Source organism: Sciurus carolinensis, chromosome 12 (assembly GCF_902686445.1).
Source record: "Sciurus carolinensis chromosome 12, mSciCar1.2, whole genome shotgun sequence".
NCBI classification, from domain to species: Eukaryota; Metazoa; Chordata; class Mammalia; order Rodentia; family Sciuridae; genus Sciurus; species Sciurus carolinensis.
In genome coordinates this window covers 68,591,557-68,879,914 of record NC_062224.1, presented here as the reverse complement: position 1 = coordinate 68,879,914, position 288,358 = coordinate 68,591,557, and the positions used below count along the sequence as shown (strand labels likewise).

Here is a 288,358-nt window from a genome sequence, read left to right as displayed (position 1 = left end):
GCATATACAGTTTAACACTGAAAGAAAAAAAAAAAAAAAGATTAAAAAAATCTTAACAGGTGCTACTTCGTCAGTAATTCTCAAGGAGTGAGCAGCAATGGTTTGCTTATACATTGTGTTTATTCATATTTCATGTTTTTCCTCACTGTCCTGCTGCCACACACACCCCTAGGGTCAATTCCCTCTGAAACTGAGGCCGAGAAGTGGGGTTTTGGTCTCTGCCCTGCTCTCCCAGAGGTTAGAACTTTAGAGGAAGAAGGAAACTAGAAGGGGTGCCAATGAGCTCTTGTGTAAATTTGCCCAGCACTGGTTCTTTGCTGCAATTTAACCTTATGCATTTGAAAACATTGTCTAGATAAAGCTGAAAGAACTCTTTGCAAATTTTAGGTATTATACTTTGAAGTTAAATGTCAAACTGTAGAACTAGTGTGTTATTTTCTTAACACAGATTACAATGCTGTTTCAGTAAAGGAGTTAAATGATAAGTGCACAGATATAATGAGAAAAAAGTTTTTAAGAGCAGGAAATAAAACAATTGCAAGTCTGTTCTTGTTTTTCCAATTTATTATAGAGTACCTTCTTCCACCCATTAAATACATGATTTTTCAGCAAATGAATACTGAGTTCTAGCTATGCATCAGGCATTGTAGGGAAGCTAGACCAGCGAACATACAGGTAAAAACCGTTCCTAGTCTGCTAAAGGGCAAAGGGAAAGAAAGTAAGAGAGAGGGAGGGGAGGATGAGTGAAATGAATATGTTTGATGTGGATGAGTACTAAGAAAAAAAATGAAGCAGGATGTAAGAAGTTCAGTGGTAGGTGGTGGCGAAGGGAATGACAAGTTCCCTGGAAGGAACTCAGGGAAGTGCTGTTTGAGTTAAAGATGAAGTAAACAAGGAAACAAAGTCTAAGAGAAAAAGGAAGAGTGGAGAGAGCAGCTAGTACAAAGGTCTCTCCGGGTAGTGTGCCCTCAAGAACTGCAGGAAGGAGGCCATGTGGTTAGAGAGATGTCACTGAGGGGAGAGTAGTACAAGACGAGGTCCAATGAGTCTTGTAGGCCATCATAAGGGCTTCAGCTTTTACTCTGGGTGACTCACTGGTGAGTTTTAAACAGACAAGTGACATGATCTGTCTTAATTCTAACTGCTTTTTAAGTGTAGACCGTAGGGGGCCTAACAAGAATTGCAATAATATAAGTGAGAGATGATGGCTTAGAATAGGTGGTGGCAGTGAAGTGGTGAGAAGTATTAGGATTCTGGAAATATTTGAGAAAATTTCCTGACAGATTAAATGTGAGATGTGATTAAAGGAAAAGAATCAAGAATGACTATGTTTTTGGCCACAGCACTTGGAAGAATAGAGTTGCCATGTATTGACATGGGAAGACTGCCAGAGGAGTAGAGGGGAATTTTTCTGGGGGTCAGAGTGGGGTGGAGGGGTTTGCACTCAAAGCATGAACAAAGATTTAGAGAAACAGAACTGTGAAGTCTGTCAGACATCCAAGAAGAGGTATCAAGCTTGCAGTAGAATTTGTGAATTAGATTCAGAGGAAAAGCTTGACATGGAGAATGTAAGTGTTCAAGTCACCTGTGTGTAGACAGTATTTAAACCATAGGATTGAAGGAGGATCATCAAGGGATGGACAGAAAAGAAAAGAGGCATAATCACCGAGCCCTGGGCTACTCCACTATTGCACAGTTGAACCGAGTATATGATCTATTAATTATGTACTTTATCTTAGATATACTAGATTTGGGGTTTTTAAGGCAGAGGTGCTTATAAGAACTCAACTGAAGTCAAAAGCTTAATACAGAGAGTATTTGGTTCACTAAAAGATCACTTACAGAATATCCATGACTAGGTTTTGGTGTGAAGTTAGCATAGCAGAGCTCCTGAGGTTTATGAAAACAGATTCCAAACTGCTATAGCACCCCCTCTCTATGAAAGGCCATGTGATTACAAGGATTCTGCATAGCATATTCTAAAATGCCCATTAGGTGGCAGAAAAAACATTTACTAAATGAACTGTGAGCTAGATCTCTTCCCTGCTCCTTCAAAACCTCCATAAAAATCTCTGAATTAAAGCATGTCTATGTCCATTTAATGTACATCACTATTATGAGGAATAGAGACTACTGTTTTCTTCAGAGAGCCAACATAATAGGATTGAGCCAGATACATGGAGGATGGGGGTGTGTGTATATGCATATTTCATTTGGTTTAGAAATGCATGGGTTGGGACAGTCTTAAGAGAGGAGTAAATTAACTAATGAGATATAAGGGCTTCTTTAAAATTTTTTGATATTTAAACTTTTTAAGTAGGTGCAGCAGAAGGGGACTCAGGAAGCAGGCAGCAAGAAACTTTCTTGGAAGGTGTCTTGGATCCAGTTTGATGTTTAAGCTTTCTGTAATACAACATTACCGAATCACACAAGACTTTTCTGTTTCAACTTCAAAGTTCTTTTTTTCCTCCCTTTTCTTAGAGCACTGGTCTCCAAATTTGCCTGTATGATGGGTTTACCTGAGCAACTTAAAATAAAACTGATGTCTTCATCTCACCCTTAGAGATTATGATTTAAGTAGTCTGGGGTGTGGCCCATGTTTGGAATTTTTTCAAAGCCCCCTAGCTGATTCTAATATAAAGACACTGTGTGTCTTTATAAGGGCCACTGACTGTAGTTAATGGTGACTATAAATCCAACATACCTTCCCACAACTCAAACCTGTCCCACCCTACAAGACAAACACAAGAGAACACTTCCACGTCAGCATACTCAGGAGCTCTGTTTGGCCTCAGCCTAGTTTATCATCTATCAAACAACTTCTAGAACCAAATGTTGCAGGACTTCCAACACCAAACAGAACTAATTACATCAACAAAAGAAAACAGCAGCATTATGTGAGTTGCTCTCTGAAAATGTTCTGATTTTCGTTTGTTTGTTGTTGCAGAATGTATTTTAGTTCTTACTATACTGATAGTATTTACTTTTTCAATGCTATTATGCTTAGCAATTGTTGGTCTTAAACCACAAATTAAAATGGGTATTTTTTGGCTATCCTATGGCATCAGAAACTAAAGGGTAACATCTCTTCCCATTTCTTGCTCAAGGTTCTTCTGGGATAGATTGGCACTAATTAAGTCAGGGAAAAACAAGTGTTTCATTCATGGCTCCTCAGAGGTCCCTGGAGGGACAGGTATAACATCACCTCCCTGTGGAAGTTTAACTCTTTTGTCTTCCAGGCCTTTTGGAATTCTGATCTTGGCAATGACATAAACTCAGCATTACACCAATAAGATTTGGTGATTTATTTAAAAAGATATAAACGTATGTGTATGTAAGTACACATAATGTATGCATGTATTCAATCATGTTTGTAGTGACCATAAAATGTTTTTAGAATTCAATTTGTTAGTCCTCATTTTGATAAATGACTGACAATCTATTTACATTTATTATAATTACTGATTTATTTAGAATTATTTCTAATATTTTATTTAGTGTTTCTATTGATCATGCTTTTTCTTTGCTCTTTTTTTTTCTTTTCTTTTTTTTTTTTTTTGCTGTTTGTTATTCTGTATTTAAACTCCAGGTTCTCATTTCCCAGAAGAAAAGAGTGGGGGGAAAAGAAAAAGTGGGGGAAGGGAGGAAGAGAGGGAAGAGGGGTTGAGAGAGAGAGAGAGAGAGGTTTGTCTCATGGGAAGGGTCTCTGGGACTCCCTCTTTGCTCTTTTTTTATCCTACTAGTTTTGAAGCTATACATTCTATTTCCATATTTTTTTAGTTACCTTTAAAGGCCCAACAGCAATAGTGCTAACTGACCATAGATTAAGACATGAAACCATGAACCAAAATAAACCTTTCTTCCTTATAAGTTGATCACCTCAGGCATTTTATTATGGTAACAGAATGCCAACAAACATAAGAACTCTCACAATATCTTCATCTGCCAAACCTTCCTAATTATTGTCAATTTCTTTGTGTGGTTTATGAGGTTTTGTAATAAGTATTGCTCCAAGGTGGTTTCAAATTTGTTTTTGACAGAGTTATATGGGTTTCACTATCCTTTTTAAAAAACATTTTTTAATTTGTTCTAATTAGTTATGCATGATAGTAGAATGCATTTGTGCATTTTGATAAATCTTACATAAATGGAGTATAATTTCTCATTTTTCTGATTGTACATATTGTAGGATCACATTGGTCATGCAGTCATATGTGTCATGAGGTAATAATGTCTGTTTCACTCTACTATCCTTCTTACTCCCATACTCCTTCATTCCCCTCTACCTAATCTAAAGTAATTCTATTCTTCGCTAGCAACCCCCACCCCACATTGTGAATTATCATCTGCATATCAGAGAAAATTCACTATCTTTAGTTCACTTGTCTTCACTTTAGGACATCATGCCATATGAAGACTGAATTTGGCCCATACACCAGCATTTGTTACTGACCTGGGATTCTAATTTTTTTCAGCTGGCATTTTCTACCTATGTTTCTAGGAGGTGGCAAACTGCTACTTTTTGCAGGCCAGGAGGTAGCTTTTCTAGTCCATGTGTTATAGATAAGATAGTGCTTTGTTACTTAGAAGTGGGTCTAGGTAGCTTTTCATTTGAGCTTCCCACACCCATGGCACCTGAATGTGTTCTCTCCTTTCTGTATCAGTGCTAGAACTCTAATTTCATTGCCTGCACCTGGTTCTGAAACTTCTGGGGTCATCTTGGCTTTAGTTCACACTTATTTTTTGTTCTGTCTTTTTCTGAAGCTTAGGCTAGCTGGCTGGCTTACTCTTCTCTGTCTCCATCTTTATTCTGTCTCTCTTTCTCTTACGTCCTGAGTACAGTTATGATATAATGTTTTTGTTTCTTTAATTTTATCCAGGATTTCTGAGTGTTTGAAACAGGAAGAATTATTCCAAATTGCTGGTATAATGTTAAAATACATTAAGTGAATTATGATAAGTGTGCTTACAATACTAGAGGATTGCCTGCCATAGAGACTATTAGGCAAATGTTAAGAACTTGATAACAACTAGAGTTTATTAAATACTTTTGCTAAGAATTGTTTTTAACTCCTTTATATGTCTGTACTTATTTACTCCTTACAAGTTATATAAGAAAACTTCCTTATTATGTTATTCTAGAGTATTATTTTGTAGATGAAGAAACCATGGTACAAGTTTAATAAATACTAGGATTTTAAAATCTAGGTAGTATGGCTCCAAAGCTTTTCAGCTTTATTGAGATATAATTTAAATATAGTAAAATTAACTAATTTCAGCATTGAATTTGTTTTGACAAATGTACTCAGTCACTGCAATCACAACATTAGAACATTTTCATCATCCTCCTAAACAGTTCTCATTTGTACATTTGTAGTTCATCTCTTTCATCACTTCTAGCAAACACTTCTGTTTTCTATTACTATAATTTTGTCTTTTCTAAAATTTCACATGAAAAACACATACTATGCAGTGTCTGGCTTCTTTCACTTAGCACAATGCTTTTGAGAGTCATTTATGGTGTTGCAAATATTAGTAGCCTGCTATTTTTAATCATTGAGTAGTATTCCATCAAACACACATATCACATTATGTTTATTCACCAGTTAATGGACATTAAAATTGTTTTTAGTTTTGGATTCACAAATTAAAACTGCTATGAATATTCACATACAAATGTTTTCATTTTTCTTGGGTGAATATCTAAGGGTAAAATTACAAGAGCATATGGTAAGTGCACTTTTAAGAAACTGCCAAACTGTTTTCTAAAGTGACTGTACCATTTTGCATTCCCACTAGCAATGTGTTTCATCACATATTCCCCAACATTTAGTATTCTTAGTATTTCTTAATTTTAGCCATTGTAATGGATAAGTTGTTATATTTCTCTAGAGTTTCATTTTGTATTTCTCTATTAGTGGTACTGAGCATCTTTCATGTGTTTATTTGCCATTTGTAAATCTTCTATGATAAAATATCTATTAAAATATTTTCTCCATGTTTTGATTGAACTGTTTGTATTTTATCTAGATCTGCAGTATCTTCCCAAAAGCTCATGTGTTGGAAGTGTGGTTCCCAATGCAGCAGCAAGTTTCAGAGGTGGGGCTTTTATGCAATGATTGGATCATGAGGTCTCTGCCCTCATTCAGATGGCTGAATGGACTACTGGGAGGTGGGATCTAGTTAGAAGTAGGTCACTGACGGACTGTTCTGGAAAGAAAGGTCCCTTCCCCCGACCCCGTTCTCTTTCTCTCTTTCCTAGCTTCCATGAGCTGAGCAGCTTTCCTCTGCCTTGCCCTTCCATTATGATGTTTCTATCTTGAAGTCAGCTCATGGTGGACTGAATCCTCTGAAACAGTCTGAAACCATGAGCCAAAATAAACCCTTTTTTCTCTAAGTTGTTTTTGTCAGGTATTTTAGTTACAGAGACCCAAAGCTGACACACCAATGAATTATATATATATTTTACAAATGTCTTCTCTGTATAAAGTCAGTACTCTTAACATTCCCTATGTTGGAGAAACTTCTAAGCAAGGGGCAATGGCCCCTTTCTTCTAGCAGTTGTGGGCTTTGCAGTCAGGAAACCCTGCTGAAATTTTTATTTAAAGATCCAATGAAAACATTTTCTCTTCCATTTTAGTACAGAAATGAACAATTCTTTCTTGGACTTGAAGAATTGATGAGCTTTCAGATGTAATCACTTCTGAACTCTGTTTTTACTGTTAACTGAAAATAACTAGACACCTCTCAGCTATATAAACACTGCCCTGGGCAATTTGCCCTAAGATGTCCTGTTTTTAAGTTACTAGTTGTCTTGTTTCCTTATGAAGAAAGATGAAATCCAGCGATTAGAACTAGAGAAGAGTGGATCTTTCAAGAAGACTACTCCCAAAAGGATTATTCATTTTGCTGATGGAGACATCATGGAAGAATACAGCACAGAGGAGGAAGAGGAGGAAGAAAAAGATGAGCAGAGAATGAGTTCAACACCTGACCCTGTAAGCTTATAGCATCAATACTGGTGCATATGAGGCTGAATAAATGAGAGATTGAGCCAGACAAGGTTTGTAGAAAATTGAGTTTTACACTACCAAGTCCTTGGATTCCTTATTTGCTTTCTAAATCCATGTATGGACAGCTTATAGTTTTGATCATCTTTGTTTTCTCATCTATAATAGGGAACATGAAACATTATAAAGCATTTTGAAATCTCTACATAAAAGACTGCAGTCACCACTCCTGTTATTAATTATTCTAGTTTGATTTCTCTCTTTTTTTTCAGTCTAAACTCTCATGGGGACCCTACCTGTGGTTTTGGGCAGGACGGATAGCAAGCTGCTCATTTTCTAGTAAGTATAGTTAAGATTTTTTTTTCTTGATCTTAACTACATTCTGACAGACCCTCCAAGCTAGATGTGACTTGCAGAGGTTTAATCCACTCCATTCTGAAGAAGTCACAGAATTCTCAGTCTGTGCTTTATCTTTTCAAAGGTGTGGAACCTAACATCTTCAGGCAGACCCTTCCATCTTTTGCCAACATTTATTAGTAAATTCTTTCTTATCTTGGCCCAAATTTTGTCTTCTTTTCAGATGCTCTCAATCCTCCTGGTTGTCTTTCTCAGAGCTATATAAACCAGTCTAGATCCCTCTTTTGCAGGACATAATTTCAAATATTTGAAGACAATATCCAATCCTCCCTGAGTTGATGCTTCAATAAACTTTTATTTTTTAAAAAAATATTGTTATATGATGTAGTTTTAAGTTCCCTACTCATTATTATTCTATTATAAACACAAACTTCATCAGCCCCTCCCAGGGGCATAACGAATGGCCCATGTGGTTATTTACAACCGATGAAACACTGAATCTTATTTCACGTGACTTTCATCCATCTTCTTTTGAACACAACTGGCAACATCTAATTACTCATTTCCTTCTAACTTGCATATGTGTGGCAATATGACAGGGAGGAATCTTACTTTAAGAGTCTTAGAAAATACAAAATGCAGCTCTTAGAAATTAATCTTTATTCATTCATCAAAAAATCATTACTGAGTGCCTATTATATGTCCAGCATTGGACCCTGGGACACAAAGACAAATGATAGTCTCTGCTTTTAAGACACTCAATGTTCCTAAACTGGAGAAGAAGGTCAGAAGTCCTAAGATTTTAAAGGGAAACATTTCTAGGTGATTCCTTGAGGAAAATATTTGTTTTTCACACTACATCTCAATCACTGACTCTAACAATTGTAGTGCTGAGTCTCTAGGGCTCTAGGGCTCCTTGTTACTATGACTGGAAGTAGATAAGAAAGACCTTGAACAACTGTTAAGAAATTCATTTTCACCAGGCATGGTGGTGCATGCCTGTAATCCCAACAGCTAGGGAGGCTGAGGCAAGAGGATCACAAGTTCAAAGCCAGCCTCAGCAATTTAGCAAGGCCTTAAGCATCTTAGCGAGACCCTGTCTCAAAAAATAAAAGATTTGGGTTATGGCTCACTAATTAAGCACCCCTGGGTTCAACTCCTAGTACCAAAACCAAACAAACGAACAACACAGAACTTTGTTTTCATTCAAGGAAGAATTTCTGACATTAATTCTAGTAACACTGTATTGAGTTTTTGGTACCATTTGAAATACATTTCTAGCTGATGTCCAGTGATTCACATGGCAAAGGGCAGAGTCTTTTCCGATTGTTCAAGGTCCATATTGTACTTGTTGTTCAGTGTTTCAAAAATTCCTCCTGACATATTTATCCAGAAAGGGTAGTTTAAATATAGTTTCATATGAAGATAGAAGATTTAACAAATTTCCTTTGAGTCCTAGAATTTTTTTAGAGTCCAAGGCAGTTGAAATATTTTGTCAGTTAAATGTACTTAATGTTAAGTGATAGATCACTTGTAGGCAAGTTTAAACCCTTGGCTCCTCAACTGATGTTAAGCATTAGTTATTGATTCAATTTACCCAAGTGCTTATTCTCTCTTTTAGCTTGTGAATTCCTTGGTGGAAGATTTGCTGTCTTCTTTGGTCTTACTCAACCCAAATATCAATATGTGTTAAATGAGTACCACAGAATACAAAATAAGGTATGTGACATCCTGACAGGGACACCAAGGGCCCTGAAGGATTGATTGTCCCAACTTCAGGGTGGTATAGAAGAGGATTTTCCTACCTGGTTATCAAAGGTACAATTTCACTGAGGTCCCTTGGTCAGACTGACTGACTTTTTAATTCTCACCCCATGACATTTGTTTGTGTTTGTATTTTTCCCACTCCCATGAAGTTAGTATGTCATGAGATGGGTGACAAAAGTAGCTGAGTGTGAAGCCTGACATTGCTTCTTGCATGGGCATCTCTATAAGAAGGGGAGTTCAGAGGTGTTTGTTTCATAGGTAGACTTTTACTTATTTCTCTCCAAACCAGGAAAATGACAAAGAAAAGGAAAGGAATGGATCAAAGGATCAATGGATCAAAGCTGCCCAGGGAGCTAAGTCTCCTAATGAAAAGTGCTACCTGAAGACTGGGGGCCCAGAGTATGGGACCAGACAACAGGACCTGGCAGGGGCCATTCCTCAGTGGGGCACCTAATCCAGGGAGGGTCTGGTGCCAGATTCCAGCTCATGATGGGCATCAGAGATGTAGATGTAGTTCTCCTGCATCTCTAGCTTGAGTTATTGGTTACCATGGCAACAGCACCACAAGTAGCGCTTCTTAGGCCAGAACTGGGCCTAAGTTTGTGACTTATTCTCTAGCATTAAGGAATTGCAAACAGTAAGAGTTATTTTGGATACTTTCTCATTATAATTTTTTATAAGCCCCCATCCCAACTCCACCCCAGTAATACACTGTTAATCTTAGCACTTAGATTTGGGCTGAAATTCTTTGTTACAGGCTAAAGTGCAGTAAAGAAGCTCTGTTCTTCAGAAGAAAATTTGAGTTTCATAGAGTGTAAATAAATTCCCCTTTCAGGGATTGAAATGAGGAATATTCTTCCAAATAGTCATCCTTAGTTGGGACTCGCTTTAAAATAGTAGCACTGTGAAATGATGTTTATCAGAGTTCTTGAGAATTATGTACAAGCCTTCCCCAACTGGAAAACAAATAATATGAGCACTACACAAGTTTTTAAAAAATGGATTATTTCCTTATTTGTCAACAATTTTTCTAAGCCTAGGAAGATCAAATGTGAAAATCACAGCTACATAGCACAGGTTGTTCTGGACAAAGATAACTGTGATTTAGTAGAAAGACACAGAACTTTCAGTAGGAAGACTTGATTTAATAGTTTTGTGATTTTTAAGTTGTCTAGATTTCTGATCCCCAGAAAATCTGTGTAAAATACAGATGGCATTTTTTTGCTCTTTATGGATTGTTGTTAAACAAAACTAAATAATAAATGTGAAAACACTTATAAAACTGTAAGTATTTTTTGTTAATATATAATTAATAATTATTATATTGGTGGTCCCCAAAGAACCACAGCTTCTGGAGGTTTAATCCACTCCATTCTGAAGAAGTCACAGAATTCTCAGTCTGTGCTTTATCTTTTCAAAGGTGTGGAACCTCACATCTTCAGGCAGACCCTTCCATCTTTTGCCAACATTTATTAGTAAATTCTTTCTTATCTTGGCCCAAATTTTGTCTTCTTTTCAGATGCTCTCAATCCTCCTGGTTGTCTTTCTCAGAGCTATATAAACCAGTCTAGATCCCTCTTTTGCAGGACATAATTTCAAATATTTGAAGACAATATCCAATCCTCCCTGAGTTGATGCTTCAATAAACTTTTATTTTTTTAAAAATTATTGTTATATCACTCTACACTAACCATGTGACTTGCTTTGACCAATGAGATAGTAGCAAATCTGATGCAAGCAGAGGTTTTATAAGCACTTGCACATTAGGGTTTGTCCTTTTGGAAAGCTACATGTTGTAAAGATGCTTGAACTGAATTTCTAAGTGATGAGAGGCCACCTGGAGAGAGGTCTCCAATCAGTTTACACATTCCCATCCCAGTCAAGCTCCCAACCGAATGTAGCCACATCAGTGACCTTCTGATACTCTACACAGAACAGAACAACCATGCTGCTGAGCCCAGTTAACCCACAGAATCATGAGGAAAAAAATAAACTCATTGTTGTTTTACATTTTAGAGTGTTTGTTATATAGCCATATATAATTAAAATAATAACTCTGAGAGAAGGGGAAATTGGAATTGATTTGATATGAAATCAAGATCAGAAGTAGACCTAGAATAGAAGTTATAGTTAGCTGAATACACTAGGATAAGTTATATTGCACAGGCAGCTCCAAAATCTAAGTGACTTAAAACCACAAAAGTTATTTCTTTTTCACAATAGGTCCACTGTAAGTTAAGGTGGTGACCTGGGACTGGTTTTCTCTGTGTATTTCTTCACTGTTGCATGTTTCTCTGATCTTATGTTTTCTCTGCACTGTGTGCACAGGGCTGCTGAAGCAGGAGTAGAATGGACATTGTAAGGAATCCCACGGAAACCACACCGGACACGGGAAATCACATAAGGGAGTTTATTAAGCAAACAGAGTGTCTCCCTGCTGGGTAAGAGAGAAAATGAGAGGAAAAGAAAGGGAATGAGAAAGGGCGCGCACAAGAAAGTGTGAAAGCCAGGAGGATAGAGAAAGTAAGTAGGAAAGAGAGAAAGATGAGGAAAGAAGGCGGGGTAACTACAGTAAAGCCGTTGAATTCCGCAGGGCTAAGAGGGGACCAATATCGGAGAAGGATACTTGCAAGCTGACTGATGAACCAATAGCTAGCTAGGATGTTCACAGATTGACAAGTGGTTGGGAGGCAGGGAAAATGGCTGCAACAGAAAGGGCGGGGGAGCAGCTTTATACATTACAGACATTAAGCACTGGTAATTAATATCTCCACTAAGAATGAATCGTCACCTTTGCTTATACTTCTTCTCTCAAAGAAAGTCACATGGCCACAATGAATTTCACAGGGGTGGAAGTCACCTAAGACAGCTGAAAAAGGCATAAGAGATAGATGATAGACTTGAGAATCAATGATATTAGTTTAATTTCATATCTGCTGCCTCTTTTATGATCCAGTGACCCTGTGCAAGTTACTCAACTTCTTAATATTCTCATGTATATAAAACAGGTTTGATATGGGAAGCAGATCCAATTTTAACTAACTTATATAAAAAAGAATTTTTTGAAAGGATACTGAGATATACCATGGTATCTAAGGGCAAATAAATCTCCATAGGGTCTAAAATTGTCTGACAAGCAAGTGCTTTCCATGCGTCATCTTTCTTGCATATGGGGTAGATGACTACTCTATAGTGCTTTATAACTTTTATGTTCAAGTTTCTGGTATACCAACCCTTAGTCCTAATTGCAGACATGCTGAGAATAGAATCTGATTATTCTTTTTTTTTTTTTTTTCTTATCAGGTAACCAATTCCTAACTCAAACAATTGTGAAAAGGGAAGTAGAATCTTGGAGTAGTGACATGACTATAGGACCTATTTCTGGGTGAGGATGGTTCTAAGGAAAAGATAATTAAAGTGATCTCGATAGATATTCCATAATTGTCCTTTGTGAAAATTGAGGGAAATGACTGGGCTATCTATCTATCTATCTATCTATCTATCATCTATCTATCACATTGGTTCAATTTCACTGAAGAATCTAATACAATATTGAATAAGAATCCTGATCTCATGAGTCAGAATGGTTAGTCTTCACTAAGAAGTCAGTCTTAGTTCATCATATGTGCTCTGTTAGTCCAGTTTCAAGGTGAAGTAAATCCCAGAGTTTTATGATATTGCCACATCTCACAGGTAAGCTTTGGTTATATAAGTCTCAGGTGCCTGATGTTAGTAAAAATCAATACCTGGTTTTCCTGTTATTTTGCTATAGAATAAGTCCTACTGATTTTTTACTTTTCCATTTTTCTCAAAAAATATTATAGAGTATATACTTGATGATAATTCTAGAGAACTAGGCCAACCAAATATCAAACGTGAATTTTGTCTAGCAAAAGTTATACTGTTGATTTAATTTTCTTTTCCACTAAAAACAAGGGAGATTGTTTTTCCCTGTGGTCAGTAAGTGTAAGCAAATCAACTGACTCTTGAACAAAATATAATAAATATAATAAAGAAAAAAATAGGACCCAATGTCCATATCTTACCAGCTTTGACTGCAAGATAAGATCACAGTGACTTTAATATTAATTGGGCATCTACAGGTCCTATTTTAGGTACTATCAACCAAGCAGACATAAAATTTCTGCCTTGTTGTTGACCTAGAGTTACCAACAGCTAAATTATTAGGACATCCAGTTTTTATGTAACCAGTCTCTCAGATGGTCCCCAATGATCTCCATCTCCCTAGTATTCACACCCTGTGTTGTCCCTTCCCACACTGAACAAGGGTGATCTATGTGGCCAATCAAGTATGGAAAAAGTGATGGTGTGTCACTTCTGAGATTATTAAGGTTTCTGTCTCCATCTCTCTATTTTCCTCTTGGATCACTCAATATGGGCAAAACCAGCTGCCAGTTGTGAGGATGCTCAGGCAGTGCAGTGAACTGCATGTGTCCCTCTGTCCCCAAATTCATATGTCAAAACCTTAATCTCAATGTGATGGTTTTGGAGGTGGGGCCCTTGGCAAGTAATTAAGTCATTAGGGCAGATCTCTTATGAATAAGATTGATGTTCTTATAAGAAGAGGTCAGAGAGTTATTTAGCTCTTTCCACCATGTGAAGATACAATGAGAAGTGCAGTCTGCATTCCAAAAGAAGGCCTTCACTAGAGCTCAACCATGCTGATACCTTAATCCTAGACTTCCAGACCTCAGAACTGTGAGAAATCAATTTCTGTTTATAAACCACCCAGTCTGTGATATTCTATTATAGCAGCCTGAACTGACCAAAACTAGGAGAGCTCTGTGTAGTAATAAACTAAGCTATTAGTCAGCAAGTAGTCAGTGAGAAACTGGGGCCTGCCAATAATCACATGAGTGTACTTAGAAGATCATTTCCTTCTAGCCTGCAAATGACTACAGCTGCAGTCAACAGATTACCTTCAACCTCACAAGAGACCCTGAGCCAGAACCTCTCAGAGAAGCTACTCCCATATTCCTGACTATAGAAAATGTGAGATTATAAATGCTTGTTGTTTCAAGTTCTGAAATTTTGGGGTATATTTTCACATGGTAATGGGTAACAAATACAATTTTTATTTTTAAATATTCCAAAATACTCCTAAGAATATCACATAACCATCTCTTAAGTTTAATATCCTTTTCACTTGCCACCATCCTATTAACCCAAAGCTATCTTCTATGTACTAGAAAAATAGTTCTCTGTAATATCAGTCATAAGCCTCCTAAAGCAAAAACAAAAAGTTTGGGCTCTGTTATGGTTTGGATATGTGGTGTCCCCCAAAAGCTCAGGTGTGAGACAATGCACAAACCTTCAGAAATGAAATGATTAGATTATGAGAGTTGTAACCCAATCTTTGGCTTAATCTACTGATATGGATTAGCCAGGTGGTAACTGTGGGCAGGTAGGACATGCCTGGAGGAGGTAGTTTCTGGGGCCATGCCTTTGGGGTTTATATTTTGTCCCTGGTAAATGGAGCTCTGTTTGCTTCCTGTTGTCATGACCTGAGCTACTGTCCTCTGCCATGCTCTTCTGCCATGATGGTGTGTCTCATCTCAGGCTCAGAGCAATGGAGTAAGCCATCTATGGACTGAGCTCTCTGAAACTGTGAGCCCCAAATTAACTTTTCTTCTTCTACATTGTTCTTGTTGTATATTCTGGCCACAGAAATGAAAAAGCTGACTAAAAGAGTTTCCCAGAAAGTACAACTTGTTGTTGATATAACACTTACTCACACATCCAATTTCTCCAAAGCAACATTGAATGTCAAGTTGGCACAGTAGGAAGGGGTGCCATGCTCTCTAACAAGAACCAACACTCCCCACCAAAAATACAAACACTGGTACAGTACTTGTCACTTTCTTTATACTAGGTTTCATCCTGGGCATTTATTATCCTCTCATGACACCTAGCCTTTGGTCATTGTCATCCCAGTTCAATCCTAATTTAGTTTTATATATTTGAACTTTGGAGAAGGAGTAACAGTACCTGTCCTTTTTATCTCAGAGGACATATCTTCCCCTTATAAATTTATGGATGAAAAACAACATTTGGAGAAAATGTATTATCCAGTTCACCCTTTTTCCAAGATTCCGTGGCATATTGGAAAAAGGGTGACTAACTTCTTTCAGCAACATATAAGTCTCAGATTCTTTCCAAGCTGAACGTAGCTCCAATTAAATAAATTATACAGCAATAGTCTTTTGAATTAATAACCTACATTTAAATCATTTTTGGATTCTTGATGTTTTAGGTTATTATCATTATGTGTCAGGTAGGTAAATGAAAATCAATTTTATTTTTTCTCTTTCTAATGATAAGTCACACAAACCTTAACCTTCAGAGTGGAATTCGGGAAGTCCGAAGTGATCAGAGGAGCTCTTTGGCAGATGCACACAAGCATCCACCCTTTATCTCCATACATAAATCATTCAAATGTTTTTCTCTGAATGAGCAGTCCTGCCAAGAAATGTTTGGGTCTTTTTCATCTTTGTAGGCTTGATGGTGATGATGCCCATCAATTATCCTTGTAAAAGTTTTCACCCTCTGCCAAATTGCACCATCTCCAATTTCAAGATATAATTATTTCCTATACCTACAGCAAAATGAAGCCAAACACCTTTAAAAGGGAAAAGTGGTGGGAGCTCCTTAGGGAAAAATCTTCCTTGTGGTTTCTCATTTAAGTTGAGGACAGCAGAGGAATGGCAAATGGTTCTATCAATCTTTATTTAATTTGGGTGAAAAGCACTTTTGCTGGGAAAAGTAACATGAAGGGCACCCAACAAATTACTCTAAAGGAAGTAGATATTATTTTTCTGGAACATTTATTTTATTTGTCTCCTTCAAGGCTATTCTCAGGCTGACAAGCAAATAAATCAAGGAAAAGTGGTAGAAACAAAATTCCATTCAGAACTGAGTGAATTTCTGAGGAAAATTTGTCCTAAGACAAGTATTTCATGTTGCTCTTTGATGGTCTTGGAGGAAATATTAGTTTCAGAGCAAGATGGCCCCAAGGACAAGATGGCTTCCAAGAATATGTTGATGGTGAGAAAACCTACTTCATCTTCAAATTATAAGAAGGTAGTTATTGAAACTTTATAAATGATTAATGATAATTTTAGGCAACTGATTTAAACATCCATTTTTTCCCTTACTGCCAACTTGACAAGGTCCTAGTACCTGGTTATTTAGTGAAACATTAATCTAGGTGCTGCTGTGGAGGCATTTTGTAGATGTAATTAATATCCACAATCAGTTGACTTTACATAAAGACGATTACTCTCTGTAAAGAGTGTGAGTCTTTTCCAATCAGTTGAAGGCCTTTAAAGAGCAAAATTGAGGTTTTTCTGGAAAGGAAGACATTCTGCTACAAAACTATAGCATCAGATCTTGCCTGAGTTCCCAGCCTGCCCAACAGACTTCAGAACTGCCAGCCTTAGCAAGTATGTGAGCCAATCCCCTGAAATAATTCTTTTTGATTATTTCTCTAGAAAACTGTGATGTATACAGATGGTATCCAACATGTATTTAGGAAGTTACCACTACCATATTTAGTGAGCCACTATACAGGCCAGTTGGCCAACATTATCATTATGCAATGTGCAGGATCGTTCTTTTCTCTGCTTCATGTTGTTTCATACAGTCCAGATTTAAATATGTTTACAGTCTTCCAATCTTACGCAAAAATCTTTTATCTTGGCTCCCCATGGCTCACCAAATGATGTCCAGCATTCTAATATTTATGAAGAAATACCTGAGTCTGTGTTCTCTTTGCTCACAGATTAATTGCAATCACGTAGAACCGTATAATGGAGAATTTCAAGTCTCCCATCCAGCTGGCTGTGGGACAATGAGTAGATGAAAGACAGGCCCAGCAGTTCCCACCAGAGCCTGAAAGTGAACACTTGGAATCTGGGAAGGGAACATGTTTTAGAGTTTGAAGGAAATGCATAGAGTATTCAAGAACCAGGGAACCTAGATTTTAATTCCAGTTTCTTAGCTGGCAGGATGTAATACAGGTCAAGCATCTGTCTTGTCTCGAAGAAGAATGAAAAAAAAAAAAAAGCCTCCTTAAAATGGGTGAGAATGAATTAGGGTCCTATACGTGAAGACACTAGTCCAAGCTCTATTCCAGTGGTACCATCAGTGCTATCTCTTCTCCTTCAGTCTCCTCCACCCCTATGAATAATACTTAGAAGTTGTAAATTATAGAGTGAGAACGTATGCTAGAGATTATTCTTATGCTTGTCTCCACTTTAATTCTCACTAGAGGTATGATTTTACGGGAAATGAAATGTGTTACATTCAACACTCCTCAAAGTTTATAAACAGCGATAGATGGTTCGATTTAGCCAGTATCTACAAGATGTGTCAGTGTGTGGGAAATATACAACCCAAATCACTTCCCTGAGGAAAGAGTTTGTGGAGATATACTTTCACACCAAGGGCAGCTAAACTGGGGGAGCTTTCCCAGGAGCATGACCTCAATAACTGGGGTAAGAGTAGCACCAAGACAAAGGTCTTTGGCTGCTGGGATCAGACTCCATGTGAAGGAGTGGGACAGTACTCTGAGAGCTATACAGAGAGCAATGAGACCAATAAGATGGATGAAGGATATTCTTCATTTTGAAAGGAAGAGACATTGGCTCATAGGGGGGCAGATTAAGAACTCTATTCTGGGTCAGAGTAAATTGGAGAGGTTTTTTCTCAACTGCTCCCCAAATACTCAGCAACCAATTTTGTCTTTCTGCTAGAAAGGTAGGAAAAGATGGCAGAAAGAGAGGGTAAGCTCTTTACCAACCTTGGGCATGTGAAGGAGCTTCCTGCCTGAGGTGGAAATGAGGAAACAGAGCAAGATAGTGCAAACGGAGTCTTAAACCCCCTGGTTAAGAAAGATACACAAACCATCTTCAGAGTAATTGGAAACTAGAAGTGAGAGGAACAGTGGATAAGGAGTTATAAAAATTAGATTGTAGTCCTGACTCTGCCACTGAAAAAGTTTATGACTTTGCAAAAGTCATTCAATTCCTCTGATCTCAGTTTTCTGATCTATGAATTGAGGAGTTTGTGCTAAATTAGTTTTACCCAAAGTGCGTTCTTCTGAATAATACATTCTATATAAAAAAAGAATTTGAGAAACTTAATTTTTTAGGGGACTTTAAAAAATGAGAAGAAGCTTTGTTATATCTTGCACATAAATTAGTGTGCGTTGTTAAACTCCAAGTGGTATGTGGTCCACAGTGCTTCCCAGAGTATTTGGTTATAAAATCACTGGTACATGGAACATTTGGAGAAGCAGCAGTCTGAAGAACTTTGAAAAACCCTAAACCAGGTAATCTGTAAAGTGACTCTAATATTCCATAAGAATCTTCCTTGGAGGTTGCAAAGGAAATGGACATTTGTCAGGTGTATGAATGACATCCTAAAGCAGGAAACATTTTTTAGGTTTACTGGCATCTCCTTAGACATTTCTCTTTGTAATGGAGTTACCATTCTTGCAATAAGGCAAGTTGGTACTTTAGGGGCAAGTTTGAATTCCATCTATCAATCTCTCCATTGCTAAATCCTGACAATTCATTCTTTATGGTATCTGGGGAATTCATTTCTAATCTTGCTTCCAGATTTTACTGCTGGATCTGTTTCCTCCCATTTGTTTGTTTGTTTGTTTGGTTTTGGTACTGAGGATTGAACCCAGGGCTCTCTACTATTGAGATGCTTTCCTAGCCCTTTTTATTTTTTATTTTGAAACAGGGTCTCACTAAGTTGCCCAAGCTGTGCTTGAACTTGTGATATTCCTGCCTCACTCAGCCTCCTGAGTAGCTGGGATTACTGCACCTGGTTGGACCTATTTCTTGAAACAGGAAGTGAAAATGTCTCTAAAGTAGGTAGAACATGAAAAGTCTCCCTCTCCCTGCTTGTCTATTCTTTACCTTCATGCCAGAGGGTCTAATTCCTAACTGTGAATCTAATCAGGCCACACCCCTTCTCAAACATTTTCAAAGATCCCAGATGCTTACATAATAAAATTTTAAATTCTTCAAAGTTATTTATGGTCTATGCCTAACTTATCTTTCTTATCTCTATAAGTCAAACTCCTTGCTCCTTTAAAAATACCTTGTTTCATACCTTTTCATCTCTGCATAATTTTCTCTCCTTGAGATTCTTACCTCTTATCTCTTCTTATTAAAACATTCGACTCCAATAAAGCATTTGTAGTGTTCAAGGCCTAGCTCTAATGCCACCTCTTTGAAACTTCCCTTGCAACCTGAGTCATGTGTTTTCATTTCTCTGTTTTTGGCTACTACCTCTCTCATCTTATGCACCTCCTGCCAGTATTGTAATGATCTATAGTTATGCTAATAAAAATCTTGAGATAATGGACTTATTGAACACAGGGCTGGTGGGGATGGGTAAGAAAAACAGTGAATGACTGGACTAAGCTTAAATACTGGGTATCCAAGTCAACAATATCTGATTGATGCCCCTCAAGGACTTGCTGCCCCACATACAAAGAAGCCAATTCCCTGGCACTAATTTTTATAAAAAGAAGGAAATTTATTGAAGGTTAACCAATGAGAGACAGGAGGTTTGCTCAAATCTGTCTTCAAGATCAGACAGGGAAGAGAGTTTTTAATGGATCTGGGGAGCTGATGGATTCAATAATATCTTGGGTCTTGATTGGGTGCAGTTGTGATTTATAAGGTTTTTACTATTTTAGTCCTATGTTGTCATTTCATGATCAGCAACCATTGCTCTTGATTTTAGTCCATATAGTTCCCAGTCCTGAATCTAGGGGAGGTTTGGTCTGAAACTTTTAATTAACATCCAACTCACTGTCATCCTTAGGTCAAACTTCAAGGTGCCTCCCTGGACATGTTCTATAAAATATCTTCCACAGTAGTTAGAAATGAGGAGATTATTTTAAAATGCATAGCAATATGAGATAGAGCTTAGCTCCATTCTGATTTGGTTATTTCAGAGGGAGGGGAAGAACTGGTACTTAGTAAAGTCAGAGAAGTACAAAGTACAAAGGGCTGGTTAGTGTTCCTGAGAACAATCCAGCTGTTTGTTAGCTGACAGTGAGCCAAGTTAAGACTCTGTCCTCCCTTGGAGTCTTGGAGACAGTGGTCTCATTCTTTTAATGATTGCATTCTTGGAAATAGCTTTCAGCTCCTACTTGAGAGATGCTTCTGAGTTGCAAGACATATGTATTTATAAATGTAAGCCCCTTTTAGTAAATATCTAAAAGAAAGTTCAGGCCTACTGAGCAAGGACTCAGTTTCATGACCTCATTCATTCATTCATTCATTCATTCATTCCTCATTCAACAACTATTTATCATGTGCCACACACTGGGGAGCATGAAGATGGTTAAGACCCTACAACCAATCCCTTGTTTATCCCAATCCAGTTCTAGGTCCTTAAGGAGAGGCCCCTGTAAGAGTCCATTCCAGATCTCCTACATCCTTTCTGAGCCACCATCAGCAGAATGACTGCACAAACCTCACATGCCACTGCTGAGTGCATCCTTTGCCCAGGTGCTAAGCATGAGAATTTGGGCTCCTTCGTGTTCCTTAAAATCCAACATTAAAAGACACCTGTCCTTTGATCAAACCTCCAAAGCCTCATTTCCAGATTCGTCCTATTAGGACTCTGGAACAAGCCTGCACTGAACGCTCCACACCCTGGTGCACTTACTTGAGTATTATTTGCTGTAACCTCCATGAAGCATGCCATAAACACACTGAAGTCCCAAGTGCTCAAGGCTGGAAAGATGTGGCAGGATGATAAATAAGCTTTGATGATGATTTCAATGGATGGTAATTTCTTGCTTCCACAGAGACTCCACAAACACAGCTGTCAGAAGTGCATTGTGTAAATCAGATGCTAATTAAATTAAATTCCCACTAGAATTAAGGCAGTAGAGTATTTTGTCTTGTTTTCTTGCAAACTAGGCCTCTCAATCAAGACAGCTGGAGCACTGGCATTTCAGGTACATGGAGGCAACAGCTGCAGTGAAGCAAAGCAACTGCTTTCATGATTAAATTGCCATCAGTAACAGGAAAATAGATGCCATTTTTGACAACATTAGTAATGTTAAAAATGCAAATGATCTAGTGGAAACAGAGCTGGACTGGAAAAGAAGTGTAGGTTTTGATGTAAGTGTTTTGGCGAAATCATTTTACAACTCTAAGCTACAGCTTCTTGCTTCCTCCCACCTCCTTCTTGCCTCTAGTCCTTCTTTATTTTCTTCGGGTAAGTGTTTCTTGAGTGCCAGCTAATTCCCCAAAGTACAAATGACACTGTCCATAGTCCAGATACTTCTGGTCTTGAAGAACCTGGGGGTGGGACCTTTTGGGAGTCAGGATTCTATTGTTCCAAATATGAACTTTGATTCCACCATCAATTCTGTCATCTAGTGTCTCACTCCAGCACTCTGTCAAAGGATATAGGAGTTTTGAAGAGTCTGGCATCAAGTTTTGAAGAGTCTGGTTAGAAATCCAAGCACATACAACTGAAACAATTTGAAATGTTCTACAACTGTAGATAAGCAGATATAAGAAAATGCTACCTAAGTTATGTAGAGAAGTATCAAGGCTAAAGCTTAGGTAAGGAAGACATTCAATGAATGTTTTCATTCATTCATTCATTCACTTATTCATTCATAAAACATTTACTCTGTGTCTGTTTCTATGCTGGGGATACATGCATGACAGTGTCTACTATCAAAGAGCTTCCAGTTACCTGGAGAGACAAATATATAAAAAGTTAATTAAGGTAAACCATAATTACAGAAATGATAGACTCATCAGATGAGAACATACAGGGAGGACACACTGGGAGTATTCTGTTCCTGCATTCTTTCAATTGTCTCTAAATTTTGTGTTTCACACATCATTCACCATCAATGTTCTAAAACTTATAATCCCAGAGGAAGGTATGGTGTAATTTGCTTTGTACAAGATATATTTCAGCATAGGGTAGTTATGTCTCTCACAAATACAGTCTGAAACCAATGATTACTGCTGCAACCATACATGATGTTACAATAGAAAAAAAAGAAAACAAATTATTATATTTATACAATGGAATATACCTCAGTGATAAAAAGAATTGAGCTACTGGTCTATGCAACAAAAAAGAATAAATCTCAAAAATGTCATGCTGAGTGAAGAAGTACAAAAGAGCACATACATGTAATTCTGTCAATGTGAACTTTTAGAACAGGGAAAACTACTATGGTGGAAGAAAACCGGATTGGTGGTTGCCTTTGGGAAGTAGGAAAGAGGATTGATTGAGAAGAGGCTGAAGAGAGCTTTCTGGGATCATGGTAATATTCTATATCTTGAAAGCAGTTGAGATCACAGAGGTGTATGCATTGGATTATACAACACATACTTAAGATTTGTGCATTTTGTTTAATACAAATTTTACCCCGATGGAATAAAACACCAATGAGCTTTAATGAATAATTCATGTACTGAAGTAGTTAGAGGGAGATGTACTGATGTCTAAAATTTAGTTTTATGTGCATCAAAATTAAGAAAAGTTAATGGATAGAGGAATGAATAGATGGATAGATATAAAGAGAGCAAGTATAGTAAAATATTAATGGTGGCATCTAGATGGTGGGTGTAAGGGCATTCACTACAATATTCTCCCAACTTGCCTGTATTAATAAAATTTTGAGCTGGAAAGAATGCATGTCTTCAGATTGCTGGAATTGGCACCTGCTTAGTGCTCTCTTCCAGGGATTATGCACCTCTCTGAAGTTCTAGTATAGGACTGAGCACCCGGAATCCTGTGAGGCAGTGATTCCTGACCCAGGAGTATATCAGAATCTCTGCCATACTTTTTTTTGTGTGCGGTGAATTAATAGTTTAACATTAGATAATAAAGGCAGTGACATAGATCTATTCTGATTAAGATGAAATATTCAATATTTTCATCAAATGAAAAACAAAGAATTCTCAGCAGCATGTATGACATACATTTAAAAGCAAATCATACACCCAAGGTATCAGAAAGGAGCAATTTCTTGCATATAATATTGTGTCAATGTTTATTTTCTAATTTTAATAATTATATTGTGATAATATCAAGAGAAGATTCTCGTTTGGGCATAATATATACCAAAGTGTTTAGGAGTCAAGTAGTACCATGTTTGCAATTTAATCTCAAATGCTTCAGAAAGAGCAATTTTATGTGTGAGTATGTATATATGTATATGTAAATATATACATGTATATTTATTTATAGAGACAGAGAAGAGAACAGATAGAGACAGAATGATAAAGCAAATGTGAAAAAAAATTGTAATGTTTCCTTCATAAGTTTAAAAAAAATCCACATATCATGACACACGCTTAGAGATTCTGATTTCAGGAGTGGGAACCTTGAAATCTGTGTCTGTAAAATCTCCCCAGCATGTTTTACACGAGCCCCTGGTATGATCTCCTATCACCAGGAATGAAATTCCCTGACCACTAACTGGTTCCAAAATGGGAGCACCCATCACAACAGCTTTTGTTGGTGTACTCTGGGGCCCTCAGGATTAGTGGTCACCATACTTACCACTGGAGAAAAATCATGAGCAGAGTTGATGATGAGACAGCCTCTTCCAGCAGTGCCACCTCCCCACTCAGAAGTGGGCTCACCTTCACTCAGAGCCCACGGTTGAAAGGTGGTTAAGCACAATGACACTAAGGTGTCCCTTTCAGCTCAGGGTATTTAATTCCATGTGAAAGTTCATGTGCTGATCCATGGAGATGAAAATAGCCAAGGAGAACTTGTGTGAGAAGCAGTTAACCAGGTTCCAGGTTTGGGCAGCTTATTTCTACTTCCTGACTTCTAGATGGAAGGAAATTCCTCACTTGCTCAATTTCCTCTTCTTGTTCTTTATTTCCCTTCTCCTGTGTCCTCTTCTCACCTTTCCTCCCATCTCCTCTATCACTTTAAAAGGCAAACACACATGGTTGTATCTATCTCTTATTTCTAACCCACTTGGGCTTTGGAAGACCTCTGTGTTCTGTTTCCATTTGTAGCACCCATGACACTAGTGCTGGACATTTGCAAGTGGCAGGTGCAGAATTTAACTCAAAGGAAGGGCAAGGCCAGGGTGGCAGGTGAAAAGCAGATGAGGGCTACTTTCTATCTCATCTAAAGACTGAATGAAAGTTTTGAGTTTTGCATGGGCTTCAGTGTCCTATAATGAGTCAATTCTTCATCATCAGTAGCTATTGTTTCCTATGTATCACATATTTTTGAAGATCTAACCCCTTGGAAGTTATCCAGTTATGGCATTTAGTAAGCTGAACTTTCTGGGTGAAATTGGCAGATTTTTCATACACCATCCTTCTCAGTTTCTAACATAGCTGAAAAAAAACATTTTTCTGAGTTGATATTTCTGCAGGGAGAAACTTAAAATGGTCCATATCTCTTTGACGGATAAAACAACACATTGATCTATGTATGAAACCCAATGATGCAAGCCATTCCTAATGGTTAGGCTAATGCCATGACTGCTCTTTCCCGGTCCACTTAAACAGTGTATTATAGTGTTTGTCTTTGCCTAGGACTCAACCTACAAAAATATCACACTCCATTTCACTGGAAGCTGTTGTGGACTGATTTCTGTGGTAAACAGCTGGAAACATGTCCCAGGATTGGGGAGGAAACAAGAAGAAAGAAAAACCTTTCATGGGTTAGAGCAGAAACAAAGATGAAAATCTGGAGAGTCATAAATTAGAGAATAAACAATAAAATAGTGTACAAAGGGACAAAAAGGTAGATTTAAAGGGAGGTGAACTTCTTTCAATAAACAGAAAAATAAGTGCTTCCAAAATTAGTAGATACAACTAACTCAGCATTTATTATAGTGTGATCCTTAGAATATCAGTCCCATCAAGTGCTCTTTTAACGTACACATGCTTGCACTCACATATACCACCTCCACCACTCCCACCATGGTCAAATAACATTGGGAAATGCTACACATCACAATCCCCTCTGGGATATTTATAATATAATTTTATATCTGGTTATGTCCTACAGTAGAGAATCTTATTACCTTTCATTTGACCCAGAGTGTCCTAAACTTATTTGATGCAGATAATAACTGTAATGGTTAATTTAAATTGTCAACTTTATTGGATTAAGAGATGCCAATGATTAAGAAACTTCTGGGTGTGTCAATGAGGGTGTGTCTAGTAATGCTAGATAATGGGATACTGAACTGAAGTGGAGACCCTTCCTAAGGCTGGTTAGCACTGCCCAATAGGATGGTGGCTTGTTTTGAAATAAAAGTTGAAAGAACAAGGAAGCAGATGCAGGTGCAAGCTCTACTGTTCTTGAATGGGTTCTTGATTACTGTTTTGATTGTCTGAGGATATCGGACTCTTGCTTCTTCACTCTTCCAAAGAGGACTCTGTCAGTGATTCTCCAGGTAATTTCTGGAAGCCTTGGTCTTGGACTGGGGTAGCACTGTTGATCCTTCTTGTTTTGGGGCTTCCACCTCTTGGACTGCACAGCTGCTGGTTCTTCAACTCTCCAACTGCAGAGGGCCTTTGTGGACTATCCGGCTGCTGGTCATGTAAGCCAATCTAATAAATTGCCTTTTAATAATCATACTTCCTGTTGATTCTGTTCCTCTAGAGAACCTTGACTAATACAATGGCTCTTGACATACTATGGAACTAGTGTTCTAAAACAATGGTTTTCAAACTCTTTGGTCTCAGGACACCTGTTATCAATCTAAGTCTTTTTGGGAGAGAAAAATCACATAGTAATTTGAATGAGGAATGTTAAACATAAAAAACTATTGCTACAACATGGGATTGGCTAGCAAGACATAAAGAGAACTCTAAAGAATGTAAGAGTAGTGGACATCAGTAGTAGTCACCAACTGCTCTAGAGATGACACAGGGTGCACAAGGAAGAGCTCCCATTCCTCAGGGCTCAGACCTTGTTGGAGAAAGAAGGACCCTGGCTCACAGAATGGCAGAGAAATTCCTGTGATGGTATGCTAATAGAACTTACTGGAAAACTCTCTGCAACCTGCAGGGAAACTCTCCCCCAAGGTGTTGGAAAAAGCCCTTTATGGAGAAAGGTCTCAGTGGAGACATTCGGTTACAAAACCACCTCTGAGTAGGGGTACAGGACAGATTTGTCTTCAGGATGCTGTCAGGTACACAATGGATACTGAAGAAGCTAATTGTATTGTAGGAGTTGAGTGCTGGGGAAGCCATGTGTGTGCAGCAGGAACAGATGCTGGCAAAGCTGCTCATGGGGCAGGTGACAGGAGAGATCATATCAGACCCAGGAAGGAAAACCCTCTCCTCCTGTGATGTCTCTTGAACTCCCTCTATTGTGAAGGTGACTGCCAGGTAAACAAAGGTTGAAAAAAAGGTAAAATGTCCAAATTCATTTTCACAGAGCAGGCAAGGAAGAGTTAGCATGAAAATGAGTGGCAATAAATTGATAACTAGCACAGTTGCAACAGTTTGAAGATATAGATTCGTTTATTACTTAGTAGCTAAGTGCACTGATCATTTGTTATATATCAGGCACTTTGCTAAGTAATTTGCATTGGTTCATTTAATTCTCTCTTAAATCTATATAAAAGGTACTGTTAATATTCAACAACTATTTTACACATAACAGAACCAAGAAATGTAAAAATTAAAATTTTTACCCAAATGTCATAGAGCCAGAGAGTGGCAGGCCTAAGATTCAAACATAGGCATGGGAGTTTAGGGTTTCTCTCTCACCTAAGAACAGGAAATAGTTTCACTTTATGCAGTGTTGTGTCTACAATCCCTGCACAAAGAAAAGATTCATAAACATTTATTGAATGTATGGTTCAACGTTTCTCAACCTTTTACATTATTGTCCCCCTAAGGAGCCTTTCAAAATATTTTTTTCTAATTGCCCTCCTCCATGACATTTTAATGCCACAGATGCACTTTATATATATTTAGGGACTCTGTGCTTTATACATGAAATGAGCAAGATTCCTGCCCCTCCCCCTAAAACAGTTCTTTCTCCTTTGGGAGTAATATCACTCCTATGAGAATGCTTAATAATACCTGCAGAGGTGACATTCTTTCATTCTCTGCAGGTATACGAAGGCAACAGAACATAAACTTGGGTGAGTCACTTCACCTCTGGGCCTCGATGTTCAGGTCTGTCTGGGATGTGAATTCAAATATCCAGAGGGTTCAAATTTATAAGATAAATATATGAATTAAGCTGTTGCAACAATAATGTGTAGGACAAACTATGGTAAATTAGAGATAATTAAGGATGGTTGGAGTCATACATATTACAATTTTTAATGACACCGTGCCTGTCAAGAGCTTTTGTGGGCAGATTTATTCCCTGAAGGCTACCAATTTACAACCTTTGGACTAAGGTCCCTTTCAGTTCTAAGATTTTTTTTGTCCCTTTCAGTTCTAAGATTTTTTTGTCTTCAATTAAATAAATAAATGACACATGATATCTTTGCCACTATGGAAGTCTTAGTTGTGTGGCTTCCAGTTTTGTTGTTTTGCTATGAACAGTATTGTCAAAAACATTCTGTGGGGCTGGGGATATAGCTCAGCTGGTACAAGGACGTGGGTTCAATCCCCAGCACCCCCCCCCAAAAAAATTCTGACATTGCTATGGTTTGGATAAATGTAGAGGACTTGGTCCCAAACCTATGATGCTATTGGGAGGTGGTGAAACTCTAAGAGGTGGAGGCTAGTAGAAGAAAGTTAGATCATTGAGGCATGTTTGTAAAGGGCATTTGGGAACCTCAAACTCTCATCTTTCCCTTTTTGCTTCCTGACTGCTCTGAGATGAGCAACTTGTTCAACCATGAGCTCTCCACCATGATGTGGTGCCTAGACACAGGCCTGAAAGCAATGAGTCAACAGACTGAAATCTCCAAAATTGTGAGCCAAAATAAATCTTTCTTCTTCTCTGGTTGATTGTCTTGGGTATTTCGTCAGAGTGATGAAAAGTAGACTACCACAGATATGTCTTTGATGTTTGTAAGAACTTCCCTTGGGTGGTGTTATGGTTTGGATATGAGGTATTCCCTGAAAAACTCACGTGTTAGGCAATGTAGGAATTTCCAGAGATGAAACGATTAGATTTTGGGCTATGACCTCATCAGTGGATTAATCCATTTGGTGGATTAACAATCCTAATGGACTACTGGGTGGTAACTATAGGCAGGTGGGGCATGGATGGTGGAAGCAAGTCACTGGGTTGTGCCTGTGGACTGTATCTTGTCCCTGGATCATCCCTCCCTGCTCCTGCTTCTGTGCTTCACAGTTGCTATAAGCTAAACTATTTTCCTCCATGATGCCCTTTTACAGTGATGTACTGCCTTGCTTTGGGCCCAGAGCAGTGGAGTCGGTTGATGGTGAGTTGAGACCTCTGAAACCTTGAGACCAAATAAACATTTCCTCTTCTAAGTTGTTGTTGTTAGATATTTTGGTCACAGCAACAAAAAGCTAACTAACACAGATGGTGTCAATTGGTTGCAAAAAGCCAACACTAGGACAAAGTTAGAATGGCAGGAGATTTATTCAGGTCAACATCTGTGAAAGATAAGGGGTAGAGGAAGTAGGAAGCCAGGGAGAACCTTCAGACTCCAGTGCTAGTCTGACCTGTGAAAGTAGAAGAGGAAGGAAAGATGATCCTATAGAAAAAGCCTCTGATATTTCCTATAGTACAAGTGTTGGCCAGCCCAATGAGGAGCTCTAGAGCAAAGCTTATATATAGAGGAATCCCTTGTTGGCCTCACCATCAGTCTCCCAGGAAGCATGTGGCCTTGCCTTGAAAGCTGAGGCATATAGAGTCACCCACAGCTGGGGGTTGTCAACTAGTTGCACTCCCTATAGCACTATCTCTCTTAAAGGGAGTTATGAGCAATGAATCTCCACACTGGTACACATTAGCAGTGGGTTATGACTTTTTGATCCAATTAGTTAAAAGAATAGTGCATCTGGGAGGGAGGAGAGGAGGTTCCCTGGATTGGATGGGGGCTATGGGTAAAAGGTAGTGGGGATGGGATATGGGAAAGGGGAAAGACAATAGAATGAATCAACATAACTTTCTCATGTTCACATATGAATACACGACCAGTGTAACTTCACATCATGTACAACCACAAGAATGGGAAGTTATACTCCATGTATGTATGATATGTCCAAATACATTCTATTTTCATTTAAAACTAAAAAGAACAAATAAGACAAGAAAAAAGATAGTGCATCTATTATATTGGTGAAAAAACATAAAAAATTTTTTAAATTGAAAATAATCACTTAATATATATATATATTTTTTTTTCAGGAAGGCAGTAGATTGAATATAATACCTTGATACCCTCCTTTAGAACCTCTATACAGCTACCAACCACATTGATAAATGGACAATCTCAGGGGAGCATCCAGGAGGGATTTGGAGGGTATGACCAAGATCTTGGATTCTGCCTTATCAGGGACATAGAAAGTCTTGGACTTATTTCCCCTGGATCCTACCAAATGTTGGTGATTATAGCAGAAATTCCTGGGGCAGAGACCAGAATGTGTAATTCATGAGCTCTTAGAGGAAGGGAGCCACAGCCTGTGTGAGTGTTCTTGAGGGCATCTGCTGGCTTTCCTAGCCCAAAGGAGCGTGGAGAGAACTGAAGAAGCTGGCTGGCTCCTTAGCACTCCTAAGGCTGGCAGAGTACCACTTAGGAGACAGGGAATTGAGAGGTTTTTCTCCTGGACAAGGAACTGATGACTCACTGGTGGTACATCTTTTCTCACAACTCACAGAATGGCCACTGCTGAAGGCACATTTAAGAACTAGACCCAGACTGTCATGTATAACTAATTAGAAAAAAAAAAAAAAAAAAAAAGAACTAGACCCAGGTTCCAAGGGTGACTGTAGCATTACATTTATGAAGAATAATAGCCAGGGAGAAACAAGAAGTAGGACATGTAGAACATACAGGTCCTGTGGAATAGAATTGTTATAAATGGAACAAAATTAGAGCATACAAGGTACTGTCTGGAAAAGAGGATCTCTTAAATTTAAAAATATATAGATAAATTGAGAGAAAAAACATTCATTGTAGAAATCCTAATGAATTTCCTGAAAGGTCAAATTAAAGCAATATCTTCAAGTATGGAGCAAAACTATAAAGAGAAGGAAAGAAAGTACAAAAAAATTAAAAGATTTGAAAGGTCAAAAGATCTTACCTGTGAAAAACAGGGTGCTGGGAGGAGGGCTGAGCAGGCAGAGCACAAAGGCTATTTTGGGAAGTGAAACCACCCTGTAGGGTATTATAGTGATGGATACCTGTCACTATATTTTTGTCCAAATGCATAGAATGCACCACAGCAAGAGTGAACCCTAAGGTAAACTATAAGCTCTGGGTGATAATGATGTGTCAGTGATATGTCTCTGATGGAAGATGCAAAATGGTGGAGTGGAGAAGGCTGTGCATGGTGGGGACAGGGGTTAAATAGGACATCACTGTACTTTCTGCTCAATTTTACTGTGGACCTAAAACTTTCCTAAAAATAGCTTTTTTTTTTTTAATTAGAAGAGTCAAAAAATGAGTGAACAAAGAAAGGATGAAAAAAAGAAAAAAACCAAACAAGGGAGAAAAATGTCCCTGACCTAAAGAAACTCTTAAGACTGAAAAAAATGCTCAAGTTCACCAAGTTTTATCTAGAATTTAAGAAAAAAAATCCCACATATATCTAGATATACCAATTAAAGAAAAATCTTATAAGACACAAAACATAAAATATATTTTCAGAGGAAAAGAAATTAGATTGGCACTGGCCATCTGTTGAACTAAAAACTAAACTATAGTGAAATAACATCTAGTCCTGACAGGAAGGAAATGATACCCGGGCCATGGCTTTATAGCCAGAACTTACTGGTTTAATCACATCTTTTGTCTTCTACAGCAGACAGGAATAGCTGTGGCCCTGAGCATCTCCACCCCTTCCCATTCTTCCCTGCCCCTCCCTAAGTACACATTCTGCAGGATTCAACAATTGAAAAATTGCTACCTGGCACGCAAGGAGTTCTCCTTTGTTAGTATTGGTCAATGTCTGGTTAACTATTTGAATATCATTTCTGCTTCCAAGTTATCACCTGACAGGAGGAACGAAAGTTATTGGAGAATAAATTACCTCTGTACCCCGCCTGAAGAAAATGTTTGAGAAAGAATTCTAGACAAGTAGGAAAAGACTCAAAACAGAGGATCTTAATAGAGAAGATTTTTTTTAAAGAAGATGAAAATAGTGATGAAGAATGAATCTTGCAATATACACTGAAATTTAAGTGATGAATGATGGAGTGGCTGGGGTTATATAGGAAGATTTGGATTTTTGAAATACAATATATTTTCTTCAAGGGAAATATCTAATAATGGGAGTTGAAATTAGGGCATCAAATTATCTCAGCAAAGTCTAGGAATGGAGGAAAGATAAATAAGGACACTCCAATCAAGAAGAAAGTCCCATATTCTTGTCTTTTGTGAGTAGGGGTTGTATGGGGCATGTATCATGACTAATAGTTCAAAGACAGTCTTTTTAAAGTGGCAGAGCAATGACAAGTACAATACCTGGATGGGGGCAGATAACATCTTATTTTCACAAAATTGTCAAAGAATATATTTGATTATGAATGTCAGGAAAGAAACAATAACTATTAGGGGTGGGATAGGAGGGTGAAGTTTTTCAAAATACAAGAAAACAAAAGAATTATTACACCAACCCCCCCCCCAAAATGAAAAGGACAAGGAAGAAACCACAAATCAAAGTAAATAGTAAAGATAAAGATGAAAGTGATGTAAAAGAAGTACATAGGCTATTTTACAGTAGAGGAAGAAGACAGTTTCATCCATGAAAAGATAGCAACCTCTGATACAGCAAAAAATAAAAGTCAACCTAGATATTTCTATATCATCCCTCAAGTCATGAAGATACTAGACAAAATGCAAGCAAAAAGAAATCAGGAATGGCAAGGACAAGATCAGACAAGGTAGAATATAAGTGTAAAAGCATGAAATAGGTTTAAGAAGAATATCATGCAATGATAAGAGACAATTCACAAAGAAGACATGCAATACTTATGTATGTGAAATGGCATTGCTTTAAATATGTGAAGCTGAAAGCAATTAAGAATTCAAGAAGTTGATAAAAATACAATCATCCTGAGAAATTAAAATTCATGTTTTTCAGGGCAATATATCTAGTAGAAAGAAATGTAAGGACATACAATGATTGAATCATGCAAAAGTCAAAAGTTTTATGTCTAATAAATGAAGAATTTTTCCATTGTCCATGAAGCATTTTCAAAAGTCATTAACAAAATTTAAAAAGTAGAGATTCCTTGGCCAAAATTCTTTCATCAAAATTTACTAACATTAAATATAAGTAATCAAAGGATGGCAATTGTTTTTCTTCTATTTTGAAAAATTTAAATATCCTATCAAATAACTGCTGCACTGAAAGGAATTAAGTGGAAAAACTATACTTTTAATTAAAAAGACAATACCATAAATATCAATTTTCCAAATATTAATTGACAAATACAACATACGAGATTCACTATTGTTTTCTTCAGTGAGAAAAGTGATCCTAATGTAGCTTAGAAGAATAAATGTTAAAGATTTTTAAAGAAAGTTATGAAAAAGGAAATTAATAAGAGATTTACCTTTTCAGATATTATAAAATCTCTTCAATGAAACTTTATGGTACTTATCCCTTTATCAATATGCATCGACCCTCTTTATTCCCAGTAATATTTCTTGCTCAGAAGTCTAGTTTGTCTACTATTAATTTAGCTTCTCCAGTTTTCTTTTGATTAGGGTTTACATAGGATGTCTTTTTTCTATCCTTTCAGTTTTAACTTACATGTGTCTTTATACTTAAAGTGAGTTTCTTGTTAAAAAAAAAAAATTCAGTAGGATCTTACTTTTTCAACTAATCTGATGAGTAGAATGAAACTGAAAGTTTGGACCTGTTGGCCATCATCTCCCCAATTCCCCTACCTTGAGTCCCTAGAAACCACTGTTCTATTCTCTGCTCCTGAGTTCAACTCTATGAGAGTACACATATAAGTGAGATCATACAGTATTTTTCTTTCTGTGTTTGGAAGATTTCACTTAGCATAATGTCCTCCAAGGTCACCCATGTTGTTACAAATGACAGAATCTCCTTCTTTTTTATGACTGAATAATTTTCTAGTGTGCATGCTATCGTGTGTGTGTGTGTGTGTGTGTGTGTGTGTCTCCCATATTTTCTTTACCCCTTCCTCCATCAGTGTACACTTGTTTCCATATCCTGGATATTGTAGATATTGTGAACAATATTGCAATGAACACAGTAGTAGAGACATCATTGTAAGATATTGATTTCAATATATATCCAGAAGAAGAATTTCTGGATCATGTGGTAGTTATATTTAATTTTTGTGATTGTACCAATTAACATTATTACTGAGTATACAAGGCTTCTCTTTTCCTCACACTCTAAACAACACTTGTGTGTTGGTCAGCTTTTTGTAGTTGTGACAGCTAACAAGAAAAAGTACCTAACCAGAGCAACTTAGAGAAAAAAAACATTTATTTTGAGCTCACAGTTTCAGAGATTCAGCCCATGGTCAGCAGGCTCCATCACTCTGCACCTGAGGAGAGACAGAACAAATAATGGTGGAAGGATGCGGCAGTGGAAAGCTGCTCATGGCTGCCAGGACACAGAGGAAGAGAGACTGAGAAGCCAGGGTCAAAACAGAATCCTCAGGATGGGAAGACCTCCCATGTTCTGGCATAGGCAGAATTAATATTGTCAAAATGAAGTTCGATCGGTAGCGGGAGCGGAGAGCGGACCCCAGAGAGCCCTGAGCAGCCCCACCGCCGCCGCCGGCCTAGTTACCATCACACCCCGGAAGGAGCCGCAGCTGCCGCAGCCGGCCCCAGTCACCATCACGGCAACCATGAGCAGCGAGGCCGAGACCCAGCAGCCGCCCGCCGCCCACCCCCGCCGCCCCGCCCTCAGCGCTGCCGACACCAAGCCGGGCACCACCGACAGCGGCGCAGGGAGCGGCGGCGCCTGCCGGCGGGGACAAGAAGGTCATCACAACGAAGGTTTTGGGAACAGTAAAATGGTTCAATGTAAGAAACGGATATGGTCTCATCAACAGGAATGACACCAAGGAAGATGTATTTGTACACCAGGGTGCGGAGGCAGCAAATGTTACAGGCCCTGGTGTAACTCCCTGGTGGAGTTCCAGTTCAAGGCAGTAAATACGCAGCAGACCGTAACCATTATAGACGCTACCCACGTCGTAGGGGTCCTCCACGCAATTACCAGCAGAATTATCAGAACAGTGAGAGTGGGGAAAAGAATGAGGGATTGGAGAATGCTCCCCAAGGCCAGGCCCAACAACGCCGGCCCTACCACAGGCGACGGTTCCCACCTTACTACATGCGGAGACCCTATGGGCGTCGACCACAGTATTCCAAACCTCCTGTGCAGGGAGAAGTGATGGAGGGTGCTGACAACCAGGGTGCAGGAGAACAAGGTAGACCAGTGAGACAGAATATGTATCGGAGTTATAGACCACGATTCCGCAGGGGCCCTCCTCGCCAAAGACAGCCTAGAGAGGATGGCAATGAAGAGGATAAAGAAAATCAAGGAGATGAGACCCAAGGTCAGCAGCCACCTCAATGTTGGTACCGCCCCAACTTCAATTACCGACGCAGACGCCCAGAAAACCCTGAACCACAAGATGGCAAAGAGACAAAAGCAGCCGATCCACCAGCTGAGAAATCGTCCGCTCCTGAGGTTGAGCAGGGCGGGGCTGAGTAAATGCCGGCTTACCATCTCTACCATCCTCCGGTTTAGGCATCCAACAAGAAGAAGTGAATATGAATAAGAAATGAACAAAAGATTGGAGCTGAAGACCTTAAGTGCTTGCTTTTTGCCCGTTGACCAGATAACTAGAACTATCTGCATTATCTATGCAGCATGGGGTTTTTATTATTTTTACCTAAAGATGTCTCTTTTTGGTAATGGCAAACGTGTTTTTTAAAAAAGCCTGCTTTTTCTCAATACACCTTTAAAGGTTTTTAAATTGTTTCATATCTGGTCAAGTTGAGATTTTTAAGAACTTCATTTTTAATTTGTAATAAAAGTTTACAACTTGATTTTTTCAAAAAAAAGTCAACAAACTGCAAGCACCTGTTAATAAAGGTCTTAAATAATTGTCAAAAAAAATATTGTCAGAATGACCATTCTATCAAAAGCAATATACACATTCAATGCCATCCCCATTGTTTTAGTTGACTTTTTTACTGTTGTGACTAAAGGTCCCAACCAGCAAAATTGTATGGGGAGGAAAAGTTTATTTTGGGGCTCTTGGTTGCAGAGGTCTCAATCCATAAACACCCAGCTCCACTCTTCAAGGTTTGAGGTGAGGCAGAACATCATGGCAGAAGAGTGTGGCAGAGGAAAGTAGCTCACATGGTGATCAGAAAACACAGAGAGAGACTCCACTGCCAGATATGAATATATACCCCCAAACCACACCCCCAATTCCCACCTCTTTCAGTCATACCCTACCACTTTAGTTAGTCCCTATCAGGGGATTAACCACTAACTGGGTTTAAAAACTCACAACCCAATCATTTCTTCTCTAAACCTTCTTGCATTTGTCTCACACATGACCTTTTGGGGGACATTTCACATCCAAACCATAACACCCATCAAAATACTAATGACAGTCTTCTCAGAACTAGAAAAATCAGTTCTTAAATTTATTTGAAAGATTAAGAGATCAAGAATAGCTAAAGTGGGCTGGGGAGGTAGCTCAGTTGGTAAAGTGCTTGCCTTGCAAGCACAGATCCCTGGGTTCAATTCCCAGCACCGCAAAAAAAAAAAAAAAAGCTAAAGTAATTCTGAGCAAGAAGAATGATATAGGAAGCATCATAATACTCAATCTTGAAGTATGCTACAGAGACATAATAACAAAAACAGCATGGTATTGGCATCAAAACAGACATGAGGACCAATGGAAGAAAATAGAAGGCATAGAAAAAACCCACATACTTAAAGTCATCTGATACTTGACAAAGGTGCCAAAAATATGCATTGAAGAAAAGATAGCCATTTTAATAAATGGTGCTAGTAAAACTGGATATCCATATGAAGAAGAATGAAAGCATAGCACAATAATACTCTAAATGTAAAAGAACTGAATTCTGTAGTCAAAAGGTAGAGTGGCTTTGTGTGGATAAAACAAACAAGATCCCCCAAGATGCTGCCTCTAAGAGTCTTATTTTTGCTTCAAGAATGCATGTGGACTAAGAATGAAGACATGGAAAAAGATATTTTGTGCAAATGGACACCAAAAGAGAATAAGGATGCTATACTTATGTAGACCAACTAGACTTTCATTCAAAATCTGTCAAGGTCACTATGATGATAAAGGAGCTAATTCATCAAGAGGATATAGCAAGTGTAAATATATGTGCACCCAACATTGGAGCACCTAAGTACATAAAGCAAATACTAACAGAATTGAAATGAGAAATAGTACATAATAAGCTAAAGGATATTAATATCACACTTTCAACAAGGCATAGATCATCCAGAGAGTAAATCAATAAGGAAACAGTAGGCTTGACTAACACTATAGACCAAATGAACCTTATAGACATATGGAACATTCTGTACAGCAACAGTGAATACACATTCTTGTCAAGTGCACACAGTCCACACATAAGATAAATAATATTTTGGGTTACAAAACAAGTCTTAACAAATTTAAGAAACCATAAGAACTTTCTTTTCTGATCACAATGATATAAATATAGAAATAATAACAGGAAGAATTTTAGAAAATTTACAAATATGTGAAATTAATCAACATACTCCCAAACAACAAATGGGTCCAAGAAGAAACCAAATAGGATACCAAAAAATATCTTAAGACAAATGAAAATGGAAACAACATGTCAAAACTTATGGAAGAGAAGAAAAGTAGTACTAAGAGGAAGTTTAATATAAGTACTTATATTACCAGAAAAGAAAGATCTTAAGTAAACAATTGAACGTCACGTCTTAAGAAACTAGAAAATGAAATAGAGCGTAGAAACACAAGAGAAAAATCAATGAAACTAAAGGTAATTTTTTTGACAAGATGATCAGAATTGACAAAATTTTAACTAGACTTACTGAGAAAAAAGACTCAAACAAAATGTTGAATGAAAAGAGGAGACATTATAACTGATACCACAGAAACATAAAGGATCAAAGAGACTGCTATGAACAAATATGTACCAAGAAATTTGGATAGTTTAGAACAAATGAATATATCCCTAGAAATATACAATCATCCAAGACTGAATGATCATGAAATGGAAAATGTAAACATACCAATAATAAGTAAGGAGATTGAACCAGCAATCAAAAAACCTCCCAACAAAGAAAATCTCTAGATCGGATGGTTTCATGAGTAAACTCTACCAAACATTTAAAGAGTTCATGCTAATCTTTCTCACATTCTTTCAAAAAATGAGGAGGACAGAACATTTCCAAGTTCTTTTAAAATAATAGCTTGAGTGTTGTGTTAGTCATCTTTTCATTGCTGTGACAAAATACCCAAAAAAACTTAGAGGAGGAAAGATTTATTTTGGCTCACAGTTCTATAGTCCATGTTCAGATATCTCTGTTGCTTTGGATTTTATGTGAGGCAGAACATCATGGCAGAAAGGCACAGCAGAGGAGTTAATCACCTCATTACAGCTGGAAATCAGAAAGAAAAGTTCAGTGATAAGATATTGTCCCAAAGTGAATGCTCCAAGGATCCATTCCTTCAAGGAGTTCCACCTCCTATAGTTTCAACCACTTCCCACTAATGCCATCAAATTATTAATTCACTGATGAGGTCAGAGCCTTCATGATTCAATCACTTCCCAAATACCCCACTTCTGAACATTGCTTCAACACTTGAGTCTTTGGGGGAACATTCCAGATCCAAACCATAAGAAGTACCTTTCAGCAGGATAGTAGGAGTATGCACAGATGGTTAATTTGGAAAAAGGCATGTGCGTGCTCACTCATTGCCAGCTTTCACTTGGCTAAACCCTGATGACTAGGATGATTTTGATGATTCTACAGCTTAAATTAATTTATTTTTTGATATATAATGTTTATACTTATGGTGAATCATTTAAGAGAAAAATTCTAAGGATATCTGATGGGAAAAATATATCAAAATAAGGTAGCATATAAAAACAGTTTAGTTTAATAAGTTCTACTCAAGAAAGTACCAACCCCTGGTTTGACTAGGATAGCTAGACTATCACAGCTCTGAGAGTACTGAGTAGAGATGATGATAATGCCTAGCAGAGAGAAGAGTCTTACCCATCAAAGCAATATGAAGGACCAGCAATAGGTTCCAGTCTCTGGTAACTGGGGCTGGCAACCAGATGGAACAGGAGTCTGCAACCACAGGATTTCCTCTTCCCTTTGGGAGTTCTCAGTGGTGGGGACAGATGGAGTAGGGAAGATATATAGAAACCTTGGGAATCTAAGAAAAGGCAGCAAAGGAGGACTAAGCAATCTGGACTTCTCCAGGGATATGTTGAGGAATTTCCCATCTAACTGTGCCACTAAAATGGAGGCAACATTGGTTTCAGGACAAGGCATGGATTGGTATAAGTCTTTGATTCCATTTCACTATTTTGAGTTCTCATAACTGTCTTCCCAGGGTGCAAGGAATAGGAAGTCTAAGTATCTGAATGTCACTTCTAGTCTAGTGAAGGCTGTTGGGGGGCAGCAATTCTCCATCCCTTTCCAGGAAGAAGGAGTTAAGAGAATGAACTTTGGTGTTACTGACTAGTTGCTGGTTTCCAGTATATCCATATAGAATTCAATCGAGGATAATAATTCTTTCCTTCTCTTGAAAAGCAAGGGGAATACTGTCTCCTGGCTTATAAGCCAACAGATCCTTTTTTATATTTTAAATCTCAGTTTTAGAATCCTTAAAAGTGTGAAAAGGAAAAAATAGAACCAGGCCGGAACTGCTGCCTATAGTAGTACCTAACAAGGACAATTCTGGTGAGACACTAAGAAAGAGGATATAAAGGAAAAGCAGACTCTCAGGATTTGTGCTCTGAACATCAAGTAGGAAATAACTATTGCTGCAGACACTGATTGTTAAACTGGCATTGGTTAAGTGTCTACTTTGTGCCAGGCAGAATACACAGTGCTAGGAACTTGTTCTGTTGAATCACTGGACTACTGTCCTCTGTCCAAAGCCCCTGTGGAGCCAAGAACGCATAAGGGTCCTATTTATTTCCATTTCAGTATTTTGTTTCTCCGTCAGAAAGATGCATTTGAAACTGTAGTCTTCTAGTTAAGAGTTCCTTATTGGGTCAGGACCCAATAAGCTTTGAAATGGATTAAATGAGTCTCAAATATATTATTTTTACATGAGATGGTATAAAAAAAGAAAGTATAAGAAAGCAGGTGGTGAAACAGATAAGTTCATAAAACATTAGTTCCAGTTTTACCGATGTGTGCTGGATCTCTGTCGAAAATGTATTTCTTTCTCTGGGTCAAAGTTAAAAGGTTTGCAGAGCACTGATCTATTTCATTGCACTGAAATGTACAGTGTTTTCATCAAATGGACATATCAGAAGTGAATTATGTGTGATAAAAATCTCGTTAAACGAAGGGGTCTTGCTCTATCTCTTTAGGGATATTGCCAAACACATTTTCAGAATGAAGAGAAAAGCATAAGAAGATTGAAAGATTTCCGATCAGATTGAGTTTTTCTGAATAATTATTTCCCTGAAGGATACCTATCATGTGCCAGTTATTGAAGCTCAGAGTAAACTATTTGTTCAAGCATATAGCTTTCTTTCATTAATTACACCCATTCTTGTGCCATTTATTACATTTGGTGGTTATAAATCATTTTCCTCCTCTTCTCCCAAAAGACATCCTTGCTATATTTCTTAAGCCCACATGCAATCATCTGAAAACACATTTTATAAATCTCTGGAGCGAGGAATATAGTAGGGACAGATGATAGAATTGTGTTATGAATTATTTAAGGCAGCATACATTATGAGCATCTAAAATGAGAATTCAATTGGCAGTTTAAAACCAAAATCCCAAGAAAGGTAAAATGTAAAGAATGATACAATACCTCTGTGTGGTATTTCCAAATATAATGCTGACTTGGTTGTTTGTAGAAATCATTTTCTGACACAGGAAAGCAACAGAATCTTGCAAAGTGTGCAAAATATTTTTTTTAGTCTTTTAGCATGTGCGTTTTGATTTTGAAAAAGGGAAGGAATGGTACTTTTGCAATTTGAACCAGATTTTAAAGCTTACTTTGGGAGCTCCAAGATACTGAAGTGAGCCCATTGTAACTAAAGGGGTCACAGACCCTGCCGTCTCAGAGAAATGGATGAGAAACTTAAGGTCTAAGGATTGAATTGTGCCAGATACCTGACAGTCTTTCCCTCCCACTTTTAGTACTTTAATTTATTATTTGGAAAACTATCAAATCTACAAAAAAGTTGAAAGAATAACACAAGAAACATCTACAGAGGCTTCATCTATCTTGGAGCACTGATTATTAACATTTTGTCACATCTGCTTTCAAATGTACATATAAAGTAGGTTGCAGACATTGCCAATTACTCCTAAATACGTCAGCAGCTATCTCCTAAGGAAGAATAAGAATACTCTATTCCATAACCATAATATTTAATGTTGATTCAGTAATGTCTCCTAATTCAGAGCTTAATCTAAATTTTCCCAATTGTTCCAGCACCTGGTATTTTTGATTCTGTGCCAAGATTGCATTCCTCAGCATTTTCAATTCCCAGACTGAGCAATTCACTTAAGTCAGCAATATATCTTCCTTACCCCATATAAGAAACCAATTCTGTAGCTAGAACTGCACATTAATATTCCACTCATAACCCCCAACCAGCACTGAGGAATTGAAGGACCATGGCTGACATAATGCAGAGGGACTACAGCCAGTCTGGAAGTCCTCCTGAGATAGCAGCGTTCTTCCTTTAACTCTGAATAGATGAACTTCGGAGTTTTGAGGTATGGAATTTTCTTTCCAAGCAATCCCTACATTAAAGTTCTACTGCGTTGAATGGACATTTGCACCTAATGCCAAGGTCAAGTCCGCCATGGCCATTCAATACATACTACCCTTCTTGAACTACCTTTGTTTTGTCTCTCCAACCTCATATTCCTCCCCTCCTTACAACTTACTTTCTAACTCCCCTAACAAATGAAGTATTTATTCAATGAATTTCCACCTTTGGAATTCAATGAATTTCTCCTTTGTTGAGAAATTAGGCTCCCTGTAGTTTACATATTCTTGGACCCCTGTTTCATACTAGTGGCTATTAATCACTATATAACAAAATACCCACTACCCACAAATTATATTTCAGATTGGGTAGTAAGAAATGACCATAATGGTTGAATTCTCAGATCTGATTGTGCATCAGAATCACCTAAGGGAACTTGCTAACTGTACAAATTTCATTCAGATTCTCAGTATCTCTTAGAGGTTTTAATTGAAAAGATTCAGAGATCTCTTGATATAAGTGATGCATGGACTGATTTTTTTTGTATTTTTTATTTGTTATTTTTAGTTATACATGACAGTAGAATGTATTTTGATATATCATATATACATGGAGTATAACTTCCCATTTTTGTGTTTGTACATAGTGTAGAAGTTACACTGGTCATGTATTCATATATGAACATATGAAAATTAAGTCAGATTCATTCTACTGTCTTTTCCATTCCCATATCTCTCCCTTCTCCCCACTCCACCATCCAATCTGGTGATCCTCCACTGCCTGCTCCTCGCCTATTGTAAGTCAGCATCCACATATCGGAGAGAACATTCAACCTTTGGTTTTGGGGGATTGATTTATTTCACTTAGCATGATATTCTCCAGTTCCATCTTTTTACCAGCAAATCCATAATTTCATTCTTTTTTATGACTGAATAATTTTCCATTGTGATATGTACCACAATTTCTTTATACATTCATTGTTTCAGGGCACCTGGTTGGCTCTATAGCTTAGTTATTGTGAATTGAGCTGCTATGAACATTGATGTGGCTGCATCACTACAGTATGCTTCTTTTAAGTTCTTTGGGTATATGCTGAGGAGTGGGATAACTGGGTCAAATAGTGGTTCCATTCCAAGTTTTCTGAGGAATCTCCATGCTGTTTTCCATAATGAGTGCACCAATTTGCAGTCCCACCAGCAATGTTTGAGCTATGTTTGCCCCCACATACTTGCCAACATTTATTATTACTTGTATCCTTGATAATTGCCATTCTGACTGGAGTGAGATGGGATCTCAGTGTAGTTTTAATTTGCATTTTTCTAATTGCTAGAGATGTTGAACAACTTTTCATATATTTGTTGACCACTTGTATTTCTCTTTCTGTGAAGTGCCTGCTCAGTTCCTTTGCCCATTTATTGATTGGGTTATTTGTTTTTTTGGTGTTAAGTGTTTTGAGTTCTTTACATAGCATGGACTGATCTTTAGGAGCCATTGGTAACTATGGGCTGAAACTTCAATGATGGAATACACAGTTATACCCTCTTCACCAGACTCTTTGGTACCTTTGTGTGAATGAGAAAAAGGGACTCCCTTAGAGAGATGCACCCACTGGTATGCAGCCCAGTGGGCGGAGGCAATGCTGCACTTCAGCCTTGACTTACCTGGTGACTGGATGCCACTTAAGAGGGCACAATTTGTGTAAATGTACACAGAGACTCAGCATAAAGAGACAGGTGGAACATCACAGGGACAAGAATTCATTGGGGCTTGAAAAAGGTGTGATGAAGAGAGCACAGTAGATACATGCATGCCCATGTTTATAGAAGCACAATTCACAACAGCCAAACTATGGAACCAGCCTAGTGTCCACCAGTGAATGACTGGACAAAGAAAATGTGATATCTAGACACAATGGAGTTTTATTCGGCCATAAAGAAAAACAAAATTTTGTTATTTGCAGGAAAATGTATGGAACTTGAGACCATTAAGTTAAGCGAAATAATCAGACTCAGAAGGTCAAGATTCATATGTTTTCTCTCATATCTGGAAGCTAGAGAGGAAAAAGGAAAAGAAAGGTGGTAGGTGGGTTCAGGAATCTCATGAAAATCAAAGGAAGATCAGTAGAGAAGGAACCAGGAGGTGGAAGGAAGGGAAGGGAAGGAGAAGTGTTAAGGAGTGATATTGGCCAAATTATATTGTTACATTGTGTGCATGTACAAATATGTTTTAAAAAATCCCATAATTATATACAACTTTAATGCACCAATAAAAAATGTGGAGGGAGGAAAGACAGAGAAAGGGAGGGAGGGAAAGAGAGGGAGAGAGAGAGAGAGAGAGAGAGAGAGAGAGAGAGAGAGAGAGAGAGTTGAGTAGTCTGGCTAAATCCCAGTCTTGGGTCCCAGTGCTTGACCCCATCAGTAATCCTCTGATGGATTTTGAGCAGAATCATTCCTTGATAAGAGAAGACAGTGTGTGGAATCTGACAACACTGTGGATTTTGCCTACAAATGTGGGGAGGGGGAGATCCTTGCGGGCAGACAGACTAGTATTGTGAAGGCTCTGGAGTTGTGAAAAGTAGGACATGAAAGAAGACAAGTAAGGCTGGAGTGACCATATAATTCACTGTGCAAACCAAGAATTGTGTGCTATTAACAATTATGCCAGGGCAGTATGTGCAAACTAAGGCTATCCTGGGCAAACTGGAATGCATAGAAACACTAAGCAGAGTAATGCCTGATGATTTTGGACATGGAGATGGGGCCATCATGCAGGGCTGAGAGCCCATGGGAAAGAGTTTGAATCTTATTTAAGCATGAAAGGATGGAAACCTTTGAAAGATTTTAAGTCAGGCTGTGTCATGTCATGTTCCAGTTTACGTGTGTAAGAGATTCTCTTGCGAGTGCATGAAGGGTAAAATCTCCAGAGCTGGAGCATGAGGCTCTGATATTAATCATTGCTTTGTTCTGGATGCCCCTGAAACAGCATCTAAGCACTTTTTCACATGTCTTCAAAGTGTTCTATAGTGGCTCTGAGGGAGATAAACAAGGGTCATTATAGTATATCTGCACATCTCAGAACATGTAAGAACATTTTCCACTTTGGTTTGTTGGGCAAATCCCAACAAAGAAACCACAGAAAATAAATGAATTAAACATTATTATTTGCCCTTTACTTCCCACTTCAAGGTAGTCAAACTCTGGGCTGGAGCCACCCAAAAGAGGGAGATTATTCCAGATGCGAGAGCCTCCAGTGAGCCTAGTAAGCAGAGTATGTTTGTAGCCCTGAAAAATGAATATCTGCCACTGATGTAAAGTCACACGCTTGTGTCATAGAGTAACCAATTAACCATTTTACAAAGAAGTGAATCCTGGTTGTACAAAGTTCCTTAAATAATTCCCAATGTTCAAGTCCATCAACGTTTATTGAGTACAATAATATACAAGGCAGTATGCTCAGTGCTGGTGGGGGGTACAAAGATAATAAATCATGATAAGTTTCCACCCTCAAGAAGATAAAAATACAGTAAACATGAAACCCCACATAAATAAGATGGTGTTGTATAACTCTAAAAACGGTACAGACACCACACAGAACAGAAAAAGAAAGATTCTAATCTACATAAGGAAGAGTGACAAAGGCTTAATGAAACAGGTGGAATTTGACAGGTAGATAGCACTGAGAAAGACATTATGGCTGCTGGAATCTTGACTGTGCAACCAATTAGCTATATAACCTTAGACAAGTTACTTAACAGCTGCCTAGTGGAAAAAGAAAAACACAAGATATTATAGTCCGAATTTGTCTTTCCTTAAATTCATATGTTGAAATCCTAACCCACAAGGTAATGGTATTAGGTCCTGATCATCCCCATGGTGGGATTAGTGGCCTTATAAAAGAGGTTCCAACAAGCTCCCCTTCCCCCTCCACCCTGGGAGGAAGCAAGAAGATGCCATTCTGTAAATCAGAAAGTACGCCCTCACCAGACACCAAACCTTCTGGACCCTTGATCTTGAACCTCCAGCCTCCAGAACTATGAAAAAATTTTGTTGTTACAAGCTACCCTGTCTATCGTGTTTGTTATAGCACCCAAGTGGATTAAAGTGCAAGGTTGCCGTGAATAAAAAATGAAATGGTGTGTGTGAACACTCGTGCTGCAGTGTCTAGCACCTAGCAGGCACACCCAGTCATCTTTTTGGCCATTTGTGCATTTAGGAGGATGAAATAGGATTTTCAGCTTCTAACACATATAACAAATATGGTTGGCCTTTTTGAAGACAACAATCTATGTGCTATCCATGCCAAATGTGTAAAATTTATGCTGAAGGACATGCAACTAGTGTGCCCCATGCATGCTGCATAGATGGAGAATTCTAGCACTTGCTATAACATGGATGAACCTGGAAGGCATTTTATATTAAGTGAAAGAAGCCAGGCACAGAAGAATAAATATCATATGATTTAACTTATATGAGGTCCAAGTCATAGAGACAGAAAGTAGAATGGTGGCTGCCAGGGGTGGGGGGAAGAGAATAATGGTGAATTCTTATTTGATGGGTAGAGTTTCTGTTTTGCAAGATGAAAAGAGTTCTGGAGATTGGCTGCATACCAATGTGAATGTACTGAACACTACTAGACTACATACATAAAGGGTTAAGATGGTAACTTTTATGTCAGGTGTTTAGCAATATTTAAACAAAACAAAGCAAAAAAGACTTAGAAGTTTGGAAAAGCCCTATACAGCTAAAACTTGAACCTGGAAAGGTTGATATCTCTAAGCTCACAGGAAGGGCCTGTGAGTCTAGTGCTGAAACCTGCAGGACTTGGGAGGAATGGATTGGTTGGTGCTGATGTCTCTGAAGGGGCCATAACAAGGCTGGCTCTTAAAGGGTCAGAAAAGGGCAAAATGGGATCAGGAACTGGTATGAGAACTAATGGAAGGTCTCCTGGCCATTGAAGTATGTTTTCTAGGGTGTGTCTGGATGCCTGGCAGTCTCTCTCTCTCTCTCTCTAGCGCCCCCTGTCAGCAGAGCCAAACTTGGAGCCAGCTCACAAATAGGTCGTTTTTTGCAAAGTCCAGGTCTCAATAATGCAAAGCAGGGTATAAAAAGTCAGGCTTGAAGATGAGACAGTGGCTGGCACAGTGAACCACTAAACATTTATGAGCAAGGAAGTGATTTAATCAGAGTTTAAAAGGCAACTCTAAGAATAGTGTGAGAAAAGACAGGAACAAGAGAGACTTTGAAGACTTTAGAATCAATTCAGCAAATTTGCAGTGAGAGTCCAGCCTTGGATTTGCTCCAGTGCTGGTATCAAGGTTGCTGTCCTCTTCCTGAATCCTGAATCCTATTGGTCACTTTATCTTTAATTCTAATGAGTGAATTCCTTTCCCGGATCCTGTCACTGTGCCTGACTTTTTCAGCCTGCTCCACTCAACAAGTTGGGGACAACTCAGAATTCTTAACTAACAGCCTGCCTGAGTTCTCTGACATGACCTGCTTTAAATAGCCTTGTATTCCAGAAAACTGTTCAGACAGACTGCTATTCTGAATTCTCTGAGCCTTTCTTACTTGGACCCACTATGGGCCACACGTTAAGTGCTGGGGCTTCAAAGATGAAGGAGACTTTAACACTCAAGAAAACCAGAGTAACGGGAAAAGACAAAACATGTAAACACATAGCTACAATATAATGCTGGAAAAATAATTGCTAGAAAAATACCTATCCTATAACAGTATTATAGGATAGGTATTTTAAAGTGTGTGAGATATATTAACTGATATAATCCTTATAATAAACATAGGGGGTATGTTTTGTTATCATTCCCAATTTATAGAGGGTGAACCTGAGATACTGAGAGATTAAGCAACTTTTCCAAGGTCTTACAGTGGTTGGTTCTCCTTGGAGCTGTTTTTTCTAATAGAACTGCAGTCAATTGTCCCCCTTCCCCTGCTAACCACTTCTTAAGGCCCACCATTTCTGCAGCAGAGGGCAGAGATGGAGAACTGATCCACATTCTCTTCCAATTGTTCAAATAAAACTTGTACAGAAATCAAACCTTCCTCTCTGGCTGCCCTGCTGACCTGCCATATTCAGCCATGCCACACAGCCCAGACCCCAACCCTCTTTTCTGTGTCAGCTTCAATTTTATTGAACAATATCCATCTCAGTTACCAAATGAGATAAGGTATTGGAGAGTGTCTTTTAAATTATTAACACTAGTTATTGTGGTTGCTACTAAAATAAGAATTTGGGAATAAAGAGAGATGCTGAGATTCAAAGGAAACACCCAGGTACCACTGAAATGCAGAAAGCACCCATGTACAATTTCCAGCTCCTGAGCTACATGCCTTGGCTCATGCCTTTGACCCATGCCCTTGTAACCTGAGGGCAATGCTTAAGCCCAGGGAAAACTGGTATGAAATTATGTAGCTCCACCCCACCAGACCCCGGCAACTATCCCTGGATAGATATTAACCCCCACACCAATAGGTTGTTGTTTCTCCCTCTGGGGATAGCCTACATTCTTCCTTGAATATGTTTACTTGGCTTACCCCAAAGGTGTCTCTCTTGAGGTCACCCCCATTCTCCTTTGAATTTGTACCTACTTTCCTAAATAAACCTCTGTCTATGCCTTTGACACATGTGTGCTGAAATCCTTCTGTCACACGTTAAGAACCCCACTGATTCGGAGTCAAGCTCCCCCTTCTGTCTGGGAATTCCCTGGACTCTTCTTTGGAGACATCTCTTTTCCTGTTACAGTATCACAGCAGAACTGGTCAATTTCTAAAAATTTCCTGCTCTTTTGTCCGAGTACTGTGAAAATCCTAAAACACTGAAAAGTCCCCATGTGGTTTTGGAACTGGTCACTAGGTGCTGCTATTTGATAACACATTTTTAACATCCCCTGCCCCAAACAGCATAAGATATGTTGTTTTTTGTTTTTTGTTTTTTTTTGCAGATACTGAAATTGTTTTTTCTTTATTTGATTTTTAAGATTATTGTGTTTCATGTAATTTACAGTGAGATCATTCAAAGTGAAGTAGGGCAGACTAATTTTTCTTCCTCTTTACTTCCCTTCCTCCTTCTCTTCCATGCAATGTAGATTACTCTTCAATGTAGATTACTCTTTCAATTTGTCCATTCAACAAATATTTATTAAACATTATACATGTTCCAGGCCTTGAACTAGGACCTGGAGATGTAGGATTGAATAAAACAGACAAAATTCTGGCCACTGTGCCACTCACTCTGGTGACTTTTTCTTGGACAATAGACCCACCTTTCCAATTTTCTGCTGTAAAATGTACTACACAAACATAGGTTCTTCCTCTACCCCACATGTAGCATCCAGATAGCCCACCTACTTGTCAAAGTCATTGTATTCAGCACTATCACCTGACTTGATCGGAAACTTTGCCAATTCTGTCAATTCACCAAATTCAAAAACCTCAGTTTTCTTTCATTGTTTCCTGTCCTTGTCACCTAATCCCAATTTGTTGTCACATCTGAACTTTGGACTAGGTCTTCCCCTTCACTGTCTTCTTCTCCAAAGTCACCACTAACATTCAAATCTTCAGTACCTCTTGCCTGAGTCACAGTGCTGGTCTTCTAACTGGCTTTCCTGCCTCCTCTTCCTCTTAGCTCCAGCAAACTGTCCACATTGCTCACAGAATAAGTCTCTTGAACAGTACCTCTCACCATATAACCTCTATTCTCATTCTTTATTTTACAATATTTAAGTACCTTTCCTTAGCATTCATCATTTGACTACAACCTACATAGTTACCACTGTACTCTAAAACCAATAGATCAAGAAATATTTATGTGTCAGGCTTCAGGCTAAGACTCATGGAATCTGAGACCAGATCTTTTCCTTATGATAAGCAGAAGAAGGTTATTTAAGTGTTAGGGACTGAATTGTGTCCCCACCCTGCCTAATTCATATGTCGAAACCCTAACTGCCAGTGAGGTACAATGTGGCTGTAGTTGGAGATAGTTCCTCTAAAAGGGTGATTAAGGTTAAATGAGGTCTTAAAATCAGGGCCCATAAAGACTGGTGTCCTTATAAAAAGAGGAAGCGATGCCAGGGATGCACACACACAGAGGAAAGGTGATGTGAGGACACAAGAAGAATAAAAGCAGCCATCTGCAAGGCAAGGAAAGAGGTCTCAGGAGAGACCAACCCTGCCAGCACCTTGGTCTTGGACTTCTATATTCCAGAACTGTGAGAAAATAAATTTCTATTTTCTAAGTCACCCAGTCTGTGACATTTTATTATGGCAGACTCAGAAAATGAACACAATAAGTAACTGCAGTACATTTTTGGAGAAATGATCTAGTGCACTCCGATCACAGAGGAAGAGTCAAACTATGTCTCCTTTATAAGCCTAGTGCATTATTATCTGTTGCATTATTTATTGTTCTTTTCCTAATATGCCCAGATTTGCCTAGTCTCCATGGCTAAGTCCTTGCTGTTTTCTTTATTTAGTGTATCCTCCTCCCCATTTTCTCTCTACTATCAAAATTCTGTTCACCCCTCAAAGTCAAAGCTGTTGCCAACTTCTCTATCTTTTCTCTGTTTAGAATTTAATTTGATTAGTCTTTTCTTTTGGTTCTCATATTTATTCATTTATTTATGTGTGTCTTTCTGGTATTCCACATTTCCTGCAACTTTATTTATGGTTTTACCTTTTGTTTTTGGGAGGGGGTACTGGGATTGAACCCAGGGATGCTTAACCACTGAGCCACATCCACAGTCTTTTTTATTTTTTATTTTGAGACAGGGTCTCACTAAGTTGCTTAGGGGCCTCACTAAGTTGCTGAGGCTGGCTTTGAACTTGCAATCCTCCTGCCTTGGTTTCCTGAGCTGCTGGGATTATAGGCATATGCCACCGTGTCTGGTTATTTTTTGTATTTTTTGTTTGTTTGGTTGGTTTGGGGGATTAAACCAGGGGCACTCAACCACTGAGTCCCAGCCCCAGACCTTTTTTGTATTTTACTTAGAGACAGGGTCTCAATGAGTTGCTTAGGGCTTCCCTAAATTGCTGAGGCCAGCTTTGAATTGCGATCCTCCTACCTCAGACTCCTGAGCCACTGAGATTACAGGCATGCGCTGCTGTGCTTAGCTAGTTTTGTATTTTTGACTCATTTATTCTTCCCAATGTGAAGCATCTCAATAAAAGAAAAAGTCTCTCATTTATTTAGCTATTCATCATGACATCTGTTATTGAGATTTATATATGGCAGACATTCAGTAAATATTTAATTTGAAGAAAGGTGAAAATTTGGTTAAAACAGAGAATTATATATTTTTCCTTAAAATTTTAATAAGACTATATTGTGTGTTCTTGTCTGAAAAAAAAAATTCCTGTTTTTTTATTCCCTTGAAAACTATGGATTTAGAGGAGGTAATGAGATGCTGACCATCCAAATTTTTAAGTCTTCAAATGCCAGTTTATCTATAGGTTAAACAGACACATTCAGATTCAGTCTTCAGTACACTGCACTGTGTTGTGTGACCTAGAAAACAACTGGTATTGAAGAATTGCCTGGAACTTTAACTGTTAGAGAATGGGACTCTTTCCTAGAAGCTTAATCCCATCTTTTCTCCCATCTTCCAAAGTTCTGACCTCTGCTTCCAGAGATTTGTTTTGTTTGTTTTGTTTTCTATCTCTTAATAAACTTTGTTAAGATCCAGGCTCCCCCTTAAAACTTCAGGGAATCCAGAGAACAGCTTTAGAATTCCCCCACTGACTCTTGATTACAAAGTATTCTCAACCCCAAAAGTTTTCCTCTTCTTTTCGATTGGCTAAACCTTAATTTTCTTTTAAAAAAAAATTTTTGTTGTTGTTGTTGTAGATGGACAGAATGGCTTTATTTTATTTGTTTATTTTTATGTATTGCTAAGGATGGAAGCCAGTGCTTCACGCATGCTAGGCAAGCACTCTGCAACTGAGCTAAAGTTCCAGTTCCTAAACCTTAGTTTTCATAGTGTAATTAAAATATCCCTAAAGAACTTCAGTAACTCCAGCTTCAGTAATTCTGGAACAAAATAGGAAAAAACAAAAAACAAAAAACAAAAAACCAAAACCTGGTGTTTTCTATCTACACATAAACCTAAGCTAGAAATTCCTGTTCTTATTTTCTCAACTGAGTGCTACATATCAATGAAAAAGAATGAACTGTTGTTGCCAACAGTTTAGATGAATCTCCCTGACATAATAGTGAGTGACAGAAGCTCCTCAAAAGAGTACTTAATATATGATTCCTTTATTACAAAGCTTGGGAACAGGCAAAAAGAATATCTACTTATTGTGAGGATTTAATGAGTAGATTCATGCAAAGAACTTGGAAGAGCATATTGAAACTAATCACTAAATGTGAGCCATTTTTATCATGGGGGTTCAGTCACTATAAAACCCTTCTGAAATAAACTGTTCTCATTAAGTGGTTTTAATGAAGAGGCTTAAGATGCCCAATGACAGAAGGACAAACAGGGATCCTCAGAGGTAAGTTTCCATCAGGACCTGCCAGCGGAGGTAAGGGCTGCAGAGAAAGGAGGCTTGCTGGAAGGCAGCAGGCCCAGAGGAGTCTGGCCATAAAAAGCACTAGGATCCATTTTCTGACTCAGGCAAGGGGTCCCTCAGGGGATGGCTAGCAAGTTATTTCTGAGAGAAGTACAGGGAAGTGGGAGAAACAAAAAGGCATGTGTAATAGAAGATCCTGAAAGGGACTTAGGACATACCCACACACAAAACTTTCCATCAGCCTTTCTAAATATTTCAAAGAAGTACAACCTATGACCAATTCTTTTTATAGTTAAAAGAGCAATCACAGGCTTGCTTTGGAAAGAGCTTCAAGAAAAGCAATTACTCCTAGTCTAACCAGATTACTGCAAGTCCCTCCCCACACCCATTCTTCCAAATATGGAGCAAGCCCTGAATCCTTGGTCCCTTATTCCCTAAGACAACAATCTGATCATTCATCCTGCCTAAGATGCTCTGATGAGGCAAATGTGAGATTTAGGAATTCATTCCTTTATCTGGTTCCAGAATTATGTCCCACAGCTGTAGCCTTCATTGTACTCAGTCTGGCTGTATATTGAGCCCACAAGTATGCTCTTGATGCTTGGATCTCTTCAAGTTCTGTGGGAAGAATGTATGCATGCTCAGAAATGTTGAACAACACAAATAACTCTTTAAAAAAAAATTGCAACATTTCTACTTATTTCTTTCTCTATCTATTTTCGAGGTCTCCTCTTCCTCCGGGCAAACCCCCCCACCCCCCAGTGTTCAGAAGCCATCGCTCTGAGTCCAAACAGCTCCCCACGCAGCTCCTCCTCAGGCAGCTGCCCGGAGCCCCAGTGGTTGCTCCGAGTCCAAGCACTGTGCTGAGCCGCCTCCTCTACGATGATCCCAGTTGTCCGTGTTTAACACTCCAGCTGGCGGGGGGCGGCTCACAAAGTTCCCTGCGTTCCGGGGCTACCGCCCCATCTGGGATGCCTCCTCAATGGGAGAGACTCATCCAGCGGCTTTGAGTTGGTCCTAAATCTCTCATTATCTCCTCTTTTGAATCCTGCATCCTGGAGCAACATGAAATGCAGCCGCCCTCTAGTCCGCCATCTTTAAAACCCCCTCTCTATCTATTTTCTTATTCAGGAATTTCCAGATTCAAAGTAACATTAGTAATGGTTTGGGGGTTTATAACAGATGTTATAATGCTTTGGAAGTGCTTTTTAAAATACTATCATCCTTATATTTCAATATATAAATGCAAAAATGTCTCCTTGAAGAGTCAAATTGCACTTAAACTGTCATCATCAAATTAATGGACAATCATAATCCAAAAGTAATTATAATCCTCAGTAATTATAATGACACCATTAAGTTCTTCAGGTCTCAAGATTTGTTCTACATGAGAATAATTGTAATTCGATTATGCTTGAACAAGCTAAGTTGTTACATAGTCGCTCTCTGAAACTCATGAACAGTGTGGCACTAAGTATTTAACAAATGCTATTTTATTTTCTCATCTTAATAATCTTTCTTCCTCACCTTTAAAAAATACAATGTAGGGAACATACAGGACAGGCATGGAGATGAAAGTATAAACTATTCGTGAACTTTTTTTCCTAAAGAAAGGATAATTCAAATTATGTTTTGGGTAATGGGAAAATAGAGCCTTAGGCAAAAATTGTAGACTAGTTGGCATTCCTCCAGCTAAAATAAGTGAAGCTTGAATCTTTGACTATACAGATCTTGAATGTAGCCTAAGATGAGGAGATATTTTAAGTAATAGTGAGGGTTTCCTAAGATGAGTCCCAGAAAACTTGTTCCCTAATGATCTGAACTGAGCTGTATCATATATCTGAAAGACTTCATAAGTTTAGGGTGTTATGATTTAGTTAGGAGATGTTTTCCCCAAATTCCTGTGTTAATGTGGGAATATTTAAAGGTGAAATTATTGGATTATGAGAGCTATGACCTAATCAGTCCATCCTAGTTTAAATGGACTGATGGGATGATAACTGTACTCAGCTGGGGTATGGCTGGAGGAGGTGGGTCACTGGGGGAATGCCCCGGAAGGGTTCCTCTTCCCTGAAGACCATCCTCCTTTCCCTTTCTCCCTCTTCTTCCTGGTCACCATGAGATGAGCAACACTCCCCTGCTATGTTCTTCTGCCATGATGTTCTGCCTCACCTTAGGCCCAGAGCAATGGGGTAGGCCCACCATGAACTGAACCTTGGAAACCACCAGCCCAAATAAACTTTCCCCTCTCTAAGTTGTTCTCATTAGGTGTTTTGGTCACAGTGACATAAATCTGGCTAACACACAGGGTAAACTTTGTTTTTAATAGATAGTAGTTAGTCAAAAAGTTTCCTAATATAAGGGTTCTTAGACGCAAACAACAGAACCATCCATGAGCATACTGAAATGGTATGTAAAATTGTGTGTGTACATGCGCAAATCCTTTGACAGAGATAGTTAAGAATGACTGACATCTGGCCAGGCGGGTGTCACAAACCTGTAATTCCAGCTACTCAGGAGGTTTAAGCAGGAGCATTGCAAGTTTGAGGTCGTCCTTGGGCAACTTAACAAGACTCTGTCTCAAAATAAAAGAGGAGACCTTGTCTCTGAGCATGTGACTCAGTGGCGGGCAGACAACTTGCCTAGCATGCCCAAGGTCCTGAGTTCCAGTTCCGTACCAGCACCAGAGAGAGAGAGAGAGAGAGAGAGAGAGAGAGAGAGAGAGAGATGCTAATCTAACACAGCTGAAGGGGTGTGTAGAAAGGAGGGTATAAGTAATGGTTCTGAAGCATTAAACTCAGAAATAACTGTCTAGGAGCAGAGATAGTCCTCCATCACTGAAAGATAGGGCCTATTTATTGTAAATACCCTGATCTCAATTTGCCAACATTGATTTTTTTTTGGGGGGGGGCAGCTTAGGCAAATCATGCAGGTCAAAAGATTATTCACCCACCCACAGTCTTTGAAGAAGGTAAAAATGCTTCATGGGAACTGAAAATGGGTGAATACTATAACAGACATGCTGTGGGGTGAGGAGGAAGAAGTAGACTGGCTGAATTCATGCACTTAGACCCCAGTTAAGGATAGGAGAAGGGGCTCATCATTAAAGTCGACCATTTCAGGTCTTCGCAGTTTATTTATGATTTGGTCAGAAGTCATTCTTTTCCAGAGTAGCACTCTTTGTTTATTTACCCAGTGTTGGTAGGATTTGGAAGGCATGGTGACACTTGAACAGCTTCAGGGATATGAAAGAGGAAGATGACAGAGGGACAAGACAATCTTGGTAGGGGTCAGCAGTTTCATGGAGCTTCATACCTCTGAGGAGGTAAGGTGCAAAGACCTGGGCTGGGTGACAGACTGTAAACTGAGGCCTTCTTATTCCAATATATGTATCTACTATTATTACTTCTTTTCATTAATTCTTAAGCCTCCCCCCACAGATTTTTTTTTTTTTTTTTTGGTACTAGGAATTGAATCCAGGGGTGCCTAACCACTGAACCACATCCCCAGCCCCCCCCCCCCCCCCCGCTTTTTTTTAAGATTTTATTTAGAGACGAGTTTTTGCTGAGTTGCTTAGGACCTCTCTAAATTGCTGAGGCTGTCTTTGAACTTGGGATCCTCCTACCTCAGCCTCCTGAGCCGCTGGGATTATAGGCATGTGCCACCACTGCTGGCAAGTCTCCCAATTTTTAAAGGGCTATTTTCCAAGGAAATAAAAAAATATTCCTGAGAACAGAGATGAAATAGGAAAGGGCTGATGATTATGTTTCATAATTTTGCCTAAGGAACCCACTTTTCTCAGAATTCCTATCCCAGCAGTGTTAAAAATCATTAGTGGGGGCAGGGTCTGTGGTTCAGTGGTAGAGTTCCTGCACAGCACTTGTGAGGCACTGGGTTCTATCCTTAGCACCACAAATAAATAAACAAATAAAATAAAATTTAAAAAATCATTAGTGACCTACATGTCAAAATCTCACTGATCATGTTTATGAAATAAAAATTCCCTCATGTGATCTGACAAATATACATATACTTACATGGATAACAGTATAGGCTATTTGAGATTATAATGAACTGTAGCCAAAGGTGGCTGACTCTCACCTAGCTTATGGAATTACACATTTTCCAACTGATAATTAGATCTGCTGGCCATATGCCACATAAAGTGTTAGGTAGGAATTTTTATTCCCCGTGAAAAATTATAGAACAATTACTAGTCTAAAAATTGGGGTAATATTATAATTTTTATATGGATGCCTGCATTTAAGGATTTTCATTTTTTAAAAACTGTATTTCATTTTCATATATGTGAGATGTCAAGATAAGTTATTATTGGTCACAATGAATTTATTTGGTTGGCTAGGAATAAGCTATTTATAAAACCTAAGGAAGTTAAACCCCTATCTCTCACCCTGCACAAAACTCAACTCAAAATGGATCAAGGATCTCGGAATCAGACCAGAGACCCTGCATCTTATAGAAGAAAAAGTAGGTCCAAATCTTAAACTCGTTGGCTTAGGATCAGACTTCCTTAACAGGACTCCCACAGCACAAGAAATAAAAGCAAGAATCAACAACTGGGATAGATTCAAACTAAAAAGCTTTCTCTCAGCAAAGGAAACTATCAGTAATGTGAAGAGAGAGCCTACAGAGTGGGAGAATATCTTTGCCACTCATACTTCAGATAGAGCGCTAATCTCCAGAATATAAAGAACTCAAAAAACTCTACACCAAGAATACAAATAATCCAATCAACAAATGGGATAAGGAAATGAACAGACACTTCACAGAAGAAGATGTACAAGCAATCAACAAATATATGAAAAAATGTTCAACATCTCTAGTAATAAGAGAAATGCAAATCAAAACTACCCTAAGATTCCATCTCACCCCAATTAGAATGGCAATTATCAAGAACACAAGCAACAATAGGTGTTGGCGAGGATGTGGGGAAAAAGGTACTCTCATACATTGCTGGTGGGGTTGCAAATTAGTGCAGCCACTCTGGAAAGCACAGAAAGCTTAGAATGGAACCACCATTTTACCCCCTATCCCACTCCTTGGCCTATACCCAAAGGACTTAAAATCAGCATACTACAGAGATACAGCCACATCAATGTTCATTGCTGCTCAATTCACCATAGCCAGATTGTGGAACCAACCTAGATGTCCTTCAATTGATGAATGGAAAAAGAAACTGTGGCATATATATACAACGGAATATTACTCCGTCATAAAGAATGATAAAATTATGGCATTTGCAGGCAAATGGATGAAATTGGAGAATATCATGCTAAGTGAGATAAGCCAATCTCAAAAAACCAAAGGATGAATGATCTCGCTGATAAGTGGATGATGACACAAAATGGGGGGTAGGAGGGGTTAGTGTTAGGGTTAGAGTTAGGGTTAGGGAGGGGGGCAAGAATGGAGGAAGGACTGTATAGAGGGAAAAGAGGGGTGGGAGGGGTGGGGGGAAGGGAAAAAATAACAGAATGAATCAAACAACATTACCCTATGTAAATTTATGATTACACAAATGGTATGCCTTTACTCCATGTACAAACAGAGAAACAACATGTATCCCATTTGTTTACAATAAAAAAAAAAGGAAGAGGAAAGTGAAAAATGAATGAGTCATATCCATTATTTTAAGTGTTACATGTTGGGCTATGTAAACCACTAACTTTTTTTTTTTTTTTTTTTTTTTTTTGCAAATCAGCATTTCACATTGAGACTGAACAGTTTAAATATTTTAAACATATATTTGTTTTGTTAAAGTGACTCTGAGTGATTTTTCTTTCAGAATTATTCTTTGACTTCCATTTCTAAAAAATGATTCTTGTTATGGTGACATGTAAGGAACTGGAGTCTGAAAGAGGAAGAAACTTCTTAAATGGAAAGAGGTATTATTTTGAGCTAGGTATGCTACATATTTGTCAAGAAAAAACTGTTAGTGATTTTGCTGCTTGGTTTTGTTCATTTTTTTGTTTTGCTTACATAAACATTGCAATTTTGGATCTGGAGTTGTTTAGATACTTAGCTTTTCTGAGTCATCCAGGACCTTTCCCCGCTCATCTTACTGTCATTGTCTATTGTATTTTTTAGTTCCACTTTTTTACTCTCTTGTAGCACCTACCTTTCTTCACCAATTACTTTATCATGTTTTCACTGTGTTTGACTTTCTTTAGTAATGAGAATAGATTAAGTTTGCCTTTTTTAGATGGTCCAGCTTGGAAGAGAAACCCCTGTATGTAATATAAGTAAAGTTGAACACTTTCTTCTGTGAACTTTAGCATCATTTATTAGCTTGAGAATCAACTTTTGCTCTCTCTCTCTCTCTCTCTCTCTCTCACACACACACACACACACACACACACACACATACCCTTTCTTAGTTTAAAAATTGAGTGGTATAAGATGAAATTGGAGTCCAATTTCAATTTATTGATGACCAGCAAAGTACATTGACACCCATACACAAACATTCTCCCAGATTCTACTGGACTCAGAGTCAAAGGTCAGGGGATCTGGTTCAAACTTTCATCTACTTCTCCTTAAAAGCAATGGTGAAAGGTCACCATTCAGTTCCCATTTAAGGTCTCGAATAATGGACAACTTCATTGGTACATTTTGAGTGGCTTTTTAAATCATTGATTTGTCTCTTTGTTCATTTATTCATCATCATTTATCATATGCAACTTCATGGATCACTGAAAAACACAGTCATCTGTTTTGGTGTATTTCCTGTACTCCAGGGAGATTAAATTCCTGTAAGAAGAAACAGATATATGTAAGTGTGTGAGTGTGTATACTGTGATTGTGAATATGGCAAAGATATGAAGTCTCGTTTGAGGTCAGAGGACAAGAATCATTATGTCTTCTTGGAGGGCATTATGAGGCTTCATACAGTCACATTTGTAAAGGTCCTGAAGGTTGAGGGGGAGTGTGTAGGATGACGAAGAGGCAGAAGAAAGGCATTCCAAGTGCACAGAAAAACACATACAAAGACAATAAGAAAAAACAAGAAAAAACAAGACAGTGTGGTTGTGGCAGTGATAGGGTGTTTTGAGGCTCATTTCCTGGGATCTTCCAACAACAAAATTAGTTTTTTATCAGAGGGAGGGAGAGTACAGGTGATTTGGGGAGAAGTAGAGAGGGAAAGGTAGAGGACAAGTCTAGAAAGGTCACTGGAGGTTTGAATGGGAAACTTAAATCTGCTATTGAATTTTTATTCATAAGCAATACAAAACCAACTAGCATTTCAAATATGGTAATAGTAGCTATCACTTACATTGCAGTTTCTTTGGGGTGGTTTTTCTTTTTGAGTCTTCTTATATCTTTCTGTTTATTTCAGCAATATTTTGTGGTTTTCAGCAAAGAATATAACATATCTTTTATAGGACTTACCCTTTTTGATATGTTGAATGCTTTTATTGATTCTATTCTTCATTTAATTTCAATTTACAACTTTTTGGTGATAATATATTGAAATAAAATTAATTTTAGGATTTAAATTTTATGTATTATGGCCTTACTAAGACATTTATTGATTCTAGTATATTTTGGTAGTTTCCCTAGGGTTTTCTATATACACAATCACATCATCTACAAACAAAGATATTTATTTCTCCATTTCTTGTTTCTGTCATATTGAACTGCCTAGGTTATCTATCTATCTATCTATTGATCTACCTATACATACATATTATGTACCTACATATGTATATATATGTGTATATATGTATATAGGTAGATCAATATATATATATGTGTATATATATATATATACATATATACACATATAGGTAGATCAATAGATATCCTTCTATAGAAATGGAAAATTACAGAGTCAGAGGGGAGAAAAGTATCTCCTCTCACCATACCAAATACACACATAAAAGGAGGCCATGGTAGAGGTGCCTAGGAAGGTCAATGCTGAAGGAGGAGGATTGCAAACAGGCACAAATCAGAGCAGTCAGAAGGTTGGTGACCTTGACCGCAACTTCTTTCAGTGTGCACTGGCTATGCCTCAGTCTTGTGTAGGAAGGACAGTATTCCTCAGAAAGCCTTTGAACTTGGCTGTAGTTGGGCATGATCAAAAACTGGATAGTTCCACAATGACAGTTTGCAAGCTGGAGACCTGGATGAACCAGTAGCTTCTCAGTTCAAGAAATTGGAAACTTGGAACAGGAAGGACAAATGATGCAGCCCCAATTTGAGACTGGAGGCCTTGAAACTCCCTAGAGAATTGCTGGTGAGAATCCACATTGGAAGAGTGATGGAGTTGGATGTCCTCTGGTGATGGCAGCAGCAATAGACTCACTCACTCAAAAAGAATTGAGCTTGCATTTCTAAGTTGTACTTTCAATGTGCCAGGCATTGCTGTAAGTGCTTTAGATGCATTAACTTACTAAGACTTTATGCCAGTGCTATAAGGTAAATAATATTATCATCTCCACTTAAAAAAGATGAAACCAAGGCACAGAGAGGTGAAGTAAATTATCTAAAGTGAGGGATTGACAAAGTTGGGATTGAATGAAGCAAGAGAGGTTTGGAAGAATAAATGGTAGCAATGTGGAGTGTGACCTAGAGTCAGTAGCAAAAAGTACAGTCTACAGGCCATTATAGTAGTTTAAACAAGAGAGTTTATATTGAAATAGTGGCCAGGATGGAAAAGTACTTCAAAAAGTATTCATGTCAAAATGTTCTCTCTCACCTGCTTGCTATGGGAGCCAAAGCAGTCTGAGTTCTCTAGGGTAATTTAATCACAGATTAGAGCTTTGATAATGAGTGTCAATAGAATAATTTAACAAATATTACTGTATGCTCACTACATAGAAGGCCCTGTGCAACTCTGTTCTACTTTCAAGTATCATTTGCTTCATTTCTATTACAACTAAATTTCCTTGCAGGAATTTGAAATGTGGTATGGTTTTCCTTAGTGCACAGGAGTTCCCATAGAGATGCTCTTTTATATTTTCTGACCAGACTAAAATAAGCTGCTCAGTGTCTTGCTATGAATCCCTGTCAGAAAGTGGTTCATGTTTTGGCAGAGCTTGGGTGGGCAGTGGGCCAGACTCTAATGATTTTAGTAAATCATTTTAAATCAAACACTCTTTTTTTTTGTTTCAAAACCTCTGTGGACTAATGGTAGCCTGCCCAAGGACTTGGTTATTCCTGACTGTGTTCTCTGTGTGCACACTCTTCCCACCTGGCACAGACTCCCTCTGTGTGCTGGATGGGAGTGGAGAGAGGGGGTTGCTGTTCATATTAATTTCCTGCATTTAGGCACTCTGACAAGGAAAATGAAGGCAATTTTCTGAATGCTTTATGGGAAAGTTGAGGTTAGGTATCAAGCATCCAGAAATCTGTCTTAATTTACCATGCCTGTGAGTAGATATGACTTTGTTCATTACTCATTCAACAAACCTTTATTGAGCATTATGATATGCTAGGTTTTCTGCTAAGTGTTTAGAGTCAGAGATGAATAAAATATGGCTTGTGACTTTAGGAAGGTTACATTGTAGATTCCTGTATCAGTCAAGTTCCAGTCAGGAAAAAGAACCCCACTAGTGATCTTAACAGAAAGAATTTAGTGTTGGGAATTGGTTAAATATATGACAGACAACTGAAAAGACCAAAGAGAGAACTGAGGTCACAGGGAGACAACAGGGGCTGCAAGAAGCAATTCAGGCCTCAAAGGCAGTGGGAACAAAGGGAAAAGCAGGATTAGCAGATGTGGACTGGGGACTTTGAGGGGTAGCTGCTCTGTAGTAGCAGGTACTCCAAGGGGCCTGATGAGTTTGGTTTTGGAAATAGGATAAAAGCTGAAATCTGGTCCTCACACCTTGGTATGGTTTGAATGTGAGGTGTCCCCCAAAAGCTCAAGTCTGAGATAATGCAAGAAGGTTTAGAGGTGAGATGATTGGGTTGTGAGAGCCTTAATCCTATCAGTGTATTAACCCTGTACCCCCAATGAGATTAACTGAGTGGTAACTGAAGGCAGGTAGGATATGGCTGGAGGAGGTGGGTCATTGGGGGCATAATTTTGGGGTATATATTTTGTATGTGGTGAGTGGAGTCTATCTCTTTGTTTTCTGATCATCATGTGATGAGCCACTTCCCTCCACCATACCCTTCTGCTATTATGTTCTGTCTCATCTCAAACCCTGAGGAATGGAGCTGTCAGTCTATGGACTGAGACCTCAGAAATTGTGAGCCCCAAATGAACTTTTCCTCCTCTACAGTTGTTCTGGTCAGGTCTTATAGTCACAGCAGTGAAAAGACTGACTAAAACACACCTGTTCCAAGGTGAAAGGTCATTCTGAGGTGACTCTGACAGGAAACAGCAAGTAGCCAGGAAAGAGAAAATCCCTTTTCCGCCTCTTAGCTTCCAAACTACTTCTGTCATCCTCTGTTGGCAAAGTCTAACAAATGGCAAAGGAGAAATGTCTGCAGAACTGACATGTAGAGACAGAAATGCAAACACTTTAATCATCTTAGATATGGGTTCAGTCTAGATATAAAGTGGAATTTAAATGTGATTCATGTTGCATGCTAGAGAACTGTATATTCAGAATTAGATTTGCATGTTTCTGCCTCAGGGCCTTGTGGTGCTGGGGATTGAACTCAGGGCCTTGTGTATATGAGACAAGCACTCTACCAACTGAACTATATCCCCAGCCCTCCCCCCACTATTTTTTATTGGTGCATTATAGTTGTACATAATAGAGGAATTTGTGGTTACATATTTATACATGCACACAATATAACAATATAATTTGGTCAATATCATTCCCCAGTATTTCTCCTTTCCCTCTCTTTCTTCTTGCCCCCATCCTTTTCTTCTTTTCTACTAATCTCCCTTTGATTTTTTGTGAGACAACCCCTCCACTTTTATTTTCTTTTTATCTCTCTAGCTTCCACATATGAGAGAAAACAGGACCCTTGCCTTGACTTTCTGAGTTTGGCTTATTTCACTTAACATAATGTTCTCAAGTTCCATCCATTTCACAAATCACTTCTTAAAGACTGTAATCACCACCCTATCCCTGCTGCGTGCCCATTTATCAGCTCCATTTTCCCCAAAGTACTTACCATCATGTCAAGTAATCAATCATGTTAAGGGATAATAAATAAATATTTATCATCATGTTAAGTACAGAAATGTTAAAAATAACATTCATATGTTGGTTTATAGTTAATAGAATGTGAACTCTATAAGGGTAGGTGCATTAGTTTGACCTCTCCAGAATAGTAAACCAATAGTAGAAGGGGGGGGGGGGACAAGAAGGAGGAGGAGAAGGAAGAGGAAGAGGAGGAGGAGGAGGAGGAAGATTTATTTGGTGAACTGGCTCACTTTGGAGACTGAAAAGTCCCACATCAGGCCATTTGCAAACTGAAGACCCTGAAATGCTGGTGATTCAGTTCAAGTCTGAAAAACTCAAAACCAGGGAAAATGTGACTCAGTCAGAAGCCAAAGGCCTGAGAATCTGGGGGCAGAGGGTTGGTTTAAGTCCCAGAGTCTAAAGGACACAGAATCTGGAGTTCTGATGTCTGAGGGCAGAGGAATAATCCCAGATCCAGGAGAGAGAAAACATGAATTTATCTTTCTTCTGCCTTAATTGGATGGTGGCTGCCCATGTTGAGGGAAGATCTTCCTCAGTCTGTCAATCGATTGTATGCCAATTTCCTCCAGAAACACCCTCACAGATACATCCAGAAATAATGCTTTACCAGCTATCCAGATATCTCCTAACCCAGGTGTTTTAGTCAGCTCTTTTGGCAGCTGTGACTAAATGATCTGACCAGCAGAATTACAGAGGAGGAAAGGTTTATTTGAGGGCTCACAGTTTGAGAAGTCTTAGTCCATAGAAGGCCAATTCAATTCCTTGGGGCTTGAGGTGAGACATTACATCATGGCGAAAGATCATAACAAATGAAAACTGCTGACATCATCAAGAAGGGCGGGGGTGGGGGGGGAGAGAGAGAGAGAGAGAGAGAGGGAGGAAAGAGGAGAGAGAGAGGAGAGAGAGAGAGAGAGAGAGAGATACATAATATATATACCCCATAGCCATGCCCTATCTGGGATTAATTTACTGATTGGGTTAAGACGCTTACAACCCAATATTTTCTCCCCTGAATCTTTCTGCATTGTCTCATATGTGAGCTTTCAGGGTACACCTCACAGCCAAACCATAACACAAGACAAGCTGACACCTAAAATTGAACATCACTCTAGGAATGGTTTCTTTTGTTCACCAATGTATCCCTGGAATCTAGATCAGCAAGTGCTCTCTGAATAGTCATTGAATGATCTGGTGAATGAGAGTACTCTTAGTTGAAGAAGCGTAAGGAAGATCTTTGGCAAAAGGCTACCATAAGACATTATAGTTTGGATCATGAATGTTCCCCAAGGTCTTATGTGTTAAAAGGTTTGATCATCAACTTACTGCGCTATTGGGTGGCTGTGCAAATTTTAGGAGTTGGGGCATAGTAAAAAGATATTATGTCATTGGGAAGGAGGTGACCTTATAAAGGATATTGGGACCTCAGCTTCTCCTCTCTCTCTTTTTGCTTCCTGGGTGCCATGAGAATTTTACTCTATTAAATGTTCTTGCCATGACATATTGCCATACCACAGACCCAAAAGAGACTGGGATAATCATGGAATAAAACTTTAGAAATCATGAACCAAAATAAATATGTCCTCTTTAAGTTGTTTTATCTCTCTTAAGTTGTATTTTGTCACAGCAATGGAAATCTGATTAACATACAAAGCTAATGACAGGATGGCATCTGTCTTAGATGTAATGATCTCTAGCCTATGTGGAGAGAGGAGTTGTAGGAAGAAAATGAAGGAGGTATTTTACAAACAGGTTTCATTAGTGTTCTGTTGTGCTCAGGTGAGAAGACTTGTCATTGGGTGGGGAGAATACATTTGTAAGTATCTTCACTTTGGGGATTGGAAGCTTAGATGATATATATAGACTGGACCATGGGCCAGAGCAGCAGTGATGTCTCAGAAATATGCACAGTTTGACTCTGCTGGAGTGAATGCTGAAGAGGATGTGAAGAGGAGGTCTCCTATATTCATTTGTGAATGAAGACCCATGTTCTATTTTCCAGAAATGCCACATAAATTCCTCTTATATTCTTTGGGTTGTACTCCTCAATTATCAAAATTCTACAAGACTTCCAGAAAAAAAAAAGGGTGAAACAAACAAGATATGTCTTTAAAAATATTAAAGAAAACCCTGCAAAAGCAATGATGGTGAAGATAACTACTTCAAAGCACTTGTTCACTCTGAAAAAGCAAAGCAAAATTCTAGACCAAAATGACTAAATAACATCTAATCCATTAGTTGTTAATCTTATAACCATATGGAAATCAGATCAGTTTCTCTGACACAGTCTTACACACTTTCTGTTAGTTCTCATATCATTCAGAGATCTTTGGTTTTGTTTCTATTTTTTAAATTTTGACATATTAATAGAAGTATGCAAAGGTATATAGATTTTATACATTATTCTGACAATTCAAGGCCCCTTTTGTACTTTTGGCAGTTGGGAGGAGTTGCATTAGATATATTTAAGGAAACTTTCCTTTAGAAATATTTAAGGAATCTTGCCTGTGTGCAGCAAGGGTTGCCAGACTCCAGCAAATAAAAATGAAGGATTCCTACTTAAACTTGAATTTCAGCTAAATAATGAGTAATTTCTTACTATAAATATGAACCATGTAATAATTAGGACATACTTATGCTAAAAACATCTGAAATTGAAATTTAGCTGACAGTCCTATATTTTCTCTGGTAACCCTATGTGCAGGGAATTTTTCTGGGCAGTGAGTATTTGTCATGTGGAGGAATCAGAAACAACCCATATGGTTCTATCATGTCTATTTAAGGTACATATAATTAACTTGTACTATATTGTTTTGATTTTAAGCTTTATTGTTTGATTGTAAGTTTTTAATAGAATTTTAAAGAGAAAGGAAGTGACTTCTCACTAACCAAAGAGGATACTTTTGTAGAGAAACTATATTCACCTTTAAGGCATTGAGTTCTTGTTATTACAGGAAAAGTTGGTCATAAAATTCATAACCTTTAATTGCTTCTTAGGAAATATACAGGGTTGTTTGAGAAATATGTAGGGTGCTGAGAATTGAACCCAGGGCCTTGCACATGCTAGACAAGCAATTTACCATTTAGTCACATTCCCAGCTTGGAAATATGGTTTCTTATCATTAAAACTCAGAGCTGAAAATTCAAGCTATTACTAGCTTAGGAGTGAGATTTCTAAATTATGAGTAGAGCTGTGGTTCTAATTTAGTTACCAAGTCAGGGAGTGAAATTTTTATTGGAAAAGAAAGGCTCATTTTATTAGTTGGAACTTAGCAGGTGAAGCTTTCCTTGGCAAAAATATCTCTGCTTAGCTTTTATTTTGTTGGGAAGAAAACAAAGTAAGGCTGTGTACCAATCAGACATGTGGGAACGAATGCCAATTGTTTATGCAAAGAGACAAATGAGATTGGATTTTAAAACTATTAACTTGGTGTTAGGAGCACACCCAAAATTTTAGTTAATGAGCATCAGGCCAAGTTTCCCTGCACTGTTTCTGTTTTACACATTAAGTTTCCATTGGTTTAGGTCTTAAAGACATCTGAAGCAGAAATATCTAATTATTATGCAATGTGTCCCTGTGGAAATCACAAGTTTCCTTTGAATTCCACAGGAGAAAAGAGTGGAGTAAGGCACTATTTTATTTTTACTTACAAATTTGTTTACTTTGAGAGGATATGAATTGATATTAAAAATGTTTTTATGTGATAGATGAACCTTTAAATTTCAACCAACATACTGGGGGTAGGGGGAAATTACTGCTCAAAGGATGTGGAGTTTCATTTTGGGAAAATGAAAAAGTTTCAGAGATGGATAGCAGTGATGGTAGCACAATGTGAATGTACTTACTGCCACTGCAGTGTATACTTAAAATGGTTAAAATGGTGATATGATTTGAGTCTTGAATGCCTTGCAAAGGCCTATGTGTAAAAGGCACCCAGTCTGTGGTCCTATTGGGAGATGGTGAAACTTTTAGGAGATAGGGATGAGTGGGAGAAAGTTAGGTCATTGGTACCATACCTTTGAAGAGGTTACATGGACCCTAGTTTCTTCCTCTCTCTTTTTGCTTTCCAGCCTCCATGAGATGAACAGGTTTTCTCCACCAGTGCTCCCCACTATGATGTACTGAACTTCCACAAGCCCCAAAGTAACAGGCTCAAATGACCATGTACTGAAACCACTGAAACTGAAGACAAAATAAAACCTTTCTTTCTTATAAGTTGTTTATCTCAGGTATTTTTTTCTACCTGAGTAACACAAATTGTGTATTTCATGTCATATTTAGTTTACTACAACAAATAATTAGATCAAAGTATCAAATATTATGTTTAAAAACATTTTAACTAAATTGAAATATTTCTGGACCAGCTCCCTGTTTAGGAAGGAAACATTCTAAATCCAGTAAGATCATCTTTCCCTTTGGTCTAAAAGACATTATTGGACCACAGAAAATTGAGCTCTGCACAGAGGATCTCTTGCCTTTAGAAATCTGCTGTGGAGTTTGGATTTATTAATCATAGAACACAGGCTGACCTCAGTTCTCACTCAATTCATAACCTGTAATTAATGCAACTTTCCATCAAATTGTCAATATAGCAAGAAATAGGCTGATTTTGCCACAAATTATCAAGTTATTGCATGTGCAAATAAAGAGGATATGGTTTTAGATATAACTGGTAATGATACGAGTATTTATGTTGATGGTGAAAAATAAATAAGACAAATATCAATGTATGAACTAAAGAGAATGTATAATGTGTGAATAAAACTTATAAACAACTGAGCTTCTTGGCTCTGTTGATTAATCCATTTACCTGTTTGAACTAGTTAGTACCGAAAAAAAAAGTGAAAACTTTTCATTAACATTTTCTCTCATGGTTCATAACATATCTGTTGTTTGTTGTCACTCATAAATGTCTCCTGAGCAGTTCTTACAATTCTGCAGGTGAACTGATGTCATTATACGGATATGGCTAATACTCTGAAGACCAGGTAGGTGGGACGAGGCTGAAGAATAAGTATAGTGCTAAGGATTTCACAGTAGCTTTCCTGGGTACTTCACTTTTTCCACATTAGAAGAACCGTTAACTGGGAAGCTAGTGTGGGGGGGGGTAGAGATATTGATTTTATTTTGTACTATCTCTGGAACTATTGAGCTGTTTGACTTAAAAAAACCATTATGCCTAGCTAGATATTATTTCTTGCTCTGTTGAACTATATGGTTTCCGAAGTCTCCCTTCAGCTTTATCCTCTGATTGCATGATTCTCCTTGCCCATGACATTTGAATACTAAATTCATCAAACCCCTTGGTAATTGTGGAAGGACTGGGAATAAAAAACTAGAAAGATGAGAACTAAGACTGGCACCTCTTAGACAATTCTTCTCTTCTCCCATCTTCTTCTCTTCTGTATTCCTATTTCCTCTTCCTCCTTCTGTTTCTTACCTTTTTGCTCAATCAACTTTGGACATCTTGCTCATACCTAACCCAATTCTAGACTGGCATGACTTTTCTAGGTAAGCATGCAAAGGGAGACCAATTGGAGCTCTGTATGTGAACTCTAAAATCAATACACAAGAGATTCCCCATCCTGATTTGGATTAAGTGTTCACACATGATCCAACTTTGCTCTTAGAATGAGTATAGATCATTTGGCTCAGTGCCCATTCTGTAGAGCAGATTGTCTTAAACAAGGACGTGGTCTGGATACACTACTTACTATTATTTTGGTCACAAGCAGTAGAAATGTTGGTTTGCTTCTCTGGCTAGCAAAAATGTTGTTTTGGCCAGGCATGCCTGTAATGCCAGTGACTTGGGAGGTGGAGATAGGAGGATCCTCATTTCAAAGCCAGCCTCAGCAATTTAGTGAGGCCCTGAGCAGCTTAGTGAGACCCTGTCTCAAAATAAAACACAGAAAAGGCTGGGATGTGGCTTAGTGGTTAAGTGCCCCTGGGTTCAATCCCTGGTACCAAAAAAAAAAAAAGTTGTTTTGGAAATATACAGGGTCATCTCCTATAATCAAAGGACACAAGGCAGGTTCTGTGTCCTTGGCAAAGGTATCCATAGATCTTTTCTTTAGGGCACTGGCATTTGTATAACTCTGGAGATAATGGCGGTCTCCTCCCTGTGTCACATTTAAAATTCCTGATGAAAAGTCTAAAATGGTCTGGTTTAGGATGTGCCATCTCTGGAGAGGGTATGGTAAGGTGACTAATTTGTTTCCCCAGGATTATCCCAGTTCAAGCAGCAAAGGTCAGTATCCTGGGATCTTCCTCAGGCCTAGGGCAAATCACAATAGTTGGTTATCCTAGGATATGATCACTGGTGCATATATGACCCTCTATGTATTTCAACCATTGATAGAATTTTTTTATGAGCTATAGGGAAATACTTCAGTGTCTTGACAATCTAGCATGCTCTCTCCTTTCACACTCTTCATTCTTTCAGAGACAGGCCTCTCACTACATTTATTTCATGTACAAACGGACTTCCAACCTTCCCAGTGGGAGAAAACCTGATTCCACATCCTTTGCCATCCAGAAGTGCTGTCATGTTCTCTATGTACAAACTTTTTACGTGGTGCCCTTTCCTCCTTTTTTCTACCATAATCTTACCTCCATATATTGCAACATATCCCGTTGCTGGCAAAAGGGAGAAAAAAAATGAAGGAAAAAATTATATAAAGTATTTCATTTTAAAATGAAAAGGGGTGTTTGATATGTAAAAGTGGGTCTACTGAACATTAGCAGCAAACACGGAAACATCAATAGATGCAAGGGTCCTCAATGCCCTTCCTAAAGAAGTCTTCTCTTCCTGGGTCTTTCCATGGTTCCCTGAGACTTTGGTTGGCACCTTGGTTGGTTTGGATGACTTGCCAAATGAGGCCATGTGAAAGGTTTGGACCCTTGTTACCCTGCCTTTATAGGCATCACTTGTCTTCACTTGTGGGTATGGCACTTTGAGAAAGCACCTCCAAGAGTGAAACACATTCTATTCATGCCATTTTCAGGTTTGTACTTTTGTTTGATGACTAGGATAATCACACTGGTCAACTCCAGGGTTCGTTACTTTATTTATTCTCTGAGGTGATCCCACTGATTATATGGAGTCTGAAGTTCAAATTCTTTAGCACAAGGTACAGCTGTCTTCGCCATATGGCCTTGACGACTCTTACTGGACTTGTTCTTGCCTCTAGGGTCTTGGACTCTGTAATTTGACTGTATCCCTGCCCTGCTACATGTACAAGAAAAACTCTCACTCCCTGATATCCTTCTGCTCTGCCCCATCTTGCCTACCTTTTAATCCTTGTTCATCCTTTATTTCACTCTCAACTAAAGTCATTATTCCTAGAAGGCTTTCTCTGTCCACTGCCCACACCTCACTATTTCCTACAACATTGCCACAGCTTCTCTAATGCCTGAAGGTTTCGTTGCACTTGTTTGCTCATAAACCTGTATCCCTGTACTGGACTACGCTTCCGGAGGGACAGTCCGCTGTTTGAGTTATTCTATGCGTAGTTCATTGCCTTGAGTTTAAGTTCCAATAGAGTAGGGTTTTCCTGCGTTCACTTTTGTATCCTAAACATTCACAGCAGTGCATGGTTGTTGCATAAGTCATAAATACACGATAAACATCCGAATTAATGAAACAAGAAATAATGCCACGGTGCGATTAACCTCTGTTTTTATTTATATCAACTTTCAAGTAGACTGTGAGGACAGAGGTCAGTGAGTCATCTCGCTCCTCGGAGGGCTTGAGCAGAATCAGACGCTTGGTCCAGCATTTGCAGATCGGTTCACTGAAGCTCTGGAAATCGCAGGAACCAGCGAAAAAGGAGCCTTTCGGCGCTCGCCTCGCTCCTTCAGGTCAGGCTGCGCTGCTCCTCTCCGCGAAGTCCTCGCCACTCACCCACCGAAACCGCCCGGTACGGGGCCGCGGGGCCGCGGGACCGCAGCCAGAGCGGGCAGGGGCGGGACTTCCGGTCCCGCTCGCGAACGCCGACCGCGCCAGGCGGAAGCCCGGCTCCCGGCCAGGATCCGGGAGCCCGGACTAGAGGTGAGTTCGGAGCCGGAGCGCCTCAGGCACTTGTCTCCTCTGTGGATGCTTCTTGCGCGCTGTGGCGCCGAGCCGCGGGACTGGGAGACCCGGTAGGGACGGGAGAGTCGGCGCTTCCCGCACCGGTGAAGGGAGAGCTGGGACCTCGGTTTTGAGGAAGGGGCCAGGACTGGGAAGGGGGAGCCGGGAGAGCCCCCAAGGGCAACCGTGAGGGTCTGGGGAGGAGGTACCGGGGACCCTGAGACGAAGAGGCCTTGAGACAGGGGGCTGCGATGACACTGGACGGAGATGCACGTCGGAGGAAAGTGGGGGTGTGTCCCGGGTCCTGGCGGATTGCCTGGGATGGTGGCAGGATATGGCAAAGATTGACTTCCAGGGAGAGATTTAGAAACGGGGTGCAGGGTAAGGGGTCGCGTCTTCTCCGAGGGTCCTAGATGAGAAGGACATCTTGCCCTAAGGAATCAAGAGAGATGACCAGTCACCGATTGGGTGCTGAACTCATTTTGCTTTATTTGCAATTAATCCTGCTTAAAAAAAAAAAAAATCCCCCTTGGGTGGATTTCGGGAAATATTTTGTATTCTTAGAAAAAGCTTAAACCCGTTTTCACCCAGATTCAACTTTGCTGCCTTTGTCAGACTGATAATATTTTAAATCTCTCTTCAGACGAGGCAACTAAAGTTTTCCTTTTGGATTCTTCTTTACCTTGCAGAGTTTAGGTTTTCTTATTTCCTTTGTCATGGGATGAACTTCTAAATGGGTTTGGGATGACTGTGATAATTACTGGAAGAGCCCGGGCTGTCAGCGTTACAACTTAATCGTTTTTTCTGCTCGACGTGGTAACACATTTTTAGATGTTAAGTGACTTGGATTTTTGCCACAAATGGGGCAGCTAGAGAAAGCCATCTAACACTGTCTTTGATGGAGGGTGATAGCTGATGATAGCTTCAGGTATTTTACATTTTCAGTGTTAGAATTTTTTTTATTTTTAAAAATGACTGCTTTGGGGCTGGAGTTGTGGCTCAGTGGTGGAGCACTTGCCTTACATGTGTGAGGCACTGGGCTCTATTCTCAGCACCATATATAAATAAATGAATAAAATAAAGGTCTATCAACATCTAAAAATATTTTTAAAAAATGACTGGTACAGGTAACTCTTAGATCTGATTTGCTGGTCAGATTTGAATTATTTCAAATAAACCAGAACATTTTGTATTTATTGGTACCCTGGTGTCTTGCTAGTTTTTATATAAATTCTTGATAGCCCTGAAGATCTATGCATTTGAGTGATATATACAAGTCCTTGTGTTTAGGAACACAGTTGATATTTAGTGTAAATCAGTATCTAATCATAAACCAATTGCTTTAATATATAAATGAGCATATTGAATAAAATTTCAAATTAGATAATGAAAAGATGAAAGTGATCTCCAAAGTTACTTCATTAATTGCTATCTTGGTTACTAAATGTATCTTAATTTAAGCTCATTTCTTTAAGTAGACTGTCCTGTTATCTGATGAGGCTTGATTTTATTTTTGCCTACAGTCTTGGTTTAAAAAACTTTGTTCTTTCCCCTTTTGCCTTGGTTTTTGAGAAGTGAAGCACTTAAGAAAGCATGCAAGACTTCACACTTTAGTTCACTTTAGTTGGAGGAAGTGCTCATTGTTGAAACACAAGAGCATCTATCTTCTGTGGAAAGTTTCTAGTTGTATTTCTGAATGATATGTTTGAAATTTGATTGCTTGATGTTTTGGAAAAATCTTTGGAATGTTTCTTTGTTCTAATTGTTAAGTATATTTCTTAACTTTCCCTCTAGATAAATTGTTATTTTGTAGGATTGAGATGTATTTTACAGTGTAAGCAATAATGGCAATTTTTGATTAGATGCAGCAAATTGCTAGTTTATCTTTGGGTTCACTGTTTAATTTTTTTTCCTGCTGCAGTGTAATATGTGTCTGCATTGTAAAAACTACCAAAACAGTGCTAACCAGAACACTGTTTTCATATACACATACTTAAACATTTTGTTTCTCTTAATGACCAGTTTGTAATTATATCAAATAATTTGCTATGTTTAGTTCTTTGACTCCATGCCCTCTGGTGATCAGTTTTATTATTATATAGTGCATTCTCAGTTATCTGCCTAACCTGTAGAAAGCTATTCCCTGCCCTTTGGTAGAATCAAGAGAATTTGATATAGCTGAGGAATATATAACTTTTGACTAGGGAGATTCCAGAATGCTGATTTTATTAACTTTCCACGTAGCTGTTGTACTGCCCAGTGATACAGAGAGTGGCCCTCAACCCTTCCTTTAGGATCACTTTCTGTACCTTTTTCTCTGCTGAGTTAGACCTTTTTCCCAGTCATCAAGATGATCTGGGCCTCAGGGCCTCAAAAGGGGATCACAGTGGTCAAATAAGATTACAGTCCTGTTAGAAGGGCCCTGTCTATTCTGTTGAATCTGATCCATCCATTTTGGCAAATTTTTCTGCCTCTTCCAAGGTAGGTATGACTGTGAGCCTCTGGTTTAGTTATTGTTTTAAAAATAATTTTTTAATGCTAAATCATAATTTTTCTGATTATATAAATGGACTCCACTCAGTTTTGCTTAGAGTGAGGCATCACATTATACTTTAACTTTTATATCAAAGTGGTAAGACATGTCTCACAATTATAAATACTGTAAAAAATATACTCCTAGCCTTTGTTGGTATTGTTAGTTAAAATTCTTTTTTTTCTAAGGAAAAGAAGAGCTATTGGATAAAAGATTTGGGTGGGTGTAGGAAAACTGACCATTACCAGTGATGTACTAGAAGTTGTCTGCTGTAATAGTGAAGTGGTTTAGAATTGCTAGCTCCTTGTGATAATATAACAAAGACTTAGAGTCGATTTTATTATAGTTTAAAAATAATAATAATGATAAATATATTTGTGTGGGTATATGTGCACTCTCATTTATTGCCTGCAGGTGATGGGGAGGGGAACCCCTTTTATCTCCCATGAGAATGAGCGGGCAAAGCCTTTTGAAGTTGAAGTTTATGTGGTAATTAGGAATCATGGAGAAGTTTGAGGGAGGGATTGAGATAGTAATAGTTTATTTAGTTTATTTTAAATATTTAGAGGAGGAGGGCATGGAGACTGGTGAAATCATTGTAGATGGGAGAAGTCAAAGCTTTATAATGTTACATATCAGTTAACTTGTTTTACCACAGGAGGGGAGTGAGGGCTGATTCTGGAAGATGATACAAAAATCAAATTCTAGACTTTCCCATAGGAAATAATGACTATGCAGATAGTATCAGAGTCAGCTCCTATATTTTAAACATAAGTAATGACTATTTCATAGTAATTGAATAGAATTGCAAAAATAAAAAAAAAATAGTACAAGGAACCACCTGTATACCATTTATTCAGATTCATTTATTAATGTTTTATCCCATTTGCCTTATCATTTGAGAACAAGAATACCATTTGTGTGTGTGTATGTATGTTTACTTTTTCACATTCCTGGTGATTGAACCCCAGTCCTTACAATGTTAGGCAGGTGCTCTTCCACTGGGCTACATACTCCCAGTCCACAAAAATAAAAATAAAAATCGATTAAAGTAGAATGCTCATATAAAATATACTCCCAAGTTGAATTGCTAACTTCATTTCTTCTCTAATAAACATTTATTAGCTCTCATTTGCTGAGTTTTGGAGTGAGAGTATTCCTTTGGAATTAATCTGATTTAATTCCCTTAAAGATTATATATTTTGACCAATCTGGAACAGGTGGATTTTGATTCCTGAACTCCCATAGACTCTGCTAGTCTTAACATCCTCACAGTAGGAATAATAATTTCTTTGTTGTTTCATGATTACACATTTTCATTTGATCTTAAGACAAGTATATAAATATTCTTCCTTGCACCTACTTGAAATCATACTTGCATTCATTACAAAGACCTCCTTATAATCTCTTTTTAGTTATAGAAAACAACAGAACAGCATATCTTTTAGGAACACTTAACTTATTATGTAATAAGTATCTTGTTAACTTCTCTATGGCGATACAGTTCCTTTAGGATTTTTATCTGAAACATACGTTTTCTTTAGTCAATTCACAAGGTCTTATGTTGGTTGATCTTTTAAGATTCTAGGTTTCATACCCTTTTATACCCCTTTTATGTGTTCTGAACAAAGCTTAAAAGTGACTAATGTATAATAAAAATTATAATAATATAATATAATATAATATGCATAAGTTATTTATAAAGTGGTTTTTTTATGACTATGACTTAGGGCAGGAAAGTGGTATCTTTATTTCAGAGATGGAAAACCCTGAGTTCCAGAAAGGTTAAGTGACTTACCAGTGCTGTTATGGAGCTTGACTGTATTCAACTGAAATACCATCTGCCCTGAGTTGATGATCTGGCACTATGCTGTTTGGACTTTCAGCCTCTAAAATTATAGGACAAATAAACATAATGCCATGTCTTCTGATGCTAAATCCTGTTCTCCTTTTGATTGAATCTTATTTTTGTGTCCTTATAGGATCTATCTACTTATTTATCTAGATATATAAAATGAATATTAAGTAATAGTGTAGAATGGTATCCATCTTAAGAAGTAATGATCCAACAATGTGCTGCCTTCATCAGACATGTTAAAAAAAAGTGCAATTACAAAAGCCATACTGACAACCTAGTGCATCCAGAATGAAATGATCAGGATGGTGAGAAATCTATGTACTAGCACTATTTAACCTGGAGAAGAGACAGTTATCTTTAAATAGATGACAAAATCTTGTGTAGCAAAGACAAAACAGATATTTTGTGTTGCTGTGGATGACAAATTTGGAGAATGAATGATGTATCTCCTGCACTCTCTGTATTTACATATCTGTATCTATAATGTATCTACGTATTTATATCTATATATTTATATCTGTATCTGTTTTTTTTTTTTTTTTTGTGCTGAAGAAGTTTGAACCCAAAAGCATTCAACCTCTGAATTAAATCCTCAGCCCTTGTTTTTATTTTGTTTTGAGATGTCTCACTGAGTTGCCCAGGCAAGCCCCAAACTTTGTATCCTTCTTCCTTAGCCTTCTGAGTCCTTGGGATTGTAGGTGTGCACCACCATGCCTAGCAAACATATTTTTAAATGTACCCTAGAATCATGTTGACTTTCTCATTTTTTCTCCTCTGTTACCAACCTAACTTGCGATTGGGGAAATAGAGTATTTGCTGACTGAACTTGTTCTCCAAACAGGCTTGTCATCCATTATTCCAAATGTCATCCACAGAAACAAGAAATATCTCTTTTCTCTTTTCTTTCTTTCTTTCTTTCTCTTCCTTCCTTCCTTCCTTCCTTCCTTCCTTTCTTTTCCTTTCCTTTTTTTTGGGTGGGGGATTACCAGGGATTGAACTCAGGGGTACTCAACCACTGAGCTATATCCCTTGCCCTAGTTTGTATTTTATTTAGGGACAGAGTCTCACTGAGTTGCTTAGCACCTTGCTTTTGCTGAGGCTGGCTTTGAACTCATGATCCTCCTGACTCAGCCTCCCAAGCCATTGGGATTACAGGCATGCTGCACCACACCTGGCTCTGTTTTCCCTTTTCTATGCAAGATTCTGTCATATATTTAAAGATATCTATCTCTTCTCCAGGTAAATAATGCTAATACATAGATTTCTTACCATCCTGATCATCTCATTCTGGATGCACTAGGTTTCAGTATGGCTTTTGTAATTGTCAGCACTCGTTTTATATGTCTGATGAGGTGGCAAATGGTTGAACCATTACTTCTACAAAGTAGATACCATTCTGTACTCCTATTGAGTTCATTATTATTGAAGTTCCAAATTGTATTAATATTTCAGCAGCACATCTTGTTCCTATATTAAGTATTTGGTGAGTCAAAGCTTCCATAGTTTTTGTGGGAACTCTCCATTAGTCTGACCCTCATGTACTGGTACAATAGATTTTTAAGCTGCAATGCAGGACTTTTACATGTATTCCTATTAAATTTTATCCTTCCTGTGTTTTAAAAGTTCATTATTTCAGCCTGTAGAAATATATTTTGGTGTCAGTTTGCTTACTCATTTATTAACAGTTGTTTTAAGCTTTGTCATCTATATTTATCCCTTAAAGCTTTGAGTCAAGTCTGGTTTTGGATTGATGAGGGTGATTAATGATTAAAATGAGAAGAAAGCATTGCTAGTTTGTTGGCATTGTATAGAAAGTACTAACTTAAAAAATAACAATCTGGCATTTATTTAAAATGCTTCAATATTTTAAAGAGGTTGTAACATACAGACATTTGTTAACTCTTAAAAAGGAAAAGTACCAATTTGACTTTTACTGTGTTAGTATATTAACCAGACTTTCCAGAGAAACAGAACCAATGTCATATACAGTATGTATGTGTATTTTTTAAAAAAGATTTATTTCAAGGAATTGGCTCATGCATTTTTTGTGGTGGGCAAGTACAGAATTTGTAGGTCAGGCCAGCAGCCTGGAAATTCATGCAGGTAGTCTTGAGGCAAACAACTTATCTGGGATGCTCTCAATGTACTTTCATCTGATTAGATGTGTCCAACCACTTTGTTGAGGTTAATCTCCTTTACTTTCAAGTCAACTGATTGTAAATATTAGCTACATCTACACAATACTTGCATAGCAACACCTAAACTAGTGTTTGATTAAATTAACTGAGTCTTGTAAACCTAGCAATGTTGATACATAAGACTATCACAGTTAGTATCTAAAATATTTTTGGTGTATTAAACAAATAATGTGGTATATAAAATACTTCTTGGTGATTAGTAGACAGAAGAATGTCTGTATTTGTAGCCCAGTTAGTCTTTAATGGATTTAAAAACAACAAAGCCTAGGTTTTCATTCATGTATCAAGTAAAGAATGGAAAATGAACAATGTAAAGGCCCTTGCCATTCTTTGAAATTTGTTATTCTCTTTTATAGGTCACTATGTTATATTTTTTAAGGTTAAGGAGTCTTAAATGACTTTAATGCTCGATAAGTTTTTCTGTTTTTTTGCATAAAAAATTCTTAGAGCAGGGAATTAGTTTTGAGCTTAGTTAGTCTAATAACCCTCATTCACATTTGAGAAACTGGTTTCAGAAAGGTGAATGATTTGCCCAGGTAACACGGCTAGTAAAGAACTAGGACTAGAGTTTGAGATCTCTTGGTTCCCATTCCAAGCCCTTTTTTTCTGTAAGAGTGATTACACTTAAGTGAAACCAATCAAGGGCAGGCTTTCTGAAGAGAGGGTGATTTTAATCTCAACTTCAGAGAATATAAATTGGTAGTTAAGAGAATGGAGGTGATTATTTAAACCATTCAGTGACATTGGTGGGAGGGTAGGCAGAGAAGTAGGTGTGTCATAAGTATAAAAAATGAACCACATACCTACTTGGGGCACATAGTGACATGATACCCATGGAACTTGAAGAAATTTTGCAAGTTGGTGAAAGCTAGCCAGGCATTGGATGATTTATAGGGGATAGGAAAAGACCTTAAGGATAGGAACATAGTCCCAAGACAAGTCACCAAGACTTGTTTTCTGGAGGAGGTTAAGGATAGAGATGGTGCTGATTTGGAAACCATTTTGGACAAAATTAGAAGAAATTTCTGGGGCATCAAGAGAACGTTGTAGGATATAAGTGGATTCTTTAGAAGGTTGCTTGGTTTCAGGCATTAATTTGAGCTGAATTTAGGTAATAACAATAATGTTACTTGTTGATCACTTATAATCTTAGCTCAGGAGAGTCCTTGATCAAGTTACTGAACTTTCTGCCTTACCTTGCAAAATATGCATAATAATGCTCATTATTAGGAGTAAACAATGTATTGTGTATAGGATGTGCTGAGTATAATGTGGTGCTCAGTAAAGTGTAGTTTTTATCATACTCTACATGGAAATTGGCTGAAGGTCTTATTAGAAAGTGGCACTAGATGAGGTCCTTTTTTCTTCCTCTTTCCCTTATTTTTGCCACTTCATGCCACCTCCACAGATCTTTAGCATTTTTGTCCTCACATTTATTCTTTGCAGGCAGGTGAATGTCTCTGACATGTATAGTACTTCTCTACCTCTGTCATCAGAGGACCTGCTTTTTGAATAAATTATGCAGTTTTGGGGGTATACATTTCAACTGCAAATTCCATTTCATCAGATTGAAATGATGTACTACAGTGTTAACTCCAACTAATTTTATAACCCTCCTCCTACTTTTTAAAATAATTTCACTTTGGAATATAAGTATCAGGATGGAGCTGAAAAAGGGAATAGAGTGCACAACCCTCTCCTAACAGTTCTTCCCTTCAGGTTTGGAATAAGAAAAAAAAATCTGTGAATGTCAGGTGTAGAGATAATTGGTTAAACAAAAAAAGACCTTTTCCATGATAACTGCTTCTTAAGGCATGAAAATACTTAAGTATGTAAGTGACAGATTTTTTTCTATGTATGGCCTCAATATCCAGTATTGAGATCTAGATATGAAGCGTAGAATATCTGCCTCAACTTTGTAATGTAATTCTTTCTGAACCAAACCAGGAAACCATTCAACTTATATTTAGAGGATTGATAGAATTTGCACTCGACTCAGAGTGACTTGGTGTGCTTAGTTATCATTCAAGGAGACTTTGCCACACTTGAAAATCTGTTAAGAAGGGTTCATTCTGGAGCCTTTTCAGCTGGAAGACAGTGTCTCTGCATAGTTTTGTATGCTAACTTTTAATTTTAAGTTGAGAAATTCATGAATTTCTACATTTGCAAACAGAAGGATTTCAGGAATGCTTAAGCTTAAGAAAGAACATTTTCCTTTTTTTAAAAGTAAATAATCATCAAATTTTGAGTGATAATGGTTTTTTAAAAAATATTTTTAGTTGTAGATGGACACGATATCTTTATTTTTATATGGTACTGAGAATTCAGTGCCTCACATGTGCTAGGCAAATGCTCTACCAATGAGCTACAACCCCAGCCCCTAGTGATAATGGTTTTTAAAGTGATATAATAAGATAGGACAACTTATTTACAAACCTCAGTGTTTCATGTTACAAGGTTTTCTGCTTCACAGTCCTATAGTTGATAACTTTCAATAATCTGTCTACAGTAACATTTAATATTCAGTGAGATATTCTGGCAGTTGTTGCCTCTAAGAAATCAGAGTAAGTAGTGTGTTGAACATTGTATTTGTTCCATAGTCCTTGGTGCATACCATTTTGCAATTTCCTTTTTTCCCCTGCTCTTCAGAGTTCTTCCATTGGATATTGATACTTTCTTATTTTACAAGTGCCCATGCATTAAAGTCATCCATTTTTTTTTCTTCTATTGCCCCTGCCCCATGAAATCTCTATTTCTTTCCTGTTAGTCTGAATTATTAAGTAAACCCAGAGTAAAGTGTGGAATTCCTTTAAAATACACTTAGTCCCAAGGTGTATTTAATAAATTATGTATATATATATATGCATATATATATATACACACACACAAATAATACATATATTTGTGTATATTAATATTATATATGTGCTGGGCATGGTAGTGAATGCTCATGGTAATGCACGCTTATAATCCCAGCGGCTTGGGAGACTGAGGCAGGAGCCAGCCTTAGCAAAAGTGAGGTGCTAAGCTACTCAGTGAGACCCTATCTCTAAATAAAATACAAAATAGGGTTGGGGATTTTACTCAGTGACGGAGTGCCCCCGAGTTCAATCCCCGGTACCTGCCCCCCCCAAAAAAAATTATACATGTGCATGCATACACACACACACACACACACACACACACACACACACACACGTATTTTCAGTACTGGGGGTTGAATCTAGGTTTTTGTGTAGCAAGAACTCTACCAGTGAGCTATGTTCTTAGCCCTTTAGTTTTTGTTTTGAGACAGGGCCTCACTAAATTGTCAGGCTGACTTTGAACTTTCAATAGTGTTGCTTCAGCCTGCTGGAGTAGCTGGGATTACAGCCACGCACCACTGCATCTGGTAATTATATATATATTTATTTAAAGTGAAGCATGTAAAACTAAAAAAAACCTGTTAGCCCAAAGAATTAGCAAGCACTTTAATATGTTTACTTTGTTACTTCAGATTTCCTTTTTTTTTTATTTTTAGTTTTTTGAACTCCCAGTATCTAAGAGAACATATTTCTTCCATATAAGAGTTGAGAAGAGCCAGAAGAATAATGGGAGGAGACAGGACCTTTTCAACTTGACAAATAGGTGTAACTACTTCTTGAACTTTTTGCTCCTGCGGGTCTTTAATCTTCTACGTCTGTCTGTCTGTCTATTTATTTATATTGTTTGTTGACTTTTCTTATGAAATATTAGTTGCTGTTTACTATCTTCTATCTTGCCATAAGATAGATGCTCCTAATTTATACATTGTCAAATTACGTGTTCTTCCATGAAACTTGTGATTTTACTTTGCTTTTCAGAGGGGTAATAAATTTTGTTGACAGGATGGTTTTTTTCTACCAAGGACTAAAAGTCACCCATAAATGTGTCCTTTTTGTTGAAATTGTCTCTAATACTAGCTTCTATTTATTGGTCATATACTATATTCCAGGCATTGTGTTGGGATTTTAATATATTGATATCTTCACAACAACCCTTATGTACATAAGATATTTATACTTCTCTATAGGAGAGATTAAGTACTTTGTCTAAGTTTGTACCACTTAAAAATGGTGGAGCTGATTTTAGCCCTTCTCCTTCTGAGTATATGCTGTTTTCTTGTACATTTCAAAAGCCCCTTAAGTGTTTTGGTGCCCATACATAAAGTACTATTTAGAGAGTTTGTTGCATGTTGATTCTAGATTTTTTCGTTGTTATATCTGTGCTTTCCAGAAATGTTTTCTTTTACTTGTGTTATTGCATGTGTTCCAATTTAAAATTTTTGTTAAATGCAATTAGTTTATTATTGACCAATTTTTTTTCTCAAGGATGATACCATAATTAACATAGCATTTAACATAGTTGAAAGTAGTATATGCCTAAGAAATATTTGTTGCATGGATAAAAACAATAGCAAAAAAAGAGGTGGCAGTTAATGTAGAAGAACTGTTTGAATAAAAACTCATTTCTATTGGAATGTGAGGCTGGAACATTTCTCATATTACAGCATGCTGCAGGGCAGGGCTAGAATCCAAGCTTTGATTAAAATCACCCCAACTCTTTTTTTTCCCCTTGCTTTACTGCCACAAGTTATTGCCAGCTTAAAGGGATAATGGAGGGTAATGATGAATTCATTTCCATCTGCTGCAAAAAAATTTTTAGACAGTTTTGCTCTTTAAACATAGATAAAAAGACCACTTTAAAATGAAGAGTAAATTAGTGGCTCCAAGTAAGTAGTTATTAGATTCCTGCTTTAAAGGCTTGTTCAGGTGATGCTGATGGCAGTTGCTGCCAGTTAGCAGCTCATTCCCAAATAGTTTCTCTCCGGGTGGTGGGAGTGGTAAAAGAATTCAAGTATTCTTGAGTCTTCTCTTTTCATTCTCAACTCATAGGTTTTAGACACATGTGTTATTTTCCCAGAGATTGCTTAGATTTTTCTTATGCTGTCAAGGTCAAATGCATTTATTTTGTCATTTCACAATGTATACATATATCAGAACATCATGTTGTATACCATAATTTTTATTTGCCAATTTTATGTATGTATTTATGTATTATATGTAAGTATGTATTTTTGAGTGTTGGAGTAGGATTTATTCCGAGGGAACCTGATAGGGATTCCTTTTATTTGCCAATGTAGAAATGAATTTTAAAAATAGTCAAATGAGAATTGAACTTTCAGAATTGTCTGCAGTAGATTCTTATTTTACTCACTGGAACCTGAGGAAACTAAGCTGTTTTGAATTGCCTGCATCTCCAACTTGTTACCCTGTCCACTCCTCTCCAGCAGTCAAGCTGTTTGAGGGGCAGATTGAATTACTGTGCTTACCTAATAGTTGGTGCTTTTTGTTTCCTTTTGACTTTACTGTGGTTGATTAACTGTAATGGTTACCCTCAAGATCACTTTAGCAACAAGCAGTGTATTACAGAAATATTTCATTAGTACCTTAATACTGTAACCTGAGTATAGTAATTAGAGCTCTGGGCTCAATTGAAGAGATTAGTAGTCACCTTTACACTAATAATTTTTTAATGATTTAATTTGTGGTGGTTTGTTATTGGCTTCCAGGCCATTGTATTTGCTGAATGCTTTGTGATGGGCACTAGGATTAATTTACTACTATCAGGGCATATGTAACTAAAATGTAATTTCTTTGTATAACCACTGTTAAGATACTTTTTGACATTTCTCCTTGTGTCTTATAAAAAAGATTCAGAGAATAATAATTGTGAGATTACTAACAATTATTAAATATGTACTTTGTGTTTATCACCCTACTAAATGTTTTACATTTCTTATATCTAATTTAATCTTCACTATAATTCTTCTCAGGGCCATTATATTTTTTACAGATACAGAAACTGAGGCTAAATAGCTCGCCCAAGTTACTATTTACTGGAGTTGGGATTTGAGTCTGGTCAACCAGACTTCAGGGACTCAACTCTTGACTACTTGGCTGTTTATCAAGCTGATGCCTCCTGTTTTATACATAATACAGCTCTATTTAAGATTTCAACATATAAAATTCCCCCATCTCATTTTCTATTAGAATCTGCATTATTTTCCATTTCTGTTGTAATAAAACTTTCTTCCTTCATTTAATGGTTGTCAGTTGGTTTCTTGCAAATCATTTGCAACTTTCAGCATTATTATTTCAGGTAAGAAAATTGTGCTACCATGATGGTTGGTTGTGCTTTCAAGTTGGAGGCAGTCTTCTATACAGACAGACAAAGCAATTACATGTTTTTTTTTGAAGGGGGATTATATTATAATTTTGGGGGGAGTAGTTTTGCCATTCAAAATTTGCCTTAGATGCCTGTAGAAATTAATTTTTACTCTCTAAAAATTAATGTACAGATGGTATAATTCTGGAAGCATTCTACATAGAAGAGAAAATATCAATTTAATATTGGCTACCAGAATTAAAGGGTAACCCATTTTTGAGTTGGTTTGTTTTTGGTACTAGAGATTGAACCCAGAGGTACTTAACCATTGAGCCATATCCCCATCCCTTTTTATTTATTTTTTTTATTTTGCAACAGGGTCTGAGTTGCTTAGGTCCTTGCTAAGTTGCTGAGACTGGCTTTGAACTTGGAATTTTTCTGACTTAGCCTCCCAAATGACTGGAATTATATGCATGCATTACCATGCCTGGCCATATCTGGGTTATTGAATGAAATATTTTTCATATTTTTTGTCCTTAGGGTCAACTACTAATATTTTACTGAACACTTTAATATTTAGAGCACAGTATCAAAATCCAGAAAAAAATCTTAATACAGGATGATATTTTATTGTCTCATATTTTGGAATTATATGCTCATTCTTAATTTTGACAGATTTTCATTAACTGAGGTGAGTTACACATCTTTAAGGTGACATAATTAGTAATCATTCTTTTTTTCTTCTAGAAAGTGAGAGGGCTGCTTTTTATTTTATGTGTAGTGTTAATCTGCATTTTGCTATGAAAGGAGCATTTGTGACATATTGAACTTAAATCTTTCTTCTGAAAAATCTAAACATACTTAGACATAGTTTGATCTAGTAGACTCTTAAAATACTTCACATAAGATAATTTTGTTCTGAAACTTTTAAATTCTGATTAATGAAGGAATGCACACAAAATCAAGGAGGTACATATGATTGAATTTATGAAATAGTTGTGATATTCATGATTAAAATAGTCTTGACTCAGCAACCTAAAACAATAAACATTTTTTGTTTGTCAGACATACTTCAGTGTCATGAAATGAAGAGGAAGGAGAAAGGTTTTTATACAGCTTTGTGCCAGGCACTGCACAAGGTGTGTACATATCAGTTTAAATCATAGACTAAAAACTTTCTGTTATTATCCCTTTTTTGAAGATGAGAAAACTGAAGTTTTTAAAGTAGATGATTTGTCTGGGATTAGAAGGAACATATGAAAAAACTGGAATTTCAATCCAGGAATATCCAACTTCAAGCCTGAAGTTTTTCTACTACGTCATATGCTTTCTTGTCTTTTTTTTTTTTTTTTCTTATTCCATTTTTCCCCCTTCAACTGTATTGGAAGTTTTCAGATCTGTCTGTCTGTCCATCTGTCTCTCTCTCTCTGTTAGTGCTTACCTTAGAAATGTTAGTATGCAGTCTTAAAGTCTAAATGTAAATACCATCTTCACATTCCTCCTGAACAATAAGATCAACCTCCTCCTGACATCATTTAACAGTTTTTTGCCCTTTGAACATTCCTACAGGCTTCTCAGCAGAAAAATGAATTATTGTTTTAATTTATTTCCCTGTGGAGCTTTATGTAGGGTAGTATCTGGTGTCACTTTCCACCTTGTATAAGCTCTGAAGTTTGGCCTCCTTTTACCCTATTTTCTATAGCCCCCTCCATATCAAATTCATGCCACCAGTACTGTGTAGATGCCCCGAGGCATGTTGACTTCAGAACTAACTCATCTTTCTAGATTTGTGCTTTCTTATTATGTATGCCCTGGGAACATTTCTTTCACTATGTTTCTGGCTCTGCCATACATTTAAAAAAGATTTTTGAAATATTTAACCTAGCATTTTTTAGGTTATCGCCAACCATGAATCCACATTGCCAGAAAGATGTCCACTTTGTTCTTGTGCTTGCCTGGGGTGTTTGCATTGAACCTGTGGGGTGTGAATTAGCTGGCCAGAATACTTCTTTGGTTTATTGTAGACTAGTGTGCTCATTCCTGGTAACTGGCAACACTCTTGCATTGAGTGTTGTAAGAAATAAACATTTGTTTGAAGGGGAAACAACACATGCCTTCCAAAAGAACTTCTTGTGGGGGGGCGGGGTGGAGAAAGAATACATCTTTCAGTGGGATATGAAGTATTGCTTTTTCTTGCACCTTATTCTAAGATAAACACGCTCCAAGGATTACTTTCTCTGTGCCTGGGATGTCATGTTGTTAAAGCTCAGGTGGGAGCAGATGCTCTAAGATTTATGACATTAAGACTAAAATTACCATGAACATGTCAAAACTTATTTGTAGTGGAATTTTGCAGAGTTTGTTCTGAGAACTTAGCTTCTTAAAGAAGCTTTAAAAAGATGATATAACTTTCATCGGTTCTCCATAAATGGGGTTTTTAATGTGTTTCTGGGGGCATCTTAGGCTTAAATATCCTGTTCCTTGGTTATAAAAAAGTTTCTACCAGAGATTTTCTTCACGTGTGTCTTCATTTTAAGTGAAGAAATTATTATTGAAAATGGTGTCTGTACTATTTTTTTCTTATTCTACTAATTTAACAAATTTTAGGACATTCAGAAGTAGAAAATGACTTTAGAGCAGTATTTCTTGTAATATTTTTTCCATACAATCTTGTAATATGATTACTATATAGGATATATATGTTTTGCTTTAGTTACTAATTACTGTTAAAATAGTATTTTAGTTGAAAAGATAAGTAATCCACATTTTAAAATGTTCATGTTAATGTTTTGAGTTATTATTTTCATAGGAGGTGGTGTTAATTTATATTTTGGGCCGAGTTCTCTCTTAGTGCTGATAGAAAAGATGAACATTTGAAGGGAATCAGTTGTTTGCTTTGTAAGTAGTGATGTTGAATAATGACTAAGTACATTCATTTGCAAAGCCAATATAAACTCCAGACAGGTATTTCTATGCATTTTCCTTAAATGGCTCATTTGCTTTGGTGTGTATCACCACTTGATCTTCACACATAACTTGTGCATGAAATAAAGCAGCCGTTCAAAGATAGATTTAATTTTTTATTATTTAATTTTTTGGGGAGGGAGGGTTGTTATAGTAAGAAGATGATTGTAATTTGTATATGGATATTGGGACTTTTTTCCTTTTCTACCTTCCTTTCTTCCTTCCTTCTGCCTTCTTTAAAAGCTAGTTTCACAAATGAAAACAAAGATACAGCATATCAAAATCTCTGGGGCAGCATGAAAGCATAAGTACATAAGTACAGTTATCTTAGACAAAGGTGCCAAAGACATACAGTGGAGAAAAGGTAGCCTCTTCAACAAATGATGCTGGCAAACCTGGAAATCCATATGCAGTAAAATGAAATTAAACCCCTGTCTCTCACCCTGCACAAAACTCAACTCAAAATGGATCAAGGACCTAGGAATTAGACCCAAGACCCTGCACTAAACAGAATAAAAAGTAGGCCCGAATCTTCATCATGTTGGCTTAGGACCATACTTCCTTAACAAGTCCCCCAGAGTGCAAGAAATAAAAGCAAGAATCAATAAATGGGATGGATTCAAACTAAAAAGCTTTTTCTCAGAAAAGGAAACAATCAATAATGTGAAGTGAGAACCTACAGAGTGGGAGAAAATTTACATGCACTTCAGATACAGCACTAATCTCCAAAATTTATGAAGAACTTAAAAATCTTTATACCAAAAATACAAAGAACTCAATCAATAAGTGGGTTAAGGAACTGGGCAGACACTACACAGAAGAAGACATACAGGTGATCAAATATATGAAAAAGTGTTCATCATCTCTAGTAATTAGAGAAATGATAATCAAAACCACCCTTAGATTTCATCTCACTTGAATTAGAATGGCTATTATCAAGAACACAGTAGTAAATGTTGGTGTGGATGTGGGAAAAAAGGCACACTCATACATTGCTGGTGGAGTTGCAAATTGATGCAGTCACTCTGGAAAGCAGTATGGAGATTCCTCAGAAAACTTGGAATGGACCCACCATTTGACCCAGTTATCCCACTCCTCTTTTTGTACCTTCAGGGCTTAAAATCAGCATACTACAGTGACACAGCCACATCAATGTTTATAGCTGCTCAATTCACAGTAGCTAGATTGTGAAACCAACCATGATGCCCTTCAATAGGTGAATGGACAAACTGGTATATATACACAATGGAATATTATTCAGCCATAAAGAAGGATGAAATTATAGCATTTGCAGGTAAATGGATGGAGTTGGGGAATATCATGCTAAGTGAAATAAGCCAATCCCCCAAAACCAAAGGCCAAATGTTTTCTCTGATAAGTGGATGATAATATATAGTGGGTGTGTGTGTGGTGGGGTATAAGAGAAGAATGGAGGAACTTTGGATTGTGTAGAGGGAAATGGGGTGGAGGTGGGGGAAGGAAAGATGGTGAACTGAGATGAATATCATGTACCCTAGGTACATGTATGATTACACTAATGGTGTTAATCTACATTGTGTACAACCATAGAAATGAAAAATTGTACCCCATTTGTATACAACAAATCAAAATGCAGTTTGTAGAAAAATAAATAAATAAATAAATAGATTGCAAATAATTAAACTTATGCTTTACCTCAAGTCCTTGGAAAAAGAAGAAATTTCCTCCAAAATCAATAGAAGACAGGAAATAATAAAGATCAGAGCCAAAAGTAATGAAATCCAGAATAAAGAAAAAACTATGCAACAGAGTTGGTTCTTCAAAAAGACAAATAAGATTGATAAACCCATAGCCAAACTAACCAAATGAAAGACCCAAATTGACAAAATTAGAGATGATAAAGGAGATATAACCACAGACACTTCTGAAATCCAGAGGATCATTAGAAACTATTTTGAAAATTTATACTCCAATAAACTATTAAAATCTCAAAGACATTGACAAATTTCTGGACACATGAACTTCCCAAATTGAACCAGGAAGATATAGAAAAACTAAACAGACCAATATCAAGTAATAAAATTAAAACAGCAGTTAAAAGCCTACCAACAAAAAAAATACCCAGGACCAGATGGATTCTCAGCTGAGTTTTACCAGACCTTTAAAGAAGAACTAGCACCAGTGTACCTCAAATTATTCCATGAGATTGAAAGGGAGGGAACACTCCTAGATACATTCTATGAAACTAGTGTAATCCTGATACCACACCAAAGACGCATCTAGGAAAGAACTACAGACCAGTATCTCTGATGAACATAGACACATAAATTCTCATTAAAATATTAGAAAATGGGGTTAGCGTTAGGGTTAGGTTTAGGGTTAGGGATAAGGAGGGTGGTAAGAATGGAGGAAGGAAGGACTGTATAGAGGGAAAAGAGGGGTGGGGGGAAGGAAAAAAATAACAGAATGAATCAAACAACATTGCCCTATGTAAATTTATGATTACACAAATGGTATGCCTTGACTCCATGTACAAACAGAGAAACAACATGTATCCCAGTTGTTTATAATAAATAATAAAAAAAAGAAAAAAATATTAGAAAATGACATTTGAAACATATTAGGAAGATAAGACACCGTGAGCAAGTGGGCTTTATTCCAGGGATGCAAGTTTATTTCAACATTTGCAATCAATTAATGTAGTTAATCACTTAAATAGAATCAAGAACAAGTATCATATGATCTTTTCAATAGATGAAGAAAGGTCTTTGATAAAATACCGCAACCATTCATGTTAAAAACATGGAGAAACTAGGGATAGAAGGAACTATCGTAACATTATAAAGACAATATCCAGCAAACCCAAATCCAGCATCATACTGAATGGAGAAAAACTGAAAGTGTTTGCTCTAAAATCAGAGACAAGACAAGGATGTCCACTCTCACTATTTCTATTCAGTATAACTCTCGAAATTCTAGCCAAAGCAATTAGGCAAGAGAAGGAAATTAAAGGGATACACATTAGAAAGGAAGAGGTCTATCACTGTTTGCTGGCAACATGATCCTGTGGGTAGAAGACCCCAAAAATTCTACCAGAAGACTTATAGAATTGATAATGAGTTTAGCAAAGTAGCTGGATACAAGATCAGCCCTCACAAATCAATAGCTTTTCTGTATTACAGCAGTGAGCAATTCAGTTGAGAAAGAAATCAGGAAAACCATCTCTTTAACAATAATCTAAAAAAAAACCCTGAGAATCTAATCAAGGAAGTGAAAGAACTCTACAATGAAAACTATAGAACACTGAAGAAAGGTATGACAAAGACCTCAAGATGAAAAGACCTCCCATGTTCTTAGATAGGCAGAATTAGTATTGTCAAAATGGCCGTTCTACCAAAAGCAGTAGACACATTCAATGTAATCCCCATCAGATTACCAATGACATCCTACCACAGAACTAGAAAAATCAGTCCTTGAATTCTTTTGGAAGAATAAGAGTCCTAGAATAGCCAAAGCAGTTCTGAATAAGAAAAGTGATACAAGAGGCATCACAATACTCTATCTCAAATTACACTACAGGGCTACAGTAACAAAAACAGCATTGTATTGACATCAAAGTAGACATGAAGACCTACAGAATGGGAAACACTGAGACAAACCCAAATACAGCCATCCGATATTTGATAAAGGTGCCACAAATGTTTGTTGGAGAAAAGATAGCCTTTTTAACAAGTGGTGCTTGGAAAACTGGATATCCGTATGCAAAAGAATGAAATTAGATCCCTGTCTTTCACCCTGCACAAAAGTCGAATCAAAATGGACCAAAGACTTAGGAATTAGACCAGGAATCATGCAATTGTTACAAGAAAGCATAGGGTCAACATTCCATCATATAGGTGCAGGAACTGACTTCCTAAATAAGAGCCCAAGAAATAATGCCAACAAATTAAAAAATGTCTACACATCAAAGGAAATGATTAAGAGTGTGAGGAGAGAGCCTACAGAATGGGAAAAAAATCCTTGCCAGCCACTCCTGACAGGGGATTAGTAACCAGATTATATAAAGAACTCAAAAACAACACCAAAAGAAAACCCACCTAATCAATAATTGGGCCAAAGAATTAAACAGATATTTCTTAAAAGAAGAAACACAAGTGGCCAACAAATATATGAAAAAACATTCAGCATCCCTGTCAATCAGGAAAATGCAAATTGAAACTACACTAAGGGCTGGGACTGTAACTCAGTGGCAGAGTGCTTCCCTAGCATGTGTGAGACACGGGGTTCGATCCTTAGCATCATATCAAAATAAAATAAAGACTTTCTGTCCATCTACAAATGCAAAAAAGAAAAAAAATTACTACGCCAAGATTTCATCTCACTCTAGTCAGAATGACAACTCTCAAGAACCCAGACTACATGCTGGTGAGGATGTGGGGGAAAAAGTACACTTGTGCATTGCTGGTGGGACTGCAAATTGTTGCAACCACTATAGGAAGCAGTGTGGATACTCCTCAAAAAACTAGAAATGGAACCACCACCATGACCCAGCTATCGTGCACCTTGATATTTATGCAAAAGAACTAAAATAATCATACTATAGTGATACAGCCACTTCAGTGTTTATAGTAGCACAATTCACAATAGCCAGATTATGGAATCAACACAGATGCTGATCAGCAGATGAATAGATCAAGAAAATGTGGTATATACACAATGGAGTTTTACTCAGCCATAAGAAAGAATGAAATAATGGCATTTGCTGGTAAATGAATGGAAATGGAGAAAATCATGCTAAGTGAAATAAGTCAGACTTAGAAAACCAAGGGTCAAATGCTTTCTCTCATAATGTGGAAACTAGAACAAAATAAGGAAAAGAAGGTGGTAGAGGAGGGGATAGAATATCATAAACATACAGGGTAGATCAGTGGAGTAGAAGGAGAACAAGAGGGAGGGAGGAAAAAAGGGAAAGGGGTAGAAATATGGAATGAATTTAACAATATCATGTTATACACATATATAAATGTATCAAAGGAAGTTTCACCTATATATATATATAGAAAATACTAATAAAAAACAAAGAAGTAAGGAAGATCAATAGAGGAAAGGAGGTGGAATAAGGGGAGGGAATGGGGGTTGAAATCAAATTCTCCCCATATATTATTTTGCCAGAATGAACCAAAATACTATTGTGTAATTATAATGGTGTAAGAAAGATAATTTTAATGCAAAGATTTCTATAGTACTTTTTGGTTGGTGTTCCTTATAGGGTTCTTGCCATCAGCAGTCAGTTTTTAGCTGAAGCTAATAGACCCTTACATTTTATCAAATCAAATAGTGTCTGATATTTAGCATTTGTTTTTTCAGAGATGAAAATGAGCATCTGTGAGATGGTCATCTCTGCATTTTATTTAGATATGATATTTGTCCTTTTGTTTTAGGGTATTGGGAAAGAGCCTAAACCCTAAAGAATGGTATCAAAGTTTGCAAAGAATCCTCCAAAGTTGTTATGGAGGCACATGTGATTGGTAGATCTTTGAATCTAGATGTCTGGAATGTTTTCAGCATATGTTTACTGTTAAAAAATTTCCTGAGCTTGTCTTTCTTTGGAAGGATATGTGTAAATATTGGTTGTATAGGGCTTTTCTTTTTCTATTTTCATTTTTTTATGGTACCATACTGTACAATAGCTTTATTGTATAGTTTTTCTACAACCTATATTCCTATGCCACATATTAGATTACAGGACTCAATCTTGCAATTTAAGACATTGATAGAGTTTTAAGAGGCTTAATGATTAATGGATATGTATTGGGGGGTTCTGATTCAGAAGCCTATGCATTTTAGTTGTATAGAAACCTTAATGTGTTGTCCTTCTGTTGTGCTAATGGAAATGTGTCTCTGATTATTTTAAAACTGCGTGGCTTCAACATTGAAAGTTTCAGCATTATCATCTGGTGAGAAATATTACTGATTTTAAATATTGCACAATTTATCACTTGTATGTATATACATATATACATGTGGAATCATGGATTAAAGTTTGATAATGATGTAAAAATGGGGAGTTTATTTCACAGGTAATAGGCTTATTTTTGGATGATTGAAGTATATTAAATTCAGTTAATAGTGTGTGTACTAAATGCTTTTGATGGTATGAAACTGTGTTTGATGCTGGATAGAATTTATAGCCAGGCATAAGTTCTTATTTCTTATCCATAAAGACCCTATAACCTGTATAAGTATTGTAATATTTCAGATGAGAGAGATATTATCACAGGACAAAAATTTAGAGAAAACTTTATAACATATTGACCGGGGCTGGATAGGGTTTGAAGAGACACAGAGGTATAGAGGAAGGTATAACCAGTAGGAGAACCTGAGACTTCTCTCAAAATTACACAATGTGTTTGAGGGACTGGTTTGGTTGCAGTATATGAGATTCTTGTTAGAAAGTGGGGGAAGACAAGATTGGGGCTGAGGAAACTATAAATTGATCATTCATTCATTTGATAACTAATTCTCAATTGTGTGCCAGGTATCACATAGACTGAATAGTATAGCACATAAGAGCAATATTTAAGTCCTGGTTTACTTCTTGATGGCTAAAGGACCTTGTATAAGTCTCTTAATAATCTGATAGCTCTAGGTCTGTACATATTGATAAATTTTTCAAATCACCCATTGATTTTTATTAAACTTTCTAATGTTTAAGGTTTAAGAAGCTTTTATAAGAACTTTGAATTTTGGTCATTGATCATAAGATACTTAGAAAAGTATTTTATCATCACTAACAACAATTTTAGTGTTTTACATAGAAGTTTTTCAGCTGGGAGACTATCCTTGTACTTTAGTGGTAGGGCAATGTGCTAGCACACGTGAGGCCCTGGGTTTGTTTAATCACCAGCACCAACCCCCCCAAAAAAAAAAAAAAAACAAAAAAACAAACCAAAACAAACCAAAACAAAAACCAGTATTTAGCCAATTTTAATTTTTTAGGATACTATTGAATTAATTTTAAGTTAAATTTGAAATTAAAATTTAAATAAAAGTAAGTTAAATAAGATTAAACATTTTCAGTTTAAATTTGAATGAGTTAGCATACATTGAAACTGTGGCATATATACATACAATGGAATATTACTCCACCATAAAGAATGATAAAATTATGGCATTTGCAGGCAAATGGATGAAATTGGAGAATATCATGCTAAGTGAGATAAGCCAATCTCAGAAAACCAAAGGATGAATGATCTCGCTGATAAGCGGATGATGACATATAATGGGGGGTGGGAGAGGTTATCGTTAGGGTTAGGGTTAGGTTTAGGGTTAGGGTTAAGGAGGGTGGCAAGAATGGAGGAAGGAAGGACTGTATAGAGGGAAAAGAGGGGTGGGGGGAAGGAAAGAAATAACAGAATGAATCAAACAACATTACTCTATGTAAATTTATGATTACACAAATGGTATGCCTTTACTCCATGTACAAATAGAGAAACAACATGTATCCCATTTGTTTACAATAAAAAAAATTTGAATGAGTTAAAATTAAAATCTGAAAGTACCCCAAAGAAATGACAGTTAATTCAGACAACGTTGTACCCATCTCTCTGGCTAGAGGGTAGAATGGAGGCCTTGGGATTTCTGTGTTCAACAACTGTTCACAAGCAACATGAACTAAGGGATGATTTCTACCAAGATAAGGGGAATGTTTATTTGTGGATGCTGTTAATTTCTTAATCAGAAAAGAGGGTTAGGAATATCTGATGGATAGGCAGGATTATACCTTTTACATATTATTATAGAGTGAGGGTGGGATAGATCACTGATATTCTGAGAATAGACATTTAATGCAGAGTTAAGTCACAAGTACAACCTCACAGTGTTTCATATTCGTGTGGTAAAAGTAAAGGTGTAAATAGTACTTGTGAATAGTGTACTTTTTTGTTCAGGGACACTTCTGTGGGTTCTGGTCTTGGGTTGATGTTATTTAATATTCAGAATACCCTATAACTACCCTCTAGGACCTTACTTAGTTACCATAAACTATCTTTTGATCTCTGATAGTGTTGAACAGTTTAGTTATATAGTCAAACTCTCTTACAATACTTGGAGTGTGGGAAGTAGGTCTGGGTCTGGTGACAAGGAAGTAAGAAAGGCTAGGGCCTAATACTTCAGAATTGATGTCCCTTTATTTGCTGATCACTTTCCTCATGTGATTATTAATTTGCCATGATTTTGTGAAACTATGATATGATATATGGGTTATGAGATGTTCATTTCACATGTTTAAATGCCTTTGACAGAAACCAGACTTATTTTTCCTCAAGAGAGTTTTGGTGTACTAGATGAGGAGCTAGAAAACCTACATTTGAATTTTGACTCTTTGTCCTATTATTTGTATAATTTGGAGTAAGAAACATAGTTTTTCTTAATTTGTTTTCTCAGTAGTAAAAGGAGAATAGTTGTTCTTATTGCAGGTTATCACAGAGAGGCTTAAGTAAGATGCTAGGAAAACATCTTACAGTGTTTCAAAGAGCTATTTAAATTGCAAGTGTCATTGGAGCATTAAGATTGGAAATAGGCACAGTGTTGTAATTATTTGAAGTTCAGGTTGAGTATTTATCTGAAATGCTTGGGATAGTAGTGTTTCAGATCTCAAAATTTTTTCTGATTTTGGAATATTTGCAGTTGATCATCTCTAATCCAAAAACCCAAAACCTGAAATCCAAAACTTTTTGAGCACTCAGTCTGTACCTATAGTGCTAAAGCACAGATCTTGAAGTTGTAATCTCTATGAGGGCAGGACCTTCTGTTTTGTACCACTGTATCTACAGCATTTTTGTAGTATTGCGCTTATTTCATTTTCTTTATTTCTAAGTTGAAAGACTTTAATAACATTTCTTCTACTCACATGTTTTTCTTAGAAGCTTAATTATTTCTTCTCCATCTTAGGAAAACTGATATCAACAGAGTATCCCTATCCTGTAGGTGGATAGATAAGTTCTTTGTGGACTTGACCCTGAAAGAAAAGAAAGAAGAGGTTAGCAATGAGATTCTTTTAGTTCTGTTGGCCAAAAAAGGAACAAGGTAATAGCTAGAAATCTGCAGGACACAAATACTGAGAAGAAAAACGTTTGGGTAAAAGTGAGACATAGCTAGGAATTCAGGCATAGTTGTTGAATGGAGAAACCCAGAGAAGGAGTTTGACTGCTTCAGGGAAAGATGATACAGACTGCATGGAGCAATGCAGTCTTACTGTTGAGATATTCTGTTGCAACCAGGTAGTGCACACAAACATACACATGGAACATGCCATCCAGAATGTGTATGCTTTCAAAATATAAAAATATTTATTTTTTATGTTTTTATGTCAGTATTCCTATGGTGACAGGTAATAGCTAGTACTTCACATTTTTTGATAGTATCCCTTTAAGTATTTTCAGTAGGTTAAATATATTCTTCAAATTAGTTTTCCTGAGAGAACTATTTTGACCCTTCCTGACTTTTTATTTGATATTGAGCAAGGTATCCAACTTCTTTATTTGTTATATGGGCAAGGCATCCAACTTTTTTTGAAAAAATTTTTTTGGATCAGCTGGAAACTGGAAAGTAGAAATAATACCCTGCAGAGTGCAGAGTTGTTGTTGAAATGGAAAATAATACACATGAAGTACCTAGTACAGTGCTGGGTGCACAACTTGGGTTCATTTAATGTTGGGTATTAGTTTTTGATCTAGACTTAATATGTAACTATTTGTATGTTACTTGACAATAAGTTCCATTGGTATAATATGAACATTCCAGATTTCAGTCTTGTTGGTTTCAGTATTTGTTTTTAAACTAAATACATGTTATATTTTCCTTTCAGAGATCTCTGAGAGAGCAGATCCATCTTGATTGTTGAATTATTTGTTATCACTTATATATCAGCTGTTAGAAGCAGCTTCATTGAAAAAAGGTAATTTTAAATTTTGCCAGGCCACTTATTTTTTAATTTTACTTGGGTCATGCTTGTATCCTTGACATAGATAATTGTTAGTTGTCTGGAATCAAATTGGAGTCATCCACATTGAACAACATACAAATTATATTCACTCTAAGTTTTTCATCTTTTGTGAAAAATAGTTTCTAATATAGTTGATATTTTAACCCCCAAACCACGACTATACTATGTGAAATTTGCATAGGGAATAAAGACTGTTATCTAATAATTATGTTATATGATTTGGACAAAATGAATAAGTTATTGACTTACAAACATGTAAACATTTTTCCCAAATGATTTTAAATATATAGTTGTGCATTGCTTAGGGCTAGGGGTACATTCTGAGAAGTGCATCATTTGGCTATTTTTTTTTTTTTGTTAAGCAAACATCATAGAGTGTACTTATACAACCTAAATGGTATAGCCCACTCCAAAGCTACACTATATGGTATGTAATATGGTTACAGATATGTAGGTATATATGGTGTAGCCTATTGCTCCTAGGGCAGTGAGGAACAAAACAATGTGAGATCAAATCAAGCATAAGAGAAAATGATGTAATGAAGAGATGTGATATACACAAGATGTGTGAGGCTGCTGCAAGTGTAGCATGGCATCCTGTTTTACAGTAAACTTTATAAGTAGAAGAAGTACACTATAAAATAATAAAGTGATAGTATGATAAATATATAAAGTAGTAACATAGTCCTTTATTATCATTATCAAGTATTATATATCATACAAAATCATGTTATAACTTTATACAACTGTCAATGCAGGTTTGTTTATACCAGCATCACCACAAACATGTAAATTATTCATTGTACTACTGCTTTGACTTATGATGTCACTGGGCAATAGGAATTTTTCAGCTCCATTATAATATTATGGGACCACTGTAATATATGTGGGTCGTTTACCAAAATGTCACTGTGTGGCACATGAGTGTTTTCTGTTTAGTAACAGAATACCGGGTACATTTGGAGTAATCTTCTCATGGAGTTAGGTACTGGCGTGTGAGAAGATAAGCTAGAAAGAAGTTGTGTGCAACGGTAAATTTTATATTTCATTTAAGCAACTTTATCACCCGTGTGAAAATTTAGCTTAATTTAGTAGGTTTCTTAGGTCTCTTTTTGTATTTGGTATAGTAGTAGCAGATGGAACTTGAATAAACTGTGAATGCTTTGACTCTGCGTATTGAAGAAATAAGGTGTTTTGTTTCCTGAGTGCAAACTTGGTACTTGGACATTTTAGTGATTCTGAAGGTAAAATAGTGAGGAAAAAAGGTCTTAAACTCTTCTATTTTTGTGGTGTTTGTAAATGAGCATGCTAGATTTTAGGAATGTTCATATGAAGAAAATATTAAGACTGTAAAGGTTTCTTCTTTTACCATTACATTGGTCCAAAGATAACATTACTTGATGAATTTGCAGTTAAAATACAGTGGTGTTAATTTATGACCAAACTTTAGGGTCTACTTGGGACTAGTGCTTTATTATCATTTAGAAGAAAAAAATACTATTTTAAACCACTTAACATGTGGGAATGACTCTTGTTATGGCAGGATAAACTTTACTTTCACTGGGAGATATACTAGGATAATGAAAAGAACACTTGAATGAAAATCAGGAACTTAGAATGACTACTTGCCTTTTTTTTTTTTTTTACTAATTGACTATAGGGCCCTAAGCAATTAACTCATCTAATATCTGAGTTGTAGTTATTTTTTCTGTAAAATAAGAGAGTTAAAATTAAATATCAAGGATTCTGTCTATCTGTGGAAGGAAGTGTTGTGATAAAACAAAAAGTGTTAAGAAAGACACCTAGGCTGGGATTGTGGCTCAGTGCTAGAGTGCTTGCCTAACACATGAGAGGCACTGGGTTCAATTCTCAGCACCACATAAAAAATAAATAAATAAAATAAAGATATTATGTTCATCTACAACTAAAAATATTAAAAAAAAAGAAAGACATCTAGGACTGTTTGGTTAGAACCAGTCCAGTTGTGCCACATTTAGCAATAAATTACAGCATATATACACATACTTTCCTGTTGTCATTTAGTGTGATTTAGTAGAGTTAGTGTGAGAGTCAGAGACAGAAGGTGAACTTGAATCCTGGCTTAATCAATATTGACTATGTGATCTTAGGCAAATGTTATGGCTTGGATCTAGATTGTCCCTGAAAAGCTCATGTATTGAAGGCTTGGTCCCAAAAGCAGCAATGCTCAGAGGTGGGGCTTTTGAAAAGTGCTTGGATCATGAAGGCTCTGACTTCATCAGTGCATTAATCTGTCAATAGCTGAATGGTTTACTGGTGATGGTGAAAACTGTAGGCCTGTGGGACATGTTTGGAGAAAGTAGGCCACTGGGGGTATGACCTTGGGAGTTACCTCTTGTCCCTGACTCCCTTTCTCTTTCTCCTTCCTGGTTGCCATAAGCTGGGCAGCTTTCCTTCCCCATGCCCTTCCTCCATGATGTTCTCTCTAGCTTCAGGCTCAGAGCAGTGGAGCTAGCTGATCATGAACTGAAACTATGAGCCAAAATAAACTTTTCTTTTTTAAGTTGTTTACATCAGATATTTTGGTCACAGCAGTGAAAAGCTGATAAACATAATCGATCTGACAATTAATGTCTTCCCTCATTTTTTTGGAAAATTCTCAGCTATTAGCTCTTCAAACATTGCTTCTCTTTCTTGGTATTCTCTTCTTGATATTTGATATAAGATGTGGTTGAACCTGTTCATCCTATCCTCTATATTTCTTTTTTTTTTCTTTTTTTTATTGTAAACAAATGGGATACATGTTGTTTCTCTGTTTGTACATAGAGTAAAGGCATACCATTTGTGTAATCATAAATTTACATAGGGTGATGTTGGTTGATTCATTTTTCCCCTTCCCCCCACCCCTCCCATCCCTCTTTTCCCTCTATACAGTTCTTCCTTCCCCCATTCTTGCCCCCCTCCCTAACCCTCACTCTAACCCTAAAACTAACCCCTCCCACGCCCCATTATGTATCATCGTCCACTTATCAGCGAGATCATTCTTCCTTTGTTTTTTTGAGATTGGCTTATCTCACTTAGCATGATATTCTCCAATTTCGTCCATTTGCCTGCAAATGCCATAATTTTATCATTCTTTATGGCTGAGTAATATTCCATTGTATATATATGCCACAGTTTCTTTATCTGTTCATCAACTGAAGGGCATCTAGGTTGGTTCCACAATCTGGCTATGGTGAATTGAGCAGCAATGAACATTGATGTGGCTCTATCTCTGTAGTATGCTGATTTTAAGTCCTTTGGGTATAGGCCAAGGAGTGGGATAGCTGGGTCAAATGGTAGTTCCATTCCAAGTTTTCTAAGGAATCTCCATACTGCCTTCCAGAGTGGCTGCACTAATTTGCAACCCCACCAGCAATGTATGAGTGTACCTTTTTCCCCACATCCTTGCCAACACCTGTTGTTGCTTGTATTCTTAATAATCGCCATTCTGATTGGGGTGAGATGGAATCCTCTATATTTCTTAATCCCATTTTCAATTTTCTATCTCCTTATTTCTGTTCTGCATCGTAGGTCACTTCCCAAACTTGTCTTCCTTTTTTAAAAAAACAAAAACTAGTTGTTAACTGGGCATGGTGGCGTGTGCCTGTCATCCCAGTGTACTGGAAGGTTGAGGCTGAAGGATAACAAGTTTAAGACTAACCTGGACAACTTAGCAAGACCCTGTATCAAAATTAAAAATGACTGGCAATATAGCTCAGTGGTTAAGTGCCCCTGGATTAAATCCCCAGTACCTCCCTCCCCCAAATAAACATATATAATTTTAAAATTTTGTAGTTTTTTGATGTGTAATTTTACTGACTTCTGTGTCAATTCTTCCTCTCTTGGTGGGTTATTTCTCTTTGTGCTTTATAACCTTGGATTGTGAACTCTTCCTTAGGGCAGAATTCTTTTTTGGTAGAATTCTGTATATTCAAAGTAGTTTTACATTTATTTTTGCTAGCTATCTCAGGAATTTTATTTGAGATCTCTTTGAAAATAAATTTCTGAGCCTCAGATTTATGGGATCATGCAGTAGTATAAATTTGAACTTTAAACCTTTGTGAAGGTTGACCCACAATTTAAGTTCTAGGTGTAGATTTTTTTTCCCCTCACCTAAAGCCTAGGATAACTTCTTTGATGGGGAACTTGGTAGTAGTTCTGACTTCCTTTATCTCAGGGCTGACGCTTCATTTCCAGCTACAATTCAGAAGTTTTGATTATGGAGACTGGCACATCTCGGCAGGATAGGCACAGTTAGTTCATGCTTACTGTTCTGGTTTTCAGTTCCTGTCTTGTTTGGGCCTTGGCGTAATTTACTGTGCATTTAAGGGAATATTTATTTTATTTCATCCAGCATTTGGAGATTTTTGAGGATGTCTGAGGTCTGGTTGCCCAGGGAATAGACAGAGAAGTATTTGAAGTGGAGATTTGCATACAGGCAGTTCTTAGGCAATCATTTTGGCAGTAGCCTGTGAGAGAAGTGAAGGATTGAGGGCAGAGACTTTAGCTGATCTCATGAAGAAACCTGGACCTATCGTAAACCTTCAGAGATGTCCAAAATTCAGGCATGGGGGTCTGGTCTTTGTACTTCAGGGAGCTTAGCTTCTAACAGTATCTCCTGATGGCCATTCTGGTTTATAAGGACAGCCACACTAAGCTTCTCAGCAATGTGTATATTCCTTATTGCTTTGGGAAATTTATTGTACTCTGGACCCTCTCATACAGCATAGTGTGCAGGCAGTTTTTCCAGCTTTTACCTTTTACTTACTCTCTGGCATGCCCAAATCTCTGAACCCTTTATTCCTTTACCATATTGTCTGCTACAGAAGTTCTGACATTTCTTCCTTACTTAATGTGGGCCTTCACTTTTTTCAGACTTTCAGGAGTCTGACTCCTGCTGGTACATATTGATTAAGCTCTACAACTCTTTCAGCATATATAGTCTCTTTCTTTCTTCACAGATTCAGCATGTTCCAAACATGGTTATTGTGATTTGGGATGGAGGTGGAGATAGATCCTGGAGGACACAGGTTGTATTTTGAGGTATTAGCCTCTGCATTAACTTCAGGAAAGGGAAAAGACTAATTTGTACAGAATCAGATAGCTCCCGAACTGGGGAGATTGAAATCATGTAAATATCTTCATCCCCAGTCTCAGGGTTCCATGTTTCCCAACCAGAACTTTGCTTCTGCTTCACCTTATGTTGGTGATTATCAGCCTTAACCTTTTACTGGCTTTGGCCCTTGCTTCAATAGTACCCAGCAAAGCATCAGTTCCATAGTCCTTTTAATTACTGCTTTGCCCTGAGATGCATTACCTTTTTACCAGTATTTAATTCCAGGTCATTACTGGTAAAGGTTTTAACAGTTGTACTACAGCATGCCAGGGGCCTTTAGTACTTCATTTCCTACATGATAGAGTGCTTCTTTAGAGAGCAGTTGTGGCATGAGTCTCAGTTGTGAGCCAACAGTAGCTGATACTTCCAGCGGCTGGGGAATTGGATCCTTAGGGGCCACATCTGACCAGTGCACCATAGTGAAAAGTGCAGGGGATTTTCAGGTATTCTAGTGTGCTCTATTGTGAGAAATAAAAACTAGCCCAAGCATGTAGAACATGAATTCTTACATAAACTCTTTCCTAATAGGCTACAAGTTTGGACATGTTACTTTGAGTCATTCAAGTCCTCATCTTAGCCAGAAATTTCATATTCAAAGAACTACATAAATTATTATGCATGACATGGTGAAATAATGATTTTGAGATAAATCTAGGGTTTACTTATTTATTACTTTAAGGGAAAGATATTACTTTTTCATAATAGTAATAAAATTCGTTTTTATTGTTAGGTTATTAATTTTCTTTTTGGACTGGGGTTTGAACCCAGGGCCAATCTACTACTGAGCTACATCTCTAGCCCTTTTCATTTTTAAATTTTGAGACAGAATCTCACTATGTTGCCCAGGCTGGCCTCAAACTTGTGATCCTCCTGCTTCAGTCTCCCAAGTAGCTGGGATTCCAGGCATGTGCCACTGTTCCTGGCTTATATCTTATTTTTTAAATTAATTTTTGTGATCTGCAAGTGGAACTCAGGCCTCACAAATACAGAGCAAGTGCTGTATCAATGTGTTAAATGAAAGAAACACTTTGAGAACCAAGTCCGATGATTTTACTGTCATTTATGAAAAAGAGATGCCAAAATTGGTTGATCAATCTGTTTATCTATTGCTCTTTTGAGATATATTTCACATACCATAAAAAATTTATTGTAAGCATATAGTTTAGTGGATTTTAGTATATTCACATAGTTGTGCAACCATCACCACATTTGATTCTAGAACGTTTTTATACTCCTAAAGGAAATTCTTTTTTGGCGGGGGTAGGGGAGCAGGTACCAGGGATTGAACTCAGTGGCACTTAGCCACATTCTCAGCCCTATTTTGTGTTTTATTTAGATACAGGGTCTCACTGAGTTGCTTAGTGGCTTGCTTTTGCTGAGGCTGGCTTTGAACTCACCATCCTCCTGCCTCAGCCTCCTGAGCCACTGTGCTAAAAGAAATTCTTATCCATTAGTAGGTACTTCTTCCCACTCATAGGTCCTCTCATCTCCTCCCCACCCCTTCTGCCCCCAATAACCACTAATCTATTTTTATATCTCATAGATTTTCCTTTTCTGGACATTTCACATACATCATATAATATATGACCTTTTATGACTTATTTCTTTCACTTAAAACTAATATATTTTTATTATACTTCATATTAATCCTAGAAATAATTTTCTCACCTATAATAAAGAGTGTTAGAACATTGCAGAGAACAAAGATGAAATGCTTCCAGTAGCATCTCTGCTTCCTGCCCTATCAGTTCTGGCTTTTGAGAATTTTCTAGTTATAGGTAGAAACCACATTATATTGGGGATATGGCTATATTTCAGTAGTTGGTGAATTAATCAGTAATAGATGAAGTGATTTTTGTGTTTTATGTATTCATTCATTCACTCATTTTTTCAAATTGACTTTGTGGTAGGATAGGTATGGTATATTATATATATATTTCAACCTGTTCTCAGGAAGAACTCCATTCCAAGTTATAATAATAGGAGGTGATTTTGACTTTTTTTGGGTAAGAAATAGGAAATAGAGTAGTCTGAGCCCATTTCTTTTGTCATTCGATTGTAAAGCAGGAGCTGTGCCTATTATCACCACAGTTGTTATCTTAGTACCATTTACTGGCTGCTTAAAATGTATCAAACATGATTCTAAGCATGTCACATGAATTATTCCTTATTATTCTAACAGGCTTATTGGGCAAATGGTATTACCCCCATTTTAGAGATTAGGAAAATAAACCATAGAGGGAGGTTGCAACATGTCCATATCTTCTACTAATTGACGTTTGTTTTAGTTGGCTTTTTCGCTGCTGGGACTAAAAGACCCAACTAGAACAATTTTAAAGGAGGAAAAGTTTATTGAAGGGCTCACGGTTTTAGATGTCTTAGCCCACAGAAGGCCAGCTCCATTTCTTGGGGCTCAAAGTGAGGCTGAACATCATGATGGAAGAGTATGGCAGAGGGAAGCAGCTCACCTGGTGATCAGGAAGCAGAGAGACTCCATTCTCCACATATAAAAAATATATACCCCAAAGTCATTCCCCCAATGAACCACTTCCTCCAGCCACATCCTACATGCCTTCAGTCACCACTCAGTTAATCCCATCAGGAATTAATTTACTGTTTAGGTTAAGGCTATAACACAATCGTTTCACCTCCAAACCTTCTTACATTGTCTCACACATGAACTTTTGGGGGGACACCTCACATCCAAACCATAAGATTCCGCCACTGGCCTCCAAAAGCTCACACTTATCTGACAATGCAAAATACCTTTAGTTCATTCCCAAGAATCCCTGTAGTCTTAACAGTTCCAAGAATGCTCAGAATTTATGTTCAAAGTCTTCTCTGAGGCTCAAGGCAATCTCACATTGTGAGCTCCTGTAAAATTAAAAGCAATTTACAAGTATCCAATATATAAAGGTACAGAGTAAACATTTCCATTTACAAAATCAAGGACTAGAAACAAGGGATAGGACCAAAGCAAGACCGAAATCCAGTGGGGCAAGGAAGTCCAGTAGCTCCATGTCCAGCATCTGGGGCGCACGGCATCATGATGTTCTCTCTAATGGGCTTGTATAGCTCCAACCCTGTGGCCATGTTGGTTACAGCCCAAGTGGCCTTTCTGTTGGCTTGTCTTTGCCCAATTCCTGAAGCTTTCCTAGAACGATGTCCCACATTACTGGCATTTCTTAATCTTGGGGGTCTCCACTGCATCTTTGACTTCCTCCTCAAATCTCCATCCTTTGCCCTCTTAGGGGCTGTCCATAGGGACTCTGACCCTGCTTCAATTTTCCTGACCTCCTAGACCTTCCTTTGAAATGTTGGCGGAAGCTTCTATGACCCCCTAACTCCAGCATTCTGCATTTCTGCAGAACCAGCACTACATGGTTGATGCCAAGGTCTGCCACCATCTTGAGCAGTAGCCAAGCCTTCAGGGACTCTTGCTGCAGCATCTTCTGAGTGTCTGGGTGACTGAGCACATTGAAAAAAACTTCCTAGGCCCCTTGTGCAAGAAGGGTGCCCCACTGATCTCTTCTCAAGAGAAATTTCGCTTTATTCCCTTGAACCTGAGATGAGTGGGGTCTTGCCAGCTCCTGAAATGCCCTCAAGCCATCTTCTTTTTATTGTCTTAAGACAGAATCTTTAGGATTTCTTTAGTGGCAGTAATATCTTTAAGAACTGCAACTTCTTTAGGCCCGTTTTACTCCTGTCTTTCAAATCCAAGTTTTTCAAATCTTTCTGTTCTGCTTTCTGCTTCTGAATATCACAATAAAATTGGCTAAAAGCCACCAGCAATACCCGTGCCACTTCCTGAATGTTATGCTTTCTAGACATTTCTTCCGCCAGATTAAGAAATCCTTCCCTTTTAAAATTAGCCTCACAGAAAGTCTCAGGACACGGGCAAATGCAGACAACTTCTTAGCCAGAACATAACAGGAATGGCCCCTAATCCAGTTACCAATAGTGTCCTCTTTTTCCTCTAAACTCTCTTTAGCCCTTTCTTCTCTGTCCACAGTCCTCTTGGCATTCTGGTCTTCTGAGCTCCCACTGGAATTGCCTGTTAAGCTCTATGTACAACAACCTAAAGCATATCCAGCTTGCACTGCTAAACATCTCAAAATTCCTCCCATGAATTCCAAAAAGCTCAAAAAGATGAACCACTCGGTCAGGTTAGTCATAGCAATGACTTTACTTCTCAGGACCAATTTCTGTTTTAGTCAGCTTTTTTGCTGCTGTGACTAAAAGGATCCAACCAGAATGATTGTAAAGGAGGAAGAGTTTATTTGGGGGCTCAAGGTTTCAGAGGTCTCAGTCCATGGACAGCAGTCTCCATTACTCGGGGCTTGAATTGAGACTGAACATCATGGTGGAGTGTGTGGCAGAGGGAAACGGAGAAAGAGGGACTCTAACTTGCCAGATACAAATATATACCCCATAGCCACTCTTCAATTCCCACCTCCTCCAGCCACATGCTGCTACTTCAATTACCACTCAGTTAATCCCTATCAGGGGCTTAATTCAATCATTAGATTAAGACTCTTATAACACAATCATTTCCTCTGAACCTTCTTGCATCATCTCACATGTGAACTTTTGGGGGACCCCTCACATCCAAACCATAACAACGTTCAAATTCAGATCTAGAGAAAAATCTAAAAAATAAGAAAATTAAAGAAATCAGATCTGGGGCTGGGTTGTGGCTCAGTGGTAAAGTGCTTGCTTCATGTGTATGACGCACTGGAGTTGATCCTTAGCACCACATAAAAATAAATAAATAAGGTATATGTCCATCTACAGCTAAAAATATTTAAAAAGAAAATCAGATGTGTTCATACAGTTCAGCATTCATGTTATGGCTGTCTGCTTCTTGATTATTTTTTTATATTCCATAATATTAGTGTTAGTCATTACATTATGAACAAAGCTTTTCTGTGAAACATTGGTCATGGTTCAAATAGTATCTTTATGAAAACCAATAAAGCTTTGTATCTTCATGCCCTAAAGCTCTGCAGCAGTGTTCCTACCTTGGAGTGTGAATGAAGAGCTATGTGGGCTTAATTTATTTCCACATATTAATAGCATCTCTTTGTTTTAAGCTAACATTTATTGGATGTGTATGATGTGCCCACTTCTTGACTAAAGGCATTGTCTCATTTGATCACTTGAACCTTAAATCTTGTGATGGTGACTTTCATTATTCCCTTTTTCCTAGTCAAGGGACTGAGTTGAAGATTAAGATATTTGCCTAAATTATATAACTAAGAAAAAATAGAGGTGAGATTTGAACCCATGAATTCTAGTTTTCCACTCCACATGTTTGAACCACAGTTGTATTGACTTTCTGTCCTTGAACATTGATTTTTTTGTGTGTGAACATGGTGGTTATTTTTTTATTTGTACTAGTTAGTTATACATGCTAATAAAATGCATTTTGATACATCATACATAAATGGAGTGTAACTTCTCATTCTTCTGGTTGTATATGATGTAGAATCACATTGGTTGTGTAATCATATATGGGTAGTAATGTCTTGATTCATTCTACTGTCCTTCATACCCCCGTACCCTCTCCCTTCCTTTCTCTTCCTTCTACCTAATCCAAAATTCCTCTATTTTTCCTTGTCCCCTTCCCCGACATTGTGAATTAGCATCTGGATATCAGAGAAAACATTTGGCATTTTTTTGGGGGGGGATTGGCTTATTTCACTTAGTTTGATATTCTCTAGCTCCATCAATTTACCAGCAAATGCCAAAATTTCATTCTTCTTTAAAACTGAGTAATATTCCATTATGTGTATATATCACATTTTCTTTATCCATTCATCTGTTGACGGGCATACAGGTTGGTTCCATAGTTTGGCTGTGAATTCAGCTGCTATAAATATGGACATGACTGCATCATGTAGTATGCTGATTTTAAGTCCTTTGGGTATAAACTGAGGAGTGGGATAGCTAGGTCAAATGGTGGTTCCATTCCAAGTTTTCTGAGGAATATCCATACTGCTTTCCATAGTAGTTATACCTATTTGTAGTCCTACCAGTAACGTATGAGTGTACCTTTTCCCCCACATCCTTGCCAACATTTATTGTTACTTATATTTATAATTAATAATTGATAATTGCCATTCTGACTGGAGTGAGATGAAATCTTTCTGTGCTGTTTCCATTTAATAATGGTTTTTTATCTTGCCATTAGTCTTATCTTTTCAGTTTTGATGGAATGATGAATTGATTAATTGTACTTTATTAAGAAAATTAGAAAGATTTCAAATGCTTAATTAAGCCAATTTGAAAAAAGTATTTATTATAAATATTTTCCGTTACAGAAGTAATATTTGGTAAAAATAAAGGGGAAAGCTAAGCTGTTAAACCTACTGATGTACCAAAAAATTGTTTGACATCTTTTCCATTTTTTTTTTTTTTCTAAAATAGCTATTGCATGTTTTAGATAGGTTGGGCTTGAGAACAGAATCACTAATGAATGGTTTGGGAGTATTTATCCAAACCTATTTTTTCTTTTTGCTGTTCTCTGGACTCATTAGTATAATTTAGAGTATCCTCTACCGAACTTTAGATGGACTGATTAAAGTTGACCACATCTTTTTGCTTCTTAAGATTTAGGAGAAATAAAAGTATGTTATTTACATTTATGAATACACTACAATGAAATCCATTGTTCTGAATAATTAAAAAGCACTAATAAGAAAGATTTAGGAAAAAGAAATTGCAATTTAGTCTATGCTTGGAGGAGAGTGACTTCATAATAATATAAAAGAATAATGAGTATATTGTGGTATTAAAATTACATGGACCCAGTTATCCCATTCCTAGGCATATACCCAAAAGACTCAAAATAAGCATACTATAGAGACGCAGCCACATCAATGTACACAGCAGTTCAATTCACAATGGGTAAGCTGTGGAACCAACCTAGGTGCTCTTCAACAGATGAATGGATAAAGAAAATGTGGTAAATATACATAATGGAATATTACTCAGTTATAAGGAAGAATGAAATTATGGCATTTGCTGGTAAATGGTTGGAACTGGAGACTATCATGCTAAGTGAAATAAGCCAATCCCTCTAAACCAAAGTCTGAATGTTCTCTCTGGTATGTGGATGCTGACTCATAATAGGCGGAGGTTGAGGGGAGAGTGGAGGTTCACCAGATTGGATGGGGGGAAATTGGGGAATGGGAGGGGAGGTCGGAATGGGAAGGACAGTAAAATGAATTGGATGTAATTTTCCTTTGTTCATATATGAATACATGATCAGTGTAACTACACATCATAAACAACCATAACAATTGGAAGTTATACTCCATGTACGTATGATATATCAAAATACATTCTACTCTCATGTATAACTAAAAAGAACAATAAAAAAATTCATGGGTGAGTATAATTAGGGGAAAATATACAGAAAGGTACCTTAGGAGGTTATGGTGAAAAGTTGTATATAAATATCTAGATATAGATACTTCTAGTATGGTATCTAGGTACTGAAAAGCAGGAGCACCTGTATACGATATCTCTTGGTTTCTATATACTGTGCACTTTAATATTCTGGATGTTAGCTGTTGGCAGTGCTAGCAGTACTGCCACTGCCCTCCCCTCTCCCTCCCCCTCCCCTTTCTTTCTTTTTCTTTTTGTTTTGAGACAAGGTCTCACTAAGTTGCTGAGGCTGACCTGGCACTTGGAATCCTCCTGCCTCAGTCTCCCAAGTTACTGGGATACAGACAAGCACCACTGTGTCCAGCTGGATACTAGCCTTCTATAAATGGCAAAATAGCTTATTGAATGAAAGCTCTACAGTTTCATAGTCTACCTTGATTTTATCTCCCAAATTTATATTAGTTGTGATTATTTAAAAATTTGTTTTGCATAAAAGCAATAACTATTATACTTGTTTTTTAAAAAAATCAATAATTTTCATCTTATATTAATTAATGGACTTTAGTTTTAGAACAGTTTTAGGTTTCCAGGAGAACTGAGTGGAAAGTACAATTTGTGGTACCTTTGTTACAATTGATGAAGCAATATTAATATATTGTTATTAACTAAAATTCATGGTTGACTTTAGATTTCACATTAAGATTTGTGTTGAGCAATTGTTTGGATTTTGACAAATGTGTAATGTCATGTATCCACTGTTAGAGCTCATACAGAATAGTTTTACTACCTTAAAAATAAAGTCTTTTGTCACTGGCTCTTTGCGGTGCCAAATCCACGGGTATTTGTCACCGCCTGCAGCAACAATTTGCGCGGGTCTTTATGGGTGGTGGACTGGAAACTGAGCTACCTCTATTTCTGAGCTGCTTCCTTCCTTGCTTGCTTGTTTATAGAGGATAGAGGAAATGAGGTTTACTTGCTTTGAGAGGAGAGAGAGAGAGAGGCTTTGTTTATCGGAGAGAAAGACTTTGCTTAAGAGAGAGAGACTACACTTTCAGAAATCTTATCTTCTTAGTTCTGCTGCTTCTTCTTAAAGTGCGTCCTGCATCCTGTGAACTAAGGGTGCATCTATCTGAGGTGCTTCCTAATGATGCGTCCCACGTACTGCGATCTGTGATCAGCAACCTAAAGATGTGTTCTCAGTTCTCCGCTCTGCGATGGATCTTCCGCCGCTGCCCCTACTCGCTGTTTCTATCTGCTTGCCGCTTCTTCTTCTTCCTTTCTGCTAATGGCTTCCTCTGCTTCTTTCTGCTAGCTGCTGCTCTTACTGTTGCATCTTACTTACTGCTGCTCCTTACTGTCGTGCCTTACTGCCTGCTTAATATTCCCTCCAGGAGGCGGAGGGTGGGGCCACGCCAGTTGCGATCAGGCGAGGAGCCAGCTGCCCCATCATGGCAAGGGTCAAAAGGAGCAGGCCCAAGCAGGCTCTCTGGGGAACACCTGTGCACGTGTTGTGCGAGTGGACTTAACTCAATAAGGCCAGTGATAAATCACCTGAGTGCGCTTATGTCAATTAACCTCCTCACTGCCGATGTGATCAGGCGCCATTCTGGCTGGCACAGCCCCCAACAGTCTTTCTCTACCAGCTTTTCAGTCTTACCCCTTTGAGAAACTACCATTAATATTTTCTCATCTTTTCAGAATTGTCTTATATTTCTCACAAAACAATGACTTTTAAATCCCTGTCTATGTAAGTACATGGAGTTAATTTTATATTTATCATTTTTCCACATATCAGACATCAAATTTTTTTGTGACAGCATGGTAAATAATCTCAAAACTTCTTATAGGAAGAACTTTCATCCTTATATAAATGTAAGGACTAAGCCCACAGGGCATTGTTGAGCAGTGCTCTGAGAAAAGGAATACTAGAAGGTAGCATAGCTAATGCTATACAATAGCAACACTTTGGTATGGAAATTGAATGTTATAACATATAATTTAAACTTTTAGGATTATTGAACACATAATAACATATTATTAACTAGAAGTTGAAGCAAATGCTCTGACATGGGTATATGTATATATTATGTTCATTTTATAAGTACTTTTGTCTAGATAGAAAAGCTTTTATTGAGTATTATGTAAGACTTAATAATAATTCCTCATCCTTGATATTTTAAGCGGCTTTTATTGATTTTGTGATTAGATACTCTCAAAAACAGGTATATTATGTTTTCTCTTTGAAAAATCAAGTTTGAAAAAAATGTGAATTAGTGAAGTTGTATGGAGGTTTTGTGAAAAAAACCAGGCATTGTTTAAAGCTTTTCTATAAAATTGTACAGTTATTTGCCATTGAAAAATATTTCTGGAAACTCCTATAATTCTTTATATGTATTCATTTTAGAAATAAAAAGTAATTTTCACTTAATTGGTGTGATAGAGTTTTAAACCTTTTGTGAAAGAAATAGAGCTTAGTGACAATTCAAATAAATAAATGACTATTTTTTGCTATTTTTCTGTCTATTTCATTGCATGGAAAATAGCATACTTTATTAGAAAACCATGTGATAAATCTGTTTTCCTTATCTTTTCATATTGTATCCATTATCAGATAATTCTGATGTTTTTAACTTCTGATGAGTCCTTTATAAAAATCAGTTTATACCCATGTTCGTAGCCAGATTACTCATAATAGCAAAGTGTAGAAGCAACCTAAGTGTCCATCAGTGGTTGACTAGATAACAAAATGTGATACAGTGGAACATGATTAACTTTGAAAAGGAAGGATATGTGACACATGCTATAACATGAATGAACCTTGAGAACATCATATGAAATGAAAGACCAGTCACAAAAAGACAAATACTGTGATTACACTTATTTGAGGTGGATTAGTCAAAACTGTAGAAACAGAAAGGAGAATGGTGGTTGCCTGGGACAGGTGGAAGGAGGAAATGGAAAGTTGTTTAGCGGGTATAGAATTTCAGTTTTGCACTATGAAAAAGTACTAGAAATTGTACATCAGTGTGAATACACTTAAAAAACTGAACTGTACACTTAAAATGGTTAAGATGCTAAATTTTATGTATGTGCATTATAAATTATTACAAATAAAAATTACAAATAAAAATTAAGAAAAAACAACTTAAAGATTAATAGATGGAACTAATTTTGTCCACTGAGTAGCTAGCAAGGAATGGAGAAGTCTGGAAGTTTGAGAGTCTTTTCCTAAGAATGTATTATCTTATTTCCAAAATATTTAAATGTAGGAAAATCCTGCTGATTGCAACTGCCAAGAGCTTGAAGAGGAAGACAGTCACTTTGGTAATTATTTTCTGCTCTTAGAAGGATTATAGATTTAAAAATTTTGGTTTCTAGATAGAAGTTTTTCTTTTAAATGCCATTTGATCATTCATTTATGTTGATTGAAGTTTTGTGTGTATGATTCCTACTTCAATAATCCAAGTGAGAGTCTCTGAGCCTAGGCAGATTAACTGGCTAAGATGCAGGTTGGAAAGTATCAGTCTACCTGCAACAGAAGTTCGAGGATGTGAGAGCCATCATGGATATGCCTTAAAGTCAAGAGGCAACCACATGCTTAAAATTACTTGTTTATTTTTCTCAGAATGATGGAATTATTTGATATCAGAGGAGAGCATTCGTTTGTTTTTAACTTTAGCCACCAAACCTAAGCTATAGTTTCCAACATTCTTTAGTTAATAACTGAGTTCTAAGACAACAGTGAAAAGAAAATATTATTACCTATGCTTGTACCTCCCTGTCACCAGCCATCAGTTTTGTTTGCAATATGTTTTGGAAGGTTCTTAAAAAAACAAAATCAAAAGTTATTACAAAAGCAAGCTCTTGGCATTTCTGTACATAGTTTTACCATTTACTTAAATAGTATATATACACAATGTGTTTTCATTAAATTATTAATAGAGGTAAAGGTAAGCAAGGTTCTTGACTCATTTGGGGCAATGATTTTATCTTATTTATCATTGTGACATTACATAGCACAGTGTCAGGCACATAAAATGCTTTAATAATTAAATGAATATGTTGCAGTTGATGAAGTGAGATAAATAGCATTTTCATCTATAAATCTTTCTTATATGAATGTGTTTTTTTTGTTTTCTCTGTATATTTGACATTTAGAACTTGCTAAGCATTATTTTAAGAAGGTTTCTTTATAAATAGCATCTCATAACAAATAAAGTGTATTTAATTAACATTAGTATATTGTTTCCTATATGCTCGATGCTGTTCTCAAATCATTTAATCCTCACAAAATCCCTATGAGGTGGTTACTGTTATTTTTCCATTTATATAAGGAAGCAGGCACAGAGAAGTTAGGTAACTTGCTAAGGGTTATCCAGCTAGTTAAGACTCACAGCTGGGATTTGAACCCCTGTCTGGGTTTCAGAGTTAATGTACTTAACCACTATTTAGACTCCTAATTTAAACAGTTACCAGCTCTAGAAATAATTTCCATCTCTAGAAGACTGTCTTAGTAAAGTGGGGCTTTCTTTTTCTTTTTTTCTTTTTTCTTTTTTCTTTTTTTTTTTTTTTTGTGGTGCTGGGAATTGAACCCAGGGCCTTGTGCCTGCAAGGCAAGCCCTCTACCATCTGAGCTGTATCCCCAGCCCCAGTGGGGCTTACTTTATTACTTAAAGTAAATTTTGTTAAAACAGAATTTTTCTAACAGTAATATTCACTGTTAGTGTTTTATTACCAAGCTGTTTAATGATTATACTGTTTTATTTTAAAGTGATATTTATTATAAGCATCTTTGACATTTATATGCTAATAATTATATTAATGAAGTATTGAAATTGGTAAAGTTTGCTATTATTTCAAAATATAATGGTATAGTATGTGCAGCTTTAGGGTCTTTTACTTTTTGTTGGTATTGATACAATGTTTGTAGTGTCTGCAACATCTTAATAACTAGAGAAAAATGGCAGGTGAGATACAGAAGGATTGGATTTTTAGACATTTCACTATTCATTTTTGTGTTTGCACTAGTACCTAAATGAGTTTTGAGTCTAGTAATGCCTTTGTTCTAATTATTTTGGTACCTGAGGAATTGAGTGTTTTTGCTCCTTGTCTAATTCCATGGTCCAGGAAAGAAGTCTAAAGATTCTATTTGAATTTGATACTTCAAAACATTAAGACACTAAGATTGACATTTATTTACTTTTATAGGCAACTCTTCTTTAGAAGTCTTAAAGAATTTTTCTTGATTGTATTATTTAAAGTCCCTAGATAACCTATATAAAAAAACGACATGTCTAAAACCACTGAGGTATTTATTAAACAAAATATGTCATATAAAAAAAAAGAAGACTTGTTATATTCTATAGCTTCAGCAGAAGAGTTTAATATGGGCAAAGCACTGTTTGTCCTTTCAGGTGTTACTGATTTAGAGAGAGATTATAACTACACTTTCTTTATATGCCTTAGTCCCTTTCCACAAATAACTAGTTCTTTTCCAAATGCAGTTTTAGGTGGAAGTTGCTTTATTTTAAAGATTAAAAACAGTAACCAGGGGCTGGGGTTGTGACCTAGTGGCAGCGCTTGCCTAGCATATATGAAGCACTGGGTTCAATTCTCAGCACCACATATAAATAAATAAAATAAAAGTCCATTGACAACTAAAAAAATATTCAAAAAAAAGCCAGTAACCAATAGCGGCAGTGTTTTCGTTGTATATCAGTATTTTACAAAGTATATTCCATGGAACTCTAGTCTTGGGAGATACCTTGCTGGAATATGGTTTGTAATCATAAACTGAGAAAAATTAGGTAAATGTTTCCCAACATATATACACATACATGTGTACACTCATGTTTTGGAGAGTTATAGTATATGCCATGGTACTAAGAAGTCCTACAGTTAAAAAAAATGGTTCATTTTTGTTTCCCATATTTATTTGACCTCAGAACCTCTTTTCCCTGTGTAATCCCTCAGTTTTCTGAGGCACTTTGAGTACACAGAATACTCTTTGGAAAATAAAGCTATATACTATAACAGTGTTGCAGTATATCAGTTAGTCTGATGACATTTCAGAATAATGTACCATTATTAGCTTACACATAGTTTATGGATTTTAGGGAGTGCCATTTAGAAATGGTTAGAAATTTAAAATGCAATGAATTTGCCTTGATTTTATATAACATAGAACCTTGCATTTACAGACATATTACTACAAAGGAGTTTGGTCTCTACTTGATATATACTGGTAGAATGATAAACCTCATCAGTTCTAACTGATTGGGAAGCCATCAAAATCCAAGATAGTGAAAAAAAAAAAAAAAAGGCAGAATTTTTTTTAAAGAAATGCAGTTTTATTATTATTAAATAATGCATCTAAAATTATACTAAACAAAATAGTTCCAAGAATTAGGTGGAGATTCTTTGAAGAATAAATAGCAGTGACTAGTAATTTTTTTCAGTTGCAAAGATAAAGATACTTCTGAAATAATTGAGATATTTAAAAGCATTTCTTTCAAAAATTTTAACTTTCATTATAAGAATCTTATTTACACTATTCACTTGTTAAACCATTTCTTAATGGATTAGTATCTTGTAAATTTGTAATATGATATGCTTGTAAAACCTTAGTTATTTAGTGATCTGTATTCTGAGAATAGAATGAAACTTGAAAATAAAGCACTAAGTGGAAGGGGGAAAATTTCCTTTTGAGCAGTTTTCTTCAATTTAAAAATAGAAAATAAGAATCAAAGATTTGACTATGATAGCTAAAAGGAGGGATTAGAAATTGATAAACCAAAAGGAAAGCCATCTGAATGTTGAATTCTGTAAAAGGCCAGATTTAAGGCCAAGAAGTGTGAAATCACAGTGGTTATCCAAAGACAAGAGGAGGAAAATGAAAAGAAGCTGGAAAAGAAAGATGAGATTGACAGTGATGGTTGTAGCAACCAAGATTATCCGATGTGAGGACAGCCAGAAACCAATGCCATTGCACAGAAGAATCAACATTAGAAGCAAAAATAGCAGCAAAAGAAGATAAATGATGTTATCATTGTTGTTACTGCTGAACATAATTGATATACCTTGTTGAGGTATGTTGCTGGGGCTAGGACAGGCACCCATGGACTTGAAATATCCCTTAAAGTGCCACCTTTTCTTACATGCTTAGTGTTCATCTGTAGAATATGTTCAGAAGAGCTCATTTTGCAGTCTTTGCTTTTGTATTTTTAAAAATAGCGTTTTTTTCCCCCTACCTTCTTTTCTTCCTTTCTTTCTAATGCAGTGCTGGAGATCTAACCGGGCCTCATGCATGCTAAGCAAGCACTCTACCACTGAGCCATGTTCCCAGTCCTTAAAATATCATTTACTTTGTTTCTTAAAATGATACCTAATCAGTAGTTCTTAGTAGCTTTAACAGACCTGATGAGTTGAATTTCCTCTCACCCGCTTTTTGCTTCCAAAGTGTTTGGTACTCCTTTGTGGGATAAGAAAGTATAGTAGTACTACCTTATTTTATAGGAATAGAGAAATCAAGATGAAGGTTAAGTGGCTTGTGCAAGGGATGAAAGGAAGAACTTTCAGGTGTGGCTTAGAAACTAGGAGTTTGGTGTTTTTATAGGAAAAAGATGATGGCTGATTAATCAGGCTTTCTGAATTAAACATTTTTATGCTTGATTGTACACGTAAGTATTATATCTTTCAAGTATATTTATATCTGTGCTGACTAATCGGCCTTTAGTTGTATAATGGATAGTTGATCTAGCCTTTCCTTTTAAGAAAATCCTTGATGTACTAGACCTCTAAAACAAATTCCAGCATTTGGTGTTCATTAGTGTCGTAACCGAAACAAAAACATTTTGATGGTTGATCCCAGAGTATTTTGAAGTTAGTGTAACTTTGCTGGGAAGGTATTTAAGCTTTAGTATCAATTGCAAATAGGCCTTGAGCCAATTTTCAAAGCTGTTTTTAAGTAAGACATTGAGTTTTTCTGAATGCAAAAAATATATTAGTGGCATGGGGCCATGTGGCAAGGAAACAATGAAACAATTGGGATTTGTATTGATAATTATATTTCTAAGTGAATAGTTTAAGATATTGTGAAGTGGGATTTAGAATCCCTCTCCAGTTGTTAAAAATTGCTTAAATTTAGTTGCAGATCATGAAGGAGGTATTTCAAGTGTAAAAAAGGCTGAGAATTGTTGAATTTCAATCTCAGCATTTAGGACTTAGCTAATTGATTTCACTAAAAACGGGACATTTAAAATTTTTGACTAAATTTCAACAAAATGTTGTTTACTAAGGTAAAATAACTTTCATAACCTAGCTATTAATAAGGTAAAATCTCCACTTAAGAGACAGATTTGTTTGTTCTGAGCAGGTCAAAGAGTTTAGCAAAAATAATTTGTCTTTTAAAGAATATTCAAAGTATTTACTTTGTGGTAAATACCAAAGAAAGGCACAGTGAAGTATTACTAATGTTTTATGTGCATTCAGAATTGATTCTGTGGTTCATTTGTCATTCTAAACCAAAAGACAGAAGTAGAAAATAAGATAGATTGATAGTAAATATAACCTAATAATTTACATGTTTGTTTTGACATTTAATCATAGACACTGTTGCTTGCAAGCCTTTTTTTTTTTTAAGTTTCAGTATAGTTTTTATTCAGTTTTGACTTACATAATTTTTCAATATAAAGTAAAAGACAAAATTTACACAAATATCAGTTCTGGTTTCAGCAAGTGTTTTTGAAACATATAGATCTGTAATGCAGTACACTTAGTGTAGTAAACATTTTTTAACCACATTTTATAAGTGGGAATTTGAATAATATGTTTTTGTCATTTTAAATTATTTTTGTTATAACTTTGAACTTGTTTGTGTGTATTTATGTGTTATAGCTCTGTCTGGACCTTAACAAGACAGTTCAGCGTCAATTCTAAGATGATAATTTTGAAGCTTTATTACTTATTACTTTTTTTTCTCCCTCTGCAATAAACAACTTTTTGGGTGAAAATTTGTTGGAATGTTAACATTTAGAAATGTATTCATCCCTTGACATGACTAAATGTTCAGAAAAATTCATAATGAATCTGAATTTTTAATGACTATTCAGTATCCTTTATGGGTTAGTGGCTATTTCAAAAGCAGAAATTGAAGTAAAATGTAAATTTGTTAGGTTTAATTTAAAGCATGTTTAGAAAACATTTTAAATGTTGGTTTCCTATCAGTTTAATTTTTAATTTTTAAAAAATGTAACTCAGTTAATAAAATATATTCTTTTAGTTGATTAACTTATTTTTTGTTTTGACTTATTTATTTTGGCTTATTTATTTTTTTCCAAATTCATATTATAGAATCTTGCTATTAAAATATCATTTGATCAGAAGAGGTTTAAGTAACTTTTAAGATTATTCTAGTGATATTTTTATAATTTTGTTCTATTTTTCTTGAGCCTATTTTTTTAAAAAATATTTTTTTAGATGTTGAGACCTTTATTTTATTCATTTATTTATATGTGGTGCTGAGAATTGAACCCAGTGCCTCATACCTGCCAGCAAGCGCTCTACCACTGAGCCACAACCCAAGCCCAGAGCCTATTGTTTTTGAGACAGTATTGTCTTCTGATTTTTCCTGATTATGCCAGTAGAGTCTGTATTATAGAATAAGCTATGGTTGTTTATTAGGAAGAAGAGAGAAGGTAGGTAGATTGTATGCATAGTGTATTCAGTGATGTGAATAGTGACATTCCATCCATAATAAAATCCAGATGTCATTCTATGTGATAAGTATAGGTAAGAGTATAATGATAGAATTTAAGTCTGTTTTCTATTGCTTATAAAAGAATATCCATGACTGGGTAGTTTATAAAGAATAGGGATTTATTTTGCTTATAGTTCTGGAGGCTAAGATTTAGAAGTTGCATCTGATGAGGGCCTTTGTGCTGTGTCATCACGTGGCAGAAGGCAGGACAAGAGAAGACAGAACTCGCTTTTATAACTCGTTCCCTCGCATGGTAACTGATCCATTCCCATGATAATATTAAGCTCTTCATGACCTAATCATCTCTTACTAGGCCTCCACCTCCCAAAACTGTTATATTTAGATTACATTTCCAACACATGAACTTTGGGAGACATATTCCAACCATAGCAAGGATCAAGTGTCAATTTCTTAAACTTCTTATTCAAAGGTATAATAAAGTTGAAAATCTGTAAAGTTATAAGCAGATATGCTCTCTTAGTTCATTTTCTTTTGCTTTGCTGAAGTTCATTTTCTAATGTCTTTTTACATATAATAGCTTGTTTATTAGGTTTCTTTTAAAAATAGATACCACATGCATGTGATACAAAATTCACAAGGTATTAAGGTATTAGTACCTCCGTGATTTCCCTTTACCCACCCAACTCCTGTACCTGGAAGCAATTGTTGATACCAGTATATTTAACTATTCTTCTAGAGATCTTATGCAGATGAATTATATGTCCATATATTTAGTGCACTAAAACAGTGTTATATGTATGTGTCTCTTTTTGCTTTTGAACAACATGTCCTGGAGATCATTCATTAGAGAGATTTACTGAGTATCTAGTCTGTGTAGGGCTCCGAAATATAGCAGTAAACAAAACAGAAAAGGTTTCTGCTCTCATGGAGTTCAAATTGAAGTAGAGGTAGACATGAGGTAGGGTCAGAAAGTGGGGAGAGAGAGAGAGAGGGAGAGAGAAAATGGAAATGGGAATGAGATGAATTAAGGTAGGATTATGTGGAAAAAATGACTGACTATTCTTTTGAACTGGGTGTTCAGGCCTCTGAGGAATTGACCTGAATGACAAGAAGGGCCCAACCAAGTCAAGTTCTGAGGAAAGAAGTTCTAGAAACCTAAAGAAGGCGGCCAGTATAGTTGAAGCATAGAGGGATAGAGGGTGAAGAAACAGATGGGCAGGTGTTAGGCCTTGTAGGGCCTGGGCACATTTTCAGTTTTTCTTTTAGTGTGATGAAGCGTTGCTTATTTGCTTGTTTGTTTTATCAAGCAAGTGATACCTGCTTCAGTGTTTTAAAAGTTACTCTGGCTGCTGTGAAGACTGTAGTGTAGATGTTTCTAAATCAGTATATACAGAACTGCTTTGCATTCCATTGTATGTATGGACAGTAATTTATTTACTTAGTCCCTTTTAATGAACCTTTAAATTATTTCTTATTGTTGGATTTTGTAAACAGTACTGCAGTGAAAATCCTTATATACAAATTTTTAAAATTTAAAAAATTTTTGAAAGGTATTGAAGCATGATGTCTCTTAAAAGGGAGAACTAATTATATGCTTCTAAACTTTGTACTGCTGAACAAAATTTTGCAGAAGACCAAATACCTTAAGTATGAACAATATGGTGAGAATGTCACAAACATTGTGTGATCTTGGTAATTAGTGTTCAATAAGCATTTTTGTGCCTCTCTGTCGCTTGCGGCCGACCAGCAGGACAAACGACACGTACTCTTCAGAAGTTCATGAAGCAGCTTCCATTTTATTTGAATAACACCCTCAATATATAAGCGGTCTCATGCATATGCAATTGTAACCAGATATGTCCATCCAATCCTATTAAAGGTCAAGCGATCATGAGCTCAAGCATACATGTAAGATAGATCTGTCCATGCGAGGTGGCTGAACTAATTATCATACAGCCAATGGTAAACACTTCCTGTTTTTCTCAAGGCGCATTCAGCACGCCATTTGGCTCTCTGCCAGTCGCCATCTTTGGATGCATGTGGCGTAACCCTGGGCCCCGGGTCTCACTCGCCACACCTCTCAATTTTAGTTTCTGTTTATCTTAACTTTATTAAGGTTTAATTTATATATAATAAAATACATTCATTTTAAGTGTACAGTTTTAGGCATTTTGACAAATCTATATAGCCATATGACCACCATACCAGTTAAGATGTAGAACATTTCATCCCCCTAAAGTTCCCCTTGTGCCCTTGAGCTTCAGTCTATATCAGCTTTAGGCCACAACTGATCTCCTTCTGTCATTATCAATTCGTTTGAATACAAATGACATCATGCAGTATTATTGTGTCTGGCTTCTTTGCTTAGCATGTTTCTGAGATCCATCCTTTATATATATCTTATTACTGAATAGTATTCCTTTGTGTGGATATTCCACGGTGTATTTATCTATTCATCCATTGATAAACATCTGGGTAGTTTTCTGGTTTTTTGGCTTTTATGAATAAAGCATCTATGAATATTTGTGTACCAATCTTTGCATGGAAATATATTTTCTTATCTCTTGTGTTGATATTTGAGAGTGGATTTTCAAAGTCATGGTAGGCTTTCACATTCCTACCAGTACTATATGAATATTCCAGTTGTTCTACCTCCTCCTCAACACTTGATACCATATTTTGGTGGAATTGTAGTGGTATCTCATTTGGTTGGAATTTTCATTGTTTCATGTGCTCAATTTCTATTCATGTAGCTTTTGTGAAGCGTCTATTCAAATCTTTTGCCCACTTTTAAATTGAGTAGTATTTTTATTGATTTTTTTGTAACACTATTCTAGAGATGGGTCTTTCATTGGATAAGTGCATTTTGAACACATTCTCAGTGGTTTGCCTTTTAATTTTCTTGATGATATTTTTGCAAGTAGAAATTTTAAGTTTGAAAAAAAGTCCAGTTTATCAGTTATTCTTACATAGTAGTTTGTGTTTTTTGTACTTTGCTAAAAAATTCTTTACCCAACCATAGATCTTGAAGATTTCCTCCTAGATTTTCTTTTATAAATTTTATATTTTTTAGTTTTTGCTTAGGATCCTTTGTGAGTTAATTTTTTTGAGTGCTTGAGTATGGATTTTTTTTTTTTTTTTTTTAGTGTGTGGTGTGTGGTCAGTAGAAGTTCACCAAAATTGTTTGTGTAGGGAGAAGGCTTTCATAACAGTATGGTGGTTGCAGTGAAAGAATGAAAGGATGGAGTGAGTTGATGACCTGAGCTAGGACCAAATCTATACATATGGAGAGAGCAGGAAAGAGGACAGATTCGATGGCATTTTAGAGACAGAATGTGTTGGATGGAAAGTGAGCATGATAATAGAAGTAAAAATGAGATTTAGGGTTATGGTTCCAGGAAATAGTATTGCCCATGACCAGGACAGGAGTATAAGACAAGGAAAAGATTTATGGTGAAGAGTTCTGTTTTCAAACTGATAGCAGGACATTCAGTCCTTGTCTGCATGCACACAAGTTGGGACATAGCCAGCTTTTAAGTAAAAACATTTTTTCTTTAACTTACTAATTTTCTATGTAGTATAGTCTCCATTATGATAGTTTTTATTACTTCAAATTTTGTTTGGAGGGGGTGGGTGAAGGACACACAATAGACTGAGACAGACATCATTCCCCTGTGTACATGTATGATTACACTGTTGGTGTGAATCTACATCGTGTACAACCATAGAAATGAAAAGTTGTACCCCATTTGTGTACAGTGAATCAAAATGCAGTCTGTCAAAATAAAAAATTAAAAAAACTTTTGTGGTGAAACTACTATATCTGCTATATAAAAGGGTCACCAAATGATGATACCAAAATGGTTTCCATTACATTTCCCTCCCATTTCCATCAGCATAAACACTAATAAGGATATTCTTTCCTTTCAGTCTTTGTCAAGATATGCAGACATATCCTCCTTTCCACATAAGATTTTAGTGTCCTTATTCATTTTGATGCCCAAATTGTCCCAGGCATAATTATATACAGTGCTATCAAAACATTCCTTTCAGGTCTTATCAGTGGACAGAGCTTGGAAATTGCATATTCACATATATAAATGTGTGTACATATAAATATAGTGATGTATATATTATACATTTATCCATATTTATTTCTATACCCATCTATTTCAATAACCATAAATTCACACCTGTATCTCCAGTTCTAATCCATTATGATAGTTTTTCCCCTAAACTTTCCTCTTTCCATATTTGTAATTCCTTTTACAGTGAGAAAACTGTAAGCTTAATATTGTTATTAATATTAATATGTATAATATTTTCTTTTCTCAGTTCTTTTTGTATAACAGATCTCTTGGCTGCAACTTACCAAATTCTTATAATTGGACACACATTACACCTTCCCTAAAGACATGTTCAGCTCAGGGAAAGGGAGAAGGATGAAGGGAAGAGAGAAGGAGAAAGAGTTCCCTAATGGATTTTTGACTGAATTAGTTCCTTGGTTGAAAAGCATAGAACAAAGTAGCCATATAGAGTTTTAAACTTTTGAATAATTGAGTTTGGCAGTCTTTTTTGTAGTTTCTTTCATGTCACAAGTAAAGGCCATCAGAATATTTTCTTTTAGTACTTCCTCTGCTTTTTATTTTTTAATCTTTGGTCCACCTGAGGTTTATTTGAAGGGTATTATGATGTAGTTATATTTATGTATTTGCAAATGCATAGCTAGTTATTGCAGTATTAATACTGACTAATTCAAATTGTGTGTGATGATATATACCTGTAGTTCCATCACTCAGAAGGCTGAGGGGAGAGGGTCACTTGAGCCTAGGAGTTAGAGTCCAACCTGAGTAAATAGCAAGACCCCCTCTAAAAAAATATGGTTAACTCATCTTTTCCTCACTGATTTGAAAGACCATTCCGCTTCTGGCCTGTTCTCTTCCATCTACCCGTTTCTTCCACTGCATACCTGGTAATGGAACAGTGTAGTATTTACCTCATAGTTACAACATTAAATGAAAAGTTCATAAAAAATTATTGCCATACTGTCAGCCATGTGGCATGAAGTGGTCAACACAGTAGCTATTCTTATTATCTTAATGTAAAAGGAATCAACTTTTAGAACAGTAGAAGAGTAAATTACAAAGACAACACACACAACAAAACAAATGTAGAAGTATAGTAAGAAGTAGCGGTGCTTTTTTTTTAAGCTCTTAATATTTATTCTGTGCTTTTGTACTGGCAAGAGTTCACATTCTTTTAATACACAGATTATTATGTTTGAAATATAACCAAGATTAGATAAAGTTCAGTTATTGAAAAATACAGATGTTCTAGGTTATAAACTCTTTGAAGGCAGAGATTATGCCTTATTTCATTTAACAGATTTTTTTTGCACTTCAGTGTGCCAGATATTGAGCAGAAAATTAGGTATGTTATCTAACTTGAGCAGCTCATAGTCCACTTGGGGAAACAGAGACAAATAAATACAAAGGACTGACATATATACCAGTATACTTAGTTGTCTTCCACTAATGTGGAAATATTTGAATCTAACTGTACACATTCACTGAGGTATTGTCAAACACAGGGATGGGATAAGGAAAATATTTAAATAGTGTTTTTATGCTAAGATCTTATGAACTATATCTCAAAGTGCTTATTTGTCTTTTTGGATCGTTTCTTTTATATGTTTTCTGCTTTTAAAGTTGTTAACTCTGTGTGCAACATGCTGGTAATTTCAGCACTTTGTTCTAATACTATTTTTCTCAAATGTGTCTTCTAGCTCTGTGACTAAAATTTATATTTTATAAGATCAAATTAATGCATTTTTAATCCAAGCATCTTGTTACATATTTGTTCCACACCTGTGACAAGATGATTTCAACCATCTACTTTATAAAAGAGAAGCATGTTGTCAAGGGGTACCTCAGCTTTGAAGCACACATTCTATTTTTTTTCCCATTAGTCATGTGAAAAATGCCAATTACTGAAACTCTGAGAAGAATGAAGTTACTTGTTAATCTAGTATTCATACAAAAAAGTCCCTTTAAATGAAAACCATACTGAGATGCAATAGACCAAATCTGTACAACATAAACCTTTCAAGATCAATGTAGCTAAAAAAATGTCTCCATGATTTGGAAAGGCAGCTTTAACAAAACAGTATTGTTAAAAATAACTATAAAGTGAAACAGCTGGTGACCAGTCTGACAGATATGTACTGTGACAGGAAACTATGGAATTCAAAGTACTTAAGTGAATATTCCTAAATATTAGTGGACTGTTACAGGCCATATTTCTGTGTATTCTTTTGATAATGTCCTAATGTACTTGAAGAATTTTGACAAGAAATTATGAATTTATGGAATTATGGAATTTTCAAAAATTAAAATTCTGAATAAAGGTACCATTTTAGTTGGAAGGAAAATCATGATAACATTAGATCTCAATTGAGAATATAATTTAGATGATGGAACAGTATATATTAAGAAAGACAATATATTCAGTGTCACTTCCATTATTAGAAAATTGCCTTCAGGACTCCTAAATTGTAAGAAGTAAAATCTGTAATCAATAAATTGGATTGTATCAAACTAAAAAGCTTCTTTACAGCAAAGTAAACAGTGAAGAACATGAAGGGAGAGCCTACAAAATGGGAGATGGGAGAAAATCTTTGCGATCTGTACTTCAGAGCATTAATCTCTAGGATATATAAAGAACGCAAAAAACTTAACACCAAAAAAAAAAAAAATCAATAAATGGGCAAAGGAACCAAACAAACACTTCACAGAAGAAGAAATATGAATGGTCAACAAATATATGAAAAAATATTCAACATCACTGGCAATTAATTAGAGAAATGCATATTAAAATTACACTGAGATTCCATTTCTCTCCAATCATAATGGCAATTATCAAGAATACAAGTAACAATACATGTTGGCAAAAATGAAGCGGGGAGGTACACTCATACATTGCTGGTGGCACTGCAAATCGGTGTAACCATTGTAGAAAGCAGTATGGAGATTTGTCAGAAAACTTGGAACGGAACCACCATTTGACCTGGTTATCTCACTCTCTGGCATATACCCAGATGACTTAAAATAAGCATACTATAGTGACACAGCCACATCAGTGTTCATAGACGTACAATTCACAGTAGCTAAGATATGGAACCAACCTACGTGCTTTTCAACAGATGAATAGATAAAGAAAATGTGGTATATATGCACACAATGGAATATTACTCAGCCCTAAAGAAGAATGAAATGATGACATTTACTGGTAAATGGATGGAACTGGAGACTATCATGCTAAGTGAAATAAGCCAATCCCCCAAAACCAAAGGCCAATGTCCCCTCTAATATGCAGATGCTGATTCACAATAGGCAGAGGGGTGGAGGAGGGAGGAGTGGAGGTTCACCAGATTGGACAGTGGGGATGGGAGGTGGGATTTGAATGGAAAAGACAGTGGAACAAATGTGACTTAACTTTCCTGTGTTCATATATGAATACACCATCAGTGTAACACCACATCATGTACAACCACAAGAGTGGGAAGTTATACTCCATGTATGTATGATATGTCAAAATACACTCTACTGCCTTCTATAACTAAAAAGAACAAATAAAAACGAAAAAAGAAAACTGCCTTCAGTGGAAATAGAAGCATGAGGTCTAGAGATGCCTTTAAGAGTGTCAGAAAGGAAGATGGTATAGTGGGCTTTGCTAATAAAGTGTGAGAGGCCAGCTTTGTTTGAATGCTTTCTGTCATGTACTGAGCTGTTGAGCAGTATACTAACACCTAACATGCCCCCATCTCAGTTTCTTCTGCTATAACACATATAAGACAAGCCCTATTGAGTTTCTGTGAGATTTGAGTTAATTCATGACAAATGCTTTAACATGAGAAACATTTAATAAATGCTGGTAATAAAGTTCAGCATAATTAGACATTCTTTGCTCATGCATGGCTAAGAACCATTACTGCTCTATAGGATGTAACTACCCTTCCCTCCCAGGTGATTTGTTGGGCCTGTCATTTGCCTCCTTGATATTACAGAACCTCTTTATCCTTGAAAATTTGCTCATCATTACTGTCTTTACTTGGAGTATACATAAGATGTGCACCATTGTATTATAAAGGAACTTACTCCACCTTACCCCACAAAATTAATTACTTGTGGCATCACTGTGTGTGCTTTACTGTTTGCATGCAGTAGCTTTGTTTTCTTTTTGTTTTGATTTTCATTTTCAGAGATACAACATTATGCATTTCCTAAAAAAGTTATTTTTCTCAGTTTCAAATATTCAGGCCAGCTCATTTTAAAGCAAGGTAAATATTTCTCATTTTAATTTTGTTTTTCCTTTTTCCATTCCTGTGTGAAATGCTTAGCCAACTTGGACCCAGTGCATTTAATATTTTAGAAGCTAATTATCCATTGAAAAAAGAGTGCTTTGGAATTAGTTATAAATTCACTAGAAAAAAATCCACGTTGACAGCATTTTGGGTTTCTTTTAGGTCTTTGAAGGCAGGCATGTCAACTGTAACAAAACATTCATGTAGACTTTCTAGTTGGCCAAAGAGCCAGTTGTTTCCTTGACTAAAATCATCATCCACATGAACCATCCTGACAGCCTGAAAAATTTAGCATTCCTCTTGGAAAAGGAGATAATCAAGTAAGGCATTCTTCGGACATCTTATCATGGCTAAAAGACAAGAAAGGGAAACGATTCTTTTGAAAATAGCATTGCTATGAAATTCATCTCTGCATTGATACTTCTCTTTTTTTTTTTTTTTTTTGTGGTGCTGGGGTTTGAACCCAGGACCTTGTGCCTACCAACTGAGCTATATCCCCAGCTGCACTGATACTTCTGATAAATAAAATCTGCATTTTCAAGGGCTCTGACTCTGCTAGGTAGTAATCAGATGAACAACTACAAGCCGCATGACTGATCAACTGAGTCAGTGTGAAGAGCACCGATGATACAATAGCATATTTAGCAAAAATGCACTGAGTGCCTAGCACATGCTGGGCTGTGGGTGTAAATATAAATACAGCAACAAAGGTCATTGCTTTGGGAAAAGAGATATATCAATGTATATATACTACATGCATTGCTATACAAATGATAATAAATGTAATGGAGTGAGTAGGGTCTGGCCAGAGAGTAAGTTTTGCTTTAGAATGCCATCCACAAGTAGTAATTGCATAGACAAAATAGAGCCCTTCATTTAGTCTCTCTTAACCTATTTTAATAGTGAAGTTGGTGGTAGGCTATGATTTTTGGCTGTTCAGAAAAGAAGCAGCTCTTGGAACCCAAAAGTTTTCATACCTTGAAAAATAAAATTTGCTGTGGAATTGAAAACATATAGCAGTGTGTGCAAGAGAGGTTGGCTACAGCCTATAAAGGTGACTAAAACTGAAAGAGTTCTATTTTTTATAATTCTGTTTTCCTCACTTATAGATCCTTTAATAAAACTGAGTAATAGAATTAGAACTCCAAAGTCCCCTGAAGATAACTCTGAAGTCTGGGCTCTAAGAAAAACAGTTTGGATGCTATGAACTAGTCTGACCCTTTTCTTTTAAATATCAACTGGAAAGCTTCAGACCTTCCTTTCAGTTGGCTATTGGAGGATTCTATAGTTGGGTCTAAACTTTTTGATTCACAGTTTTTCTTTTTTCTTTTTTTCTTTTCATTGTAAACAGCTGATATGATGCCTGCCCCAAATACCATGCTTTAAAGATTGAGTGGTCAGGCTAATGGGTGTACCCAGCTGCTTGAGATGAGCAAGATTCTGGGGAATAGGAAAGCAGCTTCTCTAGAACCCAGGGGGAAGTGGAACAATTCATACTGAATCATTTTCATTCTTATCTAGAGAACTTAGGGACTCTTTGGAGGAGAGGGAGTAGGTTTGCCATAAAGGAAGGGTTCGGCAGCCTGCCCCTTTAACTAGAGAGCTCCTGCTAGATGCAAAGCAAAACAGAGAAATAATAACCTGATTTTTGCTTCTTTGTTGTAGAACCTTTCGGAGCTAGTGTTTTTGTACTAATTCCTGAGGGTTCCATTATATGGGACAAGAAATTATACCAAGTTCTTTTCACCTCTCTTCTTTTCTTTCTTCCTTCTACCATTTTCCCTCTGCCCCTGTCTTCACACAACCCTTTTTTAGTAAGGAAAGTAGGGAGAAGATATATGGCATTTGAGTTCCAGGCTTTGGGAGTTAAGATATATTAGAAATGATAGATTTAAACAATTAATAAATGTTAGAAAATCCTCAGAATACTGTTCTTAAATCTTTTTCTTCATTAGGAAGAGTATATGAGGAAGTAATAAACAAACTGAATCATTTAGAAAGCAACATTTTAGCCAGTAATAAACGTTCACCTTTGCAGGGTTAGCACATGGAAATCATTATTATGGACCAGCAGATTAGACCCATGTCATTATACTTCTTAAGCCAAGGAACTTTGTTATATCAGGGCATTCTAATTTTTACAACTAATTTTATTTGGTTGCTAAGTGCCTTCCATACTTAATGAAACAAAAAGTGAAGAAAGACTAGCTTAATTTTGTAGCCTGAAATGATTCTTCTCTTGAACATATTTTTCTCCCTAACATTTGAAGATTTTTGATTAATTCAGCTTTCACATAATATTAAGAGTACCATAATTTATAAGCAAGCTATAAAGATATATGATTTAAATGCTTCCTACCTAATGCAACTGGAATTTTTCTCCAATTATAGGAGAGGCAAGACCATCATTCTCCAGTTTCAAAAAAAAGGATTGCAGCTGCTTGCAAGAGGAGAGCTAAACTAAACTAACAGAACATTTAATATTTTGAAAATTATGTCCTGGAGGAAAAAAGTTTTCTGTTCAAGAAGATACTAAATTATTTACTTTGGCAGCTCCAGGGTGTGAATATTTTGAGTCCCATCACTGTCATTTATTTTCTATCAAGTTCAGATGGAAAAATTGAAAACTTTATTTTGACATGTAGTCCTTTATTAGAATCATATACACCTTTGACTTCAAGGGCGTACACGTTACTATGATCTGCATAGGCACATTCCACTTTTAGTGGATGCGTGTTTAATTTTCAGAATTGTTAGCAAATAGAGCTACAGCCAAAAATTCCTTTGTTGAGATTCCTTCTGACCCAGATGAAACTAATAGTTTCAGGCTGTGTTGCTGTCATTCATTGCTAATCCAGGTATGGCTGGTTACTGTTTTTAATTTTCTTCTTCTGAACTTAAAAAGGCATTCTTGCCCTTTTCCCATGAGAAGTCAGTGATAATGTGCCTGAGATTCCAGCAACTAGAGATAGTGGGTCTTTTCCACACTGACACTATTAGCCTTTGTTGTAGGGCTTGTATAGATAAGAAATTGATGCTAGACATAGTACAGTGGGGGACAGGCACATAGTAGAGGGAAAATAAGAAAGTATTAGAAATTTGCATCTAAGTTTTAGGAATTGACGTCCTGAGAAGCAGCTGTTCCCTATCACAAAATATCTATTGATGTCATTTGCCATTTTGGGACAGAATGTTAAATGAACAATATGTTTTTGTGTTATAATTCTTATGGTTAATAATAGTACTTTAAGATATATTGAAAATGTTATCACTTATTATTCTGTTTAAATTAGACCATAATGGATTCATTTACATTTTAAATTGTTAATTGATACTTAAAGTCAGCATGATTATAATGACAGAATAAAGATTATGGAATTTGAAATTAGGTGGTTCTCCCTTCATATCTCAACTAGCTCTGTGACCTTAGGTCAGTGATATAAAATCTGACTCTCAGTTTTTAGTTTATAAAATGGGATAATAGATTGTAGAATTGGTGTGAGAAATAGCATGATACACATTAAGTTCCTTTCACTTCCTTTCAGCAAGTGGTAGATTATGTACTATAAGTTACCTGCTTGCCAGCTTGGCTACTTATTTATACTGATCTTCTAGTTCTTTTTTAGTTCTCCACCAGTTTTGCTAATTTCAGTTCTATTCTGTTGACATTCAGGGTATGAAAATGCTTAGCACAATGGATGGATGAATAAAAAAACAAAAGGTTTTCTGACTAGTGAGACTTCTAAGAGAACATTAACTTACTGTCACTTTCAACCTGATGGTGTGTCAACAAAGAGTTGCTCTCTTTCTGGGATATTGGATCTACCAAGGTCATAGACTGATGTATATATAGATACTACCTGCTAAAAGGAACAAATACGGGCTGAGTCTTCTAGCTAGACTATTTAACAGTATACCACAGTAATCATCAGTATGTTTCTTGGAGTTAAGGAAGTACAAAAAAGGGAGGTAGTTACAGGGTTCTAATATTTAACAGTGTAGATAAGTATGGTAGATTGACCGCAGACTCCCTTTCCTGCTTCTCTTTGAAATTCCTCTACAATTACTGAAATAGAATGAGGAGGTGAGAACAGTAGAAGAAAACTGAACAAAATTTTGGAAGATGAGAAGTTGATGTTTACAGGGTAAAAAACAAATGAGGACATGGAGGAGTAAAACCCTGGAGCCCTCAGAAATTGGGGTACCTGATATCTCTTCAGGTGGACATGCTGGTAGACATAAGAACTAATGGAGGGTAAAATGTCTGGATTCTTATTCCTACTCCATGATGTCAGTGACTGCCCTACTGTAGCAGAAAACTAGAGGTTCATTTTCCAGAATTGTTGGGGTACAGTTAAGGACCAGTGAATGCCTGTTATGTCCTTATAGGCTTTGAGTGTACATTAATGATGAAAACATACCAAAAAAGCTCCATTATTATGGAAGATAGACAACAAACAGTAGACAAAGTACATTATGTATTAATGTTAGAAGTTGACAAACAGGGAAAAAGTAGAATAGGATAAGGGAGGTTGATCATGCTGAGGGGAAAGTCAGTTTGAAATGAGTTGGCAGAGTAGACTAATTTTTTAATTTTAATTTTTTACATTTGTTCTTTTTAGATAGACATGACAGTGGAGAATATTTTTTACATATTATACATACATGGAGTGTAACTTACTCTAATTAGGATTCCATTCTTGTGGTTGTACATGATGTGGACTTTCACTGGTGGTGTATTCATATATGAACGTAGTAAAGTTATATACAATTTGAGCAGTAACTTGGAAAATAGGGAGTAAATTACAGAGATAGAGGTGAGGGTGTCTCAGACAGAGGAATGACTGGTGTGAAGGTCCTGAAAAGGAAGAAGGCTTTTGTGGTTGGAGGGGTGAAATGATGTCAGAGATAATGAAGGGGCACAAATGGTTGGTGGAGGCCTTTCTGGCCATTTGTAAGGACTTTTACTGAGATTTTAGTTGGGGTAACTTAATCTGACCTAGATTTTAATTGGAACAAATTGGAATTTGCATACTGACTTGCAGTGTTCTCTACCCTTTTCATATGGCTAGCACACAGAAGGCTGCCAGGCTTATTACTACTTCACCCTCCATCAGACATATAAGAGAACAGAGGATCTCTCTCTGGGAAACAGAGTAGCTAAAGGAAGAAGATTTATGTGCAATAACTTTGGGATCCCCAAATGGAAAAGGTGGTTTGCAGTCTTAGCCTATGATGGAACTTACTAGTTAGGAAGTTATACCCATCTATTTTTTTTAAATTTATTTATTTTTTTATTGTAAACAAATGGGATACATGTTGTTTCTCTGTTTGTACATGGTGTAAAGGCATACCATTTGTGTAATCATAAATTTACATAGGGTAATGTTTGATTCATTCTGTTATTTTTTTTCCCTTCCCCCCCACCCCTCCCACCCCTCCCACCCCTCTTTTCCCTCTATACAGTCCTTCCTTCCTCCATTCTTGCCCCCCTCCCTAACCCTAACTTTAACCCTAACACTAACCCCTCCCTCCCCCCATTATGTGTCATCATCCACTTATTAGCGATATCATTCGTCCTAAAAATATGGAACGCTTCACGAATTTGTATGTCATCCTTGCGCAGGGGCCATGCTAATCTTCTCTGTATTGTTCCAATTTTAGTGTATGTGCTGCCGAAGCGAGCACCCCATCTATTTTTTAAAAAAAAATTTGTTAGTTCTACCTATCTATATGCAGTTATCATCATTTTATTGTCCTACTCTTAAGTTGAACAGACAGTTTCGAGGAAAGACTGTAATAGGAAAGAAACCAAAATTGGAGGGAAAAAATGTGAAAGGAACAGAAACAATGTAGAAGCAAAAGATGTTTCAAAAACTGTAATTAAAATCCTCAGAGATAAGAGGAGATATTGTATACATAAATGGGATTATTCCAAGAATAAAAAGTCTTGGTATTTAAAAGGTTATCAGTTTGGTAGAAGGTTTGGGAGATAAAATTGAGACTGTCTTCCGAACAGATTAACAAAGGCAAGTAGATGGAGAACAAAGTAGAGATAGGAGGAAAAAAATATAATTAGAGTACAACCAGGCTGTCTGTTGTTTGACTTTAGTAGAGGATGTTCCAAGGAGAGTTTAGGATGAATCAGTGTTCTTCCAGTCACTTACGTAATTTAGACTCTTAAATTTTGTGAAGTTGGGGAGCATGTTGTTGGTCCTATTCATTATTCAGTGTCTATCACAGTATGTGTACATAGAGATTCTCTGATATTTTGACTGAAATTATTCTCATATCTTGTAGAGACACAGATAACTAAGCAAATTTAAAAAAAGAGACATCTAATTACAAGAAAACTTTTTTTAAGGATGGTAATTCAATAATTCTTAAAAGTGATTCAGTTGGGAATGATATTTAGATAGTCATAATAATGGAAAACACTAGACATTGATTTAACTGACAATTGTGATGTGACTATATTGAGAAAGGGGGGGAAGGGGAATGCTATAAGCAAGCTAAATCCAGAGTACCTTCAGCAAAATGTCAGTATATGAAGTCTGAACTACTAAATTTTTAAAAAGCAGTTATGAACATGTTATCTAGAAATAGCTGAAATAATTGAATGTAATTGCTGGAAAATGAAGGGGCAGGGGACCACTCCCGCCCTTGATTTGTCTTATAGAACTACTTTTAAACTACATAGATGAATTATTTTGATAAAAATAAAAATTTCAGATATTTGATGGCACCAGACAACCTCCTTCTCTATATTAAGCCATACTTGACACTAGAATATGACTATCTGTAGGCCAGGGAACCCTCTCTCAGGACAGGTCTTCTCCTTTCTCTCTGCTTACATTGCCAACTTAACTGTCTTCTGAATTGATGTGTTCTTTATTCATACAGTGAATCAAATCATAGTCAAGTGTCTAGGAATATCCTGCCTCTTTTTTTCTCTAGTCTTATTTTGTGGTGACTTTACATTTTGACTTGGGTGTTCTTTTTCTATGAAATTCTTAAGTTAGTGGTGGTTACTTTTTTGTAACCTGCAAATATGGAAAACACATTTCACTATAATGAAGGCTTCAGTGTTGTTGTAGTTTGCTTTATATTCTAGACCCTTAAGTTTCGTCAGTTAAGAATTCTTGGTTTGTGCACAATTTCTTTAGTGGCCATCCCAGTTTATGCATATAGTAGTTTCTCAAATATTTGATTGATATTATCTTTATTTCTCTTGAGAAGGAAATTATGTAGTGTTTAAGAGTGGGGTTTTTAGTTAGACAAACCTGGATTTCAATCCCATCTCTACCACTTACTAGCCATGTTACTCAACCTCTTTTGTGAATCCATTTCCTCATCTGTATAATGGGAATGGGAATTGTTTCTATGTATTGGGGATTGTTGTGCAGATTAAATGAAATAAACCAGATAAAGTGCTTCACACTTAGTGTCCTGTAAATATCTTCACTGTATTATTTATACCTTAGTTTTGAGTGATGCCACTGCCATTGCTAGCCTTTCAAAAATCCAATATGATTATAAAGTAAGAATTTTTCCTGTTCATAAGGATTCAACAAGTGTAAATTACTCTTTAGTGTATCTCATCAGTTGCATCCTTGTAGTCTATGTCTGCACCTAGCTCTTTCCCAAGTACCGTCACTCTTGCTTCCAGTTAATACCTGAAGACTCTCTACTTTACAAATGACTATTACTTATAATCATCTTGCTGTTCTTTCCAATCACCAAATAAGTATTAATTTTACATTAAAAGTTATTTGGTGTTAATAAAGCAAGTAACATGTTTCCCTGTGAATTCTCTAGTAATATTATAACACTATAGATCATGTTAAAACTCACAGTTTAAAAGTAAAAATTTTATTTCTAAGGAGATAGAAATATTTGTTTTAAAGAATATTTATTATAACCTTCCAGTACAGTGGGAAAAATGTTTATGTTCTTCACAATACATTTCCTCATGAAATAGTTGAGCTGTATTAAAAGAGAAGAGTGATAAGATAGTTTTTGCAACTTGGTGTTTTCTGAAAGGATGAGCAACCCTTTCAAAACTGGGATGTTCTCAAAGGTAGGGGTCTGTTTTAGGCAGCTTTGTGTTGCTGAGACTTACAATTAGGAAAAATTAGAGGAGGAAATGTTTATTTTGGCTCATGGTTTCAGAAGTTTAGTCCATGGTCAGCTGACTCCATAACTCTCGGCCTGAAGTGAGGCAGAACATCATGGTAGGACTTGGAGGAAGAAGGCAACTCAGAACATGGCATCCAGGAAGCGGGGTGCAGGATGGGGAGACAAAGACCTCTGTTCACTAGGTAGACAATATAAACCCAAAGACACTCTCCCAGTGACCTACTACTTCTAGCCAATCCTCCTTGCCTACAGTTACTGCCCAGTTAATCTGAATTGATGAATTAATCCACTGATTAGGTTACATCTATCATAATCTAATAATTTTGCCTTTGAAAATGCTTGCATTGTGTCACACGTGAGCTTTTGGGGGACACCTCCTATCTATACTATAACAAGTTCTTTGTTCTACTCATGTTATTGTTCATCATCTGGCATATAGTCAAATTTTAACTATTGACTGAATGACTATACACATGAATGAATTAACAACATATCGTGGCTTTGATTGTATCTTTTTATTTTGAAATTATTTCAAACTTAAGAGTGACAAGATTAGTGCAAACAAATTTCATATACTGTTTATGCAGATTTACCAAACTTTATATATGTATGCTTTTCTGAGTCATTTGAGAATAAATTGTTGACCTTGTACTTTACTTCCTTAATCTGGAAGAGTTCTTTCTTTAGTCTTGTTCTTTTTGACTTTAACATTTTTTAAAGAACTTAGGTCAGTTATTTTGAAGAATATCCCGCCATTTGAGTTTGTATACTGTGCCCTCTTAATTTGTTTGAGATTTTGCAGCGAGGGCAGGAAAGCCACAGAAGGAGCGCTGTGCGTGCCCTTCTCAGTACTTCCTAGCATTAGGCACATGATATCAGTTTGTATAAGTATTAGTGACTTACCTGTTGGTTATCCACCAGGTTTCCCCACTGTGAAGTTACTTTTTATTTCTTTGTAATTAATGTGTAATTTTTAGAGAGCTTGGAACTGTAAATATCTTGTTCCTCATCAAACTTTCATCCATAGGTTTTGGTAGTCATCATTCCATCCTTTTGTATTTATTTAGTTGGCATTCTGATAGGAGGGAAATATTCCCTTTCTTTTTAATTTTTTTATTTGTTGGTTTGAACTCATGGATTCATATTGTATTCAATGAGTTATATTCCATTAATATCATTAATTATTTTGGTGCTTAAATTAGTCCATATTTAGCCAGTGGGAGTCCCTGCAATTTGCCTCTGTCCTTCTGGTGTGTTTTTACCATTCTTTGAGAATATCTTAACCTTTTTTGTATAACAAGAAGATGTAGGTTCTTTTGTACTTCTTGATCCCAAACCTGGACTCAACTTTATTCCATAGTGCCCTGGTTCATTTTAATGGAGAATGGTATTTCAAACCCAAGATCTGAGTCCTTGATATGCTCATTGCTAGTAATATGTTATTGGTTGTAGACCCACTCAGATCTCAGATTTTTCAGGGATCAAACTAAGAAACATATGTATGTCTGTATGCATCTGTATCTTTGTCTAAATGACAGTTCTATATCTAAATTAAAGGTTCATATTGATTATTTCAGTTCTGATGCAGCACTCCAGTATTTGTTCTAGTTTCTCTCCATCTTTATAACTGCCATATCCCCTGGTGAAAACTTGGCTCTGTAGCATTTCTTTTTAATTTTTAAATTTTTATCCTTAGTATCTTGTCCAAGCTTTGGCAGTAAATGATAAATATATGTGTTTTAAGTGTTTGAACGAATGGGTGAGTGAATAAATAGTTATGGTGTTATGTATTCTCACTGCATGACTGTTGCTTGGCATGAGGTAGATATGGAATGAAACTTGGTTGAACAAATAGTTTTCTTCTTGCCAATTTCTTAATTTTCACTTTGAATCACATGAGGTATAAATGCTCTTGCTTTTTCCATTTAAAGCATGAATCTTATAAATTATTCAATTAATATGAACAATTTAGCCTTTTCCCAATAAGAGAAAGTCATAAATAAAAGTAAAATTGCTCTAGAAGGAAAATAGTTCCTTTGTTGTTGCTTAAAAAATCTTGGACATGGGCGGCACTATTGAAAAGATTTCAGCATTTCTAATTACAAAAATTGTTGCTTGCAGGGTTTGTCTGGTACATTTTTCACATTTGTCAGCTCTAGTGATGTGAAATATGTTCTTCATCTGAATTCTCTTCCTATGCTTCCTGCTGCCAGACAAAAAGAATTTCCACTTCACTGCTGCTTGTTATTAAGGTGCTATAAATAAGAATGCTTGAAGGTAACTTATAAACCAATGACCAGAAAATTCTGATAACCTTAAGACTCATTCCTAAATTACATTATTAACTCTGTGAGTAATCTAGGGGAAAACAGTAGGGTTTCATTCACCTATGCCCTCAAAGGTTACAGATTTACAATTTAGGATAGCCATTAATGACAGTACCTCTTAGAGTGGAGTTTTCCTTAAACCTCAGCAAATGTCCTTTTTTCTCTCTGATGTAATTAAAACTAACACTCTGTGCTCACAAACTATTATTTTATTCCCAGAAACTTGCTTTAAATGACTCTATGCTTTTCTATTTTTGCTTTTTCTAGTTACCTAAGTATGTTAAATGTAGCATATGCATTATAACGTCTTACACAGAATTCATAATGGATAATTTCTTGAAAACTACAGAAAAATAGCAAAGGAAGTTGACTTTATATTCATTAAGGTTTTTCCACAAAATTGATTATTTTTTGTTTTGAATAAGTTTTTCTCCAGCATAGCTTCTTTAACTGTGTATGGAGATACTTATTTTGTTTTCATCTCCATACTTACAAGAGGGAGTGGGTTTTTAAAAAGTGGATAGAAAAATCAAAACATGTAAATCACTTTTCTTAAAATCCTTTCTGGTTTAGAAAGAAAGTAAAATGGCAGTTCATATACATAGTCTTCTTTTCCTAGATTAAATTTGAGAACAGAGCTCTATATGTAAAGCTAAAATTCAAACAATATTGCTTAAAAATATGTTTTTGTAGGACCAGATACTGTTGTCATATCATGAATTCCCTGCTTCCTATTTTGGTTTATCTCTACAAATAGAATTAATTCCAGCATCAGCCCAGTATTCCTGATTTTACACACACACACACACACACACACACACACACACACACAGGAGAGGGTGATGTTATTTGGCATATTGCCAAAAATGTCTCTGTGCTTTTAGGCAGTTATGATTTTGTTTCTCTTTGAATATTCAGTTAGGTGCCCCTGCTGGGTTTTATGACAATGCAGTAATTTCTTAGAGGAGTACCGGCACCCCAAGAACATGACACACATGAGGTAAAAATTACTAGGGGATGGGAAACTCCAGAGACTCCAGGTCATTGAGGTTCAGTGTTGACCTCTATAGATGATGTCTGGTTCTCCCTGCTTACCCTTTTCCCTTATTTAAAAAAAAAAAAAAAAAGGTCAATGTAAGGAGGGGCAAGCAGAGAACACTGAGGCACTCTTCCTCCAGTTGCCCTTTTGTGTGGAGGGAGTGCCATTTCCCCTGCTTCATTTCCTTTATCTTCACCCTCATCCTTTTCTGAGCTTCCTTTATTTTCATTCCTTTCTTTTACAGGAGAATTGCACCTCAGAAACATGAACAGTACTTGATTTGATATCCTTGAGATAGTTTTACATCTCATTCCTCTTTACATGCTTTTAAGATGAACATTAGCAAATTAAAATGTAGATATGTTTAAATATCACTTATGAACTAAAGGTAGTTATGTATATTAAATAATTCATTGCCTTTCCTGTTAGTTTGAAGTTTGACAAGCTTCTTTGCCAGTTGAAGTGAAAACTGATGTTCTTTTCAGTCTTTAAGAATGTAGCAGAGCTGATCATTGTGGCATACACTTGTAATCCCAGCTTCTCAGGAGCCTGGGACAGGAGGATCTCAAGTTTTAGGCCAGCCTGGACAATTTAGCAAGACCTTGTCTTAGAATAAAAAATTAAAAAATAAGAAATAAAAAAGCTGGGGAAATAAAAGAAAACATATATATATATATATATATATATATATATATATATATATATAAAGTTGGGGATATAGCTCAGTAGTAGAGCAATACTTGGGTTTAATTCCTAGTACTGAAGAAAAAAAAAGAATGAAATATGCAAAAAATTATATATGAATCTCTTAAAAAACACATAGTAAAATTTAACTAAATTTAGTCCAGTTATGGTGAGGGCCAGTGTGAATTAGAAAACAGTCTGAGGTACAGAACCATGGAATTACACATCCTCACAGGAGAAGACTAGTTTTATTCCTAGTACCAAGCACAGGGTCTGCCTGGCACATTGTAGATACTCAGTAAAGATCTGAAATGAATTCATGAATCTTTGAAGCTTTGGACTTCTTCATTTTACAGATGAGGAACCTTAATCTAGAGTCTGAATGGCTAAAGTAGAAGTAGAGCCCAAATTACTTTCTGGCCATTCATCATTTACTACATTTTTTAAAGAAAATTTATTATTTTCAAGATATATAATAATTGGAACTAAGCTGAGCATTTAATAACATGAGATTTTTAGACAAACTGTTTCAGTGAATTGACCATTATAGTTGTGATAAACATATTCTTTGTCTCTAAATAGCAGTCATAATGGTCCTGTGGAGGTAAATATTTTACTTTCCTGAGTCGTTAAAATATTTTTTCTTTTATGTTGTTCTTATCATTAATCAGTTCATAAACTCTTTGTGCAAATTAAACAAAGGTTCTTTTAGGAAGCTTCTCCTCTGTGGGCTATCATAAAGTCTGCATTTGTTGAACAGTATGGTGTCATTGACTTTAGTGTGAAGGGACTTTAGACATTATGTAGCTGTAGTCATTCAAGATTTAGAGGAGGAAGTGGACCTCCAAGCAGTTAAGTAATTTGTCAGTGTCACATCAGTTGTTAGTGGCAAAGTAGAAATAGGGCCTAGGTTTTATAGCTCCCTTTCCAGGGTTTTTCTTGTTGGAAATAATTGACTTGTAACTGCCATGTAAGAGTCAGTGTCTTGGTGCAAATTTTTCTGGGCAATGAATATAGGGCATTAAATATAGGGCATTGAGGGGCAACTTTATAAACAAAATGGTTAAAATAAGTTTTTTTTTTTTTTTTTTGGTCTTCTCTACTAGTTAGGCCTGTTGCAGAGGGAGTTAGTGAGAGGGGGAGGTAAAGGGAAGGGTACATCTTATGGTGTCAGAGTTGGAGCACACACTCAGAAAGGGTATGAACCTCTATCAAGAGCAAAGACAATGATTATGAAGAGAATAAATTATAGTATGTCCATGCTGTATAATGGTTTTGCCAATATCAAGAACACTGACTTAGCTCTGTGTCTAGTAAGATGACGCCATAACCATGATAGAAAAACCAAGTTGCAGAGTACTGTGTTTTATCCCATGAAAAATAAAACCTGTGAACATATATACACACACACACACACACACACACACACACATACACACACGTGTGTGTGTATGTGAATATGTGTGTTTATGTATTTGTGTGTATATATGTTTATCGATATTATGTTTGTATATTTTTGAATGTGCCTGGAGGAATCAGGTTAGTTTCATAAATTATCTAACAGTGGAATTTGTGGCAGAAATTAACGTTTTCTTCATTTATATTTGTATTGTTTAATTTGCTAAAATAAACATCTGTTATTTTTATTATTAAAGAGGTCTAATACGAAGAAATTTAAACCCACATACAGCTTTTTATATATTTATAACTTGTTTTTGAAAGTGAACATAAAATAGTGATGTCAGTTAATAGAATTTCCCAGAGGTGAAAAATACAAGTGGTCTGGCTACTGATTCTTCTAATTTTCTAATACACTGAAATTCTTCAGAAATAACATGTATATAAAAAGGATCATCATGAAGTTCATTTTTAGATGTCCTTTCCTTGAAATTAAAGTTTTGTATGCACATGTTTTTTTCATCCTATTTTATTTCAAATTTCTTGTATTTAGCTGTGAGCTGGTTCAAGTTAGTATATTTACCAGTGAAACAGGAATATTGTTTCCATGCAAAAACAAGGTTAAGAAAGTCTCATCTCTTAAGATTTGAACCATTCTTTTGCCTAAAAATAAATTGCTTAGTATAATTACACTTTTTATTTAAAAGGGAAAAATTACTCTTTGTATCTTGTGAATTTTATTAAGTTCTAATGCTCTTGAGTCTTTGGTAACTTCAAATAAGAGTAAATGGTCTTGTAATTTTCCTAAATTAGGGATGCCTCTGGTACTTAGAGGTTGTTTGCTTGCTTTAAATCACAGTTACTAATAAAAGAAAAATATTTTTGGATGTAAATATTTACTGGAAACCTGTTAGTCATAAGTTTCACCTAGCACTCACAAAGCTGTTCTTCATATAAAATGAAAACAGGGCAATTTAAAAACTGTGTGAAAATACTGGTAACAATTTGAGTAAGAGAAAAAAAAACAGAGAAAAAATATTAACCCTTTTCCTGGTTGAATTAGATGTTATAATCAGATCCTTTTATTATAAGTTTTTATTTTTTTCATTACAGTAGTATCAAATTAATATTTCTGGTTTGGAACCAAGAGCTGATCCAAACACTGCATTTTATCAAGGGAATTCTTTCATTTTGAACTCAACTCTGAGGAGTTAGTAAAGCTTGCAGAAACCATGAGGAGTATCTACTATAAAAGCTCCTGATACCTTTAAGATTTAGTTGATTCAGGCTACAAAAGGACAAAACAAATCATGCATAAGAAACAGTTATGAAGAAAAATAAAGGGATTTTATTTTCCTCTTAATCTTTTCTGTGTTATAAAATGAGATTGTTAAAGTTAATCCTTTATGAAGAATTCTGACCCCCTCTTATACCTACTATTATTTTAACTCTGAAGGGAAAATTAAATAATTATCAGGTCAAGTGGAATTATTATTGTTTTAGTTTAATAAGTTTGTGGAATTGGCAAGGAGAGGATAGAAAATTAGAATTAGACTTTTAGTGGAATGGGGCCACTTGGTCATTCAGCTTGGTTGGGCCTTACATTCATGAAAGAACTTGAATTTAGATTTTAAAATATTATACCCAATTTCATTTGTATATACTGTTATATGTTTTCACACATGTTCTAAAGAAACTAAACTTTAGGAGTTACTATAAATTATTTTAACTCCTCCTTTTCCCCTGTTGCCCTAATATACTGAGAGCTTAAAAAGAATGAAAATTGCCAAATACCATTCTTGATCTCTGAGAGGGACAAGGAATATTTTAAGTAGAAATTGCATCAGCAAATATTTATAGATATCTGTTATGAATTGAAAGAGTTCTTGACTCTTACTACTATATTTTAAGATATGTACATGACCCTTTTCCTGGGAGAAAAAAAATACGTGAAAACATCCAGGAAAATTCTCAAAAGGAGAGTTACTAAGGGAAAGTTGATGTATCAGATGGCAATATTGGGTATTAATAACATCTACCTCATAGAGTTGTCATGAGGGTTAAAAGGTATTATTTATTTCAGATTCTTAGGATATTAGTGTCTGACACAGAACACTTAATAGCATTCTGCTATTCTTACTTCCCTGGTTTAGACATTCCTTTTATTTCTTGAATATTAATTGTGCATGCAGAGGTCTGGCAGCTGTTCATCATGGTGTGGGAAGAAGAGAGCTAGGAATTCTCTTCAGTCTTTAATACACAGACCAAAATGAAGACTGTGTACCAGTGCTCTGGTGGGCAGCTGTGCATCATCTGTACACATATCCTTCTTCCCAGCAGATATCTTCTTAGTGAGCTGTATGGGAATAATTCCCACCTATGTATAAGGAGACATGCATCAGTTCACCATGGCACTGTTTGTAATTGTAGAATATCAAAACTGGCTAAATGTGTATCAAAAAAGTACAGGTTAATTTTAAAGTCTTTATATTGTAGTATAAAAATTATCAGTTATAAAGGATGAAGTAGAGCTGTATATGAACCTGTCTCAAAATTGTTGAGCAAAAAAAGCTGCAGAGTGATAGATGGGATCTGCTGGTATTTATATAGAGCTAGTGAGATTCTGTTTCAAAATAAATAAATAAATAAAAAGGGCTGGGACTGTGGCTCAGTTGCTAAGTGCCTCTGGGTTCGATCCCCTAGTACAAAAAAAAACACAAACACCAAAAACAAAACAAAACAAAACAAAAAACAGAAAAGAAAAATATAGCAACCCTCTCCAAACCAACCAACTGACCAATCAAACACAATACAGTGTGTGCATTGTTTATGGATACACATCTAATATAAGAAAAGCATAAGAAGGAAAATTTTAAATCTGGGATAATGATTACCTCCTTCGAAGGAAGAAAGAATTAGATCCCAGAATATTCCATATGGGACTGCATTCTACTTTGTGATGTTTTGTTTAAAAAAACAAATAAGTAAATAATTTTTTTTTTCAAGTTGGGAGGCAGATACATGGGTATTCATTATATTCTCTTTATCTCTCTTATGTTTGAAATACTGCACACAAATTAAGATAGATATGTGAACATGTTGTTAAAGCATAAAGTGAAGAGATAAATTATAGGGTCTCTGGAGTCAGAGGGGTGTGAGTTTGTCTTGTTCCTGCTTTTTTCTGACTCTGTGACTTTGGAAAAGTTAGTTTCCCTCTCTGAGCTTGTTACCTCATCTATACAATGGGACAGTAATATATCCATCCCAGTTTGTTATAGGGAACAAATAGCTAAAATGACTTTTATAGTGCTTAGGATGCAGAAATATCAGACACTGAGAATAAAATGTGAGCCAGTAGTATTGTCCCTGCCCTTACCTAACTTTGATGGGGGAGACAGATGAACATCTGTCACACACACATACACACAAAGTAAATGGTGTCTGTGATTAATGTCTTGAAGGCCAAGTGCAAGATACTCTGAATTCTTTAATAGGGAATTTGAGCTGATTGGGAAGGTCTTGAAAGGCTTCTCTGAAAAGTCTTAGGGATGGGCTTTGAAGGAAAAGAGCAGGGTCTTAGTGAAGAAGGGAGGGTACAGTAGTCTAACCCAAGGAAACAGTGCTGAGATGTTGTAGGAGGGAGCATAGCCAATAAGGAGTTGAGAGGAGGCCAGTGGAATGGCTGGAAAGCCTCTGGGGAAGAGTGAGGGTGCTGGATAAGACTGGAGAAGGATGTATAAACCAAATCCTGTAGAACTTTAGGCCTGTGAGGGAGTTTTGGGTAAATGAGAAGAGCAGTTGGAAACCACTGACTAGTAAGCTAGCGTTCCTTAAAATCAGGGTAAACAGAAGAAATAGTTTACAGTTGAAATTGTCATGGAGTACTAGAAAACAATATGGTGAACTGACTTGGAGCAATTAGAGCTAGTATCGATGACTTTTTAAAAGAAGACAACACTTGAGAAGTACAAGCTACATCGGTCGTCGGTTGGCCACCATTACTTTCTTTTTTTTAATTCAACACACCTTTATTGGACACAGAATCAGTTATTTCCATAATAAATTTCTCTCAAATGTAATGGCTTGAACAATTATTTATTAAACAGTAACAGTTCCTGTGGGTCAGAAATTTGTATACTGCTTAGCTGGGTTCACTGACTCAGTCAGGGTCTCTCACAAGAATTCAATGAAAGTGTTATACAGTGCTGCAGCCATCTTAAGGTTTAACTGGGGAAAGATCTACTTTAGAGCTTACTTAGGGTAGCAGAATTGAGTTCCTGCTAGCCTGTTTGGGCTGAGGGACTCAGTCCCTTGATGGGTGTTAGTCTGAAGCTGCTCTTAGTTGCCCACTCTCCACAGGTTAGGTCACAACAGCCTTTTTCATCATAGGAAGTAAGTGAGTAGAAAGAGGGGATGATGGGACTGGGGAGTAATCAGTGTCTCAGTCAGCTTGGGCTGCTACAACAAACGTAACATAAACTGGGCAAATTAAATAAAAATAATTATCGTAGTGCTGGAGACTAGAAGTCTGAAATCAGGATATTGGCATGATTGAGTTCCTCAATGATATCTTTTATAAGGGCACTAATCCCATTCATGAGGGTGCCATCCTCACAATCTAATTACCTCCCAAAGGACTCACCTCCTCATACCATCACACTGGGGGTTAGGATTCCAACACACAAAAATCCAGTCCATAACAACCAGCAAGATGGATACTATGTTCCTTTATAACCTGGTCACAGCAGTGACACTTTCTTACTTTTGCTATAAAGTGTTCTTTAGAAGCAAACAACTATTTCTAGCCTATATTCAAAGGGAGGAATTACACAAGCATATGAATCCAGAAGTGGGAATCACTGGAAGCCATTTATCACAGGGACTAGGTACTGGGCAAGGTTCCTCTTGCCATTAAGGAACACCCAACTTACTAAGGGAGATATGGATACAAATTGCAGTAATTTGAAAAGTGATGTAATAGAATAGTATTCAAGTGCATTGATGAGTAAGATGCTTGGCTGCAAGGTACAGCGAACATAATCATTATGGTTTAAACCCATAAGATTTTAGTTTTCACATATAATTTGAAATCTAGAGGTGGGATATTATTGCTATTTAGTTCAGTGACCCCTAGCAGAAGGATTAGGATCATTGTGTTTCTCTCAGTCTTTAACCCCTCATGGCTCCATGATGACTACTGTATCTTCAGACAATCATATCTTATTTAAAAGACAAAAGAAAAGGATAGGGACATCACTATTTTAAACCAGTGATCCATTCCCTAAAGTTGGATAGGGACTTATCTTCCTAAGATTAAAAGATACCACCTACCTGTTGAACAAGTTGAGTTCTATTACCAAGGAACAAGGCAGCAGGAAAAAGAAAGATTGTTGGGGAGTCCTGGATGTCTTAGGAGCTATGACAAGCAGAATAGCTGTCAAAGATGTTGACGTCCACATCCCCAGAACCAGTGAACATGCCGCCTTACATGACAAAAGAGTCTTTGCATCTGTCATTAAATTAAGAATCTGGAGCTGGGGAGATTGTTCTCTTTACCAGGTTGGACCCAGTGTAAAATCAAAGGTCCTATTAAATGAAAGAGGGAGGCAGGAGAGGCAGAGACAAGGAAGGAGATGTGGAGAAGCAGAAGTTGGGGTGATGCAGTTGCTGGCTTTAAAGACAAAGGGACCATGAGCCAGCCTACAGAAACTGGAGCAACTGAGGAAACAAATCCCTCCCTAGAGCCTCCAGAAGGTATACAACCTGCTAACCCTTGATTTTGGTCAGTGACACATGTGTTGAATTTTTCCCCTTCAGAAATACAAGATAATAAATTTGTGTTGTTTTAAACCAACAGGTTTGTTGTTGTTTGTCATAGTAATGATGAAAAACTAATATTTTCTTTTCTCTATTGGCATCCTGGGCTTACTTTTCACTGGAGCATTAGCACATCCCTTTCACTACATCACCAAGTATTTGAGGGCAAAATGGTCTTTCTTTTTAATTTAAATTTAACAGATATATACAAACATAAAAATTATGCATATTAATGGGGTGCCATGTGATGTTTTGATACATGTATACAGTGTATGATGTGCAAATTAGTTTAAACATATCTATCATATCCTGAAACATCTATCACTTCTTTAAGGTGATAATGTTTAAATTTTTATTACAGCATATAATTATACATACAAAATTATACATTTTGTAACCCATACACAAAATGGGTTCATTTTGACAAAATCATATATGCAAGAAATTTGATTTCAATTCTCATCCTGCCCTCTTCTCCCTTCCTCTATTCTCTTCTCTACTCTACTGATCTTCCTTTTATTCTGTTATTTACTTTTGTTTCCACATATACATAATGGGGGCACCATTCCTTTTTGTCAACTGCCCATGGTTCTCTTCTTTAAATACAATGAGATCCTACTGTGATAGAGTTTCTGTTTATATTCTCACAGGGAGTTTAACACTACTCTAAGTAGATTCCTTAATGTACAACCACCATTGCTAAGATTACCAATGATATTCCTACTCCCCCCCAATAAAAGTGCTTGATAATCAGCATTAGTGTTTTGCATTCATTAATGACTTGGGCCAATACTTGTTTAGTGTTTAAAATGCCCAGGGCTTCATACTCATCGTTCTGTGGTGATGATCAGGACCATTGCTCTTGGCAGTTGGAGTTTGCTGGTGTGATACTTCTCACTCTGTGTACTCCCTTTCTCTCCTCACACCTTCGGTGGAGCTGTGCTTGGTGATCTCTGAGGCATTTCACATGGCTCCTCTAGAAATAAAGGAGCAACCAGAAGTTGAATGAGAGAATGTTAACTGGACTTTAAAAATAATTTAAAAAAGGAAAAGCCCCAATTCCTCTGATCAGATATAGGGGATATTAAGGAACTAACTGATTATTCTGAAAATTGGCAAATCAAAAGACTTAAAGTATAGATAAAAATGAGGAAATAAAAACTACCTTTTTTGGGTGAGGAGGTGTACTGGGGATCAAACTCCCAGTGGCATTTGGCCACTGAGCCACATCCCCAGCCCTATTGTATTTTATTTAGAGACAGTGTCTCACTGAGTTGCTTAGTGCCTCACTTTTGCTGAGGCTGGCTTTGAACTCATGATCTTCCTGCCTCAGCATCCTAGCCACTGGGATTTTAGGCATGTGCTCCAGCAAAAAAATAATGGTGTCATAGAGTTCTGTTAAATGATGGACCTTAGTTTATAACCAGTTCCCTATTTGTGGACGCTTTTGCTTCTTATTTTCTCTTTTTTGCTAAATAAAATTGCTGCAACAAATATCCTTGTATATGCTATTTTGATGAATTTTTAGGTTTAGTCATAGAATAAAGTCCTGTGACAGTGGAATTTCTGGATTAAAGGATTTTGAAGGTATATTTAAAAGAATACTAATAGCTATTACTGGTTGTCCTCTCTAAAGGCTGCACCAGTTTACTCTCTTTCTGTCACAAGTGGAACTGTACATTTTCCCATACCTCTGCCAGCATCAGGCATCATTTAACTTAAATTTAATCTGTTGATTAATAAAGGATACATTACCAGTGTTTTGATTTTAATGTACCTTCATTATAAGTAAGTTACTTTGAATTTGTTATTATTTTTGCAAATTGATTTTTTTTTTTGGCCAGTGCTTTTTTATTATTCATTTCTAACCAGTGGTCCTTTGGTTTAATACTTAGGTTGGTTCCAAGCTGCTCAGCTGCTTTCCTTATGCACACAGACATTTGGCTTCAGAAAGAGGCAGTGGTGTGATTGAAGGGCCTTCAGGGAGCAGCTCTGCTCTATGACTAGCTTTCAGGTGAATCATGATGCTCTTCAGCATAGATGCCTTTGTGAAAGGTAGGGGTTGATCAACTATAGTGTTTGGATAAAGCATTTTTGTAAACCTAAAATATTATAGAAATGGAAGTATAAAATGCTGTTTGTTAAGTTTACTCTGAGAAAAAAACCTTCAGATATTATTATTAATTCTTAAAAAGATCTTTAAGGAAGCTTCTGTAAATGTACCAATTAATTTGAGGAAAGCTGAGGTCTACCCATTAGTTTTTAATAGCATTAGTTTTAGTAGCATATGTTTATGTGTGAAGAGATTTAAGTGTAAATACTGTTTTTTAGGGGTATAAAGCTAGCACTTTAATATATTTTTATTTGGCAGCTTCCTCCCCCCCCCTCCTTTTGAGTAAAGAGTCTGCATTGTAATAAATTAGGGGCCCTCTCAGCTTTACCTTGTACTGAAACTGGCTTTCTCAGGGAAGGATATTTGAAGACTGTTAGATTTTAAATCATACTTGTTAGCATTACATTTGCTTTCTAAAACAGTTATTTAGTGTCTTAAGTAACAGTCCATTCACTGTCAGTAAGATGCCTAACTTAGCTGCTTAAGACCCCAGTGAAATATTTTTACTTTTCCATTTTTGTTGCCACATATGTTGAGTTGCTTTAAACCAAAACAAGCACATGTGTTGTCTGTTTATCACACTTGAATGTGTTTAGCATTGACTGTTACAAAGTGAGGAATGCTGCAATATCAAAGAGATGGTAAAGGTGAGATGAGTGATGTAAGTCCCATTTTTTTTTTTTTTTTAGTGACCTCATGTGATGTCCTGAATGATTGGTAAACAAACTTTTAAAAATTATATAAAGAATATTCACATATTGTAGAATTTTCAGTTTGAATTAATTATAGTTATTTACATCTATCTTTGTGAATGCTAAAGACTATATTCAAGTTTAAAATCTTTTCGATATGGGTTCTATGTTGTTCAGGCTGGCGTCCAACTCCTGGGCTCAAGTAATCCTACCTTAGTCTCCAGAGAGGCTGAAACCACTATGCCTGGCTAAAATAATTTTTCAAGACACATTAAACTTAAAAGCAAAAGATGAAAAGTCAACTAGTAATAATGAAGTTGCATAAAAAATGGATTGATAAGAGAAAGAGCAAGGTGTTTTTAAAAAAGTTTTCAGTTGTAGATAGATATAATACCTTTATTTTATTTATTTATTTATTTATTTATTTATTTATTTATTTATTTATTTATTTTATGTGGTGCTGAGGATCCATCCCAGTGCCTCATACATGCTATGCAAGTGCCGTACCACGGATCTACAACCCCAGCTCCAAGACCAAAGTCTTTTTTTTGTTTTTCATTGTTGATCGACCTTTATTTTCTATTTTATTTATATGTGGTACTGAGAATCAAACCCAGTGCCCCACCCTTGCTAGGCAAGCGTTTACCACTAAGCTACAACCCCAACCCAGCATCAAAGTCTTAATAGACAAAAATTCAATTCAGAGGAGAGGACATACACATTACTAATACATATAAAAAAGGATTTAATTTCCCTAATAACAAAATAAATGTAAGTTTAAAATAAAGATATTGTTATTAAGTTAAAATATATTTAATAGTGTGTTGTTGAAGTTTTGTTGGCATGCACATTCATACATTGCTATGGAACATAGATAACATTGAAAAAGCAACTTTGTAATATGTGTAAATATTCCACTTATAAGAGTATTAAGAAAATGATAACAAATATGCCAAAAAAGAATCATGCATAAAGTTATTATCATTTATGGTAGTTAATGATTGAGGTACTTTAAAAAAATCAGAAGCAATCTAAAAGTTCAGTCTTAGGAAAATGTTTAAATATATTTTGAGCTCTCTGAATGATGTGGTCTTATGCAACCACTATCATTTATATTTATGAACTTTAAGTTAACTTGAGAGAGAAATTGTTATGGTATTGAGTGGGGAAAAACAAAGTTGAATAGCGGTCTCATATTTTGAAAAGAAAACAGACACGGGTATATGAAAAAGACTAGAAATATATACCCCAAGATAGTAACAGGATGTTTCGCCTTCAGGATCATGGATAGTTGTTACTTCACTGTTAGTCTTTCTTGTGTGACCCATTTTTTCTTAAGTATGCATGCGCAAGTTTTGCAGTCAGAAAGTTAGTGAACATATTTACTTAAAATTACTTCTACAATGACCTTTCATTGCTAGGCAATGCAGTCTGTTCAGGCCTTTGTATCAGGTTCCTTTACTATGGGAAGGCTGTTTATCACAGGGAAGAACATAGGTTTTTTAAAGGGGGAACAATTACTCTTTAATTGAACTACTTAAGAATAAATGTGTTTGCATGGAAAGTATAGAGATAGGTCTACATGGAACTTGGCAGATAATCATCCTAAAATAAAATGTCTGGAAAAGTTTTAGAAAAATGTTCTATATATAGGAAATTAGTTTTAACTTGTTTGACTTTGAAAAACAAAGTCAAACAGAAACAGAATTTGTCCATGTATTTTAGGGTTGTCAATAAGGTCCTATTTCAGCTGCTCACCTTAATGGATTTTCAAGTGTTTATTTTCTCTTCCTTCCTGCAGTTGTCTTTACGGTGTCAAGCCAAGAGCCATGCTTGTGGCATCATAATGGATTTATTGGCAAAAACATATTGGTTTTAGGCATAGTTTGAGATTGTAAAATTAGTAACACAATATCTTCAGTTGTTATGGTTTCTTAAAAGTTTTCTAAATTATTTATATCTTTAGCTTTGATTGAAAAGAAATTATTACCTTAATCTCTAATTCTAGTTTTTGGAGGAGACACAAAATATATTCCTATTTTAAAAAAAAACAGAGTGGAACAAATTATTGAGTAAATACCTTCACGTAGAGTCCTGTGTATGACTCTGTGTGTGTATTCAACATGTACACATAACTTAAAACAGTTGTATTGAATCAAAATATTTTTAAGGTGGTTAACTAGACTGAACTAATGGGAAATTTTAGATGAGGAGGAACTTAAACAATTAACATTTAGAAAAATAGCCAGTTCTTTTCTATAGAATTAGAATTTTGACAGATCTTTTTTAAAAATATTTTTAGTTGTAGATGGACAGAATACCTTTATTTTATTAATTTTTTATGTGGTACTGAGGATTGAACCCAGTGTCTCACATGTGCGACGCAAGTGCTCTGCCACTGAGGTACAACCCCAGCACCAGAATTTTGACAAATCTTTAAAGAAATACTTAATGAACATATAAGGAATTACCTGATTTCTATCTCAAATGGCCATGAAGATGTTTTAGGATTTAATTTTTTTCATTATCTCTGTTTACTGTATGTGTTTATATTGTGAGATAGTCAAGAATAAAATAAATATACATTGCAAAGAATAATAATTTATTTTTCAGTAAATTTTGTCTCATCTTTAAGAATCAGCTGCTTAATTTAATTCCTCCTAGAAGGCGTGAGAATTTTGTTTTACTACTAGGGCTATCCCAGTCATCTGCACTACAAAGAACTGGCTTCTCTTTCTGTTTCAGTAATCTGGGAATGGCAAATATTTAGAAGAACTCCAATACAATGGGAGAAGGAAAATGAAATTAAAGTTTGGTAGGTTCTTCTCTTATCTGCATTAGATTTAAAAGTATCTTTGTCTAGGGAGGAAAGAAGAAATATTTCAAATATTCAGGTCAAGTTAATGGAACTAAATTGTTCTAATTGTAGTTTTATGAATGAATGGAGAAGAATATTTTCTGTGTTTCCTTTGTTCCAATTTTAAAACTTGCTATAATATATGTTTTAGACCATTTCTCATTTCTCTGATTTGGTTTTCCATGGAATTTGGTGGAACAAAGAAGGCATTTTATGATGAAGTTATATATAAGTTCTTTTTTTTCTTTTTGACAGTCTACTGGAAAAAGTGGTAATAATTAAGAATATATTAAATATCAGCAGAGTGTATCTGTATAAATGTTTAGAAATTAACATACAGCAAAAAATAAAAAAATAGATAAAAAGAAATTTTTGCAAAAGTAAATTTTCAGAAAGAATATTAAGATCTATCACATGTGAAGAATAGTGAAATATATAGTGAAGAATCTTTTGGGATAGTACTAGTAATTAAAGAAATGCCAGTTAAGATAATTGAGAAGAGTAATTTTGTCTTTTAAACTACTTTTTTGTTTGTTCTTTAAAGGTGTTAAAACCCAGTATTTAGGTTTACAGGGTAATTTGGTAATTCAACTTAAGTACCATTAAAATGTTCATGTACTCTGACCCAGGAATTCCTAGCATGAAAATTTATCCTAAGAAAATAATTTAGAAGAACCACATCATCACCAAGGATGTAATATGTACAAAAGTTTTAATAGAAGCATGCCTGTTTTCAGTTTCTACAGTTTTCAAAAGACCATACATTGTTTAGGGATAGACTATACAATAGTTACATAAATAGTTACATAAGCATAAGCAGGCACAGTTTTGTTAATCATACACATGGTTGTAAGTATGTTTGCAGAAGGTCTGTTGGAAACATGGGGCTCTGTAGTATTACAATACAATTCTATACACATAAAACAAGGAAAATTGGCAGTATGCTACATTTGCTTACAATGCAAAATACACTTTATATTAACAAATGGAAGTTCTCTGATATGCAGAAGCTCATTCACAATAAGTGGGGGATAGGGAAGAATAGAGTTACTTTTTATTAGGTAGAGGGGAGTGAAAGGAGGGGAATGGGTATGGGGAAAGGAATGATAGTAGAGTGAAACAGACATTATTACCTCATGTACATGTATGACTGCATGACCGATGTGATCCTGCCATATGTATAATAAAAAAATGAGAGATTACACTCCATGTATGATCTATCAAAATGTATAAATGCATTCTACTGTCATGTATAACTAATTAGAACAAATAAAATATAAAAATTAAAAAATAATGGAAGTCATTCCATTCATACTTTATAAGGTGAGAGGAGCTTAGACTGAAAGGAAAGCAACTAGACTGACAGCTCTTTGAAGACAAGGATTCATCTTGGTAGCCTAAAACAGTACCTATCTGGTGACTGATAATGACCATATGGATTGGATATTCTCTCCTCTAAACACTACTTATTAGGGTTCCCAAACTCTTGCTAAGTGATCACTTTCGAATCACTTTTGACTGTTTAGAAATACAAATTCCTGAGACTTTCTGCCCTGGAATTCTTGTTCATTCACCTGAGTCTAGAGACTCTCTTTTTCTCTTTCTTTAAAAACTTTTTATTTTAAAATAATTTTAAACTTTCAGAAAATTTGAGTTTCCCTTAACTTTTCATCTAGCTTTTCTTCATGTTAGCATCTTATGTAACCATAGCAAAGTTTTAAAATCAAGGAACCTAATATAATTATACTATCAAGTCATACATAAACTTTATTTAAATTTTGCCAGTTTTCCCACTTGTATCCTTTCTCTGGTCCAGAGTCTAATGCCGGGATCCCACATTACAGTTTGTCTCTAGTTTCTTCCAATCTGTAATAGTTCCCCAGTCTTTATCTTGCATGACTTTGGCAATTTCCAAGAGATTTTGTGTGTGTGTGTGTGTGTGTGTGTGTGTGTGTGTGTGACTGAAGTTTTCTCATGATTAGATTGAGCCAGTGCATATTAGATTATGCATCCTACAGAAGGGATGTTGTACCCTTTTCAGTGTATAATATCAGGGGTATAGGATATCAGTGTGTCTTATTGGTGACGTTAATTTTGACCACTAGATTAAAATGACACAGGTTTTACTCTGTAAAGTTAGATTTTTTTTCCCTTAGTGATTTGTGAATATTTTGTGGGAAGATACTGTGAAATGATGCAGATATCCTGCTTCTTGCCAAACTTTTGCTCACTGATTTTAACATCCATTGATGGTTCTTTCCTACAATAATTACTATGGTATTGGCCATATGATAATTTTTCTTCTTTCTATTATTTTTTTTCTACATTGAATAATTGGAAAGGTACTGGAATGAAAAACTGTCTCTCCCTCATTTACTTATTTATATCAGTATGGCCTTATATTTATTTTTTCCATAGGTTATAATGCATTAGTGTTATTTGTGTATTTTGTTAGTCATACAGTTCTCTACTTTTGGCCATTAAGTGTTTTAGTTTTTTTGCTGCTGCAACTGAAAAGACCTGACCAGAACAACTGTAGATTAAGGAAAGGTTTATTTGAGGGCTCAAGGTTTCAGAGGTCTCAATCCATGGACAGCTGGTTCCATTTCTCAGGGCTCCAGGTGAGAGAGGAAGAACATGGTGGAAGCGTGTGGCAGTAGGAAGCAGCTCACATGGCGATCAGAAAGCCAAGAGAGCCTCCACTTGCTGGATACAAATATATACCCAAAGCCATGCCCCAATTCCCACCTCCTCCAGCCACACCCTACCACTTCAGTTACCACTGAGTTAATCCCTATCAGGGGATTAAATCACTGATTGGGTTAAGACCCTTACAACCCAATCATTTCTCCTCTGAACCTTCTTGCATTGTCTCAACAGAGCTTGCAGGGGGTACACCTCACATCCAAACCATAACATTGAGAGTGTCTTTGAATTGACTTTTGTGTCATTTCTACACCCCCCCCCACCTCTCACTTTGTTTTTCTTTTTCTTTTTAATACTTCCATACTTTGAGGCATCAAAAAATTATTCCAGGCTCACATTGTATTTTGCCTACATCAGTCCAAGAGCTCCAAAGAGCCCTGATTCTTTTATTGAAGATTGGTATTTAGAAACCAAGATGTTGGTGCTCGATGTGCTCCATGCTACATGGGTGTCATTCTCTGGGCTCTTTGGGTAGAGCTAGGAATTATATATACCAACATATTCATTCACACATATATTTGTTTCCATATTTGTCTGTATATATATTTAACATGGTGAGTTCATACCTGTGATTCCAGTTCAACAGGGCAAGGCTTTTACCTTCCCCCTTTTCTAATCTGTAACTCCTTTTTCCAGCAGAGAGAAATCTGATGTTCATTATCTACAACATACTGACTTATTTATTCAAATGCTGTATCCCATAAAGCAGTGATTCTCAACTGGAGGCAGTTTTATAACCAGGGGACATTTGCTAATGACCGGAAACATTTTTGGTTGTCATATTCGGGAGAGGACTAATGGCATTTAGGAATAGAGGACAGAAATGCTCCTAATCATCCTACCAATGCACAGGACAGCCCTTACAACAACATATTATGCAGTCCCAAATGCTAGTTGTGCCAAGTTGGAAAATCCGGACAATAAGAAGTTTCCAAATAGCTAGCCTGTATACCTGTAAGAAATAAATTTACTAATTAGAATATAATATTTGTATACAGTTTTTTTCCTTTCATCTTACAGTTTGCCACCAAACAGTGTCCATTAGGTCCCTTTCCATCCCTTTCAGTTCAATTGCAATATAATTACTTGTTACTGTATGTATTGAGCTATAGGTATATCCATGTGTAGTAGCACTGCTCTCACTATATTAATATATGAATAATTAATAATAAGATAGTCTTGGTGAAAGATTTTGAACCACTGATAAATACTTTAGAATACTTTAAAATATCATTTATTTCATCTGCCCCTTTAAAATTTCTAGTGTGTGTGTTTGTGTTTGAATTTACCTAATTTTGGCATAGAGGTATATTGCTACATTTTCTACACTGAGGGTATGGTGCTCAAGAATAGTTTTCTCATGAGGGATGGAAAGTTTAGATTCTACCTCTGTGTATCATGGAAAAAGATTGAGGACAGATTATTAATGATTTATCACTTTGACTAAATAAAATCTTTGCAGGATTTTTCCAGGTTGTCTGATATTTAGAAAATGTGTAATCACCAATATAAATTAGCTTGAATTAGGGCCTCTTCATTTTGGATTGTATATGGCAACAAAAGATCTCTCTTCCCCCACAATGTTAGGAAGCTTAAACATTAAGTAACTAATTAGTGCATTGTATTAGGTAAATTGACCTAGTCCCAATTAATGGGTTCTGTGGTCTTCAAAACACACACACACACACACACACACACACACACACACACACAATGATTCTAGAAATGTAGTTGTAAGTGAGTTAACTCATCCAGGCATTGTGGAAATGAAGGCTGCTTAGGCCTCATTTATTCTAGGCCCACATCTTGGTCTCTCATATATGTTGCTTCCCTAGCATTTTCCTTTTTTTCTAAGTTATTTTCTACATCCTAAGCTAGTGGTTCTCAAATTTTATGGTCTGTAGAACCCTTTACACTCTTGAAATTGAGGACCTCGAAGAACTTTTGCTTGTTATCTCTACTAATCTTGACTGTGGTAGGAATTAAAACAATTTCAGAAAAACTTATTAACATAAATAAAAATAAGCCTATTGCATATCAATATGGACATAGTTCATGAAGAATAACTAATTTCCATAATAAAACATTAGAAGAGTGTCATTATTCTAAATTGTTTGCAAATCTCTTCAATGTCTGACTTAATAGAAGACAACTGGATTTTCTTATCTGATCTTGCCCTCAATCTGTGCAATACCATACATCGATGACCCAGCTGATGGAAAATACCACTGGACACTTGAGAGGGAATGAGAATGAGAAGGGCAACATAATAACTTTATATTGTTATAAAAATTTTTTTACATTTCAAATCCCTTAAAAAGGTCTGTAAGACCCCAGGGGATCTTCCATCTTCCTAAGCTCAGGAAGAAAGAGTTGCCACAGCTATCTGTGGCCTCCCAAAGGCTCATTTTTCTTCTCTGAAGAGGTTTGGCAGGGACATAATTAGGGACACTTCCCCTCTCTTTTCTTTTCCTGACTTTTTTCTTTTACTTTTTTATCCTTGGGATTCTCAAGCTTCTGTAGTAGTCTGGTATTCCACAAGCTGCCTAGGTTGTGTCTCTGCTAATTCCAGTAAAGGTGGATTTTTTTTTTTCTAAGTTGACTGAAAAAATGATAAGATAAATGGATAGAATTTGCTCAGGTCTTAGTTTTTCTCTTATGAATTGTTCATATTTATTGTTACTCTCCACTAGTAAACATTGATAGCAAAATGAATGTGCAATTGAAGGATATTATTAATGGAAGACCTTGAAATGATCATGTAAATTCATGTTTTTTATTGTGATAGCCAGGTTTTGTTTTGTTTTAAAAATATTTACACAGTAATATTTTTTTCTAATGGAATTATTCATAACTTCTATGACAGAATTAAATATATACCTTAGTTTTTGGTATGGTATCTCACAAAAAGCCAGCATGATATTTAATAAAAAGCATTGTTAGCCAACTATTCTGTCACTATGACAAAATAGATAAAAAACGTAAAACAAGGAAAGGTTTATTTTGGCTCACAGTTTCAGAGGCTTAAGTTCATGGTTGCATGGATCTGTGGTTGTACAGTACATATGGTGGGAACATGTGGTGGAGGATACCTGCTCACCACGTGGTGGCCAGGAAATAGAGACAGAGAAGGAAGCCTTGGTCCCAGTATCCCTTTGAAGGGCATGCTCCAATGACCTAACTTACTTGTATTAGGCCTTACTTCCTAAAGGTTCCACCATCTCCCAATAGTACCACAGGCTGCCCACCAAGCCTTTTAGAACATGGGCCTTGGGAAACATTAAGATCCAATTCTTAAGAAGCACCATGATTTCTGATGCTTTGTCATATGAATAAGATTGAAAACTCTTGTATAAGGCAACTTAGAAGGAGACATACAGGGCTAAATGGCTATATACTTTTAGCACATAGAGTCTGTCCATGTTATTGATGTTAAGACAAAGATTTAGGGGGAAACCCCCTTCAGTGAGATACCTCTCCAACTCAGATAATGCAATTGATAACACACATTCCTTTTTCACTTCTTTCCTGTTTTTCTGATGCTTATGGCAAAGAAAGCTAGGCTGTAGAAAATCTGAATAGTGCATGCTGAGAGAACTCCAGAGAAAGGAAGGGGAAAACCATTCTGAGGTTTTTTTAGGCAGCAATCCTGATAATAGGAACATCTACGATACCTGTTTACACTTGCTTCATATGTTGTCAGATGCAGGCATTCATGCATCAAGATGTGTTTATTAAGCACCTAGTATGTGCCTCAAAAGCACATTGAAAAAGTCGGCAACGCTCAAAATGTATTTTCAGATAAAGCTCCACTGATTGTATGAAGACAAAGCTTAGATCTCCCTGGTAAATAATACCTACATTTCTTCCTTAAAGAGGATTAGCTTAGTATAGAAGGCAATGGAGCACAAATGTGACTGGCTGGGGGCCAACTCTTTGAAGTTCCTTAACTCACATAGACTAACCCTGTCAATTCCAAAGGTATAGGAAGTTGTAGTGTACTTTGATGTCAGAACTGTTATGAGAAACCAACTTGTGTAGTATTTCCTTTGAAGAAGAATAATTCAAGGTAATCTTTGCTTATAGAGGGCCAGTCTTTTGACTGAGAAAGCCTCGAAAGAAAAATCCTTTGCCAAAAGAGAGGCGAAAGAACCTACTAGTGATTTGAAACATCATGTTTACTTAAAGAGTTTTGAGAGAGATCATTTGGAATTAATCTGGTTTACCTAGAGGCAGAGGATTTGTTGTTCAAAATGATTCCTTATGGGAATTTACAGTTCAATGTAATGCATCTCAGAATTCTGTGGGCACCATTATGTTTAACTGCAGACATTTCCATGGTGGACCAGTTTATTGAGAAATGCACAATTTTACATAAATTCAGTGTGTATTTGAAACATTTTTAAAAGCCAGCTAAAAAGGATTTTGAGTGGGGAAAAAGTAATCACAGAAGCCGAAGGTTCAGTTTCAGAGATACCAAGTTATCAGGTTTCTTCCCTAATGTCAGATCAATGGGAAATTGGAAACTGAAAGCTGGTGTTACCCTCTTACACCTTAAAATGTTGCTTGTTAAGACAGGCACATATTTGAAATACTTGTTTGAATACCTAAAGTATAAGCCATTAGTTTCCCACCTGCTTGTCAACCTTTCGATTGGCTGTTTTCCTGATCATAACCAAAATATGTGGATATTTTTTAGGCAGTTGAGATTAAAAGAGACTTGTCAAAGTTTTTTTTTTCCATTACTCATACATTCATATTTTAAAATACTTATGTTAATTTCAGGCATAACTATTTCCTGAACTTGATAATTTTTTTAAAAAACCACATTGTTTTTGTAGTTTGCATTCAAAATGTTGATGTTCTTGAGAACAGTAACAAATCTTTTATCCTAATTTGGCAAGTTGGAAGAAAGTGTGTGGGAATTACATTAGCAAAGAAGTGCTAACGTTGAACCATTATCATTTGATTGTTTAGTCACTAATATCAAACCTGGGTTCAGGTTAGTACTCTCCTGGATCCTCGACTGCCAGTTGCGGAAGTGTTGATTAGAAGTTTCAGGAGTTCACAGTTTTGCAAAATAGATCTGCCTAACTATTAGACAAGTTAGTATTTCATACTAGTTATTTCATTTAAGACCATTCCTAGGAGATGGATAGCTTTTTAGAATTTCTTGAATGTCACAACATGGCCTTATTTGCATTTCCCCATTCACTTCTAAGTATGGGTACCTAATGGAGAGAAAGGCCCACTAGTGATTTTAATTTTACTTCTACTAACCAATCACAATGAGCATCATATGTGAACTATTGGGCTATACTCTTTACATGAATTTTTTTTTTAAACAAAGATTTTTTTTTTTTTGTAAACACCACTTTTTTGATGCTATAGATTGAACTCAGGACCATACATGCTAGGAAAACACTGTACTATTAAGCTATACCCCCTGCTCGACAAGGCATCTTTTAAAAAGTTAAAACTTTCATAAGTCATTCTGAGAAAGGAAAGTATCTTTTTTTAAAAAAAGTTTTCTTTGATGTTTTTATTGGATTAAAAGAGTGAAAAGTTACTTTCAGTAAATTTTTTTCTGGAACAAGGGAATGCTAAAGGTGTGGTAGTATTAAAAAAAATGAAATTAGAATGCCAACAATAATGGGAGAGGCTATTTGAAATGTTGACTTTTTCTTTTTTTTTTTTTTTTTACCAGAATAACAAAATAAAGCACATTAAATGTAACAAACCAGAAGATGTTTAGAAGGTCTCTGTTTTCTCCCATAACATCAATCTTCCTAAATATTAGTGATGTTAATTTTTATTGGAACCATGAAACTTAAAGTTTCTGTGTTAGTTTAGCGACAACTTTATCTTGGGTAGCTGTTTATGTCCAGTTTTTCTGTGTGTATTTTTCCCCCTACTTGAAAACTTTTAATAGATCAATTCTTAGTAAGTTTACTTAGTTGTTTACATATTTTTAACCTCAAAAATAAACAAGGTAAATATTTTTATAGTTAAAAAAAAGTAAAATACTTTTTACCCTGAGATTCCAACTCTCTTTAAAATATGTTTTATTTATGTGGTGTATGTTTTGTATTTCTACTTAGCATGCTTTGGGAAAAGGTATTGGGATCCTTTTGAGGTCAAGAAATTTTAAGTGAAGAATGAAAGAAGAAAAGTGCCTCAAAATATAAGCAAGCTAGTATTAAATCAATTGATGGTTAATCCTTTGAAAGCCAGGGCTTTGCTTGGTATCTAGTTACCTTGTATAGCTTGTCTATAGAACTGATTGATGATAGGTGAATCTGGTTTTTCCCAATCAGTACTTTTTCTGCAATTTCTTAAGGCTCCCGTTTAAAAGTAGCTCTTTTAAGAGATTTTCTGATTAACCCTGATGGAATGTAAACAGTAGCACTTGGAATAGTATCTTTTGACTTTTGTGATAATGTGGTTCTTTCAAATGGAAGTTTTTCATTGGCTTATCATTTTCGCCATGACTGTTTTCCCTATAGTTTTAGCTACATATTGTCAATCTACATGAACTTAATAGACTTTGAAAATGCTTTAAGAAACAGAAAAAGGAAATACCTATTATGTTAGAGATGTAGGAAAAATTTTTTAATGTTGCGAGCATTACTTCAATAATATACAATATTCAAAGGAAGACAGATTTTGATTTATCTTGAAAAAACTCCTTTAAGCCTTTTCCATTTTGCTCTTAGAGAGCAGAAATCTTAACCAAGAAGGTAATAAAAAGTTTTATGTCTTCATTTCTTGAATTAAAATCATTCTGAGGTCAGTCATAACTGAGAGCTATGCCTTTCAGTTTGTCTTGTTGGAATTTGTACTTAAATATGAATTAGAAAGTGGAAATAAATTGAGGATAACAATATTGCTAAAGAAGATTTCCTTGAGCATATAGAAGGTCACAGTCTCTAATCTTTTAATATTTAAATGATTTTTTAAATGTTCAATATTCTATGAAACACCTGCCATTATTAAATAGTTTCATTCATTAATTTATTCAACATGCATAATTATCAAATGCTTTCTCTATAATCAGGTTTCTATATGGTAAGCACTGGATATTTAATAGCAAAATAGTTATGATTCCTCTTCTTTGAGTTTATTTATGCTGTAGGTCACTTAGTGGATAATTACTGACACCAGTTATGTATCATAACCTGTGTTATAACCTGAGGTCGTACTTTGTGGAGAGAGAAGCAATACTTAAGTATTTAATGATTCAGATCATTTCAGATGAGGATCAGTACTTCAAAGATAGTAATATAAGGAGAACTAATTAAGTACCTGGACTGATCTACTTTAAAGATAAATAAGGGTGATAAATATTAATAGTAATTACACAGATAAATATGATAAATGCCATAAAGGAAAAGCAAAGAATGCTGTGACAGCATATAAATGAGGTAGGTGGGGTTAGTTTGGGAGATAATCAGGGAAGACCTCCTGGAAGAAATGACATTTGAGTTAAGACCTGAGCTATGATTGACTACGTGTAATAGTTTGCTATGGCTGCTGTTACCATTGTGACACACTGGGTGATTTTAAACAGCCAGATTTATTGTTTCTCAGTTGTGGAGGTTAGAAATCCCAGATCAAGGTGTCAGCAAGACTGGTTCCTTCTAAAAGATGTGAGGGAGAATTTGTTCCATGTCTACCTTTTGTTGGTTTGCTGGTAATCTTTGGTGTTACATGGTGTATAGACACATCACCCTGATCTCTACTTCTGTTAACATTGTGTTTACTCTATGTGCATGTATGTGTCCACCTTTTTTCTTTTTTAAGGACATCAGTCATGTTGGATTAGGGGCCCCATCTTAGTCCAGTATGAACTCATCTAATTACATCTACAACTTTATTTCCAAATACATCACATTCTAAGGCAGTGGGGGTTAGAACTTCAAAACATATGAATTTGTGGGGGACACAATTCAACCCACAATATTAGGAGTTAGCTCGGTAAAAAAGAAGGGGGAATTAATTAATTTTATTTTATTTTTTTTTTTAGGAAGAGAGACCAGAATCTGTCAAGGTCTTGTGTTAGAATCAAGGCTCATTTAGAGAGTAAAGTATAGGTGAAGCACAGAAACTTAAGAGAAATAGTGAAGTGATACAGTTCTACAGAAGGTAGAATAGATAGGGCCCCGAAACCAGCTGGAAGTGGTGTGAAGGAAAGAGTAATCCAGAGGGGTGGGAGGGGTGGGGGGGAAGGGAAAAAAAATAACAGAATGAATCAAAAACATTACCATAGGTAAATGTATGATTACACAAATGGTATGCCTTTACTCCATGTACAGAGAAACATGTATCCCATTTGTTTACAATAAAAAAAATACAACAATTCTGACAATAAAAAAAAAGATAAGTTCCTAATTGTTGCTGTGATGAGTTAAAGTATTTTTGCCATATCCAAGCAAAGACATTCAGTAGACAGAAATTTCTGTACATCAAAAGAAAGTCTGAGGTTAGAAATAAGAATTTGGGAGTCAATTGTATTATAGGTCAAACTTAGCTAAAATTACTCAAGAAGAGTGTTTTTAGATGAAAGGACTGGGACCTAGCACCTTGAAAATGACCCCTACTTAACAGAGGAGGCCAGAACAAAAGCCAACAAAAAATCAAAAGGGCATGCAAAAGGATGCAGTAAGAAATACTGGATAGAACACTGTTTAGAATACCAAGTTTTGAGGAAAGAGTTTTTGGTTGATGGATCCTACACTACAGGAAGAATCAGGATGAGACCTGAAAAGAAATCTCATTTGCTGATTTGAGATCATTAGTGAATACAACCAGGTTCATGGAATAGTGAAGGCGGAAGCCAGGTTTTTTTGTGTTTAGGAGAAAAGGGCAGATGAGGAAGCTGAAGTAGGAAATACAAACTGCTCTATTAAGAATTGGCAGTGACAGGAGGGGGATGAGGAGGGGGGCATGAAAATTTTAGAAGATGAACTTTTAAGTATTTGGAGAAGAACTTGAGTATGATTGAAAGTTAGAAGCAGAAAATCATTGAGGGTAGGGAAAGAAGGGAAAGAGACCTTACTTAGGTAAGGATACCTAAGAGAAACATTTTCGTAGGGGATTTACATCCTGGCACTTGTCTGGAATTTTACACTTTTCCATATCCTAAATGCTGAAAAATAATTCAGTGGAGAAATTAGGAAAACAGGGAAAATATTTTAATTCTCCTTCAAGTTTAGCAATCAAGACACATTACCAATTCAAAGGAACCCATTGACATCAAGTGTAAAGAAAGAGCAGGAAGCATTGAAAGCAGGGGTGTTGAAAGTTCAGAGCTTTTTCTAGGAAACTGAATAGGAGCACCTAGGAGAGATGGTTTCACAGTGGGTCATAGTGGTGGCATTGCCATGTACTTGTATGTAGTTCTAGCCCTGGCTAGATGGTGAATCATTCTTGCAAACCAAGTATTGATAAATATATTCACATAGTATAATACTGTGTATGATTCCAGTGAGTGATGTTCCATGAAATAATTTTGGACAAGAAAATAAATTCTTATCTTGGCAATTTGGATGTGTGATTCTGTGTAATGCTATTAACCTTAGTAGGATATCCAAAAGTTACATTATTCAAATGCTATCTCTCTAATAATACTCTCTGAGGATTTTTTCCCCCTTTTTTGGTATTTGTTATTGGTTCTTTTAAGTTATACATGATATTAGAATCTATTTTGATAGATTTATGCAAGCATGTAATATATCTTATTCTAATTAGGATCCCAGTCTTGTGGATATACAATGATGGTAAGATTCACTGTGGTGTATTCATATCTGTACATAGGAAAGTTATGTCAGATTTATTCTACTGCCTTTCTTATTCCTATGCCCCCACTTCCTTCATTCCCCTTTGTCTAATCCACCAAGATTCTCTCTCCCCCACATATCAGAAAACATTCAACTTTTGGCTTTCTGTAGGCTCTCTTCAAACTTTTGATTGTTTACTTTGCCATGAAGAAAGTTTTTAGTTTGATACCATCCCATTTGTTGATGCTTGATTTTATTTGTTATACTTTGACAGTTTCGTTAAGGAAGTCAGTTTCTAAGCCTACATATTGGAGTGTTGGGCCTACGTTTTCTTCTAGTAGGCACAGGGTTTATGGTCTAATAACTACATCTTTGATTCACTTTGAGTTGCATTTTGTGTAGGGTGAGAGATAGGAGTTAAATTTCATTCTGCTATATATGGATTTCCAGTTTTCCCAGCACCATTTGTTGAAGAGGATTTCTTTTCTCCAATGTATATTTTTGGTGCCTTTATCTAGTATTAGATAACTGTATTTGTATGGGTTTGTCTTCGTGTCTTCTAGTCTGTTCCATGGTCTTCATGTCTGTTTTTGTGCTAATCCCACGCCAATTTTGTTACTATAACTTTGTAATATAATTTAAGGTCTGGTATTTTGATGCCTCCTGCTTCACTTTTCTTGCTAAGGATTGTTTTGGCTATTCTGCCCTTATTTTTATGAATTTCATGATGGCCTTTTCTATTTCTATAAAGAATGACATTGGAATTTTAATAGGAATTGCATTAAATCTGTACAGTATTTATGGTAATGTGGCAATTTTGACAATATTAATTCTGCCTAGCTAACATAGGAGATCTTCCCACCTTCTAAGGTTTTTTTCAATTCTTTTTTTCTTTTTTTGCAGTGCTGGGGATTGAACCCAGGGTCTTGTGCTTGCAAGGCAAGTACTCTACGGACTGAGCTATCTCCCCAGCCCCTTTTTCAATTTTTTTCTTTAGTGTTCTGTAGTTTTCATTGTAGAGATCTTTCACCTCTTTGTTAGGTTGATTCCCAAGTGTTTTAGTTTTTTGAGGGGTGGCTATTGTGAATGGGGTATTTTTCCTAATTTCTCTTGTAGTTAAAGATTTGTCATTGGTGTATAGGAACACAATTGATTTATGAGTCTTAATTTTTGTATCCTGCTACTTTTCTGAATTCATTTATGAGTTCTAGAAGTTTTTTGGTGGAATTTCTTGCATCTTCTAAATATAGTATCATGTTTTTGGCAAACATGATAGAGGTAGTTTGAGCTCTTCTTTTTCTATTCATATCCCTTAAATTTCTTTCTTTCCCTTAATTGCTCTGGCTAGAGTTTCAAGGACTGTGTTGAATAGAAGTGGTGAAAGAGGGCATCCCTCTCTTGTTCCAGTTTTAGAGGGAATGCTTTCAGATTCTCTCTCTATTTAGAATGACATTGGCCTTGTGTTTATTGTATATAGCTTTTACAATGTTGAGGTATGTTCCTCCTACCCCTAGTTTTTCTAGTGTTTTGAAAATGAATGGATGCTGAATTTTGTCAAATGCTTTCTCTGCATCTATTCAGATGATCATGTGATTCTTGTCTTTAAGTCTGTTTATGTGGTGAATTACATTTATTGATTTTCATATGTTGAACTAACCTTGCATCCCTAGGATGAAACCCATCTGATCATGCTGCATTATATTTTAAATGTGTTTTTGTATGTATTTGATAGTATTTTATTAAGAATTTTTGCATCTGTGTTCATCAGGGATATTTGTTTGAAGTTTTCTTCATGTGTCTATCTGGTTTTGGTATCAGGATGATACTAACTTCATAGAATGAGAAGCATGGGGACCCTCATTTTCTGTTTCATGAATAATTTGAGGATGATTAGTGTTAGTTCTTTAAAGGTCTGGTAAAACTTGGCTGAGACTACATCTGGCCCTGGGCCTTTTTTTGTTGGTAGACTTTTGATGGCATCTTCAGTTTCATTCCTTGAAATTGATCTGTTTAAATTTTCTATATCCTCCTGATTATAGGAGAAGTCATATGGCCCTAGAAATTTGTTGATGTCTTCAAGATTTTCTAATTTATTTGAGTATAAATTTTCAAAATAGTTTCATATTATCCTCTGTATTTCTGTAATGTCTGTGGTGATATTTCCTTTTTCATAACACATTTTAATAATTTGAGTTTTTCCCACCTTTTTTTTTTTTTTGGTTTGCTTGGCTAAAGCTTTATCAATTTTGTTTATTTTTTTAAAAAAAACAACTTTTCGTTTCATTGACCTTTTCAGTTTTTTTTTTTAATATATTTCAGTTTCATTGAGTTTGGATCTGATTTTAATTATTTCCTTTCTGCTGCTGATTTTGGTGTTGATTTGTTTTCCTTTTTGTAGCGCGTCTTGAAATGTAATGTTAGATCTATTATCTCTATTTTTTGTATTTCCTGCGAGTTGCTTTGTGCCCTAAAATATGGCCTACTTTAGAAAATGGTCCGTGTGCTGCCGAGAAGAAAGTGTATTCATTCATTGATGGATGAAACAGTATTGGATGAATGGATATGTCTGTTAAGACTAAATTATTAATTGTGTTTTTAAATTCTGTATCTTTTTTATTTAATTTTTATTTGGAAGATCTATCTAGTGATGCGAGAGGTATGTTAAAGTCACCCAGTATTATTGTGCTGTGGTCTATTTGATTCTTGATATTGAGAAGGGTTAGTTTGATTTTTGTAGAAGCTCTTTTGTTTGGGGCTTACGTATTTATTATTTCTATTTCTTCTTGTCGTGTAATTACCTTAAGCAGTACAAAATGACCTGCTTTGTCTCTTCTGATTAACTTCATTTCAAAGTCTACTTTATCTGATATGAGAATAGAATCCCTTCCTTTTTTACTAAATCCATGTGAATGATATGTTTTGTTTCCTATCCTTTCTTCTTCAGTCTATGAATGTCTTTGCCTATGATGTGAGTCTCTTGGAGTCAGCACATTATTGGATCTTGTTTTTTAATCCTGTCTGCCAGCCTAGCCTATGTCTTGATTGATGAGTTTAAACCATTTACATTCAATGTTATTATTGAGAGTTGATTTTTATTTTCTGTAATTTTGATTTCTAGTTTTAATTTGTATTAGTTTCTCCTTTTATTGACTATTCTTCTGGTGTACTCTCTCTCTCTGCTGGTTTTCATTTTTATTTTTCATTTGTAATGAAATATTTTAATATGTTTTGTAGTGCAGGCTTTCTTGTGAATTCTTTTGTTTATTGTGAAGGGTTTCCACTTCATATTCAAATCTGAAGCTTTATTTTGCTGGGTATAGCTTTCTTGGTTGGCATCAATTTTCTTTCAGACCTTGGTATATATTATTCCAAGACCTCCTAGCTTTTAGTCTGGGTTGAGAAATCAGTTGAAATCCATTTACCTCTAAATGTGAGCTTTTATCTCTAGCAGGCTTTACAATTCTATCCTTATTCTGTGTATTAGGCATTTTTATAATAATGTGCCTTGGTATGAGTCCGTTGTAATTTTGTATATTTGGATTCCTGTATGCCTCCTGTATTTGATTTTCTAATTCATTCTTAAGGTTTGGGAAATTTTCTGATACTATTTCATTGAAAAGATTGTGTATTCCTTTAGTTTGTATTTCAGAGCTGTCATCTATCCTGATAAATCTTAAATTTGCTCTTTTCATGTTATTCCATATTTCTTGCAAGTTGTGTTCATGGTCTCTTAACTAATCTTTTCTCCATAATCAACTTTATTTTCAAGATTATATATTTTGTCTTCATTGCTTGAAACTCTTATCTTCCAAGTGGTCTAATCTGCTGATGTTTTTTCATTGAATTTTTAATTTGGTTTATTGTTTCCTTCATTTTGGAGACTTCTGTTTGTTTCTTTTTCAGAATCTCTCTCCTGAAGTGATCTTTCACTTCTGGTATTTTCTGTCTGATTTCACTCCTTACATTGTCTTTTACCTTGTAGCTCAGTTTAAGTATGAACTTTCTAAATTTCTTCTCTGACATTTCCTCCACTATGGTGTCAATAGATTTTGTTATTGAGGTATTTGGTTTGTTTGGGAAGGTTTGTCCCCTTGCTTTTTCATAATTGTTTGTGTGTCTTCCTATTTATCAGTATGAATCTGAGATGGTAGACCTCAGACCCTGAAGTTTTCTACTACCACAGTGTAGGGGGAGACAAATAACAACAACCACCAATGCAAACAATCTACAGCATTAAACTGAATACTTAGTTCCTTTTATGACCTCTACAGTGTTAATTTGCACAATAAACAGAAATGGTGTGGTAAGCAATTGCCAAGAGTGAAAACAGTAAGTTTTTAAAAGGGTTTGCTACTTCAAAATGTGAACAGGGAGAATACAAAGGGATATAGGATGGGATGATTATGAGGGAGGAAGAAAGAAAGTAGAAGTAAGAAATTAAAAGAAGATTGAAAGAGAGAATAGTAGAATTTGGCTATTAGCAAAAGAAAAGAGGGAAAGAGAATCAAGAGATGTAGACAGTGAAAAATAATATAAAACAAAACCAAAATATATTAATCAAAAACCCTTGCCCTCAAAAGACAGGGTCATGAAAAATAACTACCTTCAAAACTGCTAGAAATGAGAAAAATTAGACCAATATGTGTATGTACAAATGTCCATGAACCATTTAATACACAATCGGAAAAAAAAAGTTCTTGAATATTTAAGGAATTGTTTTCATTGCAGTGATCAAAACTTGTCAGTGAAAATATATATTTGTTGTCTGTTCCCAAAAGTCATTCTTTTGAGGTATGTACTTTCTTCTTGAGGTATGTACAGTGCACAAAAATAGTGAATGCAGGCTGTCCTTCCTCTTTATGTTGCTCATCAAGTTGCAGGTTGAAGTTCAAAATATTTTGGCTTCCCTTCTTGGCAGTATGAAATAGATCTAGTTGGAGAGTGTGGTCTGCTCTACTCTCAGGGTGTGGTCACTGTAGGGTAATGTGAGAGGAGATCCCATAGGCGGGGCTCCTGAAAGCAGTGTTTAGGACCAAGTAGGCCCCAGCTGCTTTTTTTTTTTTTAATTTTTTAAATTTTATTTTTTAATTTATTTTTATTGTAAACAAATGGGATACATGTTGTTTCTGTTTGTACATGGAGTAACAGCATACCACTTGCATATTCATACATTTACATAGAGTAATAATGTTTGATCCATTCCATTATTCTTTTCCTTCCCCCCCACCCCTCCCACCTGTCTTTTCCCTCTATACAGTCCCTCCTTCCTCCATTCTTGCCCCCCTCCCACCTCCCATTACGTGTCATCATCCGCTTATCAGTGAGAGCATTCGTCTTTTGGATTTTTGAGATTGGCTTAATAATATCAGAAAATTTCCCAAATCTGAAGAATGAAATGGAAAATCAAGTCCAAGAGGCTTATAGGACTCCAAATACACAAAATTACAACAGACCCACACCAAGGCACATTATAATGAAAATACCTAACATACAAAATAAAGACAGAATTTTAAAGGCTGTGAGAGAAAAGAACCAAATTACATTCAGAGGGAAGCCAATACGGATATCAGCAGATTTTTCAATCCAGACCCTAAAAGCTAGAAGGGCCTGGAACAACATTTTTCAAACTCTGAAAGAAAATGGATGCCAACCAAGAATCTTATACCCAGCAAAACTTACCTTCAAATTTGACGATGAAATAAAATCTTTCCATGATAAACAAAAGCTAAAAGAATTTACAAAAAGAAAGCCAGCATTACAGAACATTCTCAGCAAAATATTTCATGAGGAAGAAATAAAAAACAAAGAAGCAAATCAGCAAAGGGAGGAATTATCCTAAAGGAACTGTCAAATAAAGGAGGAACCAAGATGTGTCAAAAATTTTAAGTATGAACCCAATGACTGGGAATACAAATCCTATCTCAATAATAACCCTGAATGTTAATGGCCTGAATTCATCAATCAAAAGACATAGACTGGCAGATTGGATTAAAAAGAAAGATCCAACAATATGTTGCCTGCAAGAGACTCACCTCATAGAAAGAGATACCCATAGACTAAAGGTGAAAGGGTGGGGAAAAACATACCATGCACATGGACTCAGCAAAAAAGCTGGAGTATTCATCCTCATTTCAGATAATGTGGACTTCAAGCCAATGTTAGTCAGAAGGGATAAAGAAGGACATTTCATACTGCTTAAGGGAAGCATAAATCAGCAAGATATAACAATCATAAACATCTATGCCCCAAACAGTGGCTCATCCATGTATGTTAAACAAATCCTTCTCAATTTTAGAAACCAAATAGACCATAACACAATAATACTAGGTGATTTTAACACGCCTCTCTCACCACTGGACAGATCTTCCAAACAAAAATTGAACAAAGAAACCATAGATCTCAATAACACAATCAATAATTTAGACTTAACTGATATTTATAGAATATACCATCCAACCAAGAGCGAATACACTTTCTTCTCAGCAGCACATGGATCCTTCTCTAAAATAGACCATATATTATGCCACAAAGCTAATGTCAGCAAATACAAGAAGATAGAGACACTACCTTGTATTCTATCAGATCATAATGGATTGAAGTTACAAATTAATGAAAGAGTAAAAAACAGAAACTACTCCAACACCTGGAGATTAAACAATATGCTATTATATGATGAATGGATAACAGAAGATATTAGGAAGGAAATTAAAAAATTCTTAGAGGTAAACGAGAACAAAGAAACATCATATCAAAATCTCTGGGACACTATGAAAGCAGTACTTAGAGGAAGATTTATTTCATGGAGCGCATTTAATAAAAGAAGTAAAACTCAAAAAATAAATGACCTAACACTACAGCTCAAAGCCCTAGAAAAAGAAGAACAGACCAACACCAAATTAGTAGAAGACAGGAAATAGTTAAACTGAGAGCTGAAATCAATGAAATTGAAACAAAAGAAACAATACAAAAAATTGACAAAATAATAGTTGGTTCTTCGAAAAAATAAACAAAATTGATAAACCTTTAGCCACACTAACAAAGAGAAGACGAGAGAAAACCCAAATCACTAAAATTCGGAATGAACAAGGAAATATCACAACAGACACGACTGAAATACAAAACATAATTAGAAGCTATTTTGAAAACCTATACTCCAACAAAATAGAAAATTTCGAAGACATCAACAGGTTTCTAGAGACATATGAATTGCCTAAACTGAACGAGGAGGACATACACAATTTAAATAGACCAATTTCAAGTAATGAAATAGAAGAAGTCATCAAAAGCCTTCCAACAAAGAAAAGTCCAGGACCAGATGGGTTCTCAGCCGAGTTCTACAAAACTTTTAAAGAAGAGCTCATTCCAATACTTCTCAAATTATTCCAGAAAATAGAAGAGGAGGGAACTCTCCCAAACTCATTCTATGAAGCCAAAATGTTACCCTGATTCCTAAACCAGACAGAGACACATCAAGGAAAGAAAATTTCAGACCAATATCCTTAATGAACATCGACGCAAAAATTCTAAACAAAATTTTAGCAAATCGCATACAAAAACATATTAAAAAGATAGTGCACCATGATCAAGTGGGTTTCATCCCAGGGATGCAAGGTTGGTTCAACATCAGGAAATCAATAAATGTCATTCACCATATCAATAGACTTAAAGTCAAGAATCACATGATTATTTCGATAGATGCAGAAAAAGCATTTGATAAAATACAGCACCCCTTCATGCTCAAAACACTAGAAAAAATAGGGATAGTGGGAACATTCCTTAACATTGTAAAGGCCATCTACGCTAAACCCATGGCCGATATCATTCTAAATGGTGAAAAACTGAAAGCATTCCCTCTAAAAACTGGAACAAGGCAGGGATGCCCTCTTTCACCACTTCTATTCAATATCGTCCTTGAAACTCTAGCCAGAGCAATTAGACAGACCAAAGAAATTAAAGGGATACGAATAGGAAAAGAAGAACTCAAACTCTCCCTATTTGCTGATGATATGATGGTATACTTAGAGGAACCAGGAAATTCCACCAAAAAACTTTTAGATCTCATAAGTGAATTCAGTAAAGTAGCGGGATATAAGATCAATGCACATAAATCTAAGGCATTTTTATACATAAGCGATGAATCTTCAGAAAGAGAAATCAGGAAAACTACCCCATTCACAATAGCTTGGAAAAAAATAAAGTATTTGGGAATCAATCTCACAAAAGAGGTGAAAGACCTCTACAATGAGAACTACAGAACACTAAAGAAAGAAATTAAAGAAAACCTTAGAACATGGAAAGATCTCCCATGTTCTTGGATAGGCAGAATTAATATTGTCAAAATGGCCATACTACCAAAAGTGCTATACAGATTCAATGCAATTCCAATTAAAATCCCAATGATGTACCTTACAGAAATAGAGCAAGCAATTATGAAATTCATCTGGAAGAATAAAAAACCCAGAATAGCTAAAGCAATCCATGGCAGAAAGAGTGAAGCAGGGGGTATCGCAATACCAGATCTTCAACTCTACTACAAAGCAATAGTAACAAAAACGGCATGGTATTGGTACCAAAATAGAAAGGTAGATCAATGGTACAGAATACAGGACACGGACACAAACCCAAATAAATACAATTTTCTCATACTAGACAAAGGTGCCAAAAATATGCAATGGAGAAAAGATAGCCTCTTCAACAAATGGTGCTGGGAGAATTGGAAATCCATATGCAACAGAATGAAACTAAACCCGTATCTCTCACCATGCACGAAACTAAACTCAAAATGGATTAAGGATCTCGGAATCAGACCAGAGACCTTGCATCTTATTGAAGAAAAAGTAGGTCCAGAGCTTCAACATGTCGGCTTAGGACCAGACTTCCTCAACAGGACTCCCATAGCACAAGAAATAAAAGCAAGAATTAATAACTGGGATAGATTCAAACTAAAAAGCTTTCTCTCAGCAAAGGAAACTATCAGCAATGCGAAGAAAGAGCGTACAGAGTGGGAGAAAATCTTTGCCAATCATACTTCAGATAGAGCGCTAATTTCCAGAATCTATAAGAACTCAAAAAACTCTACACCAAGAATGTAAATAATCCAGTTGACAAATGGGCTAAAGAAATGAATAGACACTTCACAGAAGATCTACAATCAATCAACAAACATATGGAAAAATGTTCAACATCTCTAGTAATAAGAGAAATGCAAATCAAAACCACCCTAAGATTCCATCTCACCCCAATTAGAATGGGATTATCAAGAATACAAGCAACAACAGGTGTTGGCGAGGTTGTGAGGAGAAAGGTACACTCTTACATTGCTGGTGGGGTTGCAAATTAGTGCAGCCACTCTGGAAAGCAGTGTGGAGATTCCTTAGAAAACTTGGAATGGAACCACCATTTGACCCAGCTATCCCACTCCTTGGCCTATACCCAAAGGACTTAAAATCAGCATATTACAGAGATACAGCCACATCAATGTTCATAGCTGCTCAGTTCACAATAGCCAGATTGTGGAACCAACCTAGATGTCCTTCAATTGATGAATGGATAAAGAAACTGTGGTATATATATACAATGGAATATTACTCAGCCATAAAGAATGATAAAATTATGGCATTTGCAGGCAAATGGATGAAACTGGAGAATATCATGCTAAGTGAGATAAGCCAATCTCAAAAAACCAAAGGAAGAATGATATCGCTAATAAGTGGATGATGACACATAATGGGGGGTGGGAAGGGTTAGTGTTGGGGTTGGAGTTGGGTTTAGGGAGGGGGGCAGTAATGGAGGAAGGAAGGACTGTATGGATGGAGGGGAGGGGTGAGAGGGGTGGGGGGGAAGGGAAAAAATGGCAGAATGAATCAAACAACATTACCCTATGTAAATTTATGATTACACAAATGGTATGCCTTTACGCCATGTACAGACAGAGAAACAACATGTATCCCATTTGTTTACAATAAAAAAAAAGTAATGTAGGAACAAAACTATGAAAAAAAAATAAATTACTCTTTGAAATGTGAAAAAAAAAAAAAAAGAATGAATTTGGCCATGGGCTTAGCATAAATAGCCTTTACAATGTTCAGGTATGTTCCTACTATCCGTATTTTTTCTAGTGTTTTGAGCATGAAAGGGTGTTGTATTTTGTCGAACGCTTTTTCTGCGTCAATTGAAATAACCATATGATTCTTATCCTTAAGTCTATTGACATGATGGATTACGTTTATTGATTTACGAATGTTGAACCATCCTTCCATTCCAGGGATGAACCCCACTTGATCGTGGTGCACAATTTTCTTAATATGTTTTTGATACGGTTTGCCAATATTTTGTTAAGGATCTTTGCATTTATATTCATCAAGGATATTGGTCTAAAATTTTCTTTCCTTGATGTGTCTTTTCCTGGTTTGGATATGAGGGTGATATTAGCTTCATAGAATGAGTTTGGTGGGGTACCCTCCTTTTCTATTTCCTGGAATCCTTTGAGAAGTATTGGAATGAGTTCTTCTTTGAAGGTCTTGTAGAACTCGTCTGAGAATCCATCTGGTCCTGGGCTTTTCTTGCATGGTAGATTTTTAATGGCTTCTTCTATTTCATTGCGTGATATTGATCTGTTTAAATTGTGTATGTCCTCCTGGTTCAGTTCAGATGCTTTGTTGAATGGCGATTGGACTGAAGATTTTAAAGCAGCGGACCTTCAGGTCCTGGCAGCTGCTGATGCATGTGGGGAGACTGCATCTCCAGAGCCTCCAGTGTTCCACTGCTGCAATAAGGAGCCAGTTTTACCCAACTCTGCCATTTGTAGATCCTGCCTTTTCTGACTTTCCAGGCTCAGTCCGAACGAGCACAGTCACACCTGTCTGCGCATTCAAATTCCCTGCTCATTCCAGCTGGGCCTGCAAACTACCAGACTCAAAGGGACTGAGGGGCCATGGGCTTTCTCAGGACTCCATCACCGCATTCCCGGAAGTAAAACACAATCTATGCCTGATTTTCTCCTAGTATCCTAGGCACTCTGAGTTGTGTGGTGGGCATCTGCCAGGTTTGTTTTTCGGACCCCGCTGGGATTTCCCAGGTCTCTGCCCCTGAACTTGGTCCCACAGCTGCTGGCCACATAGCGCTACAGCAAGATGGCTGTACCTCAGCTCTCCGTGAACAACTGGGAGACCAGAGGTGTCTTTCCTGCACACAGATATTAGTATAGCACACCCTCTGGATTAGTGGGGCAGTGTCCTTGATCTCTGATTTTTCTGTACCACGATACACCATGGTGCCATCTGAAATACAGGTTCCCTTAGTCCCTGTGCCTCCTTTGCCCGAAATGAATCAGCTCTGGCTGCTGTGGCTACCAGCAGTGAGCTTTCTTCTTTATTTTATTTTATCCAACCTTCTGAGTCCCCAGTTTGTTCTGCTTGTCCAGTATTAAATCCCAGAAAAATCCCTCTTCACCCACCTCAACGAAGCTATTTATCCACTTTGTTGGTTTCACGCCCGGGAGCAGCTTGGAAAGCAACTCCGTCTACTCCACCATGTTCAGAAAGTCTCCTCTGAGGATTTCTGGTGTTTGATATTTGCTTCCAGCAGGCTACAGTTCTTTGTAAATACTTTTGCACAACAAATGCAGGAGTTCAGAATGTGCTGTGGAACACTCTGAAATAACTGATCTATAATCTGAATTAGCAAAGCAATATTGACTTCAATAGTAAAACCAAAATCAGGTCAATCATGCAGAATATTTTCATTGTAAAATATAATTAGCTTAAAAATGAAGCAAAATGTATCCTGATGTCCAACTTGGAGAGCACTCCAACCTCTCTGCAACATAAAAGAAAGTTTTCTCTGCCTCTAATATCTGTCAGATGACCAAAAAAAAAACTTCTCAGATAGGGGAGTAATGTTTGATGTGTTGTAGGTTGTTATTTAAAAATGGTGACTTTTAAGTATCATTTATTTATTTATTTATTGTTAAAATATTTTTAGTTGTAGATGGACACAATGCCCTTATTTTGCTTATTTAGTTTTATGTGATGCTGAGAATCGAACCCAGTGCCTCACACGTGCTAAGCAAGCGCTCTACCACTGAGCAACAACCCCAGTCCCTATCAGTTATTTTTGATGTTTCAATTTCTCTTTTTGGGTACCAGGGATTGGGCTCAGGGGCACTCAACCACTGAGTTACATCCCCAACCCTATTTTGTACTTTAGAGACAGGGTCTCACGGAGTTGCTTATCACCTTGCTATTGTTGAGGCTGACTTTGAACTTCCGAAAGTCCTGCCTCATCCTCCTGAGCCACTGGGATTACAGACATGCTCCACCTCGCTTGGCTTGATGTTTCAGTTTTAAATCATTACTATTTGACAATATGTGTTAACATTTATTTTATTTAATGTCTTTCATATTACATGTCTATTCAGGTATAGATCATTTGTACATGTACTAAAATATACAGTTTATCCAAATATCAAAAGAATTGTTGATGATAATAATAAATCATGCCTTTATTATGAAATCTTTTTTTAGAGAAAAGCTCTGAAACTTTTTGTATGACCTTATCATAAAAAAGTTATTCACTGCATACAATAATGACTATCACTCATTATTTAAAAACATAAACTGTGAAAAATACTAAATAATGTATGATATTGAGAATTCCTGCAGATTCCAATTTCTTTGCTAAAGAGTCAGAAAAACAAGAAACTAATTTGACACAAATATAGGATAAAGGAGATAGGTAAAAAAAATAACTGTCTGAGTGAAGGACACCATTTTTTCTTACCTTCTTTCCTGGGAAGGATTTAAGGACAAGTGGAGATTTAGATACATTTTATAATCTAGAGGATGGTCTCAGTTTTTTCTCTAAAGCAGGAGTAACTCATATTTCATAATTGGTGGGCAGTGAGCTGGTCTCGGCTGGGAGAATGGGGCTAGGTCTTTATGGCCTAGAACAGCTGACCAGGGGTCATCCTGAGTGGGTACTGTCCAGGTAAGGCTCAGCCGAAGCATATCTGGAAAATTCTGAAAGGCTTGTTAGGGACTTTTATAGGGCTAACCTGTTTGGTGATTTTTTGCTACTTTACTCTTCCAAGTTGTCCACTGAATAGTGTTCAACTTAGAAAACTGATTAAACACATTTTACTGTTACGTTGGCTGATATTTTTGTTTTTAAGAAGTAGTTACTTAGAAGAATAACAATAAATATAAGCCAAGGTAACGGTATGTTAAGTATATTAAAGAATAATGAAATTACTGTTCCTTTGTGAAAAGAATGCTGGGAATGTCTTCATACAAAGACAGGAAATAATGTGCTTTTAATCTTTAAAAGAGTGTTATCAGTAGACAGATCAGTGGAATAGAAGAGAGTCCAGAAAGATCTATACATAAGGCTAATTGGTTTTTTAACGAAGGTGCCAAGGTAATTAAATGGAGAAAGATCAGTCTTTTCAACACATGATGTATCCCTTGATCTCTTTTGGGGAAGGGAGGAAGACTCTTGATCTCTCACAGCAAATATAAAAATAATCTAAAAATTGTTCATAAACTTAAATGCTATGAAACCTAAAACTCTAAAACTTTTAGAAGAAAACAGAATCTTTGTGACCTTGGTATAAGCAAAGATATCTTAGGATAAAAACATTATTCATAAGATTAAAAATATTTTGATAAATAAGAGTTCATCATAAGTACAAATTTCTTCTCTTCAAAAGGTGCCACTTGTGGCTGCTTGCCGCCGACCAGCGGGACAAACAACACGTACACTTCAGAGGTTCATGAAGGAGCTTCTGCTTTATTCAGATAACACCCTCAATATATAAGCAGTCTCATGCAGATGCAATTGTAACCAGATATGTCCATCCAATCCTATTAAAGGTCAAGCGATCACGAGCTCAAGCATACATGTAAGATATATCTGTCCACGTGCTAGGCAGCTGAACTAATTATCATACAGCCAATGGTAAATGCTTCCTGTTTTTCTCAAGGCGCATTCAGCACGCCATTTGACTCTCTGCCAGTCACCATCTTTGGATGCATGTGGCGTAACCCTGGGCCCCAGGTCTCGCCCACCACAAAAAGGTACCATTTAAAAGTGAAAAAGTAAGGCAATGTTCTGAATGTCCATCAGTAGGGAAATTGATAAGCTACTTATAATGTAATAACTTAGTAGAATACTCTCCAGCAATAAAAATTAACAAAAGAGTATTACTATATGTGTATGAATCTCATAGACATGTTGAATGAAAGAGTTAGTACAAAAGATCATATATTTTATGATTCCATTTATGAAGTACTAGAGAAGACAAAACTATGATGAAAGAAATTACATTATAGGTTGCCTGGTGGGGAGAGTAGGCAGAGGTTTAGGAGAACTTTCTGTGGTGGTGAAAATATTGAATAACTTCATTACGGTTGTTGGTTTATGGATGTGTCTATTCATTTGTCAGAACTCAATAAACTATGCATTGTACATTTAGTTGTATGTAAATTATACCAGTAAAGTTGTTTAAAAATAAGAACAGGGGTCTGAGGATGTGGTTCAGTGATAGAGGATCTGCTCAGCATTTTTTTTTTTTTTTGTGGGGTGGGGAGGGAGTGGTGGTACCAGATTGAACCCTTGAGCACTTAACCACCGAACCCCATCCCGAGCCCTTTTTTATTTTCTATTTTGAGACAGGTTTTCACTAAATTGCTGAGGCTAGCTTTGAACTTGTGATCCTTCTTCAGTTTCCAAGCTGCTGGGATAAAGGCATGTACCACTATGCTGAGCAAGAACCTGCTCAACATGTATGTAGCTCTAGGTTATATCCCCAATAATCCCCAATAATATACACAAAGAAGGAAAAGGATGAAATTATTTTTAAAAATAATTTAAGTATCATTAGCATCTAGTTTTACATGTTTTCAAATAGGCATTTGTCAGTTAAGTTTGTGGGGAGTTGTGTATTTCTACAGTGGTTTATTAAAGCTTCTAGAAAATAACTGAGTAAGCCTGTCATGAATGATTTCATTTTGCATCTAATAGTTCTGGTTAAGTCCAGAGATAATGAGGTGGGCCCCATTTCCTTAGGGAATATTTCTCAAAGTCTGTAACCTCCAGTTTCATATGATTGTTATTTATTTTTAAAATACATACCAGTTTTCTTATATTTACTTCTTTGTATTTAGAATTTTAAAGTACTCAGCATTTTAGTTATATGTATGTATACCTTTAAAATGTGTGTATATATATTTTGGGTTTACTTTCAGAAAGATAGTAATTATCTAATCCAAATCATAAGGATATTATCTTCTTCCATCTAAGTCTTTAAATCATCACAGAAGTACTACATTTTTACTGTCATTTTTTCCCTTCTGCTTTGTGTCTGGATGTCCTACAGATGAACTGTTGACATTGGATATTCACTAGCTACATTCTCTCAGAAAAAACATAAACCTTATTAAATCCTCTTTTTTGTAAAGTTTTGATCAGTTTCTCAGGGCTTATAGCTCTACACTTTATGGAAGAAAGTTAACTGCGGGTATATAAACATTGTTTTGAATGGAAAATGTCCATACTAGCAGATATATTATAAAAGTTTAAGCCAGCATCAAAATGTCATGTTCAGAAGTACTAAGGAGAATTATTGTTTTTAAAAAAATCAAGGTCATACATCAGACTTTTGGGGGAGGGTACATTATTACCAAAGTGTCAACTTTGGTTTTATGAGTGCCTAGAAGGTTCTTTAAGGAGTAAAAATGATGTTGAAAAACAGAAAATTCTTAGTTTTTAGCTCTTGAAACTCTGCCAAATTTTTAGTTTCATAATAATAGGAATAATTTTCTCAGTTAAGATACTTAATGATTTAAAACATTTTCAAGTATCTCATCTCTTATGACCCATACAGTGGCTTATTACAGTCAACAGGGAAGGTATGGCTTCCATAGTTATAGATAAGGTGTGAAGTTGCATTTAGGATTTGATTGTACTACATTACTTTCATTCCCTTACATCACCAGAATATCTGAATTCGACTTCTTAACTAGTTTAAATTAAACTTGTTGCACTTGCACCCTGGTCTGGCTTATCTAAGTACACACCTAACTGATTTATTTTAATTTTGTGACATTTAATCTTTAATGTTCCTGGGGGGAAAAAGTCTTAGAAAATAAATTATAAATACCTTTTTAAGGAACTTCTATTTGCAATAATACTTTTATATAAATATTGACCTTAATATAGTTTATATGGATATAGTCCTTAAGGCCTTGGGAAAACCAATGTTCATAGCAGTTATGTTTAATCATTTTTTTCCCATGTCATTGTCTGTCTCCCCAAAATTTCAATCTGTTGATTTTCTGTGAGGTGGGTGTCAAGTAAACAGCCTCAGATTCAGACATAGTGTTTTTAAAAGAGTTTTAAACATGATTTGCTCTTCCCAACTACTTGTGAGGCTGAGGCAGGGGGATCACAAGTCTGAGTTGTCAGACTGGGCAACACAGGAAGACCCTATCTCAAAATAAAAAATAAAAAGGGCAGGAGATATAATTCAATGGTATAACATGGGTTCAACCCCTGGTACTGGGAAGAAAAAAGAAGTTATTTGATTTTTTTATTTGCCTGAGAAAGAATTAGAACATGTCTTCTTAGTTGATAAATTTTCATGGGTGATTACAAGTTGGTGAAATGTTTGAGAGCAACTATAAGCATCAAATCCCAATTTTTATGTACATCTGGCAGTCAAAATATTAAATCTCTCTTTAATTATATCCAAAGGGTAAGGGCCTTGTTTTACATTGTTTGGCCTAGAGGAATGAGATTATTTAATCAGAATAAGAAGAAATTTAATGTCAAGTACTAAATAGAGCTCTGTGACTTCAAGGGTTGAAGCTGAGTCAGGAGGATCACTTAAGCCCAGGAATTCTGGCACAGCCTAGGCAACTGAGAATCATGTGTTCAGAGGTGGAGCTTTTGGGAGGGGTTTGAATAGCAAATGAATCTCTGGTATGTGGTAGAATCTGTAGGCATGTAGGACATGGTTGGAGGTAGTAAATCACTGGGTATGTGTCCTGGAAAGATATTTCTTATTTTTCGTATCTTTCTGTCTGTACTACTGTATTTATCTTTTTCTTTCTATCTTTGTCCTTAACTGCCTCCATTTCTTTCTTCCTTCTCCTCCCCTTCTTCTCTCTCTCTCTCTCTCTCTCTCTCTCTCCTTTTTTCCTCCTCTGCCTCCTCCCTGGCTGCCTTGAACTGAGCAGATTTCCTCTATCACGTCCTTTGCCATGATGTTCTGCCTCACTTCAGGCCCAGAGCAATGGAGCTAGCCAACCAAGGATTGAAACCTCTGGAACTGTGAGCCAAAAATAAATCTTTCCTCATCTAAATTGTTTATGTCAGGTATTTTGGTCACCATGAAGCGAAGGTAACACAGAGACCCTGCCTCCTCTCTTGTCCTTTTTTTTTTTTGGTGGGCCCAGGGATCTAATCCAGGGCTTCCTACATTTTAGGTAAGTGCTCTACCACTGGCCTACACCCATGCTACAAGCCACCAATCCAGTCCCTGTCTCTTAAAAAGAGAGAGAGAGAATTTTCAAATAATTTTACTATAAAATTTGATAAAAGATATAAAATATCCTCTATAAGTAGGTGTTACTAAGATTAAAACAACTAAAATACAGGTAGTTTATTTCTTAAAATCAAAGTGTACTTTTCCTTATTAATCCTTGGAATTGAGATTGAATATAATATAGTGGTTAAGAATTTAGGCTCTGAATTCAGACTGTCCAGTTTTGAATGTCAATATTGCCACTTTCTCATTTTGTAACTAGGGACAACTTTTATAAGCCTTAGTCTTCTTATTGATAAAGTGAGGATAATCAAAGTACTTGCCTCTTTAGGTAAGAATGAAGACTAAATGATGTAATATATGTGAAGATACTATGTAAATATGTTTTACTTACACATTGATGATATAGTTATTTGGGTTTGTCTGTGTCAGTATGAGATACATAAAAAAGAAAATCCAGTTGAGTTGTTTTGACTTCACAATTTGTTGATTTTCAGTGCTTCCATGTTCTTTTTTCTGTTGGAGAGCATATTGTATAATGAAGTATGATATGGAAAGATTGTGATCTCAACAAAATTGTAAACTGGATAAAATATATATGTATGTTCTGGAAGATTGCCACTTAACTCTAGTTATGCTTTAAATTATAACAGCAACAAATAACCCAGAACATATTTTTAACTCACCTGAAAAGTTAGAGATAGTAAATTCAAATGAAAATAGTAAAGTTAATGATAATCTCAATCAATTGCAATATGACCCCAGTTAACTAATATTTTTTGAACAGAATGCTGGGTGGGAACTGAAGTAATGTACTTGGTTGGGAAATCTGGTCAGTATTTCTAGGACTAGAGAAAGAATTTTGTTTTGTTATTATTTTTGAAATGAGAAAAATAAAGGCCTATTTATAAGCTGATGGGAATTATTCAATAGAAAGGGAAAAGTTTATAAGAAATAAGAAATATGAGAATTATTTGATAATTATTTGATAATCTTCTTGAATAAGGGAGAGGGAGTGGAATCTAATAGTGGAGGGTTGGAGTAGGTATTATATGAAGAATAGTTATCTGAAAGGAAGAGTATTCACAAAAGATAGGTTCATTATCAAAAGTGAAAATCAAGAGTGATAGTAGTTCTAGTAGATGCTGAAGGCAGTGAAATGATATCTTCAAAAATAATTCAAGAGTCAGATTAAAAGGAGAGACTGAGAGGTAGTTATTTTTGCTGAAATAACTACAAGGAACATACTCCAGCTGGAAGTAAATTGACCATATGGAGAGAATCACATGCAAGAAATGGATTTTGGTATGTTTAAATTATAATTACTTTTAATTGTAAAAAGTAAATATTAAAATTTAATGTTGGAAAATTTGGAAATTTTTAATATAAGAAATTGCTGTAAGTTATTGCTTCCCTTTACAATGAGTGGGAAAACAAAAAGCTTTGCAAGCTGTTTTTAAAGCACTTATGTTGTTTAAGTTGGCTTTTGGTCACTGTTTAGGAAATTCAGGTGTATTGTGATATTAATCTATATTGTATAAAATTAGAAGGTACCAAAGATATTTGACATTACCTTCCAAGTATACCAAAGATTAGCACAGTCCCAAGATCTAAGATGCTTGCTCAAAGTCTGTGGAAGAGATCTACTGTGTTAAAAGACTTAATTATGGTTGGGTGTTGTCTCAGAAGGAGACATTACAGTGAATGAACACCAAATATATGCTTAAATGTATTTTAATTCTTTTTATCTGCTTTAGAGTTTGTGGGGCAATAGTATTCAGATCAAGTAAAACCTAGCACATGAGCTGTGTACTTCTACAGTTCAAATCCCTTTTGTAAAAAAGTAGTCTGTTTATTCATTTCCCTAATCGCGAAGGATGAAGCAAAAAGCTGAAGAATATTCTCATATCCATTATGTAAAGATTTAAGCATGTTTTAAAATCATTTAGAAAATACATTTGAGTACCTGTAAATGTAAGGTTTTTAATCTGATTTTTATTTCCAAAATTAAAAAGTTTTTGTCTGAAATACTTGTTAGAAAATATATTTGTGTGAGCTTCCTAAGACCATGGCTCTTAATCATTTAGCCTTTGGTCTAGTACAGCCTATACCATTTGTTCTGAACTATACCCAAGATGTCATTTATATATTAACATATTTATAGACGTTTTCAGTATCATTTAATACCTTAGCAGTAATGATATACAGAAGTAGATGAAGTTAATTTTTAAAGCCTTTCCTCTCAATATGACACTTTATATAAAATCTAGAAAACAATTTAGTTATTCAGTGACTTGTGTTTTAATAAAGTGAATTCTAGTCATTCAGTTATATTATTGGAATATTTTACTTTTTTTACTCTACTTTGTTACTTAGAAAAACATAAAATCCACAGATATGTTTGCTGGAAAATGCAAATCAAATACTTCATTTCAAGACTACTTTTATTGACTTTTTAGATGAAGTTTTTATTATTGATATTATCTAAAATAAAGAATTAAGTAACTAGTGTACTCCTATTTAAGAACAAGGTGGAGCATAAAAACACAAAAATAAGGTGGGTTATGACATAATAAGTGTTCTGTTGGGTTAACATTTATTTTATGAATAGTTAAATAATTTAAGAAATATTTCTTCCCTTAAATTTTAGTTCTAAATCAGACTAGTCTGAAATGCATATTAGTAATGCTTAGAATGGAAAATATACACCTGTGGTAGAAGAGTATGTCATAGTAAATATGTTTATACAGCTGTGTGGTAATGTTAGTTATTACAGAGTACATTTACGGAATCATGTAATGAGCCTCATTTTCAAACAGTCATTAACTTTGTCTTAGAAATAGCTAATTAAAGAATAACTGTTTCACAAATGCAGACTGTGAAAACAATATATAGCATCACTGTAGCTGTCCTCTTACCTGAATGCATAAATTTGATCATAAATATATGTTGCCTAATTTCTGAACAAATTCAGATGTCTTGAAAGACTGTTTTCTTATTTATAATGTATGCTTTCATTGCATATAATACTTACTCTTTTAGTACCAGTCTGGGCTTTCATTAAACTTTATTGCACGTACATGGACTCTTCTGTCAGGCTTTAATAAAATTATAAAATTGACTTAATGTGGCCTGTGTGAAAGCTTCCTTTATCATTAATAAACTTCATTTATTCCATGGAGTTATTAGTTTTGGATAACTTGCATGACTTTATTCAGATTTATACTAGAATATGAATTAAATATTATTTAAAAATTAAGCACAAGTAAAAGTATTTTAAATATACTCATAGGACTTTGAGGATTTACAAAAATATTTGATACAAAAGAACAAGTAAGGATTTGGGGATGTAGCTCAGTGGTAGACTGCTTGCCTAACATGTATGAGGCCCTGGGTTTGATTCCCAGCATGGCAAAAGAAAAAGTAAAATGTTTCTATTGGATCTGTATTGCTACAGTGTCATCTGTAAACATTTATTCTTCCTGACAAATTTAGAAGAGTGTAGATGGTTTCTCCTTTTGTTTAATTTCTGGGCACTTGCCATGTATTGTGTACTAAACTGCAAGACATAGTCTTATTTCATGCCCTCGAATATTTTAGTTTCCTTTTACCTGGAGAGAATATCAAGCATTAGCTTGTAATCATCAAAAATTACTTCTTTAGAAACCTTCTGTATTAGAGGATGATATTGAAAATCTATTCAAATCTGTAAATATGCAAATCTGCAAATATATAAGTAGCTATCATGCACCCATTTAAGATCAGAGAATAAATATACAAATAAAAATAATATGGATTATGACATATTAGTGACATCCTTAACACTTTAGAACTCTCTAAAATGGATATTAAGTTTTAAGAAGGCCTGGAAAGAGAATATAGTAAATTCACTACATTTCCATTTCTACTATGGAACTGTGGAAAAAAACAGTTCAATGCACTTTGGGGTCAGTACTTTTTGTTTGCTTAAACAAGTTAATTTCTAAGATGGATATAGAACAATGGGGTGTTTGGAGTTGATTTGTGGTTAATTTTGGAAGATTTTTGACCTGGTTCTTTTTCATATCACTTAGCACAATAACTAATACATCACAGGCGCTTCATACATATTTACTGAGTTAATGAATGAATAAATAAGAATCGATAAGGAAAATAGTGGTCACTGATTTTCAGATAAAGGGAGCCTTCTAGCAGAAGAACCAAGTTGATATTTTAGTGGAGACAGGAATTGTGAAAAGGTTTGCTAGGTTGGCCAAGAGATGAGGTCTGAATAAATGAGGACTTTAATTATCAAATGTCTTACTATTAACTTTAGTAGTTCGAACTTTGTATGATTGCCCTAGGTTATTAAATGAATGGTTTGGGGAGAATTAATTTTTGATAACTCTAGTGTATGTAGTAAAAGGGGAAAGAAGCTAGACTAGTGGTTCTCTAAATGTGGTGCTCCAGCAAGTAGCTTCAGGACCATCTGGAAGCTTGTTGGAAAGACAAATTCCAGAGCTCCCAAGAACTACTGAGTCAGAATTTCCCTGTGAGGAGTGGAAAGAGGGCATACCTAACAGCTGTGTATTAATGAGTTCCTCAGGGGATTCTGATATCAGCAGGCTCACATTTGAGAACTACTGGGTTGGAGGGGGAAAAATCAGATAATGAATAACAACAGTGAGATGAGATTAGGGATTTTATAGAAACTGAATGGTTTAACAATTTGATTATATAATACAGCTATGCAGGAATGATTAATCACTGGTTTTTTTTTTTTTTTTCCTAGTACTGGGGATTGAACCCAGGGCCTTATGCTTGAGAGGCAAGCACTCTGTTAACTGAGCTATATCCCCAGCCCCAGTCACTGCATTTTTAAATGAAAGAGATGTTTGTATTTTGATGGAGTAAAGGACCCCTTTTATCAGTTACACAGAGGTAACTGGAGATATATTTGGAAAGTACAGTATGAATGTTATAGTAGAAACAAAACTAGCTCAAACCAAAACAATATACTTTCATTTTGTTGTTGATTCTTCTAAAAGATAAATTACAAGTCAAAAAGATTGTGTGATGGATAGAGTTAAAACAAAGACAACTGGATGTTCTTAAGCATTACTTATTAAATAAACAATAAGTTTACTGTTTCAGTGTTATGTCTGTTTCAATGTAAAATAAGTAGAAGCCCTTTTCAGAATCAAAGATCATGTTCTTAGTCACTGCTGAATATAGCTTCATGAATTTTTACTTTGAATCTTTTTTTTTTTAAGTATTACCCCTCTCTTTTGTGCTGTTCATATACTACACTTTGCAAGTTTATTGTATCCTGATGTGATTTGGGATACACACTGTTCTTCCTTGTAATATGTATCTCCTACAAAAAAAACTCTTAGGATATATTACTTCTAAGGATGATGTGGGCTAGATGGGTGAAAACATCCACTTTCAGTTGATTCATGTTAGGATTGTTTTTAGAATTGTATCACCAATGATGTATTGTTTATAGACTACAAAGGAAGTCAGAATGAAGTCAGCACCATTTAATGATTTCTACCTCTTTGCTCACTGGGTTTCTTAAAAATTTAATTGTTTCAGACTCATTATGAATTACCCAGTTAATTATTATATTAATGTGACTAATATATTGGCTGTTTTTAATCAAAGCAAATAACACCTGTATACCACCAGGATTGTTTATGAATATGATAATTCTCTTGTTATTTGGGTTCTTTTGACATGTTTTCATATGTGCTCATTTATTGACACTTACCATGTTAATATTATTTATCAAGAACTTATTGTGTAGTAGCCACCATGCTAGGCACGGTTAGGCATAAAGAAGAGATACAAGAGCATTCTAATTAGGATGGCTCCAAAAAAGTCTTGTTTCAACATCATCCCCATACAGCAATGAGACAATGTAAAAAGAGAAAACTAAAATGATATGGCCAGCCTCAGAATCAAGACAGACATCTCAGAGGACTTGGAAGTGATCAAAAAAAGGGAGAGCAGTAAATAGGCCTGGAACTGTGAGCCTGCCAAACTCCTGACCTGAAAGCAGAAAGTTGCTCAGCTACTCCTCAACTACTTCTCAGGAGACAGGGGGATGAAGCCAGGCTCAGTGTTTGAAGGAAGGAGTGGAAATGAGGAACCCTTTACCCATCCTGATTTCCACCATTGTTTATGGAGGTTAAGAAATTAACTACCAGCTCTTCTTGAGGCTATATTGTTATTGGATGTGAACTAAGGGGGCACTAAGCAGAATAAAAGCAGTTTAGTGACCAGAAACTGTGTACATCATCTGCTGCCTCTATAATATCTCTGAAATCACCCTGCTAAACTCGTATTCAAGAATGAGAGTAAAAAGAGGAAATTTCCAAATACATAAAATAAGAGTGTTTGCCATAACCCCCCAAAGAAATACTGAAAGATGCACTCAACAAGAAGAAAAGTTATCCAAGAGGATAACCTTGGTGAAATTAGAAAACAACACCAAAATTGAATAAATATGTCACAGGTATGGTAGTCATTTGCCTTTAAGAATTATGAACGTACTTTACACTATAGCATTAATTTACTTCAACTACAAAACTCCAAATCCTTAAAATACTACAAATATGCAATACGTGGTATAGGGTCCAGTTGTTAGGGAATCAAGAGAGAATGGTCTCTGTGAGTCATAGTAGTCTAAATTTAAAGAGAAAAGGACATTAAGCTCTACTTTGAAGAAATACATAGGATTCAACTTCACATTCTCATAGGAGATTGTTGAGTAAAAAATGTCAGTGTGAGCAAATTGCTAGGGGTAATAGAGTTCAAGATGCACTTTGAGGGTAGTTTGGCCATATTTGAGAGTTTCTGTAAAGCCTCTTGAGGTTTTTGAACCTTTGAAACCCTTCTTGTAGGCACTATAGTATCTACATTGAGAGAAATGAAATGGCACCATTTTTAGTTGATCATTTTTTTTCCCTTGTAGGCAAACTCTGGTAATTTGTCTTCTCTAAATGAGCAACATACATTTCTTTAAGAAGTTAAAAGTAATTCATTGTGGAGCTTTCTTTTTTTGGTAAAAACATGCTGCCTTCTCAAGTTGTTTTCTTTCTTTTTTTTCTTTTCCTAATATGATTAGTTCAAATTATTTGAAAGACTCAGTCATCTGCTTGTCTTAAATTAACTCTGTTTAAGACTTTTTTTCCCCCACTTTGTCCCTTCATTGGTCCTCAGAACAACAACAAAAAAAAAAAGACTGAGTAGACAGTAGCATAAACTAATGATAGCGTAGTAGAAGAGAGAATCTTCTATAAACCGAAGCCTATTGCTGCTAACAATTTGGATTACCTACGAGACAAAGGAATCCCTCAAAGAGGATGGGGAATTTGGGATTTACTGTATTTCAGGTGTAAGACTGTGTAGAGCAAGGGGGTGCTCTTAAAGGAGGGGTGCCTTCTGGTATTCTTTTAATTCCTTTTAACAGATTATTTTAATGAGGAAGTGAGGTGGCAGGTGCAAGCTCAAAAGAGTAGCAAGGAAAAGGTACATAGTGGCAACAGCCAACACTCATGTGATGTGTCCATAGGCCAGAGTAATCTGAAGCTTATCTCTGGGATCCCCAGCACTGTCCTGGATTTTGTTTTGTTTTGTTTTAACTTTATTAATTTGCTTTAATGAAGTTGTGTGTGTCCAGAAGTTAAGTGGATGTTTTGTGGTTATAAGAAAAAAAAAATTTGAAAGGGGTATAGTTCAGTGGTAGAGCCTGTGCTTACTAAAGCAGGCACAAGGCCCATGTTTTAATCACTAGCACTGCCAAGTACACACACACACACACACACACACACACACACACACTGACACTTCAGGAATTCCATAGTTTGCAAGAGGGGTTCATTCTACAATTAATTAATCCATAGTTGTATGTAGTATTTCAGTTTTCTTCATTTGTGTTTTTTTTATTCTCCTAACAAATTGCTTTAGAAGCTAGATTACTGCTCTGCATTAAAGTATAGCATGAACCACCTGCTTTTTTTTCTGATTTGCCTGTACTCAGTGTCATATTTTGCCTTCTCCCTCAGTTTCTGGTTTTTCCTTAGATTTCCCTGGTTTCTGTTTTGCTTCTTTTCTTCCTCATTATTCGATGTGTGTGTCATAACATTTGTCATCTTGGTACTACTTGTGGCCATTTTCCATTTCCAGTATCCCCTTTGCCATTTGCTTTCTGTTACTTCCTTTCCCATTAGTCTCTTCTCTATTCCTGTGTGCCTTGGTTTTCTCGTGTGTTGAACTCTTTTTCTTAGGGGTCAATTATGTGGAATTGACTCATGAATTAATCAAAATGTTCCTTTTTAACTTTAATTTATTCTCAGGGCTTATTAGCAGGAAAAAACACAAAGTGAATCACAGTATATCCTTAAGCTTTAGTAAACTTTTGTTGAACTTATTTGGCTATTTGAGGTTTCACTGAAGAATGTGGGCTAGAAAAATAGCATGGTTGGGATGTGCTTTCATGTCTGAGTATTGACAAATGATATAGTGGGAGCAAGAATGAAGCCGAGTTGCCATATACAGTGATATGATCTAGGAACATGAGACAATTTGTGTGACTCTCAACCTGTTGGATTCACTAGTTATAACAGGAATGATAAAAATAACCAGTACTCATAAAGATTTCTGATTGTACTTTAAAGTCTTGAACACAGAAAAAAAAAGTGATTGGAACTTAATTCATTAAAAAGATTAATTTTGATATGAGAAGTATAGCCTCCACCCCACTTCCGTACTTGGTAGTCACTTGTGTACTCTTAAAAGGTTTCCCTGTGAAATAGTTGGAAATGAAATATAAAGTTAAAACTAAATTATTTTATAGAATATTAAAGAATGAAACAAATGATAAGCTGAGTTTTATTTTTCATGGCTAAGGTAATTAGCTTTCATCTATCAAAATACTAGTATATATATATCAATAGAGATGTTAGTATTTTAGACCCACATTATCTAAAATATGAACTTCCAAGTTAAAAGTTTATTTGAAAAAGAAGTTGATCTATAGGGTGTTTAAATTATTTGAATTATCTTTCTTTTATAATTATTCTTTTACTCGCTTAACAATAAGATATTGTCCTTAATGAACATCCTTCACTTTCCTTTTTCTCTTTCTTCCTGCTTTTACTGTTTAACTTTTAGTCTTAAAAAATAAATAAAGTCACAAGCTATTAGCTTAAGTGAAGGAGTAGGTAAAAAAATAAAAAAGGTAGGTTGTAGGTTTATCTCAGTAGTAGAGCACTTGCCTAATACACATGAGACCCTGGGTTTGATCCCCAGCACTGCAAAATAAGTAAATAAATAAATAGGAATCTCTAATTAGCATTTATTTAAGGGATAACTTTTATAAAATCTGAGTTTCAAATACTCTTTGTTTCTGTACAAATTTGTGATTCAAAGTCTTTGTTTGATACACTTCAGGTCCAAATGGGGATGACTTGTTTTAGTTCTGAATTTGTACTGCAGAGTGAAAATACTTTATTGTTTTCAAATACGTTCTAAACAACAACAACAAAAAATTGGGTAAGTAAGATCTACTTATATGACTAATACTTTTATGTATTTGTGTTAGTCAGCTTTTCATCATTGTGATCAGAATACCTAGCAAGAACAACTTAGAGGAGGGAAAAGTTTATTTGGGGCTCACTGTTTCAGAGATTTCAAAGGTCCAGAGCATCGTGGTAGAAGGGCATGGGGGAAGAAAGCTGCTCACCTCTTGGCAGCTAGGAAGCAGAGAAAGAGTACTTGAGCACCTACAGAAGAAACCAAAGACGAAATGTAATCCCCAAGGACATATCTCAGTGACCTGCTTGTTCCAGCCGCATCTCCTTCTGGTCTTCAGTTACCACCCAGTAGTCTATTCAGATTATTAATCCATCAGCTGGATTAATTCACTGATGAGGTTACAGCTCTCATAATCTAATGATGTCACCTCTGAAATTCCTGTATTAACACATGAACTTTTAAGGGTATACCTCATATCCAAACCATAATAGTCTTTTTCTTACCTAGACTTATGTAAGTTTTCTCTGATCCTGGTGATCTGAAGGATATCATTAAAATCTTTGGGTTGTTTAAAATTCCTTCCTCCTGTATTTGAAGTTAGTCTTGATCAAAGGGACGAAGATTTAAGTTTTTAAAAGGAACTTTTAAAAAATAGAAACTATTTTTAGGGAATTTGTGCAAACTGCTTATTTGAACTTTTCAAATATATTACCAAAATCCAGAAATTTATGTGTATTACTAGAGACACAGATTTAATTGCTTGGAAAATATATTATACTGAAGGGAAATTCATTTTATGCTTTGAAGTTGGGATCAGAACAAATTTTTTTCTTATAACCTAGTGAGGTCTGTACATTATTATTATTAATTTGGATTGCTAGTTTTCTCTGGAACAATTCAAGGACTTTTGCCTTCAGAAACAAGATGATGCAGGCACCAGGACCTTAACTCCTATTTCATTCTTCTCACTTCCCTCTTTCTTTTTATTTACCCTCTTGAAAAGGGTGCAGAGTCATTTATCACTGTGATAATAGGCACTACAGATACAATTAGTCATGAATACCAGATCCTCCCCTACTAAGAATTGTGATGAGAAATTATACAAAATTTAGTTTTTGACAGTATCACAAGATGTAAAGAAGTTGAGATCATAGTACAAAGACTGAGCATCTTTCCTATATTGGCTTTCTAAAATCTGAGTTCAGTTGTCCTGAACACTGTCTCTGATTGGTTTTCTGTCAGTTTATTCCTATCAACAATGACTATTCTAGTTTGGATCTTAAGCATCCCCCAAAGGCTTGTACACTTTAAGGGATGGTCACCAGCTTTGTACTATTGGGAATTGGTAGAACCTTTAAGTGACAGGACTAACAGGAGTTCTGCAGGTCATTGGGACATATCCTTGCAGGGGTAGTGGGACCCCAGGCCTTTCCTCTTCCTCTTTTGCTCTCCTGTCATGAGGTGAGCAGTTTTGTCACACAGTCTGCCCTGTATGCCATCTCATCACAGGTTCAAAAGAGGCAGGGCCAATTGATCATGGACTAAAACCTCCCAAACTCTGAGTCAAAATAAACCTTTTCTCTGTGTAAGTTGGTTATCTCAGGTATTAGTTTTAATGACAGAAAGCGGGCTAATTCAGTAACCATCATTGCAAGTATAATCAGACATTGTGAAAAACAATTGTTTCTAAAAGTTACACTTCTCTGATGTAAGTAAAAAGCACATTTTTAGCTTTATACAAGATTAGGGATTATTTTAGAGATTTGTGACAATTCCACTTGTTTCTATAAGGGGATCTGAGCTTGATCCTAGAGGCTGGATATGACTGCTTGCAAAACCAGCAGGGTGTGGATGTGTATTACTAAAGCATTGCACTTGGTAGAAGAAGGAATGGATACTGCATTGCCTAATATCCCATAGGGATGGAAAGGGGGGATGCATAATGTTCCTTCCCAGTGATTGAGGGCTGTGTAATGCATAATGGAATGTGACTTGAGAATATTAACTAGAGTACATACTCAGGAATTCTTGGTCACTGACTGAAATATACAGGAAAGCAAATACAGTTGGTTGACTCAACAAGGCAAATATCTTAACTTAGAAAAAAACCAAAGAACTTCCTTATTTCATTTCTGTGGCTCCTCAACATTTTTTTTCATCTTTCATTTTAAGGTATTGTCAGTGACAAACCTCTGCAAAGTACAAATACTGAATATTACTAACAGTATTGTGATAAATGTCACTTTTCTGTTTTTTTTTAAGACAAAGATCATCTTGGTGGTATCATATTTGCTAATATTACTCAGAATTCTGATACAATGATCTCCATAGTACATTAAGTACTTTCTTGCTACCAGTAATGTAAGATTATTTTTTGTTGTTGTGGCTTTGTAATCAAAGTATCAGAATGCTTATATCTTTGCCGTTTTTACATTCAGTACCTGAACCAGTGCTTGTTACCCTTGTCATGGTAACTTTCATTATAAGATTATGTTGTGAGTGTTGTTATAAAGGAATATAGATATTTAAATTCACCTCAAATATTTCCTTCTGTATTTTTTGTCAGAAATATTACAATCTGAAGTTATTTGAGTGGTGCTTGCAGTATGTTAACAAAGAAATCTGTGACATTTTCTTCTCCAAAGATGTTTAAGGTTAAGGTTTCTTTAAATGACTTCTAGAGGTTCTATCTTGCCCTGCTTATAGCATTCTGAGTCTTTTGGGGGATGCCTGAAAGACATGTATCATATCATGGTACGTGTACAGTGGCTTGATATGGTCATAAGAATAGCTGCTTTGTCATGTCCATAGTTCATAACACTGGGACTGAAGCATTTACCAAGTACATTCTGGCAGATGCCCCCCAAACATCTACTATTCATGCATGGTAATGTCAACTAGGACTTGCCTAAACTTTCAACTTTGGGTTTTCAGTGAAAATACCAAAAATGTCCTGGTTTTGAAGGTCCGTCACTGCGATAGGTTTTGTTTCTATGGTGTTTTATTTTTTGCTACAGGGTCTTACTGTGTTCCCCAGGTTGGTCTTAAACTCCTGGGCTCAAGTAATCCTCCTGCCTCATCCTCCAAAGTAGCTGGGACTGTTGGCATACACCATCGTGCCTGGTTCCATTTCAGTGTTTTTGAAGAAGCATTTCTGAAGTGGAATTTCTGAGTTTTGTAACATGTTGGCTTTAAATTTATTACGATATCCTTTTGCTTAATGGAACTTAATCCTAGTTTCTAATGAAATCTGTTTTTTTTTTTTTTTTTTTAGTGAGGCCTGTATTTTGAGGCTAACACTGCTATGCTGGGATATTTTAGAGATTTTAAAAAGGCTCAAGTAAAATATTCTAGTGTATTTCTCATATTCTTAAATTTTGATATAAATAAATATCCTTGTTCCTTTCCCATTTGTTATTATTTCAGTTCTTATCTTTTTACAGCCACCTCATAGAATTTTATTTCTTATAAACAAATTTCTAAAGTTGGACCTAGCATGACATTCATAATTTTGAACTATTTGAACTTCTCGATAACTAATGTATGTGTTTTCAACATATAAAACACCTCCCTCTGCATTCATGAAATACCTTGCTCTGTCTTCTGTCTTAGAGTTTCCTTCCTTGCCAAAAATAATATTACCACATATTACAAAAAGTATAAATGAATAAAAGGGGATTTGAATTTTATTTCTTTTTTTTTATACAACTTCATTTTGAATCAGAGAATGTGATGTGACATAGTAGTACTTAATCTAAGCCTTTAGCAAAGATGACAGGTGTTTGAATGCAGTGACACATTTATTTTCCTCTAAAGTCTAACTTTTGGAAAATTAACTTACATGTATTTTTATTTCATGACATAAGGAAAGTAAATGTAACTGCCTATAAATATTCAAAGTCTATCTTATGGAAAATTTTGATTTACTACTCATAACCCTTCTGTATATATGTATACCACATTCTTTTAGATTCAGTTTAGTTTGGTAACAAACTACAACCAAAACCATTAGAAGAATGCTCTAATTAGATTAGAGTCAAGGCATAGTGGTCTTCATTTTAGGAGATCTTCTGCCAAAAATTTCTATTGTAAAAGTAAAAATCACATTTTGAAATCCTATATTGCAAACCAAAAATATTTTGGAGACTCTTCAGAGCCTGTGAATACATTGTGCTTTGTTTTCAAATCCTCATGCATCACAAGATTATATTCTTATATGATCTATCTATAACCTCACTATTTTGTTATGGCTGAAATGATTCAGCTTGTTTTTGATATAAAACTATCAATTCTGAGCCACATAACACTATGCTTTGTGTGAGAAAATATTCACCTGAATTCTAATGTGAAGCCTATAATAAAGTGACCTGAATTGTATATTTTGGAGGTAGAATTTTCAACAGGAAATGGGAAAAGGAAGAAGCAATAAGATTAAGAATTGTCAGTTGTCAGATGAGAGGCATATATAAGACTGATGCACATATTTCCAAATTCAGGGGAAGGAATTCAGCACCACATGATTATTTTGGTTTTGCTCCAGGTTACTTGCAGTATGGTTTTTGCTCCAAATTTGTTAACTCAACTTTGAATGTATAGTCTTTTCTTAATCCAAATTTCAATAGTAGATCTTGGGTTTGTTTTATATATTTGTAGTGACATTCAAAATTCATAAAAATTGAACGCAGAGCCTGTGAGATCATCTTTTCTAGTGTTTGGATTTTTTCAACAGATGCGTGTAACCTCCAGATTAAGTGACTAGTTCTAGGTTACATAGCCCGTGAGTGGTAGAGCTGAGATTGTATTGATTTCCTGTTCTGGGCTATGACTTGAGCAACATCATGTTCTGGTCTGAGTTGTTTGAGGGTGGGTATCTAATCATATGTTATTCAGAAACATTAAAATACAATATAGGATATTGTCTGTAGAACTTTCCTGTGGGAAGTTGTCCTTATTTAGCAGAGTCAGACTAGTTTGAGCCATTGGACACAGAGGCCTGGCTTCTAGGAAATGCTGGGAAGCATGTGGCACTGCATGGGAGTAGTTCCCTGTCTCTTTCTGGAATTTTCCCCTAAGAGAATGGCTTCCCTAACTCCACCCTATCCTATCACAGAAGAAGCTCCTCCCGGTCCTTGCCCCCTTTACCTGTATATTATAAAAAAAGGAGAGTTGGGTGACTCCATGTTGTTGTAAGAGGCCAGGATTAGTATGGCCGGACCTGTCACACCCCCTCTCATGTGAAAAGATATTGGCTCTTGTATGTTTATTGAGTAGATAAGTTTTTTGGGTAATAGCTAGAAAAACCACCACACCCTCCTCCAGCAGTTATCCCTTTTCTCCTTCACATAGGACATGGCAGAGGACCCGCCCCACTTTCCTGTGTTAGTTTTTCTGAATTTCTACTTCCAAATTACTGAACTATTGACTTGACCCTGCTGAAAGAAGAAAATCTTGCTGAAGCATTCATCTTCTGTCTGTTTTAGATCACAGTTTACTTGTCCATAACTGTTTTGACATTTAACACTAAGAAAATAAATAAATAGACAGAACTTCTAAATGCTAATAACCCTAACAAAACCTGGAATTGAAATTTGGGCTAGGTTCAGCTTGGAAAGAGTTTGTTAATCAGCAGCTGTTTTTGTACCAAATGTGCCTGTCCTACCAACCCTATTCTCCCTACCCCTTATTCTTTATCTTTGTAATAATGAAGAAAGATACCTAAGTTATACGATCTGAGAAGGGGGGAAAAAAAGAACATTGTTTTCAGAGAATTTTAGAACTTTGTAGGCTCACTCACACTCTTCACTCTGCCTAATATATTGAGAGACATATTGAAGTGATTAGAAATAAACATTATCATAAAGTAATAATGTACGCATGTAAAAATACCAGAAGCGTACTTTAAATTATCTATTTTTACATGGACCTCATGTTTTAAATCAAGTGATTATATGTAGAAATCAGTAACTTTGCTAAAAATGTAAATAAAGATTTGCAAGTTTATGAGGTGGAGAGTTCAGGTCTTTCATTTCTATTATACCTTAACTAATTAGGGATTTTTTTGCAGTAATTTGTGGAATCAACAACTCTAGAATCTTTGCAAGGTTTTCTTTCGTGTAAGGACAAATGCAATGAAATGAAAGCTGCCTTCACAAACTAAACCAGAGAACATTAAAATACCTTCATTTTCATTTTAATTCTTTAATTCCTTTTTGTCTTGGGGATTTTTAGATCTTAAAGCATTTGGCATATATATGGCATGAAATCATCACACTCTAAGATTTCAGGGACTGACATCATTACATTTTTACTCCAGTAAATATTTCTTCTTTTCATTTCCTCCCACTCCTTTTTTCTTCCCTAAGACTGGCTCTGTTTTAGGTATATTTAGGAGATAAAGAAATGAAAGTTCTTTTTCCCACACTTGAGGAGCTCAGACATGGTCTATAATACAGCATTCTCAAAGCGTAGTACAGCATCATCTGAGGACTTACTAGAAAAGCAAATTCCTAAGCTCCACACTACACCTTCAGCATCAGAATTGGGGATGGTACCCAGAGGTACCCAGGATTCAGTCTTTCCATGACCCTTTAGGGAATTATGATATACACTCAAGTTGAGAACCACTGGTTATAGAACTTTATACCTTTTTAAGTTTTTTATTGAGCTATAATTTACATACCAAAAAGTTCACCATTTTAGGTACATTCAATTCAACAGTTTTTAGCGTATTCACAAGATTATGCAATCATTACCACCAGCTAATTCTGGAACATTTTCATCAGTCCAAAAGAAACACCTATTGGCAGTCGATTTGCATCCCCTGTCCCTACCCACAGCTTCTGGCAATTACTAATACACTTTTTGTCTCAATGAATTTGCCTGTTCTGTATATTTTATATAAATGGAATCAAAACAACATGTGGCTTTTTGTTTCTTGCTCTCAGGATAATGTTTTCAGGGTTCATCCATGTTGTAACATGTACCAGTGCTTTGTTTTTATGACTGAATAGTATTGCATTGTACAGATACCAAATTTTGTTAATTCATTGATGAGTTGATGGATATTTATGTCATTTCTACTTTTTGGCTGTTATAAATCTGCTGTGAACATTTGTGTGCAAGTTTTTGTATGAACATATGTTTTCAATTCTTTTGGGTATGTAGACTCAATTTTCACTATTTGTAGTAGTTACATCCATAAAGTCACTGAAGAGGCTGAATCAACAAATACAGAATCATTTCTTCTAGGATAAATGTAGGATTAGATTCCTATGAGCCTCTGGTCGTATTTTCATCAGTTGATCAATACATAATATTGCCCTTTGTGTGATTTTGTTTAAAGACACCCTATCTAATATATATTGTTGATTCATTAACATTGAACCCAACATTTAACAGCACTATAACTGATGCCTGAACAAAGTTTATTTTGTATTTTCCTCTGAAAGTCACATCATAACCTTCTTGCACTTAGAAACACTGTGTAGTACTTCAGCACTTTGCTTGGGGGCCATTGAAGAACAGTTAAAATCACCATCAAAAAGAACAAAAAAGGTAGAGGTTCCGGGTTTCGCTCAGTAGCAGAGAACTTGTCTAATGTGTGAGGCTTTGGGCTCCTTCCCCAGTACTACTGTGAAAACAACAACAAAAAGACATACAAAGTGAAAAAATATGGTGCTAAATGGACCACAAAAGGGGTACTTGTTCACTATGTGAGAGCCAAACAGGAGAGTGTTGTCTTATTTGACCTCCAGTGGGAATGTGTGCATCCAGCAACTCAAATTTTTCACCACTCTGCACATCAGCTTGTCGAAATAAGTGTGAAAGTACCCCAAAGATTATTTTATGATTACAAATAAATTATAGGGAATGGGAAAATTTGCAAATATGAAATCTGCAAATACTGAGGATCTACTGTACCTAGTAGTGGAATTGCTAGGTAGAGGCTAATTCTGTGTTTAATTTTTGAGTAACTTCCGAACTCTTTTTCACAGTGACTACACAACGTTTTACATTAGCATCAGCAGTGTATTAGGGTTCCAGTTTCTCCATATCCTTGACAGTACTTGTTATTTTTTGGTTTTGGTTTTGGTTTTCCTTTATTATGGCTATGCTTGGGGATATGAATTGGTGGCTCATTGTGATTTTGATTTGTATTTCCTTGAATCACTCATGTTGAGCATCTTTCCAGGGGTCTGTTGCTCATTTGCATATCTTTGGAGAAATATGTGTTCAAAAATTTCTCGCAAATTGGATTTAGTGTTGAGTTGTAGGAAGATTTTTTAAAAAAATATCCTGGATATTAGATACTTAAATATATGATATGAAAATATTTTTTCCCATTCTGTGATTTTTTTTCACTTTTTTGATAATGTTCTTTGATATAAAATTTATTTTGATTAAGTTTTATTTTATCTATTTTTCATTTGCTTTTGAAGTTTTTGAAAGTGCAGTCTTTTATGTAATTAATTAGTGGTAGGAGAATTGTTTATGCATTTTTATTATCAAAGTCATGAAGAAGTCTGGTGTGATGGCAGAAACCTATACTCCCAATTATTCAGGAGACTGAAGCAGGAGAATCGCAAGTTTGAGGCCTTCCTGAGCAATTCAGCAAGACCCTGTTTCAAAGAAAACTTAAAAAAAAAAAAAAAAAAGAAAGAAAAAGGACTGGTGATGTAGCTCAGTGTTAGAGAACTTGCCTAGCATGCTAGAGACCCTGGATTCAATCCCAGTACCACAGGAGAAAAAGGAAAAAGTCATGAAAAGTTAGATTTCATGGTTTTAATAAATTATCACTTACTTTCTATGGGATGCCATTTGTAAAGCATTTGTTTGTAGCTATTTATGAGGTTTTTATGTTGTGATTATAGAATCTTAAATGCTGGCATCATCAGGGCCATCCATTTATAAAAAGTAGTGTTGGATCCGTTTAACAAACTGCTGTTTTTGTTTAGGAAAATTGAAGAAAAACACAATTGTTTCGACTAATACTTTCCCTTTAAAAAAGACCGCTCTGCCTCTTTTAAAACTATGAACTTTCTATCCTAAAAGCAGAGTCTCAAGAGTCATTTGTGAAAGAACACAAGAATCCCCGGAACTTGGAAATAAACACGGATTGGTGTTTATTTGTGTTAGTTTAAATGTAGTAGTCCTATGTGTCAGAAAACTGAATCTGTAACACTTACGTTGGCTAAGCAAGCAAATAATATCAGCTAACATGGCTTTAATCTACTAAGTAACTTTAAATCCAAAAGATCAAAGGAAGTTATAACTAAAAACAGTCCTTGGTGCTATTTCCCTGTAGAAGCAGGAAAAGTCTAGAAATTACATGTCACCTTCATATCCTGGCTTGCTGACCTCGAGCTCAGATCAAGTCCCTCTGTATGCCAGCTGTTACCATTATTAAGACCTTGCCCCGAGGGGTTAAGTAGAAGAAAAACTCTCCTGTCCTATAGGAGAGCAAACACCAAAAGTTCCAGCCCCTAACATGCCTAATTCAAAGCAATCTGCATGTGCTGTCATTTAGTCTGTCCTGCCGCTCCTTGGAGCTGCTCCTGCCAGCTCTGCTTTCTGTTGTGCTGCCTTCCTGGAGCCAGTTACAGCTGTGGCTACTGCAGTCATTCGCAGACCAAACGGAGTCAGAGAAGTTTCCTCTTGTAACAGAAAGGTAGTATATTTATTCTTGCTTCAGTATGTGTGCATTTGTTATTTTGGAAGAATTTAAAACTGAACTCAGTTTCTAGGGTTCTATTTAAAATTCCAGCTCACTGTTTTTTTCAGTGTAAACTTTGAACCACATTTTAACGCATTAAAAATCTTGCAAAGTTTATCTGAATTTATAGTCGAGCACAGTAAGGTAAGGTCAGCTGTTTCTTAAGTTTATTAAAATGTGGTGCTTGCTTTAGGAAGTTTGAAGTATCATGTGTTGTTTCATATTTGGAGATTCTTGTTTAATAATCACAGTCTAAATCAGAAAATTTTGTAAATACGTGCTTCTGTGATGACCGGTTGATACAAAAAAATAGACTTAGTCACTTTTGTGAATTGAGTATTTAAAGAAAATAATAAATTAGAATCTTCTAACCTATAGAGAAGTTTGGTGAGGATACCTACTTGGGAGCTAAGTTTCAACAGCAGGTTTTATTCTTACCAGTATCTGTTTCAAACTTGCAGTTTAGTTAGTGCACACCCTCTTGCTGTATTTGAGTTGATTAAATGTTTTTGCATTGCATGCATTTTACTAGTAACAATGATAGCCACATCATGATTGGATTTACCACTTAAAGTGCAAATTGGAATATAGTTGCTATGTTGACTTTTTTTAAAAATGAGAATGGATACATTTATATGTGACTGGTAGAAAAATTCAAACTACTTTAACTTGTGAAATATTTTGTCTGGTTGTGAAATGTGAATTTAAAAAAAGTAAAAAGAAAAATTCCGTGAAATTTTAGGCATTTCATCATGATCACTGAATGACTAGAAATGCCTTTCTTAGTGATAGTGAAAGAAATAGCGACCATGCTTTACAATTTGTCAGAAATTTAACAAGTAAATGTTCCTGTTGAAAGAGGAATGAACTATGTCTTTTTGCCCATAAGAGGATTATTGTACATCTTAATATTTATAATTAAGAAGACTCCAGTGCTCTTTGATGACTGGGAAATCACTAAACTAGGTAAATAAGCTCTAAACTAATGAATGTTTCTCTAGTGGGCAGAGGTTTACTATTTCCCATGGTTCAAGTGTCTATTGACACATTCTTTTGCATGATTTTTAAAATTTTTAGTTTTTACAGCTCTGGTAAACTATCTTAGAATATTTTGATTGCCAAAATATTGAATCTTAATATTTTATTGAATTATACTTCATTTGAAACTTTTTTTAATATAGAAAAATAAGGCAGAGTATTTTTGTGTGTCTTCCATGCTTCATATAACTTACATCTTAGACCTGAATTTCAAAATTGTGAGCATGATCTATTTGCATTTATTATGAAAAATATGTTTAAGTGTCTGAAATTATGACCTATAAAGCAGTTTAGAAAATACATGTTAACCTTGCCTCAGTCTGAAAGATAATTTTTCTTATAAAATTGATTCATCCAACATTTAGCTTTAATCCCACCTGTCTTTGAAGCTTATATTGAACTAATTGACACTTTTTGGCAATTCTTGGGAAATCTACTTTTCAGTATTTATTACTATACCCCAGTTCTTTACCTTCTACCTGACTCCTTTGAATTCTGGGATTGTCTGAGCATTCTTACTGTATGATTCTTTACAGTGTGGATGATGTGATGGACAACCTTCACCTACAAATGATAAGAATATTTTCCATTTTAAAAAAATTGCAGTTCCTGATCACATCCTAATACAAGAAATAAAACTGAGTTGTTTAGGATCAAGACACATGAACTGCTTAGCCTATCAGCTTTTGGTAAACAAAACAAAACAAAACAGAAAAAACAGAAAACAAATAAACAAACAAAAAATATACATATAAAACAAAGCAACTGAAGGCTAGAAAAACTAGGGCTGGTGAATAGAGTGACTCTTTGTTCTCTCCATCTCAATTCTATTCTCTTATTTTAATCACCGTTACATAGACTCACATTTAGATTGCAAGGAAACTATTCACAAGAAACACAGTAGGTGCTTCTTATAAGATTGCTAAATAAGAATATTTACCTATTTAACTGAAAAGTATGACTTAATTACCTTCATAAGTAATTAAGAATCTCTCCTCAACAGTATATGTAATTATAATTCATCTGAAACATCCAAGAAAGCATATAGCAAAATTCACAGACATTTGTAGTGATTAAGTAAGGGTTAGAAAAAGATTTGGGAAAATTGCATCCAGGCTTTTACTAAAAAGTTAATTCATTGATCCAATTCAAGTAAGAAAAAATTGTTTACAAATTTGATATTTTTCTAAGCTTTAAACAAATCTGAGTCCTTTAAGTAAAAGGATGTCTTTAGTTGTGTTTCATGCAGATACCTTAAGTGATGTTGCCTAAGTTGCTCTGTAGACTAAAGTATACCCTTGAGACATTATTTGCTGGACTCTGAAGGGAAGAACTCATTTGGGAAGCTGCTCTAGGAAATTTGATTTGCTACCTCTCAAACTTCACAAAACAGCAGGGAGTGGGGCCTGGTATCAGGTACTTAACATTTGTGGGAAATTTTTAGATAATTGTAAGTGTAGTATTAAAACAAAACACATTACCATCTAAATCAAACAAATTTTAAGTGCTCTTTTTTCGATTGATCTTAGTTTTGGGCTTTATGAAAGACATTTTTAAAATTCTCTCACATTCTTTAGCTTCACAATATGTGGGAAGAGAATGTTCTTAGTTTGATTTACCTCAGTGATGGTTTTTTTTTTTTTTCTTGGAGCTTTTAAGTTTTGAGGTTTTTAGATGTGTGAAGTATTAAAACATCATGGAAACTTTAGATATGCTTGTGATGTTTAACAAAAATAGTTAAGCTCAGTAATATAATCCTGTTTCTACTGAAAAGAGAGGTATATAGTGATACAGATAAATTGCTTACTTGTAAAACTGCCCATTTTGTCACTTTAGTAAGGACAAAATAAATTGAGATGAAATCTCATCACATAAAGACAGACTTATCACATCTTGATGGTCCTGTTAATTACCAAAACATCTTTTAATCTTTATTAGGTAGGGATGTGAAGCTAGAGAATAGACCTGGCATCTGAAGGCTGCCTTATCCTAGTATTACAAAGTTTAAGATGTTTAAAATGCAACCAGAAATCTTTTTTCTCCTCTCTGACATGAAATTTGAGGGAGCATGCTCTTCTATTAGAGGAGCTTGAGACTTCATTTTAAAAACTGACCAGAGGCTAGGGTTTTGCTTGAGGGTTAAATAAACTCATTAGTCAAATTAACTATTTCCTAAGCCTTCTTGGAAAGATCTGCAAGAAATTGAGACTGTGTCACAGCTTGTGTCACATTTCCATACACTATTCATGTGAATTCTGCACAATTGTCTTGCTTAGTAAGCCTTTCACCTTAGTGCATCCTTGCCCCTACCCTTCCAACATAAGAAGTAGTGAACTGAAATGTCTTTTCACCGTTAACCAAGAAAACAACTGGAGATAGTTTCAGTACTATAAAACTCATGTATTGTGGAATACCAAATCGAAAATTTTTTTTAAATAGGCAGCAGCATTTTGCATTTCAAGCAATATTGTCTGAATGTTGACTATTTTGAGTGACAGTTATAAATTGATGAGGATTAAATATATAAAGTATAAGTTAATGAATTTCAGCCTTGGCTGCATGTTAGAATCATCTAGGGAGCTTCTTAAATAATACGATGTCCACATCTTTACAATATAAATTGAATCAGAACATCTGGCCAGGGCCCTGTTTCTGTAAAACTTAATATATATGCATTTTTATATATTGTAAAATTATAATTTTATATATTATATACCATAATATTGAATATAATATTATATATTACGTATAATATGTAAAATGTATATATAATAGTATATATAATCTCTATTCAAAGTGATTCTAATGTGCAGCTAGGATTGAGACTACTGTAATAGATCTGTAATTTTGTGAATATTTGTTGTATTTATTACATTCCCTTTGAGACTAGTAGCAGATACTAGATAAATTTTGTGATTGGTTCTTAGATTAGAACTTACAGAAGGATTTGTAGCATTTCTTAAGTGACCATTGTTTGAAATTTCTGAGTATAGAACACTTTAGTTTTACTTTACATATTCTTGGTTATACAAATTGGCATCATTCTCCAGACATAGGATTCAAAAATAATTAATGCAACTGTGTAGAACTTAAACTCATCTGAAATACAAATTCAGAGATATTTTCTCTCTTTCTCTCTTCTCATTGATACTTATGGGTACAACACAAGTGAGTGTGGGGAGAATTTTTTCTGTAGATGAACTTGAGAAAGAGATCTCTGAGAACTGCTCTAAGTGCAGTGCTCTTGAAATACATATTTAGGAAAATAAGTGTTTATGCTAAACATAGATGCTATTGACATAATTTATCCTAGATTGGAGAAGATAGACTTTATTTTAGACCTATATGTCACTTTCCACATGGAACTACTACCAAAAGTATATTAGATATAAAACAGAAAAATGAGATTGATATTTCTATAACCCTAAAAATTCTTTTCATTTAGCACGTGTATAAATTTCTGCTTTGACAACTGGACTCATTTCTAGCAATAGTACTGCTTTCCATATAAAACAGAAAAATGAGATTGATATTTCTATAACCCTAAAAATTCTTTTCATTTAGCATGTGTATAAATTTCTGCTTTGACAACTGGACTCATTTCTAGCAATAGTACTACTTTCCAAATTCAGTGTTCTCAGATTTGCTGTGGTACATGTGCTTTATCTTTCTAAGTCTATTTTACTTTTATAATTTTTTTTGTAAGTATGGGTGAGAGACTATGACTAGCAATTTGATTTTTCTTCTATATTGTTAAGCTGTTTGTAAATACTGTGAGCATTTTTAATAAAAAGTGAAATATAACAGTTTATTTTTTATGTTTTTATCAATATATATCATGTATATAATCATATTTTTTGAAAGTTATAGCAAAAAGGTATATTTCAGCTGGGTACAGTGGCACATGCCTGTAATTCCAGTGACTCGGGAGGTTGAGGCAGGAAGATTGAGAGTTCAAAACCAGCCTCAGCAACATAGCGAGGCCCTCGTATCTAAATAAAATAAAAAAGGACTGGGGATGTGGTTCAGAGGTAAAGCACCTCTGGGTTCAATCCCTGGTTAAAAAAAAAGAAAAAAAAAAGAAAGAAAGGTATATTTCATTTTCAAAGGTGGCACTTGTTATCCAAATTGAGACTATCTACTTAATATAAATTTAATAATCAAACAGTAAAGTCTGATTGTAAAAGAATTATAATCCTTCACTTTCAGAATTCCTAGAGCTCAGTTTTTGCTTTCTTTTGGTGTGGAGAAAAGCATACTAGTATACTTAAGAAATGTAGGTTTAGTGGTTTAGATCTTCAAAATCATAATGTTCTTTCTTTGGAAAAATGACTTCTAATTTGTTGTAACTTATGCTTATGGGGCATGATAGTTACAATTTTATTTTTGAATAGTTCTTTTTAATGTATAAAATGTTTATAAATGATTAGGTAAAATATTTATAAGCGTTCTTATTAAAGGAGAGTTTAATGGTAAAAAGTTCATGAACTGAAAGAAAAATAAAATTTAATTTGTCTCAGAAGGGAAGAAGATTATATTTCCCTACTTAAAACCATCCTTTTAGTTCAAGTGCCTGTTTCTTTGATTAAAGATATGTATTTTTCTGTCAGGTCAGAATTATATTATTTTGAAGTCGTTTAGATACCACATGACAACAATGATCAATCTGTTGCCTTGCTTTTTCAAGTTTGCATAGTACAATTCATGGATGAGTAACACCTCCTAAATTTAATGAAATATGTCTCTGACATTCTTGAATGTGGAATTGTAACTTTTTAAAACTATCCTGGGAAATACTGAATTCAGAGGCTATTTTTCACATGGACCTTCAGACAGAATTTTATATCAGTAGTCTCTAGTGATTCTATAAACACCAGTTGAACTTGGCTTTACCCTGAGGTAATGCCATCTTGAGGTAATGGAAAAGCTTACCTTTAGAAAAGTCATGCTGGTCTGGAATTGACTTCCAATCATGTGATTTGGACAAATTACTTCAACATTTTTGACCCTCAGTCTTCTCTGTAATGGGTTTAATGGGATCTTTAGAGAGGTATTGTGAAGAAAGTGCTTGACATAGTAAGGTGACAGAAAACATTTTTAATAGCATTTTGTGGGGGATATATTCCTAGAGAAAAAACCTGGCTGATGCCCTTCTGCCATCCAGCTTTAATAGCTGCATTGCAGAAAATGCCTGATGTACAATTTTTTGCCAGTTTTTCTTGTCATTTAGAGAAACTGTTTCTCTAGTCATAGCCCTAAATATTAATAGACCAACTTGGTTCTGATGATTGGAAATAGGGCCATCATTTTAGGATAAGCATCAAGCAATTTTAAAGAAACCATTTCATATTAAAACAGAATTGGTAAATAGTGATAGGTACTTCCCAAATTGCCTTTATACCCCTTTTGTTTACCCATCTTCTTATATCTAGTACCATGTAAGCAGGAAAAAAAGTTTCTCACCCAGTTACCTGGGCAAGGTGTTTCAGTCCATTTGTGTGAGTTACACTAAAAGGATTAAAATTCTATCATGTAATTTCCATGCACAAAACAGTTTGGGAGTCATGAGATAAATCATAATTAAATTTGATTATCAATTAAAACTCCTGTTAAAATTTGTTACTTTTCTCTGCCCTATTTAGAAAAAATGGACCTTTATCTCTCTGTCAACTCTTACTATTTCTCTACTTGTTCTGTTCATCCTACTTTAATATTGTTCATTATCTTGCCACTAGTTAGGCCTAATTCTCTTGTAGCCTCCCCACCTAGTTTACTGTTTTGCTTTGCTATGAAAAGTATGTGCCAGGGACAGCAGCACAGGAATGTTGTTGGAGGCTTGTGTCCCCACTCCAGGTGGAAGCATCAGAATCTGCTTTTTATCTTAAATCCCAGGTTAACTTTATGTTTGGAAGCCCTTAGTTAGTGCTTTGTATTTTCATCTAGTGAAACTGTGCTACATATAGCATTATTCTGGAAAAGATGGTTGGCTATAGCATGGAGTCTTGTTGGTGACCCAGTCTTGCCATTTATTCTTAAATATAGTGCTGTGAATCTGGTGAAGCAAAGTATTACTCTAAAATACATCATATGAGCCTACGGAAAGTAGTTTAACAGAAAGCTCTCAGCCTTGGCATCAGGCTTCCTGGCCTCACTATATGTCATCAGTGTAACTTTGGGCACCTTACTTAAGAGTCTCTGTGTTAAGTTCTCTTTTTCAAAATGAAGTGGTAATGCCTGCCACATCTGTTTTTCTGAGGGCTATTAAGAGGATCAACTCAAGTGAGATCATCTGTGTAAAAGTGCTTTGGCACTACCAAAGAGGTGGACTATTGTAACTGTTGATGGGGATGAAGATGTTGTTCCTTCAGGCCATATGAGCCCTGTGTTTGTTAAGGATAGTGATGGCTTTGCTAAGTGGTTACTGTGGTAATTGGAACAGGTCTGTGTATTCTCTTCAGCGGTACATTTAGATTTTAACTTGGCAGTTTTCTGGACAGGCTAGCAGTTCTGATTTTCAGTTCCAAGTAGTTGCTGTGAATTTTTTTTTTTTTTTAAATGGGCTTTAGATGGTTTGTATTCTGGGAGCCACCTAAATGATCTGTTTGTATTAGGATAAATTGTGTGTTATTAACATATTTAATGTATATATGTTGATGAATAAAATTTCCATAATTCAAGCAGATCCAGTTATTATTATATAACATTTTTAATGACACACTCTTTTTTGTCTTTGAAGCATGATGATTTTGTATATTTTACAAGTGCATATTTTCTGAGTTCCAGACAAACGTAGGATGTAATTCTAATCACATGAACTCTGGTGACTCTATACACACACACACACACACACACACACACACACAACACATACACACACATGCCCCAGATCCAAAGCACTTAGGTTGTTCTAAGTTTTATTTGTACATAATGATGTTCTTTGAACTTTCTTCCAATTATTATATCCTGATCTAACTCATTGTTTTTTATTATGCAGAACACACGAGTTTGAGTATGGCAGAAATTGTCTGGTGTTGCTGATAAGTTAAATTATTCCTGGTTTTCACAGTTACTGTGTTGCAGTCAACCTCCTGATGCATACATATATCTTACACATTGTTCAAGTATAACCGCAGGATAGATCTCTAGTCAAATTGTGGCTCAAAGGATAAAGGTTTTTCAAATTTTGATAAGTAGTACCCCTATTATTCTTACAACGTTGCACCAATTTGCATTTCTAACAAATTTAACTCCAAGAAAAAACCAAGACTTAGAGACAGAGTTTAAGTAACTTGACCAAGGTTCTCAAAGTTGGTGACTAGTAGAGTCAGCTTTCAAACTCAGACCTACCCATGTTATTTCTTCTCAGCCATGAATATTTCAGTTGCCATTTTAAAGCACAATTTGGGCTTTAAAACGAGGAAGCATCATTCCATCTCTTTTTAATATTCTCATAACTCAATTAAAATGTTATAAAAGAAGCTGGGTGCAGTGGCACATGCCTATAATCCCAGCATCTTCGGAGGCTGAGGCAGAAGGGTCACGAGTTCAAAGCCAGCCTCAGCAACTTAGTGAGATTCTTAGGAACTTAGTAAGACCCTGTTTCAAAATAAAAAATAAAAGGGATTGGGGACATGGCTCAGTGGTTAAGTGCCCCTTGGTTCAATCCATGGTACCAAAAGAAATTTTTAAAATATTATAAAAGATGATTCTTGGCCAAAGAGCATATAACCTCCAAACTGCTAAATCACTCAAGACATAAAAATGCTACCTGAAAAGGTATTAAATGATTATAAGTGAGATTAGTGGCTTTGGATATAATTCTATTGGTACCTTATATTCATGGACAGCAGAAAGTACACCTTAATATGGGGTCCATCCCACCTCAAGCAGTGACACAGTAAAGCTTTCCTTTGGCATCCCCTGTGTGTTATGGCCCTAGGGAGAACAGGTGGTTTTTGTCTTTGAAAGTTATTCATTTCATTTGACCCAGAACTTACTTTAAAATTCCACCGTAAATACAATTATTACTACATTTGTAATCACATACCATAACATTTATTACAAGGGTTTGGCATAAGTAAAGGGTATTAGCATTTTTTTTCAGGACTTCCTTTTTTCATTCCTTTTTATCATGTGTATTTTTGTTATATCTTGTCTGCTTAACTGTTAATTCCCTCCATCCTAAGCTTAGACTACATTTTTTTTTTCTCATTTGTCTCAGTTCTAAAGAAAAAAGATGTTTCTCTGTGTGAACCATAGGGTTAGCTCTTGACTTCAGATGGAAACTGAACCTCTACACAAATATATTCACACAAATATATTCACAGAATCTAGATAAGTCAGAGACATTTCTTAAAACAACTGTTTTCTGGGTTTTTTTGGTGTGTGTGTGTGTGTGTGTGTGTTTCCTTACTTGTGAAATCAAATTGGTTGTTCCCATTTTGTGATTAAAGAAACTGAATCAGAGAAAGCTAGTGTTTCTTGCTTTAAACACAAGCCAAAGTCAGAGTTCAGATTATTCTTTACTATTCACTAGTTCCTGCTTCATTACAAGAAGTAGCCCAGTTACAAAATAGGTTGGGTTCCAGAAATTCATTTGTAAGTCAGTTATTTGGCACTCGAACTGCATTTTACCATGTAAAAATGCAAAAAAAAATGTTATAAATGATAATTAAGTCCCTCAGCTGGCCTACAAGAATCCATTTAACTCTTGTGTAACTACAAAATGTATATTTGTACTAAAAATAAAAGGGGATGGTAGTTGTGATTCTGTATACAAAAGTAAAAGAAAAATTATTTTCCTTAGGGATGAATAGACTTAATTAGAAGATAGAGAAATGGGTGAAAATTGTGGAGAGTCTAGGGAAGATTTCAGGGTACTTCTAAGGGTATTGATGTTGATAACAGTATTCCAGTGTTTTAGTCAGCTATTTCGCTGCCGTGACTAAATGATCTGAGCAGCACAATTGTAGAGGAGGAAAAGTTTATTTAAGGGCTCATGGTTTCAGAGGTCCATAGAAGACTGGCTCCATTCCTTGTGACTGGAGGTGAGGCAGAACATCATGGCGGAAGAGTGTGGCAGAGGGAAGCAACTTGCTTCATCAGGAAGCAAAGACTTCACTTGTTAGATTCGAATATATACCAAATAGCCACACCCCAATTCCCACCTGTTCCAGCCACACCCTACCACTTCAATTAATCCCATCAGGGATTAATTCACTGATTGGGTTAAGACTCTTACAATTCAATAATTTCTCCTCTGAACCTTTCCTGCATTTTCTCACATGTGAGCTTTGGGTGACACCTCATATCCAAACCATAACACCCAGTTTTTCTTTAAAATTTTGAAGATGTTTCGTTGTTATTAGATGCTCCTTACTAACATAACTCACCCAACAACTGTGATTAGAATTAATGGGATTAATTGAATTAAATTTAAAAAATAAAAAAATGATTTGAGATGTTGTATTAGCTAACCTGAGATGATAAAAAACAAACTAGCAAACCAGTACTCCTTCTTTCTATCCTGATAGAAAAGGCAGGAGTTGCTTTTTCTTTTAGCCCTGCAGGTCCCGTCAGTGGGGATAGCTTGGCTGAGGTCTAGATCCGGCTTTGGAGCACAGGTTGCAGGTGGAGGCTGGAGAATACTGTGCTTCCAGTGGTTTCTGTGTGTGAAGTGTTTGTACCATGGGAGCTTCTGATTCTGGGAAATCATTTCATTGATCTCATTGAGCAGTTGCTTCCTACATTGTCTATCATACAAATAAACATTTTTAAATTTCAGTTAACTTTTTAAAGAGGCTAGGCTTCTCTAAATGTCCTTTAATTTATATTTTATTGTTTTCAGATGATCAGCATATGACTCTTCCTTTTAACAACAAAAGGGAGGATATGTTTTTCAATAAACAAGCTTAAGTGAGAGGCACATTTAGAAAGTGAATGAAGGATTGTTTTGTGTCTCCTGGGCTAGATTAGTGTTCTTATTGGACAGTGTATCTACCCTGCTCTCCAGAAAGTTGCACAACTATTTAATTACTTGTGCTTTGTGTTGGACATATTATTTGAATATTTTATACTGGATGTGTACCCAAGAGTGATTTTATGAAGGTGAGAGCACCTTTATGTAGTGCATTTAGAATTCCACTAGGTGGTCATTATATAAGGAAGTTTTGGCATTGGCAGGCAAAGGTAATCATAATTAGATAAGTAACACCTATTTGATTTTAAAAAGTACTTAAAAATGTTTTGTCTTTCTACTGAAATGATATATAAGAAAATTTTTAATACATATCTTTATTTCTCTATTTTTTATTGTGTGATGCTTATTTAACTGAATCTGTACAAGTTTTATCTGAAAGGTAAGTAAATAAATAATGCTAAATTTTCATCCTAGTACAGTGATACCTTCTGGGTGCCAGTATTTAGAGTGAAGTTTTATACATTCTTCTGGTGTTCTCTGCCCAGAAATGCCCCAGTTGAATGTTAATAGACGGGGTGAAAATGTGCATTACAGTCCTCCTCATCGGTTTCTTGGTTGGGTTGCCATATATTTAGACCAAAATTGGCTACTTGAGTGTTTTGTCATTTAGGTGGGGAGAGACTGGATAGAGTTTTCTTTAAAATCTATTCTGTCTGCTTAGAAGTAGTGAGCTCAAAATATGTGCCCAAAGGGTTAGTGAGCCAAAGTATGATTTTCTTTTTTCTTGTTGGCTTTCATGTGTAGGTTAAGTAGATCAGTGGCATTTAATGACCTGTTTTTCTTACTGTAAATTTGCAGATTTTGTCTTTTATATTACTCAGAGGAGGCAGGGTAGAGTAGCAGAAAGGGAGGAGGTTGTCTGTTTTTGTCCTTGTTTGTTGACTGGACAAGGATACTACTTGTAATTTGACCATGTAAGGGTTTTCCTTTATATTGAATGCCTGGAGCCTTTGGTGACAGGAAAAAAAAGTAAGAAAAAAAAAACTCATTTGAAGCAGATACATCAGTAGTATTGTTACCAGAAGAGGCCAGAGGAGTCCCTCAAATCAGGATGAATGGGGTCCTTGACAAACATCACAAAAATGAATTTAAGGACATTAGTTATAGGCACAGAGATTTATTTAGGAAAGCAAAGAATACACATTCAAGGGAAAATGTGGCCCATCTCCAGAGAGGGAGGTGCTCTCGGGGTCTGATACTCTTAGATGAAACTTGGCGAGGGGTGGGAATGGGAAGGTTTGTGAGGGTGACATCGGTCTGGTGAACACAAGATTATTTAAATAACATATCTAGTTACATAGGTTACTTTGTAGTACCCTGAGTGATTTTTGTAAGTGAATGGATTTATGATAATCATGGATTTCCCAGAAATTTGGGAATAACAGATATGGGAGAAGAACTAATTTGGGGAGTAACAGGCCTGAAAAGGCATGTGAAACCAGCTTGAAATTACACTTCCTTGTCCTTCTTTTTGTCTCCTTTCTACCTATCTTTTTATTTCTTCTATCTTACCTTGATATCGTTTTTCTCATGTTTGTTATATATAACAAAACACGTTAATACATTTATAGACAACTATGTAGTATGGTTAATTTTTTAGCATTAGAGTCATTGATGTAAAGGAGGGAGAAAACTTTGCACATCTGGTATTTTTATTGTAAGAATTCTTAGCTGACTAGTTTTCATTTTCTTTTTGTTTATTCTTATTCTGTGACTTAAGTAACTTGGAAGAAAAGACTTTTCTAAAGCATTAAACATTCTGAAGATTATTCAGTAGTATTGTCACCAGAAGAGGCCAGAGGAAATTGTTGTTTTAACCTGTTCAGTTGATGCCTTCAGGTTCTTTATTTTGACCATCACTCTTAAATCAGAATACCCAAGCATCCCTACATATTCTAATTCTTTTTTTTAACCTTATGACCTAAATGTATAATCTCCTTTTTATTTGTTATTTTTAGTTGTACATGACAGTAGAATGTATTTTGACATATTATAAATACATGGGGTACAACTTCCCATTCTTCTGGTTGTGCATGATGTGGAATTACATTGGTCATGTATTCAAATATGAACAAAGGAAAGTAATGTCTGATTCATTCTACTAACTTTTCTATTCCCATTCCCCCTCCCTTCCCTTCATTTCCCTTTGTCTAATCCAAAGTACTTCTATCCCCCTTCCTTTATTGTGAGTTAGCCTAAATATTCTAATTCTTAACAGATTCTTGCACATCTAAGATGGGGAGAGAAGAAAGGCACTGAGAGGAGGGGTGGGGTGGCAGAGGTAATTGGTGGGGATAGGAGATGGTTCTTAAAGTGCACCAGTATCTGGAGGAAAGAAGAACAGTGCCTGAGTGTTGACTGGTTCCATTGCAGATGCTGCTTGAATTCCACCACTGTCACACGACTTCTGCAAGAACCCTCGTGTTCAAAAAGCTCTTTTTAGATATCTTTTTTCTCTTTTTTATGTATTTGCTGACCTATTTATAACTAGATAATTTTATATAGTTTTCTTTCATAGGGTCAAGAAATCAGAGCATGGCTATGAGCAATGGAAACGATTTTGTGGTTCTGAGCAATGGGAGCATCACAACCAGTGCTACCAATCCTGGTCCCCTCACCCCCTGTGATGGAGACCATGCAGCCCAGCAGCTCACACCCAAAGAAGCAACAAGAACAAAAGTGAGTCCAAATGGATGCCTGCAACTTAATGGCACAGTTAAATCATCCTTTCTGCCTTTAGACGACCAAAGAACACCTCAGATGTTATCCCAATGCTGCCATCCTTGCCCATATCATCATCCTTTGACCAGCCATAACAGTCACCAAGAGTGCCACCCTGAGGCTGGCCCTGCAGCACCCTCTGCTTTGGCCTCGTGTTGCATGCAGCCACACTCAGAGTATTCTGCATCTCTGTGTCCAAACCATTCACCTGTGTATCAGGCCACATGCTGTCTTCAGCCCTCGCCATCCTTCTGCCTGCATCATCCGTGGCCTGACCATTTTCAGCATCAACCTGTGCAGCAGCACATAGCCAACATCAGGTGAGTCTTTAAAAGTTTTGCCGGCCTTTAGCATTCATCTAATTCCACCTGAATGTGACTGCTTATGTTTATATCCCCAAAAGGAGGAGAGAAAAATGGGTTGGGAAAGAAAACCAATAATAATGCTTATTTTATGGATTGCATGAAGTCTACTAAAATGCAAATGAAATAATATATCTATTTTATCCTTTGACTTCTTTGTTCATTAAGCTCTTGCTCCCTTTTCTCCATGTCCTCAATCTGGTTAGGAATCTCTGCTATACCTTGAGTTACAAAGTTCAGTAAGATGTTTTATTGTTAGCAATTCCTGTTACTATCTGTCCATAGGAGATAGATTTGTGATGAGGCTCAGAATTTCTCACAGGAATTCTTTGTTTGCTATTGATACTGGTCAACCTTTATGAAAAAGAAGTATAAAAGCAATTGCTTCCTTATGTTTCTTTACGACTGTACCCATGATTTGTATTCATGTGGTTTGGGTGACTGTGTAATATGTTTAGATCCTGATGAAAGTGACAGTTCCTTTCACAGCAGATTAAATCTGTAAATCTGTGGCACTGGACTTTAAATTTTTTTTTCCTAAAATATCTCTAGATCTATTATTTTGAAAAGTACTAGAAAAATCTACATCATTGCCAGTTCTTATCCCTGTCTCAGTCCATATTTTCTTTCATTTGATTTTCAGCAACTTTTCCCATAGGTGAGTTAAGTCACATTCACTGCAGGTGAGCAACAGTTATGTATTTTACAATGTATTTTGTAGAGGTCTAGTATTGTTTCAGAGTTTTAGGTAATTAAAATTTTTCAAGAGACTTTTCTTTTTTTAAAAATAGGGTGTAATTTACACATAGAGAAATGCACACATCTTAAGTATGCAGTTTGATCAGTTTTGGCAAATGTGTACACTAGTGTAATCCATATCTTAGCCTGATATAGCATATTTCTGTCATCCCAGAAAGCTTCCTCAAGCCCTTTCTCAGTCATTCCCTCCCTCTGCACCAAACATCATCTCTGCTCTGAATTCTGTTACCACTGATTTGTTTTGCCAGTTACTAGAACTTCATACAAATGCAGTAATACAGTTTACATTCTTTTGTGTCTGGAACTTTTGCTCAGAATTTGGTTTTTGAAATTGATTTAATTGTGTGTATTAATTTTTCTTTTTATTACTGAGTAGTAATCCATTTGTTGCATGTAGCAAATTCTCTTAACTAATGAATCAGATATAGAAAGAGATTAAGTGAGAAATACTTTTCACCTTTATCAGATTTTGCATATTGAGATTATATATTTTAATCTTAGAGGAAGAAAAAAGTGAGAGAACAGGGGAAAGCGGGATGGGAGACTCGTAGAGGGTAGTGTACTCCGCAGCATGTTTCTGTAGTTTCTGAATACATTTTCATATAGACACAAGAGCCTCATAGTTCTAGAACTATGATAAGAAATTCACCAAATTCATTGTTATCTATGATATATATGTGATATATTATGATATATATATTATAATCTTGTCATCATAAATATTGATGTTTTAAAATCCCAAATTAAATGGTTATAGAATGTGAGATGAGATAAATTGTTCTTTATTCTAAAGCTAAACTCTCCTTTAAAAAGTCATAAAGTTAATATAACCAAGAGTGAATAACCAGTTCTTTCAGTATGCCAGGTTGTGCCAAGATTCTCTGGATTTTTACTTAGCATTTCTTTAATGATCTAATTTAAAACAGTGAGAGTGCTATGTACACTTTTAGTAGTATGGCATTAAAAAACAGAGAGGTGGGTGACTGAGCTCACCACTGCCCATTTTTTTGCCCTGGGGCCTCAGTAATCACGGCGAACTTATTTCAGATTGTGCATGAACTTTGGGTTCATATACTTGTCCTTCTGGAATTTGTCTTTGGATGTTAACTGGACAGAAATAATGAAGAAAAGCATAGTAGCCTTCTGGAAAAAGAGTCTGTTATTTAAAGTGGAAATGAGACCCAATTGAAGAAGTTATCTGAAAATAAAAGGCTGTGACTAAATTACAGAATTTTCACATTTTAAAAGGAGAAATGAAAATACTGACATTATTTAATTTGAATGAACAAAACCTGATAAGAAATACTATATTTATCCATCTGTTGTAAGAGAAAAGTGGAAACTGATGAAGGAAATTTTTCTTATTTTAAATTTTATCTAAAAAATTTGTGCCTTTTGATTAACTATTTGCTATAGAGTCTTTTAAAGGTACCTGCAGAGGAATGGTATATGTCCACTTGTGTATATCATACACTTTATTGTGTTCAAGCATTACTTTCCTATTTTGTATATTTATTTGTTCAGCAGTGTTTATTGAATACTTACATGTGCCAGGCACTGAAGATATAATTCTAAACAGATTGAGGCTTTTTTTCCCCCTTCATCCTATAAGCTAGTAGGAAAGGAGACAGTAAATCAAACAGCTACAATATTGTGATAAGTACTACTACACAGGGATGCAGTTGAATAGAAGTCACAAATGAAGAGAGAGTGGTCAGGGGGGCATGTCTTTCTTACAGGTATCAGGAACAGTTCATGCCAAGACTGTAAGGTAGTCTGGGTCCAACACCAGCCCCTTCACTGTGCATTGACCTTGATGGAAGAGGAGTAATAGCAAGAGGAGGAGTATTCTGGGACCAAGACCTGAGGGAATTTTAATAACTTAAGGAGTACTAGGCTTTATCTGGAGGCCATTTGTGGACCTGAGATTTTTTGCCTAGCATGCGAGAGGCCCTGGGTTCAATCCCCAATACCACATATACACAAAAGAGGATATTTGTGTGCTTGTGTCTTTTTTTTTTCCATAATGGTAAAGTACACATAACAAAATTTATCATTTTAACCATTTAACCATTTTGTGTTCAGTTCAGTGGCATTTAATACATTCACATGTTCTGCAATCATCACCACCATCCATGTTCAGAACTTTATTATCATCTTCCCAAACTGAAACTCTGTACCCATTAAACACTAACTCTCCATTCTCCTCTCCTCCAGTACCAGACAACCACCACTCTGCTTTCTACCTCCATGGATTTGATTATTCTTGGTTCCTCATATCAATGAAATCATATACCTATTTGTCTTTTTGTGATTGGCTTATTTCACTTAGCATAATGTCTCTTTAGCCATGTTTTACCATATATAAGAATTTTCTTTCTTTTTAAGACATTATTTTATTGTACATATATATCACATTTTGTTCATTCATTCATTGATGGCCACTTCCATCTTTTGCCTCTTGTGAATAATTCCACTATGAATATGCATATGCAGATGTCTGTATGAGTTTCTGTTCCTAATTCTTCGGGTCAGATGCCCAGACTAGAGGTAAACTTCCTGGATTGCATAGCAATCCTCTTTTTAAGTTTTTGAGGAACTACTGTACTATTTTACAAAGCAGCAGCACCATTTTATATTCCCACCAAAGTTCCACTTTTTCCATATCTCCATCAACACTCATTATTTTATCCGTTTTGTCTTATTTGAGAATAGTCATCCTAATGAGTGTGATGCTACAGATTTTTAAGCAGAAGAGGAACACTGTCATCTTCATTGTGGAGAATACATTGAGTCAGAACTTTTATGGATAGGAACACCATTAGAAGGCTTGGTGCAGTACTTCAAGTGAGAGATTATGGTGACTTGAACCAGGATTTAGAAGTAAATTCATTCTAGAGAGATGAGAAGGTAGAATCAACCAGATTTGGTGTACTACTGGATATGGGTTGGATATGGGAGGGGAGGAAATCACAACTGATTTTCAGTTTCCTGGTCTGTACTGGAGGGGTAAATAGTAATGTCATGTACTAAAATGGGGAAGACAGGTAAAGGGTCCTAAGTAAACAGAGTGGAGGTATCAAGTTTCCTGGGGGACTGGAATTTGTTGATAAATGGTATTAAAACAGGATATATGTTGTAACAATGAGTTTCCTTCAGAGAATTAGGATGCTGGGTCGTATGTGATGGTAACATTGATGACAATAATCCTCATAAGGGTTATCTTAAACCGAACTCTGAAGCGCTTAGACTGAAGCCAACAGGTATTTATTTGCAGCATTGTGCTCTGGGCAAGGACCTGAGCCAGATGCAGCCTCCCTTTCTCCATTCAGTAAGATAGCTACAAAGCTAATTTAAGGGAAAAAAGAGCAGTTTGGGTAAGTCTGAACAGGATGTCCTTAGTAGAAAAATTCTGAAAATGGAAATATAATGTGATATTTTCTGCCATTTGTTAATTATTCTACCCAGAACTTTTAAGTGTCTACCAGACACTTAAATTTCCTAAATCTTTTTAGTTTGCTTTGTTATAGTTTATTAAATGTTGCTTTTTTAAGTTTTTGTTTTAAAATCAATAATATCAAGTACTTAATGAAGTATTGTTCAATTACTGTTTTAGATGCATTCATGACTTCACATTATTTTAAAGGATATCTTAAAAGTTGACGTCTTATAGTTAAGTGCAGGAATGAACTTTCGTTTGTAATTACTATTTGCACATATACACAAATGGGCCCACCTGTTTAATATTTTATCTTTAATGTTTTCATTTATTTATAAAACACTTAAGCCATAGAGAATGTTTTAGAGTCAGTCAAATAGAAACTAATTCTAACCTAGCCTATTTGCTACTTACTTGAATATGTTCATATTCCTATTTCTCCTCCTCCCTTTGTAATACACTAGGGTCTTTTTCATTTCCTCTTGACTCTTTAAACTTTAATCTTTCTAAAAGATTCATTATATTGATCACCTGTGTATGATTTTTTTTCTATGTAAAATTCTCTTGTAATTTCTGATAAAATAAAGATCATTGCAGAGATCATATTTGATATATCCTGCTTTAATACATGTATCACTAACTATAAAGTAACTTAAATATATTTTATTTTAAAGCCTCAGACTTTTTTCTTTGTAAATTCCTAGCCTCATATGCATTGTTCAGCCATTAATTAACATGACTGAGAACAGAAGTAATTCAAAAGGCAGAGTATCTTCCTATGAAACGAAGGCCTGAGCCTATATCAACAGGTGCAAAGCATAGCTAGCCATCCAGCCACCTGAGGAGTTGGGGATGAGACACTTATTTTGCAGTAGAAACAGTAAAGAATTATAAGAGTTCAGAGGTGGAAAGGATCCCTGTAGGTTAGTGAGACTTAGGGACAGTTGGACTGAGAAGGATAGAACTTACATGGGCCTTAAAAGATCACTAGAAATTAATAAAGGGACCATAGCAGGCAGAACATGGAAGGTGGGGGGAAATTCTTGGGAGAGAGCTTGCAAAAAAATAAAAGCATATTTAAGAAGGAGTAAAGGGAATAGGACTGTTAGAGTGGAGGATCTTTTGAGATGAGAGTGAGCTTTTCCTAATTCTACATCCTGAACACAGTCCAGTTGTCTAAAAGGATGCATGGTAATGATCTGTTCTTTATCCTCCAGAGTTGGAAAATGCCTCTCAGGAACCAGTCACATTTAATGTATACTGGTTGAAACAAGTTGTGAATAATTCATTTGGGATCTTATTGCCTTATTAAAGTGAAAGGATAATGGTATTATTGCAGAGCTAATAAGGAGCTCTGCATCCAAAATTAGCATGAAAGATTTCTAACTAAACTATACTTACCTTTTAATTTGGTATTGCAAAGAAATATTCTTCACTGTAACAGTATCCACAAATGATAATTGGCAATGCCATGGACTCATTATCATTATAGGGAATTTGTGATATTTTGGGATACCTGCCAAATGCATTTTTATTTTTCTGAAGGTGAATTCACAGACAGATTGTCACTTTGAATGTTTCTGGTGGCACAGTGGAAGAATGGGAGCTGTATAGACTTAGAATGTTTGTTATAGAGGGGGTAAAAGAACCCTATAATTAGCTTAGCCTCATTAAATTTAACTGAACATTGTCCTTGCCATTCCATACATTGTAGCTGCATGATTCTTACAACCTATATTTCTTTTCTTCTTCAGTTCTTTATTTATTTATCAATTTCTGACTCACTTTTCTCAAGTTTTCTTTTTGTTTCTCCTCTGAACATTAGTTGTTTTCTGTGAAGGGAGTTCTTTTTCTTAAAAGAAGTGAGAATTTGTGCATTAAAAGGGACAGAATCTACCACTTGAATTCTTATTCTTTTATATAAATTATATCATAATATATGGAGGTAATATTATAGATAACTCTGAGCATAATTTTCCAATGTCTTTCTTACTTTGCTGCACCTGGTCTACAGAGACCCACCCTTTCCTATTTCCTTAACTCTGGTGATGGTTTTACTTTGTTTAACCAGAAAGCTTAAATCAAAAATCACTCTGAAAACATTAGTATTGCTGCCTGAACCTCAACATTGACATAGATCTCAGCATCTGCTTTACCCAGATCATCCAGAGTCAACCCCAGTGTTTCTCTAAGATGTTAGAGCAATACACAGAGAGATTCAGGATTACCTATCCACTAATTTATCAAGCATTTAATGAGTAGTTAATGTTAGCTGCTGGAAACACAGATGAAAACTGAAAGCCTGGTCTACAACTTCAAAGATGTGAAGACAAGTAAAACACAGTTTTCAATATGGCCTGAGCACGAGTCAACTTTGATCAGTACACATTTATAAAATTGCTGTACATCCTCTGGAGCATAGAAGTTAAACATCAGTGTTTTTCCAAAGGAATAGGCTAGGTTTATGTATTAATACAAAAAGGAAACTAAACTGTACAGTTCTACAAATTTATATCTTTCTCTTTCTTTACAGTGAAATAATAATTTATCTGTATTTCTTGATGTAAATTATTAAATATCTTAGACTGCTGGGCAGGTGTCTTTTGCAAGAAGGAATAGTTAAACTTCATTCTTGGAACATTGCTGTTCAGTAGGGCCCAATAAAATTAAAAATTCAGTTCCTCTGTAACACCAACTGCATTTCAAGTGATCAGTATTCATATGTGGCTAGTGGCTACCATATTGGTCAGCACAGATGTAGAACATTCCCATCATTATAGAAAGTTCATTGGACAGGGCTATGTTTCTTGGCTCTGTAAAGCAACTAAGATCTCTTTTCAGCCTTCTTGGGAGCAAATAGAACTCTTATGATGCACAATAACAGCAATATTGACAGTGAATACCCTTGTGTCAACATAATCCCAGTTCATTGGAATTTGCTTGCTTATATTTTGTTAGTATGTAATGAAGAAAGGATAAAAAACTCTTTTCTTAAAAAATTTGAAGGAATAAAAAAAAATAGGAAGGACTATATTAAAAATAAAAAAAGTATGTAATAGGCAAGCAGATCTTTCAAAATCTTCCAGAGGCCACAATTACATCCCACAAAAGCCACCACACATCATTATTTTGATTACTTGAATGCAAAGTTATCAACTTATTCACTTTCTAGTTGCTTAGGGTTTTGATAAGTAGATCAAATATAGAATCAGTTTTTCTCAAGGGTACATAAGTACAACTAGGCTCTAGAAGCAGTCATTGGTGCAACATTCTAACTCTCCTTTTTCTTTTCTCCATTTCTTCTCCTTTCCTCACTATACAATATATAAGAGCCTGGACTTTGGAAGATACACTGCATTTGAATCTTGGCTGCATTGAATCTGCCATTTCTTAGCTTTGTGATCTTATGTAAATATTTAATTTCTCACAACCTTAGTTTCCATCTTTGTAAATATGAGAATAACAGTAGCTGTCCTGCACTTAGCACAGTACCCAGCACCATATATTAATTTCTCTTCGATTTTAATTTTTCTTCCTTTATTTTTCTTCTCTTAATTTGTTGTTGTTTGTTGACTGTATTTAATCCTGTTGGTATTGTTTTAGAAACAAAGTTGTTATTGAGATCTAGCTTAAATAAATACATGATGCATTCTTTTTCATTCTTAGTTATAAATTAAATACTTCATTTAACCCATCAACATACAAGAAAGAACAAGTGGAAAAGAGGGTCACTAATGTGCCTTCTAGAAAAGGAAAAGGAGTTGTTGAGAAAGCTTTCCAACCGCAAAGACTCAGGACCTTCATACTTTATACCAATTACACAATCTGATTATGATAGTTCTATAGTTATTTTAGAAGAAGTCTGGTAAGATTTAATCTAGATTTTATGGAAACCAAGGTTTATTTTTACATTCCTTAAAGTAGTCAAATTAACTTTTAAAAAGGGATAATGTTTGTAAAATTTAAAACGTTCCAAGCTTGCTTGCCAAAGCCAGTCAGTTTGGCAGTCAGATTGAGTGAAGTCCTGTTTTATTAGGAGGACTTCTTTTAGAGAGTTCTTTATATTATAAATGAGCAGATTTTAGAGTGCTACGCCTCATGGAATGCACTGCACAGTCTGTAATACATTTCATAATATGAGCCTTGGTCATCTTTTACTTTAATAATAAATGTCAAGAAACAATACCTTCTTTATTTCATAAAATTAATTAATACAACATTTTGGAAAGAAGCAAATATATTCTTTAATTACCCCCTTTCCACATTACACTTAGTTGTTTAGCAGGTACTGAAGAGTGAAGGAAAAGAAAAAGTTGTTCAAGTGTTCTTTTTCCTTTTGGTTAAAACATAGTTTTGAAAGGTTGTAAAATGTTTGGCAAACAGAAGACTTAATAAAAAGATATTGTTATGGATCATTTACATCATTAATTTCAGGAAAAAGGCAATTGTTATCTACTGCAACTTCTTTCCAAACTTGAGTTACATTGTTAGGTATAATTTAAATAAATTTATAGAACTTAACATTTAAAGGAGAATTTTGATTGCTGTACTTTTCAGCAAAATTGTACAAAATTACATCTTTTTGTTTTAACAAAAACCAGATATTCAACTGGTTACTTGGTATTTTAGAGTTTTAAATATATTCTAGTGTCTGGGGCATATTTAGGCTTCAATAAATGTTTGTTGAATGAATGATTACAAAAAAATATTTCTCAAAACATTTTTTTGTGAAAAGTGTATGAAACTTAAAAAACAAAACCTCATGAAGTTAGAGTGGTCATTGTGATCAAGCAGCTTATATAGTCAGTTTGGACAAACTGTTTAGAGGGTTATGTGAGTCACACTTATGTGGTGATAGAGATAGGTGGGCTTAGAGAAAACATCATGGGAGATGGGAGGGGCTTTTCAAATATGGACAGTAATCCAGCTGCTAAAACATGGGAGCAGGAGACCTGGAGGAGCCTGGAGCAGAGCAAGGCAAACTCTCTTCATCTGGAAAAGGGCCAGAGTGTCATTGCTACAGGGTATTCGTTTCATTCCACCTTTAAAGAACAATATGCTGTAGTTTGTCCATGAAGATTGCTCCCTGAAACAGTGAATTCTGAATCTTGTGTAACAATCATAAAGTATTTATTAAGTATCTAACTACTTTATATGTAGTGATTATATAATTCTAATACCTTTGATTCACAGACATTGCCCTAAATTTGTTAAACCATTTGTTGTGTTGTGTTGTGTGTGGTGCTGTATCTTCAAGGCCTAGGGAGGAGCCTAATATTTGGCAAACACTCAGAAATTAATTGTTGAATGAACTGAATAGATCATTGAGCATCAGTCAAGTTCTTATGGAGAGCTTGATTTTATGGCGTGATAATTTGATAATGAAAATCAGGTACCACTGGTCTAATACACATAGTGAGATATTTCCCAGATAGTGGGAGAAGGTGTAAAAGGCTTTGTTTCCTTTATTTATTGTTTGAGACACTCTTTGGGATACCTGCTTCTTTCCTATAAATCTCTTCACCCCAAATGCTTTGACTTATTTATTTGTTTATTTTTGGTTTTGGTTTTTCGTTTTTGTTTTGGTGCCAGGTGTTGAACCCAGGGGCACTTTACCACTGAGCCACATCCCCAGCCATTTTTATTTTTTATTTTGAGATGGGCTCTCACTGAGTTGCGTAAGGCCTCCCAAAGTTGCTGAGTCAGGCTTTGAACTCAAAATCCTCCTGCCTCAGTGTCTCAAGTTGCTGGCATTATAGGCAAGCATGACTGCCCAGCAATGCATTGACTTTTTAAAAAATCATAGCCTCATTATGAAGAGAAAAGAAATAAAAAGTAGATGTGCAGTCCACTACTACCATAGCTCTTGAGCTTCCTTTTTGTTTGAATTTTAGATCCACACTGAGGGCAAAAATGGTGAGGGGTCAGGCAACATTATATCCCAGGGAGAACCAGACTGGTGATAGCTTCTCTGCTCAATTCTGGTTACCTCCAGCATATTTGGAAATCTGATAAAAGTGTCTTTATAAGCAACCAATAAATTATGAACCTGAAGCATAAACCCTAAATTCCAAAATAAGAGTTTGGACTTTTCTTTGTTCACATGTATTCTTTTGAATTTAGAAAGTTAATATAACAAGACAGTCCAAAACCAAATTTGATTCTTTGTTCTGTGTGAATTTACTGTTTTAGTTGGTTTAGATAAATCAGTTCCCTTCCCCCATTTGAATGGTACATGACTGATAGTCACTACATAGTCCGTGTTTCAAGCATGATGCTTTCTACAGGAATATAAGCAATTTACTGTCTCTAAGCACTATTTTGTTGTGTCTAGGAAGAAGCAAGGATGGACAGTTTAGCATATTCATTCCTTCGGACCCTATTTGTGTCTGTGGTCACTTGGACCTGCCCACCGCCACCCTCCTAAAACACTGCTTTCATTATGTTACTTTGCTTAGAAATCTTCCACAGTTTCCTCAAACTCCTTGACCTGGCATTGAAAGTTTTCCTTTAAGGGATGGAGTGTGTTTTGAAGAAGGAAGGATTAGTTGAAGGAGGAAGAGTCTTCTAGCCCTAGGTAAGAATGGGGCAACAGATCTCAGTGCATAAGATTACTTTTAACAGATGATTTTCCTTGTATTTCAGAAGTTTAAATAGAAAAAGGACGTTTATCTTCATTTCCACTTACGTATAGAAGGGGTGCTATAGTAGGGAGATAATTCTTTTGGTCCCAGCCAATATTGAATATTCTGGATCTTTGGTTTTTAGCTGTTAGTTTGGAACTTTGTTTTTTAACTGTCAGCCATAACCTATCATAAATGTTACCAGAAACTAAAACTATTTCATTATAAAGCAATCCCTAGGAAAGATTTATTTTTAATTATTTAAAAGTTACCCTCTAATGCATAGAGTTAATTCTATATTGAGTTCCAAATTGTATTTTCCCCCTTCCCCACATCTCTTTGCCCTTGGACCTCTTCCTCTTTAAAATTCTCATTGACCAGCACCAGTGTCTGGTGAGTGTTTGGGCTTATGGATTGTAGAATTTATTCCAGCATTCCATGCTCTTAAGTTAGTTAAGTTTAATAAGGTTTTTCTGGCTTTCTTATGGGCTTTTCTTGGATCTCTTATTAATGATTACTATTCACATCTTATTTCAAAAACTATATATTATGCTCTCATTAAGCATGTTTTGTGCAGGGCTCACAGCAACAGTCTGACATGGAAAGGCTTGATTATAAGGGTAAGTACTTTATAATTTAGTGTAACTTTAAAATGTTACATGGGGTTGTTTGCTTTATAACCTCAACTAAACTATGCAAATTTACATTTATGTGCTGAAGAAGAAAGTTTTCTTTTAACCCAAGCTCCTTTTCAATCCTTTAAAAATATTTTTTAATTAACGGTTGTCCCTTTCAGAAGTCTAATTGCTTTAAAGTATTTTCTTTACTGTTGCAAAAAAAAAAAAAAAGCATTCTTAGATTACTCTTTGGGGTATGCATTGTATGAGACCCAGAGCCATGTGGTATTTTGACCTTTCATAGTGCCCTTCCTCTGCCCCCTGATAAGTGGCAGAGACAAAATGTGTTTGAAAATGAATTTCCCATGCCCTGCTTCCCTCACCTTTCAGCAAACAGCAGAATAGCCACCTTTTAAATAGTGATCTGCTAGGCCTTAGAACTCATCTTAAGGAGAAATAATTAACTAATAGTATAACATCCCTGCCATTCCCAACCTGTTTTGTTTAACACAGTTCCTTTCTTGGTGACTTGAATAGTAAACAGCATTATTTCTTGCTTCCTACTTAGGAATCAACTAATGAAAGTAAAGTTTCTTTTTAACTTAAATTGGAACTGAAGCTATTATATGAAGATAAGTTTTGTTCCAGCTTTTGGAGTGGTTTTAAGTTTATGTGGGACAGGCAGAGAGCATGTACAATTATGCACAAAACCTTTTTTTTTTTTAGGACATCACATAGAAATGCCGTCATGGGTTACCAGGCTTAGTTGCTAATTGAGATAACTGTTAACCAGATCTAATGAATGTGCAGCTTTGCCCTACAGTATTTCTGTTGAATAGATATCCTTATGTTTCAGATATTTGTTTTTTGCCAGAAAGTTTCTGTTGAGTTGGCATGGTGACTCATACGTGTACACTGCATATTTCTATCATTTGCTGAAATCATTTATGTATCTTCTTAGAAACATTCTTAATGTCTTTGAGGGAAAATTTTCAAAATATTTAACAGCTGAATTGGAGGTAAGTTCCGCCCCCCCAGCTAATTAGTAGCCATTGAATGGTTAAGTGGGCTTTAAAGTGAACGGAAGAAACAGCAAAAGAAATTCATCAGGAATGTCCCTAATCCATAGACACTTCAGCAGTTACTTGTCATTTTGAAACACATGCATTATTTTCTCCTTTAGACTAGCATATTCTTATCAGGTATGAAGAGACTATGAATTTGCTTAAAATATAGTATTGATTATTGAAGGGAAGAATGGTCATAATCAGGTCTATATCTTAAGAGATGTAAATTCAACACAGTACTAAAAATGCTTTTGGTATCATAGTTTAGAAACTAAATGTTTTATTTTTCCTTATCAAAATAACTAACCTGAGACATTCTATTTACAAATCATGAATTAAAACAGAAGCAATAATTCTTCATTATTGTGAATTAAGTATATAAAATTTAAATTCTAGTACAGAATACAGTTAAATAGAACATTATAACTATCCCATTAAGGTTTCAAATGGGAAGAGATGAAAATTTTGAAGTGACATATCTCATCTTCTCTTTCTTAAAAATATGTAAGTTTTGCATGAAAAATACTTAGCTATTAATGGCTTCTATATCAATGAGTTATGTGATTATTTGGTCATATAAGCAGGATAAGAACATTTAGTTTTACATCAGCATTGCAATTTAGGTTACATAACATTCAAATATTTCCTATTCTACTGTCACATACATGACTGTTTCATTTGTAATTTTTGCAACAAAATGACCTTTTAAAGAATTTTTTTTTTAGTTTTTTAGATTGCAGATGGACACAATACCTTTATTTTATTTATTTATCTTTATGTGGTGCTGAGGATCAAACCCAGGGCCTCACACGTGGTAGGCAAGCCCTCCACCACTGAGCCACAACTCCAGCCCATTAAAGAATTTTAATAATAAATTTTATTGTTGCTAAAAATATTTTATAATATTCTTCAAATATATATAATAGTTCATCTTTGAGTTTAAAGCTCTTTTAAAAAATATGATATGGGACTTTGTCATGCACTGTACTTATGTCCTTGGTGAAGAAAATAGACTTTAAGACATAAAGTTGCAATTAAAATGAATAATGACAGTATTACTGATTCCAGTGAACACTGCATGCCAGGCATTGTACTTTTTTTTTACATTTGCTCCAACTTAATCTTGAAAGCAACCCAAGGAATTTAGTGCTATTGATATCATCTTCATTTTATAGAAGAAAAAACTAAGGTCTGAAAGATTAAATAATGTTTAAAAGATTAATTAAATAGTTAATAGTTAATTGAGTCCAGGTCTGTCTGATTTGGAAGCCTTTCTTCTAATTGCCTCTCTGTGTTGTGCAAATATTAATTGTTTTGTTTAGTTTCATAAGTAGTTCCAGACATAATTATGGAATGCTTACTATATAGCAGGCACTGTGCAAGTTCATTCTTTAGATCATAGAACTGAGATCTTACTGATCACAGATAATATAAATAATCATGAGGACACACATGACCCATCTTCAGCTCCCCTAATGATTTTTGGATCATGGCAACAGAATACTCATAGTGTCACCTTGTACAGAACCTGAGGAAAAATCTTACCTGTTTTCTCTAACCTTGTTGTACATACGTCCATATTGTACGTAAATACCTTCCCTGATGTGGAGCACACAATGGGTTCTTGAAAATGCTAGTAGTGATAAGTACATACTCCAGTTTTAAAGTGAAGTTTTGTTGCTTATCAGAAACCTTTTATAGGCAATTTAAGATCTTTTTCATATAAGACATTTGAACAGATGTTTCTAAAACTATAAGAGAAAAGAAAAATCTCATCTAGGAATCACCCATTTGAAAATTACTAGGACTTTGTTTTTGTGTATTTTCCTAAACTTAAGCTAACTGAATTTTAACTATCTGAGGTTCTGTATAAACCTCTATCTTTGACTGTCCTAAAAAGGTCATGCTTTAGGCAAAATCCATCTATGGTGATAGATGCCTGAATATTGATTATTGACTGGGAAGAGGCACAAGGAAGCTTTTGGAGTGCTGGGATATGTCATTATTTCTTGATCTGAATAGTGGTTACATGGATACTTACATGTGCAAAAATCATCAGATTATTCCCTGTAACTTTATGCGTTAAACTGAAGAGTTGGGTGGAAAGGTTTAAAAGAAGGACAAAAAGGGATTTAAGAGCACCATCTGACCCCACCCTAAACTTTCTCTCGCTTTTTGGCAAGTTCATATATACTTGAAAGGCAAGGACAGTACTGTATTAATTTTTATATTTCTGGTATGGAATGGAAGAAGAGGATGGAGGCAAGTGAAGGGAGGGGGAATAATATCACTTCACAGTCAGCATACACACCTCTCTTTTTAGTAGCTTTAAAAAAAGCCCAGCTCCAATCTGTGTTGCCACCTTTTGTGGTATACCTTTGTTTTTCCCTTGATTTGAAGACAGCAAAATTAAGCAGCATTTTCATTTTGGAAAAATCAAGTGGTTTGTGACATGATCATATTCGTGTACATATCTTGCCTTACTTGCTTTCCCACTTGCATCTGTTAGTCTCTCATATTCCTGTTTTGGTACTTGAGAGAAGAAATTGTATCTTTTACTTTTTGCTGCTCAGCAAATGAACTGGAATTTTTAGGGTGGAGAAGAGATGACAAAAGGAATGATTTAATGGTGTTGAGAAAATAAAGGGCTGTCCTTAGGCTGCCCTCCTCAGGGAGGATAGTAACATTTCTTTCCTATCTCTCTGTCAAAGATGATGTGATAGAAGTAAGCCAAGATTATAGAAAGATTTAGGATTTCCCATATGGAGGAGTCAGATTTAAGGTCAGGAAGAAGAAATTGAAGGGGTGATTTGAACATTTATGACAAGCAAGAGCCCTTAGAGTCATTTTTCTCCCACATACCTCAACCTATGACGTAAGTCTGGGAAAATTTAGTTGACTTGAAATTACATATGAGTTTACTTTGTAAGAAATACCTGTGCACAAAGAAAGCACATGGGAGTTCTTGTCATACATTGTCCTGTTAGGAAGTTGAACTGAAAGGCTTCTGAAAATTCCTTTAGATTCTTTGTTCTAGACTATAATTTAGCATATAAATACCATGGAGAATTAAAGTTCTTATATTTGGTTGGGGACCCATTTAATAATTTCTTCTAGTCTTTTACTAGCTGAAAATATTTTCAAGTTGCTGATGTGCAAATAACATGGTAAACTTATTAATGCTTTAAAGGGAGTTAGGATTTTCTAACTGTATTCCATTCTTGGGCCTTATTTATTTTGAAGCCAAAATAAAAAGTGTGATTCTTTGAAAAGAACTGATAGGTGAATGGATGTAGTAGAATAGAGGAAGCAGACCTAGTGTGTATAAAAATGTAATCAAGTAAAACCCCTTGATAACTTAATGGGCTCCTGACTTCCACCAAACTCCTGTTGTCAAATGGTGCCAGACAAAAAAATTGTTATCTTTTGACAAGTGGGGAAATAATGGGCAATTCCCTTTCAGGAAGTAAGGAGATATTTCCATTACTTTCCAAGTCTAGATTCCCCAAATCTGACTAACAAAACAAGCACAAAAAAAAAAAAAAAACTGAGATTTCTGTTACCACTGTTGTATCCTGGAAAAAACAGTCTCAGAATTCACATTCATCCCCACTGCTAATTAAACCCAAGCAAACAGCTGCTACTAGATGGCACGGAACCATAGCCTGTACCACGACAGATTTGGATGATTTAGCTAGACTCTGGAAACTTAAACCTCCAACTGTACAACTGTGCCACAATTAGCTTGTTATTCTCACAATATTGGATTCCATGTATTTTGTGGAAGTGGATTTTCGGATTCTACTTTTCCCTCTTAAAACAGGGCTTTCTATAAGATGGTGATTGAAACATCACAAAGTAACAGGGCTGGCCTAAATTATTTGGCAAGTGGAATGGGAAAAACTAATGTCGGGATCAAGGATGACTCTATGAAAGTGGTCATAGAAATTACAAAGGAAAATTACAGCTACTGAAAAATATTAAATGCATGTCCAAAAAATCATGTTAAAAAACTTGTATCACCCACTAGAAAGAGTATTTGCCACAATCCGTATGTTTCAAAACTTTAATATGACTTTTATAAATAAATGGGAAAAATATGTGTAAGTTAAAGACACAAAGTAATGTAGTGTGATGATAATTGTGTGTTTGTAAAGTATGGCAAGTATGGAACATAATGTGACTACTAAAAATCATGTTTTCAGGAGACTTTAATTACATGGAAAAAGCTCACAATCCAAAGTGATAACACCTTATACATCCAGTATGATCCCAGTTGTGGGCATATTTGTTGTCTATATTTAAGCACAAAGGGAAAAATTCTGAAAAGAAATAAATTAAAAAGATACAGAGATTTTATCTGTGTAGTAAAAATATGAGTAATTGTTTCTTTCCTTCATATTATTCTTTAATTTTAGACTTTAAGAAAACGAACAAAAAACATTAAAATAGAAAATATTTCTTCTCACTAAAGCATGGGTCCTTCTTAAAAATTAAAGTTCATGCTGGATGCTGTGGGGCACTCCTGTAATCCCAATGACTCAAGAAGGCTGAGGCAGGAGGATTGCAAGTTCAAAACCAGTTTCAGCAAGTTAGCTTGCTGAAAATAAAAAGTAAATAAATAAAAGGATTGGGGATGTAGCTTAGTGGTAAAGCACCCTTGGGTTCAGTCCCCAGTAACAAGAACAACAAAAATCAAAGTTCATATTTTAGAATGAACAAAACATTGAATGAAAAGCCTATCAAAGGTAAAATTTTAGGATTGAAAAAAGAAGGCTGTATACTGCCTTTCTGAGATAATAGATGGGTAGACTTAGGACAAGCACTTTCAACTTGAGCACTCTTTCATGTTTATTCTTGTAAAAGCCCTTAGTTTGGTAAACTAGATGATCACTCCCCACTCCCTATGGCAAGTGTCTCTGATAATCTGGTGTCATTTCCTACAGCATTTTAGCCTTCAACACACGCAGACACATGTGTTATTGACATCACCAGTTGATCATTCTCCATGTTCATCTAGTTAACAGATGAGGAGCTCTGCCCATCTTCCTACCAAGCATTTTTGAGAACTTTTTTTTTAATTAAACCACTTATCTAGCTACTTAAAAAGTCTGCCTTTCTAGCTCTTCATGTAAAGACAGTACTGTTTCAATGCATTTTAAAACACTAGTTCTTACCGATCTTATGGGGCAATCTTTTTTATTGACTATTCACATGAAGTATTTCAACACAGAATTTTGATTAGAGGAACATGGTTCACCAGCTTTTGCCGTGGCAGAGCGTTGAAATTCTTCCCAGGAGGCTAAAATATGTGGTGATTTGAATTATCTAAAGTTCCACAGGAAAATGCAATAGAATTTCACAGCAGGAAAGGACCTTAGAAATAACTTAATCCAACTCTCCTTTACAAATGAGGAAATTGAAGCCAGAGGGGTTAAAACCCAAGATTTAAAACCCTTTGGAAATAGATCTTCTGACTTCTTACTGTGGTCTTTTTAATATATTATCCTTAGAGTAAGTTCCTAAATGTCATTATGTGGTATTTGGGGATCACTAGCATATATGATAGGTTTTGGAGTTGCAAATGAGTATAGTGAATTTAAAATTTTAGCTGGGCTGGGGATGCAACTAAATGATAGAGCACATACTTAGCGTGTATCAGGCCCTGGATTCAATTCCCTGCACCACAGAAGAAAAAAAATAAAATGAAGTTTTAGCCTAGTTACCATGATGACAAAGTGTATTAAGGACATACTATAGCTTGAGAACATGTGATCTCAGCACAGCAAGGTTTTCCTCATTTTCTGCAGAAAATTCTCATTTTTCCTCAGTTTCTTTTAAACTTAATTTTTTTCTGGTGTTAATTCTAGACTTTGAGAAGAAAATTCTTCTATCAGTGTTATTTTTATTGAAACCAACTTAGTTAGACTTTTACTTAGACCTTTATTAAGCCAAAATTTCCCCCTTTAAATATCTTTTATTATTGCATTTTAATTATACAGAATAATGTGACATATTCATTTATGCATATAACATACTTTGATTATATCCACCCTCATTACCCTTTCCCCCTATCCCCTTCCACTTTAATAGTCTGCCTTCTATTTTTCATGTTCTTTCCCCCACCCCTTGCCTTAGGCTCTATATAGGATCTCTTTATATTTTACTTAAAATAATATAAAGTGATTGTTAGATATTATTCTCATTAATCTCTTAGTTCTTTGCTAGTGTGACTTTCTTCTAGTTTTTTTTTTGGGGGGGGCAGTTATTTCAAGTTACAAAAATGTAATTTTTCAGTTAAAGGAGATGCACAAGAAAGTCTTGTTAAGGAAGAAAAGTCTGTTTCACTATAGATTATTGTTCTGAAAAGCATAACTGAAAGATTTCTATAGATGTTTGAGGACATTAGTCTATCCTCCTGGCTACTAAAATGAAGATATCACAACAGCTGCAAGAGATTGCTTACACTGTTGGAATTCATTTTGATACAGTAGAGTTTTATTATTTTTTAAACTCCCTCCCCAAAGTGTTTTTTGATAACAGGTGTGACTTTTAACCTCCCACACGCAACCTCATATATTGAGTAATTTTGTAAAGGCAAAATAATCCAAAATATGTGGGAAATGAACTTAAGAAAGATTAATAATGTTTCTTGCACTTTGGAGATCAAATGATAGTTCTTACAAAATTAGACATACTAAAAATTGAAAATACCGAATGTTGGGTGAGGAGATAATTGGTGAATTTAGGAATTATTGTCTTTATACTTTTGATCTCTGGTCTAGCTGATTAAAGAATGTATCCTGTTAATGAGTAAATTTAGACTAACTCTTAGACATTAAATAAATACATAATCAAAACTTACTTTTTAAAAATACAAATAAACCTTCACTGAGGTTGTAATTAACATACAGATTCTTACTTATGTAATTTGTATAATTTGTTTTGGCAATTCAAAACAATTGAATTTTCTATTGGTTTGCAATTGGTTTTCTATGAATAAGATCCATAAAATTTTGAAAGTGAGCAAGGTTTGTGTTTCTTTCTTATCTTAATGAAAATAGTGAAGGTATTTGTTGAATCAGGCTTCATGTAAGCCCCAAAGATAAAAAACTGTGCCCTCAACCTCCAAACTAATCTTTTAGACAACCTCTTTGTGTTGTAATCCAAATTTATCACTAACTTCACTTTTGTAGGCACTGCTACCATTTTTGATTAATATTTAAAGCTTATTAGACATAGTTTTAAACATTTCTTATTTAAGATATATCATTTTATACATCAACATTAAACAACAGTGAATATGGAAATTCCTATATTCATAGGATATAGAAACCTTTGTTTATCAAAAATATCAAAATTTTTCCTTATACTACCATATATATTTAAGGCAATAGATGCTTGTCATTTTGATTCACATCTTTATATGATTCCCAGAGGCAGATTCTGGATCATTAAAGAAAGATTATGGTCTTTTCCACTTTTTTTGTTCACTTTTCTATAGGTAGGTCACTGTAGTAGCTCCCACCCTGTTCTGTTCTTCAGTGTTTCCCCTTCACATTACTACCAGATCAGTCTTCCCAAAATAGTATTTTTATCATATTAGTTCTTGCTTGGAAACTTTAGCAGCTTTCTATATCTGCATCTACTTTGGTCCCTTGTTTCCCTGAAAACAACCCCTAATAATCTTCACTGTTCCCTCATAACAAGTCCTTATTGGCTTTACTCATGTTGCCATGTGAAGGCATCTAGCCTAGGTGCTGTCACAGGGCTTCCTTTCCCTCTCCCTCCTGTTTATCTATGGAATATTAATTTATCCTTTAAAACAACTCCTGACACAACTAATTTGTGAACATATTCTCTTGAAGACTTAAAAAAATACAAAGTATAGCTCACTGTTGATTCTTCTTTCCATTAATACAAGAATGAATGAATTGTGGCATATTTATTCTATGGAATTATGTACAACATGAAAACAGTGGAACTGGAGTCCACATATCAACACAAGTGAATTTCATAAACAGAGCAACAAAGGCAGTTTATGGACTATATATAGTAACACAGTTCTTACAGACTCTAAAAGCGTGCTAAACAATTCTGCATATCTTTATGATATGTACATATGAATTAAAAGTAGAAATATATGCAGAAAACTTTTTTCATATATGTACATATGAAATTACAAATTTTTACATTATTATACATATTATACATAATAGTGGGATTCATTGGTACATAGTCATACATGCACATGATATAATGATATAATTTGGACAATGTCATTCCTCAGTGTTTCTTTCTCTTCCCTCCTCCTTCCCCATGGTCCCTTTTCTCTAGTCTATTGGTCTCCCTTGTATTTTCATAAAATTCCCCAACATACCTTTTTTCCCATTTTCCTCTCTAGCTTTCACATATGAGAGAAAACATTTGACCTTTGGCTTTCTGAGTTTGTCTTATTTCACTGAACATGATATTCTCAAATTTCATCCATTTCCCTAACATAGTTTCATTCTTCTTCAAGACTTGAATAAAACTTCATTGTACATATATGCCATATTTTCTATATCCATCCATCCATTGATAGACATTTAGATTGGTTCTATAGTTTGACTATTGTGAATTGTGCTGTAACTATGGATATGCATGTATTGCATAGCATAATGACTTTAATTCATTAGGATAAATATCAGGAGTAGTAGGGTTAGGTCATATGGTGGTTTCATTCCTCGTCTTTTGAAAAACCTCTAAACTGATTTCCATAGTGGTTGTACTAATTTACAGTCCCACCAATGGTATATAAGTGTTCCTTTCCCCCAGCATCCTCTCTAGCATTTAATGTATTCTTGATGATTGCCATTCTAACTGGAGTGAGATGAAATTCGGTGTAGTTTTGTATTTCCCTGATTGCTAAAGAGGTCAAACATTTCTTTTTCATATATTTGTTGACCATTTGTATTTCTTTTTGGAGAAGTATCTGTTTAGTTGATTTGCCCATTTATTGGGTTTGGGGTGGTAAGGTTTTTGAGTTCTTTATGTATTCTGGATATTAATCCTATCAGAAAAGTAGCAAAGCTTTTCTTCCATTCTGTAGGTTCTCTTGTCTCATTCTTGTTTCCTTTGCTGTGCAGAAGCTTTTATTTGATGCCATCTCATTTTATTAATTCTTTATATGATTTCTTGAACTTTAGGAGTCTTATTGAGGAATCCTTGGCCTGCACCTTTATGTTGGAATATTGACCCTACATTTTCTTCTAGGAGTTGCAGGATTTCTGGTTTAGTTCCTAGGTCTTTGATTCATTTTGAGTTGACTTTTGTGCAGATAAGGATCTAGTCTCATTCTTCTACATATGAGTAGCCAATTTTCCCAGCACCATTTGTTTAAAAGATTGTCTTTTCTCCAGTGCATGTTTTTGGCACCTTTATCAAGGATCAGATGACTTTATTTTTTTGTGTTTACCTCTGTAACTTCTCTTCCATTGGTATGTATGTCTGTTTTTATGCCATTTTTGTTACCATATGTCTGTAGTGTAATTTGAAGTCAGGTACTGTGATGCCTCCAGCATTGCTTTTTTGGCTTGAAATTGCTTTAGCTATTCTGGGTCTTTTATTCTTCCAAATAAACTTTAGGACTTTTTTTCTAGTTCTGTGAAAAATGTCATTGGTATTTTGACAGAGATTGCATCAAACCTGTAGATTATTTTTGGTGAGGTAATATAGACATTTTAACAATATTCATCCTGCCTATCCATGAACATTTGAGGTCTTTCCATCTTATAGTGTCTTCCTTAATTTCTTTTATCAGTTCTGTGTTCTTTAGTTTTCATTGTAGAGGTCTTTCACCTCCTTGGTTAGATTTATTGCTAGGTTTTTGTTCTCTGAAGTAATTTTAAAGGGATTATTTTCCTGATTTGTTTCTTAACAGATTCATTATTGATATTTGTATATTGATTTTGTGTCCTGTCACTTTTGACTCTTTTCCCAGTCCTTTTCCTCCTTCGGTAGAAACAGGTCTGTTGATTTGCCACATTCCCCTCTCTGTTTTAAAAATAAGTTTATATATTTTGTGTTTAAGTGTTTACATATAAATATGGTATGAAATTATTTTGAAACTTGTCACTTTGCCTTGGAGTTCTTTTCGTATCAGCATAAATGTATATAGATTGTGTGTGTGTGTATATATGTGTGTGCGTGTGTATGTGTGTGTGTGTTTTCATTCTGTACAGCATCCCCTACTGTGGACATATCACTGGTTTTTTCATATGTAGAAGAATGAGACCAGATCCTTTTCTCCCACCCTGCACAAAAGTCAGTGTCCATGTATGAAGAGAAGGATTCTTTTTCCTTGTAAACTGCACCTCAGTGAGGATCCTTGCATATGCCCTCCTTTCCATTTTTGGTTCATAGCAATGTCTCATAGCCTACATCAGTATGCAGCTTCTTTTTTGCAGGGTATAGCTTCTTTTCAGGGTATGGCCAAAAAAAACAAAAACACACATAGGATCAGTCAAGAAATTTGGATTTTAGACCTGGCTCTACCATTGACTTGCTCAGTGGTCTCCTAACTTTTTCACCTATGTTTCATGGAAATGTTAAATGGGATAACATTCTGATAAGCTCTTATTCTAATTAGGCTTGTGGGAGTAATAGCATCAATTTTTACTTATTTTATGTTATTTTAGCAGTGCTGGGATTGACCAAGTCCTTGCACATGCTATGCAAGACCTATATCACTGAGCTACTCCCCCAACCCCCATCCACTTTTATTTCGTGTTCAGTGACTAGTAAGTATCTCTTGGATCTTATAAAGTCAATCATAAAGATTCACAGTGCTTATGAATCAAGGGTCATCACACTTTGTTCCACATGAGTCATCTTCTGCCATTACTCCTTAACTGATCCTCAAATACCATTTCCAGAGGAAAAAGTAGTAGTGATGATAATTTTTTTTTCTTTTGGATAAATGCTCAGTGTTTTATAGAAAGCAGTGATTTGTACTAGCTCATTTTAAAGTATTATCCTTCTCTCACAAATTCTGAGTAATTAAAGAAGTTGCTTAAGATTATCAACTAATAAGTTTTAGGGCCTGGCCTCTACTTCTTATCTTTTGGTTTCTAGGTTCTCTATTTTCTTAAAGACAGTTTCCTTATACTCAAAATATTTGTTGAACATGTGCTAAATTTCTTTTTTTTAACATTCCCAAGGAGCTTGGTATTTATCAGGTGCTCTTTGAATGTTCATCCCCCACTAACAACCTTTCCCTTCTGTCTCTGAGTTCATTTTGTGTAGTAGTTGGGACTCTGTCCAGTTGTTTCTAGACTTCAAGATGACCAACATTTTTGAGCCAACATCTCCTAAGCATTCAGGAAATGCATTACGCAAGTAGTTGTGGTTATTGCTATCCTTCAAATCTCTTGACACAGACCATAAACATTTAGTTCTCTTCCATGAAAAATGGATTGGAGGCCAAGCTTAACTTGTCTCAGGGTATCTGTTTCATCTTCATGGTATAACCCAAGTGTGCCAGTGATGATTCATGGAAATGCTAAAGGGTGAAGAATGGCTTTGCTTTTATTGGAAATCGTTTAAAGAGTGTTCATCAAAGTGGATTCTTTGTTTTCAGATACTTTTTTCCTAACATACCAGCACTGAACTGAAGTTACTTCTTACAAAGTATCCTCTCACAAAAGGACAATCCACTGTGACTATTGAGACTAAAATGTGCTAATTTAAGTACTTTATTGCTTAAATTAGGCTACTAGCATAAAGCTCACAGTATATTTTCCTTCATAATATTTTATTTGTTCAGAAATATACGAAGCCGTTTTTTCACAGACTTGATTTTCCTGAATGATAGGAAGAACAACTTGAAATTTATAAAGCTGGCCAGGCACTGTGGCAAACTTGTAATCCTAGCAACTCAGAGACTGAGGTAGGAGGATTTAAGTTGTAGTCAGCCTGGAGAACTTAATGAGACCCGAGACCCTGCCTCAAAGTACAAAAAGGGTGGGGGGGAACTGGAGATGTAACTCAGTGGTCAATCCCTGGTACCATGAAAAACAAAAAAGAAATTGATAAAGCCAACACTGTCTCTTTGTAATTTGTAATATTAATTCTGCAGCTATGTCAAGAAGAGAATTCTCCAGACAGATGAAACATTTTCATGTTGCTTTATTCTCATTTCCTTCACCATACAATCTTTCCTTTCTCTTTCTTCCCAAAAATTATTAAAAGAAATTTAAAAAGGTGAGGGAAACAGAAACACTGATTTTTTTTCAGTTTCTTGTTAACTTTTCTCTTCATACTTTATTATTTTTAAAAAATTCCCCTCACCTCCGTATAGATCCCCATTATCTTGATTGATGTGTGCCTCCCTCTCCCTCCTTCTGAGAACTTTACAGTCTCATTAGTTGTTCCCTTGACTGATATTTACACACATACCACAGTTCACTGGTCATCTGAGTACAGGAGCCAAGGTTCTCAACTACTCTTACTGATCCTGAGTGTGAAGTGCCAAGGGCAATTTGTTGCTAATTATGAGTACTTGAGTTTGTAAGTGCTTTATTTGTTTTTAAGTAGATTTGCATTTAACTCTAAAATAATGTCACTGTCACCCACTTGCATACAGAAATGCTTTCTTGAGTGGGAGAGAGTGACACTGCAGTTAGTCTACTGTCAGGGAATTGTGCACTACCCCAGCTTTCTCTACTGGGAGTGTGGGAGTGTGTTCTGGAACATGTAAATGCTATTTTTCCTTGGGCATTTTCTTATCAGAAAAGGCTACCACCTAACCAAAGAGCAGGCAAATGTTCCCACTTAAGATTATTACTGTTGTTTGAGTTTGTTTGGGTGGCTGGTTGGCTGGCATGTGTTTTGACCACATGGTATTAAAAGATGAATGAACCCTAGAAAAAAGATAGTTTTTCTCTCTCTTTTAGAGATGACATTTGTTTGTTTTTATTAGTTGTTTATCAACACAAGAGTCTGAAGTTAGGGTGAAAAATCATCCTGCAGTTTGTTGTTGTTAGATATTAAAAGGAACAAATCTGAAAGATTTTATAAATGCAGAAAGACTGTTTTTTATCTATGAAAGTATGAGGTGGTTCCCTTCTTGTCCCTTGTACATTTATTTTCTGGTAGGAGATGCACAGGCAGAATTAAAGAAGGCAACACTCTAAATAAAAATGGTTTCATTTTTTACCTGTAGTGTGGTTTGTGTGTTTCCAGATCTATTTGTCATTTCCATTAGAGAGAAACTTCAAAAGGGATCTAATGATTTTTTCCCAGGAGGTATCTTTGTGGTAACCTCAATATTTCTTTTTCCACTCATGTTGACAATCTTTAGTTATTGTCTCAAATTTTATCATGAAATGAAGTCTTTACTCAAGCAGAAATAATGTGACGAATCCATAGTTGTTTCTGTCTCAGGAGTAAACTAGTCAGAGACCCATGAATTTCTCAATTAAAAAAAAAGTTAGTGGGAGTAAGTAGGAGGAAGGTAAATGTTTACATTTCTTAAAACCCAAATGTATGCAACAAAATCGTATGTCCTTGCAAATACCTACTACAGTATATCCCAGAATTGTGACTCCAGGGATCATTTTAGGTCTAAAGGTAGCGAAATCTATTAACTTCTTAACAGAAGTTCAAGAGATGCTTTTGAGGATGCATAACTAGAAAACCAGACATGAAAAATTAAGGTTATGCATACAGATGATTTGCTTCTTTGTCCAATGCTTTATACTCTCCCTCTCTGTAAAAATAAAATTTTCCCATAGCTTATTAATAGCTTCGTCCTTGGTGTTCAGATAGCATATTCTTTAAAAGTCATTGTGTGGCCAAGTGTGGCTGGGCAGGAGGACCACAAGTTCAAGGCCAGTCTCAGCAATTTAGCAAGACCCTGTCTCTAAATGAATAAGTAAATAAATAAGCAAACCCTGGGGTTGTAGTGTAGTGGCAAAATATCCCTGGGTTCAATTCCTAGTACCAAAAACAAAAAAAGTCAGTATGTGAATGTGTCAATAGTTATACAACTGTGAAAGTACTAAAAACCATTTAATTATATACCTTAAATTGATGAATTCTATAGTATGTGAACTATCTCTCAATTCTGCTATATCAAAAATCAATAAGTAATTATGTTTGAAATTATAGGTTCAGAGGTTTGTTTGGCCAATTTATTCAAAAAGCTAAAGGTGCCTCATGGTTTCTTTCAGGAGTGAACATCTTTACAGAAAGGGCACTTTGGGTAAAGCATGCTTCCTAGGCCTTTACAAAGAACCAGACTTGTGCTTTATATTCCTCTGTGCAGTCGCTGGCCCCCAAGTGGCATCAGGTTCTCCAGGTTGAGGCCGTTCTCTACTCCATCCACACACTTCTGCTCCCTGTATTTGACATTTGTGCTTACCAAACCTATATGTGTGGCTTGGACTTGTTTTTAAAATTATGTCATTTAGTTGAATTATGTTTAAATAATCTACTTGTGTGTAAGTGCTTAAAAGAAAGTTGTTTTACAAAAAGAAAATTGCAACTTTAGGAAAACTACATAAAAGTAAAGTGCTCAAAAAAAAAAAAAAAAAAAAAAAAAAATCCTTTACTATTGAATTAGGCATGGGAAGAACAAGTAAAAGATTTGAAGGGAAATCATCAAACTATAAATGATATTGTAGTCAGTATACCCAGAATACTCACAAGTATCCAAGTCCTCCAAAACTGCAAATCATAAATGACACAGTGTAGGTATAGTTTATCTAAGAAAAAATTGCCAGATGAGTGAGTGTACTTTGTGTTGAAGATATAATTCAATGTTTAAGGAATGTAATAGCACTTTTTAAAAAGTTTCTCACTTTAAACTTTCTGGATTAACCACCAAACTGATGGTTCCTGCAGCATTGAATCAGAAAATCTCTGCCACAGGACCCAGCAACACACAGAAAGGAAGAAATATAATAAAATGAGAAAGGATTTTAGGATTGACAGATGTGAGTGGGCCGAAGTTACAAACAATGTTTGTATGTATGTGTAACCGACAGAAACAGAAAATAAAACTACATTTACCTGTGTTGATGTTTATGCCCCTAACTTATTGCTGTTTTTTATTGTTTACTGATGTCAAAACTACTGAGCATGAGAAAAATGATAAAAGAAGCCTGCGTATTAATCCTGCAAACACTAATTTGATATATACAAAGGACTATACATTATACAAAGTTATAGAAATTCAAGCACATGTAAGATAGGGTTCCTCTTTATGCGTTAAATATCTTATTTTTAGATTTAAAAATTAATAATTTTACATATATAAAAAGAATGCATTTTTGTATTTAGTAATGCTACAAATATTTAATCTCATATTTGTTATTAAAGCACAAATTCTCTCACATTGTTCTTACTGGAAACTTTGAGTAAATTTCACATCTCCCAAAGAAAAGTTACTTCTTTTCCCATATAAAAGCTTGATTCTTTATTGTACAGTGGGTTCCCTCTCATGGTTTTACAAATACATACAGAACAGAGAGCAGCAGAATAGCCATTAAGAGACTTGAGTTCTCACTACAGCTTCCCTGCTGAGACCCTGAATGACCAAAAAAGGAAAGCTGATGCCCATAGTTAAAAATGGGGCTGGAATGGAATTGGAATTTATATGGATTCTCTAAGATTCTTTCTAGGGCTCACAACCTTTGAGATTGTTCTATCTCCTGAATTATAATACTTTTAATGGTCTTAAAGTCCATGAGGGCATGTAAATAAGACATGGAATGTGAAACATAGGCATCTTTTGTATAAACAGATTAATATAAAGTACCTTCTAGAATGTAAGCTTCATGAAGTTTGGGACCCTGTTTGTCTCATTCAAGGCTATATAGGACCTAGATAAATATTTTTGTAAGAATGAATATACATGCCTGGTGCAGTGGCACATACCTGTAATCCCAGCTATTCAAGAGCCTGAGGTAGGAGGATTCTATCGAGGCCGTGTCAGCAATTCAATGAGACCCTTTCTCAAAATAAAATTTTAAAAGGATTGAGGATATAGCTTAGTATGTATAGTGCTTGATTCACATGTGCAAAGCCCTGGTTTCAAACTCCACTACTATTAAAGGTGGTAGTGGGGCAACACTTAGCAAGAAATGTTAAGTGGAGTGAAAAATAAGAAAGAGAACTTTAGATCTTTAAGAAATTCTAAGGTGGGGTTTGAACTGTTGGAAGAGTAATAGCCTGAAGTAGAAAGTTTGGAGGGCAGGTGTTTACATTTTGTTTCCTCTAAGTATGGTCCAACCTAGTAGAAAATTTCTGGTTAAGAAAGGGTAGGCACATAGCTCAGGTCCCATTAATTCAATCATCATATACTTATACTCTTCATATTAGATTAGTGAAGTGATTCTCAAGCTTTGTGGTTTCATTACCCCTTTATATTTATAAAAATTATTGAGACCCTCCAAAGAGCTCTTGTTTATATGGGTTATAGCTGATATGTACCACATTGGAACTGAAATTCCAATTAAGAAATTTTAAATTATGTATGTAACACATTAAAATAAGAAATTTGTACATTATCATCAATGACATTTTCATGAAAAATAATTACATATTTAAAAAAAGTTTAGGGAGATGAGTATCAGTTCACATCTTTGCAAAACTTTTTGATGTGTGGTTTTCCAGAGGATAGCAGAATTCTCATGTTGCAACCCGTTGCAATAATTGGAAACTGGAGGCCCTCACAGACCCCATGAAAGGGTCTCAGGAACTCCTTTGAGTCTTCAGGTCATGCTGTGAAAACCACTGTACTTGGGAACAGTGAAACATTGGTAGTGGATTATGTTCATTCATCAGATATTTATTAAAAGCTTAACACAAGCCAGCAAATAGGAAAAAAAATTAATCTGCTAGGAATGAAAAGTTTGGAAGTTGTGACTGAGTTTGAAGTTTCTTTAGCAAGCTTATCCTGTGTATTGAGTGGCAGGGTGTGAAGGATAAGAGGGAAATAACACAGGGTATAGGGAAGTGGTGATTTGAAATACAAGCCCACACTTGCTAAAATGAAGCATGAAGTTAGATATTGATATCCTTCCTGTTTAAAAAAAATATATGTGTTGGCAGGTGCTTGATTAAGGAAGGAGTTTCAATTGAGGTTCAAGGATGAGGATTCCTGTTGTAAAAGAGGTGAGGAGTCCAAGAGCTGTAGGTTCTGGGAGCATACTATACAGTCTGACCGTGACCCATCTGGGTAGTGGGGACTAAGCACTTGTAAAACCTTTGTTTATATTATGATGCTTCATTTCTGATTGTTTTTCCTTTGCTTTTGTTTCAGACCATCCAGACCTTTCAAGTTACCAAAAAGGTAAAGTAATTTGGGTCATCTCATTAAATAATAAACTTACCAGTACGCCTTTTCCCTTGTAATATTTTTCCCACATTTTGCTGCTCTTTCCACCTTCTTCATTCATATTTTTATAGAGAAAAAATTAATTTCCTGAGAGTTGACTGCTTGAGAAATCCTGTATCTCCAAAAGCAGTTTTAGTCTCAAGGTAGATTTTTAGGCCTTAAATTCTATTTGTTTCTAACCATTTACATTTGTCTGATTATTCTGTCTTCTTCCTATAGTAGATTGGCTTGTCAATGTCTTACTTGTTGAGGAAAGGGATAGTGTTCTGCCAACTACCATGATTTGAGTACATGGCAGTTTATTTCAAATGAGTTGTCTGATTTTCTTTCTAAAGATTTTGTTATCATATTAAGATAGTAACATCTTTTATGTGGAAATTTTTAAGGTTTATTTTTGGCAACCTCCATTCTGTTTTCTGTCTTTGTGTATTTGACCACTGTAGGTAGCTCATATGAATGGAATCATATAGTTTTTGTCCTTTTGTGACTGACTCACTGACTTCACTTAGCATAATGTCCTCAAAATTTGTCCATGTGGTAGCATGTGTCAGAATTTCACTCCTTCTTAAGGCTGAATAATTCCATTCTCTTGTATGAATATACCATACTTTATCCAGTTATCCTTCATTTTTGCCAAAAATAGAAAAAGATAAAGGGAAGAGATATGCAAGTAAGTATGTTATTAAGAAAAGGAATCTTACTCATCTAGAAATAATAAGGGCTTTCTCAGATGACTAAAAATTTTGAATTTTGAAAAGATTCTTTCTCTCTGCTATTAGATGGGTATTTTTAAAGTCTTAATTTCTTCTTTCTGGTATATATGCAAATAAATATAACCTCTTCAAAAAAGCCTTTCTTGATTCCCTCTTCTCACCCTAGTTAGAATCTCTTTCTTTCTTCACTGAATTTAGAAAACATTTTATCTGTACTCCCCTAAAATAATGTCTTTTTACATGATCTGGCAGATATTTGTGTACCTGTCTGATTTTCTGGATTAAGCTGTAAGTTCCTTGAAGGCATCTTTGAATTCCCAGAATAACTTGCATTCTTCTGTTTAATGCTATTTATTGGATGAATTTATTACTTCACACAAAAGAAAGAGTTCTGTTTTGTATTTTTGTGTGTGTGAAATTTCTCATACTTTAGTTACTCATCCCATTAAGTTGATAGTTGATGCCACTGGAAATGTTGTGATTAATAACATTTTGAAATGCCTCGCCTTAAGGGACGGGAGTAATAAGGAAGAGTTATAAGGGAAACAGAAAGGAATGAACCAAGGGAGAAAGGATATTTAGGCAATAAGGGATAGCTAAATGTATTTAATATTTCCCAAGTCAGAAAGGTGGAAACCAAGAATAGTTGGTTGTTTTTGGTAGTACAGAGAACAAAGCCATGAGAACAAAGGACAGGCCACAGGGAGTCCAGGTTTGGGTGGTTGGTCAGGAACTGGAGGCCCTTGCACTCTGTGAGGTGTAGCCCTGCTCTGAGGAAAGAGGAGAAAGAAGAATGTTTTCAGACATGCAACAAAAAGCAAGGAGGAAAATCTTCGTAAGCTTTTAAAAGAGGATAATCAACTGAGAGGAACGATATTGTAATACAAATGACCCTTTTAAAATGGGACCCCATTCAATATCATGTGAGCATAAGTTGGCCCTATTTATTTGTTCTAACAGTTATTTATTTCCAGAGTAAGCCAAATAATAAGGTGGCTGAGAATCTTTAATATACTTGAAGGACTTGCCATTGGATACCAACCCAGCACAGCAGTAACATCTTGGACCAGAGTGTCCAACAGCATGCCCACTAATTTAGATTCACACTGCCCCCACCAGCACATTTAAGTCACCCTCCAAAAAATTTCTGTCTCCTTATTCTGTAGAATGAGGACAAGTCTGTCCAATCTGTATACTATTTGAGACTTCATCAACTGAAAAACTGATGGGAACTTGTACCCAGCAGTGCCTTGGATGGGCCACAGGCCTCATCTCAGCAGCTGGCACAGCAGTAGGCCTCAGGGACAGCTGCCACACAAGCATTAGCTAGACTGCGACTCCTGCCAGAACCCAGGTGCCCAGAGGTATATAGAATTTGCAACTATACTGTATTGTTACCCAGATAGTTCCAAAATTAGAGCAGGTGGGTAAAGACAAATGTTTGATGTGCAGAAGAATGTATGCTACTAAAATTTTGAAAATTCTTCTAATTGCACACAAATGGTTTACTTTTCAAAGAAAATAATAGGCAGGCACTTTATTTTTTAGTGTATTCTTTGAACCCAGACTCACTAAGAGTGAAGGTAGTTGAGGGATACATATATAGTGGGAGAGATTTATAGGCCATTTTTAATTTCCTTTACTTCTCCCATTTTCATTAGATTTTTAGCTTGATATTACAACCATTGTCTGGATTTCATATCATACATGAAACCTTTGTTTTCCACATAGTGCTTACAGTGATATCATATCCTAGCATAGATATCAGAAGGAGCAGAAATGCTCTCAGTAATTTTGTAGTGTTTAGGAGAAACACTTGTCTGAGTAAAACAGAATAATTGGGCTTCCCTCTGTGGTGCCTTAATACTCAGGATGGTGTTTCCATTTCTTAAGTGTGAACAGTTGTCTCTAAAAAAGTCCAGCATATGAAACATCTGCTGTGTGAGGAAGTGTAGTTGTAATATAGTAGGGTTAAATGTGTTTGGAAGAAATGTGAAGTCACTAATACCATAAAGTTTCCATATGTAGTCAGTACACATATATGGTAAATAGCAGTGCTGTAAAATCAAAACCAAATGTTTTCAAAGGGTAGAAAAGCAATTATTGAAAGAGGTTTTTAAGGTTACTATACATGTGTGTGCAGATCTTTTATGAACACAAAACAAAAAATTATTATATGGGTAAATTAAACCACAGTATGAAAACTAAGCAATTTGGGGCCCACTGCCCTCTATTGAGAATTTGTAGGTAGAAATGCGTAACTTCTGGTTCATTTGAAAGAAAATTAATTCATTTAAAATAAAATGTAATGAATAATTGTATGAGCCCGAAGCCATTTTCATTTCACATCGCTGATATTTTAAAGGTCTGAAATGTAACAGACTCTTTTAAAGTCTGAAGGAATGAACAGAAAGTCTCAGATGTGCTGTTGAAACAAAGGACTTTACTGCTTCAAAACCAGTTACTTTCATCTTAGTTTGCATTTGGTGGAGGAGGAAATAAAGCAAGGAGAATACTTTTGCATTGGGTGTGTTCTAGAAACATGAAAACTTCTGGCTACTTGGTGTTTACATTTGAACAATCCCAGGCACCATGTTGTGATTTATGTTCTCATTGCATTCAGAATTATTTTTTAAAGGTTATTCTGACTTATCCAGTGTAACTTTTCCTTAATGAATTTTTTTTGGGGGGTGGGGATACCAGGGTGCTTAATTTTTTTTTTTTTTTTTTTTTTTTTTGAGAAAGGATCCTACTAAGTTGCTTAGGGCCTCACTAAGTTGCTAAGGCTGGCTTTGAACTAGCCATCCTCCTGCCTCAGCCTCCTGAACCATTGAAATTACATGCCTGGCTCCTTAGGTGAGTTTTTAAATTCAGCATTTGTAGTCAAGGAAATAATGTTCAAGCTTAGAGTCCTGTGAATCTATGTGATTTTGCCCAGAGAAGTCAACTCTTGGTGGGGCCAAGAATTTTTAGTTCTGAATTTGGGGAAGTAGACATTTGAGGCAAGATTACTTATTCCTAATGTTTCTAGCTTCTCTTTAGTTTGAAGAGAGAGAGAGGACAGGGTAGTAATTAAGAGCCAGACTCTAGAACCAGACTGTCTAGGTTCCTCGTTTGATGACTTGAAACAAGTTCCTTAACCTAACTGTGCCTCAGTTTTGTCACATAAAGTGACTAAGTGTCAGAATTAATGTGATGATAGTCTATGGAAGGCACAGGAGCAAATACTACTTGAGTAAGTGCAAGTTATCATCATTTTATAAAATATAACTTTAAAGGAGCAGCAATGAGGAATGCTTGTGAGAGTTCCTTAAAGCACATATATGTTATATTTTAACTCCCTTAAATTGTAATTTGAGGTAAATATTGTCATAAAGCCAGATCTGTGAAGTCAAGAGGGCAGAATATAAAAATTAGTAATCTATTCTTAGAGAAATGTAGTAGCTTCTCTCAGATAGAACCGCCAGCTTTATTTGTAACTGTTAGTGTGGTTTTGAAGAGATGATTCATAAATATATGAGTAAGAACCTATTTCAAATGAACCAGAAAGAGCCATCACAGCAGCCAAATAAGCTAACATTGTTGAGAATTTGAGAGTAGTGGTCCACAAGTTAAGTATGTTGAGTTTTTATTCTTCTAATAATGATTCAAGAAACCAGAACTTCGCTGGATGCATTTTGAAGTTTAGAAAAAGATTAGTTTAGTAAGCTCCTTATTAGCACTCAATTCATATTAAGAGCAGAAGTGTCAAGACAATAACACATGGATTGTGTTTCCCTCTGCAGATAGCCTACATTCTCCCTTGAATGAATATTCCTAGCTTTATCCCCAAAGGCATCTCTCTTAAGATTACACTTATTTTCCATTGAATCTGTACCTACTTTCTAAATAAACATCTCTCTGTGCCTTTGGTGGGTGGGGGGATAAGGCATTGTTCAGGGTGTTGTGGAAGTAGGGTTGAGGTGTATGTGTATACAGAAATGTCTCTTGTGTTTGAAGGTGGTGTATGAGGGTATAGGGAGGGTATCTGGAAATAAAGGCCCATTGATGGCATTTGGAAATGGACAGAAGATTCTAAGGTATAGGAAGAGACTGAAGCCAGACTCCAGTGCCTGGAAAGTAGAAGAATGGTAGATACCCACGTGTGTGTTCATTTAGTTCCTGGGTATTTATTAAGCATCTCCTTTAAGGTACTGTTTTAGACACTGATCATAAACCAAATAAAAATCTCTGCCCTTGTGAAACTCATAGTTTAGTGGATATGTTCATTATAGTTCGAACTAGAAGGAAAACTAAAGGTTGTGGAAACTGGTTTGGTTATTTTTCAGATTTACACTACATGAACCTATTTGGAGACTGATTTCTTCAGTTTACTGAGCTGGTAGAGTAACGTTATGGAGAAAGGAAATGACAGAAACAAAAGTTCTGGAAGTGGCTAGAAGGAGGATGGATCTTTTGTTAAAATTCTTTCTCTATTTATAAATTAGAATTTTTTTATCTTTTTCAGGCATAGGTATAAAATGTTATTTGTCATATACCAACATTATTCTTAATAAACGCTGACGTGTGACATATGACCAATACTGCTTTATTGCAGAAATGAAAGGATAATAACATTGTAACTTTCTACAATTACACATAAATACTTTTTATCCTATAAGCTCTTTTATTGATAAATACCTATACTAGGTCTCTAAAATATAAGGACCTAGCAAATTGTTCTCTTAGGTAGCAAAAAACTCTACACTGACTCTAAGAAGCCCTCTTTGTGTTTTCTTTATGCTTTATAGTTATGCAGCCCTGCTAGCTGACTGGCCAGTGGTGGTCTTGGGCATGTGCACTGTGTTTATTGTGGTCTGTGCTTTGGTTGGAGTATTAGTACCAGAGCTTCCCGACTTCTCTGATCCACTGCTGGTAAGGAGAACTGAACCAGTAGAATCTATCTATTTTCTTTAGCCTAAAATCATCTCCATGAATTAAATATTTTAATACATGTTGCATTCTGTTATTTAACTCTCTTTCTGAAAAGTAAAGATGTGTTACCTGTTTTCTCAGGTTCTCAAAAGATCAAGGAATTTGCTTAACCTCAAAAATCTGGAAATTTTGTTTCTGTGTCTCTATGTTTAAGTTAAAAGGCAATCTACTAAAGAATCTGCATATTATAAAATCATTTTCAGAAAGTTTTTAAGACTGAGGGTCTCTTTTTTTTTTCCCCCTAAAGCAGTTAAAGGAATTTCAGTATTACTAACAGATAGCAGGGTCTGTTTTTAAGTAAATTTTCCTCTGGAGTGGAATAATGAGAAAAATGTGAACAGGAATAATGATATATTTTCCATAAAACACTGTAACAATGCATAATGTAGTTTAATTTGATCATAACTTTTATGAGATTAAAAATAAGTATTTACTAAATGCTTAGGCATGAATTAGAAAAATAAGTTTCTGATAAGTTTTTTTCTTCTTTCCTGAGACAGGTAACATACCAAAGAATCAAACTGTTTTGTCACAATAAGTAGGTGATCATTATCATGTTAAGTCATCCTGTTTTAATGCAGCTCACCTCTGGAGTAGCTGTGAGGAATGTCTATATTTTCTATTGAGAGCTATACATCACTTTGACATTACTTTCCCAAGCTGTTATTATAACTATACTTAGCCTAAAATGAAATATACTAATGAGAGCATGTAATATTTTGCCTTAGGGTTTTGAACCACGAGGGACTGCAATAGGACAGAGACTGGTAACATGGAATAACATGGTGAAAAATACAGGATACAAAGCAACATTAGCAAATTATCCTTTTAAATATGCAGATGAACAAGCCAAAAGGTAATCATTTATTTTATATAACTATTAGACAAAATATTCCTTAGTAGATTCTTCTTTAAATATTACCTGAGCATAAAGGTTAAATGTAAAATGTGAGACCCAAAAGCTTTTGCCACACAATTTGTTTAACTTGTCATTGTTTTATGAGTCTGTTGTAGAAGGATGAAAAGGTGAGGTTTTCTTTTCTTTTTTTTTTTCTTTTTCACAAGTGAGAAAATTAGTGTTTGTTGTTTGTAATAATCCTTCCAACTTAGTGGCAAGTAGGTTATGGCTCCTGGTATGCTTACCAACCTCAAAATAGTTAGAACTTTAGTAAAGATCAAATTGTTGTTCCATTTCAGCCATCGAGATGATAGGTGGTCAGATGATCATTATGAAAGAGAAAAAAGAGAAGTGGACTGGAACTTCCACAAAGACAGCTTTTTCTGTGATGTTCCAAGTAAGTAGCATCCTAGATGAACAAACCAAACCCCTCAGCAGTTTGCTAGCATGCAGGGTGGCAAATGATCACATTATAAAAGCAATATATGGCTTGTCACACAACTTTATTATTTCTATCATACTTTAAAAGAAATTTTCAGTTGAAGTACTTATTTTACTCCTCTAGATTAATCAACCACTAGTATAAATTTATTTGTAATAAAATTTAAGAAAAATATTGGATTATATTCATTTTAAGAAATATATAATCTAATAAAATTCTTGACCTTCAAAATTTCAAGTAATATTTCAAATTCTTTATACTATTTATATCTAGCAAGTTACAAGTACATAGTTTTGGATTAAATCCTGAAATAATCTATTGTATTATCAAAAAATTTTTTGAAGCTCTAATTTATTTAAAAAACATACAGTAAGAGCCTTCTATGTGCCTGCTTTGCCACTTAGTAATAGAAACAGAGATGTGAACAAAATAAAGTCCATAAGTCCAAAGCTTGAATGTGCAAGGGCCTGGCAGATAATATGAGTGAGTAAAGATAGCTGGGTATAAGATGGTTAGAATTGATGGTGACTGTGGAGCATCAGAGAGCACCTGTCCTATCTAAAGAAATCAACTGATACTCAGCTACAGTAGAATGTGCCCTTGTGTAAATGAGGACCCAGATGTTGCAAGAACTTCCCAGAAATTGATTTTAATATGAAATCATAGATCTCTAAATATTGGTAGCAAGCTCACTAAATAAAATTCGCTGTAACATAAAGTCAGCCTGATTACTCTGCAGCTGTCAGAGAAGAAGGAACATGAGACATATAAGAAATATAGATGAATACATAAGACATTGATTAACTGGAACAAGTAGTTGTGGTTAATTACAATTTCTCATTAAGTGTGAATTATCATTAAAGCTCTTCTGGATTTAGCATTTTTTAGTGGTGGTAAAAAGCCCTCTTAAGTGTGTATTTTCCTGTCTTCTTAGAATACTAGAAAACCTGATAAAATTTTTTTTTCTAGATCTTGTCAAGACTTCAGGTCTTTATTTTGAACACATTTCACTATATAGTAAATAGAGAGAGAGTAAGGGGTTAGGCAGAATCTTATAGTGATCCCAGGAAGCAATACAAGTTTCCTTTTCTGTCTCTTCTTTTTAAAAAACATTAGAAAAACTGAACTTGGGTTAGTTGAATGTTCTGACTGCCTTATTTCTTTCAAAGTGTTACTACATTACTGCTTAATCAACATCTGTTAGTTAATATCTTAACCAGGAAGAACATTAGCAAGTTTTTATATTTAAGTTGTCAACACCAAATATTTGTCTTATAAGTAATAGGTTCTGCCTTGACCAAAGACATTATCGACTCTATGTAAATGAAGTGTTTGTTTCTACAAGGCCAATTTTGCTCCCAAATCAATTATGTAAGGTAGTAGCTATTTGATAAAAGCAAGAATTTACTAAAGAAAACTTCATGATCATGAAAATAAAGCCTTTTGTACAATAAAGCTTTTTTCATAAATTTGCCTGTTAGCGTCATTAATGCAGTTTAGCATTTTAGGTATGTAAAATTAATCTATTTTATTTGATACATGTTAAATGTTTTTAATTACTGAAGAGACAGAAACCATACTTACTGAGCACATATTTTCATTTTCATTCAATTATGACAACTGTTTGAGGTAGGTGTTGCTGTCACCGTTTTATAAATGAGGAAGCAGACTCAGAGAAGCTGTTAGTTGCATGAGGTCACACAAGTTATCAGTGGCAGGACCTGATTACAGTCAGATCGGACTCCAAAGATCATGCTCTTTCCAGTATATCACGCACCTCCCTTATTGAGAAACATAGTTTGTATTAATCTGATTTCAAAATATTTTTTCTAGACTATTACACCAGAGACTTCAAGTACTCAACCAGAATAGGCAGTATATTTGGGATCCTGGCTGGCATTTTATACATAGTTGTACTCTGTTTTCAGCCCTTTTAAATTGATCACCTGCCATTTGTCCTCTGTAGCTAGCTGCCAGAGAAAATATCCTTATAATCCATTCTTGACATTCCCTAGTGCATCATTCTTCAATTTTATATACCATTAGGGTGATGTGTTGTGAAACTAAGAGGGAGGCATTTGATTCATTTCCTGCTAAAAGTTCATGTGCATGTTTCTTCCTAATTATAATATGATCAGAAATAGATATGTTATATATTTACTTACTACAATTTTAAGGTATAGGAAGTAGACACAGGCTTTGGGTTAAGGCAATATTATAGCCCTTTTTTGTTGGTTTATTTAACACTTTCTCCTGGAATTTATCATAGGACAGAATTTCCAGCTAATGAATTGTCTATGTGATTTCCCAACTTTTGTTTGTGAATTCTGAGTCTTATGAAATAAATGAATAAACCTTCTTCCTTTCTCTTTTTCATATCACCAGGTGACCGATATTCCAGAGTAGTATTTACCTCAGCAGGAGGAGAGACATTATGGAATTTACCTGCAATTAAATCAATGTGCAATGTAGATAATTCCAGGGTATGTAAAATAAAACTGAAATCTGTTTAGCACAAATAAGGTTTATTATTGAAACTGCTTTAACTATTGCCCTGGTGTCTGGTCAGATGAAAGTACTTAAGAGACTTACCTACTGAGGAGGAAACACCAACAGGCCAGCTTTAGTTTCTTTCAGATCCCAGGATCAAAGTGTCCCTGTGTTGCCCCATCTTTACAACACACTATCTTCCTTAGTAAACAGCTCTTTTCCTTTGCTACTCGTGTTCTCTCTCCCTGATAGTCTTTTCTGTTATTTCCCAGCATATTGTTTTTCAGGATAATAGCTAAAATTGTATTTTCTCTCTTCTCTAATCTAGTTTCATTGTTCTCTTCATCTCCTCTGCCCAGGCAGTTGTCAGCATCTTAATTATGCTATTAAATGCCTGCCTCTCTGGCAATCAATGGGTCATTTGAGCCAGTGACCTCAAAGGAAAATTCAGGGAACAGGTTAGGAAAGGGGACATCAAAGGGCATAACTACAGATGTATGTAAATGGCCCTACTAATCCAAACCAGACTGCTTAAACTCTAAATACCTTCCTGCTTTAGAAGACACTGGAATACAAAAAGACAGTCTTCTCCAAAGCCAAACAGATGTCAGCACCAGAAGATATAAAGTCAGCCCCTGGGTTTGGAAGAGCTGTCAATCTCATGTGTTCAAAGCCAGTTTCCCCAAGTAGAAACTGCTGTCTGGTATCACTGATGGGCCTGTCCAAGCACAGCAACTTGGCAGAAAAGGAACTCATTATGTTCTTAGCGTAAATCTGAAATGTAAAATCATTGGTTAGTTAAAAATCAAATCATAATGCCCTGCTAATAGCTAGCTTGCCAACCCAATGCAATCTTCATTCTATCAACAGGATTTCTTAATGGAATAGAAGGTAGAAAGGACTCTTAGAGGTCACCAGACCAACAGTCTCATTGTGCTGACATGAGTACCTTCCAAGAAGTAAGTGGCCACATCCTCTAGTTAGTTGGTCCCAGAACTCCTGGCTTTATTCCATTTTTCATTCTTAGAGGCTGTTTGTACATTTTGAAAATGACTCTCCCTTTGATTAGATTATCAATTTTCTGTCAATGCCACCTTCTGTTTAATAACTCCAAATAGACCAAAACCATAAATGATCTAAATACAAAACAAAGCTTCTTAATCAGTGGCCAATTTTTTGTTTGCTGAATTTTTTTCTCTTCCACAGCTATCATGTCCATACATGGAGGCTGTAAACATATTTTTCCTCATGTTTTGCAACACTTCTAACATAGGAAGTTAACTCTAAAGTAGTAGATGTGTAGTGGCACTATGTATAAGAGTTTATACTGTGTACTTGTATATGACTCACAATGGACCTGTGGCTTTGGGATTTTTAATACCTTTTAACAGATGAGAAGTTGAGCTCAGAGAAATTTAGCCAGTCTAGTTACTTTATCATCACACTTTAGATGAGAGCATGTCATTAACTTCTACATCTTTTACTCCATTAATTTTGGTATCTTTTGCTTCTATACCTTTTACCTGGGATTGATCTTCAGACCCGCCCCCTTTTTCCTGAAGACTCTGAAGTGATTGAATTAATTCAGTTAATAGCTCATGTTTGTTGAGTTATTGACCAAAGTGTTCTAAATACATTGCTGTGAATTATTTCATTGAATCCTCATGACAGAGTTGTGAACCAGATACTACTATTTGCCCACTTTACAGATGAGGAAAGTTTACACACATGGTAAGTGGCAGATCCAGGATTTGAAACCAGCCACATCTAACTCCAGAATCCGCCCTCACTCACCATGATTTGTGATTTCATAGAGAAGAAGATACTCCTAGCCCCATTTTTATTTAGTTTTGTTTTACTATATATGCCATTTCCTATTCAGATGAACCTTAATGAGTCAAAATGGCCTCGAATAAGTATTTGGAGTGTTGTTGTTGTTGTTGTTATATTTAAGAGCTTGTTGTTGTTGTATTTAAGAGCTAGCAATTCCATGAGTGTATGTGAGACTAAATGGATTTAAGAACTCAAAAGCCAATAAGTAATACTGTGTCATGATAGCTTTCATCAGTGAAAACAGCATCTGTCTGTGTGTGTTAGATGATAAAAATTGGCGTATAGAAGTAGCTTACAAAAAGGGATACGCAATGAGATAAACAAGTTGAGTTAATTACATGAAGTGAAAGTAATGGGAAGAAAATAATAAAACTAAGAAAGAGTAATATTAAGCATATGAGAACCCATACGCACAACCTGCATTTGCTGGTGATGAATTGCAGATTTGTCTCTAACCTCCCATGAGATGGCAGAGTGGGAGGAGGGGATTAAAATTATGATAAAAGTCACTGATAGGTTAATAAATATGTTTTTTTTAGAAGAATCCCTGCTTTTCCTCATGCTAAGGGGGAATCATTCTCCATAGTCTTCATAAAAGAAGTGTGATGGCATTAGAGTTCTTAGCAGCATTCTTTTAAGAGGTACAGTATTAGTAAAACATACCTTAGGTAGGCTGGTAATAAGAAAACATGATGGCAAAGCATTTCTTTAAGGGATTAAAATAATGAATCTAAATATTAGCTTTTTAATAATTTGACTTGATGCATTTACAGAATTTATATAAATACGCTTTGCTTGTCTGAATATATCTCTTTACTGGATTCACAATAAGGATTGGACAGCTATGAGTTCAAGTTTGTAATCCCTGGCAAGAACAGGATGAGCATATTTTCTAGGTCACCCATATGCTTTGCCAGTTAATTGGGAAGATAGTAGTGTTGTGTGGTCTTCTTGTGGGAATCTGAGGAACAGATCCAAGACCCATTTCCAGATCTACCAACAGATGAACAAATGGACAATGAAGGCTTTAAAGTATCTCAAAGAGTATGGTTATATCACTGGAATATGCCTATAGTCCCAGTTAATCATGAGGCTGAGACAGGAGAAAATGAGTTTGAGGCCAGTCTGGGCAATGTAGGCAATGTAGCAAGACCCTGTCTTAAAACAAGATTACAGTTTTAACTTGTTAATATTGTTTTACCAGTTTCAACCATCTTTGTGTTCTAGTTTAAATTTTAAATAATGGTAATAATGATAAATGATAGCTTTGATAGATATGATTTTATGATATATTCATCTGCTATCTTAAGTAGTTAATGGGTTAACAGTTCAGCTTTCAGGTTACTGCTATACCTTTTTCAAGTCTTCCATCTGAGGCTCCTTTTAGGATTTTTATGCTTTTGTAGTTTGAGCAGACAGTCCTGAGACTCCTTGGCAGTCTTTCTTCCCAACCCCTCAATCCTGGTTAGTATACTTAAGCACTTTATTATTAGCACCTCTCATGTTAAGTGGGACACAAACCCCATGATAAAGAGCAGAAGAGCTTGTTAGTGATTACACTCCAAAAAACATCTGGTAATCAGTATAGTATCTCAGTGAGGCCAGATGTTTCACTTATCTCCTGCCTGTCACAGGACAATTAGTTCAAACTCACATGCCACTTGTATTCATAATTTCAGAATGATTTGCTTGTGTTTCTGAAGCTATTGCACACCTCCTAAGAGAAATGCTTATTTTCTTAGATGCTCAACAGGAGCCTCAGTCGATTTCCCTGATCCTTGCATTCATCCTTCTGCCCTTTGACGTCCTAAGGGACACACTGGCAGATAGTCATTAGTAACCAGAAGTGTGTTTCTCTAATCTCAACTCTCTGGAAATCGTTTATCCATATTGGTCTTTGCACTTTGTAGACATTGGAGCTCTGAGGACTCAACTTGTAAAAAGGATTTGAAATTTGGTGCCTGAGACTCTGACTTAGTAAGGTAACTTTTGTGGACAGCTAGAATCCCCCTGAAGCTTAGAGCTAAGAGTCCAAAAGTATGTATTCTGGTTCTCATTTTAAAGAGGGCTGTAGAGCCCTTGCCTTCTCTTTCCTCCCTAGAATCCCCTTCAACTTGTAATGCATGGGAAACTTTGTTACATGGGGAAGGATAGTCTAGCAGCCTGTTGAACCTGGTATTAAGGGCTTAATTTTCCTCCCTTTATTCTTTTCTCAACTTCTTAAAATATCACCAACTTAGCCAGTAGTTTTAAAAGTTAAGGTATCATTTAAAACTTTGCTGTTTTTTTTCTTTTTCTCTCTTCTCTTCCTTTACCCCCTACTTTATGTCAACTCCACCCCTGCTACTATCTAACTAGGGAAATGTGCAAAGACATGTTATAACCACATGAGCAAAATGATTCCCTAAAATATCCAATTTGCAAATAACTAGAATTAGAAGGGCTGTATTTCTCCTGAGAGTTACAAGAAATTGCTTTCATGAACTCCATTTTTATTTTTATAAACTTCAAAGATTTTGAAATTATTCCAATGAATCCTTCTAAAAAATGATGAAAATGTAACTGCCAATCTTAAGGCCGACAGTATAATACATGCCTCTGTATTTATCTCTTTCAGACACAGATGACCAAGTTAGTGCCACTGTCATGCCATACTGACTGACTTTGGCATTCCTTCTAGAGGTGTCCATAAGCCCTCATACACAATATACATACAATAATTTTTTTTTCTTCAGTACTAGGAGTTGAACACAGGTTCATGCATATGCTGAGCAAGTGCTCTACGCACTGAGCTATATCTCTAGCTCTTTTTATTTTGAGATGATCTCTTTAAGTTACCTAGGTTGTCCTTAAAGCTGAGATTATAGGCATGTGCCACTGCACCTGGTCATTATTTATCTTTTTGTCTAATTTCTCTGCTACCCTGTGGCCAATTTGAGGGCAAAGACCACTTCATTTTGTGTAGGTGCTCAGTGAATATTTTTTCTTTTCAATGGACAGACAGATGGGAATACATGACTTATTCCCTGAAAGTATAGACAGTTCCTTGAGCTCAGATTCCTTTAAATTCAGGATACTGGTATCCAACTCAGGGTAGCTATAGGGTACCAATCATGATGTCTTTTCTCTGTCCTTATTTTTTACTCTGTAAGAGCCCTCAAAAAACAGTTTTTCTGAAGGGGTACATTAGCCAACACACTTTTGGATTTGAGAATTGGTTCCTAGTAACTAGCATTTATTTTTTTTTATTTATTTTTATTATTATTATTATTATTATTATTATTATTATTATTTGCGGTGCTGGGGATTAAACCCAGGGCCTTGCGCTTGCAAGGCAAGCACTCTACCAACTGAGCTATATCCCCAGCCCCACTAGCATTTATTTTTGATAGCAGCCCTCAAAGTAGTAGCTGGTCTGTATTCATAACGTCAAATTTTTAATCTTTGTTCAAATATACACATGAAAAACCCTGCTGTTTTTGGAAAAGGTTATTCAAGGACAGAATTCTGTACATTCTTTCCCAGTTTCACCCAGCAACCAGATTCCCTTTATCTTTGACATTTGATTATTTCAGAAACTGCAGATATGTTCCTTCTAGCTGACACTGGATTTCATAATGAATGCAGTTCATTTTCTTCCATCAGAAAACTGTCAGGCAATAGGGTTACATTACCTTTCTTTCACCAGGCTGACCCCAGGGACTTGCATGTAATTTCTTTGGGGCGGGGTGGGGGGTAAAACTAGTTATCTGTCATGAAAACCAGAGAAATGCCTCTCCAGGGTTCCCTATTATTTCCAGGGTTCAGTTTTCCCCAAGTGGCATACACCAATGATTTTACCTGGAAACAATCAAATATGAATTATCCTGTTTTATGAAATGTTAATTATTGCTCTTATAAGTAAAGTCTCTGAAAATAAATGCTACTTTAGCATGTTTGAATAATAACCAATTTTGCCTTATTTTTCTTTATTTCCATAGAATTTCTTATAAAAAAATAACTTTTTATGAAAATCTTCAAACATATGCAAAAGTAGAGAAAATAGTACAGCGAGTCCCCATGTGTAGGTAACCCAGTTTCAATAGTTCCTAACATACACTTGATCTTCTTTCTTCTATACCTCACCCTACTTATGAGTCCCAGTAAGATATCTTAGTAGCCAGTGTTTAGGTATCATTCAGTCACTAGGTTCTTAGATAAGCTGGAGTTCCAAAAAAGTGGTTTATGCCAACTTCCTCTCTACTTTGAAAAAAACATTTCAATGAAAACCTAGTCTAATCAAGTTATAGAAAAAGAACTATTCACACCCTCCTTGAACTTTGGAGTTTTTTTCCCTGGAACAGCCTTTGGTAAATAGAGATGAGGGAACACTTGATTGAACTAGGGCATCTTTAGCTCTGGTCCTTCAAAGAGAAGTCTCTGGTCAGACTCAAGAGAAAGGGGATGTTTCTTATTTTCCTTCTCAGGGAAGAGGAACTGTTCATCTGATTTACAGAATAAGGTTGTACAGATTTACCATATTCTAGCTGTACTGGCACTGCTAGAGTAAGATTAAATCTGCATAACCCCAATAACAGTGGGGGTTTTTTAAATGTGCATATTTGACCAAAGATTAAAAAGTTGGACATTATAAATACAGACCAGCTACTACTTTGAGGGGTGCTATTGAAAATAGCATTCAAAAATAAATGCTAGCCAGGCATAGTGATACATGCCTGTAATCCTAGGGGCTCAGGAGACTGAGGTAAAAGGATAACAAGTTCAAAGCCAGCCCCAGCAACTGAGCAAGACCCTGTCTCAAAAGAAAAAAATAAAATGGACTCAGGATGTGGCTCAGTGGTTGAATGCCCCTGGGTTCAATGCACCATACCAAACATAAATAAATAAATAAATGCTCGTTTGCCACTGGGAACCAATTCTCAAATTCAGAAGTGTTGACTGAAGCATACCTTTAGAAAAACTGTTTTTGAAGACTCTTATAGGGTAAGAGAAAAGACATCATGATTGGTAGCTGCTAGCTACCCTGAGGTGGATACCAGCATCCTGAATTTAAAGAAATTGGAGCTCAAGGAATTGTCTACCCTTTTAGATAGTAAGCTCATGTTCCTATCTGTCCATCGGTTAAAAAGAAAAAAAAAAAAAAATCACTGAGCACCTACACAAGATGAAGTGACCCTTGCCCTCAAAGTTTAAAGAACTTTTCAATTGACTATGATAAGGATAGCCATAAGAAGGGAACCCTTCTCCAAGAATGATGTCCTAAATGGAATACTGTCTATACTAAGTCCAGAATTATCATGCTAATGTACACCAGTCCCCCATTTACCAGGAGGAAGTTCCCAAAAAAGGGTGTTCTGCTGATATGAATAAACTTTTTAAAATGTGGAAAAATAATAAAGTGTTTATTAATTATATATGTCATTTAAAATCAGATATAAATAATGTATAAATTTAGAAACACTGTTCCAATCTACCTATACTTCAGGAAACAATTGTAATCTAAATCTTTCATGAATCTTGACAACAGTTCTTTTGATATTACTAGGTTCACTTTTTGATTCACTGGAAAGTTTTTGTCTTAGTCTGTTCAGGCTACTATAACAAAATACCTTAGGTATTTTGCTCTAACTAGGTGAGTTATAAACAACAAATTTATTATAGTTCTAGAGTCTAACTTCAAAATCAAGGAGCCAGCAGATTCAGTGTCAGATGAGGGACTGTTCCTCATGGGATGGTGCCCATTATGTGCCTTATATGGTGAAGGGATAAAAATGCACCCTGGAACCACTTTTTGTTCCATTAATCACCCCTGCAAAAGACCCTACCTCTTGATATTACTGCTCTGGGGATTGGGTTGTAACATGAATTTGGGGGACGTAAACATTCAGACACTAACAGTTTTCTAGGGAATCCCTTGTTTGCTTCCAACTCTGTTGATTGAGACATGCTGCCTTTGTCACCAAAAATTTCACAGTTCACCAAAACTGTAGGCAAAGCCACAAATTTGTCTTATATATCAATTGGACAGTTGTTTTCTTAATCCTATATATACATAAGCTTCACAGTCCATCTACTTTATTGCTGTTCACAGTGACTTTGAAAAGTCTTGTTTACTAAGTGGATATTAATTTTATCTCCTGTCTTAAATCAAACTTACATTGGTCAGTGATCCTTTACAACTTACATGTCATTCCCAAACAGTAGCTCACTATTCAAAATAAAATAACCTCTAGGTTATTTATTAGTATTTGTATTCTCTAGAGTCCTGATATGAGATTGTTTTTTGGGGAAAAAATCTCACCTCATACACAGACTGCTACCTAATTTAAGAGGATGACTTTTTACCTGCTTCTGTAACTTTGCTAGCCATCAAGGTGATAATGAGCTTCTCAGTGGTGAACCAGTTTAAACTCCAGTGCTTCTGTGTCTCTCTCTGCAGATCAGATCTCATCCCCAGTTTGGTGATCTGTGCCAGAGGACTACTGCTGCTTCCTGCTGCCCCAGCTGGACCCTGGGAAACTATATCGCCATTCTGAACAACAGGTCATCCTGTCAAAAAATTGTTGAGCGAGATGTTTCTCATACCTTGAAACTGCTTCGGACCTGTGCCAAACACTACCAAAATGGCACTCTGGGGCCAGACTGCTGGGACATGGCAGCCAGAAGAAAGGATCAACTCAAGTGCACCAACGTGCCACGCAAATGTACCAAGTACAATGCCGTGTACCAGATACTCCACTACTTGGTGGACAAAGACTTCATAACCCCAAAGACGGCTGACTACGCCACGCCAGCTTTAAAATACAGCATGCTCTTCTCTCCCACGGAGAAAGGGGAGAGCATGATGAACATTTACTTGGACAACTTTGAAAACTGGAACTCTTCTGATGGTGTGACTACCATCACTGGGATTGAGTTTGGTATCAAACACACTTTGTTTCAAGATTATCTTCTCATGGATACTGTGTATCCTGCCATAGCCATCGTGATTGTCCTTTTAGTTATGTGTGTCTACACTAAGTCCATGTTTATCACTCTGATGACAATGTTTGCAATAATTAGTTCCTTGATTGTCTCCTATTTTCTCTATCGTGTAGTATTTAACTTTGAATTTTTTCCTTTTATGAACCTCACTGCACTCATTATTTTGGTTGGAATTGGAGCAGATGATGCTTTTGTCCTGTGTGATGTTTGGAACTACACCAAATTTGACAAGCCCCATGCCGAGACTTCAGAAACAGTAAGCATCACCTTGCAACATGCTGCCCTCTCCATGTTCGTCACCAGTTTTACCACTGCTGCTGCCTTTTATGCCAACTACGTTAGCAACATTACAGCAATCAGATGCTTCGGGGTTTATGCGGGGACAGCTATATTGGTGAATTATGTTTTGATGGTCACATGGCTGCCAGCTGTCGTCGTACTGCATGAACGATACCTCCTCAACATATTCAGTTGCTTCAGAAAGCCCCAGCAGCAAATATATGATAACAAAAGCTGCTGGACAGTGGCTTGTCAGAAGTGCCACAAAGTACTTTTTGCCGTTTCAGAAGCATCTCGGATATTTTTTGAAAAAGTATTACCATGCATTGTCATTAAGTTTCGCTACCTTTGGCTCTTCTGGTTCCTAGCCTTAACCGTAGGTGGGGCCTACATTGTTTGTATAAATCCAAAGATGAAGCTGCCCTCATTGGAGTTATCTGAGTTCCAGGTGTTCAGGTCATCTCATCCTTTTGAGCGTTATGATGCTGAGTACAAAAAGCTTTTTATGTTTGAGCGTGTTCACCATGGAGAGGAGCTCCACATGCCTATCACAGTTATCTGGGGCGTGTCTCCAGAAGACAATGGCAATCCATTAAATCCCAAGAGTAAAGGGAGGTTGACACTAGATAGCAGTTTTAACATTGCTAGTCCAGCTTCCCAAGCCTGGATTTTGCACTTCTGTCAAAAACTGAGAAACCAAACATTCTTCTACCAGACTGATGAACAGGACTTCACCAGCTGCTTCATTGAGACTTTCAAACAGTGGATGGAAAACCAGGACTGTGATGAGCCTGCTCTGTACCCATGCTGCAGCCACTGGAGCTTCCCCTATAAACAAGAGATTTTTGAACTGTGTATTAAAAGAGCTATCATGGAGCTGGAAAGGAGTACAGGGTACCATTTGGACAGCAAAACCCCAGGGCCAAGGTTTGATATCAATGATACTATTAGGGCAGTAGTGTTAGAGTTCCAAAGTACCTACCTCTTCACACTGGCTTATGAGAAGATGCATCAGTTTTATAAAGAGGTGGACTCATGGATTTCCAATGAACTGAGTTCTGCCCCAGAGGGCCTCAGCAATGGTTGGTTTGTCAGCAATCTGGAGTTCTATGACCTCCAAGATAGCCTCTCTGATGGCACTCTCATTGCCATGGGACTCTCTGTTGCTGTTGCATTTAGTGTGATGCTGCTGACAACTTGGAACATCATCATAAGTCTTTATGCTATCATTTCAATAGCTGGAACCATATTTGTTACTGTTGGTTCTCTGGTCCTGCTGGGCTGGGAGCTAAATGTTTTAGAGTCTGTCACCATTTCGGTTGCGGTTGGCTTGTCTGTTGACTTTGCCGTCCATTACGGGGTCGCATACCGCTTGGCTCCAGATCCCGACCGAGAAGGCAAGGTGATCTTCTCTCTGAGTCGCATGGGCTCTGCCATTGCTATGGCAGCTCTGACCACATTCGTGGCTGGGGCCATGATGATGCCCTCCACAGTTCTGGCTTACACGCAACTGGGCACCTTCATGATGCTCATCATGTGTATCAGCTGGGCTTTTGCCACCTTCTTTTTCCAGTGCATGTGTCGGTGCCTTGGACCACAGGGTACCTGTGGTCAGATTCCTTTACCTAAAAAACTACAGTGCAGTGCCTTTTCACATGCCTTGTCTACAAGTCCTGGTGACAAGGGACAAAGCAAAACACATACCATGAATGCTTATCACTTAGATCCCAGGGGCCAAAAATCTGAACTGGAGCATGAGTTTTATGAATTAGAACCTCTGGCATCCCACACCTGTACTGCCTCAGAGAAGACTACTTTTGAAGAGACACACATCTGCTCTGAATTTTTCAACAGCCAGACAAAGAATTTAGAGATGCCTGTGCATACAGGCTACAACAGTGAACTCAACAAAAGCACCAAAAGTGAAACTTGCTCCACCTTGTTACAGCCCTCTCTTGAAAGGCACACTATGTGTCACCTCTTCTCTCTGAATCAGAGATGTAGCTGCCCAAATGCCTACAAACACTTGAAATATGGTCCGCACTCTTGCCAGCACATGGGTGACTCCCTGTGTCACCAATGTGCTCCTACTGCTAGCAGCTTTGTCCAGATCCAAAATGGTGTGGCACCTCTGAAGGCCACACACCACACTGCCGAAGGCTTCTTGCATCCTATCCCGCATATCCATCACTGTCCCTGCCTGCAGAGCAGAGGGAAGCCACCTGGAATGCAGAATTCCCTGCCTCAGAATTTTTTCCTCCACCCAGTGCAGCACATTCAGGCCCAAGAAAAAATTGGTAAGAACAATGTGCACAGTCTTCAGAGCATAGAAGAGCATCTCCCAAGAATGGCAGATCCATCCTCGTTCATCTGCAGAGGCACTGAATCTTTACTAAAAGTGTGTTGTGATCCTGAGAGTAAACAAAGGGGACTCTGTAAACATGGAGACATGGGGAACATGGAAGGCAGCGGAGGGACTGAAACCAAGGTCCCTGGTTTACCGAATCAGACTGAACAGGCAGAGAGGAAAGTGGAGCTGAGCTTATCACAGACTGATGTAATTGTAAACTCAGAACTTTTAAATCAGAATGAACCAAAATTTATATTTAACCATTTGATGGGGGAGGCCGATTATAGGTCCTGCCCAAACAATCCACAAAGTTGTGGCAGAATTGTAAGAGTGAAGTGCAATTCTGTGGACTGTCAGATGCCAAACCTTGAAGCCAATGTGCCTGCTGTATTAACACACTCAGAACTTTCTGGTGAAAGTTTGTTAATAAAAACACTATAATAAATATAGCATTAAATTCAGAACCAGTGCCTCAATCATTCTTTTGAGATGGGAGTAAAATCCAACAGTTTAGGAAAGGAATCCAGAAACTTAGAAACAGGCAAGATTCACCTTGTTAAAAATTACAGTATATTTTTACATTTCATTTGAACAGTAAACAAAAACAAAAATCTAGTGAGTGTGTTAGATTATTGGATCCGTTGATTATGGATTTTTTGTTTCAAAGAGTACAGGGTTTTTTTACATTTATACCCACCTAAAAAACAATTGTCTTCTACCCTTTCTACCCTTCAACATTAGTGAATCAGAGATTTTTAGTGTGAATTACCTAGACATTTCCATTCTCTCAGGCAGTCATATTTATTCTAGTGTATTTAGTTGTAGTAATAAAGACTTTTGATTACTCAATATTCACACTAAGATTTGCCTTCATGTTAGTAGAGCCACTTCAGTTGGGATCCAGGAAGTAAACAACATTAAAATTTATATTTTAGACAGGCAGTGGCTCAATGCCTTTAATCTTAGCAACTCAGAAAACTGAAGCAGGAAGATTGCAAGTTCAAGGCCATCCTGGGCAACTTAGTGAGACCCTGTCTCAAAATAAAGTAAAAAAAGTGTGTGGGGGTAGGGATATAGTTCAGTAGTTTTTGCACTTTTGGTGAGACCTTATTTAAAAAATAATTTCCAAGCACCTTAATAGTATATTCCACTCATTTGCATGAGTAGACTGTACATGAAGCCAGTGCTGCCTTTATATCCAAATTGGTATCTTTCCAAAATGTACAGTTCTGTTTTTACATCTATTAACCTAGGAGTCACAGGTACTGTCTTGTCTCAGGCCACAATTATATTAGTGCCACAGAAGGAACAGCATGGATGAAGAGATATAATCACCCAAAATAGTGTTGCACCTCCCAGGATAAATTGCATAATGAGAAAGATGAACCCAGGTCAAATGTGTCCCTTTCTTCTTGAAGCATTCAGAGTAAGAGATCTTGTATGAAGTTTGCTTCCATCTTGACCCCTAAGGGACCTTGTTCAAAATACTTCCACGTTAAGCTCATCTCAAGATGTGCAGCTAACACTTGGAAATGCTGAGCCTTCAGGTAGCATCTTAAGTGATAGCATCTTAAGTGACTATGCGACTTGCCTTAGATCAGTCTGCAGTAATTGAGCTGTTGGAGCATGCTCTCTGGGCAGTACCTCCAGTGACATAGCCTCCATCACAGTGTGTCATCTGATACTGCATGCATTCCATTTCCTTATGGGAAGAGCCCACTGCATTCTGCTTCCTCCTGGGATTCTACCTCTGGTTTGATCCTCAGAAGAATCTGGAGGGAATCTTTCCAAGTACAATGTTTTCCAAAGTTATATTAATTATTTTCTAAGAATAGTTTTCCACACTAGATCTGCATAGTATCCCCAGGGCCTGAAGAAGTGCTATCAAGAGCTGGAAGGGATCTTATGGGTCGACCACTCCGGCCCTCCACCACTAAATTGCATTTCTATTAGGTAATTCTCCAGCTAGTGTTGGACTCCATCAGTGATAAATGACTCAGTATGTGTCACTTGGTTGAACCAAAATCTGTTGTTTTCCCTACCAGTTGATCCTCATTCTGTTCTCTGAAGTGAAAGCAAACATCTCTGATCTTCCTGCCACATGCTATCTCTTTGGATGCTTGAAAACGGTAATCACATCCTCCCACCAGCATCCCCAGTTCACTCAATTGTTCTTCCAGGTGCTGGACTTCAGGCATCATGTGTAAAACACAGATGGAACAATTATGGACTTCTTTGAATAAATTTGTCAAATTTCTTGTGCATGTGTAGTACCCAAAACAGATTCTGATAGCACACAATGAGGAAGACCAGCCCTCAGGAGACTGGATAGTACTCCTGCTACTTCACTTAGAGATGGAAATAACTTTTGGCTCAAGTATTGCAGCTAGTTCTCATGGAACTTGCAGGGAACTAAATGCACTAGGTCACTCTCTTGTACTGCTGCTAAGCTGCTTCTTTAAAGGTTTCAGGTTTTTACTCTGAAGTTCAGAAGCTTATGCTCATTCCCATTGAGTTCAATTCCTGTTAGACAAATGAGGAAAAGTGGGAAGAAAGGAACAATTGAAAGTAGAACTCCAGTACCCAACTCTAGGTTTGTTTTCCTTGTAAAATGTGAAATCAAGTTGGCTAGTAAAAGTCCAGTGATTCAAAAGCACTTTTTTTGTTGAGCAGAGATAAAGACTGAATTCGAGGACAAGAAAGGAGATACAAATTTCTTTATAGATAGTCAAAACTAAAAGACTTTCATGTGAATGAAGAGTTGTTAGATTTATAAAATAGAAACTGGAGTGAAAGTAGGCAGAGGGACATCTTCTGGGGCCTCCATCAGGCCTTGCTGATATTTTCTACCCCATCTATTGGATCCAGGGTCTTCAGGGGACTTTTGTCCTCTTTAACACTGCTTAATTATCCTGAACCTTGAATGTGGCAATGAATCCTTTTTACATTTATTTCATTTGTGGACTTTGGACTTTGATCTATGTTTTTTATACAGGGATTTTTTTTTTTTAATTTTAAGAATTCCTTTGCTAGGACTAGAAAGCTTTATAAATTTTTTCTTCTTTTTAAATTCCTCATTACTGAACAACAAAGGATCACTATTTCTAGTTCTGATTTACAAAGAAATTTCATCCATTATCCTTTTCTAGATATTCTGTAAAGCAGATAAGATAAATTACACACTGTGAAATATTTGTTAGGTGGGAAGTTACCTGATGATGAAAGGGATTGCACACTGCCTGTTTCTGTAACAGAATACATCTTTGAGCTTTGGGTCTATGTTACCAAATTTGTTCTCAATCTCCTCCCTGCAAGGTCATTTTAAAAAAATCCTATTTTTGATTGAGAAGTGGACTAGACCAAAGCAGGAAATTTCTCACAGGGCTAAGCTGTATTGTTTGAAATAATTATACAGCTTCATCTGTGTGTATTCATTTCTTGTGTGTAATTGCTATAAGGTGCACACATCCTCCTAAAACAACATTCTTTAAAGGTATGCTAAGCTATTATTAAATCTCATTACAATAATCTATGCCCCAGCCTCCATCACTCTAAATTTTAAAAGTTTGGCAAGGGATGATGTGAAGAGTAGTTTTACCAACATGGTATACAAATTAGGAAGTATTCAGGGTTCCCATTGTCTCACGTGGAAACCATCTTTCCACCAGCAGTTAGAAGAGTTTTGAATGAAATATGAGGAGTGACTTTGAAAACAGCTGTATCTTTTCACTTTAATGAGGAGAGTCATTTTAGAAGAAAAAAACTTGTACTTAAAAAACAGACTCATTTGGGTTTTTTCATAAGGTTCAGACATAGCAAAAAAGTAGAAATCTGAGGAAATCATGAGATTTTTGTTTTAATCCAAAAGGAGATATCATGTCTAAATATTTATACTATAATGTGTCTTTCCAAAATGTTTGCTGATATTTAATTTTATCTCCAATTGTTTTTACACTATTTTTGTTAACAAATTTCATTCATGTTTAGTTTTATACACTGTTTCATCATTACATGTAGAGAAAAATAAGTAATGAATATTTATGATTGATTAGTAGAATCTTGTGCCTTTTATCATAGCAATGTTTTAACTGCCATAATTTTCTATTTGGTGGAAATGATTTTTTTTGTTTTGTTTTGTATTTTTGCTTCTGGATATTGAACCCAGAGACACTTCCTCAGCCCTTTTTAAAATTTTTTTCTTTTAATTTTGAGACGAGTCTCAGTAAATTGTTTAGGGTCTTGCTAAGTTGCTAGGCTAGACTTGAACTTGTGATCCTCCTGCCTCAGCCTCCCAAGGGACTGGGATTACAGGCATGTATCACAGTGCCAAGCTGTAATTTTCTATTTTGAAATTTTAAAAGGCATTAGCTTTATAAACCTGAGATCAACTCACTAAGCAACCAGGACCAACATGGTTTCTCTATCTGCTCCTCTAAGTCATCGGTTAGAACATGAAGTTGACAGTCCCAGTGCCAACTAGGACACAAAAGAGCAGCATGGACATCTGTGTGCATAAGTGTGCTTTCCTGAGCTTTGGTGGGTGTGAGTTTCAGGTGTTACAGGTGTTAGGAGGGGCTTGGAATAAAGCAATGACCTACTGCATCCTGAAGTCATCGTCCAAGAGAGTTCTCCCTAGCCGGGATGTTCTTCAGGGGTTCTATTGTAGCTAACCTTGATAGCAGTGTGCTTTTTTGAAATAAGAAGCTTAAACAGTAGCCCAACTTGCAGAGTACATGTCCCCTTTGGGGGACATTTAAGCCATCACTCAAAATACCAGTCAATACCTCCACTTTTCCCCACAGGCCCCTAAAATGTGATACATTTCTTGATTTTGTGACTATCATAGTGAAACCAATCAACTGGAATAGCTAAACATAGACATTTTCCCTCTCATCTCTCTTTATTTTCATGTAACTTTCTATAGTATAACCTACACCTTCCTAAGAAGTGAAGCACAGATTATTTTCAACAAGTAGTATTTTTCTTTGAAACTCAATAAGGTTCTTATAAAAGCTGGTTTTAATTTGAGACAAAGTGACAATAAAATTTCCTCAACTTTATCTGCTAATTGGACATTTTTGTTTGTTTTTGTTTTTTGTTTTGGAATGCAAAAAATCAAATCCAGGCCCTTGTGCTAATTGGGCATTTTTGATCAATGAATTGAACTTCAACTTTCCACCATTTAAAGGAGAGAGGATCTGCCAAGTAAACCAATAATATAAACAAGATTATAAAAGCCTACTTAACCTAAGAAAACAAACCTCTAGAATTAAAAAATATATATACTACTATAATGTCATTCTTTTTGCAATGCAATATGATCATTACAAATCTCACTAACAAAGGTCCTGTAGGATTATCACTAGGCAAAACCTTACCATATGTTTTATGTACTAGGTGAGAATGCTAAAATAGTTTGGATTTGTAAATAGTCTTACATATGGTCTTTCCCAGATGCCTCCCTCTCACATTCGTTCCATTATTTACCTTGGGAAGCTCCCCTGGTCTGCAGAGTGACTTCTGTTTCTTTGTATTCTGGCACTAATCAAGTGCTTAATTCACTGTAGCCCTAAAGGATGGGGTATGTAAAGCCACAAGTCACTTTACTCTCCTGCAAAATCTCTTTTTGCAAGATCTAAGGACAGGTTTTGGAGAGCAAGCAAATCTCAGACCATATCCTCACCAAGATTGAAGTTCACCTGTGTTTGTTCTTTGCTAGAGCTTGGTCTCTTCTTTATTTAATTTTCTAAATAGTGTATGTGTTATTAGATGTATGTGTCACAGGGGAATGGATACATATTGTATAATCTTGAACTGTTCAATAATTCTATCACAGATCCCAATCTGGATTTTTTTGCCCTACCCTGAGAAGGACCCTGACCTCTGATTGGTAGACTTTGCTGCCAGTCAAATTACACAACACTTTGGTAAATATCTGCAGGTTTATCATCAGAGAGGAAACAAAAGTTAGAAAAGTCAACTTCAAGACAAAATTCAATCCTTCCCATAAATCTGCATGATTCAGAAAACATATTTAGGCACAGATTCTTCCCTGATAACAAAAACTGACTTCCCTCATCAAGAGGGTGGGAGAATTCATCTTGAGCCCCCTCTGAGGTGGAGGGAAGGTTTTTATATTCTTTGTATACTAATGTCTTATTCAGGTCTTGGGAGAATCAGGCCAATGAATCTTTTTTAAAGTAGTTTCCTTCAGTCATCTTAAAGGAACAGGTAACCCCGCTTCCTCCAATCCCACAACCCCTTTAGAGTAGGAGGAGAGGAGCTATCTGTGCCTTTACACCAGGGTTCACATATTGACATGTTACAGTTGTCTTATTTATGGTCTCCCTCACCAGGCCAGCTCCTAGAGAGCAGGCACACTCTTCCACACTGCTGTGTTGAAATGACAAAACTTGACTGCAAGTCTACTGCTTTCAGGGCCCAAAGGCAGGGCCACTGATGACCAAGAGCCTCTGCCTTCAACAAGGCTACTTTTCTGAAAAAGCAAAATCTGTGCCCTCTGAGAAGAAATTCACAAAGCAAACAACTGCATGAGGTTAAAAAAATAAATAAAGAGGGGGTGGAGAAGATGTGGCCTGCATGGTGGTACTTGCCTGTAGACCCAGCTACTCAAAAGGCTAAGGCAGGAAAATGACTTGAGCCCAGGAGTTTAAAGCCAGGCTGGGCTAAATAAAAAAAAATAAATAAATAAATAAGGAAAATATTAAATGTAGGATTTAAATAGAGTTCCGCATTTTATAATTACACCTGTATGCAGCTACAGAATCTTACAAAAAAAAAAAAAAGTATTTGGAGACCTCTGTGGGGACCACTTTCTAAGTAGTTTACTTCCTCATCTATAAACTAAAGTTGATGACACCTTCTTCACAAGGTTGTGGGGATAGAAAGAGATGAGGGATGTTAAAGCTTCTACTGTGGATATTGTGGTCCGGATAGTTGCTGTGCTATCATGTCATTCTGCTTTACTCATGACAGCACATCCTGTAAAAATCCAAGCAGGCCATCCTTTGTTAGCTGCTTATTGTCACACATATGTTATTTAAATACATATGTAAATAAAATTGTCTTTGTTGCAAATATTGAATGTATCTCAATATATAAATGTGTGTACATATGTATTTTCAGCATCTATATTGATTGTGAGTTCTTCAATATTAAACACTTTATCCCATTTCAGTCTGTCTCACTGTGTTTGCCACTGTTTTATCTTTCTCTTAGCAGTGCTGGGCATGGAACCCTAGGGCCCTGAATTTGCTACACAAGCTTTCTATCACTGAGTGACATCCCCAGTCCAACACTGTGTTTTAAATAAGCTGTATTTATTTTTGTTCCAAAAGTTGTATCATGTGCTTATTCACTATATTCCCAGAGTACCACAGAGACATTTAATATTCCAAATTTATAAACTAATCTTAAAATTATTCTGCATATTATGATTGTACATTATTTAGTCATCTATAAGTGGATTCTCTTTTAAATGTAATCACTTTTCACTGTAAGCTGCTTGCTAATAAGTTTTGAGTGAACAGTGAGTCAAAGGATGAAAGGATAAATGGATGGATGGTTGAAGAAGCCTGGACAGATATTTTTGCCCATTACAGATGGTGAAATTGAGATTAAGGGAACTAACTTGATTACTCACCTAACAGTGTTGGAGCTCCCATGATATAGACCTGCCATAATTAAACATTTCTTAAAGTTTTTAAGGATTCCTTGATACCATCTTGATTTTAACCATTCATATGACTACTTTGCCAATACAATTCTTTACTACCCTGTTTCTCTTTATTTAGTTTGTATTTCCAGTTTTTCACTATTCATGCATATAAATATTGCTACATAGTAGTTATTTAATAATGTTTGAAAACACACTATTTATTTCAGGTTCATTTTGAAGGTTGTATAATATTCAGAAACTGAAAAAGCAAAATCCAAATCCATAGTGCTTTCTACTAGAATAAACTGAACTGCAGATGAAACTTTCAGAAAGTGGATAGGCACAATTGACATTTTCCAGAATATATACTTTCATTTAAAATCCCTAACTCTGAAATTTTGCTAATTCACAGTGATTTCCCCTTGATTTGCCTGTCATCTAGATGTAGATTCACTCATTTGTCCAGCAGGTATTGCTGAGGGCCTGTACCAACTCAACTACTGTGTCATTTGTTGGTGACTGAATAAGACAAGACCCTGTCTACCAAGAGTCCAGAATAGTAAAGAGATCATCACCAAAGGCAAAAATCTGCATCAAAGAAAAAAACAATCTGATGAAACATATCACAAAGGATTAATCTCTCTATCATAGAAATCTAGAAAAGGAAACCAATAGAAAAATGGACAAATGATATAAACAGGTCCTCTACTACTAGATGATTCATCATGTTAGCCTATTAGATTGGCTAGTGTTTTGAAAAGATTGACAGGAGCCAGTGTTGAGAGAATGGCAGAGGCACTGTTGGGACAAGGGAAAATCAACAATATTTTGAAAGGGCAGTTTTGGGCAACATTGCCAATATGTATAGTTTGTGTTAGAGGAATCCCATTTCTTGAAATATTTCCTCCAGAAATGGCAGAATGATTGTGCTAAATATATGTGTGGGGATAATTTCATGAATTTGAAATAAAAGCCATCCACTGATAGAGTCCTGGCGAAATGAAGCTATGTAATACTCTAAGCTCGAGGGCGAGGGTGGGTGGCCAAACACTAATCGAATAAAAGCGGCCAAAGCAAACTCTATTGGATTTTGGCTCTCTGAGGAAATTCCCAGCCCCCCAGGGTACAGGTCAGGGTGGAGAGAAGGAGAAAATTGCATGTGGCCCTGGCTGCCCAGGGTCTTTATAGGCCAGAATAGGCGGGAGTCCTACTGAGTGGTAGGTGGATGTAAGGGTCAGTGGGGTTTATCTGTCCGTTTGATTGGTCACTCTTTGGTGTTCTGCCCATTGTTTTAGTTGTTCTGTTCCCTCCCATGTTGCTGCTTAAATCCCAACCTAACAAATACTTTGCAGTCCTTCCAAAGAAGCATGTTTAAACTACCCTGTAAGGATAACTATTGTATAGTGTTAAGTGAAAAAATGAGGTATAAATAAAATATTTAGAACAATATATACAAAACTTTTAGCAAGACTCCCTCTGGGGAGTAGAGTGAGATATGGCACTAATTACAACTGCAGAAGTAATTTCACATTATTTATATAACTTTTTCAATGTGCTTGGAAAGCAAGTGACTTTAACTTTCCTTTATGTGTTTGCAATATTTTTAAATAAAAAAACTGTTGAGCTGGGCATGGTGGCGGACACCTGAGGTCCCAATTACTCAGGAGGTTAAGGCAGGAGAATTATTTGAGCCCAGGAGTTCAAGGCCAGCCTCAGCAACACAGCAAGACCTCATCTCAAAAAAAAAAAAAATATATATATATATATATATGTATGTATATGTATATATATATGTACATATACATATATATGTATATGTATGTATATATGTATATGTGTGTTGTTGCTAAATGCCCAAACACCATAGATCTGTATAAGTTTCATAATAGAGGAATAAACAAAATGTCATAGGAAAATAGAAGAAGGTAAGGGGAGGAAAAATCACAAGTATTTACTGTCTACTCTTGTAGCATCTTTGTACCTGTAATTCACTAATGCCTTGACAAACCTATGAAGTCAGTAATAGTATCCCTATTTTATAAATGTGCCAACTAAAGATAATAAACAGGTAACTTCCCTAAGGTCACACAGCTGTGCAATGGCAGAGCTAGAGTTAACCCATGTTTGTCTAGCAGACTCCCAGATCCACACACAGACTTTTTCTTTTCTTTTTTTTTTTTTTTTTTTTTGCGGTGCTGGGGAATCGAACCCAGGGCCTTGTGCTTGCAAGGCAAGCACTCCACCAACTGAGCTGTCTCCTCAGCCCCACACTTGGACATTTGGTTCAGGTATTGTAGGTGGTGCCCACAGCAGAGAGCTACAGTCCAGGCAGAGGCAACTTCAAGGTAAGAGGAGAGAGCCAGACTGTTTTGAACAACCAGAGGAAGTTGTTAAAATTTCTGATACGTAATACAAGAAGACTATAGAAGAGTGAGAGTTTTCAGGTCACCCCAAAATTCTAATTTTTTTTCTTCCCCCTATAGATTTCCTCATATGCTCTAAAACTAAGGGCCTGAACAGGGCCTCAGCACTGTCTCACAGTTACTGGGGGGAGGGCCATTATGTGTGCAGTAGACTGAGCACAGGCAGACCCACACTTTCACAGTTGTTCCATGTTTCGCAAGCTTCCTCCATGCTGTGAATGTGCGTATGTGCCCAACGTAGCTTTCAGGCACTGATTCCCAGCTGCAGACAAGTAACTTAGTTCCTATTAATCAGATGGACCCATGTCTGGCTTCGGTCTGAAAGTAATGAAATGAACAGGGATCAGGGCATTTGTTTGCAAAGGGAGGCGATCTGGAATGTCACACTGGCTGCCTTACCCAGGGCCATTCTTCAGTGTGGTGCTGGGAGTCATTCCTGGAAGCCTGGATGCTTCTAACCCTTGCAATATGCCAGTAATTTTTCTAATATTCCATAAATTCTCTCCCACTGAAAACCAGTTACAGTCGATGTTTTCTAAAGTTTTAAATGCTGACTGAAAGCCATTGTGTCTTCTAACAACTTGTAAACATTCTAAATAATCTAGCAATAATGTCTAGATCTTTTTAAAAAAAATTAAATTTTATTTGTTCTAATTAGTTATGACTGACAGTAAAATGCATTTATACATTTTGAGAGATCATACATAAATACAGTATAATCTCTCATTTTTCTGATTATACATATTGCAGGATCACACCGGTCATGCAGTCATACATGTGCATGAAGTAATAATGTCTGTTTCACTAATCTATTAATGTCTAGATCTCAAAGCCTCTGAAACATCCACTTCCCCATTTGGGGGAAACAGTGGAAACAACTCAGTCAAAATGCATAATTGATGGATAGAGGTGGGGGCCCAATCCCTCCTGTGACTTCCCTAAGAGACCTGCCTGGCTGAAAAGGAAGAATGTGAGCCGAGGGGAGGGGAGGTGGAGGAATGAGAAGACATGTTTAAGGCTTTGATTTCTTCAGAGAATATGATCTGTTAATGGAAGAGCCAGGGAATAACGAATGGAGACAGAAGTTTGGCTGCAGTTCACACAGCCTGATTACCCTAGTCTCTTTGTCCACGTTAATAAGGGAGGTGGATTTGGAGGCCTAACATACAAAGAAGGTTCTAGTCATGCAGGTTGCTGTGAGGGAGTCATACCTTAAGGAAAAACCTCTGAGATAAGATTCCCATCAGCACAGGGCAATTCAGGAGAGCTAGGCCTGTCTGCTGAGAGCTTAGTGTTGAGCTGGCCTAGGGAAGTAGGGACTAACCCACTGAGGTCATGTAAGGCCAATCTCATGGGTTCATAATTTTCCAGATCTGTGTCTTTAAAGTAGAATCATTTTTCCTTCTGTAGTGAGCAATGCTTAATTAAAGCAAAATCAAGACTAAGAGACCAATTGAAAGTTGTGGGGCAGGCAGAGTTTTACTGTCCATCAGAGAACCCCCAACCATTAATCTAGACTCTGAGGGATGAGGTTGCAGGTAGAGAAATGGAGTAAGTCTTTCAAGCTAACAAGATGTGACCTGTCTCCAGGCTGTATTTAGAAGCAAATGTTCTGAGACTGTCTGTTGACACTGGGCTGGCCAGGAAGCCAGCCCTATGCTGGCTGGAGAGGTTTGCCGTTTATAGGCAGACCCTACAATACACACCCCTAGGTCTTAGACCTTGGTCCCAGCCCTGCATGCCAATGCCTGGCCAGTTCTGCCCAATGTCAGCCAACAGAGTAGCCAGTGGGGTCAGTCAGCTTCTTGTCTGGCTTAGCTGTAGGTTCTCATCCAGTGCAGTAGTGCAGGGTCCATGGCAGAAGAGAATCATCCAGTGTTCCATGGAAAGCCAAGGAGTTTTCTGTCTGTTCCTGAGGGAGGGCCCACAGAGCAACAGTGGCCATCCCCAGGCAGGCCTGGCTCTTCTCTCTGCCTCCCTGCATGCTGGTGCTCCTCTAGGCTACCTCTCCCCTTAGTATAAGCTGATGGTCCTGTAACATCCACCCCCAACCCCTGGGAAAAAACCCCGCTAGGAAGCGGTTGCCTGAAGTCTGGCAGGAAATGCGCACTGGTGTGAGGGAGAGAATGGGCGGCTTTTCCTCATCTGCCAGGATGGAACAGAATGGCAGGGGTAAACAGGAGGCTGTCCCAGCCCTGGGAATTCCTGGATGAGGTATTTCTTTATAACTGGAAGGAAGGGATATCCTGACATTGATCAGCAAGATAGTCTTTGCTAGGAATCCGTCCAGACCCACAAAAGGGCTGGGATGCAGGCGTTGTCTTGTGAGCCCATGACCAGGACAGTCTCAGGACCAGAGTGAGTACCCAAATCTCCACTAGGACAGGTTTCAAGGGACAAAGCAAAGGAAAATAGAGGTCCTGGGAGCACTGGCTCAGGAGCGAGGCTTGGAGGCAAATCCAGACCTCCTCTTCACCAGCAAGGGCTGAGGCTGCCTGCTACCTTCTCAGGCTCATCCATGGAGGGACTCACACGGCTCACCTCTTGGGACATTGGTGATAAAATGTACACAGTCCTCAGTCCTCACATCATGTTCGGGTCCCAGTGGACATATTCTAGGGAACTTCACAGTCTGGTGCTGCCTGGTCCTTCTGAAGCCAATGCTTTCCTGTGAGGGTGGGACAGGAATAGGAGGTCACCTGTCCCAAAGGGCTCAGTCTTTTGACACTGACTCCTCTTCTATAGAAACCCCAGAGGTCTAGTTCTAAGAATGGCCACTTGATGTTCCACCATCCCTCAGGTGATCAGGTCAGGGTAGGGCCTGGGTGGAGCTGGGGACACCAGTTGGTGTTTGGTTCACATCACTAGCCACTGTTAGAGACTAGTAGGACTCCCCCAAATCCCCAGGCCTCTGGGAACCACCTGAAAATGCAGAGAACTGCCTGTCACAGGCCCATTTGTCTAGGCAATAGGGCAGAGTTGGACACTAATGCCTCAAATGGACATCCAGGTCTGATGGCCCCCAGCCTTCTGTGACTACTGAACATATCAAACGTGTTTTGTTTGAGTGAGGAAGTGATTTTTAATTTTAACTTATGTCAATCTAAGTGTCCCCACACAGCTAGTGGCTATTGCATTGGATGGCCCCCTGTAAGCTGCAGGGGGCTCAAACTTTTGTGAATAAAGGGGCACCCAAGGGCCTTGTTGAAAAGTAGATTCAGAGATCTGGTTGCAGGCAGGGTGGGCAGAGGCTCTGGTCTTACACCATCATGAGCAGTTGAGACTCTGATTTAGGGGCCAGCTGGCCATCCTCTCTTTCCTTCTCCGTTTTTCTTCCCAAGTTCAGCCTTCTCTTCTTCCTGTCTTACTTCTTCTCTCTGACATTTCCCCCCTCATTCTTCTGTCTGTATATAAATTTCACTGAATGGATGAAGAGTGCTGAAGGACTTTAACACAAAGCTGAGGTGGGAAGTTGAGACCAGGGCACGTCAGTCTGGTAGGGTAGTTGGATGGACTGTAAACAGGAACTAATTACTCAATTCTTTGAGCCTCAGTATCCTAATCTGGGAATGAATATAGTAACTTTATAAGAAATTGGTGAAGATGAAAAAAATAAGCTCTTATCGGATCCCTCAATCTCTTACCTTCCAGGGAACTAGTTCCTAGGGTCTAAAAACAAGCCATGTGGTCTCATTTCTATACCTAGGAGCCCAGATCCTCTGCCCAGAATCCTCTTTTGCCTCCCTGTAAATACTACCTCAATTTGTCCTTCTTTATCCTAGAATGCTGACCTTTTAGGGTTTTCACAAGAAAGTGGTTGGCAGGTAAACTGAGGTTTGGGCTAGGAAGAGTCCTAAGACTTTGTCCAGGAGATTGGGGTGGGGATCAAGGCAGTCTGAAATATCCAAATACAGCATCTCAGGACACACAGCATCTCAGGTACACAAAGTGGGTAACGTCAAGAAAAAGGATCCTCAGAACCCACCAAGAGCTAACTGGCATTCCTGGATGTCCAAAGTGGCCACTGTCTCAGAAGGTGTTTGTGGGGTCAGTCTTGTCCTGGCCCAATGGGAACAGGAATTCATAAAGTCCATACCCCTCCACCTGGTCCCTCAGATCCAGGTTCCCTAAGTGAGAGAGAATCACTTTAATCTCAGTACCCTCCCGCCCCCCAGGGACACTGTAGCAGGCTGCTGGTTCCTGTCTGCCAAACTCGTCCCCATAAATTACAGGCTTCTTAGTTTTCTCAGACTGATCTGATTACCCTGGTATGTCTCAGGTTCAAATACTGTTGTTCACCTTTCTTGGAAACTGGATATTGGGCTGTTCTGTGTCCAAAGTACAATTATTCCCTGATGTTGGGAAGGAGCCAGGATGGGGGGGTGGCGGGCAGTCTGCAGGTCTCATCTCTTTCCTATAAGCTCCTCTGATTGCCAGGGAGCAGTGCAGAGAGTCTGTGGGTCAAAGGAAACCATGGATTCTGGAGGAAGAAGGCAGCCTGCAGACTTCTAATATCAGAACCAAAGCAGAGGCAAGTCTGTGACCTTTGTACTCCCCATCAGCTCTCAGGCCTTCTGTGGAGAAAGATGGGGCCACCATCTATGCTGGACACCCATGGAGCTGGCCTGGACTCCAGGTCAAGTGCTATCCTGCTGCCTGACCTTGGCCACCACAGCCCAACTGTAACTTGAATGATAATCATAAAACAGAACCCAGCTCTATTCTGAATACATTAGGAAGATTATTGGTGTGAAGAATTGGGCTTGCTAGTGGTTCCCTAAAGACTGGAACCAAAAAACATCTCTCCCTCAGTCTCTGTCCATCTCTGTGGGGTGACATGATCTCTTATTTCTGCATCAACTTCTCTATCTCTCTCTCTCTCTGGATAGCCTTCCCCTGCTCAGTTTGAACATGGCCTATTAGGGCTGTTCCAAATTGGCTCCCTCAATCCTACGCTCATGTCACCCAGTGAACTGCCCCAGGGTCTCAGAGCCCCAGTTGCAAATTTTAAGAGCGGCATTGTTACTGGCCCAGCCTGGTCTCTGAGTGGGTCCTCCTGGGTCAGATCTCAACAGGATGAAGTTCAATTATGGCAGCTGCAGAGGAGCTGGAACTCACAGAACAGGGCTCTGACTTCTCATTGGGCAGGACCCAGGGGTGCAGCAGGAGGAGGGCTGGGAAGGCAACTCCAAAAGACATCTGTCATAGCAAGCTACCAACATCCCTTTCAGCTCTAAAACCACATAGTGACTACCTACAATTACCTGTCGGCACATCAGCCAAGCCTGGACAGGGCTGGAGGTAAGATAAACAGAGCAAGGCGCTGGTTTCATCCCTTCCTTACAGGCAGCAGGAAGCAGTCTTGCCCTGGCCTGTTGCTCCTTACTCCCCCCAGGCCCCTATTAAAGAGTGAATTCCACCAAGGGTAACAGGAGCCCCAACCTGCACACAGAGCGGGTCCTGACTCCAGTGCCAGCAGGTATTTCCCCAGCCCTCCAGCCCCAAACACTTCCTCCTGGAGTGCAGTTTCATCCTGGTTAATGGACCTGGCCTGTCTAATATGCCCCTAATCCCCTTAAACAACCTTTGTCCCATCTCCTCTTGCTAATCCAACCCCAGCAACTAAGCTTCCCCAAGCCAATCCCCTGGCCTGTCACCTTGACCTGGCTGGGGTTGGTCTCAGGGCTTGCAATAGCTAGGGCTGGCCTGCTGGCTGACTGCCCCCACCCCCAATACTGTTCCCGTCCCAGCTTCCCATGGAGGCAGCTGCTCCTGCCCATCCTCCACTGATGGTGCATTTTCCAGAGGCCCATGAAGCTCACAAAGGCAGGAAGACAGGACTGGGGTTCCCCAGGGGCAGCAAGGGGGGTGGGGGGCAGACCCAGAGTCATAGTGGCAGCTGGGCTGGAGAGACCAGGCTGCTTCCCTGCATGTATTCCTGAACCTAAGGTGTCTCTCCTCTTATTTTGCAGGGATTATGTCTCAGTCCCGCAGCCTGTAACTGCAGCATCCTCCAAGTGGGGGCTTCCCTCTCTGACAGGTTGGAATTGGGGCTTGATATGAAAAGCAGCTGGAGCTCCAGGCGTTCACACTTGCTCAGATTTCACACTGTTGTGATTTAGGATTAGCAGGAAGGAGAGGCAGATCAGATGTTGCTGTCATTAGAGGCTTTTCTCCTCTGGGACCAGCCCTTAGCCCTGCCCTTTCCTCCTCCCCCAGCAGAGCCTTCCTGCTCCTCTCCTCTCTCCTATCTGGACTGGGCCCACCCTTCCTTAGGAACCGCTAGGCAGCCTCTGCTGGTTTGTGTTCAGCCCGCAGGATGTACCTTTCTGAAGTTTGATAGTTTAGAGCTCCTGGTCCCTCTACCAGGTGGGCTCTGGGCAGTCCGATGGAGAGAACGTTTTGCATTGGCGAATATCACCTCATTCAGTCATGCACATACACTTACAACCATGGAACCGTGCCTTGTGCAATCCACAGGGGACACAGTGACAAGCGAGACCATATCTTTACCCTCAGAGTCTAGGGTAATGGAGCAATCACAAAGAGGATGCGAGGGGCAACATGAGGTTGTATGCAGAACAGTTCCAGATGCAGCCCAGAGCCCATGGACCAGCAGCAGGAGCAACACCACCCAGCTGCTTAAATGAAATGCAGAATCTTGGGCCCCACTTCTTCCCACAAAAATCAGAACCTTTCTTTTAACAAGGAATCCACATGATTCATAAACACCGTGGTGTTGGGGAAGTATGGGCCTCATGTGCTGATTCTCCATCTTGGCTGGGGAGTTTGAAGATACCTCCCCCATAGATTCTGGTTTCATTGGTCAGGATGAGCCCTAGGCATCATGCAATCTAAAAGTTCTTGAGTGATCCTAACATGCAGCCATGGAGAGAACTTAGAGGAAATCTAGAGGAAGAACCCTATGGAGGAGATGATACCCAAGCTTGCCAGCTCACTCCTGCACAGTCTCTACTCCGCACATATGTAGAGTAATTATAACCAGAGACAACTAGAGACCGGAAGCAAGTGGCAGGTGGTATGGCCCCATCCACACATGATAAAGCCCCTAAAGAAAGGCATTGGCCCCTCTGGATTGGGGGTGATCATGAGTGAGGTCAGGTCAGGTGGAATTGACCTTGAAGCAAAGATCAAGGCCCAGAAGGAGGTGAAATAGCATGAAAACAGTGCTAGCTTTGGGAGCTGGGAAGCTGGGGATTGGGATAACAGCTCTTTCCAGGTTCCAAGGGAGTGGAGTGAAAGTCCCTGGGGTCCATGCCTTGAGACCTGGCCCTGAGTAAATGGAGCAGTTCATTTCTGGGAAGGTCAAAGTCTGGGATAGAGGTTGTGGACTCATTTCTCTGGTCAAGAAGTTTCTTTTCTACACCCAAGATATAGCTTCTGATTGGTAAAGAGGGTCTTTGAACTACCCCCAAATCCAGAATCCTCCCTGGAATCAGACTTACATTTCTGAGGATGATAATGGTGCCTGTGTTTGTTTCCTTCATCAGCTCTGGGTGGAGGTTATTGGAAGTGAATCACCCAGAGCACATCTTCCTTTGGTCAGGTGGATTCACTCCTGCTCTTAGGCATGGGTGGACACACACATACTCAGAACACAGCCAAAGCCACCTGTGGCCCCGGGGAATGAATAAGCCCCAGCATGCGACAGTTGTTGAAAAAACCCAAGAGACCAACCGTGTCTGATTGCCTCCTTTCCTGTCATTCCCTTGCACATTTTAATGTATCCTTGGGGATGGAAGGAAGGCGTTGTATTTTTAAGCTTCCCTTGCTAGTGGCCCTTCCTTTCTGGAAGGAAACGGCTCAATCTATTGGGGAAAGTGAAAGTCAAGAGCAGAACCTTCCAGACCTTTGGGTTTAGGCATCCCTCAGGCTTTTCCTTCCTTAATCTTCTGGGGTCTGTGGATTCTAGTACAGACTTCAGAGTCAACAACTTGGCTCACATCCAGCAATTCCACTTACAAGTTAACCTCTCTGGGCCTCAGTTTCCTCATCTGTAAATGAGGATAATAATAGTGCCTACCTCACAGATTTGTTGAGAGGATTCTAGTAGATCAAATGTCGTGCTTGTGCCTTGGCTTCTGGTCTAACATCGTGCCTATACCCAGGGATTCTATAAAATCCCTTGGAAAGACCAGTGCACCCTTATGTGGGACACTAGCAAACTTCACCAGGTGATGGCTTTCAGGAGGTCTTTCAATAGATCTTATAAACAAATAAAGCACTGATTTAAGTTGTATTATTAGCAGGAATCAAATATTCAAGTTCAGTATGCTTATTTGATCATAAGAAATTCTGAGTCTTACATTTACTGTTTGGAGTACCCACCAGTGGAAAAAAAATTAAATATGTAAAATAATTGAAATGTATTGTTCATAAGATAGTTAAAATTTGTAAAAGTGGTTCGTTCCTTCTGTAGGTACTGATGTGAACTTTTAAGAAATAAGGCCTCTGTTACCTTATAAGCCATGACGGTTCCTTGTAGCTACCAAAATAGGACAGTCATCATGGCAGAGCCTTAAGTTCTGACCTCTGTGGTAGGTGCTGGCAGTGCTGTGCCAGGAAACCACTCTGGAATAAAGACAGGCCCCGTGTGTAACATTTGCCAATGTCCACAGTGTAAATACTCCCACCGAGACCAGCGTGACATTGCTGGCTGGGTGTTGGGAAGGGATATGCATAAGAGGCCTCTACAAGTTTGTGCCAGAAAGACTCCAGCCCATGAACAAAGACTTTTGGGGGAATTCAGAGGACTCCCCTACCCATCCAGGAGGTCCTAGAGCCCAAATACCACGTATCTAAGCAAAAAGGAGTGAGAGGGTTTGTCAGTAGCATGGGAGGATGAATTTGCTCTGGAGCACACCACCAATAGATTGCCTCCAGCTGGGCCACACGGTGGAAGGGCAGAGAAAACTACTTGTAACTAGCTGCAGGGCTGTGCCATCTCATTCCCTGAAGAAATCTGGGTCTAGGTTGGTTGGGGAAATGAAAAGGGCACAGGGCAGTGTCATGTATATAAGAAGATTGTTCCAACCAAGGGAAGGCTTGGTACAGACAGAAAATGGAACATCACTGGGGAGGGCATGAGGCGAGCTCTTAGCTGTTCCCGCCTAGGAGTAGTGGGATTTAGGGTGTAAAACAAGGAGGAACTGGATTCCAGAGGGAGACGTTTCAGCTTTGGGAAGTCATTGTTAACCCTAGGTATGTCCATGGATTGTGTGACCAAGATGGAACAGAAGTGCTATTAATGATGAGGAAATTAAGAGAATGAGGAACAGGTTGGTTCATAGGTCATCCCAAGGCCTTGGACCATCCCAGGATAAACCAGACATTAAAGACTTCAATGAATTGAAAATGGAACTGAAATGAAATGACATAGCAAGGAGAGCTGGAATTTGAGTCTTTGAATGAAGGTGAAAAGAATATTCAGGAGAAGGAAGCAACAAACCAGGCTCCAAGCACTAGTTTGCAGGGGCTGTAGGGAGAGCTTTATGTTGTCAGGAAAGCAGGCAGTGTCCAAGGAGAAACATGTGTTAGGTACAGCTGAAGTAAAGGCAGAAGGTGTGCCTCAGACCCAAGCCACACCTGCCATGACCAGCCCTCTGGCCTGGCAGCTTGCCCTCAGTTTCCAGTGGGCACCAGCTCTCCCAGGAGGAGCCCTGGAGCTGGACACATCCCCAGGCCTTGCATGAATTTCCCAGGATCAGAGTTTGTGGCACTAATTGCTGGTTTATTCTTTTTTTCCTCCGGGGAACTTCAGATGGCTGGAAAGATTCCCTTCAATATTTTAGAAGAACATAATAATTAAGTATTTTGAGGGGAGGATGCTTGTAGAAGTTCAAATTAGATGCTATATTGGGAAATTATAGGTGCTGCCGCCAAGAGGAGCCAACAAGAAGGGCTGTTAGTGAGAGAAGCTGTGTTCAGCTGAAACATGAATGGCCCACTTTGGACCAGAGGGGCGGGTATGCAGCCCCTTCTTGCCACCTCTGCACAGTCCACATCTGATCCAAGCTCTTCTCTGGGGTCAGATAGATCAGAGAGCAACTAGAGCCTCTTCTGTAGAAACCACTGCAGGAGTCCTGGCCTTGTCAACAATGGCATGGAGCTGGGGACAGGCCAGTCTGACCCTTCACCTCATGGCCCCAGGAACCCTGCAATGACACCCCATAGAATTGTTCACCCACCACAGTTGTTTCCCTCATTCTCTCCAAAGTCCTAGCCATGGAATTGCCTTCTCAAGAGATCTTTGGGTTGAAAGAGACACACCTAGGCTTGCTGCAGCCTGAGCAAGTTCTAGGCTGGCATCCAGGGCTTGTGAAGAGCTCCTATAGTCCTGGGGTCCTCTGATGGGTAAAGCAATGCTTGGGGTTTTGAGGGGGTGGTTGTGCATCCTCTCTCTCCTCTTGCCCCAACTTGAAGGGAGGAGAGGCAGGCACCTGTCACGTTGAGGCCACACCCATGACTTTCAGCCCTCCTAGGCAATCGCACATCACTTTCCACACCTGGTCAGCTCAGGAGCAAGGTTAGTCAAAACTCTGAACCCAGGGCTGAGTCCAAGGGTATTGCTTGTTTCTCAACTCCCCACCAAAGCAACCAGTCCAGGAGAGAAGGGACACCCTGCATCTTCATGTCCCAAAAACGTGCAACACTGAACGTGATGGTGGCTACTACTTCTCCAATACCCACTGCATCCTTGGCACTTCACAGACATTGCTTCTGATTATTCAATCTTGCGACTGCATTCTCATCTCCAGATGAGGAGATTGAGGCTCCAAGAGGTTACATGACTTCCTCACAGCCAGAAAACAGTGAATCAGTGCTGGGTTTTGAGCCTAGATTTGTCTGTCTTCAAAATCCACCTGCATTCCACTCAATCTTTCACATATGAAAGCCATTAGGGTACCTCTTTCTGTCCCCCTATCTGATATTCCTTACCCCAAATTCTCATTTTCTATATTCACCTGGTCTTCCACAAAGTGCTCTGTGAATATAATAATCTGCCTAGAAAGTTTGCTGAAGGATAAACATCCAATGCCTTTGCCACCAGGCACCTGGTTAAGAGAGGTAGAGGGACTGGAGCCCTGCGGCTCCCCACCAGCAGTCTTATGACTAAAGTTGCCACTCTTAGCAAATAAAACATGATACCCACTTGTATTAGCAAATTATCTCTTGTCTGTATGACATTCAGAATCAGTTGGCCATCCTGCATCTTTTGCTGGTCATCTTGCCCTGGACCCTAGCAGGCTGGAGTCCTGGTGGAGAAGTGAACTCAGGGATAGGGAGGGAAGAAGGGAAAGTCTGAAAGGGAGGAAGTGGAGGAAAGCCAGGAGGGAAGATATGGGGATAAGAGCCAGGAGAGTGTGAGAGGGCCAGACTTTCTGTCCATTCTGGCTCCTGTCCTTCCATCAGGAAAAAGACCTTCTGGGTCTACTCCCTGGGCCCTTTGCAGGCAGGGAGAGAAGTGAGCCTGCTGGGCTTCCCCACCAAGCTGCCTAGGGGAGTTGGCAGTGAGGAGATCCCACGGTGGAAAGATAGTGCTGCCCCTCTTCCCATGGCCCTGAGGAGGCTGCCCTCCAGGAGGGAGGACAGAGAAGGGGAGATTT

General features: G+C 36.5%; 2 protein-coding genes, 1 non-coding gene and 1 pseudogene across 13 annotated transcripts; 3 read left to right on the top strand and 1 right to left on the bottom strand.

Moving 5' to 3' along the window:
* The first annotated feature begins 6,824 nt into the window (after positions 1-6,824).
* Fam177b (family with sequence similarity 177 member B) lies at positions 6,825-9,588 on the top strand. Its single transcript, XM_047519962.1, has 4 exons — positions 6,825-6,998; positions 7,283-7,349; positions 8,989-9,086; positions 9,424-9,588. Exons 1-4 carry the CDS (start codon positions 6,825-6,827, stop codon positions 9,586-9,588), a joined length of 504 nt encoding a protein of 167 aa, XP_047375918.1.
* A 24,447-nt stretch (positions 9,589-34,035) lies between these two features.
* Positions 34,036-35,093, top strand: LOC124962227 (Y-box-binding protein 1-like; annotated as a pseudogene).
* Positions 35,094-70,979: 35,886 nt separating this feature from the next.
* On the top strand, positions 70,980-267,086 carry Disp1 (dispatched RND transporter family member 1). Of its 11 annotated transcripts, none has more exons than XM_047521420.1 (8): positions 70,980-70,995; positions 215,215-215,737; positions 245,593-245,622; positions 251,171-251,294; positions 252,083-252,210; positions 252,552-252,649; positions 255,080-255,177; positions 263,457-267,086. In XM_047521420.1, exons 2-8 carry the CDS (start codon positions 215,232-215,234, stop codon positions 267,069-267,071), a joined length of 4,599 nt encoding a protein of 1,532 aa, XP_047377376.1. In that variant the 5' UTR covers positions 70,980-70,995; positions 215,215-215,231; the 3' UTR covers positions 267,072-267,086. The 11 variants fall into 11 exon arrangements, with proteins under 11 accessions (XP_047377376.1, XP_047377375.1, XP_047377377.1 ...); XM_047521419.1 differs by lacking the exon at positions 70,980-70,995 and adding an exon at positions 71,022-71,087; XM_047521421.1 differs by lacking the exon at positions 70,980-70,995 and adding an exon at positions 112,578-112,593.
* On the bottom strand, positions 132,931-133,037 carry LOC124962519 (U6 spliceosomal RNA). The gene has a single exon (XR_007104526.1). It is a non-coding gene; the product is annotated as a U6 spliceosomal RNA (small nuclear RNA).
* Positions 267,087-288,358: the final 21,272 nt, after the last annotated feature.

Coding starts and splice junctions, on each gene's coding strand:
- Disp1 (XM_047521414.1), top strand. Junction 251,295..252,082: donor ACTTCTCTGATCCACTGCTG/GTAAGGAGAACT, acceptor ATTTTGCCTTAG/GGTTTTGAACCACGAGGGAC. Junction 255,178..263,456: donor GCAATGTAGATAATTCCAGG/GTATGTAAAATA, acceptor CTCTCTCTGCAG/ATCAGATCTCATCCCCAGTT.
- Fam177b (XM_047519962.1), top strand. CDS start 6,825: ATGAAGAAAGATGAAATCCAGCGATTAGAACTAGAGAAGAGTGGATCT. Junction 6,999..7,282: donor TGAGTTCAACACCTGACCCT/GTAAGCTTATAG, acceptor CTTTTTTTTCAG/TCTAAACTCTCATGGGGACC. Junction 9,087..9,423: donor ACCACAGAATACAAAATAAG/GTATGTGACATC, acceptor TCTCCAAACCAG/GAAAATGACAAAGAAAAGGA.